This window comes from Pongo pygmaeus, chromosome 1 (genome assembly GCF_028885625.2).
Source record: "Pongo pygmaeus isolate AG05252 chromosome 1, NHGRI_mPonPyg2-v2.0_pri, whole genome shotgun sequence".
NCBI lineage: Eukaryota > Metazoa > Chordata > Mammalia > Primates > Hominidae > Pongo > Pongo pygmaeus.
In genome coordinates this window covers 192,699,530-192,931,948 of record NC_072373.2, presented here as the reverse complement: position 1 = coordinate 192,931,948, position 232,419 = coordinate 192,699,530, and the positions used below count along the sequence as shown (strand labels likewise).

The window sequence follows — 232,419 nt, the reverse complement described above, 5'->3', positions numbered from 1 at the left end:
CACCAAAATAAACTGATACTAACCTGTTACAACGTGTCTGAACAGGATCTACTTTGAGGCACTAAAAGGATAAGACATCAGTTTGAAAACAGCCCTTATCAGAGAGCAACATTAATTCTGTTAAAATTGAAGGAAGAAAAAACCACACTTATGGTGAGGCTTGGGTGGAAGAATGGTGAAATCACTGATGCTTTACAAAAAGCTTGTAGGGGCAATGCCTGATACGGTTTGGATCTGTGTCTCCACCCAAATCTCATGTTGAGTTGTAATCCCGTGTTGGAGGTGGGGCCCGGTGGGAGGTAATTGGATCATGGGGGTGGATTTCTCATTAATGGTTTAGCACCATCCCCTCGGCGCTATCTCGTGATAGTGAGTGAGTTCTGGTGAGATCTGGTCATTTAAAAGTGTGTGGCACCTTCCCCCCAACTTGCTTCTGCTTTGACTATGTGACATGCCTGCTCCCCCTTCACCTTCCACCATGATTGTAAGTTCCTGAAGCCTCCCCGGAAGCCAGGCAGATGCCAGCATCATGCTTCCTGCACAGCCTGCAGAACCATAAGCCAATTAAACCTCTTTTCTTTATAAATTGCCCAGTCTCAGGTGTTTCTTTATAGCAGTGTGAAAATGGATTAATACAATACCCCAGAGAAATCAGCAGTTTACAAATGGATAGCTGTTTTTTTGTTTGTTTGTTCATTTGTTTGTTTTTGAGATGGAGTCTGGCTCTCTCACCCAGGCTGGAGTGCAGTTGTGCCACCTTGGCTCACTGCAACCTCTGCCTCCCAGGTTCAAGTGATTCTCCTGTCTCAGCCTCCCGAGTAGCTGGGACTACATGCGTGCACCACCACGCCGGGCTAATTTTTGTACTTTTAGTAGAGATGGGGTTTCACCATGTTGGCCAGGCTGTTCTCAAATTCTTAGCCTCAAGAAATCCCTTCTCCTTCCTCCTCTTCCCCAACTCAAGATTGCCAGGAGAGGAGAGGCCCTGGCTAAGCACCCCACTTTCTGCAGCAAAGGACCAAGCCCCTAACCCCCATTCCAGCCAGTCTTGGCCTTGCTTTCTCTGAACTCACAAGTCTTAGATTTTCTAACGGCCAAAAAAAAAAAGGAGAAAAGAAAGAAACAATAACAACAAAACAGCAAAAACAAAAAATTCATTTAAAACACCTTTGGAGGCCAGATGTGGTGGCTCACGCCTGTAATCCCAGGACTTTGAGAGGCCGAGGCGGGTGGATCACCTGAGGTCAAGAGTTCGAGACCAGCTTGGCCAACATGGTGAAACCCCATCTCTACTAATAATACAAAAATTAACTGGGCATGGTAGCGCACGCCTATAGTCCCAGCTACTCAGGAGGCTGAGGCAGGAGAATCGCTTGAACCCGGGAGGTGGAGGTTGCAGTGAGCCGAGATCGCGCCATTGTACTCTAGCCTGGGCAACAAGAGTGAAACTCTGTCAAAAAAAAAAAAAAAAAAAAAAAAAACACCTTTGGAAAATGAATTTTAAAACTTTCAGAAAATTACTATTTACTTTATCAACTTATAGACTTATTATGTAAATATACATTCTCCTAGTGACAACAACAAAAAAGAACTATTCAAACCAACTCAAGAGAAGGAGAGAGGAGTCATTTTGTGGATGAAAACGTCCCCCAAGAATGAACTGGATGATCTGGTAAAAATTGGAGCTGGGTCTGGAAGCTCTCAGATACTGAAGCAGCTGCTCTCTCCTTTTTAAAAAGAGTCTTTTGCTCATTCTCTTTTTCTCTTTCCTCCTGGGGTCCAGTGATGTCTGGTTTCTTCTTACAGCATAGATGCCACGTTTTCCTCTTTGCAGACAGACTGCTTGCTTCAACCTACTCTGAGCATCTGCCCCTCATAAGTCTGGCCTGCCCATGATGTTGGCTTGTCATGGTGTCAACTCTGGCTTCTGCTGTGGGCCTCACTCTGAACGACCTTTCAACTCACCTCCCACATCTAATTTTTGGCAAGTTCTTGGGAGTAGAATCTAATTGCTCAGCTTGGGTCAGGTGTCTGTTACTGGTCCAGAGAGCTGTGGTCGAGGGGACAGGGCCATATGGTACAAGGGTGGTAACTTAAGCAGGGGGATGTGAATGACCAGGTGTCACAAGTCATATCTTCTATTTCATTCCACTGCATCAGACCAGGCAGTGCAAATGGAGGTAATTATCCTTGCCAGAGGCCTTAGCTGCCCAAGTAGCTGCTCTGGTTATTGTGACATTATATATAAACATTATGAAGCTGTAAAGCTTGTTGTCTTGTACATCACTGGGTCTTCAATACCTAGAACTATGGCTGGCACATACCATGCACTCAATAAATATGCACTGAATGAATGAATAAATGAATGAATGAAAGTTTGATAATATGATTCAATATTCCATTCCAAACTCCCTTTCCTAGAAACTAAAATGTGGGACATTTATGGCCCTGGGAGGGACGTTTAACTTTTCTCAGGGTTATGGGTTGGGATAGAGGGAAGGAGTATGTATGTGGGGGTGTTGGGTCATTGGTAGGGATAATTACTCTATTGGGTGGATCCAGTCAAGAGAAAAATGTGGAGGAAACAGCCAGATGTGGTGGCTCACACCTGTAATCCCAGCACTTTAGGAGGCTGAGGTGGGAGGATTGCTTGAGCCTGGGAGCTTGAGATCAGCCTAGGCAACATAGCCAGACTCTGTCTCCATTAAAAGAAAGAAAGAAAAGGAAGAGAGAAAAAGACCTGGAGGATGCAGAAGGGACAGGGGAGGGTGCAGCATTTTCTTCTGCTTTGGTGGAGACCATAATGATCCCTTATTATCATTGCCTATTTTTTTTTGAGACAAGAGTCTCGCTCTGTCACCCAGGCTGGAGTGCAGTGGTGCAATCTCAGCTCACTTCAAGCTCCGCCTTCCAGGTTCACGCCATTCTCCTGCCTCAGCCTCCCGAGTAGCTGGGACTACAGGCACCTGCCACCATGCCCGGCTAATTTTTTTTGTATTTTTAATAGAGACAGGGTTTCACTGTGTTAGCCAGGATGGTCTCAATCTCCTGACCTCGTGATCCACCTGCCTCGGCTTCCCAAAGTGCTGGGATTATAAGCGTGAGCCACCACGCCTGGCCTATCATAGCCTATTCTTATAATGACATCTCTCAGGTCTAATGAGCCCATGATGAACCTTGATCCTATGTTCTGCTTCATGTTATAATAATTCTTGCTGCTGGTTCTAGGCCACACATTGTGTAAATGCCTTGTTTGTTCAATCCTTACTACAAATATATAAGGCAGTTATTGCCCTATATTTCCTTCTCTCCATATCCAAAGTTCTAAAGGGTAGTCCACTAGTCCACACTTCCCTATTTAATTTGTTTAAATTCACTTTCACTTTTAATCAAAGTAACATTGTACATACTATTAAAAGTCAAACAGTACTACAAGGCTTATATTTGAAATAGAAATCCTCTGCTTCCTCCTCCCATCCCTGAGTTTCAACCACTTTTGCACCTTTGGTTTTATCTCCTGTCATTTCCCCATACTTACTGAATGTGGTGCTGAATCTCGCACAGGCTGGGCCCTTTGTAAGTGGAGGTTTTTCCTGCTCTCATTCTGTTCCACAAGCCTCACAACATGGTCAGTTGGGGGTGATGAGACCCCAATACATATGAAACAGCTCATAAACAACTCAGCTGACATCTACAAACATTTACTGTGCGCCGGGTTCAAGAGAGAGTATTTACTGTGCGACGATTAAGAGCACAGGGAGATGTGGGCTCAGATCCTACCCCAGACTCTCCCTACCTCTCTGAGCCTTCGTTTCTTCACCTGTAAAATGGGGAATGACCTTACCCATGACACAAGATTGCTGTGAGGATGGTGTGTGTGTGTGTGAGCAATCAAGCATCCTAAAACACAGCTAACACGGCTAACGTGGTTTCTGCTCCACCCCACAAGGAACCAACCATACAGAAACCATGGTGGGGAGACGTCTCAAGGGATGGGCGAAATCTGAATAGGAAGGAAAAAGAAAAGTTATTACAAGGGAGAATCAGGCTGAGTGCAGTGGCTCACACCTGTAATCACAACACTTTGGAAGGAAAAGGTGGGAGGATCTCTTCAGCCCAGGAGTTCAAGACCAGCCTGGAGAACATGTTGAGACCCCATCTTTAAACAATAAAATAAAACAGAACTGAAGCACAGACATAAAGGCAGAAATAAACATGGCATGTTTGAGAGATAGTGAAAGGAGACCAATGTAACTTGAATGTCAGGTTCTTTTTTTTTTTTCAGGGTCTCAAAAACAATGTTTATTTTAACATATAAAATGTACCATCTACCACCAATGCCTGTAAATACCAGGATTCCATCCGGTTACTACTCTTTGGAACAGGTATGAATAAAGTCCTTGACAGATTATTGTATGTGAGCAAATGGCTTCATGATAACATAAAACAGAGAGACACAGAATAAAAATTCATTTCGTATATACATATACAACTAAATTTGTAGTTATTCAAAAACCTTTCAGTGTTTCAGGTAAACAAGTTAATACCAGTATTTTTAAGCCAGATTTTCCTGGAACATATACATAAAGAAAAGTGCATGAGCCATGTATGTGCTTAAGCTTGAAACTGGTCTTTCTATTCTCACTCCATTCTCAAATGAAAAATCTGTAAAGTTATCTTTTATTCCTCCAATCTTCTGATTTGTCTTCTCAGCAACTCATTACAGTGTAATTTACTGATTAAATCACATAGATGTATGGTGGAGGAAAAGAATACAACTTTGGCCAGTATAAGTATACAAGACAATATCTCAGTTCTTTTTAAAATTAAAAGAACATTTAAGTATTAAAGATATTTTAAAAGAAATGAAGTGGCAGATAAACATGATAAACACTGCATAATTATGTACAAAATGAAAACCTTTTAAATTTTGAAGACAAACTAAAATTTACTAGTTTGAATTTAAAACATTATTATATAATAGTAGATAGTTCTCTTTAGAAATTTATCTCTAGTTTCCTGTAAAAGGTCATGCTGGTTCACTGTTTTTTTGGCAGATTTTGGCCTCACCTCAATACCAATTTTTATTTGAATAACTGATTCCCAACAGTTCTTGTAAGCAGGACTTGATGCTCAACTAAGTAACCTAAGCTGGATTCAGGGCCATTGGCAGGCAGGCAGGCAGGCAGGCAGGCAAGCAGGCAGGCATTTTTTGTACTGCAGGCAGCCCATGGTGGTTGTCATCTATACATCGGACCTCTAAAGACGTGCCGGAAAAACTCTGTGGACACAATCTTCCCATGCTGTGTTCACATGCTCCGTTCACATCTTTAGTTTACCAGGTTGTCAGAGGCTTGGGTAAGATGACTAAAGGCTTCATGATGAAAATTTCAATTTTTTCTTTCTGATGTATATAATATGAATATCTTCACTTTGGTACTCTTCATCATGTTTTTCCAAAGGAATTTTTTCAAAGTCAAAGTCTAGCTGAAGGAGCTCAAAATATTTTTTCTCAATATCTGGACTTTTTCCCATTCTTCATTGTTCATAACAACATATAATACAAGTCTCAAATCCACTGATATCTTTCAGAGTTTTCAGCAATGGCTCCAAAGACTCTTCATAGTATATGCAGTCGGCCATCAGTATGTAGTCGGGTGGAGGAGGAAAGTCTTCTATTTCTTCCCCCTATTTCAGTACCTTGGCTTGAACAGAACCAGTGACAAGATGCTTGCTCATGTAAGTCTTGCAATTCCTCAAGATTGGTGACTACAACATTAGCCCCAAGGGTAGCAGCCATGCGCCCCATGGTCCCAGTGGTGCCCGAACCCAGCTCCAGCACCAACCGTCGGCTCGGCATGTGGGCCCAGTCGCCAGAAAATTCAGACGTTTCCAGGTATTTAGAAAGGACATTGGCAGCCTCCCAAACAACGCAACCCACGCTGCCGGAGCCATACTGCTGTAGTGGTAGCACCGTACCATCCCGCTTCTCCAAATCTCACACAAAGCTCCGCACTGGGTCCTCCAGCGAAGACTCTGGCATAGCCACCATCACTGCCCAGCATCAATAGCTTTTTTTTTTTTTTTCGTATTATTATTTTTTTGAGATAGGATCTTACTCTGTTGCCCTCAAACTCCTGGGCTCAAGTGATCCTCCTACCTCAGCCTCCTGAGTAGCTGAGAACTACAGACACGTGTAACCATAACTAGCTAATTTTTTAATTTTCTGTAGAGGCAGGCTCTCAATATGTTGTCTAGGCTGGTCTTGAACTCCTGGCCTCAAGCGATCCTCCCACCTTGGCCTCCAAAAGTGCTGGGATTATAGGCATAAGCTACCATGCCCAGGCTCATTTTAAATGTAGGAGGTCATGTTGGATCAGCAGCTGAGAAAGCCCTGCCAAGGTAGCCAATGGGGTACTAATGCACGGCGGGTGGGGGAAGAATGGGACAGTGGGCAGGGAGCACTCATTTGTGAGCAGCAGGCAGAATAGATTGAATTTGGGCCTGGGGAAACCCAGGTGTGGTATAATTAAGCTTTGTCTGGTACTCTGGAGACATAGCTGAAAGGTCGCAGAGAAGTAGCCTTAGTAAGATGGAGTTATACTAGATGGTTTCTAAGAGCCCTAATAGCCTAATAGTCTATAATTATATCATTATAGGACTGATATGGTGACAGTGGAAATATACAAAAAGAGAAAGAATGAAAATATTTTGCAAGCATTATCAATATGACTTGGTTACCATTTGCATACTGGGAATTAAAAAGTGCATTGCTGGCTGGGCATGGTGGCTCATGCTTATAATCCCAGCACTTTGGGAGGCCGAGGTGGGTGATCACAAGGTCAGAAGTTGGAGGCAAGCCTGGCCAACATAGTGAAACCCCGTCTCTACTAAAAATACAAAAATTAGCCAGGCATGGTGGCGGGCACCTGTAGTCCCATCTACTTGGGAGGCTGAGGCAGGAGAATTGCTTGAACCCGGGAGGCGGAGGTTGCAGTGAGCCGAGATCGCGCCACTCCACTCCAGCTTGGGCAACAAAATGAGACTCTGTCTCAAAAAGAAAAAAAAAAAGTGCATTGCTGGACATGGTGGTGTGCACCTGTAATCTCAGCTACTTGGAAGGCTGAGGTGAGAAGATCACTTGAGGCTAGGAGTTCGAGACCCCAACTAATTAAAGAATTTTAAATTAGCCAGGCATAGTAGCACCGCCTGAATCCCTCCTACTGGGAAGGGTGAGGCAGAAGGAATGCTTGAGTCCAGGAGTTCAAGGCTGCGGTGAGCTATGATCCTGCCGCTGCACTCCAGCCTGGGCAACACAGCACGTCTCTCAAACATGCCATGGTTATTTCTGCCTTAGGTCTGTGTTTCAATTCTGTTTTATTTCATCTTTTTAGAGATGGGGTCTCACTATGTAGCCCAGGTTGGTCTTATCTCTAAAAAATAAACATTAAAAAAATGTCCTTCAGAGATTGGGGTGCCCTTGGTTGGGGAGGTAGGTAGTGGAATTGACAGTAAAACATGCAAGTAAAAATTCTAGCAGATGCATGAAGAACACATGAGGCATGCTCCTGTCTCCAGGAAAATGAACTTGCTGTTTCTTCTTCCTGGAACTCACTTCTTCCAAATGTCTGCACAGTTTTCTTCCTCTCTCCCTCAGGCCACCCTCTCAGGGAGTCTTCTCTGCCCAACATATTAAACATTGTAAAACTTCCCCAGCCTGGCATTCCCTCTCCCCACCTCCTGCTTTGCGTTTCTCTACAGCACTTGTCATCTGACCATTCTGTTTTGTTTATTAATTGATCAGTATCCTAATATGAAGACTGTATAGAAAATAGATTCAGAGGAATTTAAATGTTGTGTTGGAGAGTTTAGAAAAAACAACTAATAAAGATATAGAGCTGGGCACAGTGGTTCACGCCTGTAATCCCAGCACTTTGGGAGGATGAGGCAGGTGGATCACCTGAGGTCACGAATTTGAGACCAGCCTGGCCAACATGGTGAAACCCCGTCTCTAATAAAAAATACAAAAATTACCCAGGCATGGTGGTGCACGTCTGTAATCCCAGCTACTCAGGAGGCTGAGGCAAAAGAATCACTTGAACCTGGGAGGCGGAGGTTGTAGTGAGCCGAGATCGCACCACCGCACTCCAGCCTGGGTGACACAGCAATACTCCATCTCAAAAAAAAAAAAAAAAAAAAAAAAAAAAAAAAAAAAAAAGATACAGGCTGGGTGCAGTGGCTCATGCCTGTAATCCCAACACTTTGGGAGGCCAAGGCAGGTGGATCACCTGAGGTCAGGAGTTCGAGACCAGCCTGACCAACATGGTGAGACCCCATCTCTACAAAAAATACAAAAATTAGCTGGGCATTGGGAGTGGGGGGCACCTGTAATCCTGGCTACTCGGGAGGCTGAGGCAGGAGAATAGCTTGAACTCGGGAGGCAGAGGTTTCAGTCAGCCAAGATCGCACCATTGCACTCCAGCCTGGGTGACAGAGCAAGACTCCATCTCAAAAAAAAAAAAAAAAAAAAAAAGATACAATCACATAGGGGCAATGAAAAAGGAGAATGCGGTGACACACTCTCAGCTCACTGCAACCTCTGCCTCCGGGGCTCAAGCCATTCTCCTGTGTCAGCCTCCTGAGTAGCTGGGATTACAGGTGTGCACCACCTCACCCAGCAAATTTTTGTATTTTTTGTAGAGACAGGGTTTCACCATGTTAGCCAGGCTGGTCTCCAACTCCTGACCTCAGGTGATCCACCCGCCTTGGCCTTCCAAAGTGCTGGGATTACAGGCAGGAGCCACCACGCCAGGCCCGGCCTATCTATCAATTTCAGCTGCTCTGGGAAAGGGCCTTCTTGGGTGTCCTCCTGCTTCCATTGGGCAGATTGCTCTTCCGGCTTGCTGCACAGATAGTGCTCTGGGACTCCCCTGAGCTTTTCCTCTGTGTTAGATTTCCTTTTTACTGGATCCCAAGTTCCTCCTCACCTTTTTAATTTACTTCTCTACTATATTTTTTGGTAGCTTCCTGAGAAAGACTACATAGGAGAAAAAAAATTGAGACCTTGAATACCTAAAAACAATGTCTATTCTAGACCAGTCTGGGAAACATGGCGAAACCCCGTCTCTACCAAAAACAGAAAGATTAGCTAGGTATGGTGATGCATGCTTGCAGTCCCAGCTACTCGGGCAGCTGAGGTGGGAAGATCACCTGAGCAAGAGAGGCAGAGGTTGCAATGAGCTGAGATTGCACCACTGCACTCCAGCCTGGGCTGGAGTGAGACCCTATAAAAAAAAAGAAAAAAAAAGTCCATTCTACCCTCATAATTAAAAAAAAATTTTTTTTCTTTTTTTCTTTTTGGAGACAGAATCTCACTCTGTTGCCCAGGCTGGAGTGCAGTGGCGCGATCTCAGCTCACTGCAAGCTCCACCTCCCGGGTTCGTGCCATTCTCCTGCCTCAGCCTCCCGAGCAGCTGGGACTACAGGTGCTCACCACCACACCCGGCTAATTTTTGTATTTTTAGTAGAGACAGGGTTTCACTGTGTTAGCCAGGATGGTCTCAATCTCCTGACCTCGTGATCTGCCCACCTTGGCCTCCCAAAGTGCTGGGATTACAGGCGTGAGCCACCACGCCCAGCCATAAAAAAAATTTTTTTTTCATTCTACTTGACTACAAGGTTCAATACACCACCCTCACAATTTTAAAACTAATTGTAGAATTCTAGGTCCAAAATTATTTGCCCTCAGAATTTTGGAAGAAATTTTCCCCTGCCTTCTTCTTTCCTGGGCCATTCTAATTCCAAATCCTTGACTTCTTTTTCCTCGAAAGCTTTTTGGATCTTCTTTTTGTTTCTAATGTCCTAAACTTTCATAATGACGAGTACTGTGTGGGTCATTTTTTCATTCATTGTTCACTTAGGGGGCTACTGCAATCCAGAACGTCATGTCCCAGGACATTTTATTTTATGAGTTCTTTGGTAATTTCTCGTTTCAGTTTTCTGAAAGGTTCCTCAGGGTGGGTTTGTTTTTCTACTTCCTGGGAGACCCCTTGGCTTTATCATCCAAAACTTTCTATTATAATAAAATTTTTAAATTTAGGCTCTATTGTTTTAATTTCCAAGAGCTTTTTATTGGTTTCTGATCAATCCTTCCCCCCATGTATATAGCATTCTGGTTTTGTTTTGTGAATATGAAAATCTGTTTATTTGGCTAGCTGTATTCTGTGTTCTTCTCATCAACTCTTTCACTCTTTTTTTTTTTTTTTCTTTTTGGAGGGTCTCACTCTGTCACCCAGACTGGAGTGCAGTGGTGCTATCATGGCTTACCACAGCCTCAACCTCCTGGGTTGAAGCAATCCCCCTGCCTCAGCCTCCCAAAGCGCTGGGATTACAGGCATGAGCCACTGCACCAGGCTAGCTCTCACTGTTTCATCCTTTTCTTCCTTGCTTTCTTTCTTTTTTGTTTGTTAGCTTTTTATATCTGGCTTTCATTTAGGGAGCTTTCACTAAATGTCTGAGAATCATGAGTTATTCACGTTTAGAGTGAGGCACTAGAAAGCTGATTGAAAGATCTGAACGCAAGGGGCATGTTTGCTGATTTGTGTGTTTCACTCTGGGTTGATCAGGCAGTAAGCTGACTTTTCAGTATGTGGAGGATTTTCCTCAAGGGTCTCAATGTCAGTCTGTGCAGAACTTTTCCCAAGGGTCTCTTTTTCTCCAGGGAGTCAGTTGGACTTCTGCCTGGAAGGTTGACTTAAAAAAATTTTTATGGCCGGGTGCAGTAGCTCACCCCTGTAATCCCAGCACTTTGGGAGGCCGAGGCAGGTGGATCACTTGAGGTCAGGAGTTTGAGACCAACCTGGCCAACATAGTGAAACCCCGTTTCTAGTAAAAACACAAAAATTAGCCAGGCATGGTGGAGCACGCCTGTAGTCCCAGTTACTTGGGAGGCTGAGGCAGGAGAATTGCTTGAACCTGTGAGGCAGGGGTTGTGGTGAGCTGAGGTTACTCCACAGTACCCCAGCCTGGGCGACAGAGTGAGACTCTGTCTCAAAACAAAAAACAAAAAAACCTAGCCAGTCGTGGTGGCCCTCACCTATAATCCCAGCTATTCGAGAGGCTGGGGCATGAGAATTGCTTCAACCTGGCAGGTGGAGGTTAAAGCAAGCCAAGATTATGCCACTGCACTCCAGCCTGGGCGACAGAGTGAGACTCCATCTCAAAAAAAAATTTTTTTTAACCTTTAATTTTTAAACTTATTTTAGAGACAAGGTCTCATTATTTTGCTCAGGCTGTCCCCAAACTCCTGGCTCAAGTACCTCAGCCTCCCGAGTAGCTGGGACTACAGGTATGCACTACCATGCCCAGCTCCTGAAGGCTGACCTATGACTGTCAGTGTTCCTGGGGCTGAGTGATGTAAAGAGCTGGACTTCTTGCCATTTATTGATCCAGACTCCCCTGGATTTCAGCATGGCCTCTCACTCCTTCCTCTCCTGTTGCCTGGTACTCCTGTGTCTGGAGATTCTCTTCTTATACTCTTTCACAGAACAAAGCTGTCATCTCCAGCCATAGCGGGAAAGGGTGGCTCTCTCAACACAGTCCCAGTTCTGTAAGGAAGAAGGGGAAAATTGACTCCCAGCAGATGTAGGAGAGACTTTTGGCTGTTTACCCAAATCCCCTTCCTTTCGCCCTTCTTTCTGATTTTGTTCACCTCTGAATGGCCTTGGCAAGTGATTTGCTTGGATGTGAATAGATGACACAATTCTGGCCAATCAGAAGTGATGGGAAATCTGCTGAGAGCTCCTAGAAGAGCTTATCTTACTTGTTAAAAAGATTATAAAACAGGGCCATTCCCTTTTCTGCACCTGGATGTTGTCCTGTGGGAATGGAATGCTTGGAACTGCTTCCATCCTTCTCAATCATGAAGGGAAGGCCAAAAAAAAAAAAAAAAAGAATCACAGAGAAGGTGATCTGATGTCACAGTGTCTTTGAACCCTTAGATTAACCATCTCTAGAACCAGCCTAGTTAAAGACTCCTTAATATGTGGGGTAATAAATACACTATACTCTAAGCCTTAAAGGACCAGTCAAATCAGCATCACCTGGCATCTTGTTAGAAACATAGAGTCTTGGCCAGGCACAGTGGCTCTCACCTCTAATCTCAGCACTACAGGAGGCTGAGGCAGGTGGATTGTTTGAGCCCAGGAATTTGAGACTAGCCTGGGCAGCATGGCGAAACCTCATCTCTACCAAAAAAAAAAAAAAAAAAAGTTAGCCAGGCGTGGTGGTGCACACCTGTAGTCTCAACTACTTGGGAGGCTGAGGTGGGAAGACTGCTTGAGCCCAGGAGGCAAAGGTTGCAGTGAGCTGTGACTGGGCTACTGCACACCAGACTGGGTGATAGAGTGAGACCCTGTCTCAAAAACAAAACAAAACAAAAACAAAACAAAACAAACAAACAAACAAAAAAACAGGTTTCATTCCAGACCTACGGAATCAGGGTCTATATTTTCAACAAGATCCTCAAAGCACTGACATACTAAACTTTGAGAAGCACTTTAAGCCATGTTTAGCTGTTTTCCTTCTTATTTGTGGCTGAACACACATTCTAATCGATAGAATGGGTGTAATACACACCTTGAATGCCACGTGTCACATCTCTTTGGCCCACCTTGATTTTAGGAACAGCTTTTAGGCAGAACTCTTAAAATGTCCCCCACTAAGATTCCTGTCCTCTAGCTATTCAATTAAAAATAATTTAGTTACTGTTGTGAAGGGACTTTGTGGAATGGAATGAAGTTTACTAATTAGTTGACCTTATATTTTATAATTTTTTAAATTAAAAAAAGTTTTAGAGATGAGGTCTCATTATGTTACCCAGGCTGGTCTCTAACTTCTGGGCTCAAGCAACCTACTCATCTTGGCCTCCTAAAGTACTGGGACAGGTGTGAGCCATTGTGCCTGGTCTTTTTTTTTTTTTTTTTTTTTCTGTAGCGACAGGGTCTTTCTATATTGCTTAGGCTGGCCTCGAACTCCTGGGCTCAAGTGATCCTCCCATCTCGGCCTCCCAAAGTTCTGGGATTACGGGCATGAACCACCACACTTGGCCAATAATTGACCTTAAACAGAGGAAGTTACCCTGGATTATCTGACGGCATCTAATATATCACATGAGCTCTTAAAACCAGAAGAGGAAGGTATGAGAGAGAGGTAGAAAGGGAGGTCAGAGAGATCCAAAGTGTGAGAAGGACAAGATCTGATGTTGCTGGCTTTGAAGATGGAAGAAGGCGCCTACAAGCCAAGAAATGCAGCAGGCCTCTAGAAACTGAGAAAGACCCCCAGATGACAGCCAGCAAGCAAATGGGGGCCTTAGCCCTGCAATTGTATGGAACTGAATTCTGCCATTGAGCTGGATGTAGATCCGTTCCTAGAGCCTCCAGAAAGGAGTGTAACCTGCCAACGCCTTAATTTTGGCTTTGTGAGATTCCAACAAGAGAACTCACTAAGCCACACTGTGCCTAGACTTTTGACTTACAGAAATCATGAGACAGTAAACTTTTGTGCTGTTTTAACTGCTAAATTTATAGTAATTTGTTATGACAGCTTAGAAAATGAGTACATCTAGGATGGATGGTCCTGTGTGAGATTAGTCTTCCTCGCACTGGCGGCATCATCCCGCTTGAATAAATAATGTGTCCGTCTCTCTTTATACCTGCCTCAAAACCTTCTCTGATGTCCTGGGAGCCTGCTTGGCAACAGGAGACCAGAAATACAAGGAAGTTAACTCCCCTAAGGAAAATGCTTGACCAGTGGAGGAGAGGGTCAGTAGGTAATTGCTTCAGCCTCACACCTCCTAACTCTGGGAGGCATTTGTACACTTCTGAAAAGACCTGGCAGAATTAAGGCCCCATTATCTATAGCAGCGACATCCTCAGTGCACAATTGGTTTGGCTTTTCTTTTGTTCTTGTCTCATTCTGTTCAATTCCTAACTCTTACTTCCTGAGATTACCTCCCAAATGACCTCCTGCTCCCAAGTCCCCTTCTCGGTCTTGTCAGAGATTGATAGGCAATCAATAGTCAGCTCCATCAGCTCACCTTGCTCAGAATAAAAGGGTAACTTATTGGAAGAATGGTCAAGTGTTTCACACTGCAACTAGGCCGCCAGGAAAACTGAAATCAGGACTCAATTACCACTAAGTTTGTCTCTGTCCCTTCCCTCTAATGGCATTATCTTGTTTGTTTGTTTGTTTTTGAGAGAGGGTCTCACTCGGTCACCCAGGCTGGGGTGCAGTGGTGTGATCACGGCTCACTGCAGCCTTGACCTCTCAGGCTCAAGTGATCCTCCCACCTCAACCTCCCGAGTAGTTGGGAGTACAGGCATGTGCCACTATGCCTGACTAATATATTTTAATTTTGTGTAGAGATGAGGTCTCACTATGTTACCCAGGCTGATCTCAAAAGCCTGAACTCAAGTCATCCTCCCCCCTCAGCTTCCCAAAGTGCTGCGATTACAGGCATGAGCCACTGCACCCGACAAATGGCATTATCTTTAAAGAGGATTAAATCTCTCCTCCAGTCCAGAGAGTAAAATCCCAAAAAATGTTTGGAATTGATGCCCTTTGGGTCAGTATTCATGACTGGTCCAGTGGAAGATGGGAAGCTATCATTCATTGGCCCAATTCTGACCACCAGGTCAGAGTTCTAGCCCTGGGTCAAACCGTCAAGGCCAGGTGGCAGTGTCAAGGACTCCAGGCATGGCCAACAGGGGACACAATTGTTTCAGGGCATCCCAGAAATAGAGGGATGACTGGGAGCTGGGGAAATCTTCCCACTATTTTTCCAAAACCACCACCACCCATTCCCTGTTCTCTTAGTTCCCCGTTAATAATTCTTTCTGTTTCCTTCTTAGACTCTCTCCTTCCTCTGCCTGTCTCAGAAATGCTGGTGTTCCTGAGAGTTCCACCCTTACCCGTTTTCTTCTCATTCATTCGTTCTTTCTTTCTTTCTTTTTTTTTGTTTTTTGAGACAGAGTCTCGCTCTGTCACCCAGGCTGGAGTGTAGTGGCGTGATCTTGGCTCATTGCAACCTCCGCCTCCTGGGTTCAAGTAATTCTCCTGCCTCAGCCTCCCAAGTAGCTGGGACTACAGGTGCCTGCTACCTCGCCTGGCTAATTTCATGCATTTTAGTAGAGACGGGGTTTCATCGTGTTGCCCAGGCTGGTTGCAAACGCCTGAGCTCAGGCAATCCACCTGCCTTGGCCTCTCAAAGTGAGTCACCGCACCCGGCCTCTTCTCACTCTTTCTATTCCCAGAGTCACCTCATTCTTTGGTAGACATGGTATTCTCTCCAACATTTAACCCACTCCACAAATGTAATCTAATCTAGTCATGGTAATTCTATCCCCCTCGGCAACAATTTGTCTGGCATAAAAAGGCCTAAACCAGATTAGACCAATGAGATTCAATGAGATGTTTGTTTAGGACTTCTGGGAAAGATAAAATCAGTCTTACCCTTGCCTGTGGAATGGGAAGAGCAGTCAATAGCCATAGCAGCCATTTTGTGGCATGAGGGGAACTGGCTTTGTATATGAAGTCAGTGGTGGGGAGAGTAGAGCAGTGAGACGCGAACATCTCAGGTTCCTAATGACATTGTTGGATCAGAGAAAATACCCATTCTGCTCTGCCACTGGGCTTCTTGCTTTGCAAGTTGATACATTGGCATATTCCTTAAGCCAGGCTGAATCGGGTATGGACGACCTGGAGCTGAAGGCATTCCACTTCATTCACATTTACCACCATAAGGTCTCTCAAGCTCACTTTCCTCGGCTGCAGGTCTACCAACACTTTCCAAGCTTGCTGCTCCTCTTCCTGGGTTCCCTACAATTCATTTTACTTAACCAATAAGAACTGGGTGGCCGCCATCATCCCAAGCTCTGTTTTAGACATGCAGACAGGGAATGAAACAAAGTTGCTGTCATTGCGGACCACTGAAGAAGGCATATGATAAACAAAACTATCTTCTGAATAAATGAAGTAATGAATAATGCAGTGTAGGAACTCTATCAATAGCGAGTGAAAAGCTTATTATCTACAGACTATCACACCAGGGGCTGGTACTCACTCAAACTAGGAAGTGAGTGTCAGATGCTGTTCCGGCAGCCCTTGGCGTCTAACAAGGTAAATAAGACGGGGCCTGTCCTCTGGAGCCCAGAATCCAGGAAGAAAGGCGCACATGTATTGAGCGCTTGCTTTTCAGGCCCCGTGGAAGTGCTTTATGGGAACCATCTCATTTAATCCTCCCCGACTCTAGGAGGTTCTCCCAGAAGAGACCGCTCCTGACGACACCAGGCCTACAAGCCAAGAAATGCAGCAGGCCTCTAGAAACTGAGAAAGACCCCCAGATGACAGTCAGCAAGCAAATGGGGGCCTTAGCCCTGCAATTGTATGGAACTGAATTCTGCCATTGAGCTGGAGGTAGATCCATTCCTAGAGCCTCCAGAAAGCAGTGTAACCTACCAACGCCTTAATTTTGGCTTCGTGAGATTCCAACCAGAGAACTTACTAAGCCACACTGCGACCCGGCAGGCTGGGCAGTGCAGCGAGCTCTGGAGAGTGCGTCCTGACCCGGGGTACAGGCCCGGTCAGTGTGACCTTGCGCGAGTCACGGTCGTCCTCCGCCCGCCAGGCCCCATCCGTCTGTAGGGTCCGATTCCTCGGGATTTCCCGACGCCCCCTCCCCCGAGGTTCAGGGGCTGCCTGGGGTGCCGGGGAGGGGGGCCGAGGGATGGGGGACCTGGGGCTAGAAGGGTGGCACTGAAACCCGTAGGGAGGGGGCCAGTGAAGTGAGTAAAGGGGGATCGACGGAGAAGGAAATCCTTGGGGAGAGAACCACGGACGCGCGCTTCCTTCCCTCCCCCGCCTCCACCCCCGCCGCCCCAGCGCCGCCGCCGCGCCGCCCCTCTCCCGCGCTCCGGAAGGCCTGCGTCCCCGCTCCCCAGCCAGGCGCCACCACCTGCCGCCCAGGAAGCCAGGCGACTCTTCCTTCGCGGGTCACGAGGCCTGACTCAGGTCCCTGCTCCTGTGGCCCCGAAACTCGCCGTTCGCTGGGCCTTGCGTTGCACTCGGCGTCCAGTTCCCCCTCGGCTCGCGGCCACTTGGTCCGCGCCGCCTGCGTCCTGTGTGCCGAGCCCGCCCGCACTGCGGGGACAGGCCGGGCGCCGCCCACGCCACGCTCTGCCGGGCGCACGGTCTGCCTGGGAAGCGCGCGGCCGGGCGGGCGGCCATGGCGCGGCGCGCGGGGAGGTAGCGGGGCGGCTGCAGGAGCGCACAGTCGGCCATGGCCCGGCGGCGGCGCCGCGCCTGTATCGCTCTGTTCCTGGTGCTGCTCTTCGCCTTCGGCACCCTCATGGGTCTGCGCACGCTCAAGGCTCCGGACGGACTCCCGGCGCTGGGCCCGGGCCTGGAGCTGGCGCCCTTTGAGCGACGCCCAGAGGGGGCCCCCGCGCCCGCTGCCAGGGCCCCGGCAGCCCCTGCCGCGCCGCCCCCGCCGCCGCCGCCGCCCCGCACCGCGGACCCTGGCGGCTCCCCTGGGCCGGCACCCGCGGAGGCCGAGCCCGCCCCCGGGCAGAGCCTGCGCGTCTACTCGGACCTGCATGCCTTCTACTACTCGTGGTACGGGAGCCCGCGGCGCGAGGGCCACTACATTCACTGGGACCACGTCATGGTGCCGCACTGGGACCCCAAGATCTCGGCCAGCTACCCCCGCGGCCGCCACAGCCCCCCAGACGACTTGGGCTCCAGCTTCTACCCGGAGCTGGGGCCCTACAGCTCCCGGGACCCTGAAGTGCTGCGGGAGCATATGACCCAGCTCAAGGAAGCCGCCATCGGTGAGAGCCCCCGACCCTGGGCGGCCCTGCCCCCCAGCCTCGCCCTTCCTCCTTCCCACACCCCAGCTCCCTCTGGTCCTGTCACCGGCCCTTTGGTCCCACTTACCCGCCAGCCTGGCTTCTTAGCTGTTCCCTCCCACTCTCATCCTGGGCCCACCATGCGACACCACTCCTCTGTCTAGTATTCAGACCCCCCACCTGGGCCCTTCCATCCCTAACATCCAGGGCCCTTCCATAGGGCGAAACTGCTGGGAGTTTGCACCAGGAGAGGGAGGCAGAGTCTTCAAATTTGTTGGGCGATGGGAAGTGAGGCCTGGAGTCCTTGGCCCGCAGGTTCTGGGGTTCAGAGGAGTGGAACCTAGGGCGGACTTTGCTTTCACGGCAGGTACAGGGTAGAGCAGCAGCCCTTCCTGCTTTTGCTGGCTGCAGAGGAAAGTGTGCCCATGTTCCATGAAGGCCTCTGCTCTATTTGCAGTTGGAGGTAGTGTTGGGGATTTAGAGTTTTTTCATCAAGCACCCAGCTAGAGGGAAGGTCCCAGAGCGCCTTCTTTGTAGGCTGGGGAGGGGAGGCTCACTTATTTCGGATTTCGTCACTGAATTCTGCTGGATTTTACAGATGGCCTCTGCTCAGGGCTCTTCTCCATGCGGGACGTTAGGGTTAGGGGTGCTTCTCTTCTTCAGCGGTAGGCCTGTGGCTTCCAGGTGGGTGTGGCACTGTCCACCCATTCCCTTTGTTCTACTGCTGAGGCACTCTAAAGCCTGGCTCCCTTCCGGCCTGGCGCGCTATGGTTCCCGCAGGCGCTGCGCTTCAGCACCGCGGGCGTGGACAGCTCCAGGGCGCGAGGCTCTGGGACTCATCTGCAGGAAGTGAACCTGGCAGGAGGCTTGCTTCAGTTTTTTAGGAACCATTTTTGCAATTGGAGATGTTTGTGAGGAAAAAAATCTCTGTTGAGGGGGGTACTGTGTGTCTCTGAAGTGGCCTCTGTGTTGCGTCTCAGGCGTCCTGGTTCTGTCCTGGTACCCACCTGGCATGGCTGATGATAACGGGGAGCCCTCAGATGACCTGGTGCCCGCCATTCTGGACACCGCCCATCAGTACAGCATCCAGGTGAGTCTCCAAGAAGAGGCCACGTGCTCTCTGCCCTATTCTGGAGAGTTGCTCTCCTCCGCCCACAGGGTTAGTGCCTCTACAGAAGTTCTTGGCAGTAGCCCACGGATAACAAATATGTGGCAAGTGTGGTTTTGGGGGAGGGTTCAGATAAATGGTGCCTATGTTGCTCTTAGTTTTTTGAATTCTAAGAAAACTGAGAAAACTAAATATAGGACCAAGAGAAGACTAAATAATTATCACTTTTGTTAAATAATAATAGAGGTTAGGTTTTAAACCCTGGTGGATAAAGGGTAGGCAAGAGCCAAAGGGACCTGCAGACTCAACTCTCTAGTGGGAGGCAGTGCTGGACCTCGAGGAGTAGGCAGGTGTTCTCAGCAGGTGGGCTTACTTTCAAGAGGAAGGACGGACTGGACGAAGCATTTCCCCACATGTGCCAATCAAGTAAGTCATCCCTTGCTTCTGTGGTGAAGGAAGAAAAATGATAGAGAAGGAAGAAAAGCCCCATCCCCATTCCTGAAGAGAATTCCACCACTGACATGTCTAACAGATCACAGCAGTTTTCCACTGACACAGCTTCAGCATACTTATTCCACTGTTTCATGCAGCTAGCACCAACCACTTGGAGCTGGCACAAGGTTGAAACCTATTAGCCACCCTGTAACAGCCCACCAAAATGCTTCCCACATGCCCTGCTGCGGGAGATGGGCAAACTGCTCACCCCTGTTTTGGCCTTGAAGGGCAGCAGCTGCCTTTATCTCTACTGTGCCCAGCACTGCCAGGCCCTCTTCTGAACTCAGCCTCTCCTCCAGGCCATGGTTAGATCCTGAGCCTGATATGTTGTGGCGCCTAGATAGACACTCACCTGACCAGTTACTCCTCTGTTTGTGGCAGGTGGCCTTCCACATCCAACCCTACAAGGGCCGGGATGACATCACTGTACATGACAACATCAAGTACATCATTGACACGTAAGGCTGCTCTGGGGGCCGGGATTTTGGCGGGGATCAAAATGGAGGTAGGGATAGAAGGTTTGGAGGGGCAGGTCAAGAGACACAGGGCATAATGCCTGTGTTTCCCAGCAGCTGTTTTATAGTAAGAGAGTACTGGGCCTAAAGTCAGGCAGCCTGGGTTTCAATTCCTGTTCTGTGGCTTCTGATCTGTGACGAGGCAAGCCTCTTAACCTTTGAGTCTTGTGAGAATCACACGAGTTAATGTATGTGAAAGTAGCTTCTACAATGTAGGCACCTCATTTATTCATTCAGAAAGTATTGAATGAAGGCCAGGCATGGTGTAATCCCAGCACTTTGGGAGGTCGAGGCAGGCGGATCACTTGAGGTCAGGAGTTCAAGACCAGCCTGACTAACGTGGTGAAACCCCGTCTCTACTAAAAATAAAAAAATTAGCCGGGCATGGTGGCGCACACCTGTAATCCCAGCTAGTCAGGAGGCTGAGGCAGGAAAATCGCTTGAATCTGGGAGGCGGAGGTTGCAGTGAGCCGAGATTGCACCACTGCACTCCAGCCTGGGTGACAAAGCGAGATTCCATCTCAAAAATAAATAAATAAATAAATAAATAAATAAATAAATGTTGAATGAGGCTGCGTGCAATGGCTCATGCCTGTAATGCCAGTGCTTTTTTTTTTTTTCCTTTTTTGAGACAGAGTCTCACTCTGTTGCCCAGGCTGGTGTGCACTGGCACAATCTTGGCTCACTGCAACCTCTGCCTCCTGGGTTCAAGCGATTCTCCTGCCTCAGCCTCCCGAGTAGCTGGGATTACAGGTGCCCACCACCACGCCCAGCTAACTTTTGTATTTTTGTATCTTTAGCTGGGTGTGGTGATGCACATCTATGGTCCCAGCTACTTGGGGGGCTGAGGTGAGTGGATCACTTGAGCTCAGAAGTTTGAGGTTGCAGTGAACTATGATGGCATCACTGTACTCCAGCCTGGGGTTTCACCATGTTGGCCAGGCTGGTCTTGAACTCCTGACCTCAGATGATCTGCCCACTTCGACCTCCCAAAGTGTTGGGATTACAGGTGTGAATCACTGCACCCGGCCTCCCAGGGCTTTGGGAGGCAGAGGTGGGAGGATTGATTGCTTGAAGCCAGGAGTTTGAGACCAGCCTGGGCAACATAGCAAGACCCCATCTCTACTGAAAAAAAAAATTAGCTGGGCATAGCAGTGCATGCCTGTAGTAGTCCTAGCTACTTGGAAGGCAGAGGTGGGAGGATCACTTGAGCCCAGGAGTTCAAGGTTACAGTTAGCCACAATTACACCACTGCATTCCAGCTGAGAACAGAGCAAGATTCTGTCTCTTAAAAAAAAAAAAAAAAAAAGTATTGAGTGCCTACATGTATCCAGGCACTGACTTAAGCCCAGTTGTACAGTAATGGATAGGACTAGCAAAGTTTCTGATTTCATAATGTTTACTTTCTAGTGTATGTTGCAGGTACTGTGGAGCAGACAGTAATTAAATGGGAAAAATCAAACAGTGATCTGTACAGGATTTTGTGCTAGAGTGTGCCCAAGAAACTACTTAAGAATTGATAGTCAGGTCAGGTGAGTCTGAGGAGACAACAGGTGAGCTAACACCTGAATGAGCAGTCAGGGCTGGGTGTGGTGGCTCACACCTGTAATCCCAGCACTTTGGGAGGCTGAGGTGGGAGGATCACTTGAGGCCAGGAGTTTGAGACCAGCTTGGGCAACACGGGGAGACTCTATCTCTACAAAATATTTTTTAAACATTAGCTGGGCGTGGTGATGCATGCCTATTGTCCCAGCTATTTGGGGGGCTGAGGTGAGTGGATCACTTGAGCCCAGGAGTTTGAGGTTGCAGTGAGTTATGATGGCACCACTGTACTCCAGCCTGGGCGATACAGTGAGACTTAAGAATAAAAAAAAAAAAAAAAAAAAAAAGCCCAGGCCCGGTGGCTCACACCTGTAATCCCGGCACTTTGGGAGGCTGAGGTGGGTGGATTGACTGAGGTCAGGAGTTCAAGACCAGCCTGGCCAACATGGTGAAACCCCATCTCTACTAAAAATATAAAAATTAGCCAGGTGTGGTGGCGGGTGCCTGTAATTCCAGCTACTTGAGAGGCTGAGGCAGGTGAATCGCTTGAACCCCAGGAGGTAGAGGTTGCTGTGAGCTGAGATCGCCCACTGCACTCCAGCTCTGAGCAACAGAGCAAGACCCTATCTCAGAAAAAAGTAATAATAAGAAGAAAAAAGAAAAGAAAAAGGGTCAGCTCTGCAAAGATCCAGAGGCAGGGAGAAAATTCCAAGCAGAGGGCTGGCAGATGCAAGGCCCATAAGATGGAACAAGCTTGCATGACACATGACAGCCGGATAGAAAAGCCAGATGGGGAGTAATAGCTCGGAAGAGAGCAGGAATGGGGCAGGAATGGGGCAGGCAGGGCCAGATCAAGTAGGTGGGAATAATGAATGGATTATACGGAGGCAGGATGGCAGCCTGGAGACCAGTTAGCTGGCTGTTGTTGCAATCCAGATGGAAGACGGTGGTGGCTTGGCTAAGGGTAGGGAAGTGAGGCTTAGGAAGGACAACTGGAGAGAGGAAGGAGGGGAACCAGGTTCTTGCTTAGACGCATGATGAGTCCAACTGTAGAGACTGACTGGCTCCAGAACTGGGCTGTGTGACATCCGTATCTCATCCACGGCAGGTCCTACAGCTGTGCTGGTCTCTTCCATCCAGCTGAGGCTCTTCTTTCTCCTTCTCAGGTATGGCTCCCATGGTGCATTTTACCGCTATAAGAACAGCATGGGCAAGAGCCTCCCACTCTTTTATATCTACGACTCATACCTGACGTCCCCTGAGGCCTGGGCCCACCTCCTGACACCAAACGGGCCCCACTCGATCCGCAACACACCCTACGATGGGGTCTTCATAGCGCTGCTGGTGGAGGAGGGCCACACCCACGACATCCTGGCCGCCGGATTTGACGGCATGTACACCTACTTTGCCTCCAATGGTTTCTCCTTTGGTTCTTCCCATCAGAACTGGAAAGCTGTGAAGAACTTTTGTGATGCCAACAACCTCATGTTCATCCCCAGTGTGGGGCCTGGCTACATAGACACCAGCATTCGGCCCTGGAACAACCACAATACGCGCAACAGGGTCAATGGCAAGTACTATGAGACAGCCCTGCAGGCGGCCCTGACAGTAAGGCCTGAGATCGTCTCCATTACCTCCTTCAATGAGTGGCACGAGGGCACCCAGATTGAGAAGGCCATTCCCAAGAAGACACCCACCCGCCTGTATTTGGACTACCTGCCTCACCAGCCCAGCCTGTACCTGGAGCTGACCCGCCGCTGGGCGGAGCACTTCATCAAAGAGAAGGAGCAGTGGCTCATGTGAGGGGCCTGGAAACGGGCGTGAGGTGCTGATGTCCTTGCCTTGCTGGAAGATGTCACCATGTGGGGTTCAGCTGAGGTTGTAGGCACTCACTCGTTCCCAGGTCAGAGGTCAGCAGCTGGGTGCTTCTGGGTGGGCCGTCAGGCATGGGTCTGTGCAACAGAGCCCGTTCCTCAGGCGAGTGGTGCTGGGGTGCTGTGCGATGATGGGAACGGCAGAGGCTGGCAGGTGACTGAACTTAGCCCAGGGCAGCTCCACATCCTGGGAACACTTTCATGTAACCCCTTCTAGTTTTGAACTTTGCAGCAGGCTGGTGCTGTGTAGTGGCCACCCAGTCACCACCCTTGGAAGGGTGTCAGGGTCTGGGCTCGCATGCGCCCTGCTCCCTTCTGCCAGCCTGCATCCTTTCCGCCAGCCTGCATCCTTACCTCAGGCCTCCTTCCCACATCATCTGTCTTCTCTAAGTTAGGGAACCATATTTGAGACTTTCAAAAAGGGAACTTCTAGGTTTAAGCTCCTCCCAGTAGATTCCTGAACCCAATTATCAGGAAATCATCCTGAGCACTCACAGGTTCATTTAACATTCACTCATCAAGCACCTTCCTATGTGCTAGGTGCTGGGGAAAACTTGACCAAGGAAGAGTTCCCGTCCTGAAGCTTCCAGGACCCAGCTTTCCTTTTCTGGTGTGGCCTTGTAGCTAGTGCCTGGGCACAGTTGTTTTTCTTTTTGCAGTTTTACCTAGTGCTGGGAGTTCAGTTCTTTCTCCTCTAAAAAAATACCTCTGTGCTCCAGAGCCTAATTTTTCCCAGATGCATATTTAGCTCTAGGGAGAGGACTAGGAGGAAATCCCCCTCCCTTTAGCTGCCTGAACTGACTGAGGCCCACTCACTAGAGCCATGTTCAGTGCTACTGTGATTAGTAGTAATTAAATATGAACTGGTATTCTCAAGTAAGCATTCCTTTTGCTCTCTTCAAGACCTCACAAATTCTGACCTTAGATTCTGTGACAAACTGATATACGAGCTGGGCTGGCTATGGCTTCACCACGAGTAGGTTTGCCTAAGAAATTACTAAACAATGGCCGGGCGCGGTGGCTCACGCCTGTAATCCCAGCACTTTGGGAGGCCGAGATGGGTGGATCACAAGGTCAGGAGATCAAGACCATCCTGGCTAACACGGTGAAACCCCGTCTCTACTAAAAATACAAAAAAATTAGCCAGGCATAGTGGTGGGCGCCTGTAGTCCCAGCTACTCGGGAGGCTGAGGCAGGAGAATGGCGTGAACCCGGGAGGCGGAGCTTGCAGTGAGCCAAGATCACGCCGCTGCACTCCAGCCTGGGTGACAGAGCGAGACTCCATCTCAAAAAAAAAAAAAAATTACTAAACAAGGCTGGGTGCAGTGGCTCACACCTGTAATCCCAGCACTTTGGGAGGCCGAGGCAGGTGGATCACCTGAGGTCAGGAGTTTTGAGACCAGCCTGGCCAACATGGTGAAACCCCATCCCTACTAAAAATACAAAAATTAGCTGGGCATGGGTGCCTGTAATCCCAGCTACTTCTGAGGCTGAGGCAGGAGAATCGCTTGAACCTGGGAGGCGGAGGTTGCAGTGAGCCAATGTGGCACCACTGGACTCCAGCCTGGGCAAGAGCAAGACTGTCTCAAAACAAAAAAAAAAAAAAAAAAAAAAAAAACCCACAAAAAACATTACTAAACAAGACTTCTAGAGGGAATTAACAAACCAGTGCTTATTTACAAATAAACTAATATGCTAACTGCAGGAACCCTGATTAAAGCAGGCCCCTGTTAACACCTCACAAGATTCTTAGGATATACTTGAAAACAAGTGCATTGGAAACCACTGTACTGAGAAGTTTATGGGCTCAAGACTGAATGGGAAGCTAGGCGTGGTCGCTCATGCCTGTAATCCCAGCACTCTGGGAGGCTGAGGTGGAAGGATCGGTTGAGTCCAGGAGTTCGAGACCAGCTTGGGCAACACAGAGAGACATGTCTTTAAAAAAATAAAAAATGGGCTGAGTGCCTTGGCTGACGCCTGTAATCCCAGCATTTTGGGAAGCCAAGGCGGGTGGATCACTTGAGGCCAGGAGTTCAAGAACAGCCTGACCAACATGGCAAAACTCCATCTCTACTAAAAATACCAAAAAAATTAGCAGGGTGTGGTGGTGCACACCTGTAGTCCCAGCTACTCAGGAGGGTGATGTGTGAGAATCACTTGAACCTGGGAGGTGGAGTTTGCAATGAGCCAAGATCGTGCCACTGCACTCCAGTGTGGGCAACAGAGATTCTGTCTCAAAAAAAAAAAAGACTGAATCGGAATTTTGGGAACTAGGGTGCAAGAGGGAAGGGGAGGAAGGAGGAAATAGACCCCCAGTGGTCACCTCAAGGACACCCAGCCCCAGTTAGGTAACTGATATTAAACCCCACCAGAGAGATGAGCAGGCCTGGCCACCTGGCTCTGGGGCTTAGCTGGGGAAACCAAGGCAGGCAGGGACAGCTGAAAGGGTTGGATGTTGACCTATAGTAATTTACAGAAGGTAGCAACACAGGCTTCATTTAACACACGCACAATCTGAAAAATACTAAACATGGCAAGGCCAGGGGGCAGAGGCAGCCATTCTCACACATTGCTAATGGCAGTGTAACTTGACTCAGTTCTTTTGAAGGCTAATCCATATTGAGAGCCATAAATACTTCCTACACTTTGACCTACTCTCCTAAGGAAATAATTCAAAAGAAGAAAAATAAACCATTTACAAATACGTTTAATAGCATTTCTTTAAAGAAAAACAAAGTTCAAATGCCCAATAATAATTATGTTTAACACTTGGTACACATATAAATAGACAAAAGGCTGCAGAGAACACTGGATTTAAATAAAGGTGTTATGGGTATAATTAACTATAATTTATTTTATGAATAAATAAGAAAAAAGTCCCTGACTGAAAAGGATAGTGGAGGTTTATTTCCCAATATTCTTCCATTTGGACTGAACCCGTGCCAACTAAGCAGACATCCCACTATTACACCAAAAAGACTGCTCTACCCGCCAGCAATTACAATACATGACACCACCAGGCCCAATGGCTCAGAGGGAAGAGTGGCCTGTGGCTCTTCAATCTTTATCCAAACCTGGTTCTAGCTTCAGGAGCCTTTGGTCACCTGAGACTTTTTATGAGCCGGAGTATTGCTATGTTGCCCAGGCTGATTCTGAACTCCTGGGCTCAAGCAGTTCTCCTGCCTGGCCCTCCCAGAATGTTGGGATTACAGGCATGAGCCACCACATGCAGCCACCTGAGACTTTTTAAACAGCACCAGCACTTCTGGCTGGTTTGAACCTTAAATGCCACCACCCACCAGAGAGGAGGCTCTCACTAGATTCTAAATCTGTTATTTAATTACTTTTCAATTGAAAAACAGAACAGACAGAAGAAACTTATTAGAATAAGGCCACCTAGGAATGTTCTTAAATTTTCCATTCAGCTTTTGGCTGATATATGAAAATACAAATAAATACATCCTTTCCCCAGGTGCAAGGCTCAACCAGCAGCTCCAAGGGCTTGGTCTACAGAGCTCAGAAAGACACACTGCCTTAATAGTCAGGCTAGTGCCCTAGCTCCAGTGGCCTCTGCAAATGAGGCCTTGCCAGTCGTCAGTGGACAGACACATAGTATCCAGCACCAGGCCTTGGACCTTCCTGCTTCCCAGAGTTTCACAGGTAGGACACATGTGAGGGGAGCAGTCCGTACTTCTGTTGGAGGATGGCTGTAGTACTTTCCAGGGCACTGAGGAGGAAACAGGACAGTTACCAGTCTGACTTCTCAAAGTCCCGAGCCCACTAGAGGCTGGTGAGCAGGGACATCGAAACTGGCTAGCCTTGTTACGCCCTGTTCATCAACCCTTGATGAAACCTTTTGAATCCTAAGAAAGCCAGGAAACTTAGTCCCATTGCAACTACCACTTCTCCAAACCTGGCCCGCACTCCCTCAGCGCAAGATAGGAGGCACCATTTTTATCTTGACAAAGCTTTTTTGCATCTCTCCAACCTCCCTCAAATTATTTCCCCACGCCACAGGAAAGAGACTTACCAGCCTGGACGAATGATGCCAAACTTTCCGGGCACAGACAAATCAACCACAGTTGAGCCAAGGCGACACTCGGGGCTCTGGCCATCCCCAATTTGTCCCCCATCAATAACCAAGGACAATTGAGGCCAGAGATCCTGGAACTCCTGAGAAGAGGGAGAAGGAAGAGCATATGGACACTATCCCTGGTGTATCCAATAATGTCAAACTGCACGCAGTCATCAAAGGCCATATAGTCTTAAAACAGAAGGCATCTTCCTCTAAGCAGAGAAAGAAGCTTCATTTAGTTAAGGTCAACTGTGCCAAAGACACTGTATTCTATGAGGTTTGGAGGCCTCCTGGGTTAGCACTCCAAGTAACACCTATCTAGGGTTTAAAAAAAATCTTGCTATGTCAAAAGGAAATTTCATACATTGCTTCAGTTAGGGAAATGTAAGTACAATGAATGGAGTTCTGGGCAGAAATATGGGCTCTAACTCTGGACTTTCCATCGTATCTCCGTGTGACTGCACGCAAGTTACTCTATCCAGGCCTACAAGACAAGTGGGCCGGACTAGATGATCCTATGTCCTCATTTCATTTGCTCTAATCTATGTAGCCAAGACAGGACTAGGATGATCTTTTTTTTGACCTGGCTTGCCGCAAAGATAAGAGAACAGGGTCAAGAGTCAAAAACTAGGTAAAAAGACCAGGCACGGTGGCTCACCCCTGTAATCTCAGCACTTTGGGAGGCTGGATCTCTTGAGGCCAGGAGTTTCAGACTAGCCTGCTCAACATAGTGAAACCCCGTCTCTACTAAAAATACAAAAATTAGCCGGGCGTGGTAGCACACGCCTGTAATCCCAGCTACTCACTCGGGAGGCTGAGGCAGGAGAACTGTTTGAACCCGGGAGACGGAGGGTGCAGTGAGCCAAGATGGTGCCACTGCACTCCAGCCTGGGCAATAGAGTGAGACTGTCTCAAACAAAACAAAACAAAAAAAACTAGGTAAAAATCTGGTCACTTAATGTCTGTGTGACCTGGAACAAGTGATTCCAGCTCCTTCTAGCTCTAGAACTATGCTCCTGGATCTCACTGCAACTCTGATCAGGGTAGGAAGAGTAGAACATGGTAGATTCTGCATGCCACCAGCACTCAGTCTTTGGGCTATGAGAAGGATACTCCTCCTAGAACAGTGGACTGAATTGTTAACTGAGCTAGAGCTTCCCTAACCCCCCAGTGAAGACACTGCAGTGGCAGTTAGGCCTGGAAATTTGGGACAGGAAATCATAAATACCAGTTACTGTGTTGGACAGGTCAAATGGTTGCTGACAAGGTAAAAACCTCCCCTCCCTGTGCCACATCCCGATTCTTGCTCCTGGGGTACAGCCACCAGGACCAAGTCAAACCTGCACTCTGAGAATGGGAAGGGATGCTGAACTCTCACTTTCTAAGAACCCTGAGCCCCACTCTAGGTCTGGGAATGGAAAACCCATCAAATGGAGTTCTGAACAGAGATATGGACTCTAACTCTGGACTTTCCATCATATCTCTGTGTGACTGCACGCAAGTTACTCTATCCAGGCTTATTAGCTGGATGTAATAAGCCCAAGGAAGGCCCAAGGCCTGATGTTGGATACTATGTGTGACACTATGTGTCTGGCTGAGTCTGGGGACACAATGTAGCTTATTACTACATTTTACATCTTAGTAATAAGAAAAAAATGAAATTTCTATGTGTCCACCTTTGTTCTAATCTATGTAGCCAAGAAAGGATTAGGATGATCCTTTCTTTGATCTGGCTTGTGGCAGAGATAAGAGAACAGGGGCAAGAGTCAAAAATTGGGTAAAAATCTGAGTCAGTCACTTACTGGCTGTGTGACCTGGAACAAGTGATTTAACTTTCTGGAAGCTAAACTTCACCTTTTTTTTTTTTTTTTTTTTTTAAGAGACAGAGTCTCGCTCTAGAGCCCTGCCTGGAGTACACTGGCACAATCTGAGCTCACTGTAACCTCCACCTCCCAGGTTCAAGTGATTCTCCTGCCTCAGCCTCCCAAGTAGCTGGGATTACAGGCATGCGCCACCATGTCTGGCTAATCTTTGTATTTTTTATTAGAGATGGAGTTTTGCCATGTTAGCCAGGCTGGTCTCAAACTCCTGACCTCACATTATCCACCTGCCTGGGCCTCTCAAAGTGCTGGGGTCACAGGCATGAGCCACTGCCCTTGGCCTTCTTCATCTTTCTTTACAGCACTGTCGTGAAGATTTATAGCCTAGCACTGTCGTGAAGATTTATAGCCTAGCACTGTCGTGAAGATTTACAGCCTAACTGTGTTCTCCAAAAACTGTTATCTCCAGAAAAACAGGAAGACATTGTTCTTATCATAATCTTTCCTATTATTATAAAGACAGAAGAAAACACCAATTCTCCCCCTGGCTTTTCAGATTTTGAGATAAAATCTTTCAAATTTTTTTAATTTATATTGCCCCCCACCACCTCCCTGCCAGCTGGGCAACCTTCCCACTGTTGGCCCAAGGACTCTCACGCCTGGCCATCCCAGTGCACTATCAATGCCACTGATTACACAGGAAACAGTGTGTGCGCTGGTGACATTTCCAGGGGAAGGACTGGGTAAACTCACCTCGACATTCAGAGAACTGGCCTGGGAGCTGAGGTTGGCACTAGTGAGAGCAAGCGGACCCTCAAACATCTGAGCCAAGTCTTGCATAAAGGCATGATCAGGAATCCGAATGCCTACAAGCTATAAGGCAAGGGGAAAGGGATCATGAGAAAGGTTGGAAGGGGTAAGAGGGTAAGTCTTATCTGGATCCTAGTGAAAGCCAAGTGGCCTGGAGTCTGGGGACACAAGAGAAAACTTGACTCACAGGCGTAAAAGGGTTTAGGTCCTTGTTGAGCTCCTCCGAGCGTTCCATCACCAGGGTCACTGGTCCTGGCAGTAGGTCTTTCAGGAGCCCCTCAGGTACTCTCACACGGCAGTATCTGGGAAACACAGAAGCATAAATCCATTCAAAATTGAAGGGCCACTGGTGGTCCTTTCCTAGACTCTGGGCAGACGTAGGAAAGGAATCCTTCGAGTTTACAATGGGAGCCGCCTGTCTCCCTGCTTCACTTCCCTAAGAGCTTGAGCAGAAAGCAGAGCTCCAGAGGCGCACCCCTGGCTTGACGCCCATGTGCCTCTGGTCTCAGGGACTACAACAGCTGCACCGCTGTGATACCGCGATAGTGGGATCAAGCTCCACGTTTTATTTTCTTCAAGGCATTCGCTATTAAATTAAGCTACCGTGTTTGCTTTTTTCCCGGGGGCCTCCCCAATTAGCACAAATGCGCCAAGGGAACAGGGTCGCTGCCTTTCTCGCGTGTTGCTGCTTCCCAGCAGCATGTAGTTCAGGGCCTGAGGCACGTTAAGTCCTCGGTACATACTTCCAGTTCCGGATTCCTTGGTGAGCCTGGACAAGCCCCTCCCGCTCTCTGCGCCTCAGTCTCCCAAGCCTGTCACCGGAAACCCCTCCCGCGGTGCCGCCCCCAGCGGGGCCGGGTCGGGGCGGCCTCACCTGTAGACGTCGGCCACGCGGCCGAGGCATACGGCCAGAGGTTTGGCCTCGCTGCGGCCCTTGAGGCGGTACACAGCGCGCAGAGCCGCCGAGCAGCTGGCCGCGCAGGCCAGGCCGTACAGCGTATCGGTGGGGACGGCCACCACGGCGCCGGCGCGCAGCTCGGCCACGGCGGCCCGCAGCGCCTCGGTCCAGCCGGCGCGCTCCGGGCTCGCGGCCTGCACGGCCCCGCTCCCCGGGAGCCGCAACAGCCGGGCCCCGGGGGCCGCCGGAGCGGGACTCGGCGGGCGGAAGAGGCGGCCGCTCCGGGAGCCAGCGGGCCCCTCGCTCAACCCCACGCTGGCAGCCACCGCGGCCCTCATCCCTCTGTACCGACGCGCCGGAGACATCCGCCAAGGCCCGCTTCCGGGAGGAAGTGACGCTCCCAGCCAGCTTCCGGTCCAGGAGACTCGGCCCCACCTCTGCGCCGGGCAGCTTAAAGGGACCACGACCCCCAGGAGGATTGAAGGAGACCGGTGGGGACGGGGCGGGGCGCAGGCTTGCGAAGCCCTAACGCAGCGCTGGGGAGGGGGGCGGCCGAAAGGGGGGCGGTGGTCGGGCCGCGCAAGCGGAGATGGAATGGGGCCCGGGCTCAGACTGGTCACGGGGGTGAGAGGGGGCCCGTCGGGGCGGAGGGAAGGGGCTTGGCCCCGCGCAAGCGCCGGCCCTGACCGTCTGTCTCTCGCTCTCTCCCTGGCAGGGAGGCTGCCGGCGTGGACCGCGGGAAGGCGGGGCTGGGGCTCGGCGGGAGGCCACCCCCGCAGCCGCCCCGGGAGGAGCGCGCCCAGCAGCTGCTGGACGCGGTGGAGCAGCGGCAGCGGCAGCTCCTGGACACCATCGCAGCCTGCGAGGAGATGTTACGGCAGCTGGGCCGCCGGCGCCCGGAGCCGGCTGGTGGCGGGGTTAGTGCCCACCCTGGGCTGGGCTGGGGTGGGGTGGGGTCTGCCCACTGGCTAGGCTGGCCAAGCCCTAGCTTACCCTGGAGGGGGGAAGTATGTCTCCGTCGCTTTATCCCTAACCTCCTTTGATCTGGTGAAAGGTTTCGAAAAAGTTAATACTATCCAAATGCCAAATGGCCGTATCCTTGTGGGGCCTAATCCAAGGCCTTGCCTCCCAGCCTCACTTTTTTCCTTTCTGTTCCAACTAGAACGTCTCAGCCAAACCCGGAGCGCCCCCCCAGCCGGCTGTCTCCGCCAGAGGCGGCTTTCCAAAGGATGCTGGCGATGGAGCTGCGGAGCCCTGACCATCCCCGAGCAGAATACCCTGACTTCTCTCCCTCCCCAGGGCCGGTGGCTGGACTCTGAACAACTCCCTTCAGTAAAGGGGCCAGTCTTCACTGGCAGTGGCTGGTACTTGGCTCTCAGCCTGGAGTGGCAGCTCTGCTAGCAGCTGGGTTCACTCCCACTTCATCCTGGCTGAAAGCAGTGCTGTGCTTTGAAATGCAGCCAATGAATACCCAGTCTGATTACCCAGATCTGGGCAGACCAGCAGTGCTCGCCAGAGTGGTCTGGCCTGCTATGGGGGATCCAGGTGGTGTTACATGTCCATTTCATGCTTTGGGGGCTTTTAGCCCCACAAAACACCTTCAGCAGAGCCTTGATTAAAAGGAAACCTGCAGACTCTCCTGGTGACCGACGTTTCCTTTCTGTCCCCTCTCCAACACTGATGGCTGGGAAGGGGGGAGTGGTGGAAAAATGTCAACTATGGGCAGGGTTGGTAAGAAATGCCACAGATACTACCAGATTTAAATAATTATTTAATTAGGATTTCATTAGTATTTAATATTGCTTTTTCAATTCCAAAAAGTTAAATTTTCACTTTTTAGCAGATATTTTAAAGTACAATATTAAGTTTATACAAAATGAGCAATTAAGCAAACACCATTATTTCACATTCTTCAAAAATACAAATTCGTATTTATTCTTTTTTGGGTTTGGAGGTTTCTTCCTTTGGAAGTACTGAACCTGTAACGTTTTCACATCGCTCAGTGGAAGTCCGTTGTTCCCATGTTTCACACTTACTTTTATATAATCCAAAAAAACGATTTGGGATTTTAAAAGTTGTCACCAAGACCCCGGCCAATGATTAGTGTATGTCAAAAAAAAAAGGGCTCTTGGGGGCTCTTGCCTTTCCTGGCTAGAAGATCTGAGCCAGAAATTCAGCAAAAATCTGTTTCCAGCCACCTTCCCCAAATAGGGACTAGGAAGAGTTCACAGGAAAAGGGAACAGACACCTTGAACTCTGACCCACCCCCACATTCTCCAAAACACAACGAAGGATGTAAACTGTTGAGTCAAACAGCCCTTGGGAGGCCTGAGAACACAGCAGGAAAAGGGCAAGAGAAAGCCTCTGACTTGGCACACTACGAGGATAACAAGGATATTGCAAAAAACACTCCTGGGTTTTGGTGCAAAAAGGTTTTATGAAAAATTTTCCCATAAGAAAAAGTAGAAACTGCATTGAGCTGAGAAAGTGACACTACATTATCACCCAATTTTTGGCCCAACAGGCACACCACCAAAAGGGCAGTGTGTGGTTTTAAACCTCAATTCCAGTAAAAAAGCTTGTACTATGTACACATTGACATAAAGATCCAGTTTAATTTGCATTTTTCAGTGCAGACTGAGAAGCCCTCTCTTGAACAGGAGTAACAGTGAGAAATGCCCAGTGGTCGTCGGCTTCCCCTAAGGGCATCAGAAGAAATACAGGACCCTTTCCCTCTCTCCCTAAAAAACATGCAAGAGGAAACAGGCCAAAATGGCTAACCAATCAGAAATATGCTTCAGTTTTATTGCCTCCACCTCCAAATATTAAGGAACAGACAATTTCTGATCTATGTCACAGCAGAACTGTTTGCATATTGGATCTATGAAAATCTTTCTGCTTTGGCTGAAGTATATTTTAAAACTTGTCTATTCTATAGCCTGAGAATTGAAGATAAAATGGGGGAGGTGGAGTAAAGGAAGAAAGTTGATAATGATTCATGGGATTTAATGTTTGTTTATAGGATTTAATGAAGGCTGGAGGCCTTTTTGCTTAAGGAACCAACACAGGTAGTATGAGGAGCAGTATGGAAATGGCTCATGTTGCCCCCTGCCACCCATGCCTCCCCAAACATATTTCTGATTGGTGGTGTAAGACAATTGTAAACTCTTGAGAAATACTGTTGCAGTTCCACAAATCAATGGTTTCAATGACTCTGGAAAAGTCTTTAAGGACAATGGATGTGATTACAAATATAAAAGTCTAGAAGGTGCCAGGTTTCTACCTAGGAACAATCTGTTCCTTCCTTTCAGGCATCATTTTGTAATGGTGAAGAGGGAAAAGATGGCGAGAGACCAAGAAGTGATGAAAAAGGGCCTCAACAGTCAGCAGAAAACAGGACCCACAGCAGTTCTTCAGAGAGCCTGAGGGGGCGCCCTGGGGCACACAGGGAAGGCTTGCATAGATTGAGCGGTTGCTGAGAATGCATAATAGTGTTTCCCTATGGACAGCCTCATAGCACAGGGCTGATTGAGCGGAAAAACGCGGCCAGGCCAGGGCCACATGGGACAACGACCATCAAGCTACACATATTGCACCAAGGTAAGTGCTTTTCTTTTCACACCTCAATTTAACTTTTTATTCTGAGCAAAAAATAAAACTTTGTGGAAAGTATATATATGTATATATACACACAAAAGAAATTGCAGCAATCGGGTTAAAGATAAAATAACCTAAAGTGCTTTTTTATTTTATTATTTCTTTAATATACCAATATGAGGTTCTGCAAACTTGTCCCTCTGGACACATTCAGCATTATACAAAGTCTCTCAGGAAAACCCACCCACCCTCCAATATCCCCATCAGTCCACAGCCTTGACCCTGAAAATAAAACTCTCCAATCTACCAACTATCCCAGAGGTGAAGAAGAGAAGCCCCTTGCCTTTTACTCAGAGAGATCGTCACATCTTAAGGCCCGGCCCCTCCTGGGCTTTGTACCATGATCTCCTTCTAAACGGAGGTGGAATTCAATAAATGACACCACTTCTGTCACCAAACTAGTGGTGCCCCCATGAGACTGGCCAGACCCTGCCAGGAAAGACTGGGCCACTATCCCTCAATGCCCAACCTACCTGCCTGGGAAGGGCCAAGTTCACTAAGGCAGTTTGGTGGTGCCAGCCAGTTTCCTTACCACCTCCTAAGTCCATGAACCCCAATCCCTGTTGCTAAGCACCCTTTGAAGCGGTTGTCTAATTGGAGATGTTAGTAGGAGCTAGAAGATAACGTACAGGGTGAAAATGGTCAAGTTTACTATGGGAGAGGAAAAAAGCTTGATTTTTACCTGCCAGAATTCTACAAATCCTCCCTAACCTCACCCTAGATTCATTTCCCAGGTTTGGGAAACCACACTCACCATGAAGGTTCTTTCTGGCTCCAGCTTAGCTAGGGGCCCTCTCTTCTCCAAGGTCCTCCGCACTAGAGACCAGGCTTATGGAAGGACAGGTAGGAAAAGAGAACTGGAAAAGGAGGGAAAGAAAGACTACCTACCTGGGAAATAAACCTGATCTTCACAACCACTCACTGGCATTTTAAGCACTTCCTGATTTTTCAAAAGCTGATTGGATCTGATAGTCTCTCTTGTAATCTAGAGTCACCCTCAAAAGGCAGATACTTCAGCTTCTTCAACTGGAAAAATCTGTCAGCCTAAACACTGTTTAAGATGCTGCTTCATCACCCCCGATCTTTGAGAGTGAAAAGGCCACTGACCTGGGTAGGGCCCAACATGAGCACAGCCCTGGCTAACCAGGAAGAGTCGCTATTTAAACCGTGGGTGCTTCAAATGTCCTTCCCTGGGCTCCTATTTCCCACTTCCGCTCCCAGGGAACCCAAATCCCAGGTGACCACAAGATGGGGATATGGGAAGGTCATTACTGCCCTCTGATACAAGCTTACTTTGGGGTCCCATCACTACTCTCTCAGAAGTTGTAAACAGCAAGGGCCCTACCTCAAAACTTCCCATGGGTGCGAGGCCCAGAGACAGCCAAGGACAACTCATGCTCAGCAGATGGTTTTCCAGGAGGACTAACCCACTGTGTTAATAGGAAATTCCTCCTGCCTTATCAACTTCTGCTGAGGTCAATGGTCACCAGAAGCCACAGTCCTTTTGGGGAAGGGAGTGCAGAAGGTCAAAAGAAGTCAATTCCCTAGACCAGGCATGGTGGCTCACACCTGTAATCCCAGCACTTTGGGAGACTGAGGCGGGAGGATCACCTGACGTTGGGAGTTTGAGACCAGCCTGACCAACGTGGAGAAACCCCATCTCTACTAAAAATACAAAATTAGCCAGGCGTGGTGGCGCATGCCTGTAATCCCAGCTACTCAAGAGGCTGAGGCAGAATTGCTTGAACCTGGGAAGCGGAGGTTGTGGTGAGCCAAGATCGCGCCACTGCACTCCAGCCTGGGCAACGAAAGCAAAACTCTGTCTCAAAAAAAAAAAAAAAAAAAAAAAAAAAAGAAGTCAATTATTCTGGCTAGGGTCCTGGAATGAGAAATTGGCTGCTTGTAGTTAAGATTTCTTACTGCCATTTCTCCTCATGGCAGTAACAACATTCACCACCACTGCCCTCTTTGTCTGTCCCTGAACATCCTTGCTAAAGGCAGGGAGGGCCTCTGGCTCCAAGGTAAATTATCTGTTCTCAATAATGTCTTGGCTGGCCCTGAGCAATGGCTCAGAGAACAGGAGAGTGACCAATGCAGATCCCTTTACATTAGGGAATGAAAATGCAAGGCAAAATTATGGCTGCTTCCTGCCTGACACTGTCGGCTTAGAAGAGCAGCCTTGTTTGTGGAACACCACTCCTTGCTCAGGGCAAGGAAAGGGCTCTTGGGAGGCAGAGGCCTATTCTGCACCTCAGGCCATGCCTGGCCTCTGAGCTCGGTGAGTTTGGTCAGCACTCATGACTATGTTAATATAGCCTGTTGAGAGAAACTTTTCATGCTAGTATGGATTGTATCTTTTATTTTAAGAGGCAATGACTTGGAGCCAAAGGCAGACATATGGATATAATTCTATAACACACACACACAATTTTTTCCTATAACACAACTTAATGAAACATTCCAAATGAGATAACTTATTGCAACATTTCAGGCTTTTTGGTGGAAAGGGAATTTTTTTGTTTTGCTATACCCTGAGTAGAAGATCATCGTTTTGTGTTTCTTTCTTTCTTTTTTTTTTTTTTTAATAAATCACATGACTAAGCTGAGCAAGTCACATCCTTGTTTGCACTGTATGAGGCTGTATGCAAAATCCAGAGTGGGGCAGAGATGGAGGGGGCAACCCAAAGCCTGGCTGGAACCTGGAACCAGGACACCTGGCCTGCCAATTACATGCCACCTCATACTAATTCCCTTAAATCTACACCTTCTTCTGATAAGCAAAATGCAGCCCTTCTGCTCTGAGGAAGAAAATACCATTAAAAAGAAGGCAGACCACCAAACAGCAACTGGCCATAAGCCACAAGTTCACTCTAGGACAAAACAGCGACGTTCCCCAAGGAAAATTCACTGCGATCTGCAAGCCCTGGCAACCAACTGAGAGAAAGAACCAGGAAGGCAAAGACAGTGATCATGTTGCTAGAGCCTGCTTTGCACACACGTCATCGACAGACAGCAGTCAACAAGCTGCCTAGGGCCTCTGCAGAGCCAGATCAACCCCACAGCCTGTGAGCCAGGCCTTAAGCTGCCTATTTGTGCTGAAGCGGGCTGCAGAACGACCCGTGTTATCCACCCTGAGCACCACCAACACTAAGCACAAATGACAACACCATCTCACCTGAACCCTGTCCAACTCACAGCTGCCTCACTGGCCTTTGCCACTGCCCTCTCTGATGGAGCAAGGGTCTGGCCTTCCAAGCAAATGTCAGCCTCAGATTCAAGACACACAGAAGGAGCAACACCCAACACACTGAACTCTCCTGCCCAAACCACAAAGACCCCAGTGCAAGCGATGGGCAGCATCAGATTGATGGAAACCACACCCTTTCATTTAGAATTTTTATGCACACGAGTAACCTTAGTTTCCAAGTTCACATGACAACAAGCAAAAGTGACATACAGTGCAGCCAAACAGTTCACTTATAACTTAGCTTTTTTTGTTGTTTTTTGTTTTTTGTTTTTTTCCAAAGATTAGTTCCTTAAAATGGATGCTCCTGGGATGTGAATAAAGAAAATACGTCTGAAAGGTGAGGATTTCAAACAGTAGATTTCTTCATCCTTCAAATTTCTGACTCATGATGGCAGGCATTGTACCTCATGCCTCCTGCTCACCCACTTTTCCCGGAGGTGAGCACACACGGGCCCTTCACTTGGAGAAGCTGCTGGTGAGGCCCATCTCCTCCTCCCCCTGCAGTAGTGCTTCAATGGGAATCAGATTGGACGGGGTGTCCAGGCTCTGGAGGGATAGAAACTCTGACACATCCATGGCACTTAACGTTTCTGTCTGAGGGTCTGAAGGAGTCTCTGCTTGTCGGCTTTGCTCACAGGAGGGCATGGTAGAGGATGATGACCCAGGAACAGGGGCTGAAGAGAAAGTCTGCGCTGGGAGCTGGAGGCTGGGCCCATCAGGAGCCTGGGGGCTCGGCTCTGGAGGGGGTGGGGAGGAGCAGCCCTTTCTCCTGCTGGATGCCCGCTCCTTTGCAGAGTCCCGGCATGCACACTGACACTGACATGCCTCTTCTTGTTTGATGATGATCACAGGAACACTGAGGCCAATCTGCTGGACAGAGCTCCCTGCGAGAGAGGCAAGAGAGACTGCTCTTCAAGTAGCTGCAGGGGCAGGAGCATGAGGGACAGGGATACATGGACTAGGTGAGAGCAGAGTGCCATGGGAACCATGGGAAGGATGGTTGCCACACTTTGGGCTTCGTTCTGCTTTAAATTGGACCACATGCCCTCTGAGGTAAAAGAGGGACACTCCCCAGCCCAAGACAAAGTCCCATTTCCTTAGAAAGTCACACACACAATCTAGATGCACCCTGTATTTCCAGCTTCATTTCCAGTCATTCTCCACTGCACCCTCCATGTGGATGCCTACTTTTTCTGACACGTTCTTTATACCCCTGGGCCTGTGGGCTCTTCCTTACGCCTAAAATCCCTGGACACCACTCTTCTGGAGAACTGACACTCATCTTTCAAGACCTAGCTCACTCCCCCACTCTCTGTAGGCCTACGCAGAGGACTAGCTTGGATGAAGCCGGTATCCAGCCTCCCGGCACACATGCACAGTGCTGCTGTCTTCCTTCCACACCTCTCTCCTTGCGGTACAGGACCTGCTTGGTTCTGCCTGCCCAGGAGACTCTGAGCTCCTTTAGGACATCTTACTCATCTCTCTTTCTCTCATGTGTTGTACGAACACTTGCTCCATATTCAGCCAGGCTTTGTGTGTCTTGACAGAGCTAAAGACCAATGGGCAGGAAGAGGTGCAGTGGCTCATGCCTGTATGTAATCCCTGTACTTTGGGAGACTGAGAAGGGAGGATTCTCTTGAGCCCAGGTGTTTGAGACCAGCCTGGCCAATATAGTGAGACTCTGTCTCTACAAATAATAAAGAAAAATTAGGCCGGGCGTGGTGACTCATGCCTATAATCCCAGCACTTTGGGAGGCCAAGGTGGGCAGATCACTTGAGGTCGGGAGTTCGAGACCAGCCTGGCCAACATGGTGAAACTTTGTCTCTACTAAAAATACAAAAATTAGCTGGGCATAGTGTTGAAACCCAGCTACTTGGGAGGCTGAGGCATGAGAATCACTTGAACCCGGGAGGCAGGGGTTGCAGTGAGCCAGGATTGCGCCACTGCAGTCCAGCCTGGGCAACAGAACGTGACTCCATCTCAAAAAAAAAAAAAAAAGAAAAAAAAGAAAATTAGCCAGGCATGGTGGTGCAGCATGCCTATGGTCCCAGCTACTTGGGGGGCTGAGGCAAGAGGATTGCCTAAGCTCAGGAGGTCCAGGCTGCAGTGAGCTGTGATCGTGCCACCATACTGCAGCCTGGGTGACAGTGAGACCTTGTCTCAAAAACAAAACAAAACAAAGGCCAATGGGCAGGAGAACAGGGTGGGAACTGGGAGGCCTGACAACTAGTGCTTTGGTTCCACCACAGATTCACTTACAACCTTGGGGGAGTCAATTAATTTTTCTGGGTCCCACTGTCTTAATCTATAAAATAAAGAATTTGAATAAAAGGAACTTTCAGCTCTATATGTGTCTCTGACCCAGATGCTATTTCTTCATTACTGTAATTAGAAAAGAGTCCAGTGAATTAACAACTGCCCTCTTTAGCATCAGCTGTGATTCAAAAATTTTTTTCTGGCTACATTTTAAAGCTGTATCTGAAAGGGAAAGAACTGTTACTAGTTAAAGAATGTTAAACACGGTATTTTGGCCAGAAGTATACTAACTTCTAATAGTTGTGAGAATATGAAATACTCTAGCCAACAATACAATGTAAAGAATTTAACTGAGGCTGTTTAAAGATTTTTAAAGTTTTAGAAACTGGGACAAAGCAATAATTAGCTGTGCCTCAAGGGGCCCACAGAGTTGCCTTCTCTTAAGGGTAACATGGAATTACATACCTGGGCTACTGGCTACTGGTACTGCAGTGGTAAAAAACACCTTCTCAACTTTAGATGCTTGCTGCTGAAAAAAGAAAAAGAAATCTCATTTATAGCCACTGTAATATGACAGATCCCCAGGGTCCTGAAGCCTCCCCAACTGTAATGGTCATCCAAGAAGACAGAAAACCCTTAGTGTTCAGGGATTTTTATACCGAGTGATGTTTTGTTTGTGCTCTGACATGAGGTCACCGCACTGTTTGACATTCAGTGCTGACAACGTAGTTAGCTTTGTACGCTACTAGTTGGCTGGCTCCCAGCTGCCTAATCCACTAGGTTCTGTATCCAAAGGCTCCTCCTCCTCCAAGGTTGCTTTTCTCAAGCAGATTGTCTTCTCAGAGGGATCCCAGGACTAGCTTTCCTTCAGGCTCTCCACATTCCCTGCTGCCCCCCCAATACTTCTAAGAAAGCTGGAAAGTTCTTTTTTTCCCCTCAGAGTTTAAGCTGCATGCCAAGGACAGGTTAAGGCTTCTTCTCACAGGCAGACAGCCCTGTAAAGGCCTTGTGCTATAAGGTGCACAGCATAGTTCAAGGGTGGGCCCTGGATTCAGCCACACTTGGATTCAAGTCCAAGCTCTGCGCCACTTATTAGTTGTTGGTGTTGGGCATGTGATTTAACTTCTTAGAGTCTTGTTTCCCCACCTGTAAAAACAGGAATAATAACTGCTATGGGTGGAGTATCTGTCCCCTCCAAAACTCACGTTGAAAGTTAATCCCCAGTGTGGCAGTACTGAGAGGCTGGGTTTTTAAGAGGTGACTGGGTCATGAATGAATTAATTCACTCATGGATTAATGAGTTATCATGGGAGTGGGACTGGTGGCTTTATAAGAAGAGTAAGAGAAGCAGGGTGTGGTGGTACATGCCTATAGTCCCAGCTATTTGGAAGACTGAAGGAGGATCACCTGAGCCCAGGAGTTCAAGGCCAGCCCAGCCTGGAACATAGTGACAATCTCTCTCTTAAAAAAAAAAAAAAAGAAAGAGAAAGAAAAAGAAAAAAAAAAAAATGCCGGGCGCGGTGGCTCACGCCTGTAATCCCAGCACTTTGGGAGGCCAAGGCGGGTGAATCATGAGGTCAGGAGATCAAGACCATCCTAGCTAACACAGTGAAACTCCGTCTCTACTAAAAATACAAAAAATTAGCCGGGCGTGGTGGCAGGTGCCTGTAGTCCCAGATAATCAGGAGGCTGAGGCAGGAGAATGGTGTGAACCCGGGTGGCGGAGCTTGCAGTGAGCCGAGATCGCGCCACCGCACTCCAGCCTAGGTGACAGAGCAAGACTCCGTCTCAAAAAAAAAAAAAAGGCCAGGCGTGGTGGCTCACGCCTGTAATCCCAGCACTATGTATGGGAGGCCGAGGTGGGCAGATCACGAGGTCAGGAGATTGAGACCATCCTGGCTAACACGGTGAAACCTCATCTCTACTAAAAATACAAAAATTAGACGGGTGCGGTGGCGGGTGCCTGTAATCCCAGCTACTTGGGAGGCTGAGGCAAGAGAATGGTGTGAACCCGGGAGGCGGAGGTTGCAGTGAGCCGAGATCGAACCACTGCACTCCAGCCTGGGCAACAGAGTGAGACTCTGTCTCAAAAAAAAAAAATGAAGAGGAAGAGAGGCCTGAGCTAGGATGTTCAAACCCTCGCCATGTGATGCCCTGTGCTGCCTCAGGACTCTGCAGAGGGTCCACACCAGCAGGGCGGCCCTCCAGATGTGGCCTCTCAACTTCGGACTTCTCAGCCTCCATAAATGTAAGAAAGAAATGTATTTTCTTTATAAATTACCCAGTTTGGGGTATTCTGTTATAAGCAACAGAAAATTGACTAAGATAATAATCAAAAACCTTTTCAAAGGCCCCTGTGAGGATGAAATGAGATGATGCACGTAGGACACTTGGCACATAGTGAACATTCAGTAAACATTCATTATTTAAGGCCGGGCGCGGTGGCTCACGCCTGTAATCCCAGCACTTTGGGAGGCTGAAGCGGGCGGATCGCCTGAGGTCAGGAGTTCCAGAACACTATTTATATTATTACTAAGTAGGACTATAAACCCATGCCCAGAAAATCACCCTTTTCGCTCTAGTATACTTCCTATTATTACATGGGCTAAAAGGTTTCCACTTTCTTGAAGTCTTATCTTGAGGCAGCTTTGTCTTTTATCTCGCTAAAAAGGAAATTAAAAAGTGCCTCTAAGATGAGTGTGGGAGGAAAGTGAAAGCTTATGGCTACGTTATAGCAGATGACACTATAAAATAATAATGGAGGCTGGGCGTGGTGGCTCATGCTTGTAATCCCAGCACTTTGGGAGGCCGAGGTGGGCGAATCACCTGAGGTCAGGAGTTGGAGACCAGCCTGGCCAACATGGTGAAACCCCGTCTCTACTAAAAATACAAAAATTAGCCAGGCGTGGTGGTGTGTGCCTGTAGTCCCAGCTACTTGGGAGGCTGAGGCAGGAGAATCACTTGAACCCGGGAGGCAGAGGTTGCAGTGAGCCAAGACTGCACCACTGCACTCCAGCCTAGGCAACAGAGCAAGACCCTGACTCAAAAAAAAAAAAAGGAGAAGTGAGACCCATATTTAAATACCTGAAAAAAAAAGGGATGACTTGTTTCACTCAGCACCCCAGGACAGGACCAGAGAAAACAATAAAAACCACATGGAGGTGGGCACAATACTGGAAAGCCCTTTCCAATGACTCTAGCTATCTAGAAATGGACATAGGCTCTCTAGATCTAGAGGGGGTTGGCAACCTAGTTCTGGAATTTGAGTGTTCTCCCTGTTGAGCCCCAAATTGCCTTTCTAGTGTGTCTGATAGTAGCATACATCCACCTTTAGGTTCTCCAACTTAGTACATCCTTTTCTCCATCTAATTCCTACCCGTATCTCAAGGCTGACCTGACCTGTATGGCCACCCAACCAACCATTAGTGTCTGAACCCCTCAACACAGTGGCCAAGAGCCACCAACTCTGGGATCAATCTGTTTATGCTTAAATCCCAGCTTTGCCACTTGTGAGCTGTGTGAACTTCAGCCAGTCACTTAACCTCTCTGGACCTCTGCTCTCCATTGGGAAAATTAGACCTACCTCCTAGGATTGTTGTAATATGTTAAAATGTGTTTTGTGTGACATATAGAGCTGCAGCTATACAGAGATAGTAAAAATATCAATGATTGCTAGGGGAGGGGGAAGAGGTAGAAGGGATGAATAAGTGAAGGACAAGGAATTTTAAAAAACGTGAAACTATTCTGGATATTGTAATGGTAGATACATGACATTATGCATTTGTCAAAACCAATAGAACTGTACAGCACAAAGAATGGACCCTAAACTATGGAATTTAGATAATAATAATGTATCAATACTGGTTCATCAGTTGTAACCAATGTACCACACTGTTGCAAGATGTTAGTAATAGAGAAAAGAAACAAGATGATAGGGAGAAAAAACAATAATAATAATAGGGGAGGGCTGGGCATGATGGCTCACGCCTATAGTCCCAGCACTTTGGGAGACTGAGGCAGGCAGATTGCTTGGGTCTAGGAGTCAAGACCAGTCTGGGCAACATGGTGAAACCCCGTCTCTACAAAAAATACAAAAAATTAGCCAGTCATGGTGGTAGGTGCCTGTAGTCCCAGTTAGGAGGCTAAGGTGGGAAGATGGCTTGAGCTCGAAAGGTAGAGGTTGTAGTGAGCTGAGATCGCACCACTGCACTCTAGCCTGGGTGACAGAGCCTCAAAATATATAATAATAATAATAATAATAATAATAATAATAATAATAGGGGAAACTAGGGGTGGGGAAAGGGTTTATGGAAACTCTCTGTACCATCTGTTCAATAAACAGTAATCTAAAAATAGATTACTGTCCAAAAAAAAGTAATCTAAAAATAATGTACATAGGTAATAACTGACACATTGCAGATCCTCAATTTTAAAAAATATGTAGCACAATAAGTCCTTACACATAGTAAGGACTCAATGAATAATAGCTGTTGATGTTTTTTAAATTACCATTATTAGTATTTAATATTTAACCTACTGGTAATATTAACTTTCTTTTTGGCATTTTTAGCCTCTTTAACTAGAATATATGTTTTTATAAAAAATAAATCATGTTTTTTCTCTTTTCTGAATCCTCCAGATATTCAGTGTGGTGTCTGGCAAATATTAGGCTTTCAAAGTTGTGAGACTGGCCACCCTGAGACAATTTTTCACCATGAAGCATTAACTGAATGACCAAGTCATTTCCCTAGTCATCAAGACCAAGTACTTCCTCAGAAAATGATTCTATGATGGGCTGTGGGAGCACAGGTTAGTTCTCCGACTTGGCCACTGCTGTCCGGTGCCATCTGACTGGGTCACATCAGTCCCTCACATCAGTCTGACTCTGCCTTGAAAACAACCTGCTTTTTCTGGAATATTCTGGGGCCTCTGGAGTTTGCTGACTGCTTTTTTATACTAGATGATGTGATTAGATTCCAGTATCAGTAGGAATATTTGTTCGAGTGCCTCCTGCTAGATAAAGACTGTTTCTCTGCCTCCTTATTGTAGGTACTGACCACAGCATTTCCTACATTTATACCACTTGATTATGTGGAAAATGACTAAAAGGTAGAATTACATGTTTCACGGTGGATGTGACAGCCACTTTTCTTTTTGAAGTAAAAGCTTCTGAACATGTCACCTATGTAAATACACTTCACCCCACTGGGTAGTTTCATACATAATACTTACAATTTGTTCTTGGTTTTGTGGAGAACTGGTGGCACCATTTAATATCCATTGTAAGTTCTGTTCTCCCATGACTAGGCTGGATTGCAGGATAGCTGTGTTGGGAGTTGGGGTGATGGTTATTGTGGGATTATTAGTTAGGACAGAGTTGGCACCCAGGGGCAGAGTCTGGACCATGGCTGGCAGGGGCTCAGTAGTACTTTGTGGTGGGGCTGGTGCTGCCACAGCTGATGCCACTGCCGCTGCTGATGCAGAAGCCCCAGCAACAACAGAAAGTCCTGGTACGATGGGCTGCGGTGCCTGGGGGTGCGGAAGAAACTCTTGATGATTAGCAGCAAACTGTGTGCTGTGGGGAACAGGCACTTCTGGAGATTGTAAGAGAGCAGGGGGGTTGCCAAATGCAGCTTGCTGGGAGCCAGGTCCTAGGGAGGGAGCAGGCGGAGAAGCAGACGGAGCTGAGGCAGGTAGTAGAGGCTGGGGTGGCTCGGAGAGGCCAGGCTGCAGTACAAGTGGAAGAGATAAAGATGCTGAATTTCCTGTGGATGGCGGAACATCACTGACTGACTCTGCATCACCATTAAAACTTTCAATCAAGGAAGCTGGCAAGAAAAAGAAATAGAAATATATATACATATCCCAAGCCTTAGATGAGCCACAAAAACAGTCATTATGGGCTAAACAAAACACAGCTGAAGTCCACTGAGCTGATCTCTTCATAGCTAGCAGGCCGGCTTTCTGTCATTTTCATTTAGTGACACCTCTGGTCAAAGTATCACGTTTCACCATCAACCTCACTTCCTAAATGTGAAGACCCAACATAGTTCTAACCATTTTAAAAAGTGTCTTAAGGCTTTTCTGGAAAAGAGACTAAACATCCTTTTTTTGACATGACTAGTGACTATACTTTCTGACTAATGGGAAGTTTTACAGACACATTTTCATGAAACACAGTAGGATCTATGCATCTGAAGTTTGTGGGTTTGTGGGTCCTGTCCATTCATAGACAGTGTATCACATCAGAAGAAAGAGTTCACAAGGCTGGGCATGGTGGCTCACGCCTGTAGTCTTAGAACTTTGGGAGGCTGAGGCGGGTGGATTGCCTAAGCTCAGGAGTTTCAGAGCAGCCTGGGCAACATGACAAAACCCCATCTCTACCAAAAATACAAAAAAAAAAAAAAATTAGCTGGGTGTGGTGGCATGTGCCTGTGGTCCCAGCTACTCAGGAGGCTGAGGTGGGAGGATCACTCAAGCCTGGAGGTGGAGGTTGCGATGAGCTGAGATCACACCACTGCACTCCCATCTGGGTGACAAAATGAGACGCTGTCTCAAAAAAAAAAAAAAAAAGCAGAAGAAAAAGCTCACCGCTCCTCCCATTTTGGTGGTTTTACAGCCAACAGAAGATTCTGGGAAAGGAGACTCTCTTCTTCAGGACTGAGGGAAGTAGGGGAAAAGACGGAATTAAACTGAAAGACCCAAACTTTCTGACCCTTTATAGAAAGCTCACTTCATTTAAGCTACCTAGAATGATTCATTGTGCCTGTGACTCAGTGTGTCAGCAAGTGCTGAGATGTGAGTAGAAAGAGTCCATGTGACAAACCTGTCTGTTGAGGATCTTCCTGAATTGCCGTATCATCTGAATTCTGGAACATTGATTCAAAGATGATTGCTGGTGAAATTGTGCTGAGGTCCTGGCCCTGGGTCTGATGGAGAGAGACAAAGATGTGAGACTGGCCATCTTGAGACAATTCTTCACCATGAGAGAACACATTCAAAGCAGTAGAACTAGAATGAAAATCTTTTGATATGCATCTTGTTTCTACCTTCTGCTATTTAAAGTAACATGTATTTTCTTAAGCCTTAGACACTAAAGATTTGGGTCCTCAAATACTTTATTTTTATTTATTTATTTTTTAATAGAGACAGAATCTCACTACGTTGCCCAGGCTGGTCTTGAACTCCTGGGCTCAAGCAATCCACTCAACCTCAGACTCCTAAAAATGTTAGGATTACAGGCATGAGCCACCATGCCCAGCCCCTCAAACACTTAAAACAGGAATTGGCACACTATGACTTGCCAGTTATTTCCTGTTTTTGTAAATAAAGTTTTATTGGAACACGGGCACATGCATCCATTTACATATTATCTGTGTTACTTTTGCTACAATGGCAGAGTTGACTAGTTGTGACAGAGACCATGTAATCAACAAAGCCTAAAATATTTACTGTCTGGCTCATTACCAAAAAAACCTTGCTGACTTCTGATCTAAAAGACCAAATCTTACATTAAAAAATGAGATTATAGGCCGGGTGTGGTGGCTTATGCCTGTAATCCCAGCCAGACCAGCCTGGCAAACATGGTAAAACCCCGTTTCTACTAAAAATACAAAAATTAGCTGGGCATGGTGGCAGGTGCCTGTAATCCCAGCTACTTGGAAGGCTGAGGCAGGAGAATCGCTTGAACCTGGGAGGCGGAGGTTGCAGTGAGCCAAGATCGCACCACTGTACTCCAGCGTGGGCGACAGAGCAAGACTCCGTATCCAAAAAAAAAAAAAAAAATTATATAATATTCATTACCCTGCAACTTGCTTTCCTCATGTAATAATAACATTGTGAATATTTTTCATAATATCTATGATATTCTAGTATGTATGCATGGTAATAAATCAAACAAGACAACAATGATGAACAATATTGACAGCTTTATACTTAATAAAAGGTCAGAGGCATTAAAAACAAAAAGGTAAAATATGAGGGGGGAGACCCAAAACAATGTCCTGAGGGCCTGCCTCCCCACAGGCACTAACTAAAACGAGCACTCTTCACTTTAGTTCAGGGAAGGGGAAAGACTACAGTTCTTCTATCCATGGTCAACCTGCAATCCACCTCTACCCCTACAGTTCATAGGGCAAGAGTGGTAAGGGCAACTGCCTACAAAGTCCAGAGAAGGAACAGAAATACGTGAAGCAAGGGAGGTGGGTTGTGGCATACTGGAGAGAATGCATGCCAGTCACCTCAAGGGCTTCAGCCAAATGCTGCCATGGGAATATGCAGGCCAGGGATTACCAGAACTCAAGTGGCAAAATTTTGACTTTCTTTTTTTTGAGACAGGGTTTCTTTACTCTGTTGCCCAGGCTGGAGTGCAATGGTATGATCATAGCTCCTCACAGCCTTCAACTCCCGGGCTCAAGCGATCCTCCCAACCTCAGCCTCCAAGTAGCTGGGACCACAGGTCTGAGACACCACATCTGGATAATTTTTTAATTTTTCTGTAGAGATAGGGTTTTACTATATTGTTCAGGCTGGTCTTGAACTCCCGGGCTCAAGAGATCCTCCCACCCCAGCCTCCCAAAGTGCTGGGATTATAGGTGTGAGCCACCGCATCAGACCCAGAAATTTTGATTTTTACATGAAGTCTACCAACTTGTAAATAAAAGCAAGTACAGCCGACCCTTGAACAACATGCATTTGAACTGCATAAGTGGACTTATACTTGGACTTTTTCCACTTCTGCCACCCCTGACACAGCAAAACCAACTCCTCCTCTTCCTTTTCCTCTGCCTACTCAATGTGAAGACGATGAGGATGAATCACCTTTACAATGATCTACTTCCCCTTAATAAATAGTAAATTTATTTTCTCTTCCTTGTGATTTTCTTAACATTTTATTTTTTCTAGCTTACTTTAAGAATACAATATATAATACATATAACATTCAAAATATCTGCTAATCTAAACTGTTTATGTTATCAGTAAGGCTTCCAATCACAGTAGGCTAAGGCCATTGTTAGCTCAGTTTTGGGGGAGTCAAAAGTTATACTAAGATTTGGTTGTGCAGGGGGGTATGGGTTGGGGGGCCAGCACCCCTAGCCCCTGGGTTGTTCAAGGGTCACATGTAATTGAAAATAACTTAAACACACTGTATATACCAAACTAAAACCTCTTTTTAGGGCAGATCTTGCCCTAGTGCCAACATACGTTTTAAGGTCATTTTGTAACAACTCTGCTTCTAGAAGGCAGAACTCAGAAGGATCACTTTGGGATTGGGCAGAAGTGTGGTGATGAGTGGGGCTGTCCACCAATCTAGAAGTGCTCAAAGATTAAATTGCCCACTGGAGCCAAAAGGGAACAATTCTTTTTTTCCCCCCCCTTTTTTTGAGACGGGGTCTAGCTCTGTTACCCAGGCTGGAGTGCAGTGGCGCAGTCAAGTCACTGCAACCTTGAACTCCTGGGCTCAAGATCCTCCCCTAGACCTCCCAAGTAGCTGGGACTACAGACGTACACCACCATGCCTGGCTGCTTTTTAAAAATTATTTTTAGTAGAGATAAGGTCCTGCTATGTTGCCCAGCCTAGTCTTGAACTCCTGGCCTCAAGCAGTCTTCCCAAAGCACTGGGATTACAAGTATGAGCCACCACCACCAGCTGATGATTCCCTTCTACGTCTATCAGCTGAAGGAGGGGAAATTCAGTGATTCTTTTTTTTTTTTTTTTCATTTCAGTGATCCTGATTGCCAATGTGATAGAAGGTGAAGTCAGAAATTATGTGAGGCCAGGCACAGTGGCTCACACCTGTAATCCCAGCACTTTGTGGGGCTGAGGCAGGCAGATCACTTTAAGTCAAGAGTTCGAGACCAGACTGGCCAACACAGTGAAACCCCATCTCTACCAAAAATACAAAAATTAGCTGAGCATGGTAGTGTGTGCTTCAAATCCTAGCTACTCGGGACGCTGAGGCAGGAGAATTACTTGAACCTGGGAAGTCGAGGTTGCAGCGAGCTGAAATCAAGCCACTGCACTCCAGCCTGGGTGATGGAGCAAGACTCCATCTCAAATCTATGTGGGACAACTACCAGCTTCCAGTCCGGAGAGAGTTAAAACTCATAGGCCAATAGTGTGACCTTCAAATTTTCATTGTGACACAAAGTAAGAAATACATTTTACACTGTATATACATACATTCTTCATATTATATACATATCCATATGTGTAACTAAAACAAGTCTATGAAAACAGACCTTATCCTTACTATGTGCAATGTCCTCTGATTTTTTTTCTATTCTATTGATGTCTTTGAAATGCTGATTATAAACCACTATTTTAAAACCCAATGAAAAGGTGCAACCCAGTTTGAAAGATAGTTGACTAACAACTACCACTGAGCATAAGCTTTGCAACCTCCTCATAGTTATTATTATTATTATTATTATTATTATTTGAGAAGGAGTCTCGCTCTGTTGCCCAGGCTGGAGTGCAGTGACTCGATCTAGGCTCACTGCAAGCTCCGCCTCCCAGGTTCACGCCATTCTCCTGCCTCAGCCTCCCGAGTAGCTGGGACTACCGGCGCCTGCCATCATGCCCGGCTAATTTTGTTTTTTGTATTTTTAGTAGAGACGGGGTTTCACCGTGTTAGCCAAAATGGTCTTGATCTTCTGACTTCGTGATCCACCAGCCTCGGCTTCCCAAAGTGCTGGGATTACAGGCATGAGCCACCACGACCAGCCATAGTTATTATTTTTGTTCTGTTTATAAATCATTATAGGTAGTAACATAATTAAAAAGGAATGAGCTACATTTGTCAATGATATTAGGTTGGTGCAAAAGTATTTGCAGTTTTTGCCATTACTTTCAATGGCAATTACTTTTGACCAACCTAATACCTCAATAATACTAGGGAAAAGAAAAGGAATGGGCTTGTGTGCCTCCAAAACATATGTACAAAAATGTTCACAGCAGTACTATTCATAATGGCTCCAAACTGGAAACTATCCAAATGCCCAACAGGAGAAAGAACAAATATTGGTATATTCATTTAGTGTACTGTGGTATATTCACTTAGTGTAATATTGTTCAACAAGAAGAATGAGTGACCTGTAACTGTATGTAATAATATGGCTTAATTTCTTAAACATAATGTTATGAGAAGAAAAGCCACACATAAACAAGTATATGATTCCCATCATAAAAGCATTAAAAAAAAAAAAACAGGAAAAACTAATCTTAGTTGTTAGAAGTCAGAAGAGTGGTTGTCTGCAGGGAGAGATCATGGCTTTTGGGGGTATGTGGGGGGGGCCTCTGGGGTGCTGGGAATGTTATTTTGTTTTCTTTTGTTTTGAGACGGAGTTTCGCTCTTGTCACCCAGACTGGTGTGCAATGGCACGATTTCAGCTCACTGCAACCTCTGCCTCCACGGTTCAAGTGATTCTCCTGCCTCAGCTTCCCGAGTAGCTGGGATTACAGGCGCCCGCCACCATACCCGGCTAATTTTTGTATTTTTAGTAGAGACGGAGTTTAGTCATGTTGGCCAGGCTGGTCTCAAACTCCTGACCTCAGGTGATCCGCCCACCTCAGCCTCCCAAAGTGTTGGGATTACAGGCATAAGCCAGCACGCCTGGCTGGGAATGTTCTTTTTGACTGGGGTGCTGGTTACATGGGTGTGATGAATTGTGATGATTCATCAAGCTGTACATTTATAATACATGTGCTTTTCTGTATGTATATTGTACCTCAATAAAAAGCTTGTTAAAATTTAAAAAAAGGAAAATGCTGAAGCCCCTGCCAAGCTTCAGGGCAAAAACGCTGGGAGCAAAGTGGGTAGGAACAACTTTCACAAGTAGAGAAGACAAGAACAGGCTGAGCTTTCCAGGCCTGGAGCAAGGAGCAAAGAGCAAAGGGCAAAGAAGAGGAGAATACAGGTAGCTGTCTGGGACCAGGATGGATCCTGGAGCTGAGCAGCCAAAAGGCTTCGAGAAGGCCATTCCCTAGCACCTTCAACTCTCCTCTAACAAAAGATCTGAGCAAACCAAAGTTCATTTCTAGGACATGCATACATATGGGCTGCTCAGAAACCCATAAAATCATTATCTCATATAAATTTATTATTTGATTTTAACAAGTCCTGATTCTCTTTTTTTTTTTTTTTTTTTTTTGAGACAGGGTCTTGCTCTGTTGCCCAGGCTGGAATGCAGTGGTGTGATCATGGCTCACTCCAGGGCTCAAACAATCCTCTTGCCTCAGCCTCCCAAATAGTTGGGACAACACCAGCTAATATTTTATTTTTACTAGAGATGAGGTCTCTATTAAAAATAAAATATTTTTATTAGAAAATACCACCACCACACCCAGCTAATATTTTATTTTTACCAGAAATGCGGTCTCACTGTGTTGCCCAGACTGGTATCAAACTCCTGGGCTCAAGCCATCCACCCACCTCTGCTTCCCAAAGTGCTGGGATTACAGGCGTGAGCCACTGCACATGTCCCTAATTTTTTTTTCAAGCAAAGAAAAATTAATCCTGGCCAGGCGCGGTGGCTCACGCCTGTAATCCCGGCACTTTGGGAGTCCGAGGAGGGCAGATCACGAGGTCAGGAGATCAAGACCATCCTGGCTAGCATGGTGAAACCCTGTCTCTACTAAAAAATACAACAAAAATTAACCAGGCGTGGTGGCGGGCGCCTGTAGTCCCAGCTACTGGGGAGGCTGAGGCAGGAGAATGGCGTGAACCCAGGAGGTGGAGCTTGTAGTGAGGTGAGATCGCGCCACTGCACTCCAGCCTGGGCGACAGAGCAAGACTCCGTCTCAAAAAAAAAAAGAAAAAAGAAAAATTAATCCTATTGCTTCAAGAAATTGTGGCCTTAGTTTGAAAGGCTAAAATCAATTTCCACATCTGAGATAAACACTGGGTACCAGGAGTATAATCTATAATTAAACCCCAAGGGATAGTGCTTCTCTCTCTTGATTATATAAATTGTGATAGGAAAAGCTTCCCTTTTTTTATAAGTACTTGGTGTCCCCTTATGCCAGGGTATTTTCCTGGTGACCCTAGGGCTCCAGAAAGCTCCTTAGTCTTATGTCATAGTCTTGGCTGGAGAATACACTCCTAAGCTATTTAACACAGTTACATGTTAAAGGGATATTATTCCTAGAAATCTTAGGCTGGGTAGCTTTGAGGGCATCTAGACCACCCAGTGCAGAAATTTCTCTTAGAACATTAGTTGTGAAACAGGAATACGCATAAAAATCATGTGATGTACCCATTTAATCTTTTTCTCTTTGTTCTTTAGTTTGGTTCATTTCTATTGATTGATCTTCAACTCAACTGATTCTTTCTTCTGTCATTTCCAATCTGCTGTTAAGCCCCATCCAGTGAATTATTTCAGCTATATTTTTCCGTTTTAGATTTCCATTTGGTACACTTTTTACAGTTTCTATTCCTCTGCTGAGATTTCCTATTTGTTCTATCATTACAAGCATATTCCTTTATGTCCTTGAGCATATAATAGCTTTTAAAAATCCTTGTCCCATAAAAAAAATAAATAAATAAAATAAATCTTTGTCTGTTAACTTTAACATTAGATGGGTCATCTTGGGGTCCATCTCCACAGATTACCTTTTCTCTTGTGGAGAGATCATGTTTTCCTGTTTCTTCACGTGTTTACTAATTTGGGATTTCTCTGAACACTACAAATGATATATTTTAGAGACTCCGGACTCTGTTACGCTTCTTGGAAGTGTGTTGACTTGTTTGTCTGAATATTCCATTAACTTCGTCTCCCTTGCAGTGGATGCAGCTATGATCTTTGTGTACATCTTTAGCCTTGGCTGGGCTGCTTAGAGTCTATCCCACACATCCATGGTGCAGGGGTCAGCCAGAGATTCGGAGAGAGTTTATACACAGAATTTGGGGCTCCCCCTTAGTGACTCTTTCCTTTCCAGGCTACCTGCCTTCACTTTCCAGGTGCTGTGGCCACCCTGAACTCTGTCCTCTGGTTATTCAAGCCAGTAAGATTGAGTTTTTATGAGTTTGGCTGCCTCGTTGGGTGCCAACTGGGGCTTGCCCAAGGTGGATAAGCCATAAAACTTGCAAGCCTACCCAGTGCCTTTACCATCTTCCAAGAAATCCCTTCTTCCAAGGTTACCTCTGCTTGCTATTGGTTGCTCACCAGTGCCTTTCCGCAGTTGTTTTTTATATTTTGTCTAGAATTTTTAGCTGTTTTCTGCAGGAGAGTTGGTCTCATAAGAGCAACTCTGCCACTACCAGAAGGAGAATTAGGCCTTGTCATGCTTACATAAAAATGCAGGTTCAGATGCCACGATCAGACAAGCTGACTCAGCAGGCTTGGGGGGAGGCCCAAGAACCTACACCTTCAGAAGTGCTGTAGTTGACTCCACTAACCACTTTTTCACAGCATTCCTGAATCATTCAGTCTCTGTTCAAATACTTCCCATCATATTTATTCATTATGCACATAATCACAGAAAATCTAGCCTATGCTATATTTATTTACCAGGAAAAACGACAACAAAAAACCCAAACTCAAAATTAGTGTTAGCAATACTATAAAACTCTCATGTTCAACATGGAGGAGGCTGCATAAGCTCAGACTCAATGCATTGGTTTGTAAGTTGCATCATGGAGCCATGGGAATGGCAGTCAAATTTCCTAACAGCTTAAATCAAAGCAATCAGATTAAGATAAAGTGAGCTTGTCCTTTAGCAGATAGAGGTCTGTATATGTGTAAGAGGTTTTCTTCAAAAAGCTAATAAACTTAAAGAAGGGAAATTTTTCTCTCCCCATGGCACAGAAAAAAAATAAATAAATAAAATTAAAATTAAAAAGGAAAAGACCAAGCCAGGTCATATAGATAGGGTTTGAGAAAGTCCAGAAACTAGAATTCTGGTTATGTCTTACAGTACTAGACTTTAAGTTCCTCAAGGACAAACTACACCAACATTTTTAACTACTATAAGCTCAGTACTGGCACAGTGCCTGCTCAATAAATATTTGCTAAATGAGTAAAAAAAGAAATTTTCTGGGGCCAGGTTACCGAGTGAGTGACCTGCCTCAAAAGGAATCAGGCCTCAGAGAGAACAGCCTCTAATAGAACTCTTATCAGAAGAAGAAAAAATCCTACATGGTCAGTAATTAAACACAATTAAATCTAGAAAACCTCAAAGACTGGCCTGCCTCAATTTTCCCACCAAAGGGAGTGCTTAATTCTTGCCCTTATTTTTCTAGCACTGGTATTACAGGTACACTTACCGTACTGGAATTTTCTCGCAATTCAGAATCTGTGGACAGAAGGCTCAAGTCACTTAGACAAAGTGAGTGATTTGTATCCTGTGAAAGAGAAAAAATTCTAATTGAGTAACAAAAATCAGGATTTACAGTGGCATATCATGTAACAAGACATTTAATTACAAAGTCCCTAATGTTCCACATGTCTACATGTATTATCTGAAGAAGTATAAGCCAACCAAAGCAAGGGCTAAATGAATTAGTTAATTTTTTTAAAATTATACTTTAAGTTCTAGGGTACACGTGCACAATGTGCAGGTTTGTTACATATGTATACATGTGCTATGCTGGCATGCTGCACCCATTAACTCATCATTTACATTAAGTAATCTCCTAATGCTATCCCTCCCCCGCCCCACCCATGAATTAGTTAATTTTTAAAAATCCTGATATTCTTAGAAGAATATCTTACATTTCTTAAAAATGATTAATAAAGAGTTTTAGAGGCTGGGCGTGGTGGCTTACGCCTGTAATCCCAGCAATTTGGGAGTCCAAGGTGGGTGGATCACAAGGTCAGGAATTCGAGACCAGCCTGGCCAACATAGTGAAACCCCATCTCTACTAAAAATAAAAAAAATTAGCCAGGCGCGGTGGTGTGCGCCTGTAATCCCAGCTACTCGGGATGCTGAGCCAGGAGAATCACTTGAACCTGGGCGGCAGAGGTTGCAGGGAACCAAGATCACGCCACTGCACTCCAGCCTGGGTGACAAGAGTGAGACTCTGTCTCAAAAAAAAATAAAAATAAAAAAAATAATAATAATAAAGAGTTTTAACATTATCTCATGACTAAGGCTCCAAAGTAACAAACCTATAATAATGTGAAATTAATACTATCTGTATACCTGGTCTCATCATTTACAGTGATTTCTCATGACCTCATTTGCCATTCATATAAACCTTGGAAGTATTACTCTATATCCCCAGTTTTTATTCTTTTTGTAACAAATTGCCACAAACTTATATTCCCATTTTAAATATGAGAAAACTGATGCTCAGACAGTAGGAATCAAGTGCCCCAAAACACACAGCTAATTAGCAGAAGACAAATCCAGTGCTTCTGACTGAAAAGTCAATGGTCCTTCCACCACTGTGTTTCCCACATGGGCACTGAAGGGCTCCTTACTCAGAGTGGTACTGGGGATTTAGAATTCAAATTCCACTGCCCAGGCTAAGTGAACCCTGGAGTCCCAGAATGCCAGTCACAATTCACACTTTAGGTGGTAGCCCTGCTTACCTCAGATGCTCCTATTCATGTACACACTCAACAAACATTCGTAATGCATCTACTATGTATTAGACACTGTTCCAGGCCCAGGGATACAATAATGAACAAACTAAACTCCTCCCCACATAGAGCTTACGTTCTAGTGGAGAGAGAGGACAAAAAACAAATAAATATACAGTGTGCGAGAGGATAAGTGTTATGGAGAGTAAGGGCAGTAGGGAACTCTGGGATAGGAGTTGCTCTTTTATTGGGTGGTTAGGGAAGCCCTTCTAGGTAAGTGGCATTTGAGTAGAGAGTGAAGGAAAGAGGGCATCAACCATGCACATATCTAGAGAAGATGTTCCAAGCAGAGGGTACAGCAAGTATAAAGGCCTAGGGGCAGGAGTGGACACTCCTTGGTTCAAGAAACCACAAAGAGAACCATATGGCTGAAGTGAGAGGAAGAAAAGTAGGCAGGGCACAGTGGCTCACACCTGTAATCCCAGTACTTTGGGAGGCCAAGGCAGATAGATCACTTAAGCTTAGGAGTGCAAGACCGGCCCAGGCAACATGGTGAAGACCACATCTCTACTAAAAATACAAAAAAAAACCTGGGTGTGGTGGTGCACGCCTGTGGTCCCAGCTAGTTGGGAGGATCCCCGAGCCAGGGAGGTGGACGTCACAGTGAGCAGAGATTGCACCACTACACTCCAGCCTACAGGACAGAGCAAGACCCTGTTTCAAATAAAATAAAATAAAACAAAAATAAAAGTGAGGTAGATGAGATCAGAGAAGCAACCAGGCCAGAATGTGTAGGGCCCTATAGCCTACTATAAAGACTTGACTTTTACTTCAAGTGATACAGGAAGCTGTTGGAGGCCAGGTGGGGTGGCTCATGCCTATAATCCCAGCACTTTGGGAGGCTGAGACAGGGGGTGGGGGTGGCGGGGGTGGGGGAAGGGAAAGACTGCTTGGACCTCATCTCTATTAAAATAATTTTTAAAAATCTATAAAATAAAAATTTAAAAAGCTACTGTGGGTTATGAGCAGAGGACAGACATTATCTGCTTTATGGTTCAGAAAGATCGCTCTGGCTGATATATGTAGGACAGTCTGTTGTGGAGTGGACAGAAAAGGGCGAAAAGGTCCTAAGAAGCTCACTTAACAGGTTATTGCAATAATCCAGGCAAAAAGACAATAGTAGACTGAATAAAGTAATCAGAAGAAGTGATCGGATTCTAGATAAATTATCAAGGATGAGCTGACAGACTTTGCTGGTGGATGTGGAGTGTGAGGGAAAAAAGAGTCAAGAGTGACTATAAGATTTTTGGCCTTTGCCACTAGAAAACCAGAGCTGCCATTTACCAAGATGAGGAAGACTGCAGGAAGAACAGGTTTGGACATGTTAAGTTTGACAGAGTAGATGATATCTGGGTGAAGACGTCGAGTAGGTGGTTAAATACACAAGTCAAGACACTGATCTTGACCCTGACTTCTTCCCTCTCACTAACAGATACACAGAGAAGACATTTTAACCTTTGATTGTGATACACAAACAACTATTGATGTTCTGCGGTACCCAGATCAAGAGACAAAAACACTACACACCTCTGATCCATTGTGTTGTGGAAGTGCACTGTATGAGTGTCCTTTGTTATCATGACCTTTCATGTGACTTTTGAGACTGTATTGAGTGCTGAATGTTTTCTCACAGCCATTACTGGGGCAGAAGAAGGGTCTTTCACCTGCAAGAATAACAAAGTAGTGTTAATGTACCATAAAGTCATTTCACTGGATTAAGAAATCTACCTTTCCCTAATAGAGGTAAGTAAGTATTTTTAAGAGAGTTTGGGTAACAGTTGTTAAAAGTTCAATAAATTACACATTAATCATCTCAGTCCTCAAACTCAATGCTGAGCAAAGCATTGGGAATGCCTGCTGCTGGGAAGTTTAAAGAGTAGATTTGTTTCTCACAGGTTGTTTTTTTGAGTGTCTCTGTATTGGTTTCATTTCTTAAGGTTGAATACCTGAGGTCCGCCTCTGAAAGAAACCTAAACATTCTAGGTAAGGCTGAGCTAATTAGGCTCACCCGAATATATAAAGGATCTATATCTCTGTATATCCACCTAGCTCTACAGGTCTCAATGGAAAATTGATAGTTACAGGCTTGATGAAGGTTAAAATAAAAAATAAAAATTGGCCTAAACTCACCAGTATGTGTACGAACGTGAGTTTTAAGGTGGTGGCTTGCTGCAAATGCTTTTCCACAGCCATCGTGATCGCACCTAAATTTGTTAAGGAAAGAGAAACAGGAGTCATTAGCTAATAGACCTTTATCCTGAACATCTTTTTTTTTTTTTTAAGACCGAGTCTCGCTCTGTCCCCAAGGCTGGAGTGCAGTGACGCAATCTCGGCTCACTGCAAGCTCCGCCTCCCGGGTTCATGCCATTCTCCTGCCTCAGCCTCCCGAGTAGCTGGGACTACAGGTGCCCACCACCATGCCTGGCTAATTTTTTGGATTTTTAGTAGAGACAAGGTTTCACCATGTTAGCCAGGATGGTCTCGATCTCCTGACCTCGTGATCTGCCCACCTCGGCCTCCCAAAGTGCTGGGATTACAGGTGTGAGCCACTGCGCCTGGCCTCTGAACATCTCTTATAAATAGAAACTAAAACAAATATTCAGAACACTAAGATCAGATCAATGACACTGGTTTTAAAGATGGGAATGATGAGAGGTTCTTGAAAAAGTAAGGTGGCATATCTGGGATCAGAGGGAACTGAGAGCCCAGGATAAGTATTTCTTGTCCTACAGGTAAGGCCCATGTTGAGAGCCCTGTCAACAAAAGTCTTTTGATGAATTACTTAACAGACCTCTATTGACAGTGACAGTCCATATGAAAAAAATGCCAGTGGAACATTAGGGATATCAAGAGTGAGCAAAGTGGCTCTCAAATATGCACATGGCTTGAAATATAACATAAGAACAAAATCAATCAGAAGATAGGCTCAAGTAACTTATCTATAATCTTGTGTGTTGAGATCTACTTCATTCTCTTTTACTGTCTTGATAACCAAAGCTAAAAGGAATCTTTCCCTCCTCAGAACTCCTAAGGCTTTTCTTTACATTTCTTTTATGGCACCTCTCATTTCCAATCTTATTTTCTCTGTGGATACATCTGGTATCTGCTCTCCTGGAGTGTAAACTACTTGAGTACAGGATCCACGTAGCTTTCTGTAGTTCCTGCACATAGCAGACATTCCTTAATTACTTATATGAATGAATGCATTTTCTTATAAACCAAAATATTTTATTTCTTTAAATAGAAAGCTTCTCTAAAGCATTTTCATTTTTAATTACATACAATCATCATCATGTCTAAAGTCTCACTGAATATTCAAGAAAAATGCGGTTTTAATCATCACAGAAATAAATGCATGTGACTGGATAGAAATCAGAGTCCTCTCAGCAGCCTACGGGGGGGGGAAAAATAACCTAAGCTTCACAGCATCCATCTGTAGAGTAACCAATTACAATCTAACTACTCTTGCCCTTAAAGGGATCATGACTCAGGAATGCATCTGTAACTTAAAAACACAATTCCTTTTTTTTCTGAGACATGCTCTCTCTCTGTTGCCCAGGCTGGAGTGTAGTGGCATGACCATGGCTCACTACAGCTTTGACCTCCCAGGCTCAAGCAATCCTCCCACCTCAGCCTCCTAAATAGCTGGGACCACACGCATGCGCCACCACTCCCAACTAATTTTAAAATTTTCTGTAGAGTCAGGGTCTCACTATGTTGCCCAAGCTGGTCTCGAACTCCTGGGCTCAAGTGATCCTCCCACCTCAGTCTCCCAAAGCACTGGGATTACAGACATAAGCCCAGCCCACAATTCCATTTGATTGGCATCTAAGAGTTGACTGTCTCTAACGACTTTTTCTTTCTAAGTACCCTAATAAAATGAGTGGTTTAAGAAGGAACAGGTAGCAGATCTAATGCCTTGAATATAACTGTGATATCCCCTGCCAAAATTCAAATACATTGTTTATTTTTTTTTATTTTTATTTTTTTTGAGACAGAGTCTCACTCTGTCATCTAGGCCGGAGTGCAATGGCACAATCTTGGCTCACCACAATCTCCGCCTCTCTGGTTCCAGCAATTCTCCTGCCTCAGCCTCCAGACTAGCTGGGACAACAGGCACGTGACACCACGCCTGGCTGATTTTTGTAGTTTTAGTAGAGATGGGGTCTCACCATGTTGGCCAGGCTGGTCTTAAACTCCTAACTTCACGTGATCCACCTGCCCCAGCCTCCCAAAGTGCTGGAATTACGGGCATGAGCCGCCATGACCGGCCTCAAAGACATTGTTTATGGGCAGTTTTCGGCAATATATCTATCTATATTACATTTAGGGGAAATCCTTACAAACTGATTATCTCATTAAAAATGTCATATAATCACCCCAAAGCTGATTTTGAATACCTATTGAATGCCCGGAATCATGCTACATACTATGAGCAGAGAAGAAAGCAGATAACCCAAGTCCCTCCTTCAAGTTTATAATACATGTATCTATTAGATATACATATGTTGACATATATGAATAAAAATGGATGCTCCTATATGTTTGTGTATACACACATGAGATATTACAAAGCAATAACTTGAACAAGTAACAACTGCACCACTAAGCTAAGCATCCCTACCTCTCATTTCCTCTCTTGTCTCCTCATTCTCCCCCTCCTTGATTCTTAGGTAGGTATCCCTCCTCTGGGCTTAAGGCATTTTGGCCATCTTGCAGCCTCAGATATTATCCACAAATTTGTGGGTTTTTGTCACCAGACAAAGGTTCTTAAGAAGAAGGCCTGCTTCTGAGTATTTCTCTAGCACTAATAAAAGTACCCACCACATAAGTGAGTTTCAACAAATGCTTCTTGGAAATAAATGGGAAAAAATGAGGCAGAAAGGCCATCATCCACAGAGTAAGGATGTTCTTGGACTCCATCAGCACCGCTCTAATCTGCAGTGGCTGGTTATAGCTATCCTGGGGTGAGCTAACACTGCTAAATCAAGAGCTAGTAAAGGGAGTTTTCTTTCTCTTTTGAAAAATTCCAGAATATATCAAGACCCCCAGCTGAAACCTGGTCAGTGACAAACAGAAAACAGTAAGACCTACCGAAATGGCTTTTCCCCTGTATGGGTTCGAATGTGCTTCCTCAGATCACTGAGTGTGGTGAAGTATTTGCTGCAGCCTTCAGATTCACAGTTAAATGTTTTCCCTGTGTGAAGCCTCTGATGTGCTTTCAGCCTGCAAAATATTCCAGAGAAATTCCCTTTGTCATAAAATTCTTTTTTTTTTTTTTTTCTGAGACAGAGTTTCACTCTTGTCGCCCAGGTTGGAGTGCAATGGCGCAGTCTCGGCTCACTGCAACCTCCTCCTCCTGGGTTCAAGCGATTCTCCTGCCTCAGTCTCCCAAGTAGCTGGGATTATGGGAGCCCACAACCACGCCTGGCTAATTTTTGTATTTTTAGTACGACAGGGTTTCACCAGGTTGGCCAGGCTGGTCTCGAACTCCTGACCTCAGGTGATCTGCCTGCCTCGATCTCCCAAAGTGCTGGATAACAGGCATGAGCCACTGCGCCCGGCCTCCCTTTGTCATAAAGTTCTACAGAACCTCCCCATGCCAGCTTAATGTGCTTCAGGATCAAGTGCAAAGAATTCTATACCCATAACATATTAGTATCCAACATATTTTGCCCCAAAAGAAATGCAGAGAATAGCATAGTGGTATGAGTGTGACTCTGGAGACAGACTTCCTGGGATTCAAATCCTGACCCCACATCCTGCTTGGATGGGGAAACTTGAGCTAGTTATAGAACCCCTCTGTGCTTCCATTTACTTATCAGTTGTTGTGGGGACTAGCACTTAGAATCATGCCTAGCACACAGTGAGTACTTTTTAAGTGTTAGCTATTGTTATTTCTATTACTTTATACTCAATACTGAAGACTATTAAGTCTCCTGATACAAACGTAAAAAAGAGAATTGGCTACTGAATAGGCCACTCCCCATTTCTCAGGATAGAAAAGTCCTTCAAGCTGAGGTAGGACAGAAGCCTTAGTACAAAGATTCTGAGCCAAGGGGAGATAGTACTCTATGCCAAGCACTGAAATGCCCAGGCCAGAATCCTGCTCCATGAGATGCAAATCTAAACACAAATGTACTGTCGCTTCTAACCAGCCCAAGATATGTCCATCTTTAAGTAACAAGTTTCTCTAATGCATTTTTAAAATTTTTTCTTTCATTTTCTGAGATCTGGCAGAAATGAATTTTACGTAGTTGAACACAGCTGCGCTCTTTTAAAGCCCTGAAAGTGAGTACCTCTCCTCTGCAAGGAGAAAGAGCTCTGCAGTCACAACAAGGTCAAGGTCAGAGGCTGGCAGAGCATTGGAGACGAGACTGACCTGTACAGTGTGTTGAATGCCTTCTCACAGCCCTGCACATCACACTCAAATGGCTTCTCCTTCGTGTGCACTCGCACGTGGATCCTGAGGCTGTAAGAGGTAAGGAAGGCTTTGCCACAGCCCTCCTGATTACAGACAAAGGTGTACTCTCCTCGGTGAGTCTTCTGGTGGGTTCGCAGGTTGCCTGCTGTGCTGTAGGTGCGGGGACAGCCCTCAAAGGTACATTGGTACCGCTTTACCTGGCAGACAGAAGACACCTCATCAACAGGACAAAAGAGCTGCCCAGGGCTTAACTCCCCCACCCAGAGCTCAGCTCCCAAGAGATGTTGTGGACAATACAACTGGGTTTTCATCATAAACACAGAAAACAGCCTCTAGCAGCAAAGTGGAAAAACCTTATTGTTGATCAAATCATACCTAGACAACACATAATGATTTACGGGGAAGAAATAAGTCTATATGTAGATAAATATTCTAAATGAATATAAGAATGTTTTCAGACTCTATATACATCTATCCACTAAAAGTTCACTATACTGTTACAGCTACCTGTATTCAAATAAGATCTTAACTTTGTTTTAAGGCTTGACTAAACACCCTGACCTCCAGAACTACAACTTGATTGGAATTGACCAATATTAAATTGAGTTTAAAACATCTGGAAATTTACATACTTAATCATCAAACATATTTCCCTAGATTGTTTCCACTGCATATTTTCAAGCCTACAAAATGACAACAACATATTGCAAATTTCTTGGAAGATTTGGTGATGTGATAATTCTCAAACTGCCAGCCTCTTGTTTCCTTTCACCATCAAACTTCTTGAAAGGGGAGTCAATTCTTCACGTCATGGTAGAAGGTTAAGAAAAAAAAAAAAAAAGCTGCTTCTCCAACAAATATCAAATGGCAAATGACTCTAGTGCAGTGGAGGGCCTGGAATGGGAGGCCCAGCAGCTTCCTCAGAGACTTTGTTTGGCAGTGATATTGGGGCCAGGGTCATGGCTGTGGTTGGCCTGGAGCCAGGGCTGAGGCCATGGAGCTCTCAGAGGCAAGGCTGAGAACAAGGAGTGGATGCCCATCACCAAGCTGGGCTGCCTGGTCCAGGACATGAAGATCAAGTCCCTGGAGAAGGTCTAGCTCTTCTCCCTGCCCATTAAGGAGTATGAGATCATTGACTTTTTGCTGGGGTCACCTCTCGAGGATGAGGTTTTGAAGACTACACCTCTGCAAAAGCAGACCCGCGCTGGCCAGCACACCAGGTTCAAGGCCATTGGGGACTACAGTGGCCACATCGGTCTGGATGTTCAGTGCTCCAAGGAGGTTGCCAATGCCATCCAAGGGGCCATGATCCTGGTCAAGCTCTCCACTGTTCCTGTTTGGAAAGGCCACTAGGGGAACAAGATCAGCAAGCCCCACGCCGTCCCCTGCAAGGTGACAGGCTGCTGTGGCTCTGTGCTGGTGCGCCTTATCCCTCCCCCACCCCACCCAAGACAATGGCATCATCTTGGCCCGTGCCCAGGAAATGGCTGCTGATGGCTGGTATTGACAACTGCTATACCTCTGCCAGGGGCTGCACTGCTACCCTGGACAACTTCACCAAAGCCACCCTTTAGGCCACCTCTAAGACCTATAGCTACCTGACCGCTGATCTCTGGGAAAAGACTGTATTCACCAAGTCTCCCTGTCAGGAATTCACTGACCACCTCATCAAGACCCACACCAGAGTCTCTGTGCAGAGGACCCAGGCTCCAACTGTGGCTATAACACAGGAATTTTACACAAGAAAAATAAAGTGAATCGAGCCTGTTTAAAAAAAAAAGAAGGCAGGGTGCGGTGGCTCATGCTTGTAATCCCATCACTTTGGGAGGCCAAGGCAGGAGGATCACTTGAGGCCAGGAGTTTGAGACAACCTGGGCAACACAGCAAGGTTGTCGCTAACAAAAACAAACAAAACCACAAAATCAGCCGAGCATGGTGACACGTGCCTATAGTTCCAGCTATTTGGGAAGCTGAGGTAAGACTGCTTGAGCCCAGGAGTTCAAGGTTACAGTGAGCTATGATTGCTACTGCACTCCAGCTTGGTAGACTGAACCAGACCTGGCCTCAAAAAAGAAAAAAAGGGGGAAGAAAAACTAGATAAACAATAATAGAAATAAAAATATTAATAAAGAAAATACCAGCCTGGGCAACACAGCAAAACCTCATCTCTACAAAAAATACAAAAGTTAGCCAGGCGTGGTGGCACATGCCTATAGTCCCAGCACTTAGGAGGCTGAGGTGGGAAGATCACTTGAGCCTGGAAGGCCGAGGCTGCAGTGAGCTGTGATCACACCACTGGACTCCAGCCTAGATGACAGAAAAAATAACAATAATAATAACATTTTGGGCTGGATGATTTAGAAAACAAAGAAAAATAATTTTTAAAAATTTAAAAAATGGCAGTTGACACCATTTCCATCAATGCCCATGTATTTCTTAACCAGTTGGCAAGATGGCTTCACTGTATGAAATTATTCTTTTAACTTCCCAGTAGTCAAACTCTTTCGTCCTTCCCTATTTTCCTTGACTATTCGCAAACATATCTCATTGATGATGCCCTCAATGTCTGAAAACTTGTCCTTCACAACATAGTAGTGCCTTGGGGCACTCTTTAACTCCTTCTCTGAGATACTTCTTTCCCTTAACCTCTAAGTGTAGGTGTAGGGATTCCAAATTTTGTCTCTCATCTCCCAAAGATTCCTCATATCTATACTGATGCGGCAGAAGAAGCACTAGACTTGGCAGCAGAAGACTGAATTCTGGCACTTTTGTTCAACATAATTTTTTTTTTTTTTTGAGACAGAGAAACCAAGAACAATGATGTCACCGGAGCTAAAGGAAAAAGGGTCTCAAGGAAACATGATCAACATGTTAAATGTCAGAGAAAACAAGGAAGATAAAGACTGGGGAAGTGACTGGATCCAGCAGCTAGGAATTCACTAATGACTTAGCAAGCCTAGTTTCAGCAGACTACTGGGGGTCAGGGTCTGGATGCAGGTGACTAAATGAAAGGTGAAGTGGAGGTAGAGGCTAGAGATGAAGTATGGCAGCACAAGTGAACTCCTGAGTTGATAAAGTTTTTTTGTTTTTGTTTTTAAGAGACAGGGTCTTTGTTGCCCAGGCTAGAGTGCAGTGGTGTATTCACAGCTCACTGTAACTTCAAACTCCTGGGCTCAAGTGGCCCTCCCTCCTCATCCTCCATAGTAGCTGGGACTACAGGCACATGCCACCACACTCAGCTAATTTTTAAATGTTTTGCTATGTTGCCCAGGTTGGTCTGGAACTCCTGGCCCCAAGCAGTCCTCCTACCTCGGCATCCCAAAGCAATGGGACTACAGGGTTAAGCCACCACGCCTGGCCTGGCTTTTTTTTTTTTAAGTAAGTCAGTTCTTGAACATATTTGGAGGCAGAAAAGTCCTGGAAGAAGGAGAAGTTGAGGATTTAAGGAGGAAAATAAAGAAGAGAAAGATTCAAAAGCCCAGGAGGAGGGGAAAGCCTCAGGTAGGAGAGGGGCATTTAGTTTCAGAGAAGAGATTTGAGGTAAGGATGACTGTGACTCAAGGATGGACAAAGTTTTCTGTAAAGGGCTAAACAAAAAATAGTTTAGGCTTTGTGGGCCCTACGGTCTGTGTCACTAGTCACCTCTTCACGTTAAAGCAGCAACAAACAATACATAAATGAACCAGCAAGGCTCTGTTTCAAAAACGTTATTTATGGACACTAAAATCTGAATTTCATATACCATGATATACTCTTATGATTTAAAAAAATCATCTAAAAATGTAAAAACCATTCTTAGGTTCAAGGGCTGTGCAAAAACAAGTAACTGGATGGATTTGGCCTGTGGGCCACAGTATGCTAACCTCTGAAACCTGTGGGGGTAGGGTAGTAGGGAGGGCCCCAACTCCTCCTGTCTCCCCTCCCACCCCTCCCCCATCTGATCTTGCACAAGTCTTTAGGTTCCTTAGTCAAGTGCTCTCACCTGTTCATTGTGTTCTCTTTCCACTGCCACACAGGAGAAGCTCCATAAATATTTGTTAAACTGAATTCCTTATTGAACCACTAATCCAGGCATTCTTCTCATGTCTCAGGACCTAGTTTTGCAGTCATTTGTTGCCAAATTAAGTCTAAAACAGTTTTCCACACATTCCATCTCTCTGCTCAAATGATAAAGTCCCAATTCCTTAGCCTAACATTCAAAGATCTTTCCAGGGCTGCTTCTGTCTTCTATCACATTGCTTGGTAAGCAGCCAAACAGAAGACTCTGTCTAGGCCTATAAGCAACAGTACACTCTTACCCATTTGCAAGACTGAATTCCTACTTCCCTGACTTTGTTCTCTCCTTCTCTACTGGAAATGCCTAGTTCCTTTCTTCTCCGCTTTTCTGAGTCCTTCTCTTCCTTTAACGCAAGCCTCAGGAACTACAAGCTCCTTCATCATCATTCCATGTCTACATGACAGTGCCCTTCTCTAAATGCCAGTAATACTTAACTATACCACTCATTTGACACTTAGTTTATACTGTTAATTATTGTCTCATGCATATATTCTGACTTCCCAACAAGACTAAAAAACCTCTTTTGTGCTGCCAGATAGAGAATTGAAAATGATCACTCACCACTAAGGAGAACTGGGACTGTGGATGCTGGGATAAAGGAGTCTGCATGTCTCAATCATAAAGCTTACAACAACGCTGAATGATAAGAGCAGAATTTCACTCTTAAGATGCTACAGCTGTTGTTAACTTTATAAGTAACCGCAATAAATAATTAACTACCCCCTCCTGTCTCCCTGCCCTGCCAAACTCTACTCCCATTCATGTTTTTTCATTTGCACAATTCAAGCCTCCACTAAATGACCCTTCCTCTAGGAACTCTTCCTGATTGACCCTTACTTCTATCCCAAACTAGAATAGGTATCCTAATTATAGGTTTTCAGGGCTTCCTGTAAAGCACATGATAAAATTAAGATGCAATAATTACATGATTAAACCATTTACATCATTATGTTTCATAGCTAGGCACAACAGTATCTGAAAAACAACAGGCACTAAATAAATATTTGTCCAATTAAATGAGTGAATAGCTACTTCCCGGCTGGACTGTAAGCGCCATGAGAGCAGGGCCCACGTTTATCCTGTTCACTGACACAACTTCCGGGACTAGCCTTGTGGAGAAGTGGCGCTTGATTTGTATTTTTTGAATGAATGAACAAATGAACAAAACCAGTGGGACTGAAAAGGTATGACAAGGACTACAAGTGACATGTGACAAAGGAATAGTTTCAAGGAGAATGGTCAAGTAGGTCAAATGTAACAGAGATGATTGATAAAACACCTCTTGGATTTAGCTGACTCACAAAGTCATAATTGCCTCAGCACAACTAGCTTCACTAGAATGGTAGGAAGAGAAGTGAGAATGTGAGACAATGAATATCAACTACTTTCCAGAAACCTGGCTGAGGAGATAAAGTGGGGGGGCGGGGGGGTGGATAGCAAGTTAGAAGAGGACACAGATTGGGGAAAGTATTTGTTGGATTTTGATTGATTGATTGATGGACTGATTGATTGAATAGATGGAGTTTCTCTCTGTCACCTAGGCTGAATGCAGTGGCATGATCTCAGCCCACTACAGCCTCAACCTCCTGGGCTCAAGCAGTCTATTTCAGCCTCTTGAGTAACTGCGACTATAGGTATGTACCACCATGCCTGGCTAATATTTTTATTTTTTGTAGAGATGGGGTCTCACTATGTTAGGCCAGGCTGGTCAGGAACTCGTGGCCTCAAATAAATTTCTCACCTCAGCCTCCCAAAGCGTTGGAATTACAGGTATGAGCCACCACACCCGGCCTGAAAATATTTGTATTTAAAAGTAGGGTGTGAGACAGTTGACTGTCAAAGCAAATGCGTGCTCCCCCCATAAAATGCTGAATAAATGAGTAATCTCTCATCTCATTTGGAGGGAGAAGAAGTCACTATTCTGTGTCTTTCAGAATCATTTTAAAATAGCACAAAATTTCACAAAAAGGGAAAACTAAACCTCCTCAAACTGGATCAGAGCAGGAAGTTGCAAAAACGTGTAGGTTTTCATGGTTACATACAGGAGGTATTGCAACATTTGGAACATTTCAATACAACTAAGGTTTATCATTCATACATCCTAAAAATTATGTTCCAGAAATTATACTGTCCTGGCTGCTAGGAATACATAAAAAAAATTGTCCCTACTCTCAAAGAGCTGAAAGTCAAAAGGAGAATCAGACAAGAACAATATGGTTTGAGAAGTTTTACTGATAACAGATATTCAGCATACTATGGGAATATATCAAAGAAACATCTAACTTAGACTTCAATGACCTTAGAAAGGCTTCTTGAAGGTGGTGATCCTCAACCTGAATTTAAAGACATGAGCAGCTGGGTGATGGAGTGAGACCCCATTTAAAAAAAAAAAAAAAAAAAAAAAAAAGGAACGAGAGTATCTATAATATGAACATAATGTCACTTAAAAAAAAAAAAAAAAAAAAAAAAAGCGTTCCTCCAAAAGAGCTTCAGGCTCTAAGCATAACTTTAATCTTCCTGAGTGGCCTCAAACAGCTGTCGATTACCCTGTTAGGCAACATGGAGGGAGCACAGGTTAGGTGCACTGAGGATAGCACCTCATGCTAGTAATGGGCACAAAGTAGGAGCTTTCAGAGAATTGATGATGATTTACAAAGTGTTCTGAGCAGTTCTAGAATACAGAAACATTTAACAAAGATGATTGACTTGTTAAGGTAACAGAATCAGAGAAGAAAGGTGAATGGGATAAGCAAAAGTGAGAAAATTAAACACTGTGACCCCAGAAGGCAAAAATTTTTTTAAAAAATTAGAGAAAGAAAAAAGTCAACACCTGTGGAAAGAAAGAAAAAAGAAAAAAGGCTGGGTTTTTCCTGGAGGAAAGGAAAGTGAAAGTGAGAAGCAGATTTTACACACATATTTACAGCCCCCTATTCCACAAGAGAGTTCCTGCTTCTGGGCACCTAGCACATGAATATTCTCATAAATAAATGACTGGCCTGGCTGTTATGGCTGTAGAAACTGCCTTTTCCTCCCCATCACTAGGGACTTCCCTTCCCTCTCCGTGTCCGACTCCATTCCCCACACTGGCACTGGTATCATTTATTCTCCATAATGGACAACCAAAAAGCTCAGAAATATAAGAACCCTGTAGACCTCAGGGTTCCCATCCCCCACCATGAGAGCTGACTTCATCCAGCTGTTCCCCACACCTCAAACCTTTACCCTTACAGAACAAGTGCTGCTGTCCCTTCATTTCTTAGCCCTTTTCACAGCCAACAGGTCTCAATACCTGATTCTTGTATCTTTGCAAAAGTGGTGTGTGATGGTAGAAAGCATAGGCTTTGGCATCCAGAAAGTCCTCAGTTCAAATCTCAGTTCTACCAGTTGCTAGTTGTGTGTTTCTAAGCGTCAGTTTGTCATCTGTAAAATGGGGGCTAATAGTATCTATGTTATAGGATTGCTGTGAAAATTAAATACAAAACTATATTAAAGCCCATAACAGTGATTGGTACATAGCAGGTATTCAACAGCCAGCCATCTTCCTCTCTCCGCCACCATTGCCAGCATAATAGAAGTCCTCGTTCTTTGAGAGCCCTTAGCTCTGCCTGGTGCCCCAAATGCCCATCATGGAAATAATTTTCAGTGGCCTGATACTAAGTCAAAGGAAGCCAAGTATAAGAGAGAGAGGAGTGGCAAAAGCTGGTATCCACAGAACGCCTGCAGGGGACTACAAACAGGTTCTCATTTTAAAATACTGTTGTATGGGCCAGTGAGGTGGCTCACGCCTGTAAGTGCTCACCTAGCACTTTGGGAGGCTGAGGTGGGAGGATTGCTTGAGCCCAGAAGTTCGAGACCAGCATGGGCAACACAGCAAGACCTCGACTCTCCAAAAAAATAAGAAATTAGCCAGGTGTGGTGGCTGAGGTGGGAGGATCGCTTGAGCTGGTGAGGTCAAGGCTGCAGTGAGCCATAATCACTCCACTGCACTCAGCCTGGGTGACAAAGTGAGACCCTGTCTCAAAAAATTAAATGAATAAAACACAGTTATAAATGGTGGTTTATGTTCCATGGCAGTATTAATACAACCGTTCAGCTAATTAGGGGTTACCAAGATTTCTATGGGCTATCCCGGAACCTAATCACAATTTATATGTAAGCTTGTCTCAAGGAGAAAACACCTCCCAAAGAGCGCCTAACAAAGAACATTTTAACCTCTTGTTAAACTGGACATTACCTCTTTACCTCCTTCAAGAACCATGGGGGCCTATGAGGAAAAGAAAGCAAATGAACATCCAGCGAACAATCATGATGCACCAGACACTATGCTAAATGTTTTATACATATTACATATGAATAAATCTCATTTAATCTTTACAAAATGCAATGGGATATTTTTATTTCAATTTTATAAAAAAAGAAACAGAGCAGCTTGCCCAAGGCCACATAGCTAGTACATAACAGAACAAAGCTGGAACCTAGGCTGAAACTATCCCTTTGCACATCACAGAAGAAACGAGTAAGCCTGATTTAAATAAGAAGGGAAAAAAATAAAATTCAGGTTCTTTTGCCAATGTCATATAATAGCAAAATGTTGGCAGTACTTAATATGTACAACTATGTAAAATGTAAATCGAGACCTATAATTCCTATAGCACCAAGTTTGAAACCCAATTGTACACAAAACCAGTCTAGTCCCTTTTTCAGGCCAGTGGACCTGAGTGATGGAAATGCTGATTACTAAGGAGAGGTACATAATACACATGCAGACACACTGATAAAATGGCTTCATATGGGGGTAAATGGAAAATGCTTCTTGCTCTGGATTCCTACAGAGCCTCACACTTACAAGCCATCAGAGTTCAGAAGGGAACCTGCAAAGAAATGTAATCACAGTATGCAAAGACTAAAAAGTGGGTAGTTCCCCTCTAGGAGAGTCAACAACATCTTGGTTTGTCTGAGTGGATTATTCCACTGCCTGAGGAATTTATATTGAGGCATGAGATTGGAACTAGGTCTCCCAAAGTAAAGGACATACATTGCAAAAAGGCTCCAAAACACTGGAGTCAGATTTTTCCTGTTATTCTTATACTTAAAATCTGTCACACTAAAAGAAATAACTCTCCTCTTGGAATGCCACTGGCCATGCGATTAGTTCATGGCATGTCTAGAAGCAATATACCAAGCAGCCTAAAAACATTGCTGTAGGCCAGGCGCAGCGGCTTACACCTGTAATCCCAGCACTGTGGGAGGCCAAGGCGGGTGGATCACCTGAGGTCAGGAGTTCAAGACCAGCCTGACCCATATGGTGAAACCCCATCTCTACTAAAAATACAAAATTTAGCCAGGCCTAGTGGTACATGCCTGTAATCCTGGCTACTTGGGATGCTGAGACAGGAGAATCTCTTGAACCCTGGAGGCAGAGGTTGCAGTGAGCCAAGATCATGCCACTGTACTCCAGCCTGGGCAACAGAGCAAGACTTCATCTCAAAAAAAAAAAAAATTGCTGTAACTGTGCTTGTTGGTAGAAAATGATACCTTTCCTAATCAATGTGCTGGAATACTTTGGTGCATCATGTAGAATAAATTTGGCATATGATTCCTAGGGTTTTTTCATGCTCCTTGGCCAACTACTCTATAGAAAACTGGCAAGGTCAGTTAGCCATGGAGGATGTATCACATCACCAATGTAGTTCAGACAGAGGTAGATGTACAGGTAACTAGACAGTCCTGGCAGGTTCTCTGGAAGGGCACAGATTCAAGAATGGACTGCACAAACCAACTAAAGAAAACACAGTTGCCAGGTGTGGTAGCTCATGCCTTTAATCTCAGCAGCTCAGGAGGCTAAGGAGGGAGAATTGGTTGAGGCCAGAAGTTCCAGGTTACAGTGAGCTATGATCATGGCCTGGACAAACATAGCAAGACCCAGTGTCTTAAAAAAATAAAACAAAATATGTAAACAAACAAACAACAAGACACAGCTGCTTAGAGACTTGGAGTAGAAAGGCCTTAAAGGGCCAGACATGGTGGCTCACGCCGGTAATCACAATACTTTGGGACGCCAAGGTGGAAGGATTGCGTGAGCCCAGGAGCTTGGAACCAGCCCATAGTGAGACCCCTCTCTACCAAAACAACAACCAAAAAGTAGCCAGCACAGTAGCACATGCCTGTGGTCCCAGCTACTGTGGAGGCTGAGGTGGCAGGATGTCTTGAGCCTGGGAGGTTAAGGCTGCAGTGAGCCATGATCGTGCCACTGTACTCCAGCCTGGCTACAGAATGGACCCGTCTCAACCAAAAAAAAAAAAAAAAAAAAAAAAAAAGCTTTTGTTTTTAGGCAGAATGAAAATATTTTTATTAGAAATTTTGCAAGCTGGCCAAGTGCCATGGCTCATGCCTATAATCCCAGCACTTTGGGAGGTCGAGGCAGGAGGACTGCTTGAGCCCAGGAGTTTGAGGTTACAGTGAGCTACGATCCCACCACTGTCATCACTCCAACCTGTGTGACAGAGTGAGACCCTGTCTCAAGAAAGGAAAGAAGAAAGACAGAAAGGGAAAAGAAGGAAGGAAGGGAGGGAGGAAGGGAATAAGAGAGAGAAAGAGAGAAAAAAGGAAGAGAGAGAGAAAGAAAGAGAGAGGGAGAAAGACAGATCTCAAAGCTACCAAATCAGTAGGGAGACAGTAATGAAATAACAAGTAAGAGAATCAGATACGTGAAATTTGAGTCAGCATGACCAGTGGCCTTGTGGTAGGAAAAGACTAACTGTGGCAAGGTTCTGGTTGGTTTATTTTTTGCACAAGACAAGCATGAAGAAAAGAAAATGAAGTAATAGGTAAGCCAACTCCACACTATATGAAACAATGAAAAAACCAGGAGTAAACAGGAAATTCAGGCTAAAATGTGACTCAGAAAATAAGCTGCTTGGGAAGCCAAGAAGACCAACTAGTTATCAAATGATTTGATTTCTCAAGAGTAACACCTGTGCATGGAGGGAAAGAAAAAAACAAAAACCAAGCTGAAAAAAATGAAAGGAAAAGGAGTAAGGAAGAGCTAAAGGATCATGAAGTCTGTTATCGAGTAGTCATAAACATCAGCCTCTTCAGGCCAAGTAAGTGGATTTTAATGCCAAAATAAAATCACTGCCAAAACAAAAGCTAAGCTAAGACAGTGCTTCAGGAAGGCAAGCCTCCTGAATGTCTGGTCATTAAGCAAGATTTTCAAAGACTAAAGCTACTGCTACTTCTCCTTCAATCTCCACCCAACCCCAAACCTACTGATTTCAAGAATATAGCATCTTCCGGCCGGGCGCGGTGGCTCACGCCTGTAATCCCAGCACTTTGGGAGGCCGAGGCGGGCAGATCACGAGGTCAGGAGATCGAGACCATCCTGGCTAACACGGTGAAACCCCGTCTCTACTAAAAACACAAAAAATTAGCCGGGCGAGGTGGCGGGCGCCTGTAGTCCCAGCTACTCGGGAGGCTGAGGCAAGAGAATGGCGTGAACCCCAGGGGGCGGAGCCTGCAGTGAGCCGAGATCATGCCACTGCACTCCAGCCTGGGCGACAGCAAGACTCCGTCTCAAAAAAAAAAAAAAAAAAAAAAATATATAGCATCTTCCACAAAGGTCTCATGGATAGCATGGGAAAATGTGGGTGGGAGGAAAGTGGAGTGAGCTAAATCCCCAGCAAACTGAACAAAGTGCTCATAATATCCTAGACCCTGTGCTATTCAATATGATTATCAATGACCTGAAGACATGAATGGCAAAGCAGACTTGCAAATAGAATAAACCAATTTGAATAGTACAAAGTGGAAAAGTGACAGCTTTTCACTGATTGTATAATCATTCCCTCTGTACCATCTTCTCCTCTTCTGCCTAGATCAGCATTTCCCAAAATGTGTTCCACAAAACACTGATCCCTGGAAATTAGATCTGAAAAATGGTTTCTCAAGTTTAAAGCATTTGAAAAATTCTGTGTTTTCTTCCTTCTTAGTTGTTGGCACATCAAAGGCTCTGAGAAGTCCTAATCAACAAATTTCTGTCTTGGTTTAACTTAATGTTTCCCGAACATTCGCTCATGAAACACTTTCACACAATAATCATTAATGGAGGATGGCCTAAAGTTTAGGTCCTATACCATGTCCAAATTACCTATGCTAAACAAAAATGATTCAATCCCCTTGAGCTAGCTACTACTGCCTCATCACTCTTCTTCCTCTAACTACCAAACTTATTAAAAAAAAAAAAAAAAAAAGCCAACTTGACATTTCCTGCCTCCTGTTTCCTCATCACTCACTCACTTCTTCATCACTCAAAACCTGGCTTCAGCCCCAGTGCTCTGCTGCAAGTCTTCTCATGATACGTGAACAACTGCACAACCAGCAGAACTAATGGCTTCTTTGGGGCTCCTCAATCCCTCTGCAGGGTCACACAGGAATATGCTCATTTGTTGACACTCTCTTCCTTCAGCTTCCACAACACTGCAGTCGACCCATCTCTTTGACTACTGTGATCTTCTTGGGTTCCTCTTTCTCTTTCCAACCCTTAAATTCTCAGGCCAACTCTTACTTCTCCCTTAAGTAAACTACCCACAGTTTGAAGGCCCCTTTCTACTACTATTCTAACTCCAAACCATTTCTTTGACCTCAGATACACGTTTCCAATGAGCTTTCCATTTGTTCATGTTACTTTTCTCCAAGGACTATACGTTCAATACACTCCTACCAAACTCACTAATTACCCCACCAAAGCTTTTTCCTTTTCCCATCTTTCTTGATTCCTACGAATGGGATCACCATTTGGAGGGTGGGGGGAGCAGAGTTAGCCACTTTCTCCTCAGCATGCACACAGCACTTCGAATACACCTCTGTTAAAGTATCTACCACAACGGACTCTTAACTGCTTAACTCTTCACCTAGATTTGAAGCTCCATCAAAAAGCTGTACGAAGACACAGCAGAAACTCAACAAATTTGGGAAAATAGATGAATCCTTTCAATCAACATGATTCAAAACCTTTTTTTTTTTTTTTTTTTTTTGGTAACAGATTCTCTTTGTTGCCCAGGCTGGAATGCAGTGGCACAATCATGGCTCACTGCACCCTCCGCCCTCTAGGTTTAAGTGATTCTCCTGCCTCAGCCTCCCAAGTAGCTGGGACTACAGGCATGCACCACCACAACTGGCTAATTTTTGTATTTTTAGTAGAGACAGGGTTTCACTATGTTGGCCAGGCTGGTCTAGAGCTCCAGACCTCAACTGATCCACCTGCCTCGGCCTCCGAAAGTGCTGGGATTACAGGCATGAGCCACTGTGCCTGGCCTATTCAAAACCTTTGAATCATACCCAACTCATGGCTCATTCATCAAACTCCAATAACATGTACAAAGTTCTCTCGTACTTCTACAAAAGCCCTTGATTCTTCCCATGAACAAGGCCACTATCCTTTCTTCAGATTTAAATGAAACCCCAAACATAAACTACAACTGTCTCCTAACTAGGCAAGAAGTCTCCAGTTTTCCTCTGCCTCCAAGCTACCTCTGCTGCCAGACCAATCTTTCTAAAATGCTACTCTAACCACATTCTCTATCTAACCACTCTAGCCTTGGCTTAGACACCTCCAATGGTTTCCCACCATTTCTAGAAGAGTACAGTTCAAAACCCATAGAAGGTTGTCACTGCCTTCCATGTTTGGATCTTTGCTGTCTTTCCATCCTTATCTCCTTCTACTCCTATGTTCTAGCCTAAGGGTCGGCACACTACAGCCAGTGAACCAAATCCACCCCACTGCCTGTTTTTGTGAAGTCTTATCAGAACTTGGCCATGTTCATTCTTTATGTATTGTCTATGGCTGCTTTTGTGCTACAATGGAAGAATGGAGTAGTTCCAACAGAGACCTTATAGCCTGCAAAGCCCAGAATATTTACTATTTAGCCCTAAGCAGAAAAAAGTGTGCTGACTCTGTTGTAACAGGACAACTGGCTATTCTCTGAAAATGGCCTGTTTCCCACCTGCATTCCTTGTTTCATGCTGTTCCTCCCTCTTGGAAAAACCTTCTCCTGCTTTTTTCCTAAATTGTATGTTGTCTTTAAGACCAGCTCAAACGCCACCTTTTTCACAAAGACTTCCTTGATCCCAGAATTAAGGGTGAGCTTCCCTGTGCTCACAGTGCAATATCTGTACCTCTCCTTCACATTTACCACATTGTGTTTGCTGCTATGATTATTGGTGTAAACAATTTCTGCTTCTATGCTATAAATCAACTACCACAATCATCTGCAACATCCACAGAGCATAACAGCATTTTGCTTTATAAATGTTTGTTGAGTTGAAATGAACCCCCCTACAAGCTCAAATATTGGACTGAAACCAACAAGATAAAATTTCATAGGGAGGTATTTTTATTTTTTATTTTTTGAGACGGAGTTTTGCTCTTCTTGCCCAGGCTGGAGTGCAGTGGCACCATCTTGGCTCATTGCAACCTCCACCTCCCGGGTTCAAGCAATTCCCCTGCCTCAGTCTCCGGAGTAGCTGGGATTACAGGCATCTGCCACCACGCCTGGCTAATTTTTTGTATTTTTAATAGAGACAGGGTTTCATTGTGTTGGCCAGGCTGGTCTCGAACTCCTGACCCCAGGTGATCCACCCGCCTTGGCCTCCCAAAGTGTTGGGATTACAGGCGTGAGCCACCATGTCCGGCCGGGAGATATTTTTAATAAGGCTTACATGCAGGTCTCCATTTTCATTTTTGTCAGATCTGACAGCTGCATACATGAGAATAATCTAGAGCAGGTTTTCTCAATCCCAGCACTATCGCTATTTTGGGCCAGTTCTTTGTTGTAGGGGGCCGTCCTGTGCACTGTAAAACATTTAACAATGTCTTTAACCTCTACCCACTAGATTCCAGTATCGCCTCCACAGTATGACAACACAAAATGTTTCTAGACATTGCCAAACATCTCCTGAGGGCAAAGCTGCCCGCAGTTAAGAAGCACTACTCTAGAAATTTCCAACTATAAGCTAACAGTAAGATGTTGCTGATAAAATATAGACTATATAGTAATTGTAGTACAGTGTCCAGATTAAGAGATAAGAACCATAATGTATTCAGTGCTAGTTGACTCACACTTATGAGACTGCGCTCAACTGCAGATTTTAAAAGGACTTTGGGGCCGGGCGCGGTGGCTCATGCCTGTAATCCCAGCACTATGGGAGGCCAAGGCAGGCAGATCACCTGAGGTCAGGAGTTCGAGATCAGCCTGACCAACATGGAGAAACCCTGTCTCTACTAAAAATACAAAATTGGCTGGGTGTGGTAGCGCATGCCTGTAATCCCAGCTACTTGGGAGGCTGAGGCAGAAGAATCGCTTGAACCTGGGAGGCGGAGGTTGCAGTGAGCCGGGGTCACGCCATTGCACTCCAGCCTGGGCAACAACAGCGAAATTCCGTCTCAAAAAAAGAAGAAAAAAAGGACTTTGGAAAACTGGAATTCATATAATCAAAGGTGACTAGGCTGATGAGAGACTGGGGAAAATGTCACAGAGGGACATTTAAGTAAATGGAGGTGGTTGGCCTATACAAGAGGAAGAAAAATCCATGATCTTCAAATAGCTGATGGACTGTCCTGTGGGAGGAAGTTTACTCAGGAAGGCAGATCTAGAACCAGTGGGCAGCACCTGCAGAAAGGCAGGTTTTGGTTCTATACAAGCAAAAGCTTTCTAACAATGAGAGCTGGCTAAGAAATGTATTGGGTTGAGGTATGAAACACTGTGCTCTTGTTGTTCTGGATGTCTTCAAGCAGAAACAAGATTAACTGATGTCAGAGATGCCATAGGGAGATTTCTGCATAGGGTAGGAGGTGGGACAAGATGGTCTCTCTAAGGCTAGCAAAGGAAAAGTGATATGCCATCAATAAGCCATATGCAATTTCAAGACCTCAACCACAGCAAAAAAGATATTCCTTGCTGAATCATTCACCCTATTTCTGTTTGGTAACATCTTAGTCCTTGGTACTGTAATTACTAGTCACTTTTTTTTTTCTAATTTACCTGTAATAGTTCCTGGATGGGCCGGGCATGGTGGTTCATGCCTGTAATCTCAGCACTTTGGAAGGCCGAGGCAGGTGGATCACCTGAGGTCAAGAGTTCGAGACCAGCCTGACCAACATGGTGAAACCTCATTTCTACTAACAATTCAAAAAATTAGCTGGGCATGGTGGTGCGCGCCTGTAATCCCAGCTACTCAGGAGGCTGAGGCAGGAGAATTGCTAGAACCCAGGAGGCAGAGGTTGCAGTGAGCCAAGATCGTGCCACTGCACTCCAGCTTAGGCAACAAGAGTGAAACTCCATCTCAAAAAAAAAAATAGTTCCTAGATAATGTATATCACTACCTTTAAACCAGAACTTTTATTCTGCTAATAATAACCACGAATATAATTTGTAAAATGCTTTACAGTTTTCAAAGCATCCTGACATGCGTTAGCTTACTCACATTAGCTAAACATGAAAATGAAAACTTATTTTAGATAACCTGCTCTCATTTACTGTCTCTTGCCTGAATTTCCTTTTTCTTTCTTTTTTTTTTTTGAGACTGAGTCTTTCTCCGTCATCCAGGCTGGAGTGCAGTGGCGCGATCTTGGCTCACTGCAACCTCCACCTCCCAGATTCAAGTAATTCCCCTGCCTCAGCTTCCCAAATAGCTGGGATTACAGGCACCCGCCACCATGCGTGGCTAATTTTTCTATTTTCAGTACAGATGGAGTTTCACCATGTTGGCCAGGGTGCTCTTGACCTCAGGTGATCCACCTGCCTCGGCCTCCCAAAGTGCTGGGATTACAGAAAGTGTTGGGATTACAGGCATGAGCCACTGTGCCCAGCCTGAATTTCTTGCTTTCTTTTTTTTCTTTTTTTTTTTTTTTTAGATGGAGTCTCACTCTATCGCCCAGGCTGGAGTACAGTGGCATGATCTTGGCTCACTGCAACCTCTGCCTCCCAGGTCCAAGTGATTCTCCTACCTCAGCCTCCTGAGTAGCTGGGATTACAGCCATGCACCACCACGCCTGGCTAATTTTTGTATTTTTAGCAGAGACGGGGTTTCACCATGTTGGCCAGGCTGTTCTTGAACTCCTGACCTCAAATGATCCACCCGCCTCAGCCTCCCAAAGTGCTGGGATTACAGGCGTGTGCCACTGTGAAATAAAAGTTCATTAAACATTCACTAAGATAATAAAACATATTCCAGCAGATACTCATCTCCAAAACAAATCATTTAAACACAACCAGGAGATAAGCCAAATATAGTTATTTCTTTATCAAATAAGCCAACTCTAGTTATTTCCCTGTAGATAAGCTAAATAGTTATTTTAGCACCAGAAACATGGGCCTACTTAAGTGAAATTTCTGTTTTATTTATGATTTGGGGAAGGAAATTCGAGAAATTACAATTTCATATTCCCAAATTTCAATGTGGCTATACAAACCAAAAGTTCCAGAAGCAATCACAACAAAACCTGAAGCATATGTTGTTGATAACCAAAACTACTGTAAGTCCTAACCCCACAGACTCCTTTACTCCCCAGCTAAAATTTGCACCAAGAATTTTGTAAGGACTTGCCCCAAAACCAAACTAGGCCCTCACTGACTGCTTTACTTACTTCTTTACGTTTTGTTTCCGGACATTCCGACTGCAGAGTGAGGGTTGCACCTTCAATATTTCTTGGCATGGGTGTGGAACCAGGGTTTATTGTCAAATGAATCTGATCTGGTGAGATAATGTGCTGCACATAACCCTGGGACATTGCTTCATGATCTATCAGGTGAAAGCCCTCTTCACCCCCTACTAGAAAAGGCAAGTGTTCTCCGCACTGTCCATCGTCATCTTCATCCTCCAAAGTGCCAGGGTCCTGCTCAATAAGAACAGTGGTCCTATCATAAACAGTTCCAGATGAGGAAGGCACCAGTCCGTTTTTATCCACAAACCTGAGCATTTTATCATCGGGGGTCAGCTCATCTTCCTCTGCCTCAAAGTAGATGATGTTGTTGTCTGGACTGTGTTCCCCCATGGTTCAGTTGTGCTCAGCCCAATTGTGAGAAATGAAAACGTAACGACTTGTCTGCAACAGAACAAAGCCAGAGTTAGAGTCATACCACAAGACCCACGGACCTCCCCAGCAACCACAAGGCTCATTTTCCCTCTCATTTAAAAAGCAAGCCAAAGCAAATGAAAAACCATCCTGGGGAATAATTTTTTTTTTTACTTTAACTTTAAAACCATCAAGTCATTTTTAAAGAAAAGCAATGCTGGCTGGGCGTGGTGGCTCACGCCTGTAATCCCAGCACTTTGGGAGGCTGAGATGGGAGGATCGCTTGAGGCCAGGAGTTTGAGATCAGCCTGGTCAACATAGTGAGACCCCCATCTCTAACAAAAAAAAAAAAAGAAAAGAAAAAGAAAGAAAAGCAATGCTTTTCAAAAACTGAATAAGTTCATAAGACCTTCTGAATACGCCTGTCAAACAATTTGAAACTTGGTCAAAATATTTAAAGGGGACAAAAGAGCAAACAGAACAGTAGCTGCTTAAAGGCTGAGTTGCTACAAATCTTAAGGGAAACTCCACTCAAATATCCTCCAAATCAGACCACGAGGCAGTAAATGGTTTCATGCAGTTTATGGTAGAAGGAGCAAGGCTTTGGAGGCAGAGTCATCTACCTACAAATCCTGTCTTTGCCTTTTACTACATGGGTAACTTTTCTGTGGCTCATTTTTCTTATGTGCAAGGTGGGACTAGTAATTCCTGTTCTCTCAAAGTTTTTATAAGAAATAAAAGAGGCAACATATGTAAAGCACAATGTTTGGTAAACAGTAGAGGAACAAGTGTGAATTCCTTCCCCTCTACCTAGAACAGATGTTTCAACCTTCTGCGTGGAAGGGCTAATCCTCAATCAGGCACAAACAACGAAGATCACTGTATCTATTTATGTCCTAAAACAATATGGTGTCAACAAGAAGTTATGGTTCTGTAGTGGGCTCTCGTCCCTGAATCAATTGAGTCTTATTATTTTTGTTTCTACAGCCCCTAGCATAGTACACTGATACTATGATAAGAGTTCAGGAAACGTCAGCTAAATGAATGAAAGATATGCCTACATACTCTCTTGTGAAGATATACTATCTTGGGAAGATACATTCTCTTGAGAAAAATACCACATTTGAAGCTTTCATGTTCTGGAATAGTGATTCTTCCTTCATCTGCAAACACAGGCTCTACAAATGTGGGTTTGGCAGGCAGAACAGAGAATTTTAAAATAATCAGCACATCCCTTTTAGTTTTCAGTCTGGCTTTGCACTTTCTTTCTCTTCTACTCTGGGTTAAAAAGTGAGCATTTACTTAGTGGGATGGCTAGACAGTTACCAGAGACAGGCCAAAGGATTGGATCCGGGAGGTACCGGCCCGACCCCTAGCTCTGGCTTACGCAACCCCACAGATGTACATTTCGCTGCATCTGAGAAGAGAGAGAAGAGCACCGAGGGCCCCAGTGGGCTGCCCCGGCACCCTCGGCGGCAACGCGGAGACCAACTGTCCGGAACAAACAAGACCAGGAGGTTTGAAGGTAGCCAACGAGGAGTGCGAACAGAGCCCCCTTGAGAGAAGGCTGGGAAAAGGAACCTGTCTGGGATAGCCCCCAGCACAGGGCTACACAGAAAAATCCGAAGACAAGCTGGGGGGTCTCCAAGCACGGAAGAGAGGGGCAGGGTCCGAGTCTCCATGGAAACAGGGAAGGGGGGCTGGATACCCATCCCCATGGAAACGGAGAAGGGGTGGGGTCCCTATGGTGACCAGACTGAGGTCTCTTTTGGGAAATGCTTCAGGAGGGAGCCTAAGTCCCGCGCCTCCCGGTAAATCCCAAGCCCAGGCCGAGTCTAGTTTCGCCTTTTACCTCCGCGGCTCCCGGCAACGGCGGCAGCAGCAGCTTCTCCCCTCCCCAGCGGCACCATGATTGCCCCCACCTTCCCCTAACGTCACTTCCGCTTCCTCTTTCCGGGGGAAGGAGGGGACAGTGGATCCGCCCCTCCCTGGCGCCTCTGATTGGCTCAGGTTGTCAGGGGGCTGAGCTGCAGCCTCCAATTGGCGAGCGGGAGGGGCGGGGCGGGGCACCGGGGGGAAGGCGCCCAGGAGGTGAGTTTATCCGCGTGGGGAAGCGCCTGGGGTGGCCACGCGCGGCCCGCAGGGTGTCGCCCTCGCGGCACCGGAGTCAAGGAGAAGGGAACGAATCCCCAAGGAAGAATCCGAAATGTCCTCAGCCAGGTTTGCGCTGACCGCCCTCGCCCTGGCAGCTAAGCCGCAGCGGGAAGGACCACAGTTGGCAGTCAGAACCCTGGCTCCAACCCGCCAGGGGAGCCTGCACGGCCGCGACGTTCCCCGGTTTCTCCTGCCGGGGCCCCGGCCTTCCCTTCAGCACCCATCAAAGTTAACACAGGCAGGAGGCCCAGAAAGGAAGACAAGACCCCAAAGGCAGAACTAAGAGTATTCTAAGCCCAGCTGGAGAGGACGCCGCCTCCTCTTCCCCTTCTCACGCGCTTGCCTAGGACCTCCAGCTCCCTTCTCACGCGCTTGCCGAGGACGTCCAGCTGCCTTCTCACACTCTTGCCCAGGCTGGAGGTCCCAACTTTCTTCCCCTGCAAGAGGACGCGGCTACGGCGGGACTCATGCCCGGGCCAGTTAGCGCCACCTACCGGCCACTCCCTTCCTTTCGCCGTTCACATTGTCCTGCTGGCCCGTGTCTTAAACCCATTTTACAGTGCCCAAAAGTAGTGGGCATTCGTACCCAGCAAGCGATTCTGCCTTCGTTATGCCCCTGTCCTTTCCAAATGCCTGGAGGATCTAGCTGTTAGATCCTCCCAGCTGCCACTGCCTGTTTTAACCATAAGCTGCTTCTCTCGAATATTCAGATGGGACAACTCCAAAGACCAGATGAGGGGTCAAGGGGTTCAGGCCAGTGCCATAACCATTTCTTGCTGGAAGTATGTGAATAGTGACTGGTACCCACCAGACTTCCAGGAATATGTCTCTTTGGCCCCAGGGCTTGAGCCACAAAGTCCAGCTGCAGCGAACTGCCATCTCTTAAGACATAAAAACATACACAACCGCCACTGTTAAAAATACATTTATCATTAAAATATATTACACATGGAGACAGGATGCATCATATACAGTTTGGAAGACTTGCTGGCCCAGAAAATCCCACTTGTTTCACCGAACACTCATTTTTTCAGTGATTTTACATTTTATTTTTAGAGACGGGGTCTCCCTCTCTCACCCGGGCTGGCGTACAGTGATGAGATCATAGGTCACTGCAGCCTCAAACTCCTATGCTCAAGTGAGCCACCCACGTCAGCCTCCCAAGTAACTGGGACCACAGGCATGCATCACCACGCCCAGCTAATTTTTTTAAAATGTTTTTGTAGAGAGGGGTTCTCCCTGTGTTGCCCAGCCTGGTCCCAAACTCCTGGTCTCAAGTGATCCTCCCACCTCAGTCTCCCAAAGTGCCGAGATTACAGGCGTGAGCCACTGTGCCTGGTCATTTTAATTTTAAAATGCCTGTATTGCCCTCAGAGGCTGAGCAACCAGCCTCAGAGTTATCGAGCCATTATCTGGGCAGGAACGGGAGTAGAGTTTGCATATGCATATACACATCCTCAGATGGAGCACTGAAAGCATCTGAGGTGGCTGTAGCCTGTTTTATCCAGCAGCTTCTGCCTGCATTCTCGCCATCCAACTCATTGGCCTTTCAGGACTTTCCATCAAATATCTGATCATGGGGATCTCAGCCCAGACTGACTATGCCCTGGAGGTAGGGTGAGTGAGTACAAGTACAGTTATTTAAAAACATTTTAGGCCAGGCGTGGTGGTTCATGCCTGTAATCCCAGCACTTTGGGAGGCCGAGGCAGGTGGATCACCTGAGGCTAGGCATTCGAGACCAGCCTGGCCAACATGGTGAAACCCTGTCTCTACTAAAAACACAAAAAAATTAGCCAGGCGTGGTGGCGGACGCCTATAATCCCAGCTACTCGAGAGGCTGAGGCAGGAGAATTGCTTGAACCAGGGAGGCAGAGGTTGCAGTGAGCCAAGACCACGCCAGTGCACTCCAGCCTGGGCAACAAGAGTGAAACTCCGTCTCAAAAAAAAAAAAAAGGCCAGGTGTGGTGGCTCACACCTGTAATCCTAGCACTTGGGGAGGCCGAGGCAGGCGGACTGCCTGAGTTCAGGAGTTTTAGAACAGCCTGGTCAACAGGGTGAAACCCCGTCTCTACTAAAATGCAAAAAATTAGCTGGGCGTGGCAGTGTGTGCCTGTAGTCCCAGCTACTTGGGAGGCTGAGGCAGGATAATTGCTTGCACCCGGGAGGCAGAGGTTGCAGTGAGCCAAGATCGTGCCACTGCACTCCACCCTGGGCAACAGAGGAGACTCCGTCTCAAAAAAAAAAAAAAAAAAAAAAAATCAATCTGTGTTAAATAACTAAAGTTGAAAATTGTATGTCAGTTTTATTATGGTGGATTTTCTCCCGTGTCTTCACGACTCAGCACTGAGTGTGCTAACCAATGGTGGGCTTAGTCGGGGTACTAGGCTCAGGAAATAGCTGCCATTCTTGCTACCAAGTGGCCTCACATAATTATCTTAAGGCAGCTCTTGAGCTGAAACAGGTGGAGCTGGTAATTGGCAGCCTCAAGTAAAATAGGAGGAGAGATAGAGAGGCTCAGAGTGGGTTGCAGAGGAACTGGTGAATAAATTCTTGAGCCTTCTTCTTCTCTGTCATATCAAGCTTCTGGTGACCAGCTGGGTTTCGAAGCAATAAGCTGCCAAATATGCTAGCTGCAAGAAAAAACACAGAAAAGAAATGATTCAGCAAAAGAAGGTACTAAAGACACACATCACTTAACGACAGGGATATGTTCTGAGAAATGTGTCATTAGGTGATTTCATCATTGTGCAAACATCATAGAGTGTACTTAAACTTTCACAAACTTGTACTTACACAATTCTAGATGGTATAGTCTATTGCTCCTAAGCTCCTGTACAGCATGTTACTATACTGAATACTACAGGCAATTGTAACACAGTGCTAAGTATTTGTGCATCCAAATATATCTAAACATAGGAAAGGCACATCAAAAATACGGTAATATGAGCCGGGTATGGTGGCTCACACCTATAATCCCAGCACTTTGGGAAGCCTAAGCGGGCAGATCACTAGAGGCCAGGAGTTCAAGACCAGCTAGGCCAACATGGTAAAGCCCCATCTCTACTAAAAATAACAAAAATTAGCCTGTCCCTGCCAGTGGGCTTTCCAAGGGGAATGGTGCTGTGTCAGAGATGGCTGAGGTTGGGGGGTTGTGGGGGAGGCGGCCCTGCTTGGTGTCCTGCCTCTCTGGTTCCTGCCTCCTCCCCCAACCACCCCGTGTCCCCAGTGGGGGCTCATCCCCAGGATGCGATGAGGTCCATGAGCGTGGTAGGGATGGTTGAGGCACGGGCGTTGGAGGGTGTGGCCCGGTGGCCCCTGTCCAAGGGGTGGCTGTGAGGGCCTGGGTGACCATCTGGCTCCCAGCCCTCTCCCATCCTGCAGTGGGGAGGGTCACTGCCCTTAAAAAAAAAAAAAAAAAAAAAAAAAAAAAAAAGGCAGGGCGCGGTGGCTCAGGCCTGTAATCCCAGCACTTTGGGAGGCCAAGGTGGGTGGAATCACGAGGTCAAGAGATGGAGACCATCCTGGCCAACATGGTGAAACCCTGCCTCTAATAAAAATACAAAAATTAGCTGGGCGTGGTGGTGAGCACCTGTAGTCCCAGCTACTCAGGAGACTGAGGCAGGAGAATTGCTTGAACCCGGGAGGCGGAGGATGCTTTAAAAGATCTTTCTGCTTTAAAAGATCTTTGCCCAGAGCTTGATATTTTAATTCTACTGCAAGGGATCTGGGACCCTTCTCAACCTCATTTCTCATTATGAGTCTCTCAGTTTGCAGAAATGCTTTCCATAGACATTTGGCTGCTTACCTAGAATATTCTCATCCAAATGATTTTTTGCTGAATTTTTCAGCAGTTCTTGCAAAAACGCCATCAAGTAGTGGAAGACATTTTTGTGGAATGTGGGGAGAGTAGAAATGACCTGAAAGAGGAAGAACTGGGATTTGTCTTTTGTTCACTGAATCATTTCTCAAGTGCCTACTATAGTCCAAGAACTGTATACACGATCCAAGTGCACAAGAAAGACTGTGCACAGAAAACTGGTTGCTTACCACTTGGCATAAGTATCAAAAGAGAGGTACGGGTCAAATGCAACATGAATTTAGAAGTCAAACTTTTAACTACATGTTCCTATAAGACGGAAGGAAATAAGACATTTTAGTTGGGTCTTGAATGTAAGACAAAATTGGACTTACAGAGGTAAGAACTGGGGTTAGAGCAAAGAAAGTATAAAAAAGGGCAGGAGAAGGGAAATAGTGAGGTAAGTAAAGAGAACACTTTATGAGAAGTCAATTTTGGCAGGAGCATAACTAGAAGGGTTGATCAGGCCCTGATCAATGAGTACTCCAGCTATCTGCATATCAGAATCAGTTTGGAAGTTTGAATAGATTCCAAAAGTGATTATTGGCTCAGCGGCTCATGCCTGTAATCCCAGCACTTTGGGAGGCCGAAGAGGGTGGATCACCTGAGGTCAGGAGTTCAAGACCAACCTGTCCAATATGGTGAAACCCCATCTCTACTAAAAATACAAAAATTAGCCAGGCATGGTGGTGCACGCCTGTAATCTCAGCTACTCAGGAGGCTGGGGCAGGAGAATCACTTGAACCTGGAAGGCAGAGATTACAGTGACTGAGATCGCGCCAATGCACTCCAGCCTGGGTGACACAGCAAGACTCCATCTCAAAAAAAAAAAAAAAAGTGATTGTGATTCAGTAGATTTGGGGTGTGGCTTTAGAATCTCTATTATTGGCAAGTTTTCTAGATTATTCTGCCAAGGCCTGTTGTATGTGTGAACCACCAAGCTAGATCATAGAAAGTCTTCAATATTTAAGAAAATCAGTAATTGGCAATAGAGAGCCAAGTATGGTTTTTGACCAACAGTCACATGACAATAGCTTTAGAATACACAATCTGATGGCAGTGTGCAAAAAAAATCAGCAGAAGAAGATCGTGAATGCAGGGCACTGGACCAAGCTAAGTACAGTGAGAATGGAAGAGAGAGAATGGGTGATAGATCAACGAGACTGGGCACGTGGGAGGCAAGGAGAGGGTGGAGTCAGAAATGACTCAGGTTTCGGGGTTGACTCACTGGAATTAAGGGTGATGCCATTAAAAGAAACAAAGACATAAGAGAAAGAACAGGTCTGAGAAGGAAAGATAAGGTGTTCAGTTTCTGAGATGCTACACTTGAGGAACTGTGTCCACTCTGTTCCCTTAGCCCCATGGGGTCTGGGGCTAACCACATGCTGCTCAATGCTTCCTCTCACCTGTTTGCTTGCTGTGTAGTTGCCAGAACACTCCAAGCAGTTATGGTAGGTGCTGTAACAGATGACAGGCTCTGGAAGGCTCTCCAGGAAAAGCAGCAGGGCTTCAGCTACAGAATGATTGCTGGCAGCTTTTGGCCCCATTGTTAAGGAACCAATAATGCTGCTGTCCATGGTTACGAAAAGGCCCAGGAGCAAGCACATGCCAGAAGTGCTGCCTGCCCTGTCAGGCTCTCTGCTCAGGGCTAGGATGCCAGCCTAACTTCTCGAAGGGACCACACTGTTTGTCAGGTGAGCCAGGCCCTCCTGAGTTCCTGCTCTATTGGTTGCTTAAAGTTGTAAATTCTTAGCCTGGGCAACATGGCGAAACCCTTCCTCTACGAAAAGTTCAAAAATTAGCCAGGTGTGGTAGTATGCACCTGTGGTCCCAGCTACTCAGGAGGCTGAGGTGGGAGGATCGCTTGAGCCCAGGAGGTAAAGGCTGCAGTGATCTGAGATCACACTACTGCACTCCAGCCTGGGTGATAGAGATGGACCGTCTCAAAAAATAAATAAATAAATAAATAAAGTTGTAAGTCTTCTCTATGCAAACTTTAAGTAAAACATGGTAGCTGAGGATACAATATCAGATTTTGAGCCGTAAAATACTTTCCTTTTTCTCACCCCCTCACTCATATTCTCTCTCTCTCTCTCTCTCACACACACACACACACACACACACACACACACAGCTGAATGTCTGAAGGATACAGAGGTTATCAATCATTCCAGTATCCAAGCAGTCCCTGATATGTTCAAATTCTGACCTCAGGCCTGGTTGCTGAAACAGATCTTCCTGCAAAAGGGAAGACAGTAACAAAACAATTATTTTCTCAGAAAATCATCAATGATTTCCTGACCTGGCAATATCAATAGCAGAATGCAAAAAGGAGCAGTGTGGTGAGGCCTCTGAATCACCTGACAGATAATCTGATTTAGGCTGATGTGGCGAATTCATCTTGCAGGCCTTCCCTGGCATGTTTCTACAATACGTCTTCAGGCATCTACTATAAACCTATGGGTAGGGCACACGTCACACAAGAAGATCCAACGTTGGAGAAAATGTAAAAGCAGCTATGTTTCCTGCAGTAGTATAGAGGGATTACCCAGGGGAAAAAAAATGAAGAAAATATACAGTGCATAAGAGCATAAGAGAATGCTAACAAGGCACCTTAATGCTTTGGGCAAATAAAATTATGGCAGCCGTCAGGCGTGTTGGCTCACGCCTGTAATCCCAGGACTTTGGGAGGCAGAGGCGTGTGGATCACGAGGTCAGGAGATTGAGACCATCCTGGCCAACATGGTGAAACCCTGTCTTTAAAAAAAAGACAAAAATTAGCTGGGCTTGGTGGTACATGCCTGTAATCTCAGCTACTCGGGAGGCTGAGGCAGGAGAATTGCTAGAGCCCGGGAGGCGGAGGTTGCAGTGAGCCAAGATGGTGAACTGCACCCCAGCTTGAGTACCCTTGCTCTGGTGACAGAGCGAGACTCCATCTCAATAAAAACAGATTATGGCAGCAAAGCTATTTCCATTAGCTCATGATACTTTATGTTCATTTGTTTTACAAAATGACTTAACACCATATAACTGTATTAATGATAATATTATATGTATTGCTCAAAAGTTCCATTTGAAAGGAGTGCTACAGAGAAGGTAGAATAGTACAGCACTGAAGAATATGACTTCTCTAGCCAGATTAACTGTATTCAAATTCCACCTCTGCCCATTTATCAGCTTTGGGACCTTAACCAAGTTATTCACCTTTCCAGGAATCTGTTTCCTCATCTGAGAACTACTGTGAAAACTAGAGGCAATGCTGTAAAAAACACTTAGAAAATAGTGCTTGGTACACTGCAACTTTCAATAAATGTGAGGGGAAGAAAAGTGAAAATGGAATATCATCAGAATGTATATTTAAAAAAAAAAAGGATGTTGCTCTGAAGTGGTAAAGTGGGCTTGTAGTTTGTATAGGTCTCCCTGAAACCTACATAAACAGGTCAGTGAAACTAACCAATCGGATTAGTGAAGGCTGCCCTAGTCACTCTAGAAATCAGGCCTCCAAATCTGTGGCCCAGGGGTTGCATCTGGTCCCCTGCCTCTGCTTGGTTTATCAACAAGTTGGCCCCACCCATTCCCAGAAGCTGGTGAGAGTTCCTGAAGGAGAGCGATGACATCCTGAGAGGCCTCCAGGCAGCTTTCTGGTTGGGGGACCCCAGAGGCCATGGGAAGGAACATGCTGTGCTGTGCTGGGATGGCTTTCCTATGCAACGCTACTTCCCTTGGGGGTAATCAGGTACTACACGTAATAGCAGGGCCTCTGGCAGGGCGCGGTGGCTCATGCCTGTCATCCCAGCACTTTGGGAGGCCAAGGCAGGCAGATCACCTGAGGTCAGGAGTTGCAAGACCAGCCTGGCCAACATGGTGAAACCCCATCTCTACAAAAATACAAAAATTAGCCAGGCATGATGGCGGGTGCCTGTAATCCCAGCTACTTGGGAGACTGAGGCGGGAGAATCACTTGAACCCGGGAGGCGGAGGTTGCAGTGAGCCAAGATCGCACCATTGCACTCCAGCCTGGGCAACAGAATAAGACTCTGTCTCAAAAAAAAAAAAATACCAGGGTCTCCCAGGAGTGTGAAACATGGCATACTATCTATCCTTCCTCCCCTCCCTGGGTGAAGAACAGTTCTCCACAGGTTCCTTACACAAAAAGTTCTTGGGGCTGATGGTCCTCAAGGCAGCCTGGCCTCAATCAGGTCTGAATGCTTAAACACAACCTACCTGCTGGACAGCATTACGGTACAGGTAATCAACCATCATCCAGAGCTCTTTGGGGATTTCCATGGGGCTCTCCAACTGGCTCCCATCATCTCCAGTCCATATTGGCATCAGAGTCTGGAAAGCAATCAAGATCATGACAGAACTTCTGCCAGGCTGGCTCCAGGAAAATGCATCATGGCATGGGGACGGCAAACCCATGGAAAAAGGAAAACATTCCACTGCCCCTAACCATGCATTCCACAGACAGAAATGAAATCAGGTAGTATGATCAAGGAACAAAAGGTAATTTTTGAGAATCAGGAGAGGGTTATGACAAGCAGTTTCAATGAATCAGGTGAAATATGCACCATCTTTTTAGGAAAAAATCATTCCTACAGCATTTCACTATTAGAACCAGAGAGAAGATGCGGTCTGGTGAGGAAACAGCACAGACTTGGGAGTCCAAAAATCTGAGTTCAAGGCCCAGGTCCACTATTTTGATTTTATTTTTATTTTTATTTTTTTGAGACAGTCTCACTCTGTCACCCAGGCTGGAGTGCAATGGCATGATCTCGGCTCACTGCAACCTCTACCTCCCAGGTTCAAGCAATTCTCCTGTCTCATCCTCCCTAGTAGCTGGGATTACAGGCGTGTGCCATCACGCCCGGCTAATTTTTTGTATTTTAGTAGAGATGGGGTTTCACCATGTTGCCCAGGCTGGTCTCAAACTCCTGAGCTCAAGCAATCCACCCACCTCGGCCTCCCAAAGTGCTAGGATTACAGGCGTGAGCCACCATGCCTGGCCCGATTTTTTTTTTAATTAATTGATTTTTTTTTTTAATTTTGAGATGGGGTCTCACTATGTTGCCCAGGCTGGTCTTGAACACTTGGACTCAAGTGATCTACCCATCTCAGCCTCCCAAAGGGCTGAGATTACAGGCATGAGCCACCATACCAAGCCTCCAGGTCCACTGTTTTTATTTATTTATTTGAGATGGAGTCTTGCTCTGTCGCCCAGGCTCAGTGCAGTGGTGCGATCTCGGCTCACTGCAACCTCCGCCTCCCGGGTTCAAGCGATTCTCCTGCCTCAGCCTCCTGAGCAGCTGGGAATACAGGCGCCCACCACCGCACCCAGCTAATTTCTTTATTTTTAGTAGAGACGGGGGTTTCACCATCTTGGCCAGGCTGGTCTCGAACTCCTGACCTCGTGATCCACCCGCCTCAGCCTCCCAAAGTTCTGGGATTACAGGCATGAACCATTAAGCCCAGCCTCCAGGTCCACTGTTAACTCACCATATGACCTGTGACAAATCACTCTCCTTGATTGGGCCCCTGTTTTCATCTACATGATGAAGAAGAGGGAGTTCAAGACTCCCTAAATTTAAAAATGCACTAGAAAAAAAGCATACATATTACCATAGGTCTGCTCCAAATTAGTTCCCTTGTATTAGAATTGTCTCCATAGAAACCTTTTAGATTGCAGCAAATTTAGTTTAGGATGATAACCTACCGATGATGATTTAAAAAAAAAACAAAAGAATAATATCATTGACCTACCAATGATGATTTAAAAAAAAAACAAAAGAATAATATCATTGACTATGGAACTTTCATTATTTTAGAATTCATGGCTGAGTTTGTCTTCTTTTATTTTTAGAGACAGTGTCTTGCGCTATCGCTCAGGTACTACAGACTTGAACTCCCAGGCTCCCTCCCACCTTGGCTTCCCAAGTAGCTAGGACTACAAGTGCACACCCCCATACCCAGCTCATTTCTTAATTTTTTTGTAGAGATGGAGTCTCATTACGTTGAGCAGGCTGGTCTCAAAGTCCTGGCGTAAAACATTTCTCCTGCCTTGGCCTCCCAGAGTGCTAGGATTACAGTCGTGAATCACTGTGTCCAACCCATGGCTGAGTTTCTCTAATGTACTGCTACAAACTGAATGTGTATGTCCCCCTCAAATACGTACGTTGAAACCTAATCCCTCATGTGATGGTACTAGGAGGTAGGGCCTTTGGGAGATGGTTAGGTCATAAGGGCTCGCCCTGATGAATGGGATTAGTGGCCCTAAACAAGACACCTCAGAGACCTCCCTCCCCTCTTCTGCCATGTAAGAACACAGTGAGAAGATGGCCCTCTATGAACCAGGAGGTAGGCCTTCACCAGCCACCAAATCTGGCAGTGCCTCGACCTTGGACTTCTCAGTCTCCAGAACTGTGAGAAATAAATTTCTGTTGTTGATAAACCACCCAGTCTATGGGATACTGTTATAGCAGCCCAAACAAACAAAGATACATACTATAAGTGAAATACTGAAAAACATGGTCACAGCATTTTGTAGCTTTTCTTTCCTATCAAGAAGTGGAGTTAGGCAGGGCATAGTGGCTCATGCCTGTAATCCCAACACTTGGTGAGGCCGAGGTGGGTGGATCAGCTAAGGTCAGGAGTTTGAGACCAGCCTGGCCAACATGGCAAAACCCCGTCTCTACTAAAAATATTAAAAAATTAGCTGGGCATGGTGGCATGCACTTGTAGTCCCAGCTACTGGGGAGGCTGAGGCACAAGAATCGCTTGCAACCCGGATGGCGGAGGTTGCAGTGAGCCGAGATCGTGCCACTGCACTCCAACCTGGGTGACAGAGTAAGACTGTCTCAAAAAAAAAAAAAAAAAAAAAAAAAAGGCTGGGTGCAGTGGCTCATGCCTGTAATCCCAACACTTTGGGAAGCCAGGGTGGGCAGATCACCTGAGGTCAGGAATTTGAGACCAGCCTGGCCAACATGGCGAAACCCTGTCTCTACAGAAAATACAAAAATTAGCCGGGTATGGTGGCGGGCACCTGTAATGCCAGCTACTTGGGAGGCTGAGGCAGGAGAATCGTTTGAACCCGGGAGGCAGAGGTTGCAGTAAGCCACGATCATGCCACTGCACTCCAGCCTGGTGGACAGAGTGAGACTCTGACTCAAAAGAAAACAAAACAAAACAAAAAAGGCCAGGCGTGGTGGCTTATACCTACAATCCCAACACTTTGGAAAGCTGAGGCAGGCAGATCACTTGAGGTCAGGAGTTCAAGACCAGCCCGGCCAACATGGTGAAACTCCCTTTCTATTAAAAATACAAAAATTGGCTGGGTGCAGTGGCTCACGCCTGTAATCCTAGCACTTTGGGAGGCTGAGGTGGGCGGATCACCTGAGGTCAGGAGTTCAAGACCAGCCTGGCCAATGTGGTGAAATCCCGTCTCTACTAAAATACCAAAATTAGCTGGGCATGATGGCGGGTGCCTGTAATCTTAGCTACTCGGGAGGCTGAGATGGGAGAACTGATTGAACCCAGGAGACGGTGGTTGCAGTGAGCCAAGATGTGCCACTACATTCCAACCTGGGCAGCTGAGTGAGACTCCGTCTCAAAAAAAAAAAAAAAAAAATTAGCTGGGCGTGGTGGTGTGCATGCCTGTAGTCCCAGCTACTGGGGTGGCACAGGCAGGAGAATCACTTGAGCCCAGGAGGTAGAAGTTGCAGTGAGCTGAGATTGAGCCACTGCACTCCAGCCTGGACAACAGAGTGAGACTCCATCTCGAGAAAAAAAAAAAAAAAGCCAGGCGTGGTGGCTCATGCCTGTAATCCCAGCACTTTCGGAGGCCGAGACAGGTGGATCACCTGAGGTTGGGAGTTCGAGACCAGCCTGACCAACGTGGAGAAACCCCGTCTCTACTAAAAACACACAAAATATTAGCCAGGCGTGGTGGTGCATGCCTGTAGTCCCAGCTACTCAGGAGGCTGAGGCAGAAGAATCGCTTGAACCCGGCAAGCAGAGGTTACGGTGAGCCAAGATCACGTCATTGCACTCCAGCCTGGGCAACAAGAGTGAAACTCCGTCTCAAAAAAAAAAAGAAGTGGGGTCTTTCTCCACTCATAGAATCTAGTCTGGCTTCACAACTTGCTCTACCAATAAAACATGGCAGAAGTGGCCTTGTATGCATTTTGGAGCCTATGCTACAAAAGGCCTTACAGTTCTTCTCTCATGTTCTTGCCACTACCTACAGAAGCCTGAGCTAGCCTTCTGAATGATGAGTCCATGTGGTGAGTGAAACTCAGAGAAAAGCTAACACCAAGACATGTGAGAGAGGCCATCTGGAGCCCTCCGGCCATCACAGCTGCCATCTGATTATAACCACACAAATGGGGCTAGATGAGACAAGCAGAAGACCCACATGGGAAACCCACAGAATCATGAGAAGCAATAACTCGGTGTTAAAAACTACTAAAATTTCAGGATGGTTTGTAGCACAGCAATATACAGCTGATACACTAAGCAAGCTCTAGGAAGCTGAAGAGTTTCTAAGTCCTTAGGAAGGTAGGCATAGGAATATCTTGTTTGACTGGCTTGTCTGCTACAAAGTTCTAGATGTTTCTTTGTGGCATATTACTCACCAGCTCACTAATAGTTTCAAGTGGTAGGTCCAAGATTGGCTCTCTCATGTAACACAGTGTATGAATGGGAGACCCAAAACAGCTGGGCAGGTAGTTCCCAGACACAGACAAAAAGTAATCCTTTCCCCTGTCCAAGTGCAGAACCAGAATGTCCTCAATTTTGTCTTCACCCGAGTTGAGCTTTGTAGCTGTCGTCTTATTTATGAAGAGCTCCAAGTCAATCTCAATGTCAGAATCTGCAGAGAAATTTTAAAAATAATGTTGGCCAGGGGCAGGCCAAGAGGAAAGGGGAAAGAAGGTAGGAGGGAAGAGGGGAAGGCATAAAGGGTTAGGAAAAGGAAAGAAAAGGTATCAGCCAACCAACAAGCATTTAAATGTGCTTGGCATGCAGGAGACACAAGAACAAAGAGTTTATAGTCCAACTGGGAATATGAAAACAACAAACAAAAACATTTGAATAGACAAATGCTATAAAATTCAAGCACTAAGGAGCACAGCTCAAGCTAGAAATACTAACAGAATAAGAAGGCATGGATCAAAGAGCCTTCCCTGAGCCAGGTAAGATGAAGACGACTGACTCAGTAGAAGTGTAACGCAATTATCGGCCTGTGAATTGTCCACAAAACACCCTTCATTGTTCCATCACACAGTACCATGCAGAGTGTGAAGGAGAAGTCAGGAAAAATGTGGATGGTACATTCCAGAGCCAGATATAATTTCTGGATTACTTCCCCATTATCAAGAGCAGATAATTGGGAGTTGATTATAGCAAGATAGTAAAATGGTTCCTTTAACAGCAGCACCTGCTCTACAGCAATCTTATGTTTTCTCTTTCTGTGAAATTATGGAACATATAAATGACTGAGAATGCTTTTGAAACTGAACTCATGCTCCTCACTATTTTCTATTTTATTCATGAATGGGTTCATCTATAGGGCTTTTTAAAAAACCTCAAGCAGAGAATAAAACACTCAAGCAAAAAGCTCATTTTAGGAAAATGAGCAAATATAGAGTAAGGCATTCCCCAAACCAGATACCAGGAAGCTAGGAACAGAGGCCTTACCTGGCAGGAGGAAGCCTCTGCTGGGGTTGGCATTCAGCCACTGCTTACAGTAAGACTCTTCATCAGGCTTGTTGATGAATTCAAAATGACAGGGTACTTGTCCATTATGAATTGTAAAGGATTCTACTTTCAATTGCATGTACTTCACATTCTGAAAACAGAACTGGGAAGAAGCCCGGGGCCAGTGAAAACCAGTGCCCTTTCCTCAGCAACCTGCCAAGCCACCCCAACTGGGCAGTCCTTACCATGGAAAGAAAATGAAGGACCATCTCTTTTAAATGTTTCAGCTTTAAGTATCTACCTGGGAGGCCACAGTTCCCACTAAAGACTAGTTATCTGTGTTTAACCCAAAATCCAAAAATTCCATTTGTTTTTGTATGTCTACTTCCTGAAGAAGTCAAAGTTTATATCTTCTATACCCAAAAACCATTTACAAAATACCCTTCACAAATTCCACTTCTAAACATGAAGATCAAGCCCATCCTTCCAAGTAGCTGGACATCTAAGGCATTAAAAATGCCATCTGCGGCTGCCACAGTGGCTCAGGCCCATAATCCTAGCACTTTTGGAGGCCAAGATGGACAGATCACTTGAGCTCAGGAGTTCAAGACCAGCCTGGCCAACATGGCAAAACCCCATCTCTACTAAAAATACAAAAATTAGCCAGGCATGGTAGCACAGCCTGTAATCCCAGCTACTGGGAGGCGGAGACAGGAGAATTGCTTGAACCTAGGAGGCGGAGGTTGCAGTGAGCTGAGATCGTGCCATTGCACTCCAGCCTGGGTGACAGAGTAAGACTCTGTTTAAAACAAACAAACCAAACAAAAAACGCCTTCACCTTACACCCCAATTTGACTTTGTACAATGTCAAGTGTGAGTGATCTTCCATGTGGCTCTTCCATGAAAAACCTTCAGACCGTATTCAACTTCCTATATTACCTATTCCTTTTCTATACTGTCTTCTCTCCCATTAACTCTTGGGTATCCAAACTCAATTTAATCTCAAAGCAAAGCATCAGTAAGAAGAAAAATCCATTGCAAGAATACACAATAGTTATTCTAAAATCAAAACACATTTTGAACCATATTCTGGTTTAGAAGAGCAGGACATGATGACCTAAGCCAACAACCTCTCTCTTCTCAGCTAACACCATCAGCCTCACTTTATCTAGAAGCAGTCTATCAAGAAAGACCACAGTCCAATAGTGCTATAGGTGCCTCCTAGAACTCTGAGCTCCAATAGATGAGGAGATTTAAGCTCTAGGAATAGAAGAGCCCAACACTAATTGGTTTTTTTTTCTGAGACAGAGTCTGTCGCCCAGGCTAGAGTGCAGTGGCGCGATCTTGGCTCACTGCAAGCTCCACCTCCCAGGTTCACGTCATTCTCCTGTCTCAGCCTCCCGAGTAGTTGGGACTACAGGCGCCCACCACCACGCCCAGCTAATTTTTTGTATTTTTAGTAGAGACGGGGTTTCACCATGTTAGCCAGGATGGTCTTGATCTCCTGACCTCATGACCTGCCTACCTCAGCCTCCCAAAGTGCTGGGATTACAGGCGTGAGCCACTGCACCTGGCCTGAGCCCAATGCTAATATTCTTAACATATCCTTCCTACCTCTCGCTTGGACAGGGACACAGAAGGAATGTTGGCATTTTCCATCTTATCCAGGGAGCGAACAATTTCCTCCAGAGTCTTCCGGTAAAGCTCGTCATTTATGACCCTCACCTGAAAGGCAAACATCAGAGACTGAGTACCTTGGCTTCTGCCCATTTCCTCTTTCTCAGTATAGACGGCATTCACAGCACTGGGAAACAGCAGTTGACAGCAACACAGAAAACAAAGGCTTTAGATTTAATTAATTAATGAACTCCATTAACAATTGACTTAGAAGGATCTGCCAGAGGCAAAGCTTGTGGTACAGGCATCTGCTTCCTGATTACCAGGAAAAATACATGGAAGTGAAAGCATGGTTAGCAGTTAGTTCTGCCAGGTCTTAGGCCCAGGGCAGAAAAATGCTTGCCCAGTACCTAGCTCTATTTTGCTTGCTGCCACCGACAGGCCAGCAGTGAGAACCTTTAAGGCTTTGATTTAAAGCAGTGTTTCTCAAGCTTTTTTTTTTCTTTTTTTTTTGCAACAAGGTCTTGCTGTCACCCAGGCTGGAGTACAGTACAGTGATCTTGGCTCACTGCAACCTCCGCCTTCTGGGTTCAAGTGATGCTCCTACCTCAGCCCCCCAAGCAGCTGGGACCACAGACACAAGCCATCATGCCCAGCTAATTTTTTTACTTTTTGTAGAGATGAGGGGTTTTGCCATGTTGCCCAGGCTGGTCTTGAACTCCTGAGCTCAAGCAATCCACCCACCTCAGCCTCCCAAAGTGCTGGGATTACAGGTGTGAGGCATTGTAATGATAATAAAGAGCCACCGCAAATAGATAATAAATAAATGAGAAGGCTCATGCCTGTAATCCCAGCACTTGGGGTAGCCAAGGCAGAAGGATCGCCTGAGCCCAGGAGTCACTTGAGACCAGTCTGGGCAAGATAGCAAGATGCTGTCTCTTAAAAAAAAAAAAAAAAAAAGGGCCCAGTGGCTCACGCCGGTAATCCCAGCACTTTGGGACGCCGAGGCGGGCAGATCACGAGGTCACGAGATCAAGACCATCCTGGCTAACACGGTGAAACCCCGTCTCTACTAAAAATACAAAAAAAAAAAAAAAATTAGCCAGGCGTGGTGGCGGGCGCCTGTAGTCCCAGCTACTCGGGAGGCTGAGGCAGGAGAATGGCGTGAACCTGGGAGGCGGAGCTTGCAGTGAGCCGAGATGGCGCCACTGCAGTCCAGCCTGGGTGACAAAGCAAGACTCCATCTCAAAAAAAAAAAAAACAAATTAGCCAGGTAAGGTGACACACACATACAGGCATGCCTATAATCCTACCTACTGAGGAGGCTGATGTATGTGGGAGGATTGCTTAAGCCCAGCAGATTGAGGCTGTGCCACTGCATCACTGCACTCCAGCCTGGGTGACAGAACAAAACAGTGTCTTTAAAAAAAAAAAAAAAAGAAAGAAAAGGCTGGGAGCGGTGGCTCATGCCTGTAATCACAGCACTTTGGGAGGCCGAGTCAGGTGGATCACGAGGTCAGGAGATCGAACCCCATCCCTACTAAAAATACAAAAAAATAGCCAGACGTGGTGCAATGTGCCTGTAATCCCAGCTACTTGGGAGGCTGAGGCAGGAGAATCGCTTGAACCTGGGAGGCGGGGGTTGCAGCGAGCCGAAATCGCGCCACTGCACTCCAGCCTGGGTGACAGAGCGAGACTCCATCTCAACAGAAAAAACAAAAAGGAAAGGAAGAAAAAGATGCCGATCTCATAGGTAATCAGGGAAATGTAATCTAACATAATAAAATATCTGCTTATTGGGTTGGCAAAAATTTTGAAGATTGATAAAACCCAATATTGACAAGGGTATGGGAAAATAAACTTATACATGGTTGGTAGAAGTATAAAGTGGTAAAACTGTTGTGAGGATAATTTAGCAAGATCTAATAAATTTAAAATACATTTTTTATTTGAACCGCTAATTTCATCTCTAATAATTTCATTCTATAGAATACACTGATACACAAACATACATGTGAAGGGTGGTCACAACAGCACTGTGTATAATAATACAAGATCTAATAAATTTAAAATACATTTTTTATTTGAACCGCTAATTTCATCTCTAATAATTTCATTCTATAGAATACACTGATACACAAACATACATGTGAAGGGTGGTCACAACAGCACTGTGTATAATAGCAAAACTTTGGAAATAACTTTATGATCATCAATACATACATTATGGCTCATCAATACTATGGAATACTTTGAAACCTTTAAAAATAATGAGAAGGAAGCTCTACTTTTACTGTCCTGGAAAGATCTCCTGAGACATATTCAGTCGAGGAAAAAAAGATGTCCTCAGAGCAAAATGTATAATATGATCTCTTTTACAAAAAAGGAAAAATATCCTCAATGTTGTATACACAATACTGACACATCCATTTATAAATGCATAGAGAAAGGTCTGCAAAGAGACAGTTCAAAAATGCAAAAGGGAACTTCCATGTATGAGGAAAAATGCAGAGGCATACTAAAACAATTATTAAACAAGTTGTTAATAATTGTTTTAAATTGTCCTAAAAGGGGCTTCCTCCCTCTCAAAAGGAGAGGAAGAAACCAGAAAGACAAGAAATGGTCTTAGTTGTGAAAGCCAATTCCCTCCAGAATGATTACAACAGGTACCAGCTGCCACCTACCCCGATGTCAAACACTGAGCTGACAGGCTTGTGGTCACTGGTCTTCAGGGCCATGTGGCTCTGGTAACTCAGCTGAGTGATGTTCTTCCCTTTCCAGAGGATCCGGTCACACCAGGCAGGAGCACGGCACTTCTCACTGAAATGCAAAGTCCACACTGGAAGTACTCACAGAAACAGCAGTGCCCGCTGCCTGGCGAGTGCCCTGGCTCAGGTGGGGAGTGATGAATCAGGGCCTTCATGTCCATGTGGCTAAGTCATCTGAGGCAGCAAGAGCAATTCGGGCCCACCAAGGGATAACATGTATCCTGTGGGTATCATCCAAAACAACTATGAAAGCTCAAAGCCAAAACAGAGTTCAGACTGATTCTCTGATCTTTATCCTCCTATGAGAATCAGGAGAGAATTAAAAAATCAATCTGACAGTAAGCATTCTACAGTCTTTATTTTTTATTTTTATTTATTCATTTATTTATTTATTTATTTATTTTTATAGAGATGGAGTCTTGCTCTGTCACCCAGGCTGGAGTGCAGTGGTGTGGTCTCGGCTCACTGCAACCTCCGCCTCCCAGGTTCAAGCAATTCTCCTACCTCAGCCTCCCGAATAGCTGGGACTATAGATGTGCACCACCATGGCTGGCTAATTTTTTGTATTTTAGTAGAGGTGGGGTTTCACCATGTTGCCCAGGCTGGTCTTGAACTCCTGAGCTCAGGCAATCTGCCCGCCTCGGCCTCCCAAAGTGCTGGGATTACAGGCGTGAGCCACCGCACCCAGCCTATGGTCTTTAAAAGCTCCTGGTTAAGGCCAGGCACGGTGGCTCACGCCTGTAATCCCAGCACTTTGGGAGGCCAAGGCAGGGGGATCATGCGGTCAGGAGTCATGAGGTCAAGAGATTGAGACCATCCTGGCCAACATGGTGAAACCCTGTCTCTACTAAAAATACAAAAATTAGCTGGGCGTGGTGGTGTGTGCCTGTAGTCCCAGCTACTCGGAAGGCTGAGGCAGGAGAATTGCTTGAACCCGGGAGGCAGAGGTTGCAGTGAGCCGAGATTGTGCCACTGCACTAAAGCCTGGCGACAGAGCGAGACTCTGTCTCAAAAAAAAAAAAAAAAGGTGCTAGTTAAGAGAACAGCCTCTGAAATCCCACTGCCTGGGTTCAAATCCTACCTGTACCCCTTGTCTGCTTGGGGGCCTCTAATTTTTCTATATGCTTCAGTTTCCAATCTCATAAAATGAGGTTAATAAATCATACCTACTTCAACAGGTTCTTGAGGATTAAATGAGAAAATAACAAGTGCATCAAATAGTACATGGCACATGGTAAGCACTAATAAAAATATTAACTACTGACTTTGGGAGGCTGAGGCAGGCGGATCACTTGAGGTCAGGAGTTCAAGACCAGCTTGGCCAACATGGTGAAACCCCGGTCTCTACAAAATTAGCCGGGCCTGGTGGCACATGCCTGTAATCCCAGCTACTTGGGAGGATGAGGCAGGAGAATCGCTTGAACTCGGGAGGCAGGGGTTGCAGTGGGCCAAGATCCAGCCATTGTACCCTAGCCTGGGTGACAGAGCAAGACTCCGTCTCAAAACAAACAAACAAACAAAAATATTAACTACTGTGTAATGTCCAAGTACCAGCTAAGTTAGTTGGAATCATCTCATCCTAGGCACAGCTAAAAAGTAAACCAGTATTAAAAATTATTATGGAACAAAGGCTAAGGCAGTCACAAAGTTAATACATGGGAAAGAAGGCTGCTTCATGAGCAGATACTGAGACAAAATGTTTGATCAGAGTGCAAAACATAGGGAAAAAGTCACAGGAAGCATATATTCTTCCTTAGGTCCAAAAGGGCAAGTACTTCCCAGAATTTCTGGGTTTCCGTTTGCTCAACCCTTTGAAGCAACCTCTGACCTACCTGGTATCCCAGTCGTCAGAGCCCGTATCATACTTGTAAGTAGGCTGGAATGTGAGCTCACCCTCTGTGAAGCCTTCAAAGACAGTCTTTGCAGCCACCTGAATTTTCAGCTATACAAAAGGATGGGAGAAAAAAAAAATCTCAGAATAAAAAGGTCAAACTTTGAATCAGTGGAGAAAAGGATATCAATCTGGAATTCAAACTCTAACCCAAAGGAAAAAGCCCTAAAAGAAAGTTATTCTGTAGGATCTTAATTAAGTTAGCTAACTCCTAGGAAGTGGACAAGCTGACCACTCCTTTGCCTATATATGGTTTTTATTTTTTATTTTTTAAGTTTTTAATGTTTGTTTATTTATTTATTTATTTATTTATTTAATTTTGAGACGGAGTCTCGCTCTGTCACCCAGGCTGGAGTGCAATGGCGCAATCTCGGCTCACCGCAACCTCCACCTCCCAGGTTAAAGCGATTCTCCTGCCGCAGTCTCCTGAGTAGCTGGGATTACAGGCACACGCCACCACGCCCGGCTAACTTTTGTATTTTTAGTAGAGACAGGGTTTCACCATGTTGGCCAGGCTGGTCTCGAACTCCTGACGTGATCCACTCGCCTCCGCCTCCCAAAGTGCTGAGATTATAGGCGTGAGCCACCGCGCCTGGCCTAATGTTTTTTATTTTTCAGTCTCATTCTGTCACCCAGGCTGGAGTGCCATGGTGCGACCATAGCTCACTACAGCCTCCATCTCCTGGGCTCAGGCAATCCTCCTGCCTCAGCCTCCCAAGTAGCTGGGACTGCAGCTGTGCACCACCACACAGCTATATTTAAAAATTTTTTAGAGACAGGGTCTCACTATGTTGCCTAGGCTGGTCTCAAACTCTTGGCCTCAAGTGATCCTGCCGCCTTGGTCTCCCAAAGTGTTGGGATTGCATGTGCAAGCCATTGTGTCTGGCTAAGGCTCTTTCATAAGAGCACAGCTACACCCAAAGGGCCTGAGTATCATCTTACTGAGATATCTTTAAGAGGATTAGGTACCACTTAACAAAACTAATAGTTTTTCTCTTCCAGGTATCAAACACTTCATCTGTGTAGCACAGTTGCTCCAAATATACACAAAGATAGAACTGTGTTGTCAAATTAGTTATGCGAACTGGGGGAAGCTCTGTGCCTTGGTTTCTCTACCTGTAAATTTTGGATTTATAATAGAATCTACCTCATAGGGTCTTTAGAAAGATTCACTGTCAACTTAAACAATGCCTGACACATTAGGAAAACAGCTAGCATCCTTCCTATGAATTTTAGGCGTGCCTTCCAGATCACACTTTCAGCAAGATCAAAACCACAGGTGCTCTTCCCTCTTCCCTGGAGCACCACACTTGGCACTACATGGACTGGTGAAGAACTGTCAGCTCTAACATTGTACACGGTCAGCTATTTAGTAGATACTACTTGCCAAATTCCTGAAAAAACTATTTAAAAAGCAATAGAAAATAGTAAAAATGTAGGTATGAATGTAAGCTGATGCTTACATATAGACCTTAAAACCATGTGGTAAGCAGATAACACACAAAATGGGTACTACTACTTCAGGAAAGACCAGAAAAGAAGGCAAGTGGAGATGGGTATCGAACTACAAGAGAAATTAGAATGCCTCAGACCAGAACACAGAGGAGATAAACAGAGAAAGACATAAGTAAGTTGAGAATCTTTTTCTTTAATTAATCTGCACTAGGGAAAAAAAGATAATAGAGGCCGGGCATGGTGGCTCATGCCTGTAATCCCAGCGCTTTGGGAGGCCGAGGTGGATGGATCACAAGGTCAGGAGTTCGAGACCAGCCTGGCCAGCACGGTGAAACCCCATCTCTACTAAAAATATAAAAAATTAGCTGGGCATACTGGCGCGCGCCTGTAGTCCCAACTACTTGGGAGGCTGAGGCAGGAGAATTGCTTGAACCCAGCAGGCAGAGGTTGCAGCAAGCTGAGGTCACGACACTGCACTCCAGCCTGGGTGCCAGAGTGAGACTCTGTCTCAAAAAAAAAAAAAAAAAAAGATAATAGAAAGATTTAGACACTAATGACAATACTAAGGTTACTAAAAGGGAGGATACAGAACAACAACAAAAAAGGACTTTAACATTCTGAACAACTTGACCACCTGAACAGGTCTACAGGTCTGAAATCTACTGAGAGAAGTAGCCAGAAGAAAGTCACAGGGAAACAGATTCTCTTGTACTGTGAAACAGCGAGTGCTCTGAGAAGGAAATGCTACATCAAGCAACGATGGAGAACAGCAGGTTACAGAACTGATTCCTACAGTAAGTGAGGAAAGCCACTTGGGAAGAGCTGTCACTCACACTGGAGAAGTCTGGTGAGGAGAAGCACAGAGGAGAAGGAGGCTCATTCTAAAAACCATTATTACATCGTCTTAAATATACCAAGTCCTTTCTTTACAGAAGCTTGGTACTCTTTTAGCCCTAACTTCAGACCTCTTGAATAAATGAATGACAAGGTGAGAGAGAGAACATGCTCTTGCTCCCAAAGGAGACAAGGTGCTTCAGGAGAGAGTCAACGGGGAGACAATTACGGAAGAGGGAAATGCAGATGAAATGAAGAAATGACTGGACAACATCAGGAACTCAGGGAAACCTCCCAAGCCAAGGAAGAAGAGGCTGCAAGTTTGGAAGCCAGGCTTTTCTGTGTCCTCACGGTGGAGGACAGCTGCTGGAAGAGGGCACAGGTGGCCATCTGTACCTGATCATATGCATACAGGGTTTGAAAGTCCTTCTCTTCGATGAGCTTTTTCACTTTTTCCACATCCAGCTCTTCTATCCTGTAGTTGAGGTCCCCCAGCCACAAGATCACACTGTGAGGACAGAGCACAAAGGTAACAGGGTTTAGGAGGATCTTTAACCTGATCTATCCAGGGTGTTTCTGACAGAAGGCCCCTGAGGCTTAGCCTCTTGGGAGGTGGGTGGGAAAATGGCTCAACTGTTCAGGAAATTTTTTTCTCTCACCATCCCATTTAATATTCTAATGTAATGCTTACTCAATTATCTTGGTCCAAGTTCATTATAAACAGCCTTGTGTTCTCCTTAACTCTTTTATTCTTGTAGGTTGGAAAGACAGCCTAATAAGATCTAAAAGATAGTAATTTACCCCATTCCTGGGCAGAGGGAAAAAAAATCAAGAATTGAGAGTCACGCCAATCATCCAGAGACCCCAAATCAGATGATGCCATGATGCCACCTCTGCCTCTGTGTATACTGCAGTCCACAAAACACACTCTCAGCCTTTGTTTCTAGAGCAGAGTTCCTCTGAAACAAAGTTCAAACTTTATAGTGAAGCCTGGATTTAACCAGCAGTATATCATTGGTTGGCTCTTTCTGTACTGCTGAGTAGAGTGTAGAAGGTGTTTTATTCCTCCTGTTGCTTTGGGAAAAAGCTAACTGAAGGCTCCCTGATGACACTGTATATCTCATTAAGTCTAATACTGCTGTATCTGAAGCCAACAACCATGTCATTAGAGAATCTGCACAGCAGTACACGCACACCAAAATTAATGCATCCACAAACTAAAAGCAGACAAACTGACACATAGGCTGCGACCTCACAAACTAGGATGCTGCAGGTTCACCAGAATGGAAGAGCTCGGCTGCAAGACACTCCCTGCTAGGCTCCCTGGAGAAGAAAAACCATCCTGTCAGCTTCCAGAACACCAAAAAGCTCCAGACAGTTACACCTCGGCAGGCAGGACAAGAGGCATAACTCTGTTTACTCCTTGGCAGATATACGGCCCCAGTGGCTTCTTCCTCTTTATAAAAGAAGTGGCATAAGCTTCGACTGTTATCATAAAGTCTAAAATTCCAAAGCTTTGGCTTTAGACAAATAGGGAGTTTTAGAGATAAATTAGATAAAGTAAAGAGAAGAAACAAAAATTAGCATAAGATGCTCTCAGAAGCTGCAACTATAGCTTTGTAAAGTTGAATTAAGAGGAAAAAAAGACCAAGTGGATGCAAACAAATGTAGTCCAATTCTCAATCATACATGCTCTGGAAAGAACAGATATATAAAATCCTAAAACATACTTCTAAAAACTGGGTTTGAGATGCTCATTCTTTGGTTGTTTTCTTCATAATGTTGGAGGTAGGCAGACCCAAATTAAAATAAATCTTTAAAAAAAAGAAATCTTAAGCAGAACTCAGACTACAATATAGCTGTCAACTGCTGTTTTGTCACATTCTCTGCTCAAAATAAACTTTTCCCTCTCCTTTCACCTCTCCTTTCTTTTTTCTTTTCTCCTCTCTTTGTCTTCCCCCTCCCCTTCCCTTTCTCTTATCTTCCTGCCTCAGCTTCCTGAGTAGCTGGGATTATAGGCACGCAGAATCACACCCAGCTAATTTTTAAATTTTTTTCAGAGACAGGTTCTTACTATGTTGCCCAGGCTAGTCTTGAACTCCTGGGCTCAAGCGATCCCCCCACCTCAGCCTCCTAAAATGCTGGGATAACAGGCATGAACTACTGCACCCAGCCTCACTTTCTTCTTATTTCTGGCTGCTATACTATAGCAGCCAGGGATTCTCACACATGTTGATAAAATTAAATACTGAAAAAACAAATGGCCGGGCGTGGTGGCTCATGCCTGTAATCCCAGCACTTTGGGAGGCCGAGGCGGGCGGATCACGAGGTCAGGAGTTCGAGACCAGCCTGGCCAATATGGTGAAACCCCACTCTCTACTCAAAATACAAAAATTAGCCAGGCCTGGTGGCACACACCTGTAGTCTCAGCTACTTGGGAGGCTGAGGCAGGAGAATCGCTTGAACTGGGAGGTGGGGGTTGCAATGAGGCGAGATTGCGCCACTGCACTCCAGCCTGGGAGACAGAGTGAGACTCTGTCTCAAAAATAAATATATAAATAAATAAACCTTATACTTTCCCAAGGACACATGATGCTTGAGAAAGACTCTAGAGTGTGCTTGCTTCGGCAACACGTATACTAAAACTGAAATGATACAGAAAGATTAGCATAGTCCCTGAGCAAGGATGACATGCAAATAAAAATTTAAAAATAAAATAAGAATGCCGGGCACGGTGGCTCACGCCTGTAATCCCAGCACTCTGGGAGGCCGAGGTGGGCAGATCACGAGGTCAGGAGATTGAGACCATCCTGGCTAACACGGTGAAACCCTGTCTCTACTAAAAAATACAAAAAATTAGCCGGGCGTGGTGGCGGGCGTCTGTAGTCCCAGCTACTCGGGAGGCTGAGGCAGGAGAATGGTGTGAACCTGGGAGGTGGAGCTTGTAGTGAGCCTAGATCGCACCACTGTACTCCCGCCTAGGTGACAGAGCAAGACTCCGTCTCAAAAAAAACAAACAAAAAATAAGAAAAGAGAAAGACTCTAGAGATCTGCCAGATGGCAAGTTAGGAAACTAAATATTTTCAAGAGATATAATCCATGTATAACCAAGAGGTGGCAGCTGCCACCACTGCAGCAATAGGAAACCACCACCAGGCATCTCCCCATGAAAAGACAGAGCCCACAACTCTACGTACTCATGGTAAACCGCATGGGGTGGAAGCCCAGACTCACTCGTGGTTGCTGATGGTGAGAGGGGGAAGGCTTGGGTCAGGCTGACAAAACTGCATTCGAGAACAAATGTCCTTATAGTCCTGGTTCCTCCTCTCATACTCTTCAATGTGGGCTGCCAAGTGAGAATTCACAATGCAGATGCTGGTGTTGTGGAACTGGAACCTGATCGCCACGCCTCCCTTGTTGCCCTATGGAAAGGATCCCCAAAGAAATCCAATTCAAACTTAATTATGTCAGTCATTTAAACCTACGAACTTTCTGGCCGGGCACGGTGGCTCACACCTGTAATCCCAGCACTTTGGGAGACCGAGGCGGGTGGATCATGAGGTCAGGAGTTCAAGATCAGCCTGGCCAAGATTATGAAACCCCGTCTCTACTAAAAATACAAAAATTAGCCGGGTGTGGTGGCAGACGCCTGTCATCCCAGCTACTCTGGAGGCTGAAGCAGAGAATTGGTTGAACCCGGGAGGCAGAGGTTGCAGTGAGCTGAGATCACGCCACTGCACTCCAGCCTGGGCGACAGAGTGAGACTCCATCTCAAAAACAAACAAACAAACAAAAACTCTACAGACTTTCAAAATGTTTTGTCTTAATCTTTATAATAATCCTGTGGGATTATCTATATTGTACAGATTAAAAAAAAAAAAAGAAGGTAGAATGACTAGCCAGTCAATGGCAAAGCTGAATCCACAACCTAACTCTCTTGAACTCCTGGCCTCAAGTGATCCACCCACCTCAGCCTCCCAAAGTGCTGGGATTACAGGTGTGAGCCACCGCGCCCAGCCCCAAAACCTAGCTCCCTTAATCCAGTATTCTTTTCACTAAATCACAGGCAAACCATAGGTACCCTTTGAAAACACAAAGCTGTAGCTCTCAAAGAAGAACTTAAAAACAGAACTTTAATGGCCTCAATAAGAAGAGGAAATTGCAAACCTACTATCAGCATTCTTTGTTTTTCTGAATGACCCAGCATAATTTCTGCAACATACTTCATGGGTGAAATGGGAGGATCAACTGGAGGCTCCAGTGTTGGTGAATATGAGGACAGGCGCTAATTGGTTAAATCAGCAGGTAGTTCACTAAAACACAGTTTCTAAATAGTTTGCTCAACTGAGCCCTGCTTGAGGGTATGATTCATCTTGGAATATTGGCACCTTCAAACTGGGACACATGTAGTCACTGTGTCATCAGAAGTGGTCAATACCTCAGGAGCTAAGGTCCTCAATGTGCCAAACATACCAACCAAGGACTCACCATCCTCCCCATGATTCCTGTCCCCACAGTCTCAGCTTCCACTTCTGAGATATAAGCTGCATGCTCCTGTCTGACATATAACAGCAGCATAATCCCAACCAGTCGGATAAGCTTCACCTGGAAAAGAGAGACGCGGCATTAAACAGAAATTGCAAACGGGAATAAATACCCCAAAGGAAACATGGTCTGGAAGCTGGCTGAGAGTATTAATGTGTCTCCTTCTCCACACTACAACACAGGTAATCATCTGTTCAATTCACCAAGAATGCTATGTGCTAACCTATGAGTGCCCAGACCCTGCATCTTTCCCACCTGGAGGCACCCCTTCTGGAAGATCTGGAAATGAAAATTGCAGGATAATTAATACTGGCTTAAGATAAAGGTCATGGAAAAGGTGAAAAATGATCTTGGAATTTCCCTGCATGGCAACATAAAATTAAGAGGTCCCTGACTCCTCTCTTACCTTTGCATATTTGGCATCTAGATGAAGACCCTCTGACACAGCTTTGAACCACTCTTCCTCCTTTGGGGTATCGTGAAAGAAAAAAGCTTCCTTACTCAGATCAAGTTCCTGGAACCTATTTTGAGAAGCAACCAGTTAGACAGTAAAGAAAAGTAATGTGCAAATGACACATTCTCAGATTGGTTTAGGTGCATAAGCCCTAGCTTTCTAGCTAAACTTCAGGACCCTCAGGAGGAAAAAATAAACACTTAGAGCCAAGGAACTAAATGCCAAGGAACTTTCCAGGTGCTGTTGCAAACAAAAACCCATTTCCTTCTCATGACCAGCCTATTAAGTAGTTCAAAGTGTCCCTATTTTTCATCTGTAACCCCTAGTTCACACAAGCACCAAGTGGCAAACTGGGATTCAAACCTTGGTCTATATAAATTATGAATTCTAGGTCTTTTCAATAATGATACAAGCTTTGCTGCCCCTCCCCACCAGTAATGCCCAGTATAGAGATGAGAAGATTAAAAAAAAAAGACTAACTGATGGGACTTTCTTCAGCTAACCTTCCTTCTCTGGCAAAAGATAGTTTTGCTTGGTAACCAAAAATGTATTGAATGTCCAAGCAATAAAGTTCAGTTCAGGATGCACTGAGTTCAGAATGCAATTCAGGATTTTCACAGAAGATTACACTAAGAATTAAATATTAGCACTTAAATGCCAAGCACTCCACTTTAATAGTGGCAGACATTTGCTTGCCATGAGGAAGAACATCAAACAGGGAAGCAGCTGTTATCAGCTGTTCATTTTTCAAATCCTTCACCTGCTGTGAAGACCCATCCTTCAACCACAGCTCTGTGTGCTTGAAGATGGAGAGGGGACTAGAAGAGAAGCACTCACCCTACACAATAGACATCTGGAGCCTGGATACCATTGCTCAGCCACAGCCGGAGGCATTCTTTGGGGGACTGCCCATTTACATTGTATGTTCCCACAAAAAACCTGTCACCAAAGAGAAATAATCAGTGACTCTGAATCACTATGGAGATAACAGGAGAAAGCATTTTATGCTGATTTATGCTGGTTTCCGTCTCTGTGGACTGGCATTTTAAGACATAAGAAATATCATTTCTAACCTAGACCAGGACTGCAGCACCAGGGGTGACTTGCAGTCTGTCATGGTATCTGTTGCTTTTGTGATAACAACTTCAAACAGTATAGGCCTACTCTGAACATTCCTACTTCCTTTAAACAGCCATTACCCAGGCATTATCTGCATAATTATTTGCCTTGTATATACTACTGAAATGAAAAAATGAAAAGTGCTTTGGTAATTACTTTTGGCAAGAAAGCAACAACAGTATTCAAAAGGCTATTTCTTCACCATAATTCACAGTTTATATCCCTAGAAACAATGTTATTTTATCTTATAGTCCCAATGCAATGATTTTGAAAGATCTAGCAGAATCCCACAACCTTTATTCATTTAGCTTTTAGTAATCCTGCCTAAAAAGATTACCAAACACCAGCTAACTTCATTTTACTAATTTCATTTTAAATAACTTTCTTCAAAGGCCCAGAATGACCAAGGGAGTATAAAACCTCGGAGGGATACATAAGAATCAGGAGGCCAGGTGTGGTGGTTCACACTTATAATCGCAACAATTTGGGAGGCCAAGGTGGGAGGATTGCCCAGGCTCAGGAGCTTGAGACCCATGTGGGCAACATAGTGTGACCCTGTCTCTACAAAAATTAAAAAATTAGCTAGGTGTGGTGGTGCACATGTGTATTACCAGCTACTCTAGCAGCTGAGGTGGGAGAGTTACTTGGGCCCAGGAGGCTGAGGCTGCAGTGAGCTGTGATTGTGCCACTGCACTCCAGCCTGGGCAACAAAGTGAGACCTTGTCTCAAAAAGATAAAACATAAAAAATAAATAAATAAAAGAATCAGGATGGCGCTCCTTCTTCTGTACCCATTTGTCTCTGCAAATATTTCTGTAACTATCTGCAAGTCGTGTCACTCCCACTATACCACACCTATCACCGTGCCCACCTAGAAAGGGCACAGAATAAATGCCTGTTAATAAAGAACGCATGGAATCACTCATTTCGAAAATGAGGGGAGAGATTCCATAGAAGAGTATGTCTCCAAATCCAGGTATAGGGGGAAGTGCTCAAATTCCAGAGAGCCAAATGATCATTCTGCTCTGAAAACATTCTAGAATCCAGTTAGCTACCTGAAGTTCTGGATATAGGTGTAATCCTCTTCTTTCTGTAGTAGATGTGATTTCACAATTGTATCTCGCAGTCCAAACTTCTGCATGGATAAAATATGAGCCTTGTCTGACACTGTGATAGTGGAGGAGCGAACCATGTCAGTAATTTCGGACCTGGATTTATTCTGTCTAGAAAAACAAAAATATTTTTTTCATATGTGGATGAGTCCCCATGGCAAAATGAATGAAAACAAAGCTAAAAGTTCCCCTATACAAGCATCTAAGTCACAGAAGACTAAAGGCGGCCAAAGTAAAATTTATTTACTAAAACAACACTATTTCTATGTGGAATTAAGTAAATTTATATTTTGTTGATTGTATAATATATTGGTCTGGAGATTTTCCTAATAACAGAGTCCCAGAATCTCAGACCAGAGGGGCATCTTAAAGATAACCTAATTCCCTCAGTTCTAAATGAGAAAAATGAAACCCAGTGTCATTAATGCCTCACCCACATGAATGGTGGCAGAGTATAGGATTCGAACATGTAATTGACAAGCCAGGCATGGTGACTCATGCCTGTAATCCCAGCACTTTGGAAGGCCAAGGGAGGCAGATCACTTGAGGCCAGGAGTTCCAGACCAGCCTGGCCAACATGGCAAAATCCCATCTCTACCAAAAATACAAAAATGAGCTGGGTGTGGTGGCGCATGCCTATAATCCCAGCTCCTCGGGAGGCTGAGACACAAGAACCGCTTAAACCTGGGAGGCGGAGGCTGCAGTGACTGGGTGACAAAGTGAGACTCTGTCTCAAAAAAAAAAAAAAAAAAAAAAAAGAAAAAAACTATAAAACCCTCTAGATCCTTTGACTTGATCATTCTATTCTGTACATCTATTCCATAGGAATAATCCAAAATAAAAAGAAAGGCAATGAAAATTTTTTTTTTTATTATTTGCATTGTACTGTATTTATAGTCGTAACTAAAATACTGATACAAGTAAGTGTTTTAGCTTGACCAGACAGATTCTGGAGATATTCAGTAGGGGGCACTGGAGTACAGACTTCAGATATTTATATAATAACACACCTCGGGGCCGAGTCAGGAAAGAGTAAATAAAACAGGAAAAAAGTCAGAGTCAGGAAACACCTAAAAGAATGAAAGAGTGAAATCAAACGTTTCTAATCTACATTTTCAAGGGAGGGCTAGACTGCCAGTTTCAAATCCTAGATTGGCCACTTGCTAATTCTGGGTCCTTGGGTGAGTTATATAACTTCTCATCACCTGAGTTTCCTTAATTGTAAAACAGAAAAAAGTACTTACCTCTTAGGCTAAAATAAGATAGTCCAAATAAGAGCAGGGTGCCTGGCAGTAAGTGCAAATAAATGTCAGGTATTATTAAGAACATTTCCAGCCAGGCACGGTGGCTCACGCCTGTAATCCCAGCACTTTGGGAGGCCAAGATGGGAGGATCAGATGAGGTCACGAGTTCGAGACCAGCCTGACCAACATGGAGAAACCCCATCTCTACTAAAAATACAAAATTAGCCGGTGTGGTGGCACATGCCTGTAATCCCAGCTACTCAAGAAGGCTGAGGCAGGAGAATCACTCGAACCCAGGAGGTGGAGGTTGCGGTGAGCCAAGATCATGCCACTGAACTCCAGCCTGGGAAACGAGCGAAACCTCTGTCTCAAAAAACAAACAAACAAAAAAAAAGAACATTTCCTAGGCCAGCTAACCCTGGGACAACTTACATTATACCCAAAATGGTCTCAGTACTATGAGGAGAACCTCAGTCCTACAAGGGACAAATGAAGGGAGAGTTGTATTACCTTGGTTGCAAGCTTTCTGGTTTATCTTGACCCCTGGAGCTTTGGTCCACAGGCACTCCTTTCCCATTTGGTCTCAAACCATCAAAGTTAGAACCACCTAAAGGGAAGGGGAAGAAATTAAAATATACATACATAGGCTGGACGTGGTGGCTCATGCCTGTAATCCCAGCACTTTGGGAGGCCAAGGTAGGTGGATCACCTGAGGTCGGGAGTTCGAGACCAGCCTGACCAACATGGAGAAACCCCGTCTCTACTAAAAATACAAAATTAGCCAGGCATGGTGGTGCATGCCTGTAATCCCAATTACTCGGGAAGCTGAGGCAGGAGAATTGCTTGAACCCGGGAGGCGGCGGTTGTGGTGAGCCAAGATTGTGCCATTGCACTCCAGCCTGGGCAACAAGAGCAAAACTCCATCTCAAAAACAAACAAATAAATAAATAAATGAAACATACATATGCTTTAATATACAGACAACGGCTTCAGAAATTGTAGTCTAGGAATTATTGGTAGTCCACATATTGCTTGAAAAGGCCTATGCTGATGTCTGGGTGAAGTCCCACAGACCATACACAGAAGGAGAAAAAAGTATCTCATCCGGGTATCTTTACTGCTGAAAATGTAACTATTCCAGCTAGTCTAACTCCCTTTTCTTGGATACGGGGTAAGTTAAGGAAAGAATAAAACCATTAAATCTGAAAACCTAAGTTTTATCACCTGCTTTATTATTTACTACCTCCTGACTTTGGAAAGCCATCTAACCTCTCTCAATCTCAGTAATTTGACCTGTCCTGCCTTCTTCACAGGTTTACTGTAGGGTCAACTGAGTTGATATGTGAGTAGGCACTTTAAAAGCAATACAACATATTATAAAACATAACACAGTGACTTCCACTCCAAAGAGGAGAAAGGCAATGGTCAGAGATTAAAACTGGAAATAGTCTAAGAGCTCTAGAAAATGAGAAGTGCTTGTCATTGTTGACAAATTGCCTTGAAATAAAAAAGCCCAAGGGCCCAACCCAGAAATATTTTGGGAAAGTCGTTAAACCAAGATAAACCTGGAAAGGAAAATTAATCTGCCAATAGCTCCTCTGCTCTTTAAAAGCCAGATCTCTTGTCAACAGGGAACAACATGAAGAGGTCACAGAGAGATGTGATTTTAAAACCCAAGTTATGGGAAGGAGCTCTGGAGGAATGAAACACCACTGAAGAATTTTGCTCTGAAGACTATTACTAAACATGGATTTCTCAACCACGCATTCACATGAACCAGAAAAAACAAACTTTTGAAAAAAGAAAGCATAATCACTTGAACATGAAAATAATTACACTTTAATGCCTCCAATCAATCACCAAATGCTATAGACTGAATATTTATACCCCTGCCCAAAGTCATATGTTGAAATCCTAACCCCCAAGATAACGTACTAGGAGGTGGGGCCTTTAGGAGGTGTGAGGTGTTTAGGTCACAAGGGTGGAGCCCTCATGATTGGGATTAGTGCCCTTATAAGGGTTGAGGAGACTAGAGTTCCCCTTTTGCTACGTGAGAACACAGTGAAAAGACAGCTGCCACTAAGCCAGAAAGCAGGCCCTCACCAGACATTGAATCTGCCAGCACCTTGATCTTGGACTTCTCAGCCTCCAAAACTGTGAAAAACAAATCTCTGATCTCTGCTTTTGTTTTGTGGTGTTTTTCCTGTATGTTTTTTTTTTTTTAATTATTATTTATTTATTTTTTGAGACAGGGTCTCCAGGCTGGAGTACAGCAGCCTGATCATGGTTCACTGTAGCCTTGACCTCCAGGGCTCATGTGATCCTCCCACCTCAGCCTCTCTGGTAGCTGGGATTAACAGGCACAAGCCACCATGCCCAGCTAACTTTTTGTATTTTTTTGTAGAGATGGAGTTTTGCCATGTTTCCCAGGCTGGTCTCGAACTCGGGCTCAAATGATCCTCCCACCTTAGCCTCTCAAAGTGCTGGGATTACAGGTGTGAGCCATCACACTCAGCCAAATCTCTGTTGCTTATAAACCACTCAATCTATGGTATTTTGTTATAACAGCCTATAGACTAAGGCTAAACTAAGACACCAAAGCCTTTCAATTTTGCTTCCTAAATGCCTCTCAAACCAATATATTCCTATCCCCAGTGTCACTGTGCTAGTCTAGGTTACCAACATCTCCCCTGAATGACTATAAAAGCCTCAACTAGTTTCCCTGCCTCTTTTCTCACCCCACCCTCTCCAACCCAATTTCTACACTGTGGCCAGAGGATTTTTTAAAAAAGTAAATCAGATCACATCACTTTAAATCTTTTAAAGGCTTCATACTGGATAAACCCAAATCCCTACATACAATTGCCAAGGCTCTTCCCAGTCTGGATCCTACCCACTGCTCTAGCCCCAATACTCACCACAGTCCTTCAGCCCCTACCTCCTTGATGCCATGCTTTAAGCATATTAAGGTTACTGCAGCTATACAAAGATCCCATCAGAAAGCAACTTCCCTCTTCTTCACTCTGCTTTATAAGGCTAACTCCTACCCATCCTGTGCCAGGGGTCGGTAAACTTTTTCTGTAAAGGGCCACAGAGTAAATATCCTAGGCTTTGCAGGTCATACAGTCTCTTGCAACTGTTCAACTCTGCTGTTATAGTGCAAAAGCAGCTGTGAGTGTGGCTGCATTCTAACGAAATGTTATTTATAGATGCTGAAATTTGAATATCATACAATTTTCACATATCACAAAGCATTATTCTCTTGAATCTTTTCAAACATTTAAAAATGCAAAAAATCATTCTTAGCTCATGAGCTGTATACCAAAGCAGATGGCAGGCTGGATTTGGCCTATAGGCTGCACTTCACCAACTCCTGCTATAGGCCATATCTTAGAGGTCATTTCCTCCAAGAAGACTTCTCTAACCTCTCCTAGGCTGGTCAGATGCCCTGACATTCGTGTTTCTAGGGCTCCCTGTACTCCCCATCAGTCTTGATTGCTGTGTACTGTAGGTGTTTTTTCCTCCCAGTTAGACTGTAAGCTTACTGAGGACAAGACTTTGTCTGATTTATGCATCACCGTATCCCCATCATTCAGCATACCACCCAGCACATTATAGGTAGTACAGTCACACAATTCAATATTAAATGCGCAATGAACCTGAATCCCTAGGTGCCTATATGTTTTTCTTTTCTTTTCTTTTTTTTTTTTTTTTTTTTTTTGAGACAGGGTCTCGCTCTGTTGCCCAGGCTGGAGTGCAGTGGCGCAAGCTTGGCTCATTGCAACCTCTGCCTCCCAGGTTCAAGCTATTCTCCTGCCTCAGCCTCCCGAGTAGCTGGGATTACAGACACGCAGCACCATACTCAGGTAATTTTTGTATTTTTGGTAGAGACGGGTTTTGCCATGTTGGCCAGGCTGGTCTCAAACTCCTGACCTCAGGTGATCCACCCACCTCAGTCTCCCAGTGCTGGGATTACGGGCATGAGCCACTATACCCGGCCCCTGTGTGCCTTATATGTTTAAATACATAACATCCAAGTTCAAGTCTGTAGCATTCTTTTGGAACGTTTGAGGTAATCTTCCCATTGTCTCCAAAATATAACAAAAATAAGAAAGGAGAACTAGAATGGGTTATGTCTAAAGTTCTACTAACCCATAGCTACTTAATAATTATTTCTGGAAATGAAATCCCCAGCTGGATTCTACTTCTCTTCCTTTACTCTCACTGAGCTATAATAAAGCTTAGAGAGCTAAGGTATTTGAGTTAGTAATGGTGTATTGGGACATCTGTTAGAATGACTGAAATTTAAAAAAAAGAAAACCAGCTGACAATTCCAATTGCTGACAAGGATGCAGAGGAGCAGTGACTCTCATCCATAGATAGTAGGCATGGAAAATCATACAGCCACTTTGGAAGACAGTTTGGCAGATTCTTAAAAAGTTAAACAGTCTTACCATATGTTCTACCCATGACACTCCTAGATATTTACTGATCTGAAAATACGCTGGGCACACCATGGCTTGTGCCTATAGTCCCAGCTATTCGGGAGGCTGAGGCAGGAGGACTGCTTGAGCCCAGGAGTTTGAGATCAGCTTGGACAATAGAGACCCCTATCTCTTAAAAAATAATAAAATAAAATAAAATAAAAATAAAAATAAAAATAAAATAAAATAAAAGTAGTGGCACATGCCCATAGTCCTAGCTACTTGGGAGGCTGGGGAGGGATGGTTACTTGAGCCCAGGAGTTCAAGGCTGCAGTGAGGTGTGATCTTGTCACTGCACTCCAGCCTGGGTGACAGAGGGAGATCCCACCTCTAAAAAATATGGCAAGAAAAATAATTTTTGTACACATAAAAACCTGCACAGAAATGTTTATAGCAGCATTATTTAAAATCACCAAAAACTGGAAGCAACCAAGATATATTTCAACAGATGAATAAACTGTGATACATCCATATAATAAAACATTAAGCAATTTAAAAAATTAGTTATCAAGCCATGAAAATACATGAATGAATCTTAAATGCATATTGCTAAGTGAAGGAAGTCCATATGAAAAGGCTATATATTATATGATTCCAATTACACAACATTCTGGATAAGACAAAACTATAGAGACGGTAAACAGATCAATGGTTGCCAGGGGTTTTGGGGGTGAGGGTGGGGTCAAATAAATGAAGAACAGGGGACTTTTTAGGACAGCAAAACTATACTCAAAGAAACCATAATGGTGGATACATGGTACTATCTATGGCTTTCAAAACCCACAGATTTTTACAACACAAAGAATGAACCTTGGCCAGGCGCGGTGGTTCACGCCTGTAATCCCAGCACTTTGGGAGGCCGAGGCGGGCGGATCACGAGGTCAGGAGATCGAGACCATCCTAACACGGTGAAACCCCGTCTCTACTAAAAATACAAAAATTTAGCCGGGCGCAGTGGCAGGCGCCTGTAGTCCCAGCTACTAGAGAGGCTGAGGCAGGAGAATGGCGTAAACCCAGGAGGCGGAGCTTGCAGTGAGCCGAGATCGCGCCACTGCACTCTGGCCTGGGCGAAAGAGTGAGACTCCGTCTCAAAAAAAAAAAAAGAATGAACCTTCATGTATACAAAATTTTAAAAAATCACTTAGGACGTCAGGAGATTCCGGAGTAAAATGCAGAAAATGACAAAAGTATCTAACCTGTATCACAAAGGTATGAAACCACCTCATTGAAGGCAGTAGGGGAAAAAGTGTTTACCTAAGTAACTTTAGAAACGAGTGGAATCTATACGACTAAAGGCGCCAGGAGCAGTGGCTCAAGTCTGTAATCCCAGCGCTCTGGAAGGCCGAGGCAGGCAGATCACCTGAGGTCGGGAGGTCGAGACTAGCCTGACCAACATGGAGAAACCCCATCTCTACTAAAAATACAAAATTAGCCAGGTATGGTGGCGCATGCCTGTAATCCCAGCTACTCGGGAGGCTGAGGCAAGAGAATTGCTTGAACCCGGGAAACGGAGGTTGCAGTGAGCCGAGATCGCGCCATTGCACTCCAGCCTGGGCAACAAGAGTGAAACTCTGTCAAAAAAAAAAAAAAGACTAAAGGCAAGTGGAACTGTACAGAAGCATTGTACTCTAGTTGATAATGGTGTTTCCATGGGGGTCCTGATTAACAATTCTGAGGCCAGACGCAGTGGCTCACACCTGTAATCCCAACACCACTTTGGGAGGCCAAGGCGGGCAAATCACCTGAGCTCGGGAGTTCGAGACCAGCCTGACCAACATGGAGAAACCCCGCCTCTATTTAAAATACAAAATAGCCAGCCGTGGTAGCACATGCCTGTAATCCCAGCTACTCGGGAAGCTGAGGCAATAGAATCGCTTGTACCTGGGAGGCAGAGGTTGCGGTGAGCCGAGATCGCACCATTGCACTCCAGCCTGGGCAACAAGAGCGAAACTCCACCTCAAAATAATAATAATAATAATTTTCTCAAGGTACGTCTAGGCCAAAAGGAATCCCTAACAGTTCTACTTAAGTAGTTAGGGCCAAATAAGTATTTAAGTCCTAACAACTTAGTAGCAATTTGAAAAAATAATGCACATAAAAAGAGTTCCATTTCATCTTTTCTTTTTGAGATGGAGTCTGGCTCTGTCGCCCAGGCTGAAGTGCAGTGGCGCCATCTCGGCTCACTGCAAGCTCCGCCTCCCGGGTTCACGCCATTCTCCTGCCTCAGCCTCCCAAGCAGCTGGGACTACAGGAGCCCGCCACCACGCCCGGCTATTTTTTTGTATTTTTAGTAGAGACGGGGTTTCACCGTGTTAGCCGGGATGGTCTCGATCTCCTGACTTCATGATCCGCCCGCCTCGGCCTCCCAGAGTGCTAGGATTACAGGCGTGAGCCACCGCGCCCGGCCGAACTACTTTCAACTGGAAGTTTGTCTGGTGTTCCCACATATCTCCATGTTTACCTTGAATTTTTTTTTTTTTTTTTTGAGGCAGAGTCTCACTCACTCTGTCACCCAGGCTAGAGTATAGTGGGGTAATCTCAGCTCATTGCAACCTCTGCCACCTGGGTTCAAGCAATTCTCATGCCTCAGCCTCTCGCGTAGCTGGGACTACAGGTAGATGCCACTACACCCAGCTAATTTTTGTTTTCGGTTTTTGTTTTTGTTTTTTTTTTTGAGACAGAGTCTCTCTCTTGTCACCCAGGATGGGATACAATGGCGCAATCTCAACTCACTGCAACCTCTGCCTCCCAGGTTCAAGTGATTCTCCTGCCTCAGCCTCCTGAGTAGCTGGGATTACAGGCACGCACCACCACACACAGCTAATTTTTGTATTTTTAGTAGAGATGGGATTTCACAATGTTGGTCAGGCTGGTCTCGAACTCCTGACTTTGTGATCCACCCGCCTCGGCCTCCCAAAGTGCTGGGATTACAGGCTTGAGCCACCACACCCTACCTGATATTAAATCTTATATTTATTCATTATTATTGGATGCCATTTCCACTAAATTGTGAGCTCTGCGAGGCAGGGACTTGGTCTTCTTTCTTCTGCTTCGTTGCCCAGTGCACAGCAGGCACTCAATGTATTAAGTACAGCAAAGTATCAGGAAATGTCAGCTGACGTCCAGCTCTACCACTATCTTCCTGTGTGACATGAGAAGCCACTTCTGCTCTTTGGGTCTCAGTTTCTTCATCTATAAAGTGGGGATTTTAAATATCAAAATTTCAGGGGCCTTTACCCTATGGAAAGGCACGTGCATTTTTCAAACTAAGGAGTTATGAGGAAGTGCTCTGCTTCTGCATGTCAGTGGTTTCTAACCACTCTCTCAGGATGTTTCTTTAGGTACTTTCTAACAGACTGAAAGGTCATCTCCTAAGGACCAACAGTTTGTCTCTGTGGATTCAGCTCACAGCCAGGGGTGCATAGCGTACTGATGGGAAAATGGCCCTGCATCTTGTCGATGTTTTCTCACAGGGGGTCTCTCAGGACAGTCCAGCAAGGACTAGAACATCTTCACTCATTACACTACATATGGAAACTTTAAGGCATGATGTGGGGGATTTCCAGCCACAGGGCGGTCTTCTCGGAATCTCCTCTCTAGAACCTGGCACAGAAGCTGGCTGTCAGAGCAGCTCTTGACCAGATTTGCCATTACACAGCCCCACAGTTCCCCCCTCTGGCCACAGCTTCCTGTCCTTTCTCCTCTCCTGCTTCCCTACTCCCACTCTGCTCTTTTTCCAACCTCAGACCTCCAATCTTTTTGTCACCCAATCTAATAGGTGACAATAGATATTCTTCCTTTTTTCCCCATCTTCGGTCACCAAGTCTTATGAATCCTCTATTCAATTTTTTTTTTTTTTTTTGAGACAGTCTTACTCTGTTGCCCAGGTTGGAGTGTGGTGGCGTGATCTCAGTGTGTCCTGAGTTGAAGCGATTCTCCTGCCTCGGCCTCTCAAGAAAGCTGGGATCACAGGCATGCACCACCACGCCCAGCTAATTTTTGTATTTTTAGTAGAAACGGGGTTTCACCATGTTGGCCATGGTGCTCTCAAACTCCTGACCACAAGTGATCCACCCACCTTGGCCTCCCAAAGTGCTAGGATTACAGGTGTGAGCCACCTCACCCAGCCTCTCTTAAATATTTTTATATCTGACTGTCTTCTCTATCCCTACTGTCATGCCTTAGTTTAGGCCCTTAATGTTTCTGGAAAGCCCACTTAATGATTTTCCTACCTCCATTTTCACCTCCTCCAATCCCATTCTGCCAACACCTAGAAGAAAACACAAATCTGGGTGGGCACAGTGGCTCATGCCTGTAATCCCAAGGCTTTGAGAAGCTGAGGCAGGAGGATTGCTTGAGTCCAGGAATCCAAGACAACATGGTAAAACCCTATTTCTACAAAAAAAATTTTTTTTTTTTGAGATGTTGTTTCACTCTTGTTAACCAGGCTGGAGTACAATGGCACAATCTCGGCTCACTGCAACCTCCACCTCCCGGGTTTAAACTATTCTCCTGCCTCAGCCTCCCGAGTATCTGGGATTACAGGCATGTGCCACCACACCCAGCTAATTTTTGTATTTTTAGTAGAGACGAGATTTCTCCATGTTGGTCAGGCTGGTCTCAAACTCCCGACCTCAGGTGATCGACCCACCTCAGCCTCCCAAAATATATTTTTTTAATTAACTGGGCATGGTAGTGCAAACCTGTAGTCCCAGCTACTCAGGAGGTGAAGGGGGAGGACAGCTTGAGCCAGGGAGCTCGAGGCTGCAGTGAGCCATGATTGTATCACTGCATTCCACCCTGGGCACTACAGTGAGACCCTGTCTCAAAAAAAAAAAAAAAAAGAAAAGAAAAGAAAAGAGGACAGGTCACTACTGTGGGTAAAATCCCTCAATAACTTAAATCATTTTATCAGAGGCATTTGAACCAGAGCAACTCCATCTTGAATAAGAGCTAGGTAAAATAAGGCTAAGACCTGCTGGGCTGCATTCCCAGACAGTTAGGCATTCTAAGTCACAGGATGAGATATGAGGGTCGGCACAAGGCACAGGTCATAAAGACCCCACTGATAAAACAGGCTGCAGTAAAGACGCCTGCTAAAACCCACCAAACCAAGATGGCCACGAGAATGACCTAGGTCATCTTCATTGCTACACTCTCACCAGCACCATGACAGTTTACAAATGCCATGGCAATGTCAGGAACTTACCCTATATGGTCTAAAAATGGGAGGCTTGAATAATCTACCCCTCGTTTAGCATACAATCAAGAAATAAAATAAAAATGGGGCTGGGCGCGGTGGCTCATGCCTGTAATCCCAGCACTTTGAGAGGCCGAGGCGGGTGGATCACGAGGTCAGGAGATCAAGACCATTCTAGCTAACACAGTGAAACCCCATCTCTACTAAAAAATACAAAAAATTAGCCGGGCATGGTGGCGGGCGCCTGTAGTCCCAGCTACTTGGGAGGCTGAGGCAGGAGAATGGCATGAACCCAGGAGGCGGAGCTTGCAGTGAGCTGAGATCGCGCCACTGCACTACAGCCTGGGCAACAGAGCGAGACTCCGTCTCCCAAAAAAAAAAAAAAAAAAAAAATTAGCTGGGCATGGCAGTGCATGCCTGTAATCCCAGCTACTTGGGAGGCTGAAGCAGAAGAATTGCTTGAACCTGGGAGGCGGAGGTTGCAGTGATCCAAAATCATGGCATTATACTCGACGGAGCAAGATTCTGTCCAAAAAAAGAAAAAGGCTTAAATAAAATATTTTTTGTCAGAAAAGTAAAAAGTATAATGCCTTTTAGTTCACATGACTTAAGTAATCTTTGGGAAATAAGAACAGTTTTACATGCAAGGTGTGTAAAGAAAGTGAAATGTGTTTTTCATAAAAGATTATAAGAAGTCAGTCAGGCATGGTGGCTCACACCTGTAATCCTAGAACTTTGGGAGGCCGAGGTGGAGAGATCACGAGGTCAGGAATTTGAGACCAGCCTAGCCAACATGATGAAACCCTGTCTCTACTAAAATACAAAAAATTAGTCAGGCGTGGTGATGCACGCCTGTAGTCCCATCTACTCAGGAGGCTGAGGCAGGGGAATCACTTGAACCCAGGAGGCAAAGATTGCAGTGAGCCGAGATCGCACCACTGAGCTCCAGCCTGGTGACAGAGCAAGACTCTGTCTCAAAAAAAAAAAAAAAAAAAGTCATGGGAATGTGGATTTTTTTTTCACCTAAAGGGTTAAAGGATTGTTTAAGTTAAATAGAATAAAACTGAAAGTTTAAGAGTTTGTTAATCTTGTAAATGAAATTCTGTGTGTGAACATACTGGCTAAAGTTAAGAGGGTATTATTCAGTTTTTCTGTAAATTAAATATTAGAACAAAAGTACAGTAAGTTTTTCTTAGAGCACTAATCTGCTCTTCAACAAAAAAAATTGTAAAGGGTTGGCCAGTCACGTTGGCTCATGCCTGTAATCCCAGCACTTTGGGAGGCCGAGGTGGGCGGATCACCTGAGGTCGGGAGTTTGAGACCAGCCTGACCAACAAGGAGAAACCCCATCTCTACTAAAAATACAAAATTAGCCAGGTGTGGTGGTGCATGCCTGTAATCCCAGCTACTCGGGAGACTGAGGCAGGAGAATAGCTTGAACCCAGGAGGCAGAGGTTGTGGTAAGCCAAGATCGTGCCATTGCACTCCAGCCTGGGAAACAAGAGCAAAACTCCATCTCAGAAAAAAAAAAAATTGTAAAGGGTTATAAAAGGTTAATGAAAATCTTACCTTATGGTCAGGCATTAAAGTGGATAGATTTGTCTATAAGGTTTTATTAAGAATTGGGTTTAACATTAATAGTATAGTAATGCAAAGTGAAATTTGGCTTATTTGGTATATAAATCATAAAGGAAGCATTGTCAAATATGAAATAGTGTTTGGCTTTCTTTGGGCTGTATTTGTATAAATATGTTATTGAGGCCAGGCATGGTGGCTCAAGCCTGTAATCCCAGCACTGTGGGAGGCCAAGGCAGGCGGATCACCTGAAGTCAGGAGTTCAAGACCAGCCTGGCCAACATGGTGAAACCCCATCTCTACTAAAAATACAAAAATTAGCTAGGCATGGTAGTGCACACCTGTAGTCCCAGCTATTTGAGAGGCTGAGGCAGAAGAATAGCTTGAACCCTGGAGCCAGAGGTTGCAATGAGCTGAGATCATTGTGCCACTGCACTCCAGCCTGGGCGACAAAGCAAGATTCTGTCTCAAAAATAAATAAATAAATAAATAAATAAACAAAAATATGTTATTGGTATATGTTCCAAAATTATGGAAAACTCCTATAATTCTGTCATGACTTAGTGTATGTTACTAATAATTACAATTGTTATGTAAAATTGTTATATGCCACTGTGGTAACCAAATTTCTTTGTCAATTGTGTTTTTGACTGTGGCTGTCTTAAAACGTTTTGTCATCCACAGACAACTGTTGTCTTGTTTTAATCCTCTTTCAAAGGTGGTTTTAATCAGCTATAGGAATTTGAAAAGTGCTCTTGAATGCAGGTTTCTAATAACTTTGGAGACTGTGACATTAGAATTGAGGAAAAACTTTCAGGACTCATGTAAAGCTGAAATGTTCATGAATATCAATCAGAACAGAAGTTAATTGCATGGACTGAACTAACAGAAGACTAAAGTAATCTTTTTGACTTTGGTTAAAACATTGCTGATCCCTTGTTTTGTTTTTCAGAGTCAAGAAAACTTTTCTTTTGAGCTATTTACATCTTTTAAAAATTGAGTAAAGTATACTCCTGTGAACAAAATTTAGACCGTATTTATTTCACTCTACCTAATTTCTCAGAATTTGGAAACTATTTGTGAGTATTCTCAACTTATGGCAATATAATTATTTGCATAAGTGCAATAAGAACCTGTTTCTTTTTGCAATAGGACACAGTTGGAGAAATTGGTTATTTTACCAAGGCTTTGACTGGAATGGTATGTTTTCCTTTAAAGAATCAAATTTGACTAACAGAGCCAATAAAAGCCCCATGAGAAAACTGGCCTCATACATTGGCTACAGACTCTGTACAGGGTTCTTGACCTGTGGTAATTAAAGAATGTCACTTTCTGACAGGCCCAGAAGCCCCAAGTTATCTTGGAACCTCAAGAGGAGAGAAATTTACCCAACTTACAGGTATTTCAGGATACAAACCCATGGCTGGGCTCAGCTTTAAAAAAGTATTATCTAAGATTTCTTAAGAAGCAGACTTCCACCAAAGCCAATTTTAAAATCCTAAAAAATATTTATTCTTGCTGTACTTTATACAAATAATCAGTCCAAGTATAATAAAGCAAATCGGTCTTACCATGATTTGTCTTTAGTAAAAATGAAAGACTGGAAAGAGGGGAAAAAAATATATATGTTTCAAAAACTATGGTTAGACTGGGCATGGTGGCTCACACCTGGAATCCCAGCACTCTGGGAGGCTGAGGTGGGTGGATCACTTGAGGTCAGCAGTTTGAGACCAGCCTGACCAACATGGTGAAACCTCATCTCTATTAAAAAAAATACAAAAATTTGCCAGGCATGGTGGCGTGTGCCTATAATCCCAGATACTCGGGAGGCTGAGACAGGAGAATCGCCTGAACCCAGGAGGTGGAGGTTGCAATGAGCCGAGATTGCACCACTGCCCTCCAGCCTGGGAAACAGAGTAAGACTCTGTCGCAAAAAAAAAAAAAAGAAAGGAAAAAAACCCTATGGTTATTAGGTTCTAGTCTCATCAGTTGTGTTTAAGTTTTTTCCTGCAATTTAGACTGACCCTACTTATTTCTATTAACCAACTAGTGATCTCTGGCTGCAGCTCAGAAGAAACAAGAGATATAGGTAATATAAAAATCTGGATCAATATTCTAATTCTGGGCATATATTGGAATCAGCTAGCAATCCCATATCAGCTTGGTTCCAACAGTTGCCCAGTTCATGAAAAGCCTTCTAATTTAGTTTATTTGGAATAATTTCACTTATTTTGCTTTACTGTTGTGGAATACATTGCTGTTGTACTCTTTGTGTAGAAACGCACGATAAGCTTACTGAATGTTTTCTTAAATTGAACACTTATTAATCTTCCAAATATTACCTTTTGTTGGAACTCAAGAGACATGAATGGCCTTGCCATACTGCTGCTTTCTGACTGAGCTCCTCTCTACCCTGAATACAAGCGACCCTCATAGTTAGGCAGGAATATCATCGCCCTATTCAGCATGAAGAAGTTGCAGAAAATGGATTTTCATCCCTCTGCAACCCTTATGATTAAGGGTTCTTTTATAAAAGGGAGGGAGAAATAGCAGAAGCGTTTGAACCACAGTAACTCCATCTTGAATAGGGGCCAGGTAAAATAAGGCTAAGACCTGCTGGGCTGCATTCCCAGACAGTTAGGCATTCTAAGTCACAGGATGAGATGTGAGGGTCAGCACAAGGCACAGGTCATAAAGACCTTGCTGATAAAACATGCTCAAGTAAAGAAGCCTGCTAAAACCCACCAAACCAAGATGGCCATGAGAGTGACCCACCTCGTCCTCATTGCTACATTCCCTCCAGCACCTTGACAATTTACAAATGCCATGGCAATGTCAAGAAGTTACCCTATATGGTCTAAAAGGGGAGGCATGAATAATCTGTCAGGCCTCCGAGCCCAAGCTAAGCCATCATATCCCATGTGACCTGCATGTATACATCCAGATGGCCTGAAGCAACTGAAGATCCACAAAAGAACTGAAAACAGCCTTAACTGATGACATTCCACAGTTGTGATTTGTTCCTGCCCCACCCTAACTGATAGGCTATGTTCCCCCCTGCCCTTAAGAAAGTACTTTGTAATATTCTCCCCCGCCCTTAAGAATGTACTTTGTACACCTATCCCAAACCTATAAAAACATGATAACCCCACCAACCTTTGCTGACTCCTTTCTCGGACTCAGCCCACCTGCACCCAGGTGAAATAAACAGCCTTGTTGCTCACACAAAGCCTGTTGGTGGTCTCTTCACACGGATGCATGTGACATTTTGTGCCAAAACCCAGGACAGGAGGACTCCTTCGGGAGACCAGTCCCCTGTCCTCACCCTCACTCCATGACCTCAGGTCCTCAGACCAACCAGCCCAAGGAAAATCTCACCAATTTCAAATCGGGTAAGCAGTCTTTTCACTCTTCTCCTGCCTCTCTTGCTACCCTTCAATCTTCCTCTCTTGCTACCCTTCAATCTCCCTATCCTTCCAATTCCAATTCTTTTTCCTCTCTAGTAGAGACAAGGAGACACATTTTATCTGTGGACCAAAAACTCTGGCGCCGGTCACGGACTCGGGAAGATAGTCTTCCCTTGGTGTTTAATCACTGTGTGGATGCCTGCCTGATTATTCACCCACACTCCACTGGTGTCTGATCACTGCGGGGACACCTGCCTTAGTCCTTCACCCACATTCCCTTGGTGGTAAGTCAATTGCAGGGATGCCTGCTTTGGCTGCTCACCCACCCACTTTTCCATGTCTCTACCTTTCTCTTTAAACTTACCTCCTTCACTATGGGCAACCTTCCACTCTCCATTCTCCCTTCTTCGCCTTTAGCCTGTGTTCTCAAAAACTTAAAACCTCTTCAACTCACACCTGACCTAAAATCTAAGCGTCTTATTTTCTTCTACAACACTGCCTGGCCCCAATACAAACTTGACAATGATTCCAAATAGCCAGAAAACGACACTTTCGATTTTTCCATACTACAAGATCTAGATAATTCCTGTCATAAAATGGGCAAATGGTCTGAGGTACCTGACGTCCAGGCATTCTTTTACACATCGGTCCCTTCCTAATCTCTGTTCCCAATGAGATTCATCCCAAAGCTTTCTTCTTTCTCTCCTGTCTGTTCCTTCAGTCTCCACCCCAAGCTCTGACTCCTGGGAATCCTCCTTTTCTACAGACCCATCTGACCTCTCCCCTCCTCCCCAGGCTGCTCCTTGCCAGGCCAAGCCAGGTCCCAACTCTTCTTCAGCCTCTGTTCCCCCACCCATAACCCTTCTATTACCTCCCCTCCTCACACCCGGTCTGGCTTACAGTTTCATTCCACGACCAGCCCTCCCCCACCTGCCCAACAATTTCCTCTCAGAGAGGTGGCTGGAGCTGAAGGCACAGCCAAGGTTAATCCTCCTTTTTCTTTATCCAACCTCTCCCAAATCAGCTAGCGTTTAGGCTCTTTTTCATCAAATATGAAAACACAGCTCAGTCCATGGCCCGTCTGACAACAACCCTTAGATGCTTTACTGCCCTAGACCCAGAGGGGCCAGAAGGCTGTCTTATTCTCAATATGCATTTTATTACCCAACCCGCTCCCAACATTAGAAAAAGCTCCAAAAATTAGATTCTGGCCCTCAACCTCCCAACAGGACTTAACTGACCTCGCCTTCAAGGTGTACAATAATACAGAAGAGTTGCAATTATTTGCCTCCGCTGTGAGAGAAACCCCAGCTACATCTCCAGCACACAAGAACTTCAAAATGCCTAAACCTCAGGGGACAGGCATTCCTCCAGGACCGCCTCCCCAGGATCTTGCTTCTAGTGCCAGAAATCTGGCCACTGGGCCAAGGAATGCCCACAGCCCGGGATTCCTCCTAAGCCATGTCCCATCTGTGCAGGACCCCACTGGAAATCGGACTGTCCAACTCACCCAGCAGCCACTCCCAGAGTCCCTGGAACTCTGGCCCAAGGCTCTCTGACTGACTCCTTCCCAGATCGTCTCAGCTTAGCGGCTGAAGACTGACACTGCCCGATCGCCTTGGAAGCCTACAGGACTATAACAGATGCTTTGGGTAACTCTTACAGTGGAGGGTAAGTCCGTCCTCTTCTTAATCAATATGAAAGCTACACACTCCACATTACCTTCTTTCCAAGGGCATGTTTCCCTTGCCTCCATAACTGTTGTGGGTATTGATGGCCAGGCTTGTGGGTATTGATGGCCAGGCTTCTAAACCTCCTAAAACTCCCCAACTCTGGTGCCAACTTGGAAAACATTCTTTTATGCACTTCTTTTTAGTTATCCCCACCTGCCCAGCTCCCTTATTAGGTTGAGACATTTTAACTAAATTATCTGCTTCCCTCACTATTCCTGGGCTACAGCCACACCTCATTGCCTCCTTTTCCCCCAGTTCAAAGCCTCTTTCACATCCTCTCCTTGTATCTCCCCACCTTAATCCACAAGTATAGGACACCTCTACTCCCTCCTTGGCAACGGATGATGCACCCCTTACCATCCCATTAAAACCTAATCACCCTTACCCTGCTCAATGCCAATATCCCATCCCACAGCATGCTTTAAAAGGATTAAAGCCTGTTATCACTCACCTGTTACAGCATGGCCTTTTAAAGCCTATAAACTCTCCTTACATTTCCCCATTTCACCTGTCCAAAAACTAAACAAGTCTTACAGGTTAGTTCAGGATCTGCACCCTATCAACCAAATTGTCTTGCCTATCCACCCTGTGGTACCAAAGCCATATATTCTCCTATCCTCAATACCTCCCTCCACAACCCATTATTCTGTTCTAGATAAACCTAGCTGACCCCATAAATCCTAAATCCTTTCCCCACTCCCCTTTCCATTCCTTAAAAAACAGCCCTAAAAGATGCTCCCACACTAGCGCTCCCTAACTCATCCCAAGCTTTTTCATTACACACAGCTGAAGTGCAGGGCTGTGTGGTCGGAATTCTTACACAAGAGCCAGGACCGCACCCTGTAGCCCTTCTGTCCAAACAACTTGACCTTACTCTTTTAGCCTAGCCCTCATGTCTGCGTGTGGTGGCTGCCGCTGCTTTAATACTTTTAGAGGCCCTCAAAATCACAAGCTATGCTCCACTTACTCTCTACAGTTCCCATAACTTTCAAAATCTATTTTCCTCCTCACACTTGATGCATATACTTTCTGCCCCTCAGCTCCTTCAGCTATACTCACTTTTTGTTGAGTCTCTCACAGTTACTATTGTTCCTGGCCCAGACTTCAATCTGGCCTCCCACATTATTCCGGATACCACACCTGATCCCCATGATTGTATCTCTCTGATCCACCTGACATTCATTCCATTTCCCCATATTTCCTTCTTTCCTGTTCCTCACCCTGATAACACTTGGTTTATTGATGGCAGTTCCACCAGGCCTAATCGCCACTCACCAGCAAAGGCAGGCTATGCTATAGTATCTTTCACATCTATCATTGAGGCTACCGCTCTGACCCCCTCCACTACCTCTCAGCAAGCTAAACTCATTGCCTTAACTCGGGCCCTCACTCTTGCAAAAGGACTACGCGTCAGTATTTATACTGACTCTAAATATGCCTTCCATATCCTGCACCACCATGCTGTTATATGGGCAGAAAGAGGTTTCCTCACTACTCAAGGGTCCTCCATCATTAATGCCTCTTTAATAAAAACTCTTCTCAAGGCTGTTTTACTTCCAAAGGAAGCTGGAGTCATTCACTGCAAGGGCCATCAAAAGACATCAGATCCCATTGCTCAGGGCAATGCTTATGCTGATAAGGTAGTTAAAGAAGCAGCTAGCTTTCCAACTTCTGTCCCTCACGGCCAGGACTGGACAGTACTTTGCCCTTCTCAGAATTAGAGCCTGTCCTCGAGATGCTACAGGGTACTGTCCATTTGAACTTTTATATGGATGTACTTTCTTGCTCAGCCCTGACCTCGTCCCAGACACCAGCCCTCTAGGCAACTATCTTCCAGTCTTCCAGCAGGCTAGACAGGAAATTCGCTAGGCTGCTAATCTTCTCTTGCCTACTCTAGATTCCCAGCCATATGAAGACATCCTAGCTGGATGATCAGTTCTTGTTAAGAATCTGACCCCTCAAACTCTACAACCCCCATGGACCAGACACCCCACTTAGTCATCTATAGTACCCCAATGGCTGTTCATCTGCAGGACCCCCCACCATTAGGTTCATCATGCCAGAATAAAGCTGTGTCCGTCAAACAGCCAGCCTGATCTCTCCTCTTCCTCCTGGAAGTCACAAGTACTCACCCTACTTTCCTTAAACTTATTCGCATTTCTGAAGAGCAGTAATAACCCTTATGAGCCTAATACAACCCTTCATTCTATTAGGTCTATTCATCCTTACCCTACTTTTTGCAACAGGGCTTTACGCAGTCACCCCCACTACTTGGACTGTGCCCCAAAAACTTGTCATCCCTACTATCTTCTGCCTAGTCATACTCCTATTCACCATTCTCAACTATTTGTAAATGCCTTGCCCTTGTTTACACTGCCAGTTTACACTTTTCCTCCAAACCATTGTAGTGGACATCTCCTGGTACTATCCCCAATCCACCACTCTTGACTCCCTCTTAGAGTGGATAGATGAACTTTGCTGCCAGGGCACCCTCCAATACTTTTACCCTGATGAAGTCCTATTCTTTACTTTTATACTCACTCTTATTCTCATTCCCATTCTTATGCCACCCTCTACCTCTCCCCAGCTATCTCCACCACACTATCAATCTCACTCACTCTCTCCTAGCTGTTTCTAAGCCTTCTTTAACAAACAATTGCTGGTTTTGCGTTTCTCTTTCCTCCAAAATCACCGAGGCCTCGACTTACTCACTGCTAAAAAAAAGGGGACTCTGGGCCAGGCGTGGTGGCTCACGCCTGCAATCCCAGCACTTTGGGACGCTGAGGCGGGAGGATCACAAGGTCAGGAGATCGAGACCATCCTGGCTAACACGGTGAAACTCTGTCTCTACTAAAAATACAAAAACTTAGCTGGGCGTGGTGGCGGGTGCCTGTAGTCCCAGCTACTTGGGAGGCTGAGGCAGGAGAATGGTGTGAACCTGGGAGGCGGAGCTTGCAGTGAGCCGAGATCACACCACTGCACTCCAGCCTGGGCAACAGAGCAAGACTCTGTCTCAAAAAACAAAAACAAAAACAACAAAAAACATTTTTTAAATGAAGAGTGTTTTTACCTAAATCAATCTGGCCTGATATATGACAACATAAAAAAACTCAAGGATAGAGCCCCAAAACTCGCCAACCAATCAAATAATTACGCTGAACCCCCTTGGGCACTCTCTAATTGGATATCCTGGGTCCTCCCAATTCTTAGTCCTTTAATACCTGTTTTTCTCCTTCTCTTATTAGGACCTTGTGTCTTCCGTTTAGTTTCCCAATTCTTAAAAAACCGCATCCAGGCCATCACCAATCATTCTATATAACAAATGCTCTTTCTAACAACCCCACAATATCGCCTCCTACCCCAAAATCTTTCTTCAGTTTAATCTCTCCCACTGTAGGTTCCCATGCTGCCCCTAATCCCGCTCGAAGCAGCCCTGAGAAACATCGCTCATTATCTCTCCATACCGCCCCTAAAAAATTTTCACCGCCCCAACACTTCACCATCATTTCGTTCTGTTTTTCTTATTAATATAAGAAGATAGGAATGTCAGGTCTCTAAGCCCAAGCTAAATCATCATATCCCGTGACCTGCACGTATACATCCAGATGGCCTGAAGCAACTGAAGATCCACAAAAGAACTGAAAATAGCCTTAACTGATGACATTCCACCATTGTGATTTGTTCCTGCCCCACCCTGAGAGGATATATTCTACTCCCCCCACCTACTTAAGAAGGTGCTTTGTAATATTCTCCCTGCCCTTAAGAATGTACTTTGTACGCCTATCCCAAACCTATAAGAACTAATGATAATCCCGCCACCCTTTGCTGACTCCTTTTTCGGACTCAGCCCACCTGCACCCAGGTGAAATAAACAGCCTTGTTACTCACACAAAGCCTGTTGGTGGACTCTTCACATGGAAGCACGTGACATAATCCACCCCTTGTTTAGCATGTAATCAAGAAATTTTAAAAAATTAAAACGGCAACCAGTAGCCCTCAGGGCTGCTCTGTCTATGGAGTAGCCATTCTTTATTCCTTTACTTTCTTAATAAATTTGCCTTTACTTTACTCTATAGATTCGCTTTGAATTATTTCTTGCTCAAGATCCAAGAACCCTCTCTTGGAGTCTGGCTCGGGACCCCTTTCCGGTAACAATTTTTGGAACAAAACCCAAACCTCTGAGTATTGCATGAAAAGACATTTATAAATAGCTTCAGACTTCCTCTCCAGCCCCATTTCCCATTCCCACTGGAAGCTTCTCTCTCTTACCTCCCAATCCAGTCACACCAAACTTACCTTTTCACACACTGCCTATTCACTCCACGCCTGATCCTGGGTATATCTTTCCACATCCCAATTCCACCTTCATGTGATGAACTACAAACTCATCCTTCAAGACTCAGTTCAGGAGTTATCTTCAAAAACTTTCTCTGGCCCTCTCCTTACAGTCTCACATAACTCAGTGCTTACCTCCATCAAGGCATGATAATGGTTCCATTATGATAATGGGATCATACCTGGGTTTAACTGTTCTTATCTGTCTTACCTCTATACCTAGACCACAAGTTTCTTGGAAGCAGGGACCGATGTGCTATCTCTGTGGCCCCAGCTCACCACAATATATGCACACACCAGGCAGTCAGTAAACACACCCTAAACAAACAACCCCCAGGCAGATTAAGCTCAGTGTGATTTTTCTGTGTACTCTCATTGACCACCTTTCATGCCGACAATTGAAACCATTTCCCCAGGAGCAGCCTACCTAGTAAGTCAACAAGCTACAGTAACAACTGCAGCTTGATTGAGATGTGTAAAAGTGCAAGTGTTCTATTTTTCTTGCAAATTCTGTGCTTTGTACTGCATATTGTGTAGAACCAAAACTCTCACATGCCTCACTAAATAGACAGTGTTGACCCTCGAGGTGCCTTCCTCAGCCCAAGCAGCAACACAGCCTAATATAAACCCATACGCCCTTATCTGAAGCCTCTTGGGCCAAGTGCATTTTGGAACTCAGAATGTGGGGGATTTTAGGAAGATAACACGTTACCTGTATCAAATACTACATAACATCCCCAGCAGGGTCTGAGGCAATACCCAGTTAATCAAAAGCTTTCATATTTCCACAGTATAACTTATGAAGAGTAATACTGAGTGAGATAAACAAAGACTATAAATAGTCTCATGTCAGTTCAAGCAAGTCTTACTGCCAAATTGAGCTTGGGTCAAACTTACAAGAAAAATTTGTTCCAGCCTTCAGAGTTTTCAGGACTTCAGAACTGCTGATAAGGGATTGAGGATGGTAGTTAATGAGCATGGCCTGACAATACCTATATGCATTAGAAAGGACTGGAGTATATGTCTATGTGCATAGATACCACACTTATAAATATTCACATATGCTGTATTTGTATGGACCCACACACAGACACATGGAAAGTCTGGAAGGGTGTACAGCAAAATGTTAACAGTAGTCATTTCTCAGTGATTAGATTTCTTTTTCTTTTTGCTTATATGTATTTCCTATAGTTAGCTATAATAACATGTTTTTTGTGTTTTATATACATACACAGGCTTTGGAGTCAAAGACACGTATTGAGAAAGTTATCTAACTTCTCTAAGCATCTGCTTCCTCATGTGAATAAGATAACAAGTGTCTGCCTCATACGACTGCTGTCTTCTTTTCCCATGGTTAACTTGAGGGTATCCCTCACTGCATGACCAAGAGGTGTTCTAGAAGCCAAATAAGATCTGTTGAAGGCCCAGACCTATGAAACAAAGATAGGCAGCAAGGCCTTGATTTTAAAGTCCTGTAGCCAGGCCTACCACTGAACTGGCGTCTGGGTTTTTCTTTTTCTTTTTTCTTTTTTTTTTTTTTGAGATGGAGTCTCACTCTGTCGCCCAGGCTGCAGTTCAGTGGGGCAATCTTGGCTCACTACAACTTCTGCCTCCCAGGTTCAAGCGATTCTTGTGCCTTAGCCTCCCAAGTAGCTGGGATTACAGGCACCCACCACCATACCAGGCTAATTTTTGAACTTTTAGTAGAGATGGGGTTTTGCCATCTTGCCCAGTCTGGTCTCGAACTCTTGACCTCAAGTGATCCGCCCACCTCGACCTCCCAAAATGCTGGGATTACAGGCATGAGCCACTGCAGTCTGGGCTTTTTCTTTCTTTCTTTTTTTTTTTTTTTTTTGAGGCAGAGTTTTGCTCTTGTTGCCCAGGCTAGAGTGCAATGGCACGATCTCGGCTCACCACAACCTCCGCCTCCCGGGTTCAAGCGATTCTCTTGCCTCAGCCTCCCAAGTAGCTGGGATTACAGGCATGCACCACTACGCCCGGCTAATTTTGTATTTTTAGTAGAGATGGCGTTTCTCCATGTTGGTCAGGCTGGTCTCAAACTCCCGACCTCAGGTGATCCGCCTGCCTCAGCCTCCCAAAGTGCTGGGATTACAGGCATGAACCACTGCGTCCAGCTAGTCTGGGCTTTTTCTAAAACATGCCATCATACAAAGAAAAAATACATAAATTCAAACCAAAATGGAAATACCCCATTTGTTTTGAGAATCATCTGAGAGGCAGCAATATTATTTCTTCATTCGATTGCTCCTTCTGTCTCCTTTTGCTCTATTTCCTCCTTGAGGCCCCCTAGTTATTTTTAAGTACTCCCCAAGCCCTAGACCAGTACTGTCCAATAGAACTTTTTTGATGATGAAAATATTCTATAACTGTGTTGTCCAATATATATTGAACACTTAAAATATGGCTTGAGACCGGGCCCAGTGGCTCATGCCTGTAATCCTAGCACTTTGGAAGGCCGAGGCAAGCGGATCAGGCAGTCAGGAGTTCGAGACCAGCCTGGCCAACACGGAGAAACCCCGTCTCTATTAAAAATATAAAAATTAGCTGAGCATGGTGGTGGGTGCCGATAATCCCAGCTACTTGGGAGGCTGAGGCAGGAGAATCGCTTGAACCCGGGAGGCAGAGGTTGCAGTGAGCCGAGATCGTGCCACTGCACTCCTGCCTGGGTGACAAAGCAAGATTCTGTCTCGGAAAAAAAAAATATATATATATATATATATATATATATATTTTTTTTTTTTTTTTTTTTTTTTGAGAAAGGGTCACGCTCTGTCACCCAGGCTGAAGTACAGTAGCACGATCTCGGCTCACTGCAACCTCTGCCTCCCGGGTTCAAGCAATTCTCCTCCCTCAGCCTCCCAAGTAGCTGGGACTACAGGCATGTGCCACCACACCTGGATAATTTTTGTATTTTCACTACAGACACGGTTTCACCATGTTGGCCAGGCTGCTATCAAACTCCTGACCTCAAGCAATCCACCTGTCTAGGCCTCCCAAAGTGCTGGGATTACAGGCATGAGCCACTGTGCCCAGCCAAAAAACTGAAGTTTTTAATTTTATTTTACGTAAATTAAGTTTAGCCTGTAATCCCAGCACTTTGGGAGTTCACGATGGGAGGATGGCTTGGGACCAGGAGATCAAGACTAGCCTAGTCAATCAACATAGCAAGACCCCATCTCTTAAAAATAAATAAATAAATAAATAAATAAATAAATAAATAAATAAATAAAATAGCCAAACATGGCTAGTGACTACCATATTGGACAGTGCAAATCTAGACCTTGTTCTTCCTCTTCTACAAGGAACCCACCAGCCATCCTGGTTGATTATGAATGGGGCTGTCCAGCCCTGTCTGAGCTCAGCACATCCACTGTCCCCTGGGCATTTCTACAAGACGTTCTGTATGCAGGTGAGACCCAGGTAAAACTGTAGTCTGATTCCGGACTCTTTCCCTGAGCTCTCCCGCCTATTACCAGCACCATCATTCTTCCTATCAGCCAGGTGTACAGTCTTGCCATCAGCTCACCTCTCTCCTTGGCCCCCCAGAGAGAGTTAGTCATCCATTTCTTCAGTCTCACAGCTGCCTTCCTCCAGGCTACCATCTCCTCACTTGCTACCTCAGGAGTCTCCCAACTAAGAGATCTTCCCACTTCTCCCTACCCATTTAGTCTCTGCACTTGGCCTGACTAAACTCTGATTTCATCTCTCTGCTCTAAATCTTCCTGTACAGGTTAAGACCCAAACTGGTTCAACTGGCATGTGACGCCTTTTGCAAATGGCTCTACTCTGCCTCATCAATCCATCACCCAAAGACAGCCCGATCTCAAAGGATAGATTCTTCACACATGCCATCCAAACTCCTGCCTTCATATGAAGTTCCTCCTACTTTTTGGCCACCACTCCTTCGAAGCCCAGCCTCAACTCCCACCTCCTCCTTCATGAAGCCCTCCCCAGCCACATAAGTTCTCAGTAGTCATTTCTCTGAATTTTGAGTGTCTTCCTGTCTATATAATGTGTCTGGCACTTTAAGAAACATTAGAGTGTTTTGGAAAATGCCTTGGGCTTTGGAATAAAATAGAGCTGGTGATGTAACTGACTCCATCCATCACCTCATATGAAACCTCAAACAAATTACTTAATTTGCTTCCTCATTTGTAAAATGGAAGTAATGCTACCGTACTTACGGAGACCTCAAAAGGATAAACAAATACAATCTACATGGGTCATGAATCTAGCACAATGCCTGGTACACAGCAGACATTCAGGAACTGTTCCTCTCCCTCTTCTCCATCACTCCTAATCCCTCACTGCTTTAATAATGATGACTACCATTTATCAAGTACCTCTCATAGTTAGGTACTATGTTCAATGCTTCATGCATTGTGTCTGATTATTAGCCTCATTTTACAAATAAGGATATTGAGGCCTAGAGCAGATAGCAGACATGCTCGAGGACACACAGCCAGTAAATGGTGCAGCTGACATTAAAACCCAGATCTGCTTGACTCCAAAGTCCCACAGCCTCCCATTTTGCATGCATAATGACAACATCATCAATGAGACTATAAACTCCCAAGGGTAAGTACGATGTGAATAGAAGGTTTAAATCTGTTTGGATAACCAAGCAAAAGTATCAGCACAGTCTGTACAGGATATGTGGGAGTGTGGCTGTCACTGCTGGTTGGAGATCACGTTCCACCCTTCCTGAGCACCTATTAGACAGGTCTAGGAGGAGGTGTCCCCTCCTATCTTCTCAGTCACCAGCCTTTGCATCCCATTTCCAGCACACTGGAAGAACCTGCAAAACCATGCGAGCAAAATACCTGCAAACCATATGCTTCAGAATACCTGACAGTTCAAACTGACCAGATTAAGTGAGTAGGTTCAATGTTTGCCAGCAACATCATGCCCTGTACACACCACCAGGGGGACATTCCACGGGCTCTCTAAGTCTGAGACAGAGCCTTACATACTAGCAAAGAATTCATGGGGAAATAAACCAGTCTAGATCCAACTACCTAGAATACAAGTCAGGCTCTGTTGATGATGACAATGATAGTATTATAAATATTAATAATATTAAGAGCAAATACTTGGCCAGCAGTGGTTCGTGCCTGTAATCCCAGCACTTTGGGAAGCCGAGGTGGGTGGATCACCTGAGGTCAGGAGTTCAAGACCAGCCTGGCCAAAATGGCAAAACCCCATCTCTACTAAAAATATAAAAAAAATTAGCCAGGCGTGGTGGCAGGCGCCTATAATCCCAGCTACTCGGGAAGCTGAGGCACAAGAATCACTTGACCCAGGAGGCAGAGGTTGCAGTGAGCCAAGATCATGCCACTGCACTCCAGCCTGGGCAACAGAGCAAGACTACATCTTAAAAAAAAAAAAAAAAAAGAATAAATACTTAAGGCTTACTACGTATCGAGCACTATTTAAATCACTTTACATATATTTTATCCTCACAACTACTCTATGAGGTAGGTGCTGTTATTATGTCCACGTTACAGACCAGGAGATATACACAGAGAGGTTAAATAACTTGCCCAAGAGCACACAGTAGTAAATGGCACACAGCCAGGGTTCAAACCCAGGGAATCTGAGCCAAGAGTCTGTGCTCTCAACCAATAAACTATATCACTGATGAGAAAACGAGGGGCTCAGAAAGCATTTCTGGCAGAGAAAATAACTTCAGCAAAAGCACAAAGATAGGGCATTATGGTATGCTTGGAAACAAGTAATAATAAGTAGGATAAATAAGTAGGGAAAAGTTTTATTTGAGAAGCACTAGGGATACAAAAGAAGAATGTGGCCGGGTGTGGTGGCTCATGCCTGTAACCCCAGCACTTTGGGAGGCCAAGGCAGGCAGATCACTTGAGGTCAGGAGTTCGAGACCAACCTGGCCAACATGGAGAAACCCTGTCTCTACTAAAAATACAAATATTACCCAGGTGTGGTGGCGGGCACCTGTAATCCCAGCTATTTGGGAGGCTGAGACAGGAGAATCACTTGGACCCAGGAGGTGGAGGTTGCAGTGAGCCGAGATCAAACCATTGCACTCCAGCCTGGGCAACAGAGTGAGACTCTGTCTCAAAAAAAAAAAAAAAAGAAGAACAAGAGTGTAAGAGTCAGGGTTCAAGTGTGACCTGAGTTCTATTTTCGACTCCGCCAATGACCAGATGAGTGATCACAAGCATGTTACCTACCCTCTCTAAGCCTCAATTTCCCAATTGAAAAACAGAGATCCTCGGCCAGGCGTGGTGGCTCACGCCTGTAATCCCAGCGCTTTGGGAGGCTGAGGCAGGCGGATCACAAGGTCAGGAGATCGAGACCATCCTGGCTAACACGGTGAAACCCTGTCTCTACTAAAAATACAAAAAATTAGCCGGGCGTGGTGGTAGGCGCCTGTAGTCCCAGCTACTCAGGAGACTGAGGCAGGAGAATGGGGTGAACACGGGAGGTGGAGTTTGCAGTGGGCCGAGATCGCGCCACCGCACTCCAGACTGGGCGACAGAGCAAGACTCCATCTCAAAAATAAATAAATAAATAAAACTAATAGAGATCCTCTTATGGAATTTTTGTGACACAGTGTAAGGCCCATGGACTCAAAGTAAGTGCTTAATAAATGGTAAGCGCTACTAATAATGATAACAACAGTAGTAAATTTAGGCTAAACTGTAAGACTTCAAACGCCATGTGGAGTTTGGATTTTACTGTTATAACAAAAAGGAGCTAAGTGTTTACCTAGCACATAGTACACAGGGCAGGTAACTTTTGAGTGACATTCATAACACAGGGCACCTGGCATTGAAAAGAATGGAAAAAATCCATTTTTTCCAGTTCAGCTTTGCCACCATCCCAAATTGTTTTGTTACTTTCTTCAAAGTTAAATAACCATGTTTAGTTTTCTTTTTTCATTTCTTTTACATTTCTCAAATATCTCACGGCTTTAAAAAGAAGTGCCATAGATTCTATCATTTAAAATGAACACAGGGCCAGGCACAGTGCCTCACGCCTGTTATCTCCACACTTTGGGAGGCTGAGGCAGGAGGATCACCTGAGGTCAGGAGTTCAAGACCAGTCTGGCCAACGTGGTGAAACCCTGTCTCTACTAAAAATACAAAAATTTTTAAAAAAATAATAATAAATAAAATAAAGACCAGGCATGGTGGCTCACACCTGTAATCCTAGCACTTTGGGAAGCCAAGGCAGATGGATCACCTGAGGTCAGGAGTTTGAGACCAGCCAGGCCAACATAGCAAAACTCCGTCTCTACTAATACAAAAATTAGCCAGGTGTGGCGGCGGGCGCCTATAACGGGCATGCTGGCAGGTGCCTGTAATCCCAGCTACTCAGGAGGCTGAGGCAGGAGAACTGCTTGAACCCAGGAGGTGGAAGCTGCAATGAGCCGAGATCACGCCACTGCACTCCAGCCTGGGCAACAGAGCAAGACTGTCTCAAAAAACTAAAAATAAATAAAAATGAGCTGGGTGTGGTGGCAGACACCTGTAGTCCTGGCTACGTGGGAGGCTGAGGCAGGAGAACCACTTGAACATGGGAGGTGAAGGTTGCAGTGAGTCGAGATCATGCCACTGCACTTTAGCCTAGGTGACAGAGTTAGAATCTGTCTCAAAAAAATGAAAATAAAAATAATAAAAATAAATAAAATTTAGCCGGGCATGGTGGCACATGTCTGTATTCCCAGCTACTTGAGAGGCTGCGTCAGGAGAACTGCTTGAACCTGGGAGGTGGACATTGAGGTGAGTCAAGATCATGTCACTGCACTCCAGCCTGGGTGAGAGAGCGAGACTCCGTCTCAAAAAATGAAATAAGCTGGGCACGGTGGCTCACGCCTGTAATCCCAGCACTTTGGGAGGCCGAGGCAGGTGGATCACGAGGTCAGGAGATCGAGACCATTCTGGCTAACACGGTGAAATCCCGTCTCTACTAAAAAATATAAAAAACTAGCCGGGCATGGTGGCGGGCACCTGTAGTCCCAGCTACTTGGGAGGCTGAGGCAGGAGAATGGCATGAACCCAGGAGGCAGAGCTTGCAGTGAGCCGAGATCGCGCCACTGCACTCCAGCCTGGGCGACAGAGCGAGACTCCGTCTCAAAAAAATAAATAAATAAAATAAAATAAAATGAACACAGACATCTCTAAAAACACATCTCATGCCAAGCAAACCTGTAAGCTCTAGACTGAAAATCCAATTTGCACCCTGTGCAAATCCAATTTAGGCTGGCAAGGACTAAATATGACCAGTTTAGCTTTCAAGGATGAAGACTACAGTGCAATTACTTTACGGCAACAGGTTGGTTAGTGGTGATAGGCCCCTGGAGAGATGACTTGAATTTTTCCTTCTCAGGCTTCCCTTCAGTGGGCCTTCTGTGAACTGTCTGTGGTCTGGTGATAAAGCTAAAAGAGAAGTGGGCAAGAGCAAACCAGGAAGGGGGGGAGGGCAACGCAGAGACGCAGAGCATGCTCAAAGAGGAAGGGGGCAGGAGTTGTTGAGGCCACAAAGCACCTTGGGCTAGAAATTGTATGGGTCTCTACAATTCAACTAGAGACAGACATTTTTTGAGCACCTACTGATGTACAAGGCATTCGGCTGTCATTTGGGAAGGAGAGAGAATGCAAAATGCTAAAAGCAGCAAGTTCAAGCTTACAAAAATGTAGCTGAATGAGAAGTCAACAAATAGGTGAAAAAGTACAGGGCTTTATCCAGAAATAATAAGCAGTCAAGTTTGAAGTAAAAGGAAATGAAGATAAGTTATAGCTGATAAGACCAGAGAAGCAGGCTGAGGTCAGGCAGTGCAGGACTTGACCACTATACTAAGGAATTTGAACTTTATTCTACAGGCAACAGGGAGTGGTACAATATTCAAGTTCACATACAAAATAGTAGAACACGATCAAAGTTATGTTCTAAGGAGATCCCTAAGGGAGAGGGAAACTTGAGGTTGGGAAGACTTACAAGAAGACTACTGCAACAGTTCAGCTAAGAGGATACCAATGTGAATGAGGGGGATTTTGAAATGTGGGCAGATAGGAGAGGCACTGCAGAAAAAAAAAAATGAACAGAACTTGCTTATTAGACATGAGAGCAGAGGGAAGAGTCAAGGATACCTTGAGGTTGTTAGTGACTACATTCAGAAATATGAAAATGGAGGGAGGAAAGGAGTAAGTGCAAGTGCAGTTCTTTTTTTTTTTTTTCTTGAGATGGAGTCTCGCTGTGTGCCCAGGCTGGAGTGCAGTGGCATGATCTCTGCTCACTGCAACCTCTGTCTCCAGGGTTCAAGTGATTCTCCTGTCTCAGCTTCCCAAGTGGCACGCGGATTACAGACGCAAGCCACCACACCTGGCTAATTCTTGTATTTTTAGTAAAGACAGGTTTTCACCATGTTGGCCAGGCTGGTCTCAAACTCCTGACCTCAGGTGATCCACCCGCCTCAGCCTCCCAAAGTGCTGAGATTACAGGCCTGAGCCACTGTGCCCAGCCAATGCAGTTCTTATCAGGAAGAAATCCCCCTAGGATAGACCCTGAACACAGCAGCCAGGTTCTCAGTTCTCAGAGGTGAGCATTTACCATTTCTTTTTCTTTTTCTTTTTCTTTTTTTTTTGAGACAGAGTCTCACTCTTGCCCAGGCTGGAGTGCAGTGGCGTGATCTTGGCTCACTGCAACCTCTGCCTCCGGGGTTCAAGCGATTCTCGTACCTCAGCCTCTTGACTAGCTGGGACTACAGGCATGTGCCACCCCGCCGGACTAATTTTTGTATTTTTAGTAGAAACAGGGTTTTGCCACGTTGGCCAGGCTGATCTCAAACTCCTGGCCTCAAGTGACCCGCCCACCTCAGCCTCCCAAAGTGCTGGGATTACAGGCATGAGCCACCACTGCTGGCCAGCATTTCCCATTTCTAATTGTATTTCCCAAATGAAAGCACGTCTAAATAATTTAGCATTGCTTAAGTTCTGTGTGACTTTCCAGGAGGCAAACATTCACTCTCATTTTAAAGACTTAAGAGGAAAGTTGAGACACACTTTTAATATCGTACAAAGAGGTCAAGCGCGGTGGCTCATGCCTGTAATCCCAGCACTTTAGGAGGCAGAGGTGGGAAGATCACTTGAGGTCAGGAGTTTGAGACCAGCCTGGGCAACACAGGGAGATCTCGTCTCTAAAAACAAAAAGAGGCTGGGCATGGTGGCTCCCAGCACTTTGGGAGGCCAAGGCAGGGGAATCACTTGAAGTCAGGAGTTCAAGACCAGCCTGGCCAACACGGTGAAACCCTGTCTCTTCTAAAAATACAAAAATTAGTCCAGGCATGATGGCTCATGCCTATAATCCCAGCACTTTGGGAGGACAAGGTGGGCAGATCACCTGAAATCAGGAGTTCAAGATCAGCCTGGCCAACATGTTGAAACCCCGTCTTTATTGAAAATACAAAAAGTAGCCAGACGTGGTAGCACATGCCTGTAATCTCAGCTACTCGGGAGGCTGAGGCAGGAGAACTGCTTGAACCCAGGAGGCGGAGGCTGCAGTGAGCAGAGATCACACCACTGCACTCCAGCCTGGGTGACAGAGTGAGACTCCGTCTCAAAAAAATAAATAAAAATAAAAATGAAAATAAATAAAAACAAAAAGAGAAAGTAATAGTGCACCAAGGAACCATGAAGAAAAGAAAAAGAAAAATGTCCAGGCCTCTTGACATTCACTTTGTTTAAATTCTCATCATTGGCATTCCAAGAAAGAAAGTCTCTTCTCATTCATATTTGCTAGCTTCAGTTCATGTATGGATCACCAATAACAAAACTGTTAGAGCGTAATTTATTTTACATATATATATATATAAATGCAGAGATATCGCTATGTTGCCCAGGCTGGTCTGGAACTCCTCAAGCAAGACTCCTGCCTCAGCCTCCTGAGTAGCTGGGACTACGGGTACGCACCACTGTGCCAGGCTAACAGTATATTTTAAGTAGCAAAGAAAAACATGCAAGTCAGCTAGCATCTATCCTCCAACAGTACAGTATCTTTCCTCTAATAAACATATTGATGCCTCCCTCTTCCTGAACTGTCCCTCCCTGAGGATTTTTCTGTTCAAAGCTCCACTTCTAACTGAGTGTTTGTGGGTCACCTCACTTGCTCTCAACAATCACTGTAGAGTTCCAAAACAAACTGTTTTCAGAAGAAAAAAAGAATCTTTAGGGAGTTCTCTTGTACTGGAAATATAAAACTGGGTTAAATGGCCCAAAGAAGGAAAATGGAGAGGGGAATAACAAAAGGAAGAAGAAAAACGAATACAGTTCTCTTTTGTTTAAGGAAACAAAGTGACTTAAAATAAGTTACTTAAGGAGCCTGCAGAGCTTCCCACAATAGTGGAAATGATGGGCAATATTTGTTCTCTAAGATCAACAAAAGCAAATTTATTTTCTCCATGCTAAAAGGATATGTTGGTCACACAAGTTTTAGCTATTAGTACTGACAAAACAAGATGAAAGAGAGGGTGAGAGAGAAAACCACCCGGGGGGCTATTTAGCTAACATGCTCTCTGGCTTCTACTCTGGTAAACTAGGTTACCCTTTATGTTACCCTGAGATATAAAGAGCATTCATTTCCTTTCACTGGCCTGACAGACTTTAATACTTTGTTTCCTGGGTCCAGAAGAAAAAATACTTAAAACACATCCCCTTTTAAATTTGAGTTACTACAAAGCTGGTTAATTTCTTTTTTTTTTTTTTTTTTTTTTTTTGAGACGGAGTCTCACTGTCATCAGGCTGGCATGCAGTGGCATGATCTCAGCCCACTGCAACCTCCGCCTCCCAGGTTCAAGTGATTCCCCTGCCTCAGCCTCTCGAGTAGCTGGGATACAGGCACACGCCACCACCAGCTAATTTTTTGTATTTTAGTAGAGATGGGGTTTCACCACGTTGGCCAGGATAGTCTTGAACTCCTGACCTTGTGATCTGCCCACCTCAGCCTCTGAAAGTGCTGGGACTACAGGCGTGAGCCACCACGCCCGGCGAAGCTGGCTCATTTCTAATCAACTTTGGATTAAAAAAAACCAAAATGTATTTGCTATTACTGCTTTGTTAAAATAGCCCAGAATGGCCCCTGTGGGACTTCTGAGTAGCCATTTCCTTTTTAGTGCATAGTTCAAAACCCTCCAGAACACAGCTCCAGGTTTTGCATGTACCCAGGATGCAATGCAGGTGAACATTTTACAGACAGACTTGGATAAGTACTGGGCCCTGTGCAAGATCCTCAATGGGGTTTTCTGAATAAGAGCAACTTCAGTTGCTAGATGGAAATAATGAGGTATTTCTCCCAAATCAGACTTCACTCTTTTTAAGGAAAGAAAAAGCTGCACAAGGAAGTTAACAGCATCCCTGGTCATCCAGTGGTTAGGAAGAAAAAAGAGAAAAGAAAAAAAGATGTTAAGAACAGTGAGGCCAGGCGCGGTGGCTCACGCCTGTAATCTCAGCACTTTGGGAGGCCAAGGCGGGCAGATCACGAGGTCAGGAGATGGAGACCATCCTGGCCAACAAGGTGAAACACCATCTCTACTAAAAATACAAAAATTAGCTGGGTGTGGTGGTGTGCGGGTGCATGCATGTAGTCCCAGCTACTCGGGAGGCTAAGGCAGGAGAATTGCTTGAACCCGGGAGGTGGAGGTTGCAGTGAGCCAAGATCGTGCCACTGCACTCCTAGCCTGGTGACACAGCAAGACTCCGTCTCAAAAAAAAAAAAAAAAGAGCAGTTAAATAAGTGCAGAAGCAGAAAGACTCCTACCAATCTACCGATTCAACTACCAATCTAATGTCAGTGCAAGCTGGGCTTGGCAAGAGAATCACGTGAACAAGCTGCCACTCAACCAAAAGCATTACCTGACTTCAACACCACAACTTAGCTCCTAGACACTGGTCTGAACCTGAAGACATGGATTCCAGTCTGAAACTAGCTTCATTTCATTTTTCTTTTTTTTTGAGACGGAGTCTCGCTCTGTCACCAAGGCTGGAGTCCAGCGGCGCAATCTCAGCTCACTGCAAGCTCTGCCTCCCGAGTTCACGCCATTCTCCTGCATCAGCCTCCCAAGTAGCTGGGACTACAGGTGCCCACCACCATGCCCAGCTAATTTTTTTGTATTTTTAGTAGAGACAGGGTTTCACCATGTTAGCCAGGATGGTCTCGATCTCCTGACCTCATGATCCGCCCTCCTCAGTCTCCCAAAGTGCTGGGATTACAGGCGTGAGCCACCGTGCCCGTCCTCGTTTTTCTACTATAATCTCTACCAAGCTCAACCTAACACTCCTGAATTCAGCAGAGACAAATCAAAGAAAAGAAAGGACATTTTGAAAGAATCATCAAAGATCATTCCTATCTCTATTAATGCAAAGGCAAGGAATGAAGACCAGATTCACCTGTCCCCCAAAATGCCTGGGCCTCGAAGGTGCTCTATGCCCTTGGCTCACGCTACAAGGAACACTGTCCTGCTGGGCCAACCCTATACTCTCTTACCTCTATCTACGTATTATCAGACCCCTCTCAGTCAGACTGCCAGCTCCTGAGGGGTGCCTTTGTTTCTCCTGCCGTGCATCAAAAACAGCTTTTTTTTTCGGGGGGGGGGGACAGAGTCTTGCTCTTGTTGCCCAGACTGGAGTGCATGGAGTGCAATGTCGCGATCTCGGCTCACTGCAATCTCCACCTCCTGGGTTCAACTGATTCTCCTGCCTCAGCTTCCCAAGTAGCAGGGATTACAGGTGCCTGCCACCATGCTCAGCTAAGTTCTGTTTTTTTGGGGTTTTTTGTTTTGTTTTGTTTTGAGATGGAGTCTCGCCCAGGCTGGAGTGCAGTGGTGTGATCTCGGCTAACTGCAACCTCTGCCTCCCGGGTTCAAGCGGTTCTCCTGCCTCAGCCTCCCGAGTAGCTGGGACTATAGGTGCACACTACCATGCCCAGCTAATTTTTTTTGTATTTTCAGTAGAGATGGGGTTTCACCGTGTTAGCCAGGATGGTCTTGATCTCCTGACCTTGTGATCCGCCTGCCTCAGCCTCCCAAAGTGCTGGGATTACAGGCATAAGCCACTGTGCCTGGCCTAATTTTTATATTTTTAGTAGAGACGGAATTTCGTCATGTTGCCCAGCCTGGTCTTGAACTCCTGATCTCGTGATCCGCCCACCTCGGCCTCCCAAAGTGCTGGGATTATAGGCATGAGCCACCGCGCCCAGCCAAAAACAGCATTTTTAAGCAACCGTTTGCCTTGGTTTCTCTAGACTATCAAGTAGTGGGTATTTTGATCATATGCATACAGGAAAAAACAAATCTACTACTCCGTTTCCCTTGGGGCCTGTATCGACATCCAAAGGCAGCCCAAAGGGTTCTTCCTACCTGTTATAGAAGATGTAACTCTCCTCTGAGGCCAGAATAACTCTGGAAACAGAGATGACCCGAATAGAACTGGGGAGTTTGATACCATTTCTTACCAATTTTAGCAGGAGCAACTTAGCAATTAATAGTGTCACCCAGTCACTTACTGTAGGTATTACGATAAGACAAAATTTTTTTTTTTTTCTTTTTGAGATGGAGTCTCGCTCTGTCTCCCAGGCTGGAGTGCAGTGGCACGATCTCAGTGCACTGCAACCTCTGCCTCCTGGGTTCAAGCGATTCTCCTACCTCAGCCTCCCAAGTACCTGGGATTATAGCCATGCACCACTACACTCATCTAATTTTTGTATTTTTAGTAAAGACAGGGTTTCGCCATGTTGGCCAGGCTGGTCTCGAACTCCTGACCTCATGATCTGCCCGCCTCAGCCTTCCAAAGTGTTGGGATTAAAGGCGTGAGTCACCGAGCCCAGCCAGAAACAGCATTTTTAAGCAACCGTTTGTTTTGGGTTCTCTAGGCTATCAAAAAGTGGGTATTTTGATCATATGCATATAGGAAAAAACAATCTACTACTCTGTTTCCCTTGGGGCCTGTATCGACATCCAAAGGCAGCCCAAAGGGTTCTTCCTAACTGTTATAGAAGATGTAACTCTCCTCTGAGGCCATAATAACTCTGGAAACAGATGACCCAAATAGAACTGAGGGGCTTGATACCATTTCTTACCAATTTTAGCAGGAGCAACTTAGCAACTAATAGTGTCACCCCACTTACTGTAGGTATTTTAAGAGAAATTTTTTTTTTTTTTTTTTTTTTTTTTGAGATGGAGTCTTGCTCTGTCTCCCAGGCTGGAATGCAATGGCACGATCTCGGCTCACTGCAACCTCTGCCTCCTGGGTTCAAGCAATTCTCCTACCTCAGCCTCCAGAGTACTTGGGATTACAGGCACCTGCCACCACGCCCATCTAATTTTCGTATTTTTAGTAGTGACGGGGTTTCACCACGTTGGCCAGGCTGGTCTCGAACTCCTGACCTCAGGTGATCCGCCCCCCTCAGCTTCCCACAGTGCTGGGATTACAGGCATGAGTCACCACGCCTGGCTGACAAAATTTTTAAAACTATTTATTTATTTATTTTAGAGACAGTCTCACTATGTTGCCTAGGCTGGAGTGCAGCAACTAATTCACAGGATCAATCATAGTGCACATCACCCTCAAACTCCTGGGCTCAAGCCTCCCACCTCAGCCTCCCAAGTGGCTGGGACTACAGGTATGCGCCACCATGCTCAGCTTTCAAATTATTTTAAAATAAAAATAAAACCGAAACCGTAACAATAATTCCTCTCCAGCATATGGCTAGTCTCTGTTTTTTGAAAGGAAATGAAAGATTGAGATCCCTGCACATTTCTCAGTCGGGGCAGCTAACTGGCTTCAGAGCTGGCTGGCCTGACTTGTCATAGAAGACTAAGGGAATGAAGTGCCTGCATGGCCTGGCTCTGGTGTACTGGCTGAGAACACAGCACCCACCTCTTTCTGCTGCCATTGGCCTTGTCCTCCGCCAATTGTCTGGATTCTGGCAGTCTCTTGTGAAGGGGCAAGGAGATGACGTGCTCTTAAACTCTCACCCATCCCAGCACCATAGCCCAGAATGTCACGGAAACTCAAGTGATAGTGAACTCTGAGATAAGCCCAAGGAAGATGCAAACTATCAGCACCATCAGGCGCTTCAATCGCACCTTGTGGTGACTGCAATGAAGGAGAAACAAGCAGCGAGGAAGTCCTCTGCTCACCTCGTTTCCTCTCATTTTACAAACTCTTGTGCAACATGCCACTCCTCCCTGCCCCTCATAGTTTCCAAGCCTTGTAAGAGCAAGTGGAGGGCTGGCCCACACTTTACACAGCTACTTGACAGGCTCTTCACTGCTGGCAAATGACTGTCACAAATAGGTACTAGGGGTCATGCTAAAGCTCACACATAAATGGAGCCTCACGGACACACCCAGGGGAAAAAAGCACCAGGGGCCCTTGCAGAAAACCCTGGAGCTGGACAAAAAAAGACAGGTCTGCAGGTCCTCCCAGAGAACGGACTCACCCAAATTTCAGCCCTGAGCCTCCCATCTCCAAACGACAAGCTCCTGCTCAGCAACTGGCCTTCTGTGCTCCCCATTATCCACCAACCGCTGGGTGGGAAAAAACCCATTATCCACCAACCGCTGGGTGGGAAAAAACCTAGTCCCTTTATAACCTGTAACTTCATCCTGGCCTCTAGTCCCAGAGTAGACAGGGCTCCCCAAGACTCCAGCCCTGTACACTGCGCTATCATCACAGGGGCTGAGAACTGACAGAGCCCCAACACATACCATACCTCACCCAAAGGAAGACTCTATCGTAGGCAGGGCACCGCTCCCCCACCCGCCCCACGCGACAAACTCGGAAGGTCAGGATTGAAGAGCAAGCTCAGATGGAGAAACAGACCCAGAGAGGGGCAGCGAGTGGCCCGAGGTCACACAGCGAGTTCGGAACGGAGCTGTACTAAAACCCCAGCCTCCGGATTCCCGAGTGCCCCATTCCCACCCGCCTACCCTCGTCACGCACGCCTGAGAAGAACATCACAGAACTTCTGCCCCAGTGTCCCCGCCTCCAGAGAGCCACCAGGACTTTGGTCTTCGCCCCGAGCGTCCACTGGCCAAACCGCCGACCCTGCCCACCCGAGGGCCGGGCCCACCGCCGCCCCCGGCCCAGCTCCCCAGCCCAGCTTCCCGCCGCCCGCCGGACCTGCAGAGTTACGCTCCCGAGAGCCGGCGGCGGCAGACATTTCCCTGCCTGCTTCCTCAAGCGCCTCATCCCGCCGCCCGTCCCGCGCGCTCCGCCCCCAGACGAACCCGCCCCCGTGTGCCCGCTCCATCAATCGAAACCCTGTTTTCTCCATCGCTCCGCCCCAAAACAGAACGGAGCCCGCCCCCTGTGGCCGGGCCTCCTCCAATCGCCACCGTTCCTTCCGGGACGGATACCTGCCTCCGCCAATTGTCGCGTACCCTGGCCAGGTATCTAGGTCCGAGTTACAACCGCGCGGCGTTGGCATCTCCAGCTCCAGCTCTGCGCACTTATACCGAGACAGCCATAGGAATTCAGGATCCCGGGTCGCAGAATCGAAGCCTGTGCAGGAACAAATGGGGCAGACTGAGTCACGGGCTTGAAGAGCCGGCTCTGCATGATTGTATTATCCCGAGAGACTCCGGCCCTGTTTCTCTCGCGCACAGAAGGGTTCTGTGCGCACTGAGGTTCAAATGCAAGAATAATTGTGAACACAGAAGTACTATTCCAAGGCAGAGACCACCGCCATTCGTTGAACCTCATGGTAACTATGTGCCAAGGTCTGTGCCTCGTATAAATATTATTTTCCTACTCCTCGTAACACACCTTTTATGAGGGAGGAAACTATTATCCCAATTTTCTTTTCTTTTTCTTTTTTTTTTTTTTTTGAGACGGAGTCTCGCTCTGTCGCCTAAGCTGGAGTGCAGTGGAGCGATCTCCGCTCACTGCAACCTCTGCCTCCCAGATTCAAGCGATTCTCCTGCCTCAGCCTCCCAAGTAGCTGGGACTACGAGCACGTACCACCATGCCTGGCTAATTTTTTGTATTTTTAGTAGAGACGGGGTTTCACCATATTAGCCAGGATGGTCGTGATCTCCTGACCTCATGATCCACCCGCCTCGGCCTCCCAAAGTGTTGGGATTACAGGCGTGAGCCACCACCCCCGGCCTATTATCCCAATTTTATATACAAGGCAACCAAGTTCAGAGAGGTTAAGTCTGAGGTCGCAGAGTGACTAGCAGAGTGGAGGATTCAAACAGATGCCAGAGGGTTGGGGGATTTCACCACCCATAACCTCCAGCAGCAGTTGGCAGCCCACTCCAGAGAAACACACGCTGTAAGTAAGCAGTGTGTTTACTATGAAATATATCAAGACAAGTCCTCTGTTTCTCCCTTAACCAGACTGCCACTCTCCTTCCTAGAAATTCTTGAGTCACCTCTGTCTTTGACTCCAACCCTCTGACTCAAACTATCTGACTCTGGAACAATTGCTCTTAACCCTTCTGCTATCCTGCCTGCTCTGTTTGTAGAGCTGCATGAACCTGACCGAACTGAATGGGATGTGCAAGGACGTGATATATGAGAAGACTTGAGTTCCAGTCCTGACTGTGGCACTGCCAGACACAGCTTTTAAGTTGACTTCAGCATTTACATACTATTAACCCATACTTGGCCTCGTCTGATCCTCAAAAAACTTGGCTTATTGAAGAAGGCAAGTTTATATTTCCATTGTATAAATAAAAAGCCAAGGTCTGAAAAAATAAAATACAGTAGGGCCAGGCGCATGCCTGTAATTCCAGCACTTTGGGAGGCTGAGGCGGGCAGATCACGAGGTCAGGAGATCGAGACCATCCTGGCTAACATGGTGAAACCCTGTCTCTACAAAAAATACAAAAAATTAGCTGACCATGGTGGCGTGCGCCTGTAGTCCCAGCTACTCGGGAGGCTGAGGCAGAAGAATCCCTCTAACCTGGGAGGTGGAGGTTTCAGTGAGCTGAGATCGCACCACAGCACTCCAACCTGGGTGAAAGAGCGAGAGTCCGTCTCAAGAAAAAAAGAAAATACAAAAATTAGCGGGGTGTGGTGGTGGGCATCTGTAATCCCAGCTACTCGGGAGGCTGAGGCAGGAGAATCACCTGAACCCGGGAGGTGGAGGTTGCAGTGAGCCAAGATTGCACCACCACACCCCAGCCTGGGTGACAGAGCTAGACTCTTGTTTCAAAAAATAAATAAATAAATAAATAATAAATAAAATAAAATGTAGTGTTCACATTCACATTTAGGAAGTGACAGACCTGGGATCTGCACTGAAATCACTGAACTCCGAGGGCTTTGGCATCAGAAACTGAAGTTTCAAACCTGGTCCCATTACTTCAATTTTATTTTTATTTTATTTATTTATTTAGAGACAAACTCTTGCTCTGTCGCCCAGGCTGGAATGCAGTAACGTGATCTCCACTTACTGCAACCTCCGCCTCCCGGGTTCAAATGATTCTCCTGCCTCAGACTCCTGAGTAGCTGGGATTACCTGCACACGGCACCACACCTGGCTAATTTTAGTAGTTTTAGTAGAGGCGAGGTTTCACCATGTTGGTCAGTCTGGTCTCGAACTCCTGACCTCATGATCTGCCCACCTCAACCTCTCAAAGTGCTGGGATTACAGGTGTGAGCCACCCCACCCGGCCCCTATTACTTCAATTGATGATTGATCTTGGGTAAGTTGCTTGCCTCCTCTATATCAATTTGCTCGTCTGTAAAACAGGATATCTACTTCTTAGTATTGTTCAGAAGACTAAACGGAGAAATACAGTTGTTGTGCATTGTCTCGGTATCTAGAAAAATGTCTGGCACACAGTAGGTGCTCAATTAATGTTAGCTAACTGTGATCTCTTGTTAGCCGATGTTTCTCTAATAGTAGATTCTTAGCCAAGACACTTCCACTCTCTGGCCTTTTGTGCTGTACAACATTATCCATCAAGGACTAGGTGGAAAAAACCTAGTTCCTTTTGCCTCTCGTGCCTCTAGTAAAATGAAAGAGTTGGGCTGGTGGATATCTAAGAGGCTGTCAATACTGAGAGTCCCTTCTCAGCCAGGTCTCTCCCTGAGGACATCCCCATCATGACAAGCACTCAGAGAAGTTGGTTGCTACAGAGTTTCTCTGCTGGTTACCCCAGGTGTGGTGTGGACCCCAGAAGGATGACAGGTAAGGGGACTGCATGACACACACCCAATCCTAAAAGAAAGAAGTCATCCTTGACTCCTGTCTTTCATTCTCATAGCTACCAACCTCTGCTCCTGCAGTCAACAAATATTTATTAAGTGCCTGCTATATGACAGGCAGTGTTCTTTTCTTTTTAAGTTGGAGTCTCGGCCAGGCGCAGTGGCTCACGCATGTAATCCCAACACTTTGGGAGGCCGAAGCGGGCGGATCACGAGGTCAGGAGATCGAGACCATCCTGGCTAACACGACGAAACCCCGTCTCTACTAAAAAAATACAAAAAATTAGCCGGGCGTGGTGGCGGGCGCCTGTAGTCCCAGCTACTCAGGAGGCTGAGGCAGGAGAATGGTGTGAACCCAGGAGGCGGAGCTTGCAGTGAGCCGAGATCGTGCCACTGCACTCCAGTCTGGGCGAAAGAGCAAGACTCCATCTCAAAAAAAAAAAAAAAAAAAAAAGATGGAGTCTGGCTCTGTTGCCCAGGCTGGAGTGCAGTGGCACAATCTTGGCTCACTGCAACCTCTGCCTCCCGCGTTCAAGCGATTCTCCTGCCTCAGCCTCCTGAGTAGCTGGGACTACAGGCACGTGCCACCACACCTGGCTAATTTTTTTTTGTATTTTTAGTAGAGATGGGGTTTCACCATATTGGTCAGGCTGGTCTTGAACTCCTGACCTCGTGATCCGCCCGCCTTGGCCTCCCAAAGTGCTGGGATTACAGGCGTGAACCACCGTGCAGGCTGGCACTGTTCTTATCTCTGCGGATGAAGTTGTGAACGTGACCCAAACTCACTGCCCCCATGGTGCCTTCATTCTCATCAGTTTGACCTCTGTATCTTGCAGGTCCATCCCTCCTTCCCCATGCCCATCACCAGGGCTCTCACAGGTCCCAGCCTCATTTTCCATTCTTTAGCCATTCCGATACATTCCTATCTCCCTGTTCTAGGTTCTCTTTTTCTATACCAGTTGCCGGAGGAACTTTTCTAACTTGCAAATCTTGCCTTATCACTCTCCAGCTTAAAATTCCTTAATGGCGGCCGGGCACGGTGGCTCATGCCTGTAATCCCAGCACTTTGGAAGGCCAAGGCGGGCGGATCATGAGGTCAGGAGATCCAGACCATTCTGGCTAACACAGTGAAACCCAGTCTCTATTAAAAATACAAAAAATTAGCCGGGCGTGGTGGTGGGCGCCTGAGTCCCAGCTACTCGGGAGGTTGAGGCAGGAGAATGGCATGAACCTGGGAGGTGGAGCTTGCAGTGAGCCGAGATCACGCCACTGCACTCCAGCCTGGGTGACAGAGTGAGACTCCGTATCAAAAAATAAATAAACAAATAAAATTCCTTAATGGTTCCCCATAAGCTATAGGGCAAAGTCCAAGCTCTTTGTTGGGTAGCTAAGACCCTTCATGAGATGCTCTCTGCTGACCTCTCCTGGCTCAGCTCTCTCCATACCCTCCTCTTCCCCCAAGTTCAGTCCCCACCAAAGGTCCTGCCCTTCCCTCCAACTGCCAAGCCCTTTTCCTCCTTGTTGCCTGCCTGGGGAAAAACTCTTCTTCATCCTACTAGCCTAAGCTTAAATATCACCTCTGGCTGAGTGCGGTGGTTCACGCCTGTAATCCCCGCACTTTGGGAGTCCGGGGCAGGCGGATCACCGGAGGTCAGGAGTTCGAGGCCATCCTGGGCAACATGGTAAAACCCTGTCTCTACTATAAACACAAAAATTAGCAGGGCATGTTGGCAGGTGCCTGTAGTCCCAGCTACTCAGGAGGCTGAGGCAAGAGAATCGCTTGAACCCGGGAGGCGGAGGTTGTAGTGAGCCGAGATCATGCCACTGCACTCCAGCCAGGGAGTCTCAAAAAAAAATTCACCTCCTACATGAAGCCTTCCTGGGCTGTTTATAGGGGAGAGGGTGCCATGAGCTAAGGAAGCACTAGAGCAAAACACGCAAGAGCTCAGGCTCTGCAGTAGAACTTTTTTTTTTCTTTTTGAGAGACGGAGTCTCGGTCTGTCACTATATGTTGGCCAGTCTGGTCTCGAACCCCTAACCTCAAGTGATCCACCCATCTAGGCCTCCCAAAGTGCTGGGATTACAGACATGAGCCACCGTGCCTGGCCTGGAGTAGAACTATATAATCTTGCCAATCCTGGCTCTATCATTTGCCAGCTAGGTACTCAGGCAATGCTCTTATCCTCTGTGAGCCTCAGTTTCCTCATCTATGAAACGGGCACACCAATAATACTTCCCTTGTAAGATCGTGGTAAAGAGTATATGAGGCCAGGCTGGGCGCGGTGGCTCACACCTGTATTCCCAGCACTTTGGGAGGCCGAAGTGGGCAGATCACAAGGTCAGGAGTTCGAGACCAGCCTGAACAACGTGGTGAAACCCCGTCTCTATTAAAAATACAAAAATTAACCAGGCATGGTGGCGTGCACCTGTAATCCCAGCTACTCAGGAGGCTGAGGCAGAACAGTCACTTGAATCCAAGAGGCAGAGGTTGCAGTGAGCCAAGATGGCGCCACTGCATTCCAGCCTGGGCGACAAAGCGAGACTCCATCTCACAAAAAAAAAAAAAAAAAAGTAAATGAGAGGCTGGGCAAGGTGGCTCATGCCTGTAATCCCAGCACTTTTGGAAACTGAGATGGGCAGGTCACCTGAGGTCAGGAGTTCGAGACTAGCCTGGCCAACGTGGTGAAACCCTGTCTCTACTAAAAATATAAAAATTGGCTAGGCACAGTGGCTCACCCCTGTAATCCCAGCACTTTGGGAGGCCAAAGTGGGCGGATCACCTGAGGTCAGAAGTTTGAGACCAGCCTGCCCAACATGGTAAAACCTGTCTCTACCAAAAAATACAAAAATTAGCAAGGCGTGGTGGCATGCGCTTGTAGTCCCAGCTACTTGGGAGGCTGAGGCAGGAGAATCGCTTGAACGCAGGAGGCGGAAGTTGCAGTAAGCTGAGATTGGTCCACTGCACTCCAGCCTGGGCGACAGAGCCAGACTTTGTCTCAAAAAATAAAATAAAATAAATATAAAAATACAAAAATTAGCCAGGCATAGTGGCAGGTGCCTGTAATCCTAGCTACTTGGGAGGCTGAAGCAGGAGAATTGCTTGAACCCTGGAGGCTGAGGTTGCAGTAAGCCAAGACCGTGCTGTTGCACTCCAGCCCAGATGGGCAACAAGAGTGAAACTTGGTCTCAAAAAAAAAAAAAAAAAAAAAAAAGCCAGACATGGTGGCTCATGCCTGTAATCCCAGCACGTTGGGAGGCTGCTGAGGTGGGTGGATCACGAGGTCAGGAGTTCAAGACCAGCATGGTCAACATGGTGAAACCTTGTCTCTACTAAAGATACAAAAAATTAGCTGGGGGTGGTGGCACGCGCCTGTACCAGCTACTCGGGAGGCTGAGGCAGGAGAATCACTTGAACCCGGGAGATGGAGGTTGCAGTGAGCCGAGATCACGCCATTGCACTCTAGCCTGGGCAACAGGGCGAGACTCTGTCTCAAAAATAAATAAATAAATAAATAAATAAATAAATAAATAAATAAATAAATAAAATTAACATTAAATTAAAAAAAAATTTTAAAAAGGAGTAACTGAGATAATGTGTGAAAAGTTCTTGGAATAGTGCCTAACGCATGCCAAATCAACAATGAATGTGAGCTACGAGTCTTCTTGTAGAGGGGAAAAACATTTTCTGAGTTCCTGCTATGTGGTAGGCACGTTTACATGTGTTATCTCATTTAATTGTCACAACCCATGAATAAGGTATTCATTACATACAGAAGCCTACAAAAACTAAAGTTCAGACAGGTGAAGTAGCTTGCCCAAAGTTGCACAGCTAGGTACTGGCAGAGATGGGTATCAAACTCAAGGGGCTGTATAGCTTCAAAGCCCAGGCTCTTTAGTGTTATTTCTATTATTATACCTCCTACTACTATTAATAATCATAAAATATGTTATCCTTATTATTTTAAGATTTAGAGATAAATTTCCCCCTGCTTAATAAATTTTAAACCTCTTGGCCGGGTGCAGTGGCTTACGCCTGTAACCCCAGCACTTTGGGAGGCCAAGGTGAGTGGATCACCTTAGGCCGGGAGTTCGAGACCACACTGACCAACGTGGTGAAACCCCGTCTCTACTAAAAATACAAAAAATTATGCAGGGCGTGGTGGCCCATGCCTGTAATCCCAGCACTTTGGGAGGCCGAGGCGGGCGGATCACCTGAGGTCAGGAGTTCAAGACCAGCCTGGCCAACATGATGAAACCGTGTCTCTACCAAAAATCAAAAAATTAGCTGGGCATGGTGGCGGGCGCCAGTAATCCCAGCTACTCAGGAGGCTGAAGCAGGAGAATTGCTTGAACCCAGGAGGCGGAGGTTGCAGTAAGCCAAGGTTGACTGCACTGCAGCCTGGGCGACAAGAGTGAAACTCCGTCTCAAAAAAAAAAATTAGCTAGGCATGGTGGTGGGCGCCTGTAATCCCAGCTATTCAGGAGGCTGAGGCAGGAGAATTGCTTGAACCCGGGAGGTGGACATTGCAGTGAGCCGAGATCACGCCACTGCACTCCAGCCTGGGCAACAAGAGCAAAACTCCGTCTCAAAAAAATAAATAAAATAAATAAACCTCTTAACCAGGCATTCAAGGCTCTATAATCATGTTTCTACTTCCTTTTGTTATTTATTTATTTTTTTTGAGATGGAGTCTTGCTCTGTCCCTAGGCTGGAGTGCAGTGGCGCAATCTCGGCTCACTGCAAGCTCCGCCTCCCGGGTTTATGCCATTCTCCAGCCTCAGCCTCCCAAGTAGCTGGGATTACAGGCACCCGCCACCGTGCCTGGCTAATTTTTTGTATTTTTAGTAGAGACGGGGTTTCACTGTATTAGCTAGGATGGTCTCGATTTCCTGACCTCGTGATCCACCCGCCTCGGCCTCCCAAAGTGCTGGGATTACAGACGTGAGCCACTGTGCCCGGCCTGTTATTTTATTTTTTAGAGCCAGGGGTCTCACTCTGTCGCCCATGCTTCGGTGCAGTGGCGCAATCATAGCTCAGTGTAGCCTTGAACCCCTGGGCTCCAGTGATCCTTCTGCCGTAGCCTCCCAAGTAGTTGGGATTACAAGCAAGCTACTAAGCCTAGCTGTTTCTTCTGCTTCCTTTTCCCTTATCCCCTAGTTTGAATCCAAGGGCAGTCCCCTTCCTGGCACAGCAAGCAAAATAAAGTGAAGCCCCTGGAGGCTCAGGCTCCACAGCAAGACCACAGAGAAGACCAGCCCTCTCCCCTTGCCACAAAGACAAGAGATAGCTTGAAAGAAGACAGCTAAAAGTGCTGGGTAAACATTTAAGCCCCAGCACCTGTTGGCTTGAATTTGCATGTTCTATGACTAATCATCTGCTCTGTACACAAACTCTCCTTTACCTGCCGGGCTAATGTCTCATTCTAAACAAATTTTGTCCTGAAGGCCACTAACATTTCACTGCTAGCCCAAAGCTAGACCATTTTCTCAGTGGCAGTGAGTGACAGCAGGGTTCAAGGGCAGGAGAGCCAATATGACAGATGGTTCTAGCTGTGAGTTCTAGCTGTGGGTGGCAGAGAGAGGGAAGTTGGGCTGCTTGAAGCTGCTTAGTCTGCCAACTTGTAAGAGATTCTGCATCACAGTCACAACCTATCCTGTGCAACCCTGCCCAGAGCCAGGAGAACAAAGGGGCCCTGCTGTAGTTAACACTCAACTCCAGAAACTGTAAACACAAAAGCAAACACCATGGTTGGCTGGCAGCCTGGGGGCACTATGGCTTTACACCAGCAGCTTCGAAAGGACACAGAAACCGTGGGGTAGGAGTCCAAAGGGTGGAGAGTCAACTGGAGTGGGTAGGTGAATACCCAGCCACCCACCCACCCCCAGGGAACCTGGGGTCTTACCTACCTGGACAGGCCCTGGCAACTTCGTGGAGGAACATCCTGGTTTGTGAACCAAAGGGCAGCTGGAATACGAGGCTAAGTTCTGCTGTGTCCAGCTGGACGGTCACATCTGAGCCTGCACAAAGGAGGCAGGAAATGGACCCTTGGCCGCCAGGAGCTAAGTGCTTGATGCAGCCTAAGCCTCAGAATGGAGAATCAGCAACCCAGACTCCCAAAGCCCCTTCAGCCCTTAAGCAACTTATCTGGGACGGCTGCTGGGACAACAAGGAAACCCTCTGTACCCTGAGTTCCAAATTAACATCATCCCCTCTTTATACAGGAGGCAGACGAAGGCTCTGAAAAGTCAGTAAGCCTCAACTGCAGTACTAGATGGACCTGGGAGAGAACAGGTTCTCTGGATGTGTAGTCTGTTCCCCTCTTAATGAAATGAAAAGCACATAGAGGCAGACGAGGGGATGTCCATGGGTCAGTCTACCTGACTATGCCAGGTAGTGTGATAGGCACAGGGAATACCATGGTGAAGAGAATACGCGTGGGCCTGTCTCAGGGAGCTAGACTGTAGAAGGCTTCCCTATTCATAGCATATACCCAATACCGGGCACATGGTGAGCACTCAAACCATGTGCTGAACTAACAGACAAACAGAAGCAACCTAGCAGAGCGATTAAGAGTGTGGGCTTGGCCAGGCATAGTGACCCATGCCTGTAATCCCAGCACTTTGGGAGGCTAGGGCAGGAGGATTACTTAAAGCCAGGAGTTTGAGACCAGCTTGGAAAACACAGTGAGACACCGCCCCCCGCCACCCAATCTCTATAAAAAATTAGCCAGATGTGGAGTCCCAGCTACTTGGGAGGCTGAGGTGGGAGGATCGCTTGAGCCCAGGAGGTTGAGGCTGAAGTGAGCCATATTTGTGCCACTGCACTCCAGCCCAAGTGACACAGCAAGATCCTGTCTCAAAAAATAAAATAAAATAAAATAGTGTGGGCTCTAGAATCTGAATTCTCTGAGTTTGAATCTTGGTTCCACCCCTTACTAAACTATTTATCTGGGCCTCAGTTACCTTGTCCATAAAGTGGAGATGCAAACAGTGATAACCTCATAGACCTGTGAGAAAAGCCTGATTTAGGCTGGGTGCGGTGGCTCACGCCTGTAATCCCAGCACTTTGGGAGGCTGAGGCAGGCGGATCACAAGGTCAGGAGATCGAGACCATCCTGGCCAACACGGTGAAAACCCGTCTCTACTAAAAAAAAATACAAAAAATTAGCTGGGCATGGTGGCAGGCGCCTGTAGTCCCAGCTACTTGGGAGGCTGAGGCAGGAGAATGGCGTGAACCCGGGAGGCGGAGCTTGCAGTGAGCCAAGATCACACCACTGCACTCCAGCCTGGGTGACAGAGCGAGACTCTGTCTCAAAAAAAAAAAGAGAAAAGCGTGATTTGGTGTATGTAAAACTTCTAGCACAATGCTGGCATGGGATAATCATTGACTCATTATTTGCTTCTATTATTATTGTTGTATAGCAAAGAAGACAGGCATTAAATATGTCAATATAAAGAATTACATCACTGATTGAGAGAGGCTGGCAAAAATAAGAAAAAAGCAAGCCAGGCGTGGTGGCTCACGCCTATAATCCCAGCACTTTGGGAGGCCGAGGCAGGTGGATCACCTGAGGTCAGGAGTTCAAGACCAGCCTGGCCAACATGGCAAAACCCTGCCTCTACAGAAAATACAAAAATTAGCTGGGCATGGTGGCGGACGCCTGTAATCCCAGCTACTTGGGAGGCAGAGGCAGGGGAATCACTTGAACCTGGGAGGCAGAGGTTGCAGCGAGTCAAGATCATGCCACTGCACTCCAGCCTGGGTGACAGAGTGAGATTCTGTCAAGAAAGAGAGAGAGAGGGAGGGAGGGAGGGACAGACACATGTATCCCTGGGATACAAAACAATTTCAGGGTTTTTTTTGGGTTTTTTGTTTGTTTTTTGAGATGGAGTTTCACTCTTGTTGCCCAGGCTGGAGTGCAATGGTGCAATCTTGGCTCACTGCAACCTCCGCCTCCCAGGTTCAAGCAATTCTCCTGCCTCAGCCTCTCGAGTAGCTGGGATTACAGGCATGCACCACCACGCCTGGCTAATTTTGTATTTTTAGTAGAGACGGGGTTTCTCCATGTTGGTCAGGCTAGTCTTGAACTCCTGACCTCATGATCTCGGCCTCCCAAAGTGCTGGGATTACAGGGGTGAGCCACCGCCCTGGCCTAATTTCAGGGGTTTAACAAAGGCTGCCTGGGAAGAGAAATGCATGAATGGAAGCCCTGAAGGCTGAGTAGGAGTTGGCTAAGTGAAGAGATGTGAAGCTTGCAGGAGGAGGGGACAGCGTGTGCAGGGGCTCCGGGGTGAGAACGTGTGATATCGGGGGAGACGGAAACAGCAGCAAGGAGGAGTGATGGGAGATGAGCCCACGGAGATGCGCTGTGCCAGATCCTACAGGGTCTTACTTGCTGCAATAAGTTTACCAGGGGGTGCCCTTACTTTACACCATTTTTCTCTCTCTGAAAATCAGGCACCCCCTGCCCCGAGTGGGACCCAGACCAAGAGGACCACTCACCAATGATGTAGAATTCACCATCTGGGGACACTGTGGGGAGGGAAATGAGAATGCCCTTAGCAATTGAGCTTACTCCCCCTTGCCCCCCCATCAAGGACAAAGATGACCTGGGGGGCCCATAGGAGAGGATTCATACCACCCAGCCCCCTGTGGCACCTTCTTCCAGCGTAAAATCCCGCGAGACCGGCACTATCTGGTCCAGAGAGACATCGTCCCCGGTAATGGCCATCCTCCGGTGCGTATAGAGGAAGAGACTAAGGGCAGGAAGCAGAGGTGAGGATGGGGGCCCGCTGGCTGTCCCTCAGCCCTATCTTGGAGGCCTCGGGGTGCTCACATTCCCTCGTTGGTCCCTGACACTGTGCTGGTGGTACCCTGGCTAGGCACATTCCTCATGCCATCTCTGTCTGTGGTGCCCATCAGAGACTGCAGTTTTATGGATGAGGTCATCAAACCAGAACTTTTCTCATCTGCAGGAGCCCCTGATTGTTAGTAAAACACAAACACATGTTTGATCTAACCATGGTGCATTCTAGCACTGTGTGCGACAGGAACAGTGCAACCTTAGCTACCCATTTCTCTCACTGAACCTGTTTCCCATCTGTAAAACTGGGGTGATGGATCAGAAAATGTCTAAGGCCCCCTACCTCCCAGCTCCTAGACCCTAAGTCACCAGCTATGAGACCTTTGACAGCTATTACTCTCTCTCTCTGCTTCTGTGTGGTATGTGGGTATTACTGGACAACATTTATCGAGCACTTTCTTTTTTTTATTTATTATATTTTTTAAATTATTTGAAGTGGAGATAGGGGTCTCATTATATTGCCCAGGCTGGTATTGAACTCCTGAGCTCAAGCAATCCTCCCAGCTCAGACTCCCAAAGTGTTGGGATTACAGGTGTGAGCCACTGCACCCAGCCTTATTGAGCACTTTCTACGCACCCCATGGTGTTAGTTTTTTTTTCTTTTTTGTTTTTTTATAGAGACAGGGTCTTGCTGTGTTGCCCAGGCTGTAGTACAATCATAGTTCACAGTAATCTCAAACTCCTCGGCTCATGTGATCCTCCCACCTCAGCCTCCCGAGTAGCTGAGACTACAGACATGCACCACCACGCCCAGCTAATTTTCTTTTTTTTTGTAGAGATGGAGCTGGGGGGCAGGGGTTTGGGGGCGGGGGGGGGGGTCTCACTATGTTGCCCAAGCTGGTCTCGAACTCCTAGGCTCAAGCAATCTTCCTGCCTCAGCCTCCCAAAGTGTTGGAATTACAAGCATGAGCCACTGCACCTGGCCTAACTCACTTTACTCTTTAATACGGACAAATCGAGGAGTAAAACAACTTGCTCAAGATCATGTGTTTCCACCAGGTGCGGTGGCTCATGCCTAAAATTCCAACACTTTGGGAGGCAGAGGTGGGAGAATGACCTGAGGCCAGGAGTTCCAGTGTGCAGCTATGAGTGCACCACTGCACTCCAGCCTGGGTGACAGAAAGAGACCCCATCTCTAAAAAAAAAGATCATGTGAGTCTGGGCACGCTGGCTCATGCCTGTAATCCTAGCACTTTGGGAGGCCAAGGCAGGTGGATAACTTGAGGTCAGGACTTCAAGACCAGCCTGGCCAACGTGGTGAAACCCTGTCTCTACTAAAAATACAGAAATGAGCCAGGCATGGTGGCGGGCACCTCTGTAATACCAGCTCCTCAAGAGGCTGAGGCACGAGAATTGCTTGAACCTGGGACGCAGAGGTTGCAGTGAGCCAAGATCACGCCACTGCACTCCAGCCTGGGCAAAGACCAAGACTCTGTCTCAAAACAAACAATAGATCATGTGGCTTGTTAGTAACAAAGCCTGGGTTTGAACCCAGGCATTTGGACCACGAGGCTCAAGATCTGGACTAGTATGTTAAACTATCTCTTCTCAAGAAACTTCCTCCTTAGATCTTGAGGATTATGAGTTAGTACCTGTGCAGGGTTTAGAATATAGTGTTCAAAAAATATTAACTGTCATTGTGATAATTATTCTAGGAGACTCAGACCCTGCCCTGGAGGGACGGTTGAAGTTCAGCTGGAGGGTGCAGTGATGAACAACCCCATGGCTCAGACAGGTGGGGACCAAGCCCCTCACTCACGCGTGTTCCTGGCCGCCGTGCTCCAGGCGGTAGCGCACGAGACCCAGGAGGCGGCTCTGCCGGCTGTCCCCCTCACACAGCACACCTTGCACCGCCTGCGGCTCAGAGTCAAGGGAAGACAACCCAGAGGCGAGGCCTCTCCCCACCCAGGCTGTCCCACCTTCCCTCTGTTCCCCTGCCCCCCCCGATTCACTGTGTGGCCTTGGGTAAGTCACTCTCTAAGCCTTCCTTATCTATGAAATGATGATAATGATCCCCAACTTCATAGGGAGTTAGGAGGATAACTGCATATTTAAAGCATCTGGCAGAGAGTCCAGGACTCAGTAAGTACTTAGTAAATACTGATGTCCTTCTCCCCTGACGGTTCAGAGGGGCAGGAGAGGGGATAGACACCTCGACACCTTCCATTCCTCTTCCCAAGGCCAGGGCAGGCTCAGGGCTGCAGTTAGCACAGGAAGGATATGATGACGCAGTATTCCCCCTCAGCCAGCGTCTCCTGGATTGCCACAGACTGGTCCATGCTGGCCTCTGCTGAGCGCACACACCCTGTGGGAGGAGAGATGGGAGCCCCCGCTTTGGTCAACAAGTTACGCATGGGGTGATGGAGCTGCCTCAGAGGGGTGGGGGGCAGGAGAGAGGGGCCTTTGCAGAGGGAGATGGTACTGGGGAGGCCTGATCCTCCTCCTCCGACTCTTTGTCCTCCCTAGAATAGGCCTTTCAGTTTTTAGGGATAGGGGTCCAGTCCCTTTGCCCCGCTGGGATCTACAGTTTGCTATACTGCCTTTGTCTGGGAGGGCATCCAGTTGCTTTTGAGTGTGGTCTATCCTTGTTGGAAGTGGGGTATGTGGACTGGAGAAGGGGACCTGGTCCCTTTACTCCTAGGACAGGGCTCTTCCTCTCTTTTGAGGACAGTTTTTGTTCTGCTAGCGCCTTTCTGGGAGGTGTCAGTGGTGTGTCCGTGTGGGGTTCAGGGAACATCCCCTTACTGTCATTCAGGAGGGTCCCATTCCTCTTTCCTTGGAGACAGGAAGTGTCCCATTGCTGCTTGCCCTTCACCCCCGCCCCAGCAGGCCCATTGCATCAGCTGCAGGCCGGGGGTGGGGGGGTTGGGGGTGTCCCAGCCCTCAGCTTGCCCACTCCCTCCTGCCCAGCCCTGCCCTGGCTTTCCTGCTGTGCTCCCACCCACAGCTCCCTGACATTGTCACCTACCTCCTGAGCTGTCACCACAGGGCGCACTGGACTCCGCTGCCCCAGGTTCCGGGACGGTGACTACATTTCCCAACAGCCCCTGCGCCACACGGTGGTCAGTCAGCCTGCAAGTCCCAGCATGCCCGAGTCAATCGTGGGGTGGGGAGTCTCTCCATCCGCATTAACCCTTTAGGTCCTGGGGTACACTGGGCTCCCTATACCAGGAAGGTTTTCTAATGATAGCCCTCACTCCCATCCCCAGCCCTCTAGGTCATGGGGCCAGAGCTTCCCACCCAGAAGGAAGATGGTCACATTTTATCTTAGGGGAAAACATAATGCATTTTTATTTTTTCCTTAGTTCCATCCTCAGCTCTTCTCACTCCAGGGTAGACAACCCGGACCTCTACTGAAACTCTTCCCCTAAAATAACTACCCTCTCCTGGTTTAATGGAGGGAGAACCAGACCATGAAGAACCATTATGTCCATTTTCCAGGTGGAGAAACTGAGCCTTGGATAGGGTAAGCAGTTTGACATTAAGTCCTGCAGCTAGCAGGTGGCAACACTGGGAGTCCACTGAAAGTCTGACTGCAACTCCTGGGCCATTTATACCGCCACACACTGCCCTATTTCCTCCCTCAGCCCCACCCAGCCCTCCTGCCACACAGGGCTGTTTGAGGCTACTGGGTGTGAACGCACTTTATAAAGAGTATCACACTGTTTCTGTCCGGCAACGTCCTTCCCCTAATCCGCCTGGCTGTGTGACCTTGGCCAAGACCTTTCTTCCCTTGGGACTCAATTTCCCCATCTAAGATAAGGAGGTTACCCCAGATGGACAAAAAGATCCAGCACCCCGGCACTTTGGAAGGCCAAGGAGGGAGGATCGCTTGAGGCCAGGAGTTTGAGACTCCATCTCTAAAAAAAATGTTTAAAAATTTAGCCGGGTATGGTGGTGCATGCCTGTAGTCCCAGCTACTTGGGAGGCTGAGGTGGGAGGATTGCTTGAGCCCAGGAGTTCAAGGCTGCAGTGAGCTGTGATTGCTCACCCAGCTCAGATAAGGAATGCTAGGATCATTTTCACTTGGCCTATTGGCCATTTAATTAAGCTGTAAGCTCCCGTTGGACAGGACTATGCCTTTTCATCAACACACCAGCAGTTTCTGGCACACAGTTATCTATGCAGTTAGTGAATTACTTTCTGATCTATTTTATTTTATTATTTTTATTTTTATTTTCACACACAGCGTGAATTTATTTACTTAAAAATATGTGTAATTTCACCCCTGAAAGAAGAAATGGGGGGAGAAAGAAAAAACATACTAATAAGTGGAGAGGAAAAGGTCTGGAAGGATTAATATCAGACTAATGGCAGAGGTTACCTCTCAGATTGGGAGGATGGGAGTTGAAGGGAACTCTATCCTTTTTTTTTTTTTTTTTTTAAGTATTTATTGATCATTCTTGGGTGTTTCTCGGAGAGGGGGATGTGGCAGGGTCATAGGATAATAGTGGAGAGAAGGTCAGCAGATAAACACGTGAACAAAGGTCTCTGGTTTTCCTAGGCAGAGGTCCCTGCGGCCTTCCACAGTGTTTGTGTCCCTGAGTACTTGAGATTAGGCAGTGGTGATGACTCTTAACGAGCATGCTGCCTTCAAGCATCTGTTTAACAAAGCACATCTTGCACCGCCCTTAATCTATTTAACCCTGAGTTGACACAGCACATGTTTCAGAGATCATGGGGTTGGGGGTAAGGTTATAGATTAACAGCGTCCCAAGGTAGAATTTTTCCACAGTGCAGAACAAAATGGAGTCTCTTATGTCTACTTCTTTCTACACAGACACAGTAACAATCTGATCTCTCTTTCTTTTCCCCACGTTTCCCCCTTTTCTTTTCGACAAAACCGCCATCATTATCATGGCCCATTCTCGATGGTCGCTGTCTCTTCGGAGCTGTTGGGTACACCTCCCAGACAGGGCGGCCGGGCAGAGGCGCTCCTCACTTCCCAGACGGGGCGGCCGGGCAGAGGCACTCCTCACTTCCCAGACGGGGTGGCCGGGCAGAGGCGCTCCTCACTTCGCAGACGATGGGCGGCTGGGCAGAGGCGCTCCTCACTTCCCAGATGTGGCGGCCGGGCAGTGACGCTCCTCACCTCCCAGACGGGGCAGCTGGGCAGTGATGCTCCTCACCTCCCAGACGGGGCGGCCAAGCAGAGGCGCTCACTTCCTAGATGGGGTGGCCGGGCAGAGGCGCTCCTCACCTCCCAGATGAAGGGCAGCCAGGCAGAGGCGCTCCTCGCCTCCCAGACGGGGTGGCCGGGCAGAGGTACCCCTCACTTCCCAGACGGGGCAGCTGGGCAGAGGCGCTCCTCGCTTCCCAGACGAAGGGCGGCCGGGCAGAGGCTCTCCTCGCTTCCCAGAGGGGGCTGCCGGGCAAAGGCGCTCCTCACTTCCCAGACAGGGCGGCCGGACAGAGGCGCTCCTCACTTCCTAGACCGGGTGGCGGCCGGACAGAGGCGCTCCTCACTTCCCAGACGATGGGCGGCCGGGCAGAGACACTCCTCACTTCCCAGACGGGGTGGCCGGGCAGAGGCGCTCCCCACTTCCCAGACGGGGTGGCCGGGCAGAGGTGCTTCCCGCTTCCCAGACGGGGCGGCCGGGCAGAGACGCTGCTCCCCGCTTCCCAGAGGGGGCGGCTGCCGGGCAGATGCCCTCCTCACTTCCTAGACGGGGTGGCGGTTGGGCAGAGGTGCTCCTCACATCCCAGACGATGGGCGGACGGGCAGAGGCGCTCCTCACATCCCAGATGATGGGCGGCCGGGCAGAGACGCTCCTCACTTCCTATACAGGGTGGCAGCCGGGCAGAGGCACTCCTCACTTCGCAGATGGGGCAGCCGGGCAGAGGGGCTCCTCACATCCCAGATGATGGGCGGCCAGGCAGAGATGCTCCTTACTTCCTAGACGGGGTGGCGGCCGGGCAGAGGCTGTAATCTTAGCACTTTGGGAGGCCAAGGCAGGCGGCTGGGAGGTGGAGGTTGTAGCGAGCCGAGATCACTCCACTGCACTCCAGCCCAGGCAACATTGAGCATTGAGTGAGAGAGACTCCGTCTGCAGTCCCAGCACCTCGGGAGGCCGAGGCGAGCAGATCAGTTGAGGTCAGGGGCTGGAGACCAGCCCGGTCAACATGGCGAAACCCCCAGTCAGGCGTGGCGGTGCGTGCCTGCTATCCCAGGCACTTGGCAGGCTGAGGCAGGAGAATCACGGGAGCCCGGGGCAGGGAGGTTGCAGCGAGTTGAGATCACGGCAGTACAGTCCAGGCTCGGCAACAGAGGGAATCCGGAGAGGGAGAGGGAATCCGGAGAGGGAGAGGGAGAGGGAATCCGGAGAGGGAGCCTGATCTATTTTAATAAATACACCTTCTCTCAAGCTTTGGCCCAAACTGAAGGAATGGGCCTTCAGTGCTGGGGAGGGGGTGACTGTTGTGACTTGTGAACAGTTTCCCTTCCTCTTTCCTCAAGTGAAGTGGCCGTCCTAATGACCAGTTCAACTTTGCATATGTAAACCCCTTCCAGAAACAGTCATTGCCTTCTTCTCAATCCATTCCTTTTCCTGGAAACATCCACAGCACAAATGGAGCTCAAGTTTATTTGAATCCAGTGTCAAAGTCATGTGGAGGATGAGGGGAAAGGGGATTGACTCAGACCCTTAGGATCAAGGGGTGGGGTCACTGCAGGGAAGCAGAGGAACCCCAATTCCAGCCCTGCTCTTAGTGTCAAAGTCTGGGGAGGAGGGTCAGGAAAGTAGATGGGGCTGTGTGCTTTTTATGATGAAGAAACTGTCCCTGCAGGATTTTGGGGTCCTCCCACTGGGTGGGGGTCAGGCAGGAGGTTTTCTGTTTTTCCAGACAAACCCTATCCTCTCCCTGAGATTAGGGCTGAGGGCCTGCCCCCTTGGGGGGTTCCATGGTCAGGCCTAGGCCCTAGAAGGGGAGAAGTGAGGAGCCTTAAGCCTAGAGCTGTGGGCTTGATAAAGGCCTTTTACTAAAGATGCAACTACAGGAATCAGAGCTGGAGGGGGACCTGAAGGCTTGTAGATCCTACAGGGTCTTCTTGACTGCTGCTCCCAGATTCTGCTGGGCCCAGCTAGGGGAGCAGGAACAGGAGCAGGGCAGAGTGGAGGAGCAGTAGCATAGCCACAGCCAGGGCCCAGTGCAGGGGGTTTCTGGTGGCCCCAGGAGCTGCCTGGTTGAAGTGAAGTTTCCCATCCAGCTCGAGGCAGCTGCCTGAGGTTGAGGCTTGACAGCACTCCTGGTAGCAGGGTGGGGCCACAGCCCCGTGACACTGGGAGGTCCCTGCTTCACAGGCCTGGCTGCAACCTGCAATGTAACCTGAGCTGGAGCATTTCAGCTGCAAGAAGAGGTGGGACCATTCATCTTCCCCCTGCCCGTCTTCCCCACTCAAAAACAGAAAAGTGTTAAGTGGGTCATGGGTTGAGCTCAACCTCCTTGGACCCCTAGCTTCCTGCCCACAAGATCAGTGAGTGAACATACAGGGTGGTCAGAAACAAAGGGGCACATCGTGGAGGTATGGAAAATTCCAGTTGCTGCCTTTGGTGTTGGCATCATGCAGAGCTGAGGGGGTCAAGCTTGCTAGACCCCAGGGCTGCTCCCAGCAGGTCTAGCTCCAGCCAGATTCTGCTGCTGAGCTACCCACTCCAGGTAGAAGGAGAAAGCCACGCAGCTCTGAGGGAGGAGAGCTCCCTAATCCTTGGAGCATCTCAGGGCTCACCTCACAGAAGTCCAAGCCCTCAGGGCACATGGCCACAGCTTTCTGCCCTTTGAAACAGTCACCACCTTGGCAGGAGAAAGTGGCACAGATTTTCTCCTGGAAGAGAAAGCAGGAGGAGGTTTGGGAGCTCTGTGCAGAGTGAAGAGGTGGTAAATGCTGGACAGAGGCAAGGCTGGAGCCCTATCGTGCCCGTGTCACTGGTCCCATCCACCACACGCTGTCCGTCCCTGCCTCCACTTCCTAGAGGAGGCAGGTGAGAATGAGACACATTTCCCTGGAGGGCTGGCAAGGTGGTGGTCACCAGGGGTGGAATGGAATGTAGCTTGTCCTCTGGGATCGTCAGGTGGGCTAGGCCTAGGAGCAGAGCAGGACTGCCTGGGGAAGTGCTGTGACACCTCTGCAAAGCCCTGACCCCCTGCCTTGCCCCCAGGGAGAGCATGATGTGTGTGGGCAGCTCACAACCTGACATCTTCCCCACCGCGGCCTGCGTGAGCACAGGTGCTTGCCCCAGGCCTCTTTGTAGCTTGTTGGGGAGGGGAGTGCTGGATGGGCTGGACTGGGGAATGGTGGGGATGTTAGGAGTGGGGAATCTGAGAGGGGGTGGGGCACCAAAGGTAGAAAGCTCAGACTTGGGGAGCTAATGAGGAAGGAAGACTTTTTTTTTTATTATTTTTTTTTAATTTTTATGTGGTGAGACGGAGTCTCACTCTGTCATCCCAGGCTGGAGTGCAGTGGCAAGATCTTGGCTCAGTGCAAGCTCTGCCTCCCAGGTTCACGCCATTCTCCTGCCTCAGCCTCCCGAGTAGTTGGGACTACAAGCACCCAGCACCACCATGTCCGGCTAATTTTTTGTATTTTTAGTAGAGACGGGGTTTCACCGTGTTAGCCAAGATGGTCTCGATCTCCTGACCTCGTGATCCACCCGCCTTGGCCTGTCTCTATCTCCTGACCTCATGATCTGCCCACCTCAGCCTCCCAAAGTGCTGGGATTACAGGCGTGAGCCACCATGCCTGGCCTAGGAAGACATTAAATGTAGGGGTCAGGGCCGGGCGCGGTGAAGGCTGTCCCCTCCCTCATATGCTGCTTACCTGGACAGGAGCAGGGGTCAGCTGACTGCTTGCCAGGTTCTGGGCTACCAGTAAGGCCAGCAGGAGGACTGATAGGAGGAAAAGGAGAGAGGGAGCCACTGCAGAGGCTGAGGCAGGTGGATCATGAGGTCAGGAGTTCAAGGTCATAACCAGCTCAAAGGTCATAGGTCAAAGAAAGGTCATGCAGCAGTTAAGTGGAAGAGGTCATGAACTTAGGGAAAAGTAGGGGCAGTCCCAGGGTCCAGCAGTAGTCATGGTCCAGGAAAGGCCAGGGTCCCTGGGCTGAGGACAGCTACCTCTGAGCAAAGCAGCTCTGTGGCTACCATTGGCCACATACATCTTCAACTGAGGTGCTGCAGGAGCCAGAGAGAGGGAAGGACCAGTTCTGGGCAGCTGAGGAAATCTACAAGCAAAATTTCCGTTATTGTACTATGCAGATGAATAAACTGAGGCTGGGGAACTGGGGTGGGGGTGGGTCAACCTTTAGGGAATAAGAGGTCTCAGGGGCTCAGCTTTCACTTCCTGCAAGTCATACTGTCAGAGTGACACTGAGGTAGGCACAAAGGGGCCTGCATCCCAGTAACAGCCACCCTGAGACACATGTTGTCACTGGCATGGCAACAGCAGCATCCCAGCCTGAGGGGAGGCAGAACTGGAGCAGGTGAAGTGACAGGAAATAGATACCCAGTGACTCTGATCTGGCCTCATTTGCTGCCAACGTCAGTAGGTGCCGGGGCGTGGGAAGGTGGGGTCATGGGCTTCCTCAGAACCCAGGGCAGGAAAACCCTGGGCCACAGAGGGTCAAAAGTCCAGACTCACTTTTCCAAGTGTTCTTCAGGATTCAGACCCCAGCCTATCCCTAAATGAGTGCTGAGCCAAAGATAGGAGGTAGCTCTCAGACTTTGGGTTCCTAGATCCCAGACTCTGCCCCCTGCAACACTAACGGATCACACCTAGAAGGGTCTGCTAAGCCTGGGTTTAGGTTTTTCCATACAAGGTAGGAAACTGCTAGAGAAGAGAGTGGGGCATTATTCCTATCTTCTCGCCTCCCCTGGAAGCTGAGCACAACCCAGACCCTACCATTCCCAATGCTAATGGGGCATCCGTTTCCCTGTCCTCATGGATGTAATCCTCCATCAGCACTCAGACTTGTCTCTCAAGTGACAGCAGCCAGGGTGATGCGATACATAGGAGAGTGTGCAGCAAGGACTCCTGGGTTGGGCCCTTCTGATGGTGTCAGCCTCTCTGTTGCCCATCCATCCCCCCCACCAACAAACACTACACTCAAGAAACAGTTCTCTTGCTGGGCATGGTGGCTCACACCTATAATCCCAGTGACTCAGGAGGCTGAAGCAGGAGAACTGCTTCAGGCCAGAATTTCAAGACCAGCCTGGGCAAGATAGTGAGACCCCCTTCTCTATAAAAAATTAGCCGGGCATGGAGGTGTGCACCTGTAGTCCTAGCTACTTGGGAGGCTGAGGTGGGGAGGTCACTTGAGCCTGAGTTGGGAGGCTGCAGTGAGCTATGATCATGCCACTGCACTCTAGCCTGGGTAACAGTGAGACCTTGTTAAAAAAAAAAGTTTTTGGGGCCGGGTACGGTGGCTCACACCTGTAATCTCAGCACTTTGAGAGGCCGAGGCAGGTGGATCATGAGGTCAGGAGTTCAAGGCCAGCCTGGCCAATATGGTGGAACCCCGTCTCTACCAAAAACATGAAAAAATTAGCCAGGCGTGGCAGCGCACACCTGTAGTCCCAGCTACTTGGGAGGCTGAGGCAGGAGAATTGCTTGAACCCGGGAGGCGGAGGCTGCAGTGAGCGGAGATTGCACCACTGCACTCCAGCCTGGGCGACACAGCGAGACTCCATCTTACAAAAAAAAAAAAAAAACACAAAAGTGACAGAGCAAGACAGAGTCTCGCTCTGTCGCCCAGGCTGGAGTGCAGTGGCGTGATCTTGGCTCACTGTAGCCTCCACCTCCCGGGTTCAAGCAATTCTCCTGCCTCAGCCTCCTGAATAGCTGGGACTACAGGTGCGTGCCGCCACGCCTGACTAATTTTTGTATTTTTAGTAGAGATGGGGTTTCATCATGTTGGCCAGAATGGTCTTGATCTCCTGACCTCATGATCTGCCCGCCTTGGCCTCCCATAGTGTTTGGATTACAGGTGTGAGTCACCATGCCTGGCCAAAAAAAGTTTTTACACAGTCAGCCCCTCTCCAAGGGGACTTCAGTTTCCAAAGGCCAAAGGTTCAAAGGGCTCAAAGGTTCTACCCAGGTCCCTGAAGCTTTGTGAAGAGCCCAGGCTTCCCACAGAAGCCCCTTTCCTTCTCCTTACTTTGCACAGATGAGGCTGGAGGGACATCTCAGGAATATGATGGGGCAGGTGGACAGACACAGAGCAGAATCAGAAGGCTGGGCAAAGACAGATGGGTACCTCCTAGGCTGTATTAATCCAGTCTTCTTGTCCATCTCCTTTAGTTTGTGTGCCCCTCCATGGCTAGAGCATATTCTCAATATTCTCTGTGCCCCACCCTATCCCAGCTGTAGACCTACCTGCACACTTGAAGGTGCAGAGGGCTGTGAGTGTGCATGCACAAGGCAGGGAGGCTACAGCTGCCGCCCCTGGAAACTGGAAGCTGCCCTTCCTCCTCCCCTCCAATGACTTTTCAGCTCTGGGAGTTGCCTCTCACGTTGCTGCCACTGGGGACACACAGGGACCACAGAAAAGAAGAAAGCACAGCTGCTGCCCAGACTGACTGTAGTTGGAGGGAGAAAATAAAGCCGCTTGAGCAGATCAAAAGACCGCCATCCCAACATCCCACTGGGAGGTGCCTTATTTGTCTGGATTGGAAACCTGGCAGGTGGAGAGGGCTCTCAGAAGAGATCAGAGGGAGAGGAGACTAGTGTCCTCCCAGGGTGGACCTGTAATGGGAGGACTTTTCTGGATGAGGGTGGAGAGGGTCACAGGCTCATTCCCACCCTGAGAACTCTGAGCTGAGGCTGACAGTACGACCTGAAGGATGAGGGGAAAGGTTGCTATCATCCCAAGGATTTTTTTTTTTTAATGCAGAGGGAGAGAAATATCTCAGAACTTCACTTCCCCAACACATTGGTTACCTTTAGTGTGCTCCCTTCACAGAGCCTTCCAGCACAAGTTGACCCCAGGGAGGGAAATGGACAGAAAATGGAGAAGAAAGGGATACCTGGTTGAGGCCAGAGACAGATTTCTTCACTTTCATCTGAGAAGTAGAGAGTAAAGACTCCTCCTGGGAGGGCTCATTCCAGGTGCAGCCTCTGGGTTTAGCAGCACCAATCTGAGAGTCAATCCCAGGAACAACTCCCTAAACGCTCCCTGCAGCTTTCCTCCATGAAGAGCTAATTGAATTAACTGTTCTCAGCAGTAAGTGCATTGGCAAAGGTTCCGACTCCATGTCTAAGAAAGATTTTTGGCTGGGCACAGTGGCTTATGCCTGAAATCCCAGCACTTTGGGAGGCTGAGGCAGGTGGTCAATTGAAATTCTCTTCCTTTGGCTGACCCTATGGAGTCCAAACCTGAAGGATCACCTCTGAGAACCAATTCTGATGTGATTTGCCTGCACCTCAGAAAACAGCTGTGCCCCTTGCAGCTGGATGGAACTGGCCATATGGCTCTTCCTGCGTGCCCAGAGGCTGCTGCTGAGCTTCTTCACCTCTGGCTTCTGCCCTGTCTCACCTCCACTTTAATTTTCAAGGTTTGATCTAGCTGTGCCTGGCACATGGAAGGCACTAAAAAAACCCTGAATGAATGAAGGTAACAAATGAACAAGCCTTTGCTGTGACAGGTAAGCCCGAGGTTCCCTCCAAGGTTGTTCTGGCAGAGTTCGCATGCTGACTGCAGTTACTGGGCAAGGGGATGGCAGGATTCCTTAGGACCTGGTCCCACTTCCTCTCTACACTGTAGAGGGAGAACCTATTAACCCTGGAGTCCCAGGTAGCCTCAAGACAGGGTTTTGAGGACTCCAACAGCTGGAAAGCAGCAGGTGCATTCCTTGGTAGCCCAATGCAGCCACTGTTCTGACGAGCAGTCTGAAGGGCCATCTTCTCCCCACATTTCCCATTCCAACGCTTTAACTCTTTTCTCAAATGGCAATGTCTCCTTGCACTTTGGGCCAGTTTCCACTAATCAGTGTTTCCAGTTGGCTCAGTTAGGTTTAATTATTCACTCACTCTGCTTCAGCTCAGGCCCTGGAGAGGCTGTCCAACTGGAGTCTTATTTTTTTTGAGACAGAGTTTCGCTCTTGTTGCCCAGGCTGGAATGCAGTGGTGCAATCTCGGCTCACTGCAACCTCCGCCTCCCAGGTTCAAGTGATTCTCCTGCCTCAGCCTCCCTAGTAGCTGGTATCACAGGCATGTGCCACCACGCCTGGCTAATTTTGTACTTTTAGTAGAGACGGGGTTTCTCTATGTTGGTCAGGCTGGTCTTGAACTCCCGACCTCAAGTGATCCGCTCGCCTCGGCCTCCCAAAGTGCTGGGATTACAGGAATGAGCCACTGCACCCGACCTGGAGTCTTAAATGAAGGAGTGAAGGCGCAAGGGAATGAGTTGCACAGGGGTGGGCTGAACTAGGAAGGAAAATACCAACCTAGAGTGCAGTGCCACTGGGGTGGGGGTGGTGAAACTTTACTGCCATGGAAATAACCAGGGCAAAAGATTGGTGTGAGGCAGAAGGCTAATTCAAGTTGGGACTTTTTTTTTTTTTTTTTTTTTTTTTTTTTGAGACGGAGTCTTGCTGTCACCCAGGCTGGAGTGCAGTGGCGTGATCTCGGCTCATGGCAACCTCCGCCTCCTGGGTTCAAGTGATCCTCCTGCCTCAGTCTCCTGAGTACCTGGAACTACAGGTGCATGCCATCACGCCTGGCTAATTGTATTTTTAGTAGAGACAGGGTTTCGCCATGTTGGCCAGGCTGGTCTCCAACTCCTGACCTCAAGTAATTTGCTGCCCTCGGCCTCCCAAAGTGTTTGGATTACAGGCATCAGCTACTACGCCTGGCCTGAGTTGGAATTTTTAAAAGTAGATATATTAGCCAGCCTGCCTCTGCATGGGACAAGTGCGGCACTGGTTCTTGGCAGGTTTTTAGAAAAATAAGATATAAATGTATAATATAAAGAAAAAGATTAACATTTTTTAAAAAAGTAGATTTATTAAAAAACAGTTGAAGGTCTGAGCGTTGAGAGGCAAATGGGGTCTCTGGGGGATCCTGTCCTGCAGCAGGCCTGACTTTCAGATGACTGTACTTATAAGGCAGATCAGTGCCTTCCTGGTTGCCTTAGTTCTTTCCATTTCAGACACCACATTTGGATCCTGGGGCAGCTGCTCAACTCTACCCAACTCTACCATGGCTACTTGGGCTTGGAGAACATGTGAGTATTAGCTACTTTTATAGTCAAATAGGGATCTTGTAGAAGAAACAGGTAGACAGACCCACCAGTCTCTCATTCTGACCTAGCAAGCTGGTGAAGTCACTGTTGGTCCTAGTTCCCTTGTATGTTGGGCTGCAGGCCCATTCCAATACAGCCCAACTCCCCCCCCTTTTTTTTTTTTGAGATGGGGCCTCACTATATCGCCCAGGCTGGTCTCCCTAGGTTCAAAGGATCTTCTAGCCTCAGCCTCCTGAGTAGCTGGGACTACAGTGCATGCCACCATGCGTTTTTGTTTTTTGTTTTTTGTTTTTTTTAAATAAGACAGGGTCTCACTATGTTACCTAGGCTGGTCTCAAGCAACCCTCCTGCCTCAGCCTCCCAGGTAGCTGGGACTACAGGCACAAGCCACTGCAACCAGCTCCAACTCCTTTCTTTATGCAAATACAAAAGGCAAATCTTGGTGCGACACTTAGTCCTTAGTAGCAACCCTGGCTCATCCTCCTAGTCTTTCCCTAGTATTTGCATCAATGGCTAACTAAGCTGATGGCAGACCTCATCCTGGGGTAATACTCATTCAGGGAAGCAGCAACAAAGGAGGGTGGGGAAAGAGGTCAGGTCAGATTTACCGAACATGATGTAGCATAACAGGTGCCCATTAAATCTCAGCTACTACTAAAGTTGGTGAGGAAGAGGTATGGAGGCACTAAGACCTGAAGCACTGAGTTGGTCCATAACCCTGGGCTTTAGAATAAGGTCTGGTTTTATTTTCTGGCAGAATCTTTTAAAATATAAAACAGATAAAACACATCTCAACCCTGCAATCTGCCAGCATGCCTTGTTTCTACAAGATGCATGCTAGACCATGAGACTACATAGCAAAGGGTCTTTAAGAGGATTTGGTTGGGAGAAATAGAAAAAGCAGATCTCAGGGAAGCCTGGGCTAGCCCAAAAGCTGAGCTACATCCCTGAACACTAGAGCAGTCCTTGTCTTTTCAGATCCTCATATGTCTTCTTATTCACAACATTCCCACTTGAGTCTTCATATTCTTCCTGAAAAGGAAGGGGTACACTTTGTTAGACAGCTCTTCTAAAAGAAATGTTTGGAACCAATCTCTAGGTACCTGAGCTCATCCTGGCCTGATTCCATGGCATACTCTGGTACACTAAGACTGGCATTCATCTAAGCCTTTCTCAACTGGGGTTCCACAAGAGAATTAAGTCCCACTGCCCCAAAGCAGCCACCGTGTGCAATGAATTAACTTCTCTCGTAGACATCTAGAATGGTATCAGTCATGACCCATCATTAGAGTATCTGAAAAAATAGTTCATTTAGCTCTCTATGTTTAAGATGGGGAACCCTGGTTGAGAAAGGCTGACCTACAACAGCAGTTCTCAAATGGTTCCCAAGAATCCCAGGTTTCTGCTCAGAGGCAATTGCAGGGGTTGAAAGGGAGGCCAGGAAGTCTGAGCTTCCCCATGTCCAGAGCAATTCTGCTTGATTCTATTTTATATATCAGAGTACTATATTACAAGTGGAAGAGAGTTTTGCTGCCAAAAAGAAAAAAATACTGAAAACCACTGACTCAAAAAAAGGCTTTGTCAGTTACTATGGGACTTGGAGTGAGTCAATACCATTCCTTACATACATGTCATTCCTCATCTCTGAAACCTGCTGCTTGGGATGACCATCATAAGACCAACAAGGACATCTCCCTGTCGCTATGAGAGTATCATCTCTCATTAGATGCTTTCCTCAAAGGAGATCTAATACATGATACAGAGTCTCGGCATTTTAGTCTATAAATCCCCATGGCAGAACATGAGATTGGGTACTCCCACTTGCCATTTCAATTTTTTTTTCTTTTTTTTTTTTTTTTGTGAGGTAAGTTCTTGCTCTGTCACCCAGGCTGGAGTGCAATGGTGCGATCACAGCTCACTGCAGCCTCGACAGCCTGGGCTCAAGCAATCCTCCTGCCTCAGCCTCCTGAACAGCTGGGACCACAGGCATGTGCCACCACTCTCAGCTAATTATTGTATTTTTTGTAGAGATATGGTTTCACCATGTTGCCCAGGCTGGTCTCCAATTCCTGGGCTCAAGCGATCTGCCTGCTTTGGCCTCCCAAAGTGCTGGGACTATAGGCATGAACTGCTGCACCTGGCCCATTTCAAAATTTGAATGGCAGAATACAATCTGTCTTTTTGTTGTTAAAGAGACAGGGTCTTACTCCGTCACCCAGGCTGGAGTGCAGTGGTATGATCATAGCTCAGCAGCTGCCTCAAATTCCTGGGCTCAAGCGTTCCTCCTGCCTCAGTCCCAATTAGCTGGGACTACAAGCATGCGCCACCACACTTGGCTAATTATTATTACTATTTTTTGAGACAGAGTCTTGCTCTGTCACCCCGGCTGGAGTGCAGTGGCACAATCTCGGCTCATGCAACCTCCACCTCCCAGTTCAAGTGATTCTCGTGCCTAGGCCTCCCAAGTAGCTGGGACTACAGGCATGCGTGGGTGGATCACCTGAGGTGAGGAGTTTGAGACCACTCTGGCCAACATGGTGAAACCCTGTTGCTACTAAAAATACAAAAATTAGTCGGGTATGGTGGCGGGCGCCTGTAATCTCAGCTACTCGAGAGGCAGAGGCAGGAGAATTGCTGGAACCCAGGAGGCGGAAGTTGCATTGAGCTGACATTGTACCACTGCACTCCAGCCCGGGCAACAGTACGAGACTCCGTGTCAAACAAAAGGAAAAGTCAATTTGTAGATATTGTCACATTCTACTCGCTGCTGCAGTACACCAGGGACCATCTTTCGCCTCCCTTCTACATGGTGAGGGAGCTGTCTATCACTTGACACTATCCCCAACACCATCCACATTAGTACTCACCTCAGTGTCAGGCTGCCATCGTTCTGAAGCCTTCTGCAATTTCAGTTTGGCCCACACTGCAGGATGAGAAATGAACAGCAATCAGGATGGACTGAACATCTGTCGGGTATCCAGTGTTATAATCCTCTCTCCCTGCCATTAGAATGCTCCCTAGAAGACTCTGCCTTTGAGATTCTTGCCTACCCCAAACCAGAGTTTTGGTTCTGGACCACCTATAGACAAAACCCCTTCCACTGCAAAATTCATCATGATCTTGCTTTGCTATAAAAGTTGGATCAAATATAACCAAAGACCTCCGAAAACAGAGAAACTGATACTCTTGAAGGAGGTTAATGTGGAACAACCTATGAGAATAATGGGGAAAGTGACCTTCCTTTCTTAAAGCTCATAATATAAAAATTCTAATAGTTCAATAACAATCTCTATGAAGGAGAAAACGTAAAGACATCTGAAAAAATCATCGTAGCTTCAGAAGGAGTGATCAGACATGTATACACAAGAAAAAAACAGATACAAACCAGGGAAAGAACAACTAGAATCTTTTTTTTTTTTTTGAGATGGAGTCTCGCTCTGTCGCCCAGGCTGGAGTGCAGTGGGGTGATCTCGGCTCACTGCAAGCTCCGCCTTCCGGGTTCACGCCATTCTCCTGCCTCAGCCTCCCGAGTAGCTGGGACTACAGGCGCCCGCCACCACGCCCGTCTAATTTTTTTTTTGTATTTTTTAGTAGAGATGGGGTTTCACCGTGTTAGCCAGGATGGTCTCCATCTCCTGACCTTGTGATCCACCCGCCTCAGCCTCCCAAAGTGCTGGGATTACAGGCGTGGGCCACCGTGCCCAGCCAACAACTTGAATCTTAAAGTATGGTGTCAGGAAGGTGAACTCTTAGAACAGATGGCTACATGTAATACATAAGACAGGTCCACTGCCAGAGAGGGAAGATAATAAAGTATCAATAGATGATGAGAAAACAGAACTTGATTCCTGTGTTTCCACCTTTCCCATCAAGCAGAATAATCTAAACTTGACAAGATTAGAAGAAATATCACAGAGAGACCGTTAAAGCCTAAGATGGGTGAATGAATAGTAAATGAAACAATATATGATAAAATGCTTAGCTCTGCACCTGGCACATGGGTGCTCAACTAATCAACTTTTCTTTCTTTGCTAATTGCTTTAAATTAGCTGAAGTTGGCCAGGCATGGTGGCTCATGCCTATAATCCCAGCACTTTGAGAAGCTGAGGCAGGCGGAACACCTGAGGTCGGGAGTTCGAGACCAGCCTGACCAACATGGAAAAACCCCATCTCTACTACAAATACAAAATTAGCCAAGCGTGGTGGTGCATGCCTGTAATCCCAGCTACTCAGGAGGCTGAGGCAGGAGAATCGCTTGAACGTGGGAGGTGGAGGTTGGGGTGAGCCAAGATCACACCACTGCACTCCAGTCTGGGCAACAAGAGCGAAACTCCATCTCAAAAAAAACAAAAAAACAAAAAAAACATTAGCTGAAGTCTTCAAGCCCAGGTAATATGCACATCAGGAAGGAATGGAGAAGTTATGTGCTTACTATGTGACAGGGCAGGACCCTGTCATATTCCTTGCCAAAGCTCTTCAAGAATCTAACCAAGAATTCAGCCTGGGTGACAAAGCAAGACTCTGCCAAAAAAAAAAAAAGAAAGAAAAAAAGGCCGGGTGCGGTGGCTCACGCCTGTAATCCCAGCACTTTGGGAGGCTGAGGTGGGTGGGCAGATCACCTGAGGTTGGGAGTTCGAGACCAGCCTGACCAACATGGAGAAACCCCATCTCTACTACAAATACAAAATTAGCTGGGTGTGGTGGTGCATGTCTGTAATCCCTGCTACTCAGGAGGCTGAGGCAGGAGAATCGCTTGAACACGGGAGGTGGAGGTTGGGGTGAGCCGAGATCGCACTGCTGCACTCCAGCCTGGGCAACAAGAGCGAAACTCCGTCTCAAAACAAAACAAACAAAAAAAAACATTAGCTGGTCTTCAAGCCCAGGTAATATGCACATCAGGGAGGATTGGAGAAGTTATGTGCTTACTATGTGACAGGGCAGGACCCTGTCATATGCTTTGCCAAAGCCCTTCAAGAATCTAACCAAGAATTCAGCCTGGGTGACAAAGCAAGACTCTGCCAAAAAAAAAAAAAAAAAAAAAAAAAAAAGAAAGAAAGAAAAAAAGGCCGGGTGCAGTGGCTCATGCCTGTAATCCCAGCACTTTGGGAGGCTGAGGTGGGCGGGCAGATCACCTGAGGTTGGGAGTTCGAGACCAGCCTGACCAACATGGAGAAACCCCATCTCTAATAAAAATACAAAATTAACTGTGCGTGGTGGTGCATGTCTGTAATCCCTGCTACTCGGGAGGCTGAGGCAGGAGAATTGCTTGAACCCGGGAGGTGGAGGTTGCAGTGAGCCGAGATCGTGCCATTGCACTCCAGTCTGGGCAACAAGAGCGAAACTCTGTCTCAAAAAAAAAAAAGAATATTAATAAAGTGCGACCAATCACCTAAATGGCGATTTCTGGTGGCAATTTCAGAGGGCTCTTTCTTAGCTTTTGTACAATTAAAATAAAAATAATAAATCTAAACCAATGGAATAATTAACATAATAAATTTATAAGTAAAACCCTCTATTTAAGTAAAAAAAAAAAAAAAAAAATCACTGCGGCCGGGTGCAGTGGCTCACACCTGTAATCCTAGCACTTTGGGAGGCTGAGGTGGGTGGATTGCCTGAGCTCAGGAGTTCGAGACCAGCCTGGGCAACAAAGTGAAACCCCACCTCTACGAAAACACACAAAAAATTAGCCGGGCATGCTGGCGTGCACCTGTAGTCCCAGCCACTCGGGAGGCTGAGACAGGAGAATCGCTTGAACCCAGGAGGTGGAGGTTGCAATGAGTGGAGATCACACCACCGCACTCTAGCCTGAGCAACAGAGCGAGACTCCGTCTCAAAAAAAAAAAAAAAAAAACAAAACAACAACAAAAAAAACCACTGTAACTTAAATGACAGTACAGAATCTCTTGCTCCAGGCTAAAATCTCCAAGAGAGAAAATAAAAATTTCAAAAGAATGATCTAAACAAGTTAATCCAGGCCAGGAATGGTGATATGAGAATCACTTGAGCCCAGGAGGCGGAGGCTGCAGTGATCCAAGATTGTACCACTGCACTCCAGCCTGGGCAAAGAGCAAGACCCTGTTTCAGAAAAAGAGAGAGAAGAGAGGGGCTGGGTTCGGGTGCAGTAGAAATTGAGGTAGAAATAAAACTACAAATGCTATGTGGTGAACCTAAAAAGTTCAAGGGAAGCCATGATGGGTAGAAATAATACAATTAATCAAAACAGTGGCAATAACAACATTCATAGGGAGAAACTGACTAACCTAGACAGCTGAATAAGTAGATAAATTCTGAAAGTAATACAATTGAAGAATCATGAACCTGCCAATGATAATTCTTTTTTTTTTTTTGAGACAGAGTCTCACTCTGTCACCCAGGCTGGAGTGCAGTGGCGCGATCTCCGCTCACTGCAAGCTCCGCCTCCTGGGTTCACGCCATTCTCCTGCCTCAGCCTCCTGAGTAGCTGGGACTACAGGCGCCCGCCACCACACGCGGCTAATTTTTTGTATTTTTAATAGAGACAGGGTTTCACCGTGTGAGCTAGGATGGTCTCGATCTCCTGATCTTGTGATCCGCCTGCCTCAGCCTCCCAAAGTGCTGGGATTACAGGCGTGAGCCACTGCGCCTGGCCCTGCCAATGATATTCTAAAAAAAAAAAAAAAATTAGGGCCAGGCGTGGTGGCTCATGCCTGTATTCCCAGCACTTTGGAAGGCTGAGGCGGGCAGATCATGAGGTCAGAGATCAAGACCATCTTGGCCAGCATGGTGAAACCCCATCTCTACTAAAAATACAAAAACTAGCTGGGTGTGGTGGCGCACGCCTGTAGTCCCAGCTACTTGGGACGCTGAGACAGGAGAATCGCTTTAACCCGGGAGGTGGAGGTTGCAGTGAGCAGAGATTGCGCCACTGCACTCCAGCCTGGTGACAGTGCGAGACTCCGTCTCAAATAAAAAACAAAAACAAAAACAAAACTCTGTATGGCTAAGAGAACACAATTTCTTTCTAGAAAGACTCTTAATGACCAACCCTTAAAAAATCACGTGATAAGTGTGATTTCAAAGAAGGTAGTATGGCGTTGTGGAAAGAGGAAAGACTGTTTTAAGACACACGTGTTGTAATCCCAGCACTTTGGGAAGCCAAGGCAGGCAAGTCACCTGAGATCAGGAATTTGAGACCAGCCTGGCCAACATGCTAAAACCCTGTCTCTACTAAAAATACAAAAAAATTAGCCAGGCGTGGTGGCGAGCGCCTGTAATTCCAGCTACTCGGAAGGCTAAGGCAGGAGAATCGCTTGGAACCAGGAGATGGAGGTTGCAGTGAGCTGAGATCACGCCACTGCACTCCAGCCTGGTTGACAGAGCAAGACTCTGTCTTAAAAATTAAAAAAAAAAATGAAATGAAATGAAATTAAAAAAGAAGAAGAAAAGAAAAAGGCTGCCATGAAAATGTTCATGGCAGAGAAAGCTACCACTGCGGGGAAAACAGGAAGCCTGGCGGTGGTCCTCTATGTGCTTCAGCAGCACATTCCCTGACATGCACTCCACTTCACTTTCTTCAAGAGGTATTTTGCTGCTGTGTTTCTACAGCCTCAAACACAAGCTTACTGAGGGCACTTCTATTTTTGCCTTTATATCAGTCATCCTTTAACATGAGCATGGTGGCTCATGCCTATAATCCCAGCACTTCGGGAGGCCAATGTGGGGGCATCACTTGAGGTCAGAAGTTCCAGGCCAGCCTGGCCAACATGGTGAAACCCTGTCTCTACTAAAAATACAAAAATTGCTGGGCGTGGTGGTGCATGCCTGTGGTCCCAGCTACTTGGGAGGTTAAGGCACAAGAATTGCTTGAACCCAGGAGGTGAAGGTTGCAGTGAGCCAAGATCAGCCACTGCATTCCAGCCTGGGCAACAGAGCAAGACTCTGTCTCAATAAATAAATAAATAAATAAATAAATAAATAAAGTTGGGTGCAGTGGCTCACGCCTATAATTATAATCCCAGCATTTTGTAGGGCCAAGGTGGGAGGATCACTTCAGCCCAGGAGTTTGAGACCAGCCTGGGCAACAAGGAAACCCCATCTGCACCAAAAAAAAAAAAAAAGAAAAAGAAAAGAAACTCAGAATAGTTTTATAAAGCACTTGGTTTCTTACTTTGTCATAAGAAGTCAAGAAATTATATAAGTTAAAGAATCTTAGTGCAGTCCCACTGAAGAGGTAATCTCTGTCAATATAAACAGTTTCAAATGACAGAGAGGTTGTAGCATGTTGCATGTTGGGCGGGGATCACGCCTGCAATCCCAGCACTTTCAAAGGCTGAGACAGGCAGATCGCTTGAGTACAGGACTTTTAAGACCAGCCTGGGCAACATGGTGAAACACCATCTCTTACAAAAAATACAAAAATTAGCCGGGCGTGGTGGCACAAGCCTGCAGTCCCATCAGCTTGGGAATCTGAAGTGGGAGGATCACTTGAGCCTGGGAGGCAGAGATTGCAGTGAGCTGTGATTGCACAACTGCACTCCAGCCTGGGCAACAGAGTTGGAAGCCCAAGGTTCAAGCTGACCAAACAGCTGAACAGCCTGCTAAGCATAACTGAGAGTAAAGTGCCTGTAATTTAACACAGTGGGGGGGATGGGGGGGTAAAATACCTTACTTCTGTCTAATCAGCCAACAGTGAAATGTGACATAGATCCACTGAAAAGAAAATAAAAAGCCAGGATGGGTGCGGTGGCTAACGCCTGTAATCCCAGTACTTTGGGAAGCCATGGCAGGCAGGTCACCCGAGGTCAGGAGTTTGAGACCAGCCTGGCCAACATGCTAAAACCCCGTCTCTACTAAAAATACAAAAAAATTAGCCAGGCGTGGTGGCGAGCGCCTGTAATTCCAGCTACTCGGGGGGCTGAGGCAGGAGAATCGCTTGGAACCAGGAGGTGGAGGTTGCAGTGAGCTGAGATCACGCTACTGCACTCTAGCCTGGGTGACAGAGCAAGACTCTGTCTCAAAAAAAAAAAAAAAAAAAAAAAAAATTTGGCCGGGCGCAGTGGCTCACGCCTGTAATCCCAGCACTTTGGGAGGCCAAGGTGGGTGGATCACAAGGTCAGGAGATCGAGACCATCCTGGCTAACACAGTGAAACCCCGTCTCTACTAAAAATACAAAAAATTAGCCGGGCGAGGTGGCGGGCGCCTGTAGTCCCAGCTACGTGGGAGGCTGAGGCAGGAGAATGGCGTGAACCCTGGGGGGTGGAGCCTGCAGTGAGCCGAGATCGCGCCACTGCACTCCAACCTGGGTGAAAGAGCAAGACTCCGTCTCAGAAAAAAAAAAAAAAAAAAAAAAAATTAATTAAATTAAAAAAAAAGAAGAAAAGAAAAAGGCTGCCATGAAAATGTTAATGGCAGAGAAAGCTACTACTGCTGGGAAAACAGGAAGCCTGGCAGCGGTCGTTTATGTGCTTCAGCAGCACATTCCCTGACATGCACTCCACTTCACTTTCAAGAGGTATTTTGCTAATGTGTTTCTATGGCCTCTAACACAAGCTTACTGAGGGTACTTCTATATTTTCCTTTATATCAGTCATTATTTAACACATTAAAATCAATTCAGAAAACTATACATACAACCATTCAATCAAAATCTTGCATACAAGGGAGTTCACAGACCCAGACTAAAAGTCCTGGTTTATACTCAGCACAGAGCTCTTCTCAAAGGAGAAACAATCAGCACTGCCGACTAATTCATTCCCCTTAAAAATGCAATAATTAGCTGGGCGCGGTGGTTCATGCCTGTAATCCCAGTACTTTGGGAGGCCGAGGTGGGCGGATCACCTGAGGTCGGGAGTTCAAGACCAGCCTGACCAACATGGAGAAACCCCGTCTCTACTAAAAGTACAAAATTAGCCGGGCATGGTGGCACGTACTTGTAATCCCAGCTACTTGGGAGGCTGAGGCAGGAGAATCGCTTGAACCCAAGAGGCACAGGTTGCGGTGAGCTGAGATTGCACCATTGCACTCCAGCCTGGGCAATATGAGCGAAACTCCATCTCAAAAAAAAAAAAAAAAAAAAAAAAAAGGCAATAATTAGGCACGGTGGCTCACGCCTGTTATCCCAGCACTTTGGGAGGCCAACGTGGGTGGATCACTTGAGGTCAGGAGTTCGTCACCTCAATCAGCCTGGCCAACATGATGAAAGCCCATCTCTACTAAAAATAGAAAAATTAGCTGAGCGTGGTGGCACATGCCTGTAATCCCAGGTACTAGGGAGGCTGAGGCAGGAGAATCGCTTGAGCCCAGGAGACGGAGGTTGCAAGAGCCAAGATCGTGCCACTGCACTCCAGCCTGGCGACAGAGTGAGACTCGTCTCAGAACCAAAGGCTGGGCATGGTGGCTCACGCCTATAATCCCAGCACTTTGAGAGGCTGAGGTGGGCGGATCACCTGAGGTCGGGAGTTCAAGGCCATCCTGGCTCACACAGTAAAACCCCGTCTCTACTAAAAATACAAAAAATTCGCCAGGCGTGGCGGCTCACGCCTGTAATCCCAGCACTTTGGGAGGCCAAGGCGGGCGGATCATGAAGTCAGGAGATCAAGACCATCCTGGCTAACACTGTGAAACCCTGTCTCTACTAAAAATACAAAAAATTAGCCAAGTGTGGTGGCGGGTGCCTGTAGTCTCAGCTACCAGGAGGCTGAGGCAGGAGAATGGCATGAACCCAGGAGGTGGAGCTTGCAGTGAGCCAAGATCGTGCCACTGCACTCCAACCTGGGCGACAGAGTGAGACTCCGTCTCAAAAAAAAAAAAAAAAATTAGCCAGGCATGGTGGCACGTGCCTGTAGTCCCAGCTACTCGGTAGGCTGAGGCAGGAGAACTGCTTGTGCCCGGGAGGTGGAGGTTGCAGTGAGCCAAGATTGCGCCATTGCACTCCAGCCTGGCGACAGAGCGAGAGTCCATCCATCTCAAAACAAAACAAAACAAAAAAACACAAAACAAAAAACAGAAATGCAATAATTATACAACTGTCCTAGATTTTACATCTCCACAACCTACTGCCTTTAATCCTGGATACACAGGGTATTAGGATGCTGAATTGAAGGAGTAGAGGCCATTTGTACTGGCCTAGGAGACAGTAAATAAAACTTACAGGAGACAGCATCTTCAATCTGTGTCACATTAGCAAAGTGAGCAGTGTTTGGGATGCCCAAACACCTCATGCCATGAGCATGACGCCATTCCTGGGAGAAGAGAGAAGCAAAAGGATCATGTGAAATGGGAATAGCTGAACACAGAGCACTAACTCCATTCTACTCTATAAATCCTAACATGGCCCTTTGCAAGACTCCACCTAAAGATAGCATTCCTTTTGTGTTTCATGTTTGTAAACAGCTGCCTGTGACTGACAAAAGGGTGGTATTTCAAAGCAGCACTGCATGGTTTGCCTCACTGGGTTGGCTTGTAAACCTAGATTCTAGACCCAGTAGTCTTATACATAAAACCTCTGGGTCAAGATCGCAGAAAAACTTCACAACTCTAACTACATCTCCCATATTGCAGGAGAACTTACCAAAGCCCCAGCAACTCCAAACACCTGCATGAATAGGGGTTACTAATGGCAGGTCAGCATCATCTTTGTAGGTAAAGGAGAAGACTTTTTATTAGGCACAATGATGTGGTGAGGAGAGAGCAGGGAGATTATACACTGACATGATGGCAGTTTTAGCTAAGGGATGGTAAATGGCATGGGCTTTATCCTGGATGCCAACTCCAGTCATTGTAGGAGGTGCTGAGAAGGATACAGAACTCACTCATGGGCTCAGCAAAAAAGATCAATTATCAATTAGTAATATGTATGACTCAGAGAGGGGGAGAGGAGTTCACATAAATTTGTCATCCTTGGTCTAGCACAAATCTTTTCCATTCTGTAAAATTTCCTTCCAAAATCTAAGAACTCTAAGTAGAGCCCACTTAGAGGTGAGCCCACTTACACAGTACCATCTGGACAACATCCTGTCTCAAGAATGGCTTGATAAATATCAGCCCCTTCATTTTTTATTTTCTCAAGAGGCAAAGATCCATTTAAGATCCGAAAGAGATCAATCAGCCCTATTTTTTATCTTGAGTATTAGCAATGGGGTAGAGAAATAACCAAGAAGTCAGAAATTGGTCTAAAATGCTAGCAGAAAGACAAAAACAGAGAAGTGTAAGAGCAGGCAAGAGAAAACCAAATAAGGTTCAAAGAGTGGTGCGGTAGAATTCCTCCAGAAACTATCTCAGGTATTTAAGACTAACATTGGTGCCAAAAGTCAAATGCCATGGGCTTGATTTTAAAACCATCCTTCTCTGATTCCCTTTGGCTCTGGACACCAGTGGTCCACATAGGCTGCTCCTACTCTCTTCTCTAAAAGTCTCATGTTTTTACTTCAATTCCCATGAAAAATGGCTCTGAATTCCTTACAGCAAAGTGTCGCTGGAAGGCTTTGGGCCCTCGGTAGGTGTAGTTTCCACAAATCTCACAGTTGTAGTTGATATTTAGGCCATGAAGCTTATACAGCCAGTAGGGAATAGGCTAAAAAAGAAAAAAACAAAACAAAACCAAGAAGTAGTGTTAGCTTACTAAACTCTGTATCTGTTTCCAAAATGGGGAATGGGGAGAAAGTGGTAGTGCTGAGACTTACTTTGCCATCCCAGCCAAGTGGCAGGTTTTTGGGGTTGTAAATGATCTCATTCTCTTCATCTTCACTCTCACTCTCACTGATCTGCTCTTCTTCCTCTTCTTCTCGCTCTTCTCCTGTTCTGGCTTGCTTGCGCTGTACATTTTCATGAGTGAGATGTCGCTGTTCCTAAAGCAGGTCCATAAATGAAAAGTCAGAAAAAAGTAGTGCAGAATAAGAAGGGAAATTTCCTGTTTTCCTGTAACTTTTGCTGACCCCTTACTTCCAAGGATAAGGTTCTTTCTTACAGAATAAAGGAAAATCTTGCCTTCATATCAGAACTCCTTATCAGCAGGCTCTACCTGATCCCAAAGAAAAGAGTCAAAGGTTTTACATCACTTGCCTAATTACTCATCTGAGGCTATTACAGAACAACAGAAAACAGTCTCATCTATTCTGACTCTAAAATATTTCCTGGCTGGGTGTGGTGGCTCACGCCTGTAATCCTATCACTTTTGGGGGCTGGGGTGGGAGAATCACTTGAGGCCAGGAGTTTGACATCAGCCTGGGCAACACAGTGGAATCTCATCTCTACAAAACATTTACAAATTGGCTAGGCATGGAGGTGTGCACCTGTGGTCCCAGCTATTTAGGAGGCTGAGTTAGGAGGACTGCTTGAGCCCAGGAGTTTGAGGATGCAGTGAGCTCTGATCCCGCCACTGCACTCCAGCCTGGGCGACAGAGCGAGACTCCTCAAAAAAAAAAAAAAAAAAAAAAAAAATGCACCCAATACAGGAGCACCCAGATTCATAAAGCAAGTCCTTAAAGACCTACAAAGAGACTTAGACTCCCACAAAATAATAATGGGAAACTTTAACACCCCACTGTCAACATTAGACAGATCAACGAGACAAAGTTAACAAGGATACCCAGGAATTGAACTCAGCTCTGCACCAAGCAGACCTAATAGATATCTACAGAACTTTCCATCCCAAATCAACAGAATATACATTCTTCTCAGCACCACATCACACTTATTCCAAAACTGACCACATAGTTGGAAGTAAAGCACTCCTCAGCAAATGTAAAAGAACAGAAATTATAACAAACTGTCTCTCAGATGACAGTGCAGTCAAACTAGAACTCAGGATTAAGAAACTCACTCAAAACTGCTCAACTACATGGAAACTGAACAACCTGCTCCTGAATGACTACTGGGTAAATAACGAAATGAAGGCAGAAATAAAGATGTTCTTTGAAACCAATGAGAACAAAGACACAACATACCAGAATCTCCGGGACGCATTTAAAGCAGTGTGTAGAGGGAATTTATAGCACTAAATGCCCACAAAAGAAAGCAGGAAAGATCTAAAACTGACACCCTAACATCACAATTAAAAGAACTAGAGAAGCAAGAGCAAACACATTCAAAAGCTAGCAGAAGGCAAGAAATAATTAAGATCAGAGTAGAACTGAAGGAGACAGACACACAAAAAATCCTTCAAAAAAATCAATGAATCCAGGAGCTGGTTTTTTGAAAAGATCAACAAAATTGATAGACCGCTAGCAAGACTAATAAAGAAGACAGAAGAATCAAATAGATGCAATAAAAAATGAAAAAGGGGATATCACCACTGATCCCACAGAAATACAAACTACCATCAGAGAATACTATAAACACCTCTACGCAAATAAACTAGAAAATCTAGAAGTGGATAAATTCCTGGACACATACACCCTCCCAAGACTAAACCAGGAAGAAGGTGAATCCCTGAATAGACCAATAACAGGTTCTGAAACTGAGGCAATAACAGCCTACCAACCAAAAAAAAGTCCAGGACCAGACGGATTCACAGCCGAATTCTACCAGAGGTACAAAAAGAGCTGGTACCATTCCTTCTGAAACTATTCTAATCAATAGAAAAAGACGGAATCCTCCCTAACTCATTTTATGAGGCCAACATCATCCTGATACCAAAGCCTGACAGAGACCACAACAAAAAAAAGAGAATTTTAGACAATATCCCTGATGAACATTGATCCAAAAATCCTCAATAAAATACTGGCAAACGGAATCCAGCAGCACATCAAAAACTTATCCACCATGATCAAGTTGGCTTCATCCCTGTGATGCAAGGCTGGTTCAACATATGCAAATCAATAAACGTAATCCATCATATAAACAGAAGCAAAGACAAAAACCACATGATTATCTCAACAGATGCAGAAAAGGCCTTAGACAAAATTCAACAGCCCTTCATGCTAAAAACTCTCAATAAACTAGGTATTAATAGGATGTTTCTCAAAATAATAAGAGCCATTTATGACAAACCCACAGCCAATATCATACTGAATGGGCAAAAACTGGAAGCATTCCTTTTGAAAACTGGCACAAGACATGGATGCCCTCTCTCACCACTCCAATTCAACATAGTGTTGGAAGTTCTGGCCAGGGCAATCAGGCAGGAGAAAGAAATAAAGGGTATTCAATTAGGAAAAAAGGAAGTCAAATTGTCCCTGTTTGCAGATGACATGATTGTATATTTAGAAAACTCCATCGTCTCAGCCCAAAATCTCCTTAAGCTGATAAGCAACTTCAGCAAAGTCTCAGGATACAAAATCAATGTACAAAAATCACAAGCATTCTTATACACCAATAACAGACGAACAGAGAGCCAAATCATGAGTGAACTCCCATTCACAATTGCTTCAAAGAGAATAAAATACCTAGGAATCCAACTTACAAGGGATGTGAAGGACCTCTTCAAGGAGAACTACAAACCACTGCTCAACGAAATGAAAGAGGACACAAACAAATGGAAGAACATTCCATGCTCATGGATAGGAAGAATCAATATTGTGAAAATGGCCATACTACCCAAGGTAATTTATAGATTCAATGCCATCCCCATCAAGCTACCAATGACCTCACAAGCTTACCAATTTCTTCACAGAATTGGAAAAAACTACTTTAAAGTTCATATGGAACCAAAAAAGAGCCTGCCTTGCCAAGACAATCCTAAGCCAAAAGAACAAAGCTGGAGGCATCACGCTACTTGACTTCAAACTATACTACAAGGCTACAGTAACCAAAACAGCATGGTACTGGTGTCAAAACAGAGATATAGACCAATGGAACAGAACGGAGCCCTCGGAAATAATACGGCACATCTACAACCATCTGATCTTTGACAAACCTGACAAAAACAAGAAATGGGGAAAGGATTCCCTATTTAATAAATGGTGCTGGGAAAACTGGCTAGTCACATGTAGAAAGCTGAAACTGGATTCCTTCCTTACACCCTGTATGAAAATTAATTCAAGATGGATTAAAGACTTAAATGTGGGCTGGGGGCGGTGGCTCATGCCTGTAATCCCAGCACTTTGGGCGGCCGAGGTGGGTGGATCACCTGAGGTCGGGAGTTCGAGATCAGCCTGGCTAACATGGTGAAACCCTGTCTCACTAAATATACAAAATTAACTGGGCATGGTGGCGCATGCCTGTAGTCCCAGCTACTCGGGAGGCTGAGGCAGGAGAATCGCTTGGAACCAGGAGGTGGAGGTTGCAGTGAGCTGGGATCATGCCACTACACTCCAGCCTGGGCGACAGAGTGAGACTCTGCCTCCAAAAAAAAAAAAAAAAAAAAGACTTAAATGTTAAACCTAAAACCATAAAAACCCTAGAATAAAACCTAGGCAATACCATTCAGGACATAGGCATGGGCAAGGACTTCATGACTAAAACACCAAAAGCAATGGCAAAAAAAAAAGCCAAAATTGACATATCAGATGTAATTAAACTAAAGAGCTTCTGCACAGCCAAAGAAACCACCATCACAGTGAACAGGCAACCTACAGAATGGGAGAAAATTTTTACAATTTACCCATCTGACAAAGGGCTAATATCCAGAATCTACAAAGAACTTAAACAAATTTACAAGAAAAAAATCAACCAATCCCATCAAAAAATGGGCAAAGGATATGAACAAAAACTTCTCAAAAGAAGACATTTATGCAGCCAAAAGACACATGAAAAAATGCTCATCATCACTGGCCATCAGAGAAATGCAAATCAAAACCACAATGAAATACCATCTCACACCAGTTAGAATGGCGATCATTAAAAAGTCAGGAAACAACAGGTGCTGGAGAGATGTGGAGAAACAGGAACACTTTTACACTGTTGGTGGGACTGTAAACTAGTTCAACCATTGTGGAAGACAGTGTGGCGATTCCTCAAGGATCTAGAACTAGAAATACCATTTGACCCTGCCATCCCATTACTGGGCATATATCCAAAGGATTATAAATAATGCTGCTATAAAGACACATGCACACGTATGTTTATTGCGGCACTATTCACAATAATAAAGACTTGGAACCAACCCAAATGTCCATCAATGGTAGACTGGATTAAGAAAATGTGGCACATATACACCATGGAATACTATGCAGCCATAAAAAAGGATGAGTTCGTGTCCTTTGTAGGGACACGGATGAAGCTAGAAACCATCATTCTGAGCAAACTATCGCAAGGACAGAAAACCAAACACCACATATTCTCATTCATAGGTGGGAATTGAACAATGAGAACACTTGGACACAGGGTGGGGAACATCACACTCCAGGGACTGTCGTGGGATGGGGGGAGGGGGGAGGGATAGCATTAGGAGATATACCTAATGTAAATGATGAGTTAACGGGTGCAGCACACCAACATGGCACATGTACACATATGTAACAAACCTACATGTTGTGCACATGTACCCTAGAACTTAAAGTATAATAAAAAATTAAAAAAATATATTTCCTTAACCAGGACTTTCTTCTCCTTTCCTCACGAAGATGACCACTTTTTTTTTCTTTGAGATGGAGTCTTGCTCTGTCGCCCATGCTGGAGTGCAGTGGCACAATCTCAGCTCACTGCAACCTCTGCCTCCTGGGTTCATGCCATTCTCCTGCCTCAGCCTCCCGAGTAGCTGGGACTACAGGTGCCCGCCAATACGCCTGGCTAATTTTTTATATTTTTAATAGAGACAGGGTTTCACAGTGTTAGCCAGGATGGTCTCGATCTCCTGACCTTGTGATGTGCCCACCTCAGCCTCCCGGGTAATCCCGGCTGGGATTACAGGCGTGAGCCACTGTGCCCGGCCCAAGATGACCACTTTCTAACTTGCCTGGAGTCTCTCCTCATTCCAACCCAATTTCCATTTTGCTACCAGGTTTATCTGTTTAAAAACCCAAATCTGTAGTGGCATGCTATCCTACTTAGAGAACTTTTATTGGCTTCCTACTGCTTATAAGGCAAAGTCCAAATTTCCAACATAACTCTCTGACAGAGTTTTCTCCGACCATTCCCTCCCTCATAAGCCATATTCCAGACACACTGCATTTCTCATTTCCTGAACATATAATTTTATCTAATACTGTTGTATCTCTGTGTTTGCTGTTTCCTCTACCAGAAACTTTTTTCTTCTCCCTTCCCTCTTTCTACTTAGAAGACTCAACCTCACTTTATTCAGGTATGTATCACATTATATTGTAATTATTTGTCTCCCCTAACCACAAAATGAGTTTCTTAAGGGCAAGAGGCTGTGTCTTATTCACTATTGTATCAAAAAATTTTGCATAATGTCCAAAAACCAACAGACATCAACAAATGGTATAATAATGGCAAAAATCTTATCAGTTCATAGTGAGAGCAACTTCCAGAAAGTATTTGGCTAGAACTGGTTGGAATTCCGAAGAGAATAGTGCCATTTCCTGGCAGGGAAAGCAAAATGCTCTTAAAGGATGGAGAGGGGGCCCGGTGGCTCCAGCACTTTGGGAGGCCAAGGCAGGCGGATCACTTGAGGCCAGGAATTCAAGACCAGCCTGGCCAACAAGACAAAACCCTGTCTCTACCAAAAATACAAAAATTAGCCAGGTGTGGTGGCACACACCGGTAGTCCCAGCTACCAGGGAGGCTGAGGCACAAGAATCACTTGAACCCAGGAGGCAGACGTTGCAGTGAGCTGAGATCCCGCCACTGCACTCCAACCTGGGTGAGTGACAGAGTGAGATACTGTTTCAAAAAAAAAAATAAAAAGGAGGGAGAAAGTGGACAAATCTCATGTCAAGGGCATGAGTGGCCTCCCAGCTACTCACAAGACTGGCAATTCAGCCTGCTGTCCACACTAGCACAGCCCAAGTTCACAGCGGAGAATATATCTCTCCAATGTCCAACGTCTAGCTAGCCTTTTACTGAAAGCAGTCATAACAGAATCACAGGTGACTAGTTCTACAGCTATTATATGAATGGTCCTCAAAGGCAGAATGAAAATGTCCACGGCAATTAACAAAATATGTAAACAAGCTATCTGACCCAGAGCCATCCACTCAATGGACCATGCAAGTATGTGTAAAGGGAAAGGCTCTGAGACAGTTAGAAATTGGGCTGGGCACGGTGGCTCATGCCTGTAATCCCAGCACTTTGGGAGGCCGAGGCAAGCAGATCACGAGGTCAGGAGTTCGAGACCAGCCTGACCAATATGGTGAAACCCTGTCTCTACTAAAAATACAAAAAGCTAGTCGGGCGTGGTGGCGCATGCCTGTAGTCCCAGCTAGTCAGGAGGCTGAGGCAGGAGACTCGCTTGAACCCTGGAGGCGGAGGTTGCAGTGAGCCCGGATTACACCAATGTACTTCAGCCTGGGCGACAGAGCAAGACTCCGTCTCAAAAAAAAAAAAAAAAAAAAAAAAACAAAACTGTACACAGCAGACACGATCAGAAAGGCTGGTCTTCTGAAGGACTCCAGAGACACTGATCATCTTTTCTGGATGAATGCTGCCCTTTCTTCCACTTTTTCTTCCTGGAAAGAGATTTCTTTTCCTCCTACTCCTCTCCCTACTTTCTCTGAGACAAGCATACTGGTCAGGCTAGGCCTTTCTCTACCCCAACCCAGACTTCAGCTCCTCCTGAAATATTCAAGGAGAACGTTCACTGCCAGCTTTTACTACTAATATTCTAGCCCTACTAAGTTTCTCACAATCTTATGAACATGTAAGTTGACTTACATGAGATGACTTATGAAAATGCCTTTTCATAAGTCATAACTGAAAGGCTGCTTTGAGTAGCCTTTCTGTTACTTGCCCTTTGAGTGTCTGCTTTGTGGGCTACCCCTGAGTATTTTCTGAAGCTCAGGCACAGAATCTGCACTATTCTGGACATTATATTGCGAGGGGACTCTATTCTTCATGCCTGGCTTTATGGGAATTGGGCAACTTTGGGAGTATCATCTAACAACAGAATAGGAACTTACTGAAGAGCCTTGTATCCTGACCTCTATTTTGTGCCATACTAGTTTATCAGCTATCCACTCCTCTTTTGAACCTAATGAAAAAAATATCTTCCGAAAGTTCCTCTCCCTTTAACTCCTGTGCTTTATACCATTTTCCACTTTCAGCAGTCAGTCACTTACCCCGAGAATCTCTACGTATTCATAGATCTGGGCTTCTAGAAAAGCAATGTCTTTGTTCCTTTCAGTGTCTCTGAGAAAAAGAAACAAGCTGTATCACTCAAGGATTCTCTCATCCATTGTTTTGTTCCCTGTATCTGGGAACATTCATTGCACAATTGCATTAAAAATTATAAGTACATGAAAAATATGATGCTATGAAAGCAAATGCTCTGTTCATCTCAGGACTCTCTGACAAATACTGAGGGTATTTCTCAGAATGCATGGAGGCTTCCTCTATGACCTCACCTAGAAGATGAAGGACATACCAAGACTGCTTACATTTCCATCATTATAATCTACAAAGGAAATGTGGTATATAAGAGCAAGCTCTGCAGCAGGTAGACCTAGGCCCAAATCCTGACTCTGCTACTTAGAACTATGAGAGAGTGGACACATTCCACAACTTTTCTGAGTCCTTATCTGCAAAAACTCTGGATAACAACTAATTCTCTGGGTTGTTGTGAGAATTAGAAAAAAACGTACATTAAGAAAATACTGGGCCAGGCTCGGTGGCTCATGCCTGTAATCCCAACATTTTGGGAGGCCGAGGCTGGTGATCACTTGAGGTTAGGAGTTTGTGACCAGCCTCACCAACATGGTGAAACCCTCTCTCTACTAAAAATACAAAAATTAGGTGGGCATGGTGGCTCATGCCTGTAATCCCACCACTTTGGGAGGCTGAGGCAGGTGGATCACCTGAGGTCAGGAGTTCATGACCAGCCTGGCCAACATGGTGAAACCCCGTCTCTACTAAAAATACAAAAACTAGCCAGGCATGGTGGCGCACTCTGGTAATCTCAGCTACTCGGGAGAGTGAGGCAGGAAAATCGCTTCAAGCAGGGAAGTGGAGGTTGCAGCGAGCCGAGATTGCGCCACTGCACTCCAGCCTGGGCGACAGAGCAAGACTCCATCTCAAAAACAAACAAACAAAAAACACACAAAAATTAGCCAGTGTGGTGTTGCACATCTGTAATCCCAGCTACTCGGCGGCTGAGGCAGCAGAATCACTTGAACCCAGAAGGCGGAGGTTGCAGTGAGCCGAGATTGTGCCACTGCACTCCAGCCTGGGCAACAGAGCGAGATTCCATCTCAAAAAAGAAACAAACAAACAAACAAAAAACCCTGGGTCGGGCTCAGTGGCTCACGCCTATAATCCCAGCACTTTGGGAGGCCAAGGCGGGTGGATCACTTAAGCTCAGGAGTTGCAGACCAGCCTGGCTAACATGATGAAACCCCATCTCTATTAAAAATACAAAAAATCAGCCATGTGTGGTGGTGCACGACTGTAGTCCCAGCTACTCAGGAGGCTGAGGCAGGAAAATCCTTTGAACCCAGGAGGCAGAGGTTCCAGTGAGCTGAGATTGCACCACTGTACTCCAGCTTGGGCAACAGAGTGAGACTCTGTCTCAAAAAAAAAACAAACAAAAAGAAAATACCTTGTATAAGTATGTAGCTCAAGAATTAGATTCAACTTTACCAAAAATAAGCTTAGAAAAATAGGTTTTGAATCTATTTAGCCTTTTAGCCTCCATAACCTATTAAAGGTGCCAGGAACACGGTTTCAAATTTAGAAACCTGACGTGCTCTCAATCAGATGAATACAGACGGTCCTTGGTTTATATTAACAGTGATAGTACTGTCTGCTATTAGCAGGGAAAAAGAGCAGACTGGATCTCTGTCAACCAATAACGGAGATAAAGCAGGCTTTAAAGTCTCCACTGTGGATAAAAATTCTGCATGGGAATAACATTTAAAAGCCACAAGCAGCAGTGCTACCCCAGCCACTCACCGCTTGGTGCCCTTTGACTTGGGATTTTTGGCAAACAAAGAGGTATCAAGTGACTCCAGGGACTTTCCTTTGGTACTGAATAGTCTCTGGGCTCGCTCTTCTAGGGTCCTAAGGAGACAGGACGACAAAGGATTTCAGGGTTACTTTACCACACAAGCTTGCTTGTTTTTGCAGTGTGGAGCAACAGAAAAAAAATGGAATCAGAGCTACTTTGAAGACTGTGCAAACACATAGTAAATCAAATAGTTTTGATAGAAAAACCATTCCTTACCCGCCACATTTCAAGCCTAAAGCTAAAAGAGCAGATTTCAATCTGTCCAAACCCAGAGAGGCCAACTCCTGTACAAAGAAGAGAAAAATTACAGTATTACATTAACAGATTTTTGGGAAACCCCAAATGCAGGACAGAGGGTGGGTGGTCCTGAGGCTGTGGCAGGACCACACATTTCACAGCCAATCTAGCAGTAAGTCTAAACTCTCCAGAGGACTGAATCTATAGCTATCTTCAGACTTAACCATACTGATAGTGTTCCATTTACTTTACTACAGCTTAATGTAGTTAGAGTAATTATTTCAGTTTCCCAAGTAGTAATTTTTTTCTTTTTACCTTGCTACTTTCTTTGTAGATGCTTGATCCCAAGAAATAGTGCCTTATCACAACACAACCATGGTATTAAAGACAGGAGAGCAGTCTTTAAAGATAGAAAAATAGACAGGGAGAACATTACTACTGCTGAAGGAAACATACCTCCCAGGAGGAGAATGCAGAGAGGTCAAGATGGGCTCCAGCATGGGTCAGGGCACTGCTTGTCTCTTTCTGTAAAGAACAATATGGTATTTATTAAGATCCAGGTTTAGGCCAGGTGTGGTGGCTCACACCTGTAATCTCAGCATTTTGGGAGGCCAAGATAGGTGAATTGCTTGAGTTCAGGAGTTAGAGACCAGGCAGGGAAACATGGTGAAATCCTGTCTCTACAAAAAAATACCTGAATTAGCTGGGCATGGTGGCATGTGCCTGTGGTCCCAGCTACTCAGGAGTCTAAAATGGGAAGATCTCTTGAGCCCAGGAGGTTGAGGCTGCAGCAGTGAGGTATGATCAAGCCACTGTACTTCAGCCTAGAAGACAGATGGAGACTTTGTCTCCCAAAAAACAAAACAAAAAACAAAACAAAACAAAAAACAAAAAAACCCCACCAGGTTTAGGATGAAGGTAAGGTTGGTCCACATTCTCTCCCTGGAGAGTTCAGGAGAAACTCATGTTTATTCCCAGAAGTGACAATGTAGATTCCTAACATATGATCTGATAAGCTCTTGGTTGGCAGGAACCACACAGCAGTAATGATGTGATTGGTGAAAATCTGGGCACAGTCAAAGGCAAGTGGACCCTGACAGTCTTGCTCCAAAGTACACTCAAAAAAACCTCACATATGGCCGGGTGCAGTGGCTCACGCCTGTAATCCCAGCACTTTGGGAGGCCGAGGTGGGCGGATCACCTGAGGTCGGGAGTTTGAGACCAGCCTGACAAATATGGAGAAATCCTGTCCCCACTAAAAACACAAAATTAGCCGGGTGTGGTGGCGTGTGCCTGTAATCCCAGCTACTCGGGAGGCTGAGGCAGGAGAACTGCTTGAACCCGGGAAGCGGAGGTTGAGGTGAGCCGAGAGCCCGCCATTGTACTCCAGCCTGGGCAACAAAAGCAGAACTCCGTCTCCAAAAAAAAAACATAGCATACTTGGCAGGGAATACCTCATTGTCACAAGTGATACTAAGGAATTGATACCTAATGCCCTAAAGTGGAAGCTCAAGATAAAGGAAAATAATTACTTCAATTCCCTGGCATGTCCACCATTCACACCCCACTGAAGCTCACCGGCCATCCAGGAAAGGTCCCATTCTCCCATTTCTTCTCAAACTCAGCCTGAATCTTCCCAAAAAGTTCATTCTGATCTTGGAGAGGCTTCACTCTATCTGTGTAATCCTGAAGGTACTCAAGCAGCATCTCTAGGTATCTACAGAGGAACACACAATGCAGAGAAAGCAAAAAGGGTTTCTATTTTTGGTATCTTGTTATTCCCTGTAGAATATATAGTACTTATAATTCTAGTAATGCTATCTTTTTAATACTCTTTTTTTTTTTTTTGAGGCAGAGTTTTTGCTCTTCTTGCCCAGGCTGGAGTGCAATGGCGGGATCTCGGCTCACCACAACCTCCGCCTCCTGGGTTAAAGCGATTCTCCTGCCTCAGCCTCCCGAGTAGCTGGGATTACAGGCATGCGTCACCACGCCCCGCTAATTTTGTATTTTTAGTAGAGACGGTGTTTCTCCACGTTGGTCAGGCTGGTCGCGAACTCCTGACCTCAGGTGATCCGCCTGCCTCGGCCTCCCAAAGTGCTGGGATTACAGGTGTGAGCCACCACGCCTGGCCAATACTCATTTTTAAATGAACTTACAATGGACTTTTTTCCCGACATGTCATTTTGATTCTGACCTTTCCCACTTCCTTTTATTCTCATAAAATGATACTAAATACTAAGGTCTTAATTACCTCACACATAAAAGATTTCAGTAAAAAGAAAATGAGAAAAAGAGGGGAAGGGTATAAAATCACTAATCAGGGGAGTAATTAACAAAAACATAAATTTTTCACTTATACATCACACCTAAGCATCTCACTTCAGTCACTATCTGAGAAAGTCTAATTTTTTCCCATTAAACTCCAAAAACACAAAAATCCCAGAGTGGGAGAGTTCCTTTTACAATGAGACAAAATTAAGAACACTATGGGCATAAGATGGAAGACGTGCCCACAGACACACCTTTGTCCACATCCAGAGTATCGCAAAGGTTTTAAAACCACATCATTCATAACCCCATCCTCCAATAAACCTGGAAGTATGCCTTCATGTTTGCCTTCCAAGCAACAAATTCAGAACTTCCCCCTCAAAAACTTCACATTATCTTCTAATCAAATCCAGGAGAGGCCTAGAAACTATTAATGCCTACCTCTTATATTCTGCATTCTTCCTTTCTTTAGGAATGTCAAATAATTGGTCAAAGATGGACAGGTATGTGATATAATCCAGCTTCTGAAAAGAGGAAAGAAATGACAAGAAATTCAGTTAGGTATTTATACTGTAACAAGTTACAATATAATCTCCAATAAGTGAGATCAAAATTGAGTGTTTTCTAAGGAAGTAACAAGGGCTGGCTAATTTTTGTTTTTTTTTTGCTTGCCCCATCATTCAATCCTACTACAACTGGAGTGTTAATTTCACTGGACTGAAGGAAAATATCAGACATAATTAACTTTATAAAATAAAGATCAAGTTAATGAACATTAAACTAAAAGAAACATTTGTCAATTATTACCTCATGCTAGGGTCTTGGTTAAAGACTCTGACACCCTAAAACAAGGTGCTCAAAGGTGCCATTTGTTCACGCAAGTAACTACTTACTGAGCATCTTTGTACCAAGTACGGGGTACAGAAGACAACAAACAGACAAGGTACCTAACTTGCCCGCATGGAACTTGAAGTTTGGTCACTGCAACTCTGGGACATTTATTCACAATTCCATGAGGAATCTAATCATGGATTTCCTTGTGATCCTTTTGAGATTGTCATATTAAACCTCATCTCCTGTGATAAGCTGTTTTTTTTTTTTTTGAGATGGAATTTGGCTCTTGTTGCCCAGGCTGGAGTGCAATGGCATGATCTCAGCTCACCACAACCTCCACCTCCCGGGTTCAAGCGATTCTCCTGCCTCAGCCTCCCGAGTAGCTGGGATTACAGGCATGCGCCACCACGCCCGGCTAATTTTTTCTATTTTTAGTAGAGACAGGGTTTCTGCATGTTGGTCAGGCAGGTCTTGAACACCCGACCTCAGGTGATCCACCCACCTTGGCCTCCCAAAGTGCTGGGGTTACAGGTGTGAGCCACCACGCCCGGCCTGTGATAAGCTATTTTTAAACATCTTTAAGAAAAGACATTAAATAGCTTTTTGCTGACAGATCATGTTGTATCTTCCATGTACCTAGTATTGTTTGTGTCTAAAACAGGAACACCTACAAGAAAACATAAATCTGGGTGGGCACAGTGGCTCATGCCTGTAATCCCAAGGCTTTGAGAAGCTGAGGCAGGAGGATTGATTGAGTCCAGGAGTCCAAGACCAGCCTGGACAATACGGTGAAACCCTATTTCTACAAAAAAAAAATTTTTTTTTTGAGTTGGAATTTTGCTCTTGTTGCCCAGGCTGGAGTGCAATGGCGCAATCTCAGCTTACCACAACCTCCGCCTCCCGGGTTCAAGCGATTCTCCTGGCTCAGCCTCCTGAGTAGCTAGGATTACAGGCATGCGCCACCATGCGCGGCTAATTTTGTATTTTTAGTAGAGACGGGGTTTCTCCATGTTGGTCAGGCTGGTCTTGAACTCCTGACCCCAGGTGATCCGCCCACCTTGGCCTCCCAAAGTGCTAGGATTACAGGTGTGAGTGACTGTGTCCAGCCAGGAACATGGTATTTATTAAAAAAAAAAAAAAAAAAAGAATTTAAAGAAATCTTATGTAAGGCTGGATGCAGTGGCTTCCGTCTATAATCCCAACACTTTGTGAGGCCAAGACAGGCGGATTGCTTGAGCTCAGGAGTTTAAGACCAGCCTTGGCAACATGGCAAAACCCCATCTCTACACAAAATACAAAAAATTAGCTGGGCATGGTGGCACACGCCTGTAGTCCCAAGTACTTGGTGGGGCTGAGGCGGGATCCATCACTTGAGTCCAGGAGGTCTAGGCTACAGTGAGCCAAGATGGCGCCACTGCACTCCAGCCTGGCTGACAAATTGAGAACCTGTCTCAAAAAAAAAAAAAAAAAGATTTATTTTGGCAAAGGTAAAACATGCTTGCTGTATTGATAATGGACTGGGTACAATCGCTCATGCCTGTATCCCAACACTGTGGGAGGCCAAGACAGGAAGATCATTTGAGGTCAGGAGTTTGTGACCAGCCTGGGCAACACTGCAAGACCCCATCTTTACAAAAAAAGACAAAAATTAGCCAAGTGTGGTGGTGGTATGCACGTGCAGCCTCAAATACTCAGAAGGCTAAGGCAGAAGATCACTTGAGCCCAGAAGTCAAGGTTGCAGTGAGCAAAGATCATACCACTGCACTCCAGACTGGGTAACATGGTAAGACCTCATCTCAAAATAAAAAATAACATGTATTAATAAATAAATATGCTTGTTGTTTTCACTGTAGAAAACTTTCATTTTGAATAGTATTTCACTCCAAGAAAGCATATCACCTTTTTAAAACACAAGGAAGACACTTTACAATGGCTTCATGTCTGCTAGTCCCAGCCTACTGTCCTGACTCACTTCAAGAATCAGAACCTCTCGGCCCTTTCCCAGGCCTTACCTCAGATGCCTTCAGGTTAATGTACTTGAGGTAACAGTCATGGAGATCGAGATAACGACCATATCCCTCTTCATCTGTGAACTCCACCAAGTCTGAGGGAATCAGATACATCAATGATTCAGTTTCTACAGACCACTCTCTTGGACTTACCTTTTCAAATTGACTGTGTGTTCCTAGTTTCCTGAGGCAGCACTTCACCCAAATGTCTTCCCTTTGCTCACAATATAACCTCAAATAAGTTAAGTGAGATCAAAAGTGAGTGTTCTCTTACAAGGTAACAAGGACTGACTCATTTTAGCATTGTGAACTAAAGTGAACAATCCTTGGCTTTCTAAGCCAGTAAATTTGAGGTAGGAGAGAACAAAATGAACATTTTGCCCAAGACCAACTTAGGATGTCACTCTAGCCCAGAAACCAGCAAAGACAAAACCAGCAAGAAATCCTGGCTATAAATATCTCTGAGGCCATGGCTGCAAATCTGAGCTGTCATTAACCTGTATTTTTGCTGGTGCGGAATGAAATTTTCACCCCTACTTACTTTGTGCCTCTTCACTCGGATTCTCTCGAGCCTTCAGGAGTTCCTCAAATTCCACTGACATTGGCACACAGATCTGAGGGGAAAAGTAAAAGCTCAGGTGGATTTTTCTTTTTGTTTTTGAGACAGATTCTCGCTCTGTTGCCCAGGCTGGAGTACACTGGCACAATCTTGGCTCTCTGCAACCTCTACCTCCCGGGTTCAAGTGATTCTCCTGCCTCGGCCACCCGAGTAGCTGGGACTACAGACACGCACCACCACGCTTGGCTAATTCTTGTATTTTTAGTAGAGACAGGGTTTTGCCATGTTGCCCAGGCTGGTCTCAAACTCCTAAGCTCAAGTGATCTGCCCACCTTGGCCTCCCAAAGTGCTGGGATTACAGGCATGAGCCACTGGGCCTGACCCCAGGTGGATTTTTCAATGTAAAAGTTGCAAGATCACAGAAATGAAATACACAGGAAGTTGGACTTCTGATGATTTATTTGGCCTTGATTTTTCACTAGCAATCTACTACTGTTCTCCAATTACCTTGTTTTTCCCCGCTTTTTTGTACTGTTTGAGTAAAACCCACTAAAGTAACACATGCTCACAAAAACTCAAAAGTCCACCTTTATTAATTCTCCTGAGAAAAGGTAACCACTGTTAACAGAACTTTTGCTATGCCAGTGGTTCCCAAACTTGGCTGCAGATTATGCCAGTGGTTCCCAAACTTGGCTGCAAATTACGCCAGTGGTTCCCAAACTTGGCTGCAAAAAAACCAACCTGGGGGAGTTTTTTTTTTTTTAATTTAAATCCTGATGCACCTGATACCAATTAAATCAAAGGCGGGCAGGTATCAGTACTTCTTAAAGATCCCCAGGTGGCTCAAATATGCACAAAGTTTGGAAAACAGTGCTCTATGTATTAAAATATATGTATTTCTACAAGTACATTCATGCCTGCAAAGGTTTTTTTTTTTTTTTTAACATAAAAGACTTGCTTCTGACGTTTAGTATATCCTGGGTATCCTTCTAATTACTTATTTAAGCATTTATACCTCATTACCTTTTGACCATGGCTGGAATAAGGTTAACACATCAGAATGGTATTCATTTATTCTCCCTTGGTTAGCAGAAGACCTCATTCTCTATCCTCCAAGGGGGCTATGTGTGTGAGGGTCCCTTCATTTACCTCCACACTATGTACTGCAATAAACAGCCTCTATTTTTTGGTTTTTAGTCTCTTCCTTTTTCCCTGTGCTCCTTCAAATAAGTATGTTTCTCTATCTTCCCCAATACCCTCCTGTTTCTCCCCTTCTTTTTCCTACCAGTGTTTTCTTTTTCTTTTTTTTTTTTTTGATGGAGTCTTGCTCTGTTGCCCAGGCTGGAGTGCAGTGGTGTGATCTCAGCTCACTGCAACCTCCATGTCCTGGGTTCAAGTGATTCTCTTGCCTCAGCCTCACGAGCAGCTGGGATCACAGGCGTGCACCACCATGCCCAGCTAATTTTTGTGTTTTTAGGAGAGAGAGGTTTCATCATTTTGGCCAGGCTGGTCTCCAACTCCTGACCTCAGATGATCGACCCGCCTCGGCCTCCCAAAGTGCTGGAATTACAGGCATGAGCCACTGCACCCGGCTGCTACCAGCCTTTCAAATGCATGTTCCATACTCCATACTTCTACTTCCCCATTACCCATCTTTACCTTGTGACCAGATTTCCATTCCTACTACTTTAATGAAACAGCAATCCTGGCAGTTATCAATCAATAACAGTTGACACCATGACTGCCTTTCGGAAACTCTCTTTTGCTTAACTTCAGTAAGGCAACACCATCTGGAGTGGTCATGTGACCTTTCTGATGGACGCCTTCCCAGGCCCTTTTTCTCTTAACCTTATTATAAGTAAGCTCCAGGGCATATGAGGGCCGGGCGCGGTGGCTCACGCCTGTAATCCCAGCACTTTGGGAGGCCAAGGTGGGCGGATCACGAGGTCAGGAGATCGAGACTATCCTGGCTAACATGATGAAACACTGTCTCAACTAGAAAATACACAAAATTAGCCAGGCGTGGTGGCAGGCACCTCTAGTCCCAGCTACTCGGGAGGCTGAGGCAGGAGAATGGTGTGAACTCAGGAGGTGGAGCTTGCAGTGAGCCGAGATCATGCCACTGCACTCTAGCCTGGGCAACAGAGCAAGACTCCATCTCAAAAAAAAAAAAAAAAAAAAAAAGAAAAGACAGAGTTAGGAGCACAATTTATTGGGGGGAGTAATTTCTGTGAAAGGAGGAGAAAGCAGGATTAGGTCAGGATAGCCTAGACCACAATGCAGACTGGACAAAATCTTGCCCAACCCAACGGGGAGCCGTGGAGCAAAGATTACTCATCAGAGGAGTCTCAGAGTGGACCAAATTGCTGGGCCTTAGTACACATACTGTGCTCAGTCACTGGCTGGGAGCTGCCCACAAAATGTCGCCTTGGCTTTTTTTTTTGAGACAAAATCTCACTCTTGTCCCCCAGGATGGAGTGCAATGGCGCAATCTCGGCTCACTGCAACCTCCACCTCCCAGGTTCAAGTGAGTCTCTTGCCTCAGCCTCCTGAGTAGCTGGGATTACAGGTGCATGCCACCATGCCTGGCTAATTTTTGTATTTTTAATAGAGGTGGGGTTTCACTGTGTTGGCCAGGCTGGTCTCGAACTTCTGACCTCAGGTGATCCGCCCACCTCAGCCTCCCAAAGTGCTGGGATTACAGGCGTGAGCCACCGTGCCCAGCCGGCCTTGGCTTAAAAGCTGAGGGAGATGCTGAAAACACTGTATTGTAGGATGTCAGCTAACTATGGTCCTTGCAGCTAAATGGCAAGTTCTTTCTTGAAGTGCATTTGAATAGCACATGTCCAGTTTCCTTTATACCTTTCCTTTAGTATGCTTTAAGGATAGGTCTGGAGAAAATACTTTTCTGAGGACATACCTCATTTGGGTGCTTCCGGTGGAATTCCTTTATTTGCTTGAGTCTATTATAGAATTCAGCAAACTCATTGGGTCCTGAAATGGCATTGAGCTCCTCCTTTCGTAATCTGCAATTTCAGGAAAATTTCAAAGAAGATAGAGCACAAAGTCAGTCCTCTAACCATGGCTCCTCAGAAGCACTAACTCCTGGATTAGCTGTGACTGTCACTTACCCATCCTTATCATCATACAAATCCCTCAGGTTCCCACTGACCTCCATATACCTCTGAAAGGCAAATACAAAACCATCAGAATGATGCAATTTGCACAACTGTAGAGCTAAGCAAACAACAAGGGCTCTCCAGTCAAAGCCCAGGGCAACCTCAAGAGACATGGATATGAGATAGTCTTAACAGTTCTGTGCTTCCTAGTACCTTTAACAGCCCTGATTCCTGGTTAGTTTTTTAATAGCCCTTTAACAGCTTTGATTCCTGGTTAGTTTTTTAAGCAGGTCGATTGGAAGATTACCTAAATGATACATTTAAGGGGTGGCTCCTATCTTTACATACCACCAATGCCTAACTTTCCCTGTAACAGACTCACCCTCTTTGGCTAAACACTAGTTCCCACCTAACATCCTCAAAGATAAAGATGATATTCACTATTTCAAAAAGCTTGACTGAGGAGTAGGTAGGCTAAATAAACACTACATAGGCTTCCTTTGTAGTCAAAGTATACTAATTCAGGATGGTACAGGTACATAGTCCCTCCTCCAAAACTTTTGGGACCAGATTTGTTTCAGAATTTCGAATGTTTAAGTTCAGAAGAGGTATCATATATTACGTAACATCCCTAGTGGAATCTGGAGCACACAGTTCTGCAGTAAACCTTATACCTTATTTACTAAGTGGGATAAATTAAAGATCATAAAAAGCCTATCACAAGTTCGGGCCAGGTTTTACTGTCAAGTGAGATCAGGTCAGATTTTGACACCAAATAATCACCCTAGGGGAAAAAAAGAAAATCCTTGGTTTTCAGAGTATTTTGGGGCTGAGGGCTTGTAATCTGATAATCTCCTGCAAATCAGAAGGTCCAAGTAGGTCTTTTATTCCTTTTTAAACAGGTTTCAAACATACGCAAGGGTAAGGAACGTAGTAAAATGAACCTCCATTTACTCATCACCCAGTTTAAAAATTTAAATAGCATCTTGTTTTTCTTTTAATAAATTGAACTATTACCAGACAAATGCAGTCGCTTTAAAGCAGTATCCTGGGAGAAAAACACTAACATACGGGGGGAGGGGTGTGTGTGTGTGTGTGTATTTTTTTTTTTTAATTTAAGGGAAGGATTGTAGCTATGCACCTGAGTCATGGACTCCTCATAACTACTGTTTGCACATCCAAGGGATACAAGATGCTCTAAAGAATGGACACGTGTAAGCCGGGCGCGGTGGCTCACGCCTGTAATCTCAGCACTTTGGGAGGCTGAGGTAGGTGGATCACGAGGTCAGGAGTTCGAGACCAGCCTGACCAACATGGTGAAACTCCGTCTCTACTAAAAATAAAAAAATTAGCTGGGCGTGGTGGCGAGCGCCTGTAGTCCCAACTACTCCGGAGGCTGAGGCAGGAGAATCGCTTGAACCCGGGAGGCGGAGGTTGCAGTGAGCCGAGACCACGCCACTGCACTCCAGCCTAGGCAACAGAGCGAGACTCCGTGGAAAAAAAAAAAAAAAGGGCACCTTTCCGATTAATGAAGAATGCCTAAGAGTTCCCCATTCAGAGAACTGAGGAAGCACCCTCACGTTCGGCAGCCTGTGGACATCTGTCCAGGCAGAGAGCCCGCGACTGGCCAATCCGGTTACCTTTGGCCAGGGCTCATGCTGAGACCCCGCACTTCACTTCCCCTCTCTTTTCCCGCCCTCGCCAACCCAAAGAGAGGCAGACAGCTGGGCACTCACATCTTGCATGGCCCGAGTGCGGTGATCAGAATTGATCTGGTCCCGGAGCTGAAAAAACAAACGGTGACACAAACGCCGTTAGTTTGCCTTCTGGAGTAGAAAAGGCCGCCCGAGGGCGGAGCTTACCCGCTCAGCTTTTACCAGCTGAGGCAGAAAGGCCTCTGGGGCTCTGGACCCCGGGAGAAGGTTACCAAGAACGGAGCTCGGAGAGGGAGCCCGGAGGAGGGCAGGGGGCGGAGCGCGGGGAGGTTCTGAGGGCCAAAGCAAGCTCTCAGAGGTCAAACACGGGATAGAAGCGCGTGCCCCTGCCGCAGCCTCTGCTCAGGCCCCACTCACCGTGGACTTCTTAGTGAGCATCTCTTTAGCCATGACGTCCATGAGCCGTTCCTTCTCCTCATGATAGCGCCGCTGCTGCTCCAGTATTGTCTCCATCTTTCCTTAGCCGCGGCCTCTCAATTCAGACCACCAACACGACCGGAAGCAACTCCCGCCGCCCAGCGCGCCTGAGTCCCCACGTTGCGCACCAGGCTGCACCAAAGTTCCGCGAGTGCCGGAAGTGCCCGGGGACTTAAGAAAACATGAGCACCACAAGAAAGGCCAGTCCATGTTATGGAGATGGCAACAGTGCCACCTGCTGGTGGGAGGTGTGGTGGAGCGATGCCGACAGGTTCGCAGATGCCTCCAGGGGGCATAGGAAAACCCAAGAGCCTGAGATTCAGCGGACGGCTTCCTGTGGCTTGCTGGGGGCGGCTTGGCGGGCAGGTACCCTGTGTGGACTGCGCGAGCAGTTGGAGTCCGGATGGGAGTTGGGAAACCGGAACTTGAGGACGCAGCTTTCAGCATAAATTATGAGAACGTTTTCTCCTTCTCTAGACCTCAGCGTCTTTCTCAGTAAAATGGGAAGAATGGGGTTTTGCTGGTGGTGTTTTTAAAGAAATTCACATGTGAGGCCCGGCGTGGTAGCTCACGCCTGTAATCACAACACTTTGGGAGGCTGAGGCGGGCGGATCACTTGAGGTCAGGGGTTCGAGACCAGCCTGGCCAACATGGTGAAACCCCGTCTCTACTAAAAACAAACAAACAAACAAAAATTAGCCGGGCGTGATGGCAGGCGCCTGTAGTCCCAGCTACTCCGGAGGCTGAGGCAGGAGAATCGCTTGAACCCGGGAAGCAGAGGTTGCAGTGAGCTGAGATCGTGCCACTGCACTCCAGCCTGGGCGACAGAATGAGACTCAGTCTCAAAAAAAAAAAGAAATTCACGTGTAGAAATGACTTGTCTATCGGCGGGGAATATATTACATAAAATACTGTGCATCCAACGAGATCAGGAGATCGAGACCATCCTGTCTAACACGGTGAAACCCCGTCTCCACTAAAACTACAAAATATTAGCCAGGCATGGTGGTGTGCGCCTGTAGTCACAGCTACTCGGGAGGCTGAGGCAGGAGAATCACTTGAACCCAGGAGGCAGAGGTTGCAGTGAGCTGAGATCATGCCACTGCACTCCAGCCTGGGTGACAGAGAGAGACTCCGTCTCAAAAAACAGTAAAAAAAAAAAAAAAAAATTAAAATAAAATACAATAAAATAAAATACTGTGCATCCAAGCAGTGGAAGACCAGCTGTGAAATGACATACAGCCTTAAAAAAAAATTCTGTCTATATATCTCCACTTGTAGGTAGAGAAGTGCAAACATGTCCATGTGTTCATATGTTCACAGAGGCATTATTCATAATAGACAAAAACTGGATGCAGCCCAAGAGTCCATTAACTGGCAAATGGATAAAGTGTGGTATATCTATACAGTACAATGGAACATTATTCTGCAATAAATGAATACTACAATGATGAACCATGAAAGCATCATGCTAAGTGAAAGAAGCTAGACAGAAAAACAACAGTGTATGTCCAGATAAAATGTCCAGAACGGTGTTAAAAGAAAAACACTGGTGCTCGCTATGGCAGCACATATACTAAAATTGGAACCATACAGAGAAGATTAGCATGGCCCCTGGAAAAAAAAAAAAAAAAAAAAAAAAAAAAAACACCGGTTACTACAGCTTGGTCTTTGCCTTATTTGAACACGGTTTGCATAGTTTGCCATGTTTGATTGGCCAAAACTCGGTGATTGGCAAAGAGTAGGCTATGGTCTGTTTACAACTCCGTTTAGGTTATAGTTCACGATGTACAGAGAAACCTTTAGGCTAAATTTAAAATATGTAAGGAGGCAGCTTTAGGCTACAATTGAGTTAACAAAGGCAAATCTATGGAGGCAGAAATATGAGTGGTTGCTTGTGACCGCAGGTGAGATTGGGAGTGATTACAGATGCACACAAGGAATCCATTTTGGATGGATAGAAATGTTCTAAAATTGGATTGTGGTGACAGTTGCATAACCCTATTCATTTTATTAAAATTAATTGCTTTGTACTGTTAAAAATGGGTGAATTTTATGGTATATAAATTACACTTCAATAAAACTGTTAAAAACTCTGTATGAACTCATATGGAGAGATGGCCACACAAACTGAAAAAAGCTAGATGCACAAGTGTGTATAAAAATAGATGTGCAAACAGATTATTTCTGTAAGGATATCCAAGTAACAGTAAACAGTGGTTGTTCCTGAGCAGACAGGCTTGGAGATCTGATATGGGAGATTTTTCTTTGTATACACCCCAAGCACAGCATAAAAAGTTATTTTTAAACATACTTTTTCAATTTAAAAATTAATTTAAAACTGAAAATACGTATGTGCACATTTATGTTTAACAAAAAAGAACGAGGAGGACATAATGCATCACATTATTAGTAATTTACCTATTGTTCACTTTTTTCTTTCTTTTTTTTTTTTTTTTGATAGGGTCTCTCTCTGTTGCCCCAGGCTGGAGTGCAGTGGCGTAATCATGGCTCGCTGCAGCCTCCACCCCTGTGGCCCCCACAGGTGGATGCCACCACCCTGGTTAATTTTTTATTTTTTTCCCACGCAACAAAAGCCACATTTAAAGTTTTGTTTTGGGAGTCTTGCTGTGTCGCCAGGCTGAAGTGCAGTGGCGTCATCTCAGCTCACGGCAACCTCCACCTCCTGTGTTCAAGCGATCCTCCTGCCTCAGCCTCCTGAGTAGCTGGGATTACAGGCGCCTGCCACCACACTTGGCTAATTTTTGTATTTTTAGTAGAGATGGGGTTTCACTATGTTGGCCAGGCTGGTCCTGAATTCCTGACCTCAGGGTGATCTGCCTGCCTTGGCCTCCCAAAATGCTGGGATTACAGGTGTGAGCCACCGCACCCGGCCGAGGTTTTTTATTTTTTGTTTTTTTCGAGACAGGGTCTTTCTGTGTCATCCAAGCTGGAGTGCAGTGGCACGATCTTGGCTCACTGCAACCTCTGCCTCCTGGGTTTAAGCAATTCTGCCTCAGTCTCCCTAGTAGCTGGGATTACAGGTGCGTGGCACCATGCCCAGCTAATTTTTGTATTTTTAGCAGAGATGGGGTTTTGCTATGTTGGCCAGGCTGGTCTTGAACTCCTGCCCTCAGGGTGATCCGCCCACCTTGGCCTCCCAAAATGCTGGAATTACAGGCATGAGCTACCACACCAGGCCAACGTTTTTCTTTTTTTTTGAGACAGGGTCTTGCCAAGCTGGAGTGCAGTGGCACGATCTTGGCTCACTGCAGCCTCGACCTCCTGGGCTAAAGCTATCCTCCCACTTCAGCCTCCTGAGTAGCTGGGACTATAGATGCGCACCACTACACCCTGCTAATTTTTGTATTTTTTGTAGAGACGGAGTTTTTTGCCATGTTGCCCAGGCTGGTCTCAAACTCCTGGACTCAAGCGATCTTCCTGCCTCGGCCTCCCAAAATCCTGGGATTATAGGCATGAGCCACCAGACTCGCTGTAATTTTTTAAACATTTTTACTAGAGATGAGGTCTCACGGTGGTGCCCAGGCTTGTCTGCAACTCCTGAGCTCAAGCAATCCTCCTGCCTTGGCCTCCCAAAGTGCTGGGATTATAGGCGTGAGCCACTGCACCCAGCCCAACTTTTCTACAGTAAACATGCATTACTTTTTGTTTTTAAAAGTTTGAAAACAGGCTGGGTACAGTGGCTCACGCCTGTAATCCCAGCACTTTGGGAGGCCAAGCTGGGAACTTCGCTTAAAGCCAGGAGTTCTAGAACAGTCTGGGCAACACAGCAAGACCTCATCTCTACAAAAAATAAGAAAATTAGCTGGGCTTGCTGGCACTTGCCTGTACTCCCAGCTACCTGGGAGGCTGAGGCGGGAGGATCACTTGAGCCCAGGGGTTCGAGGTTAGTGAGCTATAATCATGCCACTGTACTCCAAGCCTGGGTGACACCCTGTCTCAAAAAAGAAAAAAAAAGTTTGAAAAAATGGAGGCCAGGCATGGTGGCTCACGCCTGTAATCCCAGCACTTTGGGAGGCCGAGGCAGCAGATCACGAGGTCAAGAGATCGAGACCATCCTGGCCAACATGGTGAAACCCGTCTCTACTAAAAATACAACAAAATTAGCTGGGCGTGGTGGCGCGCGCCTGTAGTCCCAGCTACTTGAGAGGCTGAGGCAGGAGAATCACTTGAACCCGGCAGGTGGAGGTTGTGGTGAGCCGAGATCCCGCCACTGCACTCCAGCCTGGCGATAGAGTGAGACTCTGTCTCAATAAATAAATAAATATAAAATGGAAATAATGACCTGTGTTTTGCCCACTCATGGGGGGTGTTATGAGGATCTTATTTGTATATCGGAAATTTAAGCAGTACTGCCAAGCTTAGGGAAAGGACCCAGTCACAACTCATCCGGGGCTTTTCCTGGGACATTAGGAAAGAGGTAAAGTAGAAATCTCCATTCAGGGAGTGGGGAGACTCAGTAAATATTTTTTGTTTTGTTTTGTTTTTTGGGGGGTATAAACTTGGAGAGCTACTGTATTTCTTGAATATGAGATGCCATCAAATGTAAAACTCAGTATTATTTTATGCTTTACTAAGGAAGAGAGAAAAAATTGTCAATTAAACAATGACACAACTTTGATTATATGTCTGGGTTTCTTTTTTTTTTTAAGACGGAGTTTTGCTCTTGTCCCCCAGGCTGGACTGCAGTGGCGCTATCTGGGCTCACTGTAACTTCCATCTCCGGATTCAAGTAATTCTCCTGCCTCAACCACCGGAGTAGCTGGGATTGCAGGTGCCTGCCACCACGCCCGGCTAATTTTTGTATTTTTAGTAGAGGCGAGGCTTCACCATGTTGTCCAGGCTGGTCTCAAACTCCTGACGTCGGGTGATCCACCCGCCTCGGCCTCCCAAAGTGCTGGGATGACAGGCGTGAGCCACTGTGCCTGGCCTTGATTATATGTCTGGGTTTCTAAGATGTTAAGTCTGAAAAATGTTTGTATTGAAATAAATCAAACAATTTTGTAGCTGCACATCTCTCACTTCCTGTTAGGTGGGTGGACCGCCTTACCACCACCATCCTCCAGTCACTCTGTCTCAAACCTGATGCCTTCCTGCCCCTAAATATTTCTTCATCCCCACTCCAGGCACCAAGTCTTGCCTTTTCCACTCGAGCTGCTACCTGCTGCAAGATGTCTCACCCGGACCACTACACTAGCCTCCGAACCAGACTGCTCATCTTACCCCTCCACTCCATTATTCATGCTGCAACCAGCATGATCTTTCTACAACTCTGCTCATCCCAGGCCCCTGCTTAAACAGTTCCACAGGCTGCATTTCCTGCAGGGTGAGGTCTGTGCAACTTGGCATTCGGCTTTTAGGACCTGGGCTCTGCCTGCCATTTTACTCTCCTGGCACTTCCTCCAAATGGAATTACTTGCTACTTCCCCAAAGCACCGTATGTTCTCAGGCCTCCAGGCCTTTGCGCCAGTTGTTTTCTATGCTTGGACTGCTCTTCCTCAACAAGTATTTATTGAACACATAGTTAAGTGCCGGGAGCTGAGAACGAGCGGGAAGCAAGGCAGGCAGGATCTCAGTCCTTACTTAGGCTAGTGGGAGAGAGAAACAAACAAAACTGTAAGCATATATGGTAATTATTAATTATAAACATACGTGGTAGGCATTCGCAAAAGTTTGTTGCAAATGTCGGGGAGGGAACTTAAGAGGGCGGGTCAATAGGTGCAGCAAAGCACCGTGCACACGTATACCTATGTAACAAACCTACACGTTCTGCACACGTATCCTGGAACTTAAAGTAAAATAAAAAAAAAGAAAGAAAGAAAATGTCAACCATGGCTTCAGAAAGCGGTTAGAGTCCAGGATCTACCAGTGACTACCTATGTGACTTGGGGCAGCTGACTGCAGGCGTCTCCACCTCTGTGTAATGGAAGTAATAATGCCCGCCCACAGGACGGGAGGAATTAATACGAGATACATACAATCTCGCGGTTTCCGCCGGGCCGGAGGGGCTCCCCCACTCCAGGGCGCCGAGGGTCCGCCTGCCCAGGGCCGGGCCCCGCCGCAGGCAGCTGTGGGCGCCACTGTGTGCGCATACCTGCCCCAACAGCCGGACGGCCGAGACCAGCCCAGACCGCGGCAGCCAGGGTCAGGGACAAGGGGCGTCGGATGCCGGTCGGGCGAGGGGAGCGTCGGCCCGCCCATCTGCCCACTTTGAGGGACAGCCCCCCTCGCTCATTCCCGCCTCCACCCTTGACTTGAATCACTGTTGGCGGGGGGTGGGAGGGGGGACGGGGCGTGACCCATTCATGCCGGGAATCGGATCCAGATGTTCCCGCGGAGTGTGCAGCTGCATCCTTGCCTTTTTTGGCAAAAAACGTGCGGCCGCGAGCGGATCCTGGGCCGCCCTTGCTAATCCTTGGAAGAGGGGGAAGGGGGCTGAGAGGGTCTGGGCCCAGACTGGGGATCAGAACCGGGTCCTTGCTCTGCGGGCTTTGGGCAGGGCTGTTGGTGGAGGAGACTATTCCTACCAGCCAATTAAGGAACCCCACCGCCACCCTGGCTTTCATCTGGAACCTCCCCCAAACCCCTCCCTTCCCTACATGAAGGAAAAAGCCCTCTGCCAGCAGGGAGGCAGGCCGAGCTCCTCTCAGAGGGACGGTAGCTGTGGCGGGGATCCCCTTCATGGGGAGAGACTTCCCACCCAGTGGCCCGGCCCCCCTCCACCCCGCCCTGCAAGGACGAGGTCTAGCAGAGATTCTGAGCCTCCCAGTCTGCAAAAACCCTTCCTTCCCCATTATACCCTGAAAACACACACACACACACACACACACACACACACACACACACACACACACACGCGGAGGCCCCTGCTTCCTCACACCGCTTTATTGCAGAATCTGGAAGGGGGGTGAGCCAATCTCACCCCTCTGCGCGCGCACACACACACACACACACACACACACACACACACACACGGAGGCCCCTGCTTCCTCACACCGCTTTATTGCAGAATCTGGAAGGGGGGTGAGCCAATCTCACCCCTCTGCGCGCGCACACACACACACACACACACACACACACACACACGGAGGCCCCTGCTTCCTCACACCGCTTTATTGCAGAATCTGGAAGGGGGGTGAGCCAATCTCACCCCTCTGCCCATCTATGGGCAAAATGGAGCTGAAATAACATGAGAAGACACTCGGTGGCGACCAGCTGGGCAGCACCCTGTACCCTAGGGTCCCCTAATCAGTGGGCTCCTGATCTGCTGCCCCTACAGCCTCAACCCTGGGGATGGGGTGGGGCGGGTCAAGCCTGAGAACAGTCCACTTTTGAGGACTTCTCAGGCACCCATAGGAGACCTAAAACCTATAAAGAGAAGTCTAGATTTAAGGGGGCCTAAGTCCCAGAGTCCAGGTTTGGAGGGTTGGGGTCTGACAGAGCCCTGATTTGGGGAGAGGACTCAGTCTGGGAACCCAGACTGCAGGGGAGAGGGTGAGTTCTGGAGTCCAGGTGTGGGGAGGGGGCTTGACTCATGGAGGCTCTATAAGAGCCCAGGTTTGGGGGCCTGGGTCAGGGGGTACCAGTTTGGGGATGCTGGAGTGGGGAGACAATCCTGGAGCCCAGAAGGAGACCCATTTGTTTTGGCGGGGGGTGCTGAGTCCCAGAGATGGTTTAGAAAAGGAGCCACAGTCCTGGGCCCGTGATATGGGAAAGCCTGGGTCCAGGAGCCCTGACTCAGGGCCCTGCCTGGCTACAGCCCTGGCAGAGCACTTGGTCTCCATCCGGTATGAAGCCTTGGCCCACCAGGGAGGTAGAGCAGCGGGCGCAGGAGAAGCAGTTGTGGTGCCAGTGTCGGTCTTCAAAGGACACATACTTGCCTCCACCGAGTCCTGGAGGGAGGCTGGAAGTTAGCTCTGCAGATCTGGGGATGGTCCGGCCCTCAACCTCACCCAATACCACATCCCACTCCCTTGCCTGCACCCTACCCACTCCGTTCTTTGACCCTTGTCCCACCTACGATGGGGCGCTTGCAGCTGCTGCACTTAGGTGCAAAGAGTTCTCCAAAACAGGCCACACAGTATGGATCTTCATCCCGGGAGGTGAACTGCTGCCCTGCCAGGGGCGTCTGGCACCCGGTACAGACCAGACATTCTCGATGCCACGGCTGATCACGGTATGTCACTCCACCCTGTGTCAGCGTCTGTGGGGGCAGCATCCATTAGTAGGTATGAGTGCGGATTTCCACCCCACAACAGGCCTCACTCACCCCCACCTGGCTGGCCCAGCCCCCACCTTGCTGCAGCGGGCGCAGCGAGGAGCAAACTTGTTCTCATAGCAGGGCACGCAGTAGTGAGCACCCTTGTCGGGCACAAAAGAACGGGAGCCCAGTGGCTGCTCACAGCCACTGCACAGGAAGCAGTGCTCATGCCATGTCTGGCCTCCGTACTCCAGCTTCCGGGACCCTGTGGGGAACAGGGGTCCCATTTAGAGGTTGTGTCCCATGCTCCTGAGGGCCACCCTCTGTAATTCCCCCAGGAGTCTCCACTCCTCTCTCAGCGTGAGCAGGGTGGTGTCCGTGCACATGCAGCAAGAACCCCCCTGCCCTATGTATATTACACATGCTAACCTCTCCCCAGACACTGGACATGATGACCCAGCTAGACACGAGGGTTTTGGCCTATGTTAAGCCCCCATATGTCCCAGAGATGACAATTTCAGCACACATCAAGCCTCCATGTAACAGTCATGAAGTCTCACTACGAGCTAAGCCCTCATATAACAGATGTGATGATTTTAGCACTCACACGGGACCCCACATGTACCAGGCAAGTAAGTATCTGCCCACACAAAGTTCTAATGCCCTGGGCATGACAGGTTCAGTACATGCTAAGCCCTCGCATCTCCTTGGCACACCATTCTCCATAGGTGCTGAGTCCCAGCATTTCTATTAGGCATGCAGGTCCCCACACATGTTAAGCCCTCTGTTTATCTGCCTCTGCACACACTAAGACCCAGTGCACCAAGCATGACAGTCTCAGCACACCTCTAGTTCCTACCTGTACTAAACATGCAGATATTCACACATGCTAAGCCCCCAAGTATGTATCACATGTGTCAATCTGCCTGCACATAGTAGCCCCCAGGAGTATACCAGGCAAACAGATCCCGCATATACTAAATTTCCAGAAACATGCTGTGTATGCAGGTCTTTACACAGACCAAGTCTCCATGTATCAGACACATGCAAAGACCCTACGCAGATGCCAGTTCTCACACAAGATGAGCCCCTGAAGACATACCAGGCATGACAGTTTCCCCACAGGCAGAACACTGCGAGGAAAATGCACTGCAGTAGCAGTCATTGCAGAGCAGCTCACTGTCCTGGCAGGTGAAGGGTTCATCGGCTAGTGAGCGCTGGCAGCGGCAGCAGCGGAAGCAGCCCTCGTGGAAATGGCGGTCTTCATAGAACAGCTCCTGTGGGGAACACAGCGGGGGCACTGGCACCCAGGCCTCGTGGATCCATCCTTTGCCCCTTCCACCGGTCACCACCCACCTCCTGCCTGGCCTGGCCCTCTCCTTACCCTCGAGTCATGCCCGATAAGCTGCTGGCACTCAGCACAGGTGTTGGCAAAGGTATTGTCATAGCAGGGCACACAGTAGGGGCCGCTGTCTGTCTGGATGTACTTGCGTCCATACAGGGACTCGCTGCATTTTGCACAGTCAAATGACTCACTCATGGTGGCAAGGGGAGAGAACCCTGTTAGGAGCACAAGGTGGAACTGGGGTCACACAGAGAGGCTGTGGCTTGGCTCCTGGCAAAGAGGCCTCTGCATTCAAAACACAGCAAGAGACTCGGCATAGGAAATGCCAGTTCAGAGTGGGTGGGGATGGGGAAGGGGTGCTTCCGGGAAACCAGGAATCCCACATGTTTCTTTCTGTATTTAACTGGGGTAGGAAGAGGTCAGAAAAAAAACCAGGAAGCAGAAGTTGTTTTCTTATCTAGGCCCTAGCAGATCTAGGGGGAGGGGGCTTTTCCTGGGTCAGTGACTCATTTCCTGCCCCAGCCAGCGTTTAGCCTCCACTGTCCCGACTGTCCCCAGCGTGGGAGAAGCAGGGGCAGGGAGCCACCCCACTCTACTCCTTACGAGCAGTACTCCTAGCCTCTCCTGACTCCCAGGATGGGACTTTAGGAATATGGATAAAGGAACCCTTACCCAGAGCTCTGGAGTACGGAACTTAGAGACGGTAATGGGCTGTGCCTGGCCCCTCCTAATTCAGAAAACAGTGGAATGCTAGAGAGGTGCTGGACTGATGAATGGTGGAAAAGGCCAGTGTGAGAGGTTGGGCCTTCCCTCCCAGGGAATCAGCCAAGCAATGGGAACTTCAGAGGCTCAGCTTAGGTTCAAGCAGGAAGGAAATCCTGCAAGCTGGACACAGCCAGGCTTCCCCAGCTAGACCCTCTGCCCTCATCCCCCCACCCCCGCTGTGTCTCTGGTCACACCAGCTTGGACAGCCTTGGCCTGTAACATCTGCAGCAGCTGTGGCGGCACAGATGGCCAGATGTCAGGTTTTGCCAGCAATGGGGAGAAAAAAGGAAAATGAAGTGTCGGGGGAGGCAGAGGGGAACTGGAGACAGACTGGGAGTGCAGTGTGCCCCCTGCCACCTCCTGCTAGCATCTGGCAAAACCCCAGGATCTTTCCATCCCCTGGGGTCATGATTTCCCTCCCACTGCCTCTGGGAGAGAAGGTCTCTCCCACCTTTTCTGATTTCTCAGGGTTTGGGACTAGGGAGCTGAAAGGAGAGAGAGCAAGAGCCAGTGAAGACATTTTCTCCCCAATCAGGCCCCATCTTGGGTGGGGAGTAGGACAAGGGGGAGCCCTGAGAGCTGCTGCTGGAGACACCCAGCCCCCGACCAAACCTCAGACACTTTCCATTTTCTCAGGAACAAAGCATGTTTGTGGGATGAGGTCATCCACACAGCTGCCTCTGGAACAGGAGCCTAGGGAGTGGAGCGGTAGGGAAGTGGGGTTCCCAGACCTTTCTGCTGCCCTGGATTCCAGTCTCTAGCCCCAAAGTCAGAGCTCCCACCCCTGCTCTCCTCCATCATGAAGCCTGCTCTCTAAGGGCTGGGATCCTGGGGTAGTGGAGAAGAACCACCAGGACCCATAGGAAGGAGATGTTCTCACAGCTGTGGATGAGCCCGGGAAAGTTACAGGGACACACAAAGGAATCCACCAACCCACTCTCCCACAAGGCCCCAGTGCTGGCAGTCGCCAGGGCCTGCCCTGGCTCAAGCTGAAGGAAAAGTCCTCCTTTTCTCATCCACCCCCAGTGCAAAATTCTTGACAACAAGCACTGCTCTGGCTTGAAGTTCAGACTCCAGGCACCAGCAGATGCCCCCAGCTTGGAAGCCTGACTCTCCATACATCAAGCCTCTGTGCAATGGGAGAACAGCCAGCTTGCGCTCCAGGCCAGGGCATGAGGCCACCAGGGGCCAGGGTCTTTAGAGCTGGAACTCCTGGGCTGGGGGCTATGGTGTAGGGTAGAGAAGATACTCCTCTTTCTCAGCCCCCTTCCTGCCACTCAGGCCCAGGTTTCCTCTGGCCCAACATCTGAGGATTGCCTGGGCTGTCAGCCATGGGGCAGCAGGGGGCCACACAGGTGGAATGCGTCCACAGGGGGTGCCTGGGCCTCTTCCTTCCTTCTTGGCTTGGCCTACTGTGGCTGCCACCTTCTCAGGCCCAGGCTAGATTTGGGTCCACCCCCTGAGAGACAGTCAGCACTCCGAAACCAGGGCAACCCAAATAGGGTATGGGCATGGCTTCTATTTCCTTCCCAGAATCCCCCAATGCCCTAGTCTATCCAGCTGGGCTCTGGTGAGGACAGAGTAAAGGGCACCAACAAGGCCCACCTGTCTCTGCCCATACCCCTCTCCCTGCCCTTTTCCCTGGCAAGGCTGGGGGAGCCAGCCTTGTATTCCTTCCTGACTGGCAGTGGGGCGGGGTTTGGCAGAGACTGCTCCTCTACAGATGGCTCACAACCCTGCACCTCCAACAATCTCCCCTAACAAGGCACCTCCCAGTGAACCTCCTGGAGCTCAGAATGACTGCGTAACTGGCTATGGTGTATGGAGCAGCTCAAGCTGTAAGGTTTGAATCCTGGCTCCTGCACTTACTGGCTGGGTGATCTTGGGCAAATCCCTAAGCCTGTTTTCCCATCTAATTAAATGAGATACTACCACTTCCTACCTCCTAAGGTTGTTGTCAGGCTTAAATGTGATGATACTTGTAAAGCACCTGGCAGATAATAAATATTCAGAAAATGGTAGCTATTAGTATTTTACTATTAGCTCCCTCAGTCATACTGGGGCCAGATAGCAGTTTCACACGCAGGTCTGGGTCAAGGAGCTGGACTGGAATTTTTTTTTTTTTTTTTTTGAGACGGAGTCTCACTCTGTCGCCCAGGCTGGAGTGCAGTGGTGCAATCTCGGCTCACTGCAACCTCCACCTCCCGGATTCAAGTGATTCTCCTCCCTCAGCCTCCTGAGTAGCTGGGACTACAGGCACCTGCTACCACACCCGGCTAATTTTTTGTATTTTTAGTAGAGACGGGGTTTCACCGTCTTAGGATGGTCTCGAACTCCTGACCTCATGATCTCCCTGCCTCAGCCTCCCAAAGTGCTGGGATTACAGGCATGAGCCACCGCACCCTGCCTGGACTGGAATTTTTAAATAGAGATGGGGTCTCAATATGCTGCGCAGGCTGGTCTCAAACTCCTGGGCTCAAGCTATCCTCTTGCCTTGGGTTCCCAAAGTGCTGGGATTACAGGCGTGAGCCACCGTGCTAGCTCAGATTTTTTTTTTTTTGAGAGAGGGTCTCACTCTGTCACCCAGAGTGGAGTGCAGTAACTCCATCTTGGCTCACTGCAATCTCCACCTCCCAGGTTCAAGCGATTCTTCTGCCTCAGCCTCCCAAGTAGCTGGGATTACAGGAGGGCACGACCATACCCAGCTAATTTTTGTATTTTTAGTAGAGATGGAGAGTTTCGCCATGTTGGCCAGGCTGGTGTCGGCTCAGCCTTTTTGGTTTTCTTTGTTTTGAGTTGGGGTCTCACTCTGTTGCCAGGGCTGGAGTGCAGTGGCACAATCATGGCTCATAGCAGCCTCAAACTTCTGGGCTCAGCCAGGTGAGGTGGCTCACACCTGTAATCCCAGCACTTTGGGAGGTTAAGGCCGGTGGATCACCTGAGGTCAGGAGTTCAAGACCAGCCTGGCCAACATGGTGAAAACCCATCTCTACTAAAAATACAAAAATTAACTAGGCATGGTGGCGGGCGCCTGTAATCCCAGCTACTCAGGATGCTGAGGCAGGAGAATTGCTTGAACCGAGGAGGTGAAGGTTGCAGTGAGCCAAGATCATGTCATTACACTCCAGCCTGGGCTACAACAGCAAAACTCTGTCTCAAAACAAAACAAAACAACAACAAAAAAACAACTCTGGGCTCAAGCAAGCCACCTGCCTCAGCCTCCTGAGTAGTTGGGACTACAGCCACGTGCCACCATGCCCAGCTAGGTTTTTCTATTTTTTGTAGAGATGGGGTTCTCACTATGTTGCCCAGGGTGGTCTTGAACTCCTGGCCTCAAGTGATCTTCTGGCCTCAGCCTTCCAAAGTGCTGGGGTTACAGGCGTGAGCCACTGTGCCCAGCCTGGTCTGAAATTTGACCTGGACATTCTCAGCGTAGGCGCAGGGAGAGAATAGGAGGCCCCAGGCCCATAGGGCTTGCTGAGGACACCAGTGAGGACAGTGGTCGCTCCAGCCCGGTCAGCCTGACTCTAGTAAGCATAACTCTTGAGATCTCTCACGCAGATCCACGGATGTAGACACCTGCATGCTGCTTTGCCACTCACAACGTCCATGCCCACCACAATCTCATCAGATCTCACGAAAGGCAGGCAGGACAGAGTATCATCCCCATTTTACAGCTGAGCACAAGGAAGCCAGGAATAGAGCAGGCTCATGCCCAAGGTCCCGATCAGGACCCAGGTCCCCTGCCTCCCAGCCCAGAGCTCTTCCCTCTCCCTAAAAATGCTGCCCTGGTGATGAAGGGGATGATGACGATGGGGATGGTCAGCTTTTAAGGGCAGGGGAACAGGAGATGCACCAGAGCCTGGCTCTTCTCCTCAGCTGCTAGCCCTGTGATTGGAAGACACCCAGAAGCCTTTCCAATGCCCCATGCCAACCATTCAATCCTTCTGTCCCCCACCCCCAACATGCCCACTGTCCAGGAGGACCCTGGCCAGGTCCCACAGCTGTGAGTCAGGATCAGAACAGACCCCTCCCCCACCTTCTAGAAGCTGACAGGAGACTTAAGGGGAGAAATCCAACTCCCTCAACCCTCACCCTCTGCTACCGGGCACCAACCCCAAGCTCTGCTCTCCCCCATGTGGCCTGGAAGTCAGAGAAGTTTAGGGAAGGGGGCTGGGGAGCAAGATCCCACAGCTGCTCTGGGGACAGGAGAGGAACAGTTCATTCACCCTGGGTCCCCCAGGGCTGAGGCAGCCCGTCCAAGATTTGAGTTTAAAAATAAGTTGGGGCCGTCTTGGTGGCTGTGTGTGTGCATGGGGCTCTTCTTGATCTCGAACTTACTGTCTCAGGGCCTCTGCCTCATGGGGGATCGGTGGGGCTCAGAGTTTCTGTTTCCCCACAGCCTCACCTCCCAATGGTTCAGGCCTGGGTAAGTCAGGGGCTGTCCTGGAAGCTGTCAGCCCACCTAGGTCTCTCTGCTCCCACTTAGTCTCAGTCTCTGCTTCACTCAGCATCTTTGTGTCTGGGCACACTTCAGCCTCTGTCTTTAGGTTTTGGACGGCTCTGTATCTTGACTGGCTGTCCCCCAGGGGGCCCATGCCTCTGTGGATCTCAAGTCTTGGTCTCTTCTTGTCCACATGGCTGAATGTCTCAATCCCCACCACCTCCCTTTCTCTGTCTCTGCATCCAAGTCTCTTTCGCCACCTCTGCATGCCTGAATGTCTGTCTCTAGTCTCTGAGCGTCTCTGCAGGCCTCAGAGAGCAGATTCAGCATGAGGCCAATGACGCCCAAGCCTCAGGGCACCTCCAAGGCCCGGGGAAGGGCCCTAGGGAATGTGTTCGCTGGGGTCCCACGTATGCTTTTTCTGAAAATGCTCCACAAAGCCTAGGACGGCCCCCATGCCTCGGGTCTGTCCACCGGTAACTCTGTACGCCCGGTGTGTCCTTGTTTCAATGGTCTCGGTAGCCTCCTGTGCCTCGAGTCCCTGCCTGCCTCGGTCTCTCGCTCCACCGGGCTTTCCGAGAACCTCTGTTTCTCCAGCGCTTCTGGTCGGTCTGTCTGTCTCTCTCCGGCTTTTCTATTTCAAACTTAGCCCCCATCCCCCGCCCAACTCTCGCTACCGCCCCCGCCCCCGCCCCGCCCGGCAGCCCGGAGGGGTCCAGTCCCGGCGGGCGCTCTCCCGGGCTCGGCGTGCCCCGGGCACCCGTGGCCAGCGCCCCGGCGGGTACAGGGGACCGGGGCCGCGGCTGGCCTCAGCCCTCCGCGGGTCCCTTCGCTCCCCGGCCTGGGCGCGGGGGCGGACCGCCAGGGCTGGGAGCCGGGGTCGGCGGGGCGCTCACCTCGAAGCGGGCGGCGGGAGCGGGGAGCGCGGCGCAGGCGGGGCCGGGAACCGGGCGCCGCGTCCCTCGGCGGCTCCTACCTGCGGGCCGGGCCAAGCGGGGGCCGAGCAAGCTGCCGGCGAGGCTGCCGACTGCAGACGGACCGTGTGGGCGAGTGGGAGCGCGGCCCCAACCCCTCCCCGAGGAAGTGAGCGCGGGCCCGCCCCGCCCGGACCCCGCCCCCGGCCCCCCAGCCCGCCGCGGGGGCCAGACCCCGCCCCCACCTCCCTTTCGGCCACCAGTCGGCCCGGCCCCCTCCTCCCGCCCGGCCTAACCTGGCTCTCCCAACCTTCAAGCGGCTGGGACCCCGCCCCTGTCCCCTCCCCGCAGCCTCTGCTCTCCTCCCCTCCCACCCCCCATCCCCAGCTGCCAGAGGGAGACTGCTGTATTCCATCTCAGGCCGGCGACACCAGACCCCGCAGACCATGGTCCACTCGGGGAGTCCTCTGGCCTCCTCGGATCCCCCCACCCCTTCACCTTACCCCTAGGGGTGACACTCAGCCCGGCCTTAATCCAGCCTGGAGGAGGACGTTTTGACTCTGCTGTTATGAGCCTGTCAGCGGGCACCAAGGTGTTCTCTGAAAACATGGGACGAAGAGAGGACCCCTCCCCACCATAGGGCCTTGACCTCCAAAGGGTTTTATTCCACAACTTTGAGTAGCAAAAACAGGGGTAACCACCTCCCCACTTCCAGCAGCCTCCTGACACTGAGAAGTCCGCCTTGCCTGGGTTTCCGCAGTGCCCAGGAATAGTTTTGACCTTTGAGGCCCAGGGGAGACCCTAATCCTCGGCCCCATGATCTTTGGGCTTCTAGGGTGGGGTGTGAGGAGTGTGAGAGGATGGGGCACCGCAGGGGTGGTGGAGGAGAGGGGAGGGGACCTCTGCGGTGTCTGAGCCTCTGGCTTCCTCCCTGTGTCCATGAGGGAGGACTGGCGCCTGCTAGGGACATGAGGCCCCTCCAGGTCCTTAAGGCCACCCCCCCTGGGATCCTCAGGCTTGTCACTAGGAATAAATAGCCTCGGTCTGGAAGGGGTGGGGGAGGGAGGGAGGCAGGAGACTCTACTGTGCTGTTTGAGGAAACAAGAGACAACAAACCAACCCCGGAATAACCTTAGCATCTAGAGTGAAGATTCAGGTGCCCACAGAGGCCTCCCCACACCCCAGGCTGGGTGTAGCAGAGCTCTCACGGAGGAACTAACACCCTCCCAGGCTGGGGCTCCTGAGAAACTTTCCGTCCCATCTCTGTGTCATGCCTGGGTTCCTGGGTCCCAAGTCACCCACCAGGCCTGGTTTCCTTTCAAAATTAAATCATTGCTTGCTTATTATTGCTGTTGTTGCCTAAATGGTAAGAGCCATGAAGGCAGGGCTCCGTTTTGTTCCCCGCTGCCTTCTCAGTACTTACTCCAATAACCGGCACATAATAAACATCTGATGAATGAATGGATAGCAGACACTGCTTCAGTATGTATTCCCCTCTAACATCCTCGGTTTGGATCACAGGCATCTGCTATCTGGAGTCCAGGCAGTGAGCATCCAGCCCATGGATGGGGCCTTTTTCTGGGATTTTTTTTTTTTTTTTTTTTTTTTTTTGAGACGGAGGCTTGCTCTGTTGCCCAGGCCAGAGTGCAGTGGCGCAATCTCGGCTCACTACAACCTCCACCTCCCAGGTTCAAGCGATTCTTCTACCTCAGCCTCCCAAGTAGCTGGGACTGCAGGTGCGCGCCACCACACCCGGCTAAATTTTTTTTTTGTATTTTTAGTAGAGACGGGGTTTCACCATATTGGCCAGGCTGGTCTCAAACTCCTGACCTCGAGATCTGATCTGCCTGCCCCAGCCTCCCAAAGTGCTGGGACCACAGGCATGAGCGACCATGCCCAGCCTCTCTGGGATGTATCTTGCAGGTGTAAGGGACTCCCAGACCAGGGGAGTGCAGTGAAGACTACTCAGCCTTGGTGGAGTGGGTACCAAGAGGAGGTCAGCTCTGGGGGATGGGAGGGCAAAGGTGGGGAGCCTTCAGAAAGCAAGGGGTTATGAGAGAGTACAGAAGGGGCCTGATAAAAGGCAGAGTATTGGAATCTCTGTTCTTGATGCATGGCTCTAATCTCTCGAGACTAAATAGTCTTAATGAGAGCCAGTACTTCCTGAGTTCTTTCTTTGCACCAGTCCTAAACACTTTACATATATTAACATACCTGATTATTCAATAACTTTATTAAATATATGTGCATCTATATTTGTTTGTTTTTGAGACAGTGTGTTGCTGTGTCACCCAGGCTGGAGTGCAGTGGTGCAATCACGGCTCACTGTAACCTTAACCTCCTGGGCTCAAGCCATCGTCTTACCTCAGTCTCCCAAGTAACTGGGACTACAGGTGTGGGCCACCACACCGAGCTAATTTATTTTAATTTTAATTTTTTATAGAGGTAGGGGTCTTATTAAGTTGCCCAGGCTGGTCTTGAACTCCTGGGTTCAAGCGATCCTCTTGCCTCAGCCCCACAAAGTGCTGGGATTACAGGCATGAGCCACTATTCCTGGCCTAAATATATACTTTCATCCTCATTTTAAAGATGAGAAAATGGAGGCACAGAGAGATTAAGTAACTTGGCAAGGGCGACACAGGTAATAATGGCAAAACTAGGATACAAATCCCAATGGTTGGCCAGGCTTAGTGGCTCTTGCCTGTAATCCCAGCACTTTGGGAGGCTGAGGCAGGAGGATTGCTTGAACCCAACAGTTTAAGACCAGATCTGGGCCAGGCGCGATGGCTCACGCCTGTAATCCCAGGACTTTGGGAGGCCAAGGCGGGCGGATCACGAGGTCAGGAGATCAAGACCATCCTGGATAACATGGTGAAACCCCGTCTCTACTAAAAATACAAAAAATTAGCCGAGCGTGGTAGCAGGCGCTTGTAGTCCCAGCTATTCCGGAGGCTGAGGCAGGAGAATGGCGTGAACCCGGGAGGCGGAGCTTGCAGTGAGCCGAGATTGTGTCACTGCACTCCAGCCTGGGTGACAGAGCGAGACTCCGTCTCAAAAAAAAAAAGACCAGATCTGGCAACATAATGAGACCCCGATCTCTATTAAAAAAAAATCAAATTGACTGGGGGTGGTGGCTCACGCCTGTAATCTCAGCACTTTGGGAGGCTGAGGCAGGCGGATCATGAAGTCAAGAGTTTGAGACCAGCCTGGCCAACATGGTGAAACCCTGCCTCTACTAAGAATACAAAAATTAGCTGGTTGTGGTGATGCATGCCTGTAATCCCAGCTACTTGGGAGGCTGAGGCAGGAGAATCACTTGAACCCAGGAGGAGGAGGTTACAGTGAGCCAAGATCGCACCACTGCACTCCAGCCTGGGCGACACAGCAAGATTCTGTCTCGGGGAAAAAAAATAAAAATAAAAAATCAAATCTGGACAGTCAGAAGTCATAGTGCCCTATGCCAAAAATGAGCTTCACCATTAGGCTCTAGTATCTGTAGTCATTTAATCTCTGTAAACCTCAGTCTTCTCACTGTGAAAAGTGAATGAGTCTGCCTCACAGCATTGTTGTAAGGATTGGATGAGAGCACACAATAGGTTGTCAATATGTGGGGACAGTCCCCACTTTCATGATCAAATGTTAAGGTTCAGCTACTTGGACTTGGAGTCTGGGGGCCAGAGAAAGTTAGCTCTCTGGCTTGGGCCACCTGGGCTAGGGAAACCGGCCTAGGGGCAAGCCTCCCACAGTGAAGCTGTGTCTCCCTGTCTCAATTTCCACTCCCCAGGAGGCTCACATTTCTCTGCTCACTCTATTTTCGCTGGCCCAGGAGGACGTGCCCCAGGGAAGTCCAGGGATCAGCCACATGGACTCCCTGTTCTTGTTTTCTATCTGTCCTCCCCCCTCCCTGGGAAACAGGTGTGTCTGAACTGGGGCTGGAAGCAGAGCCTGAGAGCTGGATGACTGGCCTTGGGTGAGTAGGATCCTGTTGTCTCTCACTCACCCTAGAGGTCCCCACGCACTCTTCTTTATCTCATGCTTAGGGCACCCCTGCTGTTTTTTCACTCTGCAAGGGTTTTCAAAAGGAGGCCCTGGGTGGCTACTGACAGGCCTCTCATGGTTTCCTCTGAGTGCTGAATCACTCTCTGATGCCTGTAACCACAGGCCCTCCTTCCCCCTAGTGAGAACACAGCCTTTTTCCTCTGGGTGTATTGCTCACTCTTACCTACTGGCTGCCTAGAGCCCTTGCAGGCCTCAAGGCTTGGTAGATAACCTCTTCCAAATTGCCCAGATGCTTTCTTCTATTTTTTTCTTTTTCTTTTAAGATGGAGCCTCGCTCTGTCACCCAGGTTGGAGTGCAGTGGAGCAATCTCGGCTCACTGCAACCACCACCTCCCAGGTTCAAGCTATTCTCCTGCCTCAGCCTCCTGAGTAGTTGGGACTACAGGCACGCGCCACTACACCCGATTAATTTTTGTATTTTTAGTAGAGATGGGGTTTCATCATGTTGGCCAGGCTGGTCTCAAACTCCTGACCTCAAGTGATCTGCCCGCCTTGGCCTCCCAATATGCTGTGATTACAACCATGAGCCACTGCGCCTGGCCGTCCAGAAACTTTCCTTGTGACCCCAAGCTGGACACTGAATTTGTGGGTGGAGAGGGTGAAATAAGTAAGTGACTTTCACAGAGCATGGGAGGTGGGAAGGGCAGAGCGAGAACTAATGTAGTTCAATGTTGACTGTGTGAAGGGCACCATGCCACGTGGTAGTCATTACCTCCTTCTGTCCTCACAAACACCAGAAGAGGTAGTTATTATTATCATCATCACCACTTGACAGAGTAAGACAAGCTCAGAGAGTTTGACATCATAGCCTCAAATCACAAGCCAATAGGTGATAGATATAAAGCCAGGGCTGACACCAGGGTCCCCCCTGTCTAATGTACAGAGCTAGCTTCTCTCGGGTATGCTGGTCACCCAGTGCCTTCTTCAGGGGGAAGAGGCAGGAGTGGCTGGGGCTGCCACCTAGTCACTCTGCCTGACAGCTGGTCTTCTTAATGGAAATGAGGCTGGAAAGGTGGGCATGAGGCAGGTTATAAAGGGCCTTGTCTTCCAATGGTAAGTGATAAACGAGATGGAATTTTGTTAATGCAGGAGGCCCTAAATGGGCAAGGCTCAAACTCATACTTTCAGCTCTTTCAGGCCCACTGGTCGACTGGACTGGCATTTCTGGGGACTAAGGGAAGGATTTCCCTGGAGCTCCTGAGCTGGAGGAGTGACCCCTGTCATGAGAAATGGGTGCAATTATACATCCTGTTTCATGTGGTGGAAAAGAAACCAAATGCCTCTGGAATGCTCTACTGTGCCCAATCCTCTCTCTAAACTTAGAAGCAGGTTTAGTAATAATAAAAATAACAATAGCACCTCCATTTTACTGTGAACTTGCTAAGGAATAAAAACAGCATTAAGCACTTTAA

General features: G+C 46.7%; 7 protein-coding genes, 2 non-coding genes and 1 pseudogene across 23 annotated transcripts; 4 read left to right on the top strand and 6 right to left on the bottom strand.

Annotated features, from left to right (window-relative positions):
- Window positions 1-5,184: 5,184 nt before the first annotated feature.
- LOC129009724 (protein N-lysine methyltransferase METTL21D-like) lies at window positions 5,185-6,246 on the bottom strand (annotated as a pseudogene).
- A 10,733-nt stretch (window positions 6,247-16,979) lies between these two features.
- Window positions 16,980-24,313, top strand: MANEAL (mannosidase endo-alpha like). Of its 4 annotated transcripts, XM_054494743.2 has the most exons (5): window positions 16,980-17,885; window positions 18,884-18,993; window positions 19,888-19,964; window positions 22,672-22,729; window positions 23,007-24,313. In XM_054494743.2, exons 1-5 carry the CDS (start codon window positions 17,336-17,338, stop codon window positions 23,364-23,366), a joined length of 1,155 nt encoding a protein of 384 aa, XP_054350718.1. In that variant the 5' UTR covers window positions 16,980-17,335; the 3' UTR covers window positions 23,367-24,313. The 4 variants fall into 4 exon arrangements, with proteins under 4 accessions (XP_054350718.1, XP_054350728.1, XP_054350708.1 ...); XM_054494753.2 differs by lacking the exon at window positions 22,672-22,729; XM_054494733.2 differs by lacking the exon at window positions 22,672-22,729 and having other exon boundaries at window positions 22,730-24,313.
- Window positions 24,314-26,126: 1,813 nt separating this feature from the next.
- Window positions 26,127-31,405, bottom strand: YRDC (yrdC N6-threonylcarbamoyltransferase domain containing). The gene is made up of 5 exons (XM_054494777.1): window positions 31,017-31,405; window positions 30,330-30,444; window positions 30,086-30,205; window positions 27,468-27,610; window positions 26,127-27,164 (listed from the first exon to the last, which is right to left on the bottom strand). Exons 1-5 carry the CDS (start codon window positions 31,403-31,405, stop codon window positions 27,092-27,094), a joined length of 840 nt encoding a protein of 279 aa, XP_054350752.1. The 3' UTR covers window positions 26,127-27,091.
- C1H1orf122 (chromosome 1 C1orf122 homolog) lies at window positions 31,398-32,679 on the top strand. 2 transcript variants are annotated; one of them, XM_054494796.2, is made up of 3 exons: window positions 31,398-31,531; window positions 31,756-31,957; window positions 32,203-32,679. In XM_054494796.2, exons 2-3 carry the CDS (start codon window positions 31,910-31,912, stop codon window positions 32,296-32,298), a joined length of 144 nt encoding a protein of 47 aa, XP_054350771.1. In that variant the 5' UTR covers window positions 31,398-31,531; window positions 31,756-31,909; the 3' UTR covers window positions 32,299-32,679. The 2 variants fall into 2 exon arrangements, with proteins under 2 accessions (XP_054350771.1, XP_054350765.1); XM_054494790.2 differs by lacking the exon at window positions 31,398-31,531 and adding an exon at window positions 31,535-31,664.
- A 119-nt stretch (window positions 32,680-32,798) lies between these two features.
- MTF1 (metal regulatory transcription factor 1) lies at window positions 32,799-84,434 on the bottom strand. 4 transcript variants are annotated; one of them, XM_063657436.1, is made up of 12 exons: window positions 83,193-83,267; window positions 81,237-81,370; window positions 80,912-81,160; window positions 63,171-63,409; window positions 61,883-62,014; window positions 58,919-58,992; window positions 58,316-58,452; window positions 55,468-55,545; window positions 47,028-47,130; window positions 45,434-46,029; window positions 40,667-40,730; window positions 32,799-38,828 (listed from the first exon to the last, which is right to left on the bottom strand). In XM_063657436.1, the coding sequence occupies exons 3-12, from the start codon at window positions 81,053-81,055 to the stop codon at window positions 38,401-38,403; spliced, it is 1,995 nt and encodes a 664-aa protein (XP_063513506.1). In that variant the 5' UTR covers window positions 81,056-81,160; window positions 81,237-81,370; window positions 83,193-83,267; the 3' UTR covers window positions 32,799-38,400. The 4 variants fall into 4 exon arrangements, with proteins under 4 accessions (XP_063513506.1, XP_063513505.1, XP_054350677.1 ...); XM_063657435.1 differs by lacking the exon at window positions 83,193-83,267 and adding an exon at window positions 84,303-84,434 and having other exon boundaries at window positions 80,912-81,370; XM_054494702.2 differs by having other exon boundaries at window positions 80,912-81,370; window positions 83,193-84,077.
- INPP5B (inositol polyphosphate-5-phosphatase B) lies at window positions 84,404-166,941 on the bottom strand. 5 transcript variants are annotated; one of them, XM_054494658.2, is made up of 24 exons: window positions 166,859-166,941; window positions 166,113-166,195; window positions 165,650-165,744; window positions 163,686-163,783; window positions 163,530-163,559; window positions 160,934-161,044; window positions 151,988-152,368; window positions 114,593-114,689; window positions 112,782-112,949; window positions 111,446-111,547; window positions 110,561-110,675; window positions 110,098-110,214; window positions 108,844-109,031; window positions 106,006-106,117; window positions 103,262-103,371; window positions 101,346-101,481; window positions 98,659-98,769; window positions 97,045-97,207; window positions 95,982-96,217; window positions 91,576-91,689; window positions 89,505-89,589; window positions 88,758-88,885; window positions 87,301-87,412; window positions 84,404-86,125 (listed from the first exon to the last, which is right to left on the bottom strand). In XM_054494658.2, the coding sequence occupies exons 2-24, from the start codon at window positions 166,167-166,169 to the stop codon at window positions 86,010-86,012; spliced, it is 2,982 nt and encodes a 993-aa protein (XP_054350633.1). In that variant the 5' UTR covers window positions 166,170-166,195; window positions 166,859-166,941; the 3' UTR covers window positions 84,404-86,009. The 5 variants fall into 5 exon arrangements, with proteins under 5 accessions (XP_054350633.1, XP_054350642.1, XP_063513494.1 ...); XM_054494667.2 differs by having other exon boundaries at window positions 152,228-152,368; XM_063657424.1 differs by lacking the exon at window positions 151,988-152,368.
- On the top strand, window positions 108,225-108,327 carry LOC129023380 (U6 spliceosomal RNA). Its single transcript, XR_008496790.1, has one exon. It is a non-coding gene; the product is annotated as a U6 spliceosomal RNA (small nuclear RNA).
- An 11,451-nt stretch (window positions 166,942-178,392) lies between the features above and the next one.
- Window positions 178,393-211,813, bottom strand: SF3A3 (splicing factor 3a subunit 3). Its single transcript, XM_054494647.2, has 17 exons — window positions 211,200-211,813; window positions 210,864-210,911; window positions 209,140-209,192; window positions 208,929-209,034; window positions 205,991-206,063; window positions 205,453-205,544; window positions 203,048-203,130; window positions 201,917-202,055; window positions 200,795-200,863; window positions 200,318-200,385; window positions 200,047-200,154; window positions 198,219-198,288; window positions 190,785-190,949; window positions 190,565-190,675; window positions 189,254-189,344; window positions 180,992-181,047; window positions 178,393-179,156 (listed from the first exon to the last, which is right to left on the bottom strand). Exons 1-17 carry the CDS (start codon window positions 211,293-211,295, stop codon window positions 179,079-179,081), a joined length of 1,506 nt encoding a protein of 501 aa, XP_054350622.1. The 5' UTR covers window positions 211,296-211,813; the 3' UTR covers window positions 178,393-179,078.
- A 998-nt stretch (window positions 211,814-212,811) lies between these two features.
- Window positions 212,812-212,918, top strand: LOC129023349 (U6 spliceosomal RNA). The gene has a single exon (XR_008496779.1). It is a non-coding gene; the product is annotated as a U6 spliceosomal RNA (small nuclear RNA).
- A 5,460-nt stretch (window positions 212,919-218,378) lies between these two features.
- FHL3 (four and a half LIM domains 3) lies at window positions 218,379-227,147 on the bottom strand. Of its 4 annotated transcripts, none has more exons than XM_054437148.2 (6): window positions 226,931-227,147; window positions 220,865-221,040; window positions 220,583-220,757; window positions 219,576-219,745; window positions 219,297-219,483; window positions 218,379-219,172 (listed from the first exon to the last, which is right to left on the bottom strand). In XM_054437148.2, the coding sequence occupies exons 2-6, from the start codon at window positions 221,018-221,020 to the stop codon at window positions 219,018-219,020; spliced, it is 843 nt and encodes a 280-aa protein (XP_054293123.1). In that variant the 5' UTR covers window positions 221,021-221,040; window positions 226,931-227,147; the 3' UTR covers window positions 218,379-219,017. The 4 variants fall into 4 exon arrangements, with proteins under 4 accessions (XP_054293123.1, XP_054293132.1, XP_063521820.1 ...); XM_054437157.2 differs by having other exon boundaries at window positions 227,011-227,141; XM_063665750.1 differs by lacking the exon at window positions 226,931-227,147 and adding an exon at window positions 226,580-226,693.
- Between the last annotated feature and the right edge of the window lie 5,272 nt (window positions 227,148-232,419).

Coding starts and splice junctions, on each gene's coding strand:
- MANEAL (XM_054494733.2), top strand. CDS start 17,336: ATGGCCCGGCGGCGGCGCCGCGCCTGTATCGCTCTGTTCCTGGTGCTG. Junction 18,994..19,887: donor CCCATCAGTACAGCATCCAG/GTGAGTCTCCAA, acceptor TGTTTGTGGCAG/GTGGCCTTCCACATCCAACC. Junction 19,965..22,729: donor ATCAAGTACATCATTGACAC/GTAAGGCTGCTC, acceptor TCTCCTTCTCAG/GTATGGCTCCCATGGTGCAT.
- YRDC (XM_054494777.1), bottom strand. CDS start 31,405: ATGTCTCCGGCGCGTCGGTACAGAGGGATGAGGGCCGCGGTGGCTGCC. Junction 30,206..30,329: donor ACCTAAACCCTTTTACGCCT/GTGAGTCAAGTT, acceptor CTTGCCTTATAG/CTTGTAGGCATTCGGATTCC. Junction 27,611..30,085: donor CCAGTTCTCTGAATGTCGAG/GTGAGTTTACCC, acceptor CCCTCTTCTCAG/GAGTTCCAGGATCTCTGGCC.
- C1H1orf122 (XM_054494790.2), top strand. CDS start 31,630: ATGGAATGGGGCCCGGGCTCAGACTGGTCACGGGG. Junction 31,665..31,755: donor GGCTCAGACTGGTCACGGGG/GTGAGAGGGGGC, acceptor TCTCCCTGGCAG/GGAGGCTGCCGGCGTGGACC. Junction 31,958..32,202: donor CGGAGCCGGCTGGTGGCGGG/GTTAGTGCCCAC, acceptor TGTTCCAACTAG/AACGTCTCAGCCAAACCCGG.
- MTF1 (XM_063657435.1), bottom strand. CDS start 81,319: ATGGGGGAACACAGTCCAGACAACAACATCATCTACTTTGAGGCAGAG. Junction 47,131..55,467: donor TGCGAGAAAATTCCAGTACG/GTAAGTGTACCT, acceptor TCTCTCCATCAG/ACCCAGGGCCAGGACCTCAG. Junction 46,030..47,027: donor GGAAGATCCTCAACAGACAG/GTTTGTCACATG, acceptor TTTTCTTGCCAG/CTTCCTTGATTGAAAGTTTT.
- INPP5B (XM_054494658.2), bottom strand. CDS start 166,169: ATGGACCAGTCTGTGGCAATCCAGGAGACGCTGGCTGAGGGGGAATAC. Junction 106,118..108,843: donor CTCACCATCAGCAACCACGA/GTGAGTCTGGGC, acceptor CTGTCCTCACAG/TGTGATCTTGTGGCTGGGGG. Junction 103,372..106,005: donor CCCTGTATGCATATGATCAG/GTACAGATGGCC, acceptor CCTTTTGTATAG/CTGAAAATTCAGGTGGCTGC.
- SF3A3 (XM_054494647.2), bottom strand. CDS start 211,295: ATGGAGACAATACTGGAGCAGCAGCGGCGCTATCATGAGGAGAAGGAA. Junction 209,193..210,863: donor GCACTCGGGCCATGCAAGAT/GTGAGTGCCCAG, acceptor TTTGCCTTTCAG/AGGTATATGGAGGTCAGTGG. Junction 200,386..200,794: donor CTGCATTCTCCTCCTGGGAG/GTATGTTTCCTT, acceptor TTCTTTGTACAG/GAGTTGGCCTCTCTGGGTTT.
- FHL3 (XM_054437148.2), bottom strand. CDS start 221,020: ATGAGTGAGTCATTTGACTGTGCAAAATGCAGCGAGTCCCTGTATGGA. Junction 220,758..220,864: donor TTATCGGGCATGACTCGAGG/GTAAGGAGAGGG, acceptor TGTTCCCCACAG/GAGCTGTTCTATGAAGACCG. Junction 219,484..219,575: donor GCTGCGCCCGCTGCAGCAAG/GTGGGGGCTGGG, acceptor CTGCCCCCACAG/ACGCTGACACAGGGTGGAGT.